The 283,105-nt window shown below is 45.8% G+C and overlaps 9 protein-coding genes and 1 non-coding gene across 30 annotated transcripts; 2 read left to right on the top strand and 8 right to left on the bottom strand.

Annotated features, from left to right (window-relative positions):
- Positions 1-8,689: 8,689 nt before the first annotated feature.
- C1S (complement C1s) lies at positions 8,690-39,104 on the bottom strand. Its single transcript, XM_084835230.1, has 12 exons — positions 39,054-39,104; positions 38,554-38,678; positions 37,851-38,055; positions 35,745-35,922; positions 34,254-34,373; positions 32,358-32,557; positions 28,054-28,207; positions 25,015-25,130; positions 23,796-23,874; positions 15,539-15,676; positions 14,702-14,776; positions 8,690-13,180 (listed from the first exon to the last, which is right to left on the bottom strand). Exons 2-12 carry the CDS (start codon positions 38,571-38,573, stop codon positions 12,396-12,398), a joined length of 2,070 nt encoding a protein of 689 aa, XP_084691356.1. The 5' UTR covers positions 38,574-38,678; positions 39,054-39,104; the 3' UTR covers positions 8,690-12,395.
- A 24,444-nt stretch (positions 39,105-63,548) lies between these two features.
- LPCAT3 (lysophosphatidylcholine acyltransferase 3) lies at positions 63,549-83,386 on the top strand. Of its 5 annotated transcripts, XM_084835222.1 has the most exons (14): positions 63,549-63,766; positions 73,407-73,495; positions 73,605-73,712; positions 73,822-73,928; positions 74,207-74,300; positions 74,696-74,733; positions 76,275-76,453; positions 76,739-76,847; positions 78,042-78,128; positions 78,237-78,403; positions 80,655-80,802; positions 81,590-81,748; positions 81,884-82,010; positions 82,099-83,386. In XM_084835222.1, the coding sequence occupies exons 2-13, from the start codon at positions 73,489-73,491 to the stop codon at positions 81,998-82,000; spliced, it is 1,320 nt and encodes a 439-aa protein (XP_084691348.1). In that variant the 5' UTR covers positions 63,549-63,766; positions 73,407-73,488; the 3' UTR covers positions 82,001-82,010; positions 82,099-83,386. The 5 variants fall into 5 exon arrangements, with proteins under 5 accessions (XP_084691348.1, XP_084691347.1, XP_084691344.1 ...); XM_084835221.1 differs by lacking the exon at positions 73,407-73,495; XM_084835218.1 differs by lacking the exon at positions 73,407-73,495 and having other exon boundaries at positions 81,590-82,010.
- Positions 82,723-92,494, bottom strand: EMG1 (EMG1 N1-specific pseudouridine methyltransferase). The gene is made up of 6 exons (XM_084835228.1): positions 92,355-92,494; positions 90,591-90,692; positions 89,776-89,917; positions 85,603-85,661; positions 85,369-85,518; positions 82,723-84,067 (listed from the first exon to the last, which is right to left on the bottom strand). Exons 1-6 carry the CDS (start codon positions 92,472-92,474, stop codon positions 83,954-83,956), a joined length of 687 nt encoding a protein of 228 aa, XP_084691354.1. The 5' UTR covers positions 92,475-92,494; the 3' UTR covers positions 82,723-83,953.
- Positions 92,495-92,846: 352 nt separating this feature from the next.
- PHB2 (prohibitin 2) lies at positions 92,847-101,277 on the top strand. 4 transcript variants are annotated; one of them, XM_084835224.1, is made up of 10 exons: positions 92,847-92,880; positions 93,806-93,938; positions 94,033-94,117; positions 95,066-95,145; positions 95,521-95,705; positions 96,009-96,138; positions 96,909-97,012; positions 97,914-97,991; positions 98,699-98,775; positions 100,660-101,277. In XM_084835224.1, exons 2-10 carry the CDS (start codon positions 93,812-93,814, stop codon positions 100,691-100,693), a joined length of 900 nt encoding a protein of 299 aa, XP_084691350.1. In that variant the 5' UTR covers positions 92,847-92,880; positions 93,806-93,811; the 3' UTR covers positions 100,694-101,277. The 4 variants fall into 4 exon arrangements, with proteins under 4 accessions (XP_084691350.1, XP_084691352.1, XP_084691353.1 ...); XM_084835226.1 differs by having other exon boundaries at positions 96,909-97,014; positions 97,916-97,991; positions 99,237-101,277; XM_084835225.1 differs by having other exon boundaries at positions 92,856-92,931.
- Positions 101,278-110,775: 9,498 nt separating this feature from the next.
- On the bottom strand, positions 110,776-157,203 carry PTPN6 (protein tyrosine phosphatase non-receptor type 6). 4 transcript variants are annotated; one of them, XM_084835216.1, is made up of 17 exons: positions 157,096-157,203; positions 156,146-156,233; positions 151,857-151,930; positions 151,369-151,491; positions 149,370-149,564; positions 137,956-138,178; positions 135,207-135,323; positions 132,505-132,618; positions 131,942-132,038; positions 130,856-130,935; positions 130,608-130,757; positions 128,804-128,935; positions 119,602-119,756; positions 116,980-117,047; positions 115,064-115,215; positions 114,144-114,241; positions 110,777-112,771 (listed from the first exon to the last, which is right to left on the bottom strand). In XM_084835216.1, coding segments are annotated over exons 3-17 (1,833 nt in total). In that variant the 5' UTR covers positions 151,859-151,930; positions 156,146-156,233; positions 157,096-157,203; the 3' UTR covers positions 110,777-112,644. The 4 variants fall into 4 exon arrangements, with proteins under 4 accessions (XP_084691340.1, XP_084691342.1, XP_084691343.1 ...); XM_084835217.1 differs by having other exon boundaries at positions 151,857-151,916; XM_084835214.1 differs by lacking the exon at positions 151,857-151,930 and having other exon boundaries at positions 110,776-112,771.
- A 2,557-nt stretch (positions 157,204-159,760) lies between these two features.
- Positions 159,761-162,265, bottom strand: C2H12orf57 (chromosome 2 C12orf57 homolog). 5 transcript variants are annotated; one of them, XM_084835208.1, is made up of 4 exons: positions 161,343-161,632; positions 160,373-160,549; positions 159,996-160,114; positions 159,761-159,866 (listed from the first exon to the last, which is right to left on the bottom strand). In XM_084835208.1, exons 1-4 carry the CDS (start codon positions 161,416-161,418, stop codon positions 159,846-159,848), a joined length of 393 nt encoding a protein of 130 aa, XP_084691334.1. In that variant the 5' UTR covers positions 161,419-161,632; the 3' UTR covers positions 159,761-159,845. The 5 variants fall into 5 exon arrangements, with proteins under 5 accessions (XP_084691334.1, XP_084691338.1, XP_084691335.1 ...); XM_084835212.1 differs by lacking the exon at positions 161,343-161,632 and adding an exon at positions 160,896-161,110 and having other exon boundaries at positions 159,768-159,866; XM_084835209.1 differs by lacking the exons at positions 159,761-159,866; positions 161,343-161,632 and adding an exon at positions 162,191-162,265 and having other exon boundaries at positions 159,873-160,114.
- Positions 162,266-162,344: 79 nt separating this feature from the next.
- LOC146352941 (U7 small nuclear RNA) lies at positions 162,345-162,405 on the bottom strand. Its single transcript, XR_014788686.1, has one exon. It is a non-coding gene; the product is annotated as a U7 small nuclear RNA (small nuclear RNA).
- A 1,811-nt stretch (positions 162,406-164,216) lies between these two features.
- ATN1 (atrophin 1) lies at positions 164,217-191,555 on the bottom strand. Its single transcript, XM_084835207.1, has 10 exons — positions 191,266-191,555; positions 180,403-180,622; positions 178,208-178,345; positions 174,511-174,624; positions 172,295-174,219; positions 171,172-171,394; positions 170,197-170,914; positions 168,472-168,615; positions 167,412-167,592; positions 164,217-165,695 (listed from the first exon to the last, which is right to left on the bottom strand). The coding sequence occupies exons 2-10, from the start codon at positions 180,478-180,480 to the stop codon at positions 165,662-165,664; spliced, it is 3,555 nt and encodes a 1,184-aa protein (XP_084691333.1). The 5' UTR covers positions 180,481-180,622; positions 191,266-191,555; the 3' UTR covers positions 164,217-165,661.
- Positions 191,556-243,115: 51,560 nt separating this feature from the next.
- Positions 243,116-262,433, bottom strand: ENO2 (enolase 2). Of its 3 annotated transcripts, XM_084835198.1 has the most exons (12): positions 262,321-262,422; positions 256,668-256,769; positions 252,636-252,731; positions 252,317-252,375; positions 251,914-251,983; positions 251,521-251,654; positions 250,876-251,098; positions 247,546-247,743; positions 247,223-247,424; positions 246,990-247,098; positions 245,382-245,440; positions 243,118-244,158 (listed from the first exon to the last, which is right to left on the bottom strand). In XM_084835198.1, exons 2-12 carry the CDS (start codon positions 256,750-256,752, stop codon positions 244,089-244,091), a joined length of 1,305 nt encoding a protein of 434 aa, XP_084691324.1. In that variant the 5' UTR covers positions 256,753-256,769; positions 262,321-262,422; the 3' UTR covers positions 243,118-244,088. The 3 variants fall into 3 exon arrangements, with proteins under 3 accessions (XP_084691327.1, XP_084691324.1, XP_084691325.1); XM_084835199.1 differs by lacking the exon at positions 252,317-252,375 and having other exon boundaries at positions 262,321-262,433; XM_084835201.1 differs by lacking the exons at positions 251,914-251,983; positions 252,317-252,375 and having other exon boundaries at positions 243,116-244,158; positions 262,321-262,433.
- Positions 262,434-262,623: 190 nt separating this feature from the next.
- LRRC23 (leucine rich repeat containing 23) lies at positions 262,624-271,779 on the bottom strand. Of its 5 annotated transcripts, none has more exons than XM_084835205.1 (8): positions 270,970-271,779; positions 270,705-270,847; positions 269,830-269,942; positions 269,387-269,640; positions 269,132-269,262; positions 267,608-267,744; positions 265,520-265,781; positions 262,624-262,922 (listed from the first exon to the last, which is right to left on the bottom strand). In XM_084835205.1, the coding sequence occupies exons 2-8, from the start codon at positions 270,822-270,824 to the stop codon at positions 262,881-262,883; spliced, it is 1,059 nt and encodes a 352-aa protein (XP_084691331.1). In that variant the 5' UTR covers positions 270,825-270,847; positions 270,970-271,779; the 3' UTR covers positions 262,624-262,880. The 5 variants fall into 5 exon arrangements, with proteins under 5 accessions (XP_084691331.1, XP_084691330.1, XP_084691328.1 ...); XM_084835204.1 differs by having other exon boundaries at positions 271,643-271,779; XM_084835202.1 differs by lacking the exon at positions 262,624-262,922 and having other exon boundaries at positions 265,373-265,781; positions 271,643-271,779.
- Between the last annotated feature and the right edge of the window lie 11,326 nt (positions 271,780-283,105).

The following is a 283,105-nucleotide window of genomic DNA, read 5'->3' as shown; positions in this document are numbered from 1 at the left end:
CGTATTGCTCTTCAGCCGGAATCTGGCTTCCTGTAACTTGAGCCCATTATTCCGTGTCCTGCACTCTGGGATGATCAAGAAGAGATCCTGGCCTTCTTCTCTGTGACAACCTTTCAAGTACTTGAAGAGTGCTATCATATCTCCCCTCAGTCTTCTCTTCTCAAGGCTAAACATGCCCAGTTCTTTCAGTCTCTCTTCATAGGGCTTTGTTTCCAGTCCCCTGATCATCTTTGTTGCCCTCCTTTGAACCCTCTCCAGCTTGTCTGCATCCTTCTTAAAGTGTGGTGCCCAGAACTGGACACAGTACTCCAGATGAGGCCTAACCAGTGCTGAGTAGAGGGGAACTAGTACTTCCCGGGATTTGGAAGCGATGCTTCTATTAATGCAGCCCAAAATAGCATTGGCCTTTTTTGCAGCCACATCACATTGTTGGCTCATATTCAGCTTGTGATCGACGACAATTCCAAGATCCTTCTCGCTCGTAGTGTGGTTGAGCCACGTATCCCCCATCTTGTAACTGTGCATTTGGTTTCTTTTTCCTAGGTGCAGAACTTGGCATTTGTCCCTATTAAATGCCATTCTGTTGTTTTCTGCCCAGCACTCCAGTCTATCCAGATCACTTTGAATTTTGTTTCTGTCTTCCAAAGTATTAGCTATCCCTCCCAATTTTGTGTCATCTGCAAATTTTATCAGCATTCCCTGCACCTCCTCCTCCAAGTCATTAATAAAAATGTTGAAGAGCACTGGGCCCAGGACTGAGCCCTGCGGTACCCCACTCGTTACCTCTCCCCAGCTTGAGAAGGTCCCATTGATAAGCACTCTTTGAGTCCGATTTTGTAGCCAACTGTGGATCCACCGGATCGTTGTTTCATCTAGCCCACTTTGAGCTAGTTTGCTCATCAGGATATCATGGGGCACTTTGTCGAAAGCTTTGCTGAAGTTGAGGTATATGATGTCTACAGCATTCCCACGGTCTACAAGGGAGGTGACTTGATCAAAAAATGAGATCAGATTTGTCTGGCAGGACTTGTTTTTGACAAATCCATGTTGGCTTCGAGTAATCACGGCATTGTTGTCAAGGTGCTTCCAGATGGATTGCTTTATGATCTGCTCCAGAATTTTCCCAGGGATTGATGTCAGACTGACTGGTCTGTAGTTCCCAGGTTCCTCCTTTTTACCCTTTTTGAAGATAGGGACAACGTTAGCCCTCCTCCAGTCATCTGGCACTTCCCCGGTCCTCCATGATTTCTCAAAGAGAATAGACAGTGGTTCTGAGAGTTCTTCTGCCAGTTCCTTTATTACTCTAGGATGCAGTTCATCTGGCCCTGGAGATTTGAACTCATTCAAAGTAATGAGGTGTTCCTTGACCATATGCCTGTCGATCTCAAGCTGCAATCCTGCCCCTTCAGCCTGTACTTCGCCTTTGCCAAGGGGGTCATAGACCCTCTTTTGGGAGAAGACTGAGCCAAAGTAGGAATTGAGCACCTCTGCCTTTTCTTTGTCATCTGTTATCATTTTGCCATCCTTATTTAATAGCTGAACCACCATTTCTTTCCTCTGCCTTTTACTATGCACGTAGCTGAAGAAAGCCTTTTTGTTGTTTTTAGCATCCCTCGCTAACCTCACCTCGTTCTCCGCTTTAGCCTTCCTGACGCCATCCCTGCAATTCTGTGCTACCTGCCTGTACTCTTCCTTTGTTACTTGGCCTTCTTTCCACTTCCTATATGTGTCCTTTTTTGTTTTCAGGTCATCCCTAAGCTTTTTGTGAAGCCACATTGGCTTCTTCTGTTGTCTTCCACCTTTTCTTCTTGTTGGAATTGTTTGTGATTGTGCCTTGAGAATTTCCTTTTTTAAAAGTTCCCACCCATCTTGGACTCCTTTTCTCGCTAGCATTGTTTGCCATGGGACCTTACTGATCATTGTTCTGAGTTTATTAAAATCAGCTTTCCTAAAATCCAGGGTACGCGTTTGAGTACACTCGGCTTTTGCTTCCCTTAGAACCAAGAACTCAAGTACAACATGGTCGCTTTCCCCCAGAGTTCCTGTAACTGCTACTTTATCCACTAAGTCATCTCTGTTGGTTAGGATCAAGTCAAGGATAGCCGATCCTCTAGTTCCTTCCTCTACTTTCTGTAGGAGGAAGTTATCCGCCACACAAGTCAAGAATTTCCTGGAGGGGCCATGTTTTGCAGAATTTGTCTCCCAACAAATATCGGGGAAATTGAAGTCCCCCATTACTACTACATCATGCTTCCTTAAAACATTGGCTATTTGCTTTTCAAAAGTTTCATCCTTGGCTTCTCCTTGATTGGGTGGCCGGTAGTAGACTCCGACCACCAGGTTCCTTTTATTCTTTGCTCCATTTATTTCAACCCAGATGCTCTCGATGGGGCTACCAAGCTCCTCCTCCTGTATTTCTGTGCAGAGATATGTATTTTTCACATACAGTGCAACCCCGCCTCCCTTTCTGTTCCTCCTGTTCTTTTTGAACAAGTTATATCCTTCAACTGCTGTATTCCAGTCATGAGAGTCATCCCACCAAGTCTCAGTTATACCTATCAAGTCATAATTTCCCTCCTGTATTAAGAGTTCAAGTTCGTTCTGTTTGTTTCCCATACTCTGGGCATTAGTATATAGACATCGAAGACCATGTGCTTCATAGTCTGGCTTTCTTCCTACATGTGTCTGAAGACTATTATTGGGCGCTATCAGCGCTGTTCTCTCCATTGCAGTGCATGCGCCTACGTCCATTGTTACCCCCAACATTACATCTCCCTTCCCCGTAGGATTCAGTTTAAAGCCCTCCTGATGAAGTTCTTCATGCTGTGGCCAAACACATTCTTCCCAGCCTTTGTGAGGTGCAACCCATCCCTAGCCAACAGCCCATCTTCCAGGAAGTATAGCCCGTGGTCCCAGAATCCAAATCTCTCTCGTCGGCACCACCTTCGTAGCCAGTCATTCACCCGGAGTATTTTTCGTTCCCTTTCTATCCCTCTTCTAACTACTGGAAGGATGGATGAGAAAACTATCTGGGCCCCAAAGTTCTTGAGTTTCCTTCCCAAAGCTTCAAAGTCTGACGTGATCTCTTCGTAGCTCCGCTTGGCGGTATCATTTGTTCCCACATGGATGAGAAGAAAGGGATACCTGTCAGTGGGCTTTATGAGTGCAGGCAACCTTTCAGTCACGTCTCTAATCTGTCCTCCCGGGAGACAACATACCTGGCGAGTCCACGGGTCTTCGCGACATACTTGGGTCTCGATCCCACGCAGCAAGGAGTCTCCCACTACTACCACTCTTCTCTTCTTCTTCTTGTAGGCCTGGGTTTCATCGCCTCTGTTTGACTGACCTTTAGCCTCTTGCTCACTCTCATGCAGGTTCCCCTGTGATTCTTCCTCTGCAGGCTGTCCTCCAGTCTCATCTGCAAGTACCTGGAATCGGTTCCACAGCTCCACCGCTTCCACTGGTGCAGAGTGGCGTCTAGTTCTTCTTCTCCTAACTGTCACCGTTTTCCAAGGAGTATCCTCTACTCCATTTTTCTTCTCCTCAGCATTTCCCACTTCTGCCTCATCTTGCTGTTGCTCTTCAAGCTTCTGGTCTGCCCTTTGCTGCTGTAGTTCCCCCATTCTGTCCAAGAACTCTTCGTGTTCTCTTATTCCCCGGAGGGTTGACAGTCGCCGCTCCAGTCCACTTACTTTTTCCTCCAGCAGCGTGATCAACTTGCACTTGTTGCAGGTGTAGGCCATGTTGTTCTCAGGCAAGAAAACAAACATGGCACACACCTTGCAGGTCACCACCACTGGAGAGTCTTGTCCTTCCATAGCCCCTTTTCCCTTTTTGTGTCTAGCTTTGTGATTGTTCTAGACTAGCCTGTGCCTGCTCCTCTACTCAGTAGAGGTTAAAAGCAGAGTCCCACTGGTGTGGAAGTGTGTGTTACAAGACAAATAAATGGGAAAGAGTTAGTTAAAAAAAAAATGTTAGGGGCCTCCCCCTTGACCTCCCCTGCCGAACTCCCCTGGCCAACTCCTGTTTGCTCCCCCTGTTCGCTCGCTCTGTTCGCTCGCTCTCTGGGAGCTTGCCTGCTTCTGTAGTCCCTGGACCAGCGGGAGCAGCTTGCTCTGCTCTGCTCAGCTGGGAGGCGGGAAACAGACTGAAGCTTCCCGCCCAGTCAGCTGCTGGGAGTACTCAGGCCACACCCCTCCAATTCAGTTGGAGCTCTCAGAAGCTCCTGGTGAGCTCACAGCCAGTCAGAAGGATAAAGGGCAGCGCCCTGGGCTTCCTGCAACCCACTTACCTCTTAGCCTCTGTCTCCTTTGTCTCCTTTGTCTCTTCAACCACTGCAACTCCCCTGGCCAACTCCTGTTTGCTCCCCCTGTTCGCTCGCTCTGTTCGCTCGCTCTCTGGGAGCTTGCCTGCTTCTGTAGTCCCTGGACCAGCTGGAGCAGCTTGCTCTGCTCTGCTCTGCTCAGCTGGGAGGCGGGAAACAGAATCATCATCCTTGCAAAAGTTGCAGGGCTCTGACTCTGAGAAAAAGCCAGGGGTGATGGTCCACTAAAAGTTTAATTGACAGTGAGCACACATGCGTGCTAGGCTTGGCTGATGTCACTTATTTAGCCACATTCTGATTATAAATGTAACTGGTGAGTGTTGATCTGGGCTGCCTCTGGGTTGACAGAGCTGCCTTAATTGTACACGAATAAACTCGAGTTGAATCTTACCCGCGTGTCCAGAGCTTAATTGGAGGGCAGCTGGGCACTCTAAGTCCAGTTTGGACTTTTACCTAGGGATGTCAGAGAATTCTGCCATGGATTCCAGTGAGGCCGGATTCTAATCTCCCAGAATCCATGGCGGAACGGCCTCCTGCCCCCCGCCATCCCGCGGAATCCCCCCAGGATGGAACTTACCTTACGGGCTGCTGTGGCCGCCATTTGCGTTCTTGCAGCCGTGATAGGCTACATAAGTATTTACATAGCCTATTACGGCAAAGAGCAGGGACACAAATGGCGGCTGCTACGCCATTTGTGCCCCTGCTCTTTGCTGTGATAGGCTACATAAATATTTATGTAGCCTATCACGGTAAAGGCAGCCACGCAAATGGAGTAGCGGCCGCCATTTGCGTGGCTTCCTTTAACGTGATAGGCTACATAAATACTTATGTAGCCTATCACGGCAAAGAGCAGGGGCACAAATGGTGGCCGCTACGACGGCCACAGCAGCCCAGCCACAGCCGGAACTCCAGCTGCGGCTGGCCCCGGCCAGCGGCTCTGCGGAGCTGCTGCGGAGCGGAGCCAAGATGGCCGGAGAGGATTCCGGGGGGAGGGACGGAGGGCCTCCCCCCCACCGCGGATGCCCCAGTGCGGAGCCAGGTAAGGGATTCGTACATCCCTACTTTTACCACACTGCTGCTGCTAAAGCTGTCTGTGTTTCATACATGCAGCATTCAGTATGTAACCCTGAGAATCACATAATTCTAGCTTACTTGAATTTTTTAAAGCACCTTAGGGCACAATCCTATGCAAATTTAGACCAACCCCCCCCCCCCACAAAGTACAATTTCCAGCATTCCTCCAGCCAGCCATGCTGAATTGGGCATGCTGGGAATTAGCCTAACAAGAGAGCCAGAGTAGGATTCAACTATGACAAGGATTCTCCCATCTTTTTAGCTCCATGCCTTCCTTCACAATTTTCTGTCCGCCATCTCACCCCACTTCACTCCAAAATCATTCCTGCATAAGATATGACATCATGAGGGCTAGAAACATGCCCTTAAACACCCTCCCCACCAACAAACACATTTAAAATTTTGATTCGAAGTGCCCCAGATTCTGTAACAAGAGTCCAAATTTCACACTGTGGGGAGGAGGGAGTGTCCTTGGTTCAGGGGCTTTTGTATAATATATGGAAAGAGAGGAGGGAGTAGGAGAAGATTGGGCTGACGAGGATGTTTGCACTGCAGGAGGAGGAACAAAAGAAATACTTGCTGCATCAGACTGAAGATTCATTCAGTTTCCAATAGTGTCCAGGGGTGTGTTTCCACCAGTAATTTACTCCAACCTGGCTGCATGTGGAGGTTGCGGAGTTTACATGACATTGTGGCCATCCAGCAGGCGTCCTGGAGTTTATCATGGAAAAAACGGTTCTTCTGAGACTGGTTTTCCTCTTTACTTCAGCTTGGTTACGGTCCTGTTGGGGTGTGTTCTATCACCCACACTTGCATCAGTATCATAGTCCTGCCCATGGGGGTGTGTTGCTCACCTCCCTGTGACCTCACTGACCCAACCCTTTCCCTCCCTGTTTTCCGGAAGTTTCAACGCTGTTTTGGAGCAGGATGCCGAGGGACCAACTTTTTTTAAAAATGTTGAAAATAAGTGCTAGATCACTAGTGCGTGTAAGTGTGCTATCGCAGGCCAGCAAGTACTCCCACTACAGCCTGAAAATCAGTTTATCTCGGGTCACTTCCCCAGAACTACACATGGGGAGGATCCATGGCTAATACTCCTTTGTGTCCTTTGGTCCTGTTTCTCAAGTGTCATAGTTCAGCTTTCGTATTACACACTAAGGCGCTATCTGGTTATAACACCATTGCATGGATCTTCAATCAATACACATACTCTCTATGTCTGTATCTCTCTATCACGAAATAGTGCTAACACACATTTGTGCTATCATGCGATAGCACTGTCACGCATTTGTGCATTAGTTCAGGGGCACCTGCTGGCTCCTGTTGTAGTCAATGAGGCTTGTTCCCAAAATGCACTATCGTGCGATAGTGCACTTATTCAGGGGTGACCGCTAATGCGGTAGCCTGGTATTTAGAGGGAAAGGGGAAAAATGGGCAGAATGGGGCATTGGTCTGGGAAATCTACTCAGAAGTAACTCCCATTGTGGTCAATGAGACTTGATCCCTAGATTGCCATTAAGGGGAGTAGAGCCTGGAGGGAGGAGCCTCTCTTATTGGTTGAGCAGCTCCTGCCAGTCTGATGACGTTCACTTCCAATCCCCCCACCCCACCTGAAAGTATGTTTCTGTCAGCAACTTGTTATGGTGTGATGCAGTCCTTCATGGAGCCATGCTCAGAGCAATGCCGATTCCATTAAAACTCCGGTATTCCTTCATTTGCTTCGCCCTTCTGTTTTCGTGGAAACACAGCCCTGCAAAAAGCCTACCAGCAGGGTATAAAGGCTGTCCTTGTTAATCTAGCCCACAGTGCCTGGTATGGAGGCTCCATATAGCTATCATAGGGAATAACTATTGATAGACCTGCCTTCCAAGAATTTGCTTAACCCCCCATTAAACCTATGGATGACCTCAAGTTCTAATATTATGAGAAAGAAAATAATTATCCTTGGCAGAACCAATTAAATGGAATAGAAGGGTTGGATTGAGTGTGCTTGCCTAATTTGGACTGTGAGATTTTTAACTATGGAAGACTGTATCACAGAATATTGCAATGCCCCAACAGAACACATTTGACACCTAAAATAGATAAAAGTATCAGTGTAGATTTTCAGGAGGAAGGGAACGGAGGTCCAGAGTACCTGCAACTCTATTCCAGGAAGCACATGATGACTAGAGCTGGATCTACAGAGGCAAGAAAATGTTTGTGAACCCCTTAGGATTGTCACATATTTCCAACCTAAAATGTTATCTTATATATATAATTCAAAGTCAGGAGGTAGTTGGTCATCCCTTTTTGACTGCCTTCCTGTTGACCAATTCTCAATGCACACACTTCGTTGGAAAGCTCTAGACACACAGATTCCATGAATAACAATGGTTTTCACTATAATTCAAATTCGGGAGTTCATTTATGTCCATAAAGCTTTTAGTGAGGCAGCTGTATGTGCTAATGCAGGCAAGGACATTCTGTGTCCCACGTATGAGCACTGTGACTACATCAACCAGATGGTATTGGGCAGAATGGAAGGTGAAGGAAGGACCTACTTGAACAGAGACAAAGTCACTGGCGATGATGCCAGGTGTAATCTGCAATACCCTTCGGAGTTCCTAAACACTCTCAACTCAAGTGGTTTGCCACCAAGCAAGTTGACTCTGAAGAAGGGCGCTGTGGTCATCCTGCTAAGGTACCTGGATATGACTCAGGGTCTTATCAATGGCACAAGGGTCATCATGTTTGCCATGCACAACTGTCTGCATCAGGAAGCCCTCACTGGACAGGCTAAGAGCATGCAGATCTTCCTACCAAGAATGAGCATTGCACCTTCTGACACATCTCTCCTCTTCCAGTTCAAGCGTCGCTAGTTCCCCATTCATCTGCCCTTTGTCATTAGTGTCAACAAGAGCCAGAGGCAGACTGTGGACCAAATTGGCATCTATCTGCCTACACCTGTCTTCTGCCGTGGACAACTCTAAATTGCCATGAGTCATGTGTGCACATTGGCAAACTTCAAGATTCAAGTCGTCAATGGACCAGAACAAGGATGTTAGAGTGGCCGCCCTGGAATTTACACCAAGAATATTGTATTTAGAGAATTTTGTAAAGGTAAAAGATGTAATACTTTGAATGTTTCAATAAATGCAGTTAGTTAACTTAAACCTTTCGTTAGGTTAGATTTTTCTTTGCAAACTGTGTTTGCGGGGAACCAACTGGTTAGATCTTAATTTAACCCAATAATCCTGGATCAAGAACAATAGATGATTAAACAAATGACACAGAAACTTGATGCTTTTTCAAAATTTATTTATCCACAACTGATTCAACATTCAAGATCCATGTGTGAAAAAGTATGTGAACCTTTAGATTCAGCACCTGGTGGCACCCGCTTGAGCAGCAATGCAGCAAGTAACCTATTCCTGCAACTGTTGGTCAGTCTCTCTGGTTTTGAGGAATTTGGGCCCATTCCTTCTTACAGAACTGTTTCAACTCCATGACATTTGAGGGCTTCCTTGCATGAACAGCTCGCTTCAGGTCCTGCTGCAACATTTTGATGGGGTTTAAGTCTGGACTTTGACTAGGCTATTCTAAAACATGGAATTTCTTCTTCTGCAGCCATTGTTTTGTACATCTGCCTGTATGTTTAGGTTCATTGTCTTGTTGCATGACCCACTTTAGGTTCAGCTTCAGCTCAAGGATGGATGCCCTGACATTCTCCTCTAGAATCTTCTGATACACTGCAGAATTCATGATTGTGTCACTGATAGCAAGCTGTCCAGGTCCTGAGGCAGCAAAGCAGGCCCGAACCCTAACTTGTTTAATGCAGATTTTGATGAAATCAGCTTTGGTCACACACATAGCCAAAAAGTGGAATATACAGTACCTTAAAACGCACTTTCACAGGTCACACTGCATGTCAATCCTCCTTACTTTGGGGTCGTGTGGGTGGAGTCCTGCTTCTTGCACTGAACGGCATGAAACATGCAGATGCTGCTGAGCGAATGAGAAACTTGTTCCCCACCCCTCTCCACGCTCCCCTGCTCAGGGAGGTTTGGAAGCGCTGAATTAAGCCCCCATAGTTTAACCCCACACCTCTCCCCTCTCATCCACCATTGGGATATTGCGGAAAATTAAAGATTAAAACTGTGTCTTTAAGACCGGAGAAAACAGGCTGCGTTCCATGAACGGGTCAACACTCTAATGGGAAAGCAGCTATGGGGTGGGGGTGAGGGCTGCAATTTTCTCAATGGGGGAAGGACGCTACAGAGGCAGTGGGGAGGGCAGGCAGCAGTAGAACGGCAGCTCCTTACGGCGCCCCTTCGCCACCCCTTTGGCTCACTTTCTCGCCTCCGCTCCTTACATCTGTATAGACCTAGCAGGCTATTATCCGAACCCCTCTCTCTCAGCCAGGCATAGCCAGGCACAGAACCCCTCTAGGCATGCCTAGCATGCAGGATTTAATTTGGGTGAATGGGGCACGCTGCAGCTGAAGCACACAGGAGCCGTATTTAAGGTAAAATATGTGCTAAAAGCACTTTCAGAAAATGTGTATTTTAGAGGGGGAAGCTGTGTGGTGGCCATAACGTCATGTGTCCTGAATGACCCTGAAGTGCTTTCCCTCTGCAGTAAACCACATGTGTAGATTGGCTCTAGATTAGGATCCACAAATCATAAAGTGGTAAATAATTGGCTTGTGCACCTTTAGTGTAACGCTATACACTTTCTGGACTTTGAGGAAAAGTTGCACAAGATGTCAGCATTTGACAGTCGGGAGTATCCTGGTCCATTCCCAGATTCATTAACAGCAACAAAGGATGCTTCACGTCTAGTCTGACAGACAAGAACAAGGCAACACTCGTGATTCTGCATTTGCTGCTCTTTTTAATATATTCAGAGTATGTGTTACAAAGAATTTGAAATATTTCTCTCCTGCCCTTCTTTGTAAAATCAGGACAGCTTTTAACATGCAAATAGAAGCTATAGAGATTCTGTGGCAGCAGTTAGGGCTTGTTTCAAGGATACATTGGTTTTCCTGGCACTTCAAGAACCACCCATCCAAATCTAGCCTCCCACCCTCCAGGAAGAAAACCTACTGCAATAGAGAGGTGTGCATTTTGTGTGACTGTCATGATCATCTATTGGATTGTGCTTGTGACATCAGTGATGATGAAGAATACAAAGTTGGAAGAGGTCATTTAAGCTCTTGGGTCCAAACCCCTGCTCAGTGCAGGAATTCAGTTTGAAGCATCCCTGACAGTCTCTGCTTGAATACCTCCAGGGATGGAGGTACTCACCCACATCCCTAGGCAGTTGATTGCATTATCTGGTTTCTATAACTATTAGGACATTTTTCCTGCTGTCACTTTTTCTGCCCAGTTTTCTAACTTATTAAGATCATTTTGAATTTTGTTTCTGTCTTCTAGGGTATTAGCTACCCCATCTAATTTTGCTTAATCTGCAAATTTGATAAACATTTCCCCCACCTCGTCTTTGAAGTAATTAACAAAAATGTTGATGAGTACAGGGCCCAGGACCGAGCCCTGATCACTGTGTTAGTGTCAAGGTGCCTACAGATCAAGCGCTTTGTAATCTCTTCTAGAATATTCCTAGATATTGATGTCAGATTAACTGGTTGATCTTTCCCCCGGATCTTCCTTTTTGAAGATAGGGACAACATTTCCCCTCTTCCAATCCTCTGGTTCATGCAGTTCATCTGGACCTGGGGACTAGAACTCATTAAGGTGCTTAGATATTCCTTCACTATCTCTCTGTCAACCTCAAACTGCACTCCTACCTCTTCAGCCTGTTTGTCACATAAGCCAGATGGAACACAAATCCTCTTTTAGGAGAAGACTGAACAAAAACAGTTGAGCAGTTCCGCCTTTTCTTTGTCACCTGCCAGCATTTTGTCATTTTCACTGAGCAGTTGGTCTACCATTACTTTTGTCCTTCTTTTACTTTGAACGTATCAGAAGAAGCCCTACTCCCACCATGCCTATGCAGCCTTTGGAACCATTTTTAAAAGGGGGGGGAGTTTTTTATTCTTTAAGGTTTGGTACAGGATGTGCACTCACCCACCTTTGCCACCTGAGTGCTCATGTAGTCCTTTAAAAAACATAGTACCTTGTTACCCCTTTCCCTACAACCATATCTCACCATTTCAAAAGCTTTAATTTATTTGTTTCCCTTGCTTTTAATGGGTGGCCAGCCCATGGTACAGTTGCCAGAGGTGGTCCACACATCTGAAGTCTGTGGTGTGAAGGGACAGGAGCAGGAGGCACATGGGTCTGGCTGTAGCCCAGAGTCAAACATCCGCTCTTTACTGCTCCACCAGCAGCGTTCTGCTCAGCAGACTCAAGAGGCTGAGCTACTCTAAGACATACAAGGATGGGAGGTGCTGGAGTGGCGCTATTGCATATTGACTTATGACACAATTACCAGAACTTTCGCCTGCTGCTGCGTTGGGAAGATGTGCACTCCAGCTTTGGTCAAAGCTAGAGCGCACAAGCCCTGTTGCAATTAACAATAGCTGCACATGAAGACTACCATTCACTGCAATGGGGCTGATGCAGGAGAATTACTTGGTGCGTTGTGTTCCGTAAGTTATCTGTTGCCTGAGGCGGCCACTTCACCTAGTCTCATGGTAGGGCTAGCTATGCCTTGTCCAACTGGTTGAAACCCTGGGAGACGACATATGTAATTAATAGTCTTGTCCTGTTATCAGGAATTAGTGTAATCCACTGGTCATTCAGGTGGTATATGGCAGTTTCCAAAGACCAAAAATAACTGAAGGACTTGGATATCAAGGAAGAGACAGAAAGGCACTTGGGGGCTGCAGTTTTGCTTTTCATGAAGACAGAGGAAACCAAGCAGTGTAAAGCAGGTTGCAATAATATGGACTTTCACTCCAAACTGCCCTCTCTAGTGTTAGCCCTTTGGATTGAACAAAACATCAAGACAGTCAGTGGGTGCCTGAGAGACAGATCCCTGGCATGGGATGCATCTATTCTTCTGGCTCTTCGCGCTGGTTTATGACCCCTGTAATCCAATCCACATAGTTGGCCACCTTCGTGTAAAGACCATAGGTGCCACATTTTGGCCCCCAAGAAACCAGGCCAGCAACATAGTACTGTGTCTCGTTATGGGGATCCAGGATGGCATACGCCCCACCACTGTCCCCCTTACAGCTGTCTTGCCGCCCATCCCCAGCACAAATCATATTGTCTGTGAAAACGTACGTCAGAGAATCTGCAGGAGGATCTGGCTTCACTCTTTGGCACATCTCCATGTTCTCTACAGGGATCTTGGCTGCCCTGAGTCTTGCCGATGCCCTAACCACTTCTGTCCTGCCCCAGCCAGCTATAAAGCCTGTGGTCCCGACTTCTGGATCATATTCTGAGGATGCACCTGGTAGGCATATGGGTGAAATGGTGGGGCCCATCGTCAGAGGTTCCTTCAGTCTCAACAGAGCAATGTCATTATCAAAGTCTGTCCGGGGCTCTGTCACAATTTTTGTCCAGTTTGGGTGAATGACTGTGCCATCCACAACAAGGGGCTCAGCAGTGCGCATGGCATTCTTGCCAACCACAAGCAGTCCAGCATAGACAGTTGGGCTAGGGTACCCGTCCAGCACATGAGCTGCGGTAAGTATCCAGCGGTCCGAAATAAGAGCACCGCCACCTCGTGGGTCTTCAAAGTAAATTTGCCAGGGGAAGTTTCCTTCTTTAGCCAATGCACCTCCAAAAATCCTCCCTGCTCCTTCAATGGGTGTATGGGGAACTCCACAGACTAGAGCAAGAAAAAAGGAAACAAACAAAAACGTGTTTTCAAGCAGTAGGAAGACAAGATTCCTGTAGGTTAAATCTCTTCAACTGGTTATATGCACTTACATTGGGAGCAAGCAAAAACACTGCCCTCTAGAACAGCTTTAGGTTATGGGCTCAGTTGGAACCAGCCTCTTGACAGGACGGTGCCCCTGCCAATGGTCTTTTTGATAACAGCCTGTTTACTTCTTGTAAAATGTACTGGATGCCACTGAGAAATGAGCCTGTTACATGTATATCCCCGTCCTGGGCTTCATTCTCTTTATTACCCTATAGTATGATGCTAGGGTGTGACAAAAAGACATAATCTAAGACGGAGTCCCTAACCTTTTGGGGACACACCTGGAATTTTGACAGTGTTGTGTGTGCTCTCACAAAATGACCACCAGGGGAGCTTGCCCATTCACAAAATGGCTGCCATGGTAGGCATGGTCTGTCACAAAACACCCAGTTCAGAAGGCAAACTGCTGAGGCTAAAAGACAGCCCCACAGTTAAAAAATTAATTCAAGAAAACAATTTTTAAAATCAGGAGGGTCAGGGAGGCTGACGGGTGTCAAGACAGATGTCTATGGGCACCACATTAGGACACCCAGATCTAAAAGATGCTTTTTAGGTATAAGGAATCAGTATGGCCAACTGGGCATCTGTCTGAGACATTTGGGTATTCAGAACCTATAGAAGCCCAGCAGAACTCCATCCCCAGTATTGCTGTATACAGCAAGGTGCCTTGGACTACTGCATAGTGGACAGCACTGAGATTAGAGTAGGGCCAGGCAAAAAGTCAAAAGACAAGGGGATACCCAGGCTGCCCCAGAGTCCTGCTCCTGTGCCCCTTTTTCGTGTGGTTCAGTGCTCTCTCCCCTTACACTCCACGGCCTATTTGGCTCCTTCCTCTGCCCCATCATTCAAATCTCCAAACTCAACAAAATGGTTAACAAGATGGACTCCCCAAATGTGGCACATTGGTACTCCCAGCCAGGTTGGTGCTTTGGTGAAGCCTCTGAGGGGTTTAAACAAGGGTGCTTCCAGATGGAGGGCTCCTTGGACTACCAAGCAGAAGGCACTGTGCAGTGATTCCCTCTTTTTTTCTTTAACAGATTATCTGTGATAAGAAAAAGACAGCAGAAGTGGTGGGAAAACACAGGAGGGTTACGAGTGGAAGAAATATGTCTGGACTGCCCATAAAATTCTGTGAATGAGGCAGGGCAGTGGCACCACAAAATCCTTGTCTGGAAGCACCCCAAATGAGATGCAGAGCTTTGCAAACTATTGACACGGATTTTTAAAAACCATTCTGAATTACTAAGTAGTTTAAGGACCTTTGTTATTGGAAGAAATGAGAATTTTAAAATACTCATAGGAGAGGCAGTGGAGAGGAATCTTATTTTGAAATAGCAACTTGATCACAGTATCACATTTCTACAACATCTGCATCTACACTGAGAGATACACACACACACACACACACACACACACACATTGTACCTGGGACACAAACTGGAAGGTCTGTTTTCTCTTCTTTATCCACCCATTTCCCACTGGCTGAGCATCGGTAAACTCCTTTGAAAATAAAGTAATGTAACAATGAGCTTAGTTGTTTCTTTGTTTTTAATTCATACTTGCATAGCCAGACACAGGGCTGGCCACAAGGTAATCATAGTCCGCTGGTGGCCCCCTGGCTAGTTCCCTGCTGGTTCATGGGATTCCTGCAAAGAATGCTGGCCCTTGCTTTGCTCAGCAGAGCACTTCCACTGTTACTAAGCAAGAGCCTTCTCAGAAGCGCTGATCACAGATCAGTTATGCCTGAACTGTTACGGGACGCAGTGCAGAAGGATCCATTTCTGTGGTTGTCATTCATTAATTTCTATACTGAATCTGAGCTTCCTCTTGTGATGGTGTTACATTTATGGAAGCAAAGTGAGTGAAAACTCACCCGAAAGGGTCACAAAGACACTGGAATGACACTGGTTTTATCTCTATAGTTATAGGCGCTTGTTTGTTTTGAGTTGTGGAAAGGTTTGTCCCTAGAGAGCCAGTAGAAAAACAGGGAGGTAGAAGAAGAGAGGGAGGAGGTGAGTGGAAGGAAAAATGTGATAAAAAGGAGTTAAGAAATAAAGTAGGGATCTGATGGCATTCAAACCTTTCCCAGTCCTCCTTACTGAAAAGAAAATACTCTTTAACGGGGGGGGGGGGTGTCTGTCATAATAATCCTATCCCTAATTCTATCCCGGAGAGGGCAGTCACCATAAACTGAGCAGAACAATGCCCTTTTCAAGCCCTGAATCACATTCTACTTAGAGTTGGGAAGGGTGGGACACACACCATCTCCTTTGCCCCTCAGTGTGTAATAGGGCTGATGGCACGCATAACGGACCATGGCTTGATACCCAGTCTCCTCAGATCCTGACAGGAAAGTGACATCTCCATTTTGAAGATTATCAGGCATGCCACAGTCTACAGCTGCAAGGAAAAGAAAAGTTGGGGGTTAGAGGAGCATCCTCACCCTGCCACCTGCTCAGCCTGTACACAATCGGAGCTGGATCTACATGGGGGATTTACTCTGGTGTTACTGTGCCTCACACATGGGCATGGCAGATATAACCCCCAATCTGCATTAATTTTTAATGCCATAAAATCACATTTTTGCAAAGTCATTTTGTAATGGATTCTCTCTTTAAGGCAGCTTCCCTGTGTTGAAAAACTCAGTGAGCTGGCTGGGGGAATGGTGCTGTGAGAAGGAAGGGAAAGTTGCTTTCAGCAAAGGGAGGAGAGGAGTTAACCCCTTCCTTGGGTCCACCCTCTGAACTAAAGAATGAGCAAAGCTGCTTCCCCCTCCCCCTGCCTTTGGGAAAAAAACCCTTCCCAGTTCTCTCCTTTGTCCTTATTATTCCCTTGCCTCAAAGAATGAGCTGAAAACACGGATAGACATGTCTACATGGAATTATCACATTGCCTTCAATTGCACTTACTCAGCACTGGAGTGGAGGGAGAGAGGTGGGGAACTGGGAATTGCTTTTGGGATTACGATTTTTAAAATCTCCACTCATTCCCTGCATCACCCTTGGCCATATGTGAATAACACACACATCTCACATGGCTCTGCTCAGCGGAATGAGCTGAAAACACCAGATAAGCATGTCTACTTGGAAGTAAATCACATTGTCGTCAATTGCACTTATAGAATCATAGAATCATAGAATAGTAGGGTTGGAAGGGGCCTACAAGGCCATCGAGTCCAACCCCCTGCTCAATGCAGGAATCCAAGTCAGAGCATCCCTGACAAATGGCTGTCCAGCCTTGTCTTGAAGGCCTCCAGTGTGGGAGAGCCCACCACCTCCCCAGGTAATTGGTTCCATTGCCGTATTGCTCTGACACTCAGGAAGTTTTTCCTGATGTTCAGTCGGAATCTGGCTTCCTGTAACTTGAGCCCATTATTCCGTGTCCTGCACTCTGGGATGATCAAGAAGAGATCCTGGCCTTCTTCTCTGTGACAACCTTTCAAGTACTTGAAGAGCGCTATCATATCTCCCCTCAGTCTTCTCTTCTCAAGGCTAAACATGCCCAGTTCTTTCAGTCTCTCTTCATAGGGCTTTGTTTCCAGTCCCCTGATCATCTTTGTTGCCCTCCTTTGAACCCTCTCCAGCTTGTCTGCATCCTTCTTAAAGTGTGGTGCCCAGAACTGGACACAGTACTCCAGATGAGGCCTAACCAGTGCTGAGTAGAGGGGAACTAGTACTTCCCGGGATTTGGAAGCGATGCTTCTATGAATGCAGCCCAAAATAGCATTGGCCTTTTTTGCAGCCACATCACATTGTTGGCTCATATTCAGCTTGTGATCGACAACAATTCCAAGATCCTTCTCGCTCGTAGTGTGGTTGAGCCACGTATCCCCCATCTTGTAACTGTGCATTTGGTTTCTTTTTCCTAGGTGCAGAACTTGGCATTTGTCCCTATTAAATGCCATTCTGTTGTTTTCTGCCCAGCACTCCAGTCTATCCAGATCACTTTGAATTTTGTTTCTGTCTTCCAAAGTATTAGCTATCCCTCCCAATTTTGTGTCATCTGCAAATTTGATCAGCATTCCCTGCACCTCCTCCTCCAAGTCATTAATAAAAATGTTGAAGAGCACTGGGCCCAGGACTGAGCCCTGCGGTACCCCACTCGTTACCTCTCCCCAGCTTGAGAAGGTCCCATTGATAAGCACTCTTTGATTCCGATTCTGTAGCCAACTGTGGATCCACCGGATCGTTGTTTCATCTAGCCCACTTCGAGCTAGTTTGCTCATCAGGATATCATTGGGCACTTTGTCGAAAGCTTTGCTGAAGTCGAGGTATATGATGTCTACAGCATTCCCACGGTCTACAAGGGAGGTGACTTGATCAAAAAATGAGATCAGATTTGTCTGGCAGGACTTGTTTTTGACAAATCCATGTTGGCTTCGAGTAATCACTGCATTGTTGTCAAGGTGCTTCCAGATGGATTGCTTTATGATCTGCTCCAGAATTTTCCCAGGGATTGATGTCAGACTGACTGGTCTGTAGTTCCCAGGTTCCTCCTTTTTACCCTTTTTGAAGATAGGGACAACGTTAGCCCTCCTCCAGTCATCTGGCACTTCCCCGGTCCTCCATGATTTCTCAAAGAGAATAGACAGCGGTTCTGAGAGTTCTTCTGCCAGTTCCTTTATGACTCTAGGATGCAGTTCATCTGGCCCTGGAGATTTGAACTCATTCAAAGTAATGAGGTGTTCCTTGACCATATGCCTGTCGATCTCAAGCTGCAATCCTGCCCCTTCAGCCTGTACTTCGCCTTTGCCAAGGGGGTCATAGACCCTCTTTTGGGAGAAGACTGAGCCAAAGTAGGAATTGAGCACCTCTGCCTTTTCTTTGTCCTCTGTTATCATTTTGCCATCCTTATTTAATAGCTGAACCACCATTTCTTTCCTCTGCCTTTTACTATTCACGTAGCTGAAGAAAGCCTTTTTGTTGTTTTTAGCATCCCTCGCTAACCTCACCTCGTTCTCCGCTTTAGCCTTCCTGACGCCATCCCTGCAATTCTGTGCTACCTGCCTGTACTCTTCCTTTGTTACTTGGCCTTCTTTCCACTTCCTATATGTGTCCTTTTTTGTTTTCAGGTCATCCCTAAGCTTTTTGTGAAGCCACATTGGCTTCTTCTGTTGTCTTCCACCTTTTCTTCTTGTTGGAATTGTTTGTGATTGTGCCTTGAGAATTTCCTTTTTTAAAAGTTCCCACCCATCTTGGACTCCTTTTCTCGCTAGCATTGCTTGCCATGGGACCTTACTGATCATTGTTCTGAGTTTATTAAAATCAGCTTTCCTAAAATCCAGGGTACGCGTTTGAGTACACTCGGCTTTTGCTTCCCTTAGAACCAAGAACTCAAGTACAACATGGTCGCTTTCCCCCAGAGTTCCTGTAACTGCTACTTTATCCACTAAGTCATCTCTGTTGGTTAGGATCAAGTCAAGGATAGCCGATCCTCTAGTTCCTTCCTCTACTTTCTGTAGGAGGAAGTTATCCGCCACACAAGTCAGGAATTTCCTGGAGGGGCCATGTTTTGCAGAATTTGTCTCCCAACAAATATCGGGGAAATTGAAGTCCCCCATTACTACTACATCATGCTTCCTTAAAACATTGGCTATTTGCTTTTCAAAAGTTTCATCCTTGGCTTCTCCTTGATTGGGTGGCCGGTAGTAGACTCCGACCACCAGGTTCCTTTTATTCTTTGCTCCATTTATTTCAACCCAGATGCTCTCGATGGGGCTACCAAGCTCCTCCTCCTGTATTTCTGTGCAGAGATATGTATTTTTCACATACAGTGCAACCCCGCCTCCCTTTCTGTTCCTCCTGTTCTTTTTGAACAAGTTATATCCTTCAACTGCTGTATTCCAGTCATGAGAGTCATCCCACCAAGTCTCAGTTATACCTATCAAGTCATAATTTCCCTCCTGTATTAAGAGTTCAAGTTCGTTCTGTTTGTTTCCCATACTCTGGGCATTAGTATATAGACATCGAAGACCATGTGCTTCATAGTCTGGCTTTCTTCCTACATGTGTCTGAAGACTATTATTGGGCGCTATCAGCGCTGTTCTCTCCATTGCAGTGCATGCGCCTACGTCCATTGTTACCCCCAACATTACATCTCCCTTCCCCGTAGGATTCAGTTTAAAGCCCTCCTGATGAAGTTCTTCATGCTGTGGCCAAACACATTCTTCCCAGCCTTTGTGAGGTGCAACCCATCCCTAGCCAACAGCCCATCTTCCAGGAAGTATAGCCCGTGGTCCCAGAATCCAAATCTCTCTCGTCGGCACCACCTTCGTAGCCAGTCATTCACCCGGAGTATTTTTCGTTCCCTTTCTATCCCTCTTCTAACTACTGGAAGGATGGATGAGAAAACTATCTGGGCCCCAAAGTTCTTGAGTTTCCTTCCCAAAGCTTCAAAGTCTGACGTGATCTCTTTGTAGCTCCGCTTGGCGCTATCATTTGTTCCCACATGGATGAGAAGAAAGGGATACCTGTCAGTGGGCTTTATGAGTGCAGGTAACCTTTCAGTCACGTCTCTAATCTGTCCTCCCGGGAGACAACATACCTGGCGAGTCCACGGGTCTTCGCGACATACTTGGGTCTCGATCCCACGCAGCAAGGAGTCTCCCACTACTACCACTCTTCTCTTCTTCTTCTTGTAGGCCTGGGTTTCATCGCCTCTGTTTGACTGACCTTCAGCCTCTTGCTCACTCTCATGCAGGTTCCCCTGTGATTCTTCCTCTGCAGGCTGTCCTCCAGTCTCATCTGCAAGTACCTGGAATCGGTTCCACAGCTCCACCGCTTCCACTGGTGCAGAGTGGCGTCTAGTTCTTCTTCTCCTAACTGTCACCGTTTTCCAAGGAGTATCCTCTACTCCATTTTTCTTCTCCTCAGCATTTCCCACTTCTGCCTCATCTTGCTGTTGCTCTTCAAGCTTCTGGTCTGCCCTTTGCTGCTGTAGTTCCCCCATTCTGTCCAAGAACTCTTCGTGTTCTCTTATTCCCCGGAGGGTTGACAGTCGCCGCTCCAGTCCACTTACTTTTTCCTCCAGCAGCGTGATCAACTTGCACTTGTTGCAGGTGTAGGCCATGTTGTTCTCAGGCAAGAAAACAAACATGGCACACCCCTTGCAGGTCACCACCACTGGAGAGTCTTGTCCTTCCATAGCCCCGTTTCCCTTTTTGTGTCTAGCTTTGTGATTGTTCTAGACTAGCCTGTGCCTGCTCCTCTACTCAGTAGAGGTTAAAAGCAGAGTCCCACTGGTGTGGAAGTGTGTGTTACAAGACAAATAAATGGGAAAAAGTTAGTTAAAAAAAAAATGTTAGGGGCCTCCCCCTTGACCTCCCCTGCCGAACTCCCCTGGCCAACTCCTGTTTGCTCCCCCTGTCTGCTCGCTCCGTTCGCTCGCTCTCTGGGAGCTTGCCTGCTTCTGTAGTCCCTGGACCAGCTGGAGCAGCTTGCTCTGCTCTGCTCAGCTGGGAGGCGGGAAACAGACTGAAGCTTCCCGCCCAGTCAGCTGCTGGGAGTACTCAGGCCACACCCCTCCAATTCAGTTGGAGCTCTCAGAAGCTCCTGGTGAGCTCACAGCCAGTCAGAAGGATAAAGGGCAGCGCCCTGGGCTTCCTGCAACCCACTTACCTCTTAGCCTCTGTCTCCTTTGTCTCCTTTGTCTCTTCAACCACTGCAACTCCCCTGGCCAACTCCTGTTTGCTCCCCCTGTTCGCTCGCTCTGTTCGCTCACTCTCTGGGAGCTTGCCTGCTTCTGTAGTCCCTGGACCAGCTGGAGCAGCTTGCTCTGCTCTGCTCAGCTGGGAGGCGGGAAACAAAACCCCACACACCCGTGATAGGCTACGTAATGATTAACTTACTCTTCCTCCCTCTGCCTTCCTGTCTCTGGGCCCACCTAAAAGGAAAGACTTCGTGAAGTGATTTGGGCACAATCCACACTTTCACAGAATCGAATTGAATTAGCTCTTTCCACGGTACACGCAGTGCTGTGATCCTCCGCTTTTGCAGTGTATACGGGGACTGAAGCTGCATTCGCTGGGGTGAGGTGGGCGAGTCGGAGTCACAAGTAGGAATGCGCGTCAGCAACTGCGTAGGTGCGGGGCAGCCCATGAGCGGAGGCCTGCTCCCCCTCCCTCACGTGTTCAATGAAGTGCAATGGAGGATTTGCTTACGAGCAGATGTCCATGACAAACCCCACATACCCCATGTACACACACACATTCATGAGGCAGGCGGGCAAGCAGGCAGCTGCTGCCACCCGGAGACTGAGCAGAATGAGCGGGAGTGCAAGAGGCCCTGAGAGCAGAGCGCGCGGAGCTGGCGAGGAGGGAGAGCGACTGGCACGTTGTCTTTGATGTAGATCAACTGCCCAATCAACAGGCTTCCTGCCCACCCCCGCCGCAAACAAACACGGGCTCAATGAAGTGCATGAAGAGTTCATGAAAATCATCCGCCCTGGCATCCACCCTTTCTTAGCTGCGCATAGGGATGTACTAAAGGGACTTACCTGGTCCCGCAGCTTGCTTCGCGGTGGGGGGGAGGCGCTTCGGTTCTCCCCCCGAAGTTCAGGCCGGCGGGGGAGGCGCCCCACCTCACCCGGCCGAAATTCAGGCTGGGGAGAAGCGCCCCGTCTCCCCAGCCGCGAAATACAAAAGTAAAACAAAAACCCACACACCCGTGATAGGCTACGTAACGATTAACGTAGCCTATCACGGCTAGATTGCCAAAGTCAGCCGTGATAGGCTACGTTAATCGTTATGTAGCCTATCATGGGTGACTTTGGAAAAAAAAAAAGCGCGTACGCAAATGGCGGCGCCCATGGGTGCCGCCATTTGCGTTCCTTATTTGGTCCCGGTAGTCTACGTAAATCTTTACGTAAACTACCGGGACCAAATAAGGAAAGCAAATGGCGGCGCCCATGGGCGCCGCCATTTGCGTACGCGCTTTTTTTTTTCCCCCAAAGTCACTTGTGATAGGTTACATAACGATTTACGTAGCCTATCACGGCTGACTTTGGCAATCTAGCCGTGATAGGCTACGTTAATCATTACGTAGCCTATCACGGGTGTGTGGGGTTTTTTTACTATATTTTGTAATGGTGGCGGCGGCAGCCGGTTGGAAGACCAGCCCCCGCCCCCGACGAAACACCGCCAAACTCCTGCTGGGACCCGCCGCCAAGAGGGACATTCGAGGGAGGTAAGTCCCATCCCGGGGGGGGGGGCGGGGGGGCGGAGAATTTCACCAACAATTTCGGGGGGCTGAATGCCTTGGCATTCGGCCTCCCCAAGATACGTGGAGAAATTCTCCGCCATCCCTAGCTGCGCAGCTTCGAATCGACAGGCATTCACCGTTTCTCAGCTGTGCTCCTTCGTAGCTGCACAGCTTCAAAATAGCAGGACTGGCAAAGTGGAACTGAAGGCAATGAATTACTTCTTGGTAGACATGCTTACACCTCTGCTCTGCCCACACCCACGCTCCACATTACTTTTCCTTCCACCAATTAACGTCGCTTCCACTAGCCTGAGCGAAAGCCAGCTGAGATCACACGGACTCCCACGCTGCACTGAAGCAGCTGTGATGTGAAACTCCATCACAAAATGAGTTTTTTAAAAACCCTGATTTAGGACAAGAAACGCCGGTCTAGCTACAGAGAGCAGTGTGCATCATCTGACACTATTGATTTTGGGGTGGAGCAGAACTGGAGTAAAAGCCCCATGTAGATGGGGCCTCTCTCTTTTTTTTTATACTTGTTGATGACATGTTGTTCAATTGTAGGACTCCGCCCACATATGCACAAAACAATACAGTTTCTCCTGCTGACGTTCGCCCCGGTGATAGCAGTTTTTGCCCAGGTATGCACTACATTAGCTGGCAGCGTGCGCCACAGGAGGAGCAGTTCCGAAATAATGAAACTCTGGTTTTAAATTGAACTGTCTCGGAAAGCATCTCCATGTAGGTGGGGCCCAGGACTGAACACAACTTTCTCTTTTCCCCTTCTTGCTCCTATTATGCAACCTCTCTGTTTCCATCTCTGTCTCCATCCCCTTCTTGGATTAACTGTTAATGTAATGGGGGGTGCATTAATGTACCCCCCACCAAGAAACTCCCCATGTATCAATACTTCAGAGTCACATGGACAATGGTTTTTAAGCCTTGTTGTAATGAGGACTGCTATTTTGGTTGGCTTATTCTTTGTGGATCACCATATTTTCTTACCTGACAACCACCACAAAGGAGGACACTCATCCTTTGTGGTTGTGATCCAATACAGGTAATATAAGAACATAACCATAGCAAGTTTCTTTGACATTTCCACTGCATCTGCTTACAGTACTGAAGCGGCAAGGTGCTTTTCCATTTAAATTTAGAACGGAAAAGTGGCTTAATTCTTCAGTATGTGGTCAAAACCTCAAAGAACTCACCTAACTCTCAAGTATTTTTCTCTGTAGTCATTGTGGTCTCAGGACCACCTGAAAATGTGCTAGGGACCACTGCTGGATCACACAAAACCAATATAAGGAATCTGCACTTACGAACACATCTTTGGTCAGAGTTGCTCCACTTGCCATTGCTTTGACAGCTAGAGTGGAAGGATCTAAGACTGCCTTGTGGCTGAAGGAAAAATAATTCAAAGATACTGCAGTGAATTCCCCAAATGAGAAATGCATCAGATTTACAATCTCTCCCCAATGCCACTTCCTTTCCTCTGTCCTTCTCTTGTTGCACTACCTTGTAGACAGTGCATGGGGAGGGTGGAAACATGTCACTTAAGGAGGTGGAGCACCGCACTTGCTAAACAAGCCTGCCGGCATGTTATCTCCAACCACAACAAAGCCTAAATATGTATAACTGTATTTAATCATCCATGTTTCTTCTTGTTCTTCCCACCCCCATTCCTGCCCTCTCTCATTTGCCACCCTGGATTCCCCTTTCCCTCACCCACTTCATCTCCTACCGTGTCAACATCTAAATTGTAAGCTCCTTGTGGGTGAGGACCTGCCATTTCTGCTTATGTTTCTCTCTCAAAGCACCATGTACATTTATGGAACTGTGTTAATTATTGATTATTAAGATGATGATATGGGGCAGAAACTGGGAGGGCAAAGCAGGAATAGTGGAGCAGACACAATTGTTGGAATGTAGCTGGAGCATCCAAAGTTTTCAGGGCAAAAGTGCCCCTTCCCCAGCCACCACAAAGCCAATCGCCAGGCATTTCAGGAAGTAAGGAAGGGACTCAAGTCAGCAGTCTTGTGGCCACCTGCTATCTGCATCACAGGCACTACTGGCCAGAGAGGCAAACTACAGGCAGCTATGGCTGAGAAACTGATATAGCAGCCCATAATCCTCTTCACCTGGGAAAATAGGTGAAATGGGGGTGGTGGGCAAATCTGGTGCTACCAGCAAATATGAAAACTCTCAAGTCTGGGCAACTCGTCACTGAGGGAAGCCGCCTGGTTCTCATTCTAACACGCATGCCGCTAGCTGGCCCCAGCCTGTTTCTGGTTGGCTGACCAATCTGTCTGTAGCTGCCTTTGGCCTGCCCATCTTCAAGATACCTGTCTGCCTTCTAGCCTGAGCACCTGACATCAACGAATGCTCCTTCAGTCCTATGGAATATGAGGGGTTGTTGATTTGATTTGGGAAAGAGTGTACAGCACCAGGAGTATATGATACAGCAGGGATGCACTGTAGAGCCAACAGGATTCTCAGCAAGGCTTACAGAGAGCTTTCACATGGTGAGGGTGGACTTACCATCACAATCTCATAGCCTTCAACACAAGTCACCGTCACAGAATCCTTAAAGACGTAATGGTCTCTTATGGGATCCAGAACAGAGTTTGGACTAATATTCTGGGGACAGGGCATTGCTTTGAAAATGAAAAATGACATCAGTAACCAATCACTTAATCACCACACACGTGTGCGCGTGCGCACGCACACGCACTAATAGTTATACACCTCCCATTTTCTATCCACAAAAGTCACAGTCAAGTCTGATAAACAAGCATTTAATGGTCATACTTTCTTCTGTGAGGGTTACTCAGCTTCTTCTGCCTTAACTTTCGCCAGTGAGAGGAAGAAGGGGTTGCTTCCCCCATCTCCTTAGAGATAGCTGGCCATAGCTTGCAGGGCTTTCAGCTGGAGCGCTTTCTCCTCTCTCACTGGCTCTGAAGACACATTCTCTCTCTACAGTGCCATCACCCACCCACTCTCCCTCTTCCACAGAGGTTCAGGAGAGTGCTTGGATGCCCCTGGATTCTTGTTCTGCCCCCCATTCTCAGTTCTAGTGGGACTGAATGCCAGCCAGGGAGCCATTTGCCAACTGTCCCACATCAGCTACCAACTCAAAAGTTCTCCTGCCAGCAGCAAAAGAAATTTTCTAGCCTCTCCCACATCCATTGTTACAAAGCATCCCTAAATTCAGTTGTTTGGGGAAGAGGTAGCCTGCATCTGGGAAAAGGCTGTATTGTGGCCTTGGAAAAGGGCAGAACAACAGCCTCCATTAGGACGATTCAGGTCCTGCACATCCCAAGTTAAACGGTGTACATGATTTACAAACACCTTTCAGGAGAGCACATTGTGATTTCATTTAGTCCTCCATGTTAACACAGAAGCACATAAGAAAAGATATGCTGGATCAGACCAAGGATCTGATCCATTGGGAGAATTTACCATTTATTCCTACTCTCTGCTTTCTGTGCTTTAACCAGTTACTGATCCATAAGACGACCTCTCCTCTTATTCCATGAGCAAGTTTGCTTAGCAGTTTTTGGTGAGCAACCTGGAGCCAATCTGCACAAGTGATTTAATGTGGAGGGAGAGCAATTTGAGGTCCTTTGAGACACATGACATTGTCACCAATCCGCAGCCAACCAGCAGCTTCCCTCCTGAAAAGCCACATTTTTGGAAAGTCCTTTTACTCCATTTTTTTTTCTTCCTTAAGTGGCTCCCAGGCAGTTCCGCTGCAGTGTGCCCTGTCTCCCTGCATGAAATCCTGGGCATGCCTCTGTGACATGGCTGTGACCTGGCAATGAGATGGTCAGGGGGTGGAGCCACCCCTTTCCCCCTCCAGACTCTTCTCCCCTCAGCTGCTACTGCCCTACTTCTTCCATTCTTCCTGCACTCATCACACCAGTGCCCACAGCTCTTCTTCCCTCCACTTGCAGCAAAGCAACAACAGACTCACCAAAATACATGCTCACTCCATCTCCTTTAAAAAAAGAAAAGGCACCTTTCCCTTTTGGTTGCAACACAGTGTCTCCCCTTCAGAACTGTGCATTTATTGCTTTTGCCACTGAGGATCTAGCCTGCCTTTCTCGTTCATAAAAGAGGTACAGCGCTATTTCTGGCCTTCAGAATTACGTTTTAGTTGCTTTCTGATTCCTAACAGCACAGTAGAATTGCTCTCCCATTCGCTGAGTGGCACCTCCAGGGTTGATGACGTTCAGCTCTCCTCCCTGACTCCATCCACCCAACTCTGAAGTTTAAAGTCCCGTGTGACCAGAAAAGCTGGTTTTTCGGTGCTGTATACTCTGCTTCTCTTGCTTTGTGTGCTGCTGACGGACCAAGTGATTTTAGGGAAATCAGGATATAACCAAGAAGCGCATCCGATTCCATTGCCATGCAGATCACCCCCAGTCAAAAGCCTTTTAGAAGTCCAAGTAAACCATGTCTACCTGACCACCTCTGTCCACATGTTTATTGACACTCTCAAATAACTCTAAAAGGTTAGTGAGACAGGACATATGTTTGTGGAAACCATGTTGAGCCTTTTTCACCAGGTCTTGTCCTTCTATACGGTTACCAATTGTATCATTAGTGATAGCTTCAACCAATTTACATGGAACTGACGTTAAGCTAACTGGCCTGTAATTTACATGGAACTCCCCTGGATCCCTTTTTTAAAATTACCATTACATTGACCATTCTCCAGTCCTCTGGTGCAGAGGCTGATCTTAGGGACATGTTACATATTTTTGTTAGAAGATTAAAAAATCAGCAATTTCACATTTGAATTCTTTAAGTACTCTAGGATGGATACCACCTGAGCCTGATGATTTATTAACTTTCAATTTGTCAATAAAGTTGAGAACACTTGCAAATGGCAGCCCTTGCCTCAGGGCAACAGCCACAGTAGCACGTACTAAGAAATATTTTATGTTGATTTTAAGTCATATGGAAGGAAAAATTATTAGCTGTTATTATTTTGTTTAACCTTTTAACTGTTCTTATAACACCTTTTTAAGCTTTCAAACTCTGAAACTTCCAACATTAGAACTGCATTGGAAGAAAAAAGGCAACTTTTGTCTCAGAAAGGAAACATAGACTTTTCCCCATCTCTCACCTGGACCTATGATGACCAGAGATAATAACACAAAAGATCCATCTCCTCTCCACTCCCCTCACATCAGGAAGGAGAAAGAAAAGCCATGTTTTTCTTTCTTCTGTCTCTGACTAGCACCTTGAAACCCGTTTCTCAAATCTGATGTGCCACCTTGAAGTGGAAGTTAGTTTTATTTAGTTTTGTATTATTTAATTACTGTATCCTGAGAGGAAGGATAAAAAGAACACCCCAAGTTTAGGATTTTAGGAAGGACTCTCACATTTGCTGCTCAGAAGAACAACCATCTCTTTTTCTTCTCTCTGTCTCCCCTTCTTGTTCCAGAGCATGTATCTTCTTCTGTACTAGACTTCCACCCTTGCTACTTGCAAGCATATGTCTGTTCCATTAACAACTATTTCTCTGTCCCATAGTACACCACATGTTTTCCTCATAGGATATCTACTCACGGTCCCCATAGTAGCGGATTTTCCAGCCTCTGCCTTGTGTTGTTTGGTCTGTTTGGAAGAAAATGTCAAGAATATTGCTTCTAGTCTTGATTTCTGGAGGACCGATGAACGTATTGCCACAGTAGGGACCAAAATGCTGATCCCCTGCCGAGAACTACAAGAACAACCAACAAGAGTATTGGACAAATATAGTGGAAAACAGAGAAGCATATATAACTGTCCAAAGAACAGGAAATACATCCAAGATTTGGACTGAGTTAGAAGGAGAACAAGCAAACATTTAGTGGTTGAGGGATTAGGAATACAATTGAGGGGCCTTTCTACATCACTGCAAAGCAATGAAAACCCAAATGCAAGCAAATACTGAAATACTCATATACATTTAATGAAATGAAGTTTAAGAATGTGCCAAGTGCTTGTTAATCTTCCCAGTGATAGGCACTAACTGGAAAAAACACTGGAAGCTCAGAGATGGACTTCTTTCTGAGCAATTGGGTACTAACGTGGGGATTGCGGAGAAATCCACAACGGAACCAAATGAGTTCAGATTTTTATGAGTCCAACCCATGGATTCCGCAGCAGACCAGCTTCCCCCCTGTCGGGTGACAGGGGTGACAGGGACACCCCTGTCGGGTGTCCTGCAGACTTGTGGACTGTTTTTCTAACCTTCTGGAATTTTGCACAAATTTCATTGTAGAAAAATAAGCAAAAATGTAAAAAAACCTGGCCAAAAATGTGCATTTCCACATTTGGGGGAAATTTGTGCATTCTTGCATGCGTGCATTTATGCAAATTCACATTTGCGCAAAGTCAGAAACTAAAAAAAATCCAATTCCATTGATGGGTGAACAGTGGAACAAAAGGCACCTGACAACCTGCAAAACACAAATGGAATGAGTTTTACGCAATCTGTACATCCCTACATGGGGTGCTTCCAGATGAGGCTCTTATTGTGCCATTGCCCTGCCTCATTCATGGAATTTTATGGGGGTCCAGACAATGACATCTTCCCCTTGTAACCCTCCTGTGTTTTCCAGCAGCTTCTTTCATCTTTTCTCTTAGTGCAGAAAATCCATTAAAGCAAGAAAGGTGGAATAGCTGCACAATGCCTTCTAATTAGTAGCGCCAGGAGCCTCCCATCTGGAAGCACTCACATTTTCTTTTCTTATTTCTTGTAAAAGGTCTAGCGCAACGGGGCAATCTCTCTTACACTTTGGACTTGACCTGAAACATGTGCTGGAAAGGTTGGCCTCTGCTGCCCTGAGAATTCCTCTTCCTATTCATTCGTCTTCTCCATTGTTTCTTCCAGTCCTGTTCCTTTTGAAAATCCTCTTTCAAGCACGTATGAAAATCCTATTTTCGTACATGACATGAAAGCCTCCTTTGGGCCTCTCTTCAAGAGCAAACAGAGCATAGTAGAAGCAGATAATCACTCCTACAGCCAGCAGCAAACCCACTCACATTGCCTCAAAATCCCAGAGAGCCACTGTTGCAACTCCCCCCTCCAGCAAGGCAGCATCTCAGTTCAGTTAATTGGAGTTTTAAGAGCTTTTCTACGTAAGGCTGTTAATCCGCGGAATCTAGTTTTGGTTTTGTCACAGAACTGAGATCTGACCACTACGCAAGGAGCATTTCCTTTCCTGCTTTTCCACAACATAACCTTTAGGTGGCACTGTGATATAGCGGAATAGCACAAATACACAAGAGGAAATTGGGCTTTCTTTCACTTTCACAATTAAATGCTACATTTTCCCTACTCTAAAAAGACTCACTGAATGTGCTAGTTAGACGCACAAGCGAAACTGGAGGGTTACAACATCGTCTAAAGAACCCATAAATGAGAAGCACATGATAAATGCCTTGTGTAGAAAAGCCCAAACTCTCAGCTCTCTCCTCTGTCCTCTCCAAATTCAAAAGTGCTTTTTGTTCTTACACACTCTGTAAGGCACTGATCTTAGATCCCACACCCTGCTGATGGGTTGCTCATTCAGAAGAACATCCACAGCCATTACAGAATATTAAGTTCTGACTCCGATCAGGAGACACTATAGGTGAAACCATAATAACAGGCACATTCACAGCAATCAGACAACCCAAACAGTTGCTTTCTAGCCAATGTAGGGTTTACATTAAAGGCTGATTTAAGTTAAAATCAATTTAAACCTAAGGTCTGAAAATGCCTAATTTTCAAGGAACTGTAGTCTCACTGCTTGCTGCCCAGCAATCTCACTCCTCCATACTCCAAGGATTCCAGCTTCCTCCCTTTACATGTGCTTTTGTGTGCTTTTTTGTAGATGGCTTTTAAACTTTTTATATTGTATTTAATGTTTTAACTTCTGTAAACCACCCAGAGAGCTTTGGCTATGAGGGAGTATCGAAATGCAATAAATAAAAATAAATAAAAAAATCAGGCCTGTGGCTCCCTTCAGCCACCTTCAATAAATTTTCAATTTAAAACAACACACAAAATAAGTCTTTATAGTGTACCTACGCAGTCCTCTCCCATGTACTGCTGCCGCTTCCCCTTAGTTGACTAAGCTGGAGAGCAAACAGCAGCAAAATGCTGGCACTGTGCCATAGCCAGGCCCCCTGTGCTCCTGCCCAAGTCTGCCACAAACCCCACCAAAGGTTCTCTTCACACCTGGCATTTTATCTCACTACAAACTGGTCCTTTTGATTCCAGATCCTTTCCGGGATTTACAGTGGCCCTGTAAACAGGTGTCTCTCATAGCCCTTCCCTCCACTCTATAGCGTTTCATGGCTGGGCTGAGCTGCAAAGAACAATCAGGACAGAAGGGGCCTGCCGGCTCCATGCCCCCTCCCCTCCCCTGATCATTGGTTCTTGTAACATGACTGATGGCTCCGCCCAGCCCTCCACTCCTCCACAGCAGGAGGGAGTTGGAAGGAAGCCCTTCTAATGACCGGGATAGTGGGCTAAGGGAGCTGGTCCCCTGCACCCCTCCTTCCTCTGACTTTGTGGCGAGGGAGAGCGTCTTCTCGGTGGCTTACCCCAAGGGTGCTGGCGCTGCTAGTCCTTCTCTGCTAAATATGTCAGTGTGTGATGGAATTAAATGCAGTGTATTGCTTGCACTACTGAGTTTACCAATTTCTGGGTTCCCAGCTACAGAAGAAAGAAATCCACAAATGGGCTTGTATATAGTCAATGCATCAAGCCATCCCTAGCAGCCACCGCCCCAGGCAACTGCTCCATGGGGGACACCTTCTTCATTAGACCCGGCTTGCTCCCGCCCCCACCCCGTGCTGCTGTTGCTCTTCCCCCTTATTCTGGCTTCCCAAGAACCCTGCAAGGTGGGCTAGGAGAAGAGATAGTGGCTGGCTAGGTGGGAGGGAGTACTATGGAAAACCACCTCAGCATTACTGCCTTATCTAAAACAACTCCACACCCAAAAAGGAAACCATTAAAAATGACCATTCCAAGCTCTGCATGATGAATTTATTCAGGAGAGGAGACAAGGCACTTTTAATACCCATTGAAATCCTAACTGTCAAGGCTTTCTCCTGCGTGGCTGAGAAGGGAGACTCCCCCATCCAGCCTGGGATGAAAAAAGCCCATCAATCTGGTGAGCAAAAGGGAGAAGAAGCAGTCAGTGAAGTCAATGGGAGGGGGAGGTTCCAAGTAAATGCACTGAAGGGGATGGGACAGCTTAAGACTGCTACCCTATGTAGACTTACAATGCACTCCTATGCATGCCTACTCAGAAGCAGGTCATACAGATTTCAATGGCACTTACTCCCAGGAAAGGAAAGCCTTACAGCCAATGAGTTTACTCAGAAGTAAGCATTGCTGTGTTCAGGGGGATCTCAGAGAAGCATTTGGGATGATTAACCACTTTACAGTTCAAGCGCCCGCCCGCCCGTAGTGGAATGGGAGAGAGGCAGAAACAGTTACTAGAAGCATGGTCAGTGACCTGCCCCCCCCCCTTTGTTGTCATGACAATGTTATTCAACACCACCCAGCAACACCCCAGACACATGCCCACACAAAGAAGGACAAAGCGCTAAAGGGGAAATACACAGGGGGGGGGGGATAACTATTTCAATTGCAAGCACAGAAAATGCCGGGTTTTCCCCATTCTCAGATAACACAGAGAGAGGGAGGGGAAGTTGTGAGATAGCAGCAGAAGAACAGCGGCATCGTTTAAAGCTCCCATGAAAACCAGTGATTAAAGAAGAACAATTGTGATAAAAAGCCAAGGTGTGAAGAGAGCCTAAGATGCATTCAGAACAGGAGCAGGGAGACCCCAAATATTCAGGAGCCCTCCTCCCTCTGAGCCATCACCTACTCTTAAGGTATCAAGGCAGTTTCCTTCCGCGTCAGCTGGCTCTACGTCAAAGTCGTTCTTCCCAAGAGTCAAGACCACGCGGTATCCTGGCTCCAGGGCTACACGGTAATCGCAGTGCGAGTTCTCAGGATATGGGCTGGGGTAGTTCGGGCTGGTGATTTCCCCAGACAGTTCAGTGAAAACATTCCCAGTGCAGTTCACTAGAGTTTAGGGAAGACCAATGAGCAGGAGATCAGTAGAACAGTTAGCAGCTGCCTTTCTCTTGGAGCATGCATTCTATGTCTTGCTTAAAGCCCCTCCCAACAGCCTTTATCCATTGTGTTAAGACCCTATTAAGCAAACATGACAGAGCAGCAAAGAGTCAATCATACATTTACCAAGTGTGCATATGCCATCCAGGGTTTCTGCACCAAAATGTAATGGGCTTCTTTTGGTCAAGACATTGCCTCAGAGAAAGTACAAGTATTTCAGCAATAGCGACTAGTTTCTGGTATCAGTTAACTCTCACAGTTTTTCCTCAAATGTCTGGTCTCAGACACAAAAAAACCACCCCAGCATCCTTCTCTTATGATAGAGGCTCATACTGGAATGAGCAAATAGTACAAATAATTATGTTCACTTTTAATACTATTTGTTGCATGATTTTATGGTAGAAAATTATTTTTTTCATGCTGTAGCACCCTTTTCTAAATTGTAAAGAAGGCTCTCTCTCAAGAAATACAAATCCTCCCAAAATGCAGAGGTATGTTGTCTCTATATCTCTGATACTGCCACTAAGGCTTTAAACAGGACTGTGCATATTCCATATTTTTTAAATTCCAGTTCTGCGAACCAGCACTTTAAATTCTTCAGTAAGAAAATCTGAATTCTGTGACTTGTATAAATTACAGCTATTAAGCAAATTTAAATATTTTTTCTTATTTTGCATAAATCATTCATCTGCTTTCGCTGTTGGTTTTGCTAGTGATGGGGAGGGATAAGGATGCCCTCAGCCACTGGAAATCTTATTCAGCCACCCTGATGTCTCAGGTTTCAGCATACTTTCAAACACATCTTTCAAAAAATTTCACTTGAAAAGAAAAGAAAGCAGACATTCTTAGGAAGCTGAATTCTAGGCCCAGTGCCACACTGCGTGCTTTTTATGAGCTCCCACGAAGTTGCAGCATATACTAGATTCTGACTTCAAACTTCTTTGTTATTTGCCTTTGTTTATCCATTTCAGCAATTTCAAAATTGGTCATTGTGTTTCTTTTCTTCCATGTTGGCTTTGTGTGTGTTGTTGTTTTAAACATGATCTCCTGTGTTGTAGTCTTTTAATCTGAATAATGAGCATGTTTAAATAAGAACAAAATCAGGTCCATCAGCGCCAAGAATTTGTACATAACTATCTGAACTCTTGTTCTCACTGGGCTTGGCAGAATTCCATGCCTACATGAGCATTTTGTGTGTCTCTGCCTTTTGAGCACCCCACTCCCCCAGTTTATCAACCTATTTCTAAGATTCAAGGAATTAGATGGAAGTTCTGGAAACTCAGTGCTGTCTCCCCAGGTTACCTATCACTGTTCCTCAAAGTTACCATATGACACTTTATCTATACATTCATTCTTCAACTGCTTTATTATTTTTAATAAAAGCAGTTAAACTTTTTCAGATTCCTATTTTTATTCCTAATTTTAAGCTTAGGAGAATCTTGGCTCCCAGTGTATTTCTCAAACGATTTAATTATATTTCTTAATCATTTGATGCTGGTTTAATTTCCTGTTCTTGTGAATAACTGTGGCTCCCTCCAATTTCTCTGCTTCTGTGGATTTTCATATTTTCAGAGTAGACTGTGGAAGTTCTTTCCAGTGCAGGTAAGGATTGCTATTATTGCAGCAATGCACACCAGACTCCTACCTCCACATGTCTTCTGATCCTCATGTAAGAAATATTCAGGTGGGCAAGAGCAAAAGTAACCACCAATGTAGTTATTGCAGTAATGGCTGCAGTCCATAAAATCTGTGCACTCATTCACATCTGCAAGAAATGGAGATATAGATAAGAATCTCTGTGGGACAACAGAAAACATGTTGGGGATGATGGGACTGAAAAACAGCAACACTTGTACTGGTAATGAGAGAGGAGGTCCTTCATTTAGGGTCGAGTCCTAGCTAGTCCTACCTGGCTGCCCCCATCATACACCCCTTTGACACCCAACTTCAAGTGAGCCCTGCTACTTCCCATAAACTTCCACACTTGCCTTCTTCTAGGTAAGGACCCTGACACCAGATGAGACTTAAAGACATAGCAGTTTCTTATGCTGCAAACTCTTCCACAACAGAGTTTGCAGCAACAGTCTGTGAACAGGACATTGTGTTGAAAAGGGAAAAGGACACTAACAACCACAACCAATAATGTAGGTCTACCGACCTGGCATTTACTCCCAGGGGAATCTACCCGAAGCTCTTCAGTGTACATAAATATGAGCTATTTTGTCAAGATGAAAGATGTCAGGTGGTCTCCAAATCTTATGTTCTATCTCACTCGAGAGACTTGGTCCCCCCCCACAACCTTGTGCACCCCTTTGCTTTCTGGGGAACCTCTACTATGCAGTCTCTTCCAGCTGGTTTCCCCCTCTTCCAGTACAAGCACTGACATACATAAGTCTATTCACTAGGTATAGGGTTAGATAATGGCCACATCCCTCCTTTTCAGGTGCTGACTTCCTGCACAATTTGGTCACTGGGAAATGTTACCAGGTACGAGGGAGACAGGATTAACCCAACCCTGTAGAGCTCGGGTCACCTTCTGGGCCATTAAGTCCTGGGATGGGGACTGTGGTTTAATTACGATCAGTTTGTTCAGTAAGGTGATACAGTGTTGGAGTTCAGTTTATCAGCACCAATTCCCCTTCTTCTCCCCACTCTTGCCTTATCATCCACGCGGGCATCATTTAGGGAGGATTTCTGCATCCACATATCTGGACATTCCAGATCATATGTGACAGTTCCTCTAGAGTACCTATATTTCTGGTCAAGTGCTGGTTCAGAGTAATTATTGTAATAAACAACTACATGGGTCTATGTGCTTGATAGGCATGCCAAAGGCAAGCATCCCTTTTGGGGAGAAATGTGTATGGGTAATAGTTTGACCTGTGATGATAATGTTGCTAAAGTTGCTATAGTTAGGAGTGATAAACAATTAACCAAACAAATGCTGTTAATACACTTCCCTTCTAAACAATTTAATCTTGAATAAATCCAAGAGTGGGCCTTTGAACTCTGCTAAGAATCTTGCTTCCCTTCTTAGTGAAATCTAAAATGGTGCCTCCTGTAGACATCCCTTTCCAAGGCACTGCTGGAAGGAATCTCATTCTACAAAGCTCAGAAGAGACAGCTAAGGGCTCACCCTTTGCAGTGTAATAAGCAGCAAACCCAGTAAATCTCTCTTCATTGGAAAAGTCAGACTGGAAGGTGACAGTCAAGGTATTGTCAGGGACATGGAACTCCTTCAGGATACTAGTGCCAGGAGTTCGGCTTGTCCTCCGTCCACAGAGCTGTCCCTCAACATGGTCACCAGACAGGACCTGAAAGGGGCAGACACACGAATATTCTGGTCTTTACTCTCAAAATGGATTGAGGCTAGTTGTGAACAATATTCCTGGCTGACACAATGCACATGCATACATACGCCACCCTACCCATCCCCAACCTCCACCCACACACAGATTGACCTCTGTGCACACTTGAATGACAACAACACATCTCAGTTCTACACACACTGCTCCACAGTTTCTCAAAGCCATTTTTCACTGGGTGACTGAGGAAGGGAATATTGTTAAGTAGGATAAGACAGAAGGAGCCTTACATGATGTAGTGCCTGCACCATGGCCCATTGCCAGGGCCTCAGTACACTGGGGCACCCTTTCCTATCTGTTCATGTTACCTCAAAAAGAAAAATTGTCACTACCTTACAGTGGCGGCAGCAAACCTCTCCACAGCTCAGGCAGCTTTTCACCTTTTCCCTGACCTTTATTTTAAGCTCACCTTGGCAGCCCTCCAGTCACCATCTTGGTACATTGTGGGGAAACTAAGATGGCAGCCAGATGGCAGTCAAGGAGAGGGCTTGGTGTGTGTTGCCACTGCTGCTTCCCAGTGGCAAAGAGTTTATAATTTTAAAAAAGGGGGTGTAAAATGCCAGCTGGACCATGGAAAATTTTGTTGTTCCCACCATAAGGCAGCAGTGTTTTAATTTAATAAATAAACATGAACAGCTAGGAAGGGGGAGCCCACAGCAGAAAAGAGAGGGCATGTAGGAGGGCCCCCACTGGCATCAGAAAGGGGAACAGACATATCTGAGCCATAGGCAAAATCCACCACGACGTTCCCTTGCAGAAGCCTTGATGATGTGCATGGGAGCCGAGGAAGAGTGCTACTGTGTTCTTGCAGAGCTTCCATTCATTTCCAGTGAGGCTTGCACAGGGGGAGAAGAAACCCAGTGGATTTTGCCATATGCTTATTATTGTAGGCAGGGGGCACGCCGTTTGGATGTTCTGCCTCAACCTATATTTGGATGGCGCCTGGATAAGGGCATTGTAGGACAGCACCATTTAGGCAAAAAATATTAACACGCTGCAGGCCTATAGGTGTACATTTTGTGATCAGGATGCCTATTGGAGTGGTAGATCATTGCAGAATACCCAGAATGTACATCCAGGGAGCCTGGTATGTTTACAGTTATTTAGGCTCCAACGCCAAACACACCTACTAGAGACAAGTCCTACTGAACACAGTGGGACTTCTCAGCAAAAATGCAAAGGATTGCACTATAAATTACATTACTTCATAGTGAGCAATTGGATAAGACATACACTCTTCCTTATATCTCCACAAGTAAAAGGGACTAGAAGCCTATATTTGTAATGGGAGCTGAACATTTTGGGAGGGGACTGGGATATATCCAAGAGGAGTAGGCCCCCCTGCGGCTAAATTCTTGGCTTCAAGATACACAAGGGCAGGGAAATCAGTCTGGAACAGCCAGTACATAAGCACAGGTAGTAGCTTAATATGCTAGAAGTTATGTAACTGCATTAAATATTAGTAACATTAAAACTAATGTTATTTTTTGTTAAGCGTTACGTGCTTGTCAGTTGTTTCAGTGCCTTTGTATGGAGGGAGATATGGAGGATGGGGGCCTGAATTAAGTTTCATAGCTAAAAATTATTTTTCAAGTGAGTAGTATGTCCATTGTCCATGGCATGTATGTGACCAAGATGATGGTGGGACAAAAGAAAAGTCTATGTACATCATGGACAATGTGATGGACTCTCTTAAAAACTGTCATCTGTCTCTAACCAGGGGAGTCACATTCACACCTTGCATTGTGTAGCTTCTCTCTTCTGTTCCTAAGCACCATGACACAGCTTTGGTGTAAACCTCAGTCCAATAGACATCCCTGCTGCTCAGTTCCCCCTCTTCCAGCCCCTGCCCGTAGCAGAGGGATGTGACCCTGTACCTTCACGAAGTCATACTCGCAGTTTTGAGATGGCTCAATATCCAAATGGGTGAAGTAGAGATGGATGCCATAACCATGAGGAACCCTTATTTCCCAGGATTCCAGAGCATTATTGGGGTATGCCTGAGGATAGTTTGGAGACAGGATTTCTCCATACATGGAGGTTGCCTCTGTACAAGCCAGGAGGAAGCAGGTGATGAAGGTCCTAGAGAAGACAGAAGAAACTGAGAGTGGCTCCAAGTCCACCTGCAGCCAGCCCTCATCTGCCTGTGCCCCAAGGGCTGCAAGAAAGGTTCAGTACTCCTTAACGACAGCCCCTATAGACCACCCTGGCTTCCTCTATTACCCCAGTATATGGGAGTGAAGCACTGTGGGTAAAGTTACATTTCTGAACAATGCAGGACCGAAGCAAAGCAGAGCTGTCCCTAGGCTTGAGTGGGCAACTGGGAGCCCTGGCCAGATGCAGTTCTCTGAGGGGTACTATCTAGCCCTGTAGCTACCCAGAGGCAAATAAAGGATAGCAGGTGAGCAGTATCTCTTTACTAATGAATAGGCCACGGCAGCAAGCCCTTGCAGGGGGAGGGGGATGTGTACCTTGGCTTGCCACCCCCACTCCCCCCTTGAAGTGGCCCTCCAGCAGGTAGCTGCTGATCAGGGCCCCACATTATTAGCCCAGCTTTCCTCTGTGCATTCAGTAACTTACCACACCTGCCAAAGCTCCATCTTGGCTTCTTCCTCAAAGCCACAGTGGATGGCCTTCAGCAGATTTAGATCAATGGAGCACACTGCTTGGTGGACAGCTGGCTCGCTTCCTCCCCTGAAGCAGATCTGGTTGCAGCACAATGAAGTTACAATCCAGCACACAGACAGTGGTGGAACCACTAGGCACGCAATACTTCAATATTACTTAGCATGTAAAACCAATTTCTGTAGCAGAGTATTCTGTAACATGATGCCCACATGTCCACAAAGTAGCAAGGCACTCCGTAACACCACAGAGGGCACTGGGTGAAGTACTGACCAAGGACTCTCCACAGAGTGACCAGCCACTTCCTCTAAGACAACCTCCCCCCCAAGAGCACAATTGCTTGGAAGAAGCATCATTACCCTTCCCAATGTAAACAATAGGCTGGTCGCCATCAGGAAACATTTAACCCAAATCCTAACATACAGAAATATCCGCTTCTAAAAAGGGAGGATTACCTTTAACTCCTTGTCTCTGCAACTGTTTCTCTCTGTGTCTCTTCTACCTCTGTCTTCATATACCTCAGCAACACATACCCACTTTTCGAACTGTTATTTGCAGAACTCCATCTCCCTCTGCTGTCTGAAAGTTGCATGTTCCACTTCACAAAGCCCATAATGCTCTGAAGAGAAAGCCGTGTTCAAACAATCAAGTTGCACAATCCCCATTTTTGGCCAGGCTCAGGTCCTTGATGTGGGGAAAAGCTGGATCCTTCCAAACTGGGTTTTTTCAGAGAAGTCAGGTGACTTCTAGGAAGACAGTGAATGAGGGAAATTCCAAATTCCAGTCTAAAAATGTTGCACAATCTCAATGGAAGACTGCCTTAGTTTAAATCATTGACCTTATCATCTGTTGACCTCCAGTTTAGACTTACTGCACATACCATGCATGCACGCACGCACACACAGTGGTTCATTTGCAAACAACTTTTCACCAGGTCAGTAAAACAAATAAACAGAAACGCTCTGCACCCAAAACACGGAAACAGATTGTTGTAGCATACATTTGTTTCAGATGCACTATGTGTTCACATAAGTAGGCAGCTATATATATCCTGGGTACAGAAAGAAGAAACATTTGTTGTTGCTGCTGTTAATAGAATAAGATCAAAAGATCAAACAATGCCAGGGACAGCAGAAGGTGCAACATGGTACGATATACAGCACAGATACAGAAGCCAATCCAGAGAATGAGATCCTGTCAGCATGGGTATGTCCCACTCACAACTAGCATTGGAAGATCACTACTGTAAATGCTGTATTATAGTATTCATACACACACACAAGATCACTGAAATGCTATAGGCTGTCTTTTGGGGCAAATCCCTTGCAAACTGGCATACACAACGAAGAAGATAATAGATTAAAAAAAAATCAATACTTCAAAACTCGTATAAATTACTATGAGATGACACTTGGGCATTATAGGTTTAAACAAAGCCAGTTCTGCCAATGGTGCCCACAACTTTGGATTTTGGCAATGTGGCGGAACAACACGCTAGCAGCTTCTCCAAATCAACTGCAAATCAGGGCAGGGAAAAAAGAAGTAACAACATGAGGGTCAGAAATGCCTCCTTCAACTCCCTAGACTACATTCAACCCCATTCAGGACTGAGCTGCTGGGAACTCTAGCTGTCCAGAGTGAACTTGAATGGCTGTTTAAGGGCTGAGATTTCTTGTGGAGAACAGAGCAGAACGATCCATCTTTTCTTTAGCCTGAGTGAGATGACTGTAAAATGAATAGATAAAATTGTTGCCTTTTTGATACTTTTCTCTCGTCATTGTACATGTTCTCCCCGCCCCAGAAGAGCATCCTCAAATTTAAGTCATGATGTATTCTTCCATCTCCCTTATTCATGTAGGTGCAGTTGTCTTTAAAAAACAGTCACAAAAACTTGCTGTTGGGGTGCAATTGGTCAGAATAGTTGAAGCTGATGAAAAAAGCAGTCCTTTTGCTGTTTGTTTTGCAACTGAAATGCAAAACCCCTAGAAATATACACCTTGAAACGGCAGCAACAGAAAAGAAAATGCTAAATGTGTGCTCAGTTTCAGAGATAAAGATGCTTGGTGATTAGGGCTCAGCCCCTGTAAGGTCAATGTGCATGTCAAATCTATGCCTCTACAAAATTACAGAAAAGTAACACTAAGGTGATTGCGCTGCTAGTGCAAAGTAACACTACAGAGATTGCACTGCTATTCTGCTTTTGCTTTTTAAGTCATATTTTTCTGTGGCCTAAAACAAGGTGGAAGCACAGTGGAGCAACAATTTGATGGAGACGACTGAACAAAGCATGATAATTCCATAGTACATGCCAAGTGTAGAAGGACCAATACAGTTGCTCTTCTGTTGGCTGTCCTCACAGGGGATTTGCTGCACATTGGGAGCATTTTGTGGTCATTCATAGCAGATGAGATTGTGGCCAATCTGCAGCCACCCTGGAGATTTCTGGTGCAAGCCTGGATTTTCTGAGTCTACTTTTACTCTGTTTTATTTCTTTAATTCAGGTTCTCCATGCTTCTAATGCTCTGTGCCCCTATCCTCCGCATTTACTTCAGCATGATAGACCTGCCCAGGGGTGTGCCTTTCACCTGGCCATGACTTCACTGAGCCTTTCCAGCCTTCAGAATCGCCCTGCCATTCTGCCAGTAATTAGCCTCCATGATGATGCACTTCTTTGATGTTTGCATTACTTCACTTCTCCATTGTTGTGTTAAAGCGCATCTCTGATATTGTGTAAAGTTGTTTCTTTGATGCTATGTAAAGTCACTTCTCTGATCTGGTGAGGTCTCAAGAGCTTGTCATTGCAAGCAGGGAGGAAGTGCCCAGAGAAGGAGAAAGTATGTGTGTTTGTGCGTGCGTGCGTGCGTTTAAGCAATAACTCTGTGACAATTTGCTGGAAGGGCGTGGAATTGTGTGGGGCAGGGGGGGAGAGAGAGATTCTCTCATAGAGAGCCTTCAGATGCTTCACTTGAGAATCAGGGTTTTGGGTTTCTTTAGGCAAAAGTGCATGCATTGGAAAAAATGGGGTGGGAGCAATAACCCCATGACAGTTTGCTGGAATTGGGTAAAAGGGAGGGCTGCTCTCAAGAGGGAGCCTTCAGGTGCTGTACTGAAGAATCAGGGATTTTGGCTCCTTCATGCAAAAAGGGGGGAGCCCAGAGAGGGGAGAGAAACAAGCCTCTCTCATTGGCTGAGCAGCCCCTGCCAGGCTGATGACATTCCATTCTACTCTCCCCTCCAAACCTAGAAGTATGTTCCTTTGAAGTGCTGTGTGACCGGTGAAAACTGGATTTTAAAGGTATGGTACACTCGGCTTTTCTTGTTTGGTGTGTTCCTGATGGACCAAAGCCAATTCCAAGAAAATCCAGATAATATTCCAACATGCTTCTCATTCTGTTGTCGTGACGATCCCCCGCTGGAATCTAATTTTAAACATCTATCTCACTCCATAAATATTGGGACAGCAGGGGGCAGTAGAATACAACTTTTTTTAAAAAAATCTGTATTGTTTGCCCAACTGACTTTAAAAAACAGCGATTTTCTCTTCCCTCCCCCTCAGCATGGTCTGCCCCAGCCCCACTAAATCACTGCTGATAGGCTTAAGAGTTCACTGAAATCTGTTTGCAACTTCCAGGCACAGAATACAAGGAATGGAGGTAGAAAGAAAGAGAGAGATTAAGTCAAGACTATGAACATGTGAATGTTGATGATTGTGTGGGAAAGGAGGAGGGTGGCAGTGACACCTAAATGGCAAGGTAACAGGATTTACTTTTTTCCCTGACAGATGGTGCTTCCAGATAAGGTTTTTATTCTGCATTCACCCTGCTTCTTTTACAGGGTCCATATGATAATGTGTTCTACCCTTTCCACAAAAAAATCCATTAATGAGGAAAAGACAGAACTGCACACTGTATTTTGATTGGTAGTACTAGAAGCCCTCCATCAGAAGCACCCCTTGGCTGAAATTAAATCTGTATTCAATACTACAATTGCTTACACATTAGGAGCGTCTCCACACAGGGTTTATATCATGCGATCAAGATTGGTTACTCACGGAAGTTTATGGGTCCTTTACACGATGTTGTCAAGCTCCAGGGCCCCTCCTATGGTTTATGACCTTTATGCCGGCTTTGTAAAGTGTGGGGAAAGTCCAATTTTTCTCTAGGAAGTGCTTATGAAGTGCTCTACTTACTGTGTACTTTTGTAATGGCGCTATAACTACAGCACCATCTAGTGGCTGTAAAATTAAACATACAGAACCTGCTGAGAACTTGCCAAGAAAGATAAATGGCCTGTATAAGAAGCCAAGCTTAATCCCACAAAGAATCTGGAAGCAGAAGCCCCAGTAAATTGCAGGATAAAAGGCCTGGTGTGAAGCCCTCTGTGTTTACACTAACATAGCCATGCTATTTGCTCACATTTTATGAAGCATCTATAGGAAATTGTTACACAGTCATTGCCTTCCTGTGTTTCTCTTGCGCCCCTTCTGTCTTTTCTCAGACTGTAGAAAATCTGACTTTGGTAGAAAGGAAGGAACAGTAGGTAGAAAGGAAGGAACAGTAGCACAATCATTAGAGGTGCAGTTAGCCTTCAGGCTACACTTCCATTGATAGATGGTTTTCACATGAACAGTCATGTGTCTGGAGGAAGAGTCTATTGTCACATCTACTTTGGTTCACCTTGACTATTGCTTTTCCCAGCAGAGCCAGCTTATAATTGTGTTCAATTTTCTTTACACAAACCTAATATGTATTAAAATAACCTTTTTGCCTTTTTTAAAAAAACAAGATGTGTCTAGCTGCTAAGGCTAGACATATAAGTATATACCTGGTGAAATGTCAAAATCTAGAGTGGCAACAAAGTAGGTAAAACCTTAATAAAGAAGGAGGAACGTTTCATACATTACATTGCCCAAACAGGGGCTACATACTTAAAATCACATTTTGTGATAACAGATGCTGAACAACTATTTAAAAAGTGAATAATGAAGTACATACAAATTGTCATGGACCAGGGCCCCAAACCCTCATCCTCAGAGGACTCTGACCCCTTGTTCTCTGAAGGAGAGGCAGTCCAAAGTTAATGGTTCAGGGAGAAGACTCAGCCACAGAAAGGCATCAAGAGGCTTCCATCTCACCAGGACTCAATTCCCCAGAAAGATCCCGGGGGTTGGCACCCCTGCATCCAGAGGAGACTTTCTTGCCATCTTTAGTCTTTGAGGACCCCTGCCATGAGGACACTGGTATGCCTCAGCCACTCCAGTGTCACTGCTGCTAAAACAAGCCAGGCCCCTTCAAGAGACCCAGGGATATGTGTCTTAAGTAATTTATTTGAAAATGCAAAGAAATATACAAAGACAAGATAAATAGTAAAAGTGGTGAGGTTAGAAGAGTTACAGAAACAAAACAGTAATAAAGGCGGTAAATGTAAATCTGAATTGGTTAAAAACAAATTGAAACTATTGGACGCTTATTCAGCTGCTACATCACAATTATACCATAAACAATCAATATTTTAATTTGTAAATAAACCAGGAGTAATGTTAGCTAAATCTCTTACAGCCGACTCAAATAAAAATTTATGTATATCCAGAATAAAAGGAAATGAACAAATTTTGTATCAAAATGAGCACATAACAGAGGAATCTGCTAACTATTTTGAAAAACTACCGTCAGGGCCAGAAATATTGGAGCAAGGATAACTGCTTTGGCAGTTGGCCTCCGCACACCACCACATTGAAGTTGAAAGGAAACATACCCAGATGGGAGTGAAGTCAGGACTTTCAGCTGTAATTCAAGGGGTTGGACAAAAGTGGGGCACTACCCATTCAGGAAGGACAGCCAGTGGCATACACACACACCCATCGCTGGTGACTCATATGTAATGGAACGAATGGCTGACAAGCAGCTGCATGGCCAGGGGTGGCCTGTTTCCTGGGTACCCCATGACCAATCAAGCAGATGAAAGGCCTGGAGGTGGTTCTGAGTGTTAAATTTGCAGTTGGTAGCTGTTCACTGCAACTCCCAACATGAGGTCCAAAGAGGTGTCCATGCGAGTGAAGGAGGCCATCGTTAGGTTGAGGAAACAAAATAAACCCATCAGAGAGATAGCAAAAACAGTGGGAGTGGCCAACACAACAGTTTGGAACATCCTGAAAAAGAAGGAATTAACTGGCAAGCTCAGCAACAGCAAAAGGCCTGGCAGACCACAGAAGACAACTACAGTGGATGACCGTAGAATTCTGCTCATGGTGAAGAGGAACCCTTTCACAACATCTAGCCAGGTCAAGAATGCTCTTGCGGAGGTAGGCATGTCATTGTCAACATCTACAGTCAAGAGACGGCTTTATGAATGTAAATACAGAGGCTTCACAACAAGGTGCAAAACACTGGTAACGCTCAAGAACAGAAAGGCCAGATTAGTCTTTGCCAGCAAACACCTAAAAAAGCCTGCCCAGTTCTGGAATAAGATTCTTTGGACTGATGAAACCAAGATTAACTTGTACCAGAATGATGGGAAGATAAAAGTATGGAGAAGGAAAGGAACAGCTCATGATCCAAAGCATGACCACATCATCTGTCAAACATGGTGGAGGCAGTGTTATGGCATGGGCATGTATGGCCACCAATGGAACTGGGTCACTGGTGTTTATTGATGACCTGACTGCTGATAAAAGCAGCAGGATGAATTCTGAAGTGTATAGGGCTAGATTCAGCCGAATGCTGCCAAACTGATAGGACGCCACTTCATATTGCAGATGGATGATGACCCAAAACATACAGCAAAAGCTACCCAGGAGTTTCTGAAGGCAAAGAAGTGGGATATTCATCAATGGCCAAGTCAGTCACCTGATCTCAACCCAGCAGAGCATGCTTTTCACTTACTGAAGACAAGGCTGAGGGCAGAAAGACCCACAAACAAGCAGCAGCTGAAGGCAGCTGCAGTAAAGCATCTCGAGGGAGGAAACTCAGCATGTGGTCATGTCCATGGGTTCTAGACTTCAGGCAGTCATTGACTGCAAAGGATTTTCATCCAGGTATTAAAGGCGATCCTTATGTTTGAAATAATGTTGGTTTGTTCCATTACTTATGAGCCACCAATGATGGGTGTGTGTGTATGCCACTGGCTGTACTTCCTGAATGGTTAGTGCCCCACTTTTGTCAAACCCCTTGAATTACAGCTGAAAGTCCTGATTTCGCTCCCATCTGGGTGTGTTTCCTTTCAACTTCAATGTGGTGGTGTGCGGAGGCCAACTGCCAAAACAGTTATCCTTGCTCCAATATTTCTGGCCCTGACTGTATGAATCTGATAAATGAGACTTAAAAATGATAGAAGAGGGGTCCCCAGCAGAGGGCCAATGGGCACCATGGCACCTGCAGGGCCTGCAATAGAGCCCACAAAGCTCTCCCCTCCCTGCTCCCTTCAAAAAATTGTTTTAAGAAAGACCTTGAAAATGTTAGGGCAGCCTTCTTTCTCTCCCTTTCTAGCATCCTCCCTCTCAGCCTCTAGCTTTAGTATTTCTCTCCCCACCTTTCTGTTTCTCCCCAATCCCAACCTCTAGTATTGCCTTGCTATTACCCCTTCCTCCCAGCCTCTAGCTTCACTCTTCCTCCCCTCCCCCATCTCTTTAGCTCTCTTTTGACTAGCCAGGCCCTCATGGCAGCCACTATGTGATGAGCCACATCCTCCATGGGAACCATTTTGTGGTGGTGCCCACAGCAGTTTCTCAAATTCCCAAAAGTGCCCATGGGTCCAAAAAAGTTGGGGATCCCTGTGATAAAGCATGTCCAGCTTTGCCTTAGCAAACTCTAAATGCGGTGAAGTCAGTAAACACTCAAGCCTCCAGGTGGTTAGCCAATGGGGTTCAGACTACAACATAGGTGGTCTATATCCAGGCAGAAGTCAGAACACAGTCAGGCAATGAAGATCAGGCAAGAGCAGGAGTAGTCAAGGTAACAAACAATAGGTCAAACACAATAAAACAGTTAAGTACTTTACACAGTCCCAAAGGTTAGGAAAAAGAGCATCAATCACAGGTTCAGAAGACAGCGTTCACAACACAGAGGTTAGATGGACAATGTTGTTGTAGGGCTGGCTGAGTTTCTAGCAAAGGCTTTTGGACCCCACCCAGAGCTCAGCTGCAGTAATCAGAGCTCCCTTTCCAGAGTCTTATTCCTGAGAAGTCATTTTCTCCTGAGGAGACCTTTTCTGGAGGTGAGCATTCCTTTGCACAGGAGCCCTACTCTAGCCTGTTGCTTGAAGCAATGATGCTCCCGAGGGTCAGAGGGCTGCTCTGCAATCGATAGGTAACTGGGTTGATCTGAGCAGTTATGGGAAAGGGGCATATGAAGCGAGCATCCAGTTTATGGATCGGCCGATGTTTTGGGAGATGATGAGTGGACAGCCATACCTGATCCTCAACCCATAGCAGAGGTCCCAATTGCCACTTTCTATCAGCAAAATATTTATATGATTGCTTAGCTTGGTCGAGTTTCTCCTGTAAGAGCAGATGTTAGGCCTGAAGCTCTTTAAGTAGTTAGCAGCCAGAACAGAGGACAGTGAGGAGGCAGTTGGGAAGAAATGAGGGTTATATCCATAATTGACAAAGAATGGAGTCTGACAGGTAGAGGAGTGTGGGGAGTTGTTGTAGGCCAATTCAGCCAGGGGTAGTTGTTCCACCCAATTGTCCTTTTGGTAATTTATATAACATTGGAGGTATTGTTCTAAGGTGGCGTTCTTTCTGTCCATCTGACTGGGGATAATATGCTGTAGCAAGATAGAGTTTTATCCCTAAGAGCTTGGATAGGGTTTGCCAGAATTTCAAGTTCTTTTCAAGGAAGGCCCATAAGGCAACAAGCTCACTTTCAGATTGTGAGTAAATCTGGCCCACTGGGATGTGGGCTCCCAGCAGCAACTCAATAGCACAGTCATAGGGCTGATGAGGGTGCAGTTGATCTGCCTCTTTTTTGTCCAATACATCCTGGAACTCATGGTGTTTGGTTGGAAGGCAGTCCCCTGTGAGCAGTGGCCTGGAATCAATTGAGAAGTTTGCCCTTTCAGGCCAGCAGTGTACATGGCAGTAGCCTGAGGAAAAAACTACTTCTCCCTGGGACCAGGTGATCCGGGGTTTGTGGAGAGTGAACCATGACATTCTCAAGATCAGCAGAAAGTGTGGAATAGCAACCAGTAGAGATGGACTTGTTCACAATGTTCCTGGATTTTCAAACTGAGGAGTCACTGGTCCTGAGGCCAAGGGCCTGCCATCTATGGTTTCCACGGTTACAGGGCTGCTGATGGGGTGTATTGGAATCTTGCAGGTAGTTGCAAACCCAATGTCCATAAAGTTACCGGAGGCTCCTGAGCCCAGCATCACTGAAGTATGCAAGGCAGGTTGGTCAGGATAGCAAAGGATCACTGCAAGCGACAGGTGCTGAGAAGGAGTACATTCTGGAGAAAAGGGCCTAGTAGGGTCTTCCCACCCCAGACCTAGGATCTCATTTCCGGGTGCCATGAGCCATGGGTGTTTCACTGGGCACATGCTAGCATAATACTGCTTTCCCACAGTACAAACAGAGGCCAGCTTGTCTTCTTCATATTTTTTATTCAGCTGTCAAAGGGGGCCTCAACCTGGGCAGCTGCATGGGTTCCTTTAAAGGAGGAGAAGGGGTCACAGAAGGCTCCAGTCCCTGATGTCTAGCAGATGGGCTGGGAGCCCCTTGAGGAGCAGTCGAAGGATGTGCCAAACGACGGCTTCCCAGAAGCCATTCTATCCAAAGACACAGCTAGATTAGAGCTTGTAGGGATGAGGGTCTTTCCACCTGGACTAACTCATCCAAGATATCATCTGCCAGTCCCTCCTGAAACTGGTCCTAGGGGCTGTCAGCCTTGTTGGCCATGTCACCCCGAGTATGCAACCTGGACCCTTCTTCCACAGACCTCCCTTGGGCATTGCGGATGGGACTTGTGTTCCTTCTCAGAACGGACAGCTGTGCTAGTCTCCTTTGGGGTTTTAATCAGACACTCTGTGCTGATACAGTGCTTAGTTAAAAAAAAATTTTTGGGAGCGTTTTATTATAAATGATCACATTTCTGTTTCTGAAGATGTGAGGAGTGTGTGTGTGTGTGTGTGTGTGTGTGATATGGTGGGTTTGCCTCTTCATTCAACAGAAAATAGGGGCAAAATGTTTCCCAGTTTAACAAAAACCTCAGGGACTTGGGCTTAGGTGGATGAAACGGGTGGTGGCAGCTTTCTGTATTGCCCCTGCCTACCTTGCAAGGAGTTTGGGCAACTCCCAGTCTCCCTTCAAAGGTGGCCATGTTTATTACTTCACTTATGAAGCATACAGCTAACACTTCTCTTTGTCCCCCAACTGCTGTTCCACGCTTTACAATGGCTTCTACATTCCAAATATGTTAGAACAACAAAATCAGAACTGTTTGCCAACGATTTTTTAAAAAAAATCTGGACACATGCAGCTTTGCATTTTAAACTCACGTAAATCATAGCACCATCATAACTATAGGAATAAAATGGAGTTTGCTGCTGTGATGCCTTCATCACATGCCATTTGGGGGGTGGGAGCGCTAGCTTTGAACTTTTCTGAAACCAGCCTGTCCAGGAGATATGATATGATTTGCTTTCTCCCATTGTTTACCATACAGTTTTGGAGCAAAATCTAAAAGACTTATTGGACAATAATTTCCGGGATCCCACCCATAATCCTTTAAACATTTCAGCTATTACCTGGCAAAAGTCTTGTGAGACTTCAGTTGACCTCTTGTGAGACTTTGCCTGCATCTTGCCAGACTTTGGGCAGTTGGGGGTGTGCACACCCCGCCAGCCATTCTCTCATTGCAGCAAATGCCATAATGTGGGAGCAGCTGGTGGGGGTCTCCAGAACACCCTCTGGAGGAGGAGGAAGCGAGCCCTCCTGGTGGGGGCAGGAGCAGTGCAATTTGCCACTCTTCACTCTCTGCCGCCTGAATCGTTTGCCTCAGTCTGGCTACTGAGAAGGCTGGCCCTGCATTGCTGACGAATGGCTGTGTCCAGTCTCTGCTTGAATACCTCAAGTGACGGAGAGCCCACTACCTCCCTAGGCAGTTCATTCCATTGTCTGACTGCTCTCACCCACAGGAAGTTTTTCCTGATGTTCAGCTGAAATTTGCCTTCCTGTAACTTAAGCCCATTATTTTGTGACCTAAAGTCTTGCAGCCCTCTTTTGTGTGACAACCCTTTAGGTCCTTGAAAAGTACTATCATATCCCCACTCAGTCTTCTCTTCTCAGTGTTAAACATACTCAGTTCCTTCACTCTTTCCTCATAGGTCTTAGTTTCTAGTCCTCTGATCATCTTCATTGCCCTCCTCTGAACTCATTCCAATTTATCTGAATCCTTGCTAAAGGGTGGTGTTCAGAACTGGACACAGTATTCAAGGTGAGGTTTGACCAGTGCTGTGTAGAGTGGAACTATTACTTCCCGTGATTTTGAAACTATACTGCTGTTGATGCAACCTGCAATTGCATTTGCCTTTTTTGCAGCCACATCACACTGCTGACTCATATTCAGCTTGTGATCAACTACAACGCCAAGATCCTTTTCACACTATTCATGTACTATTGCCAGGCCAGACACCCCCTTCTTATGCCTGTGCTTTTGATTTCTCTTTCCTAAATGAAGAACTTTGCACTTGTCTTTGTTAAACAGCATCGTTATTTTCTCCCCCATCTTCTAACCTATCAAGATAATTTGGAATGTTCTTTCTGTCTTCTAAGCTTTTAGTTATTCCACCCAATTTTGTGTCACCTGCAAATCTGATAAGCAGTCCCCCCATCTTTTCCTTGAAATAATTAATAAAAATGTTGAAGAGTACAAGGCTTAGGAATGAGCCCTGCAGCACCTCACTCGATACTTCCTTCCAGTTTGATGAAGAACCATTGACGAGCACTCTTCGAGTACGATTCTCTACTAAGTGTTAAATCTACTAAAGAAGTTACCAAATTGAAAAATGAAATAAGATTAGGCTGGCAGGACTCGTTCTTGAGAAATCCATGTTGGTTTCTAGTGACCACTGCATTCGTATCAAGATACCTACAGGTCAAGCACTTTATAATCTACTCTAGAATCTTCTGAGGTATTGATGTTAGCCTGACTGGTCTATAATTCTCCTGATCTTCCTTTTTGCCCTTTTTGAAGATAGGGACAACATTTGCTGTCCTCCAGTATTTCTACAACGCAATTCATCTGGACCTGGGGACTTGAATGCATTTAAGGTGCTTAGATATTCCCTGACCATCTCGATGTTAACCTCAAGCTGCCTGTTTGTCACATATGCCAGATGGGACACAGATCCTCTTTTTGGGAGAAGACTGAGCCAAAATAGGAGTTGAGCAGTTCCACCTTTTCTTTGTCACCTGTCAGCATTTTGCCATCTTTGCTGCATGGTCTACCATTACTTTTGTCTTACTTTGAAGAAACCCTTTTTGTTATTCTTAGCATCCCTTACTAACCTCAGCTCATTCTGAGTTTTAGCCTTCCTGAAACCATGTCAGCAATTTTTTGTTTTTATATTTTATGGAGGAAGTAAGGGAGAAGTATCTAACATATTAATTAATATTAGATAAAAAGAAGAGGAAACTGCAACATAATAAATAGAAAAATAGGTCTGGGTTCCTGAAGATCTATTAGATTTAGAACCATGAAGACAATAAAGTTGATAGAAAGCTAAATGTTCAAGAAATTTCAGCCCAGATCTATTTATTACTTTATCCTGGGATGCTCTATCTAAAAGAGAATTTCATCTCATAATTATCTCTCTTCTCACTTTTTTGCTAAATTGCTTATTTAAATTGGGGGTGGAGCTTTGGCTGCTGGGTCACTTAACTGCTTTTGAGCTGAGTTTGGGGCATTTTTGAAGGTTTCTTCCTCTCTTTGTTGGCTTTGTTCTCTCTCTGGGTGTCTCTACATGAGCGATTTATTGCACGCTTGTGAATGGTAATCCACGGAACTTTGCGGGTCCTTTACACAACATCATCAACCTCCAGGACATCTCCACACATTTCCCTTTCATCCTGCTTTCCCCAAAAAGATTGGAGATGAGCTAGTAATAAAAGTTAATGGTGCCACATTGGCAGTGTGTACTGTCGGTGCAGCACTATGAACTTGCTGAGGAAGGACGTTCCTTAATTCAAACCACGTCTCTGCCATGTGAATGCTTGAGCAAAATGCCTCCCTGCAACAAAGAGATACAGATCTGATCCTCCACCCCACCAAGCTCAGAATCAACATCCTCTGTTGATTCAGAGCATCCCATTAAGTTCAGTGGGGCTTAATCCCAAGTAAGTGTGCCGAGGGTTGCAGACTTACATTGCAATCTTATGTCTGCTCAGAAGTAAGTCCTACATGTCTGCTGGGTAAAGGAGCCCATCATAATCCCACAAAGAAACCAAAAGCAGAAATCTACAGTAAGTATGCGGACTTTTTGCTTAACGTACAGAGACTCTCTCGCTCTGTGGCCCCATCTACACAGGGAATTTACTCTGGTTCTACTGTACCTCACAGATGATTGTGGCAGATGATGTTACCCCTATGCTGCATCGAGCATGGGTTTTTCTGCCCAACAAGCTGCTTTTTTACAAAGTCTTTTTGCGCCAGATTTTCCATTGCGCTGGCTTCAGTGAAGTTTGGGAGTCTGTGTGACCCCAGCTGGCTTTAGTGCAGGCTGTGGGGAGCAGCACTGATAGGTGGAAGAGAAAGTTGCATCATGAAAGGGTGGACACAAGGAGAAGTGTTGATTAAACATGTCTACTTGGACATAACTCATTGACTTCCATTGCACTTCCCTGAGTATGGGATCAAGGAGAGGGGCAGGGACCAAGCCTATTGTTTTAAATTGCCGCTGTTACAGAAGACTGAAGGTACGCAGGACTGTAACAATTTCAAAAGCTGATTGCCCCCCAAATGACCCTTATTCCTGCTGAGAAAGAGTGGACACGAGGAGAGGGGTTGGCTAAACATGTCTGCTTGGAAGTAACTCATTCTCTTCCATTGCACTTCACATAGCATGGGAACAGGGAAAGGGGTGGGGAGCAAGTTTCCACTCATTCGCTGCCCCACACCTATGCAGTTGATGACATTACGTTCTACACGTGGGACTCTGCCCTCCCAACTCCAAATTAATGCAGTTTCAACTGCTGTTTACCTCATGACAGTGGTATTTTTAACAAATGTATACACCACTTTCCCGGCTATGTGTGCCACTGGAGGAGCAAACTCAAATTTGTGAAAATTCGGATTGAAATGGAATTGCCTCAAAAACCATCTCCGTGTGGACGGGGACATGGCCTAGACAGCTGAGTCACTTGACTGCTTTTTTCCTAAGCTGCTTTTTTTTTTTTTCAAACCGCCCCTCTCCACACTGCTAGTTTAAGTTGGAGGTGGAGCTTTGGCTGCTGGGTCACCTGACCCAGCTTGCTGCTATAAAAGCCTGTGGCTTGTGGGTGGGGCCATAGTGCACAGCTGAAGCTAGTCAGAGCAGGGGAGACCATGGAAATGGCAGTCATTTAGAATGCCTAGCCCTATGGAAATGGAGGGAGTTGTTCCAGTGACTTGCAGGGTGTGTGCCATGTTTGTCTTCCTGAACAGGAATGACACCTGCAGCAAGTGCAAGCTAATAGCCCTCCTGGAAGAGAAAATGATGAGGCTTGAGTCATGCCTCTGTACACTTCAACTTATCAGAGAGAATTTTTAGAGGAGAGACAGGAGGCCCTCCTGAAAGAGCAACAGAAGGGGAGGTGTCCAAGGAAGAGGAAGACAATAAAGGGCAAGAGGTAGGGGAGTGGAAGAACGTGACACATAGGACCAGAAGACATTCTGTGCCACTGCAACTACACAACAGATAACAGGCTCTTCCCATGGAGAGTGACCCTGGGCCGCCTGAAGATGGGACATCACCCTGCACTCTACAAAACACTAAGGAAGGCACTTAGAGCCATGTGGAAATGAGGAATTTAGCCACCAGCCTGAGGAGGAGCAGATATGTGATGGTGGTTGGAGACTCCCTACTGAGTGAGAGGGATGGAGGCAGCTGCGTGCACACCTGACATGTCATCTTGGGAGGTGCATTGCCTTACTGGAGCATGTATTCAAGATGGAGAGGCTCATCAAACCAAATGACTGCTATTCTCTCCTGATGATCCATGTGGGAACAAATGATGAGAACAAACGATACAGCCACAAGAAAATGGATCTCCAAAGACTATGAGGCTCTGGGTAGGAAAGTGAAGGAATTGAGGGCAAGTGGTGTTTTTGTCAGTCCTTCCTGTTGAAAGTCAGGTCACTGGTAGGGAAAAAAGGATACTGAAAGTGAACAGTTGGCTGCACAGATGGTGTCATCGAGAAAGGTTTGGTTTCATGGACCATGGCCTATGATAGCAATATGAAGGACTCCTTCATGCAGATGATGGGGTGCACCTCATGGGGACTGGGAAAAATCTTTTTTGGCAGGAGCCTCACAAAATTGATCAAAGGGGCTTTAAACTAACTACTGGGAGGGGTGGTGGCATAAGCCCAGAGCTAACTACTAAGCCAAGTATTAAAGGAGGAGACAAGACAGTGGAAGTGGATCCCAGTAAATTCTAGATAAATACAGCAGGGAAATGGGGAAGGTGCAACATTCATGGCCTCATGTCTATATACAAATGCATGGAACATGGGAAACAAACAGGATGAACTTGAAATCCTAATACAAGATGGTAAGTACAATCAGAAAGGTATTGCTGAGACTTGGTGGGATGAGACTCATGCATGGAATATAGCCATTGAAGAGTATAGCTTGTTCAAAAGGAGAGTCCCCAGGAAGGGAAGGGGAGTAGTGTTATATATAAGGAATGAATACAGATGTGTGGAAATTAATGATTCTGATAATGGAAGCTCTGCTGAAAGCATTTGGGTAGAGACAGAGGGAGATTGAAACAAGGGTGATATTGTTATGGCTACAGGTCAACCAGCCAGCCAGAAGATACATATGATGGATAGTGGTTTCCTGGAACAGATGAAAAAACTTTCACAGAGGCAAGCAATAATAACAGTAATGAGGGAGTTCAACTATCCTGAAATCTGCTGGAAGTCTAACTCTGCAAAGAATGGATCATCCAATAAGTTTTTGACTTGAAATTGCTGACAATTTCATCTCTCAGAAGAGATGACCTGATGGTAAAATGTGCTTTGGACAATACTACAGTTAGGTGGATCCACAGCTGGTTGAGCAACATTCCTCAATGTGTGCTAATTAATGGCTTGGCATCCTCCTGGAAGGTCTTGAGTGGAGTGTAGCTGGGATCTGTTATAGGCCCTGTGCTGTTCAGTGTTTTTATAAATGACATGGATTAGGGTACAGAGGGATTGCTTATCAAATTTGCAGATGACACAAAACTAGGAGGGATAACCAACGCCATAGAAGACAGGATCAAGATTCAAAAGGATCTAGACAGGCTGGAACACTGAGCTGAATCTAACATGAGATTCAACAGAGGTAATGTAAAGTCCTGCATTTAGGTACAAAAAGCCAAAGACAAGAACAGGATGGGGGAGACCTGGCTTGGCAGTAGTACATATGAAAAGGACCTAGCTGTCTTAGTAGATCACAAGCAGTGTGATGCAGCATCTAAGAAAGCTAATGTAATCTTGGGCTGCAGTAACAGAAGCATAGTGTCCAGATCATGGGAAGTAATCGTTAGTTAGGCCACATTTGGAGTAATGTGTCTAGTTCTAGGCACTTTGTTTTAAGAAGGACATTGACAAGTTGGAGCACATACAGAGAAGAGCAACCAGGATGGTGAGGGAACTGGAAACCAAGTCCTTTGAGGAACAGTTGAAAGAGCTGGGTATGTTTAGCCAAAAAAGAGAAGATTAAGGGGAGACATGATAGTGGTCTTCAAATATCTTGAAAGGCTGTCATGCAGAAGATGGAGCAGGTGTGTTCTCTTTTGCTCCAGAGGGCAGGGTTAGAACCAATGGGTGGAAATTACAGGGAAGCAGATTTTGGCTAAATGTTAGGAGAGATTTCTTAACAGTGCAACAGATTGCCTCCTTGGGTTCTCCTTTCCTGGAGGTCTTTAAGCAGAAGCTGGATGGCCTCTGTCAGGGATGCTGTAGCAGAGCCTACAGTGTAGGACCTGCATTCAGCAGGGGGTTGGACTAGATGATCTCCAGATTTCCTTCCTACTCTGTGGTTCTATGATTCAATAACGTGTTCATTTTCTTCCCTATTATTCTGAACTACATGTTCCTTTCTTTCTTACATTCCTTCTTCCTTACTAACTCTAATGATAAAACATCCATCCCAAATTCTTTATCTTCCCTTTCTTCTTTTTGTCCTATATTTCTTGGCATTTTCCTGTCCATTGCCATCTTTTCCATAAAACATAGGATATTTGTTTGCATTTCCCCCCTTCTCTTTCTTCATATATTTCCAATTAACCTGATCAATATTAATTGTAGACTTTTTACAATTAAAATTAATTCAAAGTTCTTTAAGAATGTAAGCCCAGATTAATTGCTTAATTCTCACAGAAAGTTATTACATTTTTCTCATTCATTCAAGGCCCCATCTACATGGGGCTTTTACTCCAGTTCTACTCCACCTCCAAATCAATAATGTCAGATGATGCACATTGCTTTCCATAGCTAGCTCAGCGTTTCTTGCCCTAAACCCAGGTTTTTTCAAACTCATTTTGTGTTGGATTTTCCTGTCACAGCGGCTTCAGTGCTGTTTGGGAGTCGGTGTGACCTCAGCTGGCTTCAGCGCAAGCTGGTGGAAGCGGTGCTGATGGCGGAAGGGAAAGTAGCATGGGGCGGGGGCATGGGGAGAGCAGAGGGGTAAGCTTGTCTGCCCGGAAGTAACTCACTGCCTGCAGTTCCACGTCTCTGCCTCTCACTATAAATAGTCAAGCTTGGGAGTGGGGGCGGGGGAGCCAGCCCTGCTGTTTTAAAACTGTGCAGCTACGCAGGAGCACAGCTGAGAAACGGTGGATGCCTGTCGATTCGAAGCTGCACAGTTAAGGAAGGGTGGATGCCAGGGCGGATGATTTTCATGAACATGTACTCAGAAGCGCTTCATTGAGCCCGTGTTTGTTTGTGGCGGGGGTGGGCAGGAAGCCTGTTGATTGGGCAGTTGATCTACATCAAAGACAACGTGCCAGTCGCTCTCCCTCCTCACCAGCTCTCTGCTCTCAGGGCCTCTTGCACCCCCGCTCATTCTGCTCAGTCTCCGGTGGCAGCAGCACCCTGCCCGCCTCATGAACGTGTGTGTGTACGTGGGGTATGCAGGGTTTGTTAGGAACATCTGCTCGTAAGCAAGTCCTCCATTGCACTTTGTTGAACACGCGAGGGAGGGGGAGCAGGCCTCCGCTCATGGGCTGCCCCACATCTACACAATTGCTGATGTTCATTCCTACTTGCGATGGGACTCGCCCACCCCAACGAATGCAGCTTCAGTCCCCGCATACACCGCAAAAGAGGAGGAATACAGCACCATGTGTACCATGGAAAGAGCTAATGTGATTCTGTGAAAATGTGGATTTTGGCCAAATCGCTTCACAAAGCATTTCCGTTTAGATTGGGCCCCAAAACAAAAAACAAAACAAAAAACCTATAATAAACCAGTAAGGATTGATTTCTAGATCTGAAAACCAATCAAACAGAACGATAAACATTCCATCTCTGATAAACTTTTTCACAGTTCATTACCAACTCTCCAGTTTAAAAAGACTATCTTAATATACAATCCAATTAAGATATTATAATCTGAGTACAAGCCCTTTCTGCATGAGCAGTTAGAATAATTAGCCCAAACTCAGAAACAACACCAATCGTCAGAACTACAAGAGGCAGAGTTCCTTGCCTCAGCTTCGTGGCTCGCAAAAGTGACTTGCCAAAATGGTGAACCTCTCCAGCTCCACACCTCCGATGGCACAGCACCAGGGGCACTTCACCTTGGTGCCAGTAAGATCTTAAATACTGCACCTTCTCCCCCAAATAGGGCTGGGGGCAGGGAACAAGCACCCCACCATTCTCCTAGTCCCAAACAGATGGGGCTGCCTTTGCACTGTGGCAAAGAAGGGTGAAGTCTCCACTGAGTTTGGGGGATTGATGGCTGGAATCCCTCCTCTCTCCTCTGCAAGGTTCACCCGCTCTTCTAACCACTTCATTTTTGTCCAGCAGAAGTATCCAGAGCAAGGCTTCTGATTATGATCTCAGCACATGGGAAAGTTTATTGCACTGAGCACATCACCACAACTTCCATCCAGTAGGCCAATAATTGTACATGTGACACTGTGCAACCAGGTGTGGCCCCTTCAATTATCAACAATTCTGACTTGGTGTACTAGCAAAGCCCATTACTTGTGTGGCCACTAACCCCTCGTTTCTCTGGATCCTGTGGCCGAAACAGAAAACTTGGGGAAGAAAGTGGTATTTGCTCTCTGTGAAGGCTTGAGGCCTGCAGAGGCAAGGAAAAGGTTAGGCCTAAAGGCCTAGAGGTTTTTTTTTGTTGGAAGGGAGTATCCCTGAGAAGAGTAGTTGCTTTGACTTAGATTCCTGTATTGAGCAGGGGGTTGGACTCAATGGGCTTATAGGCCCCTTCCAACCCTACTGTTCTATGATTCTAGTTTCATTTCCCCAGTCACATTTCATTTTCATTTCCTCAGTTAAGTTTCATTTCTTCAGGGTAGAAACAATACTTTTGGTTTCAAGGGAGGAGGATATATAAAGAGAGTGAGAGAGCCAGTAAGAGCAGAGTCAGGAGACAGAGCCTGAAGAGGGAGCAGGAAGCAGCAGCCTGGAAAAGTCTAAATGCAGCTAGCGTAAAGGAACTTGTGTTTTGCAACTTTTATTTTCTTGTAAAGCCTTTTGTATCACTCAGTCCTATTGTGTAAATATCTTTAGTTGTGATTTGCTTGTTTCAATTTACCAGTAAGTTGTTGTGGTTAAACCCTGAGTCTAGTGGCAAGCACCCCACGCCTACAGCCTAAACCCCATGTTATTGGAAAAGAGAAGTTTAAAACAAGGAAGGCAGGATGCTTAAGGAGGCAAGAGATCCTTAAGGAGTTGCTCAGGGGGTCCAGGTCATAAGGGGAACCCTGACACTCTGGATAGACTGGAGCGCTGGGCAGAAAACAACAGAATGACATTTAATAGGGATAAATGCCAAGTTGTGCACCTAGGAAAAAGAAACCAAATGCACAGTTACAAGATGGGGGATATGTGGCTCAACAACACTACAAGTGAGAAGGATCTTGGAATTGTTGTCGATCACAAGCTGAATATGAGCCAACAATGTGATGTGGCTGCAAAAAAGGCAAATGCTCTTTTGGGCTGCATCAATAGAAGCATAGCTTCCAAATCCCAGGAAGTACTAGGTCCCCTCTACTCAGCACTGGTTAGGCTTCATCTGGAGTACTGTGTCCAGTTCTGGGCACCACACTTTAAGAAGGATGTAGACAAACTGGAGAGGGTTCAGAGAAGGGCAACAAAGATGATCAGGGGACTGGAAATAAAGCCCTATGAAGAGAGACTGAAAGAACTGGGCATGTTTAGCCTTGAGAAGAGAAGACTGAGGGGAGGTATGATAGCACTCTTCAAGTACTTGAAAGGTTGTCACAGAGAGGAAGGCCAGGATCTCTTCTTGATCATCCCAGAGTGCAGGACACAGAATAATGGGCTCAAGTTACAGGAAGCCAGATTCTGGCTGAACATCAGGAAAAACTTCCTGACTGTTAGAGCAATACGACAATGGAACCAATGACCTAGGGAGGTGGTGGGCTCTCCCACACTGGAGGCATTCAAGCCGAGGCTGGACAGCCATCTGTCAGGGATGCTCTGACTTGAATTCCTGCATTGAGCAGGGGGTTGGACTGATGGCCTTGTAGGCCCCTTCCAACCCTACTATTCTATGATATGATAAACCCTCATATGGGGCTACAGAAGAGGTACAAGCTGCATCTTGCTCCTGCTTCCTTTAGGAAACGCCCAACTTTCAGGGGGGAAAGTACCCCTCTTTTCTTCTGCATAGAGGGAAGAGAGTCAGAATGGGTTCTTACCTGTAACTTGGGTTTTTGGAGACATTGCCAACAGCAAATATGCAAATTTTAGGCAAATATGAGCCCTGCTTGTGTGTGTGTGTGTGTGTGTGTGTGTGTGTGCACGAGAGAGAGAGAGAGAGAGAGAGAGAGAGAAAGAGAGATTGATTCATTTCCTGTTTGGGGGCAATCTGAAAGGGAGTAGGGAGAGAGACACTGGAGACCATTGCAACAGTTTGTCGCGTGGATTCTCCCTTGCCTTACTTATCTATGTGGGATGCCCTGTCCTGGTTGAGTGAGGTTTGATCTTGGGCATTTGTGTCTGGAGTCCTAAGGCAGGGTCCTTGTGAGGGTTCTAGGAAAGGAAGTATTAACTAGGGCTGTGCAGGGACCCCCTGATCTGACTCAGGAGCCACTTCAGGTGTGATTCGGGGGGGACCTTGACCTGCCTCGGCCTACAAAGCCGAAGTGAGATTTGGACATCCGAAACCTGCTTCGGCCCACTCAACATACTGCCCATCCCCCAGCTCCTTACCCGGGCCCTTGTTCCGTTGCAGGGGGCGCCACCACTGCCACTGCTGTTGGTGCCACCGGGGAAGGTGCTGTCCATCAGAGCCCGCCAACCGCCGACTGGCATGAGGGCAGGAGCTGCCCTCCAACTGCACTCTCTTCCTTCCTTGCAAGGAGGGGAGGGCGCCCAGTTGGAGGATGACTCCTGCCAATGAAGGCAGGCTGCTGCCGCCGCCACCGGCTCTTAGGCCCACTGGACGCAGCCGTCTTGTTCCAGGGAATGGGAGGAGCCATTTCCCCATTTTTTCGCTGTGGCTGGGCCTGTGAGCAGCAGATCCATGTTTTTTTCTGTTCAGTCCATGGAGGCAGATGTGCTGTGAGTGGATGGTAGTTTGGGGGATTTGCTCTGCAAAAATCATATGAAATCAAGAGGATCCCTGCTAAGGATCCATGATTTTGCACCATGGGTGCACCCACAAGGAGTGGATCCATGATTTTTCTGGTTTAGTTCATGGAGGGAGATGTGCTCCCCCTCCTCCCCCCTCTCCTCTCCTCTCCTCTCCTCTCCTCTCCCCCGGCCTCTCCTGGTGGCCGGATCTCTTTCAAATTGATACATTTGGTGCTTCCGCATCCTCTCACCTTCCCCGCTCCCTCCTCCTCCTCCTGTCCTTCCACCTGATCATTCAGAATTTGATACATTGTAGAGGCAGCCTCTCTAGGCTGCTCAGAAGGCATCAGAAGAGCTCGCAATATATGAGGTGGACAAGGCGCTTCGTGGAGGAGCTGCTTCGCTTCGGGGTGCCTCAGTGCTGGTCTGACCTGCTTCGTTATCACAATGAGGCACCTCTGAATCAGCCCACTTTGCCTCATTATTCGGGCTTCCTACCGAGGTGGTGCACAGCCCTAGTATTAACAACATGCTCAAGTTCCTATCTGTGTTCAGGTGCCAGGCTGTTCGTCCAAAATGCTTTCTTCCTTCCTGTGCAAGGTGCCCTTTCTTCCTGTTCCTCATTAGTAGAGTTCTCCCTTGTGCGCTTCAAGTTCCAGAGTGATATATTCCCATGGAACACACCCTATCATTCGAGTTATGGGCTTCTGACCTGGGGTTTATGTAGGGGTGTTGGTGTGTTGTGATAGGGTGCACAGTTCCACCGTATCCTATACTTTGTTGTGGTGATGTGGGCAGGGCGGTTAGCGATGACAGTGATTTTTTGGTGCTTCCCCCTTCTCCACTGAGCCATATAGGAAGGATTTTCTTTGTGCCAGCTCTGTTGGACTCGATGGCCTTGTAGGCCCCTTCCAACCCTACTATTCTATGTTGTCAGTAGGGATGGACAAATCTGTCAATTCTGGTTTCTCTTGGTTTTTAATTTTTCCAGTATTAAGTTTGTTTTGTTCCATTTCTGCATCAATTTACAGATATTTTGAGCTGCATAAAAATGGTAAACTTTTGTGTGTGTTTGTCATATATATGCATTTTAAAGCACTTTTGACTAATTATACATTTTTGCAAGCAATTTCCACTAATACAGTGTACTTTTAAATACAGTGTAGTTTCACAAATATATGTATTTTGGGCACAAGTCTCCCTAATATATACATTTGGGTACACATTTTCTGGGTGGGGAACTGCATTTCAGAATTCAGAGAAGTGTGAACACCAAAGGATATTGGCATTTTGATCCATAGATTACCCTGGAAAGTGTGGATTAGGTAAATTCTCGTTAAAATGCAAAGGTAACAAATTTCTCCCCCATCTCTAGTCATCAGCATTATTAGGTCCTGAAGTTTTGTAGGATTTGGTATACATCTCCTCCTTCCCTGTGCTGCCTATGACTCACCCTGTTCTGGCCAATCTGCCAGCATAGTCTTGCCTTAGTATATCTAACCAGTTGCGCCATTGTATTTTCCATAGTGGTGGCACATCTCGTTTCACTGGAATAGCTGTGCTCCCCTAAAGCCTATAGCCACTTCAGCTGGTGTATCTCATGTATAGGATTTGCAACTTAGACAACAAGTGAATATAATTTTGTTTACGTATCCCTTTGAAGGAGGACAGGAATAAATGTTTTGTAAAATTGTTTGCTGTTTCTATTTCCCCCCCTAAATTTCTATTTCTATTTTAAGTGCTATTTTATTGTTAGGAATTGTTATTGTTAGGAAATGGTGGGAAAGCAGGATGTAAATATTTTAAATTAAATAAGTACATAGTAGGGAGTTACCTATATTCTCCAAAGCATGCCAAAGTTGTTTTTTTAATGCACATTTGGCTGTATGAACGATGGGCAAGTCAGCATGGATAAATCCACGCTTTTATTAATGTAGGAGGGAAAGAATCATCCAGGATATTCCTTCCTCAGGTCTGCTTCCTTAAGATAACTGCTTTAAAAGGTGGTGGGAAGGGAAAAGGTGGCAAGGAGCCCAGGGTCACCTTCAAGGGCTGGCCAGCGTGGTTGAGCACCTGCCAAGGGCCCACAACTCCAGGAGAGCCCCGGTGACAGGAGGGCCCTGGAATCAGCCCTCGTAGTTATTATTGGAACCTGCTTGTTCAGTAAGAAGCAGTAGACACCGCTGCCCACTCGCCCGCTGCCTATCAAGCAAGCAACAGCAATGACAGGGAAGGGGAGAACACCCCGTCGCAGCTAGTAGCACTGCCAGTGAGAAGCTGGACTCGCCGAGGACAGGGCTCTATCGCGGGTGTCTTCCCAACAAAACTCGAAGATCTAGTCATTTGCACGGGAAGGGCTGGCATTTGCCTCCTCAAACTGGATATCACGACGACCGGGGCTTTAATTTTAAGCAGCGGCATGGATCCTACCAGCGTAGTCATAACACAAGCAGCAACGCGGCGGGAAACAGACGTTCGTCGTTCCCCAAGACGGACAACGTCGTGCGGGCATTCCGCGCCCTTAATATTCATGCCGGGGGCGTGCGCCTGGCGCCGTTCAGAGCGGACCGCGTAGACGAGTCCGCCGGTCTGCAGCAAAGCCACGCCCACTCCCGCCTTCCGCCTCGTGCCCGATAGTAACCTCGGCCACACCTCCTACGCCTGCCCCCCTCCCTGCCCGGCTCTCTCCTGTCTTAGGACAGCCAATGAAAAGCCGAGAACCGCCTCACGCACCGGACGCCGCCCTTCTTTCCCAATAGGAAATGGCCTCCCCTCCCTTTCAAGAAGGCAGAAGCCGCCCTCACGTGTGCGCGCGAGGGAGAGGAGGGGATTGGGGTTGAAGAGGGTGTGGATAACCTTTGCCTCAGTTAAACGTCGAAGCCCTTGCCCCACCCCTTTGCCACCTGTTAGCCAATGAAAGGCGGCAGCCGGGCGTCTCGAGACCAATGGGCCTGAAAGGAAAGCCGCTAGGGGTGTGGCTCAGATGCGGGGGCCGTCGCGGCGGTGCTGGTGCCGCCGCCGGGTTCGAAGGGGGCAGCGGAGCGGGTCCGGTTGGGTGGCCTGGCGGAGAAGATGGCGGAGGAGGGCGGCGGCGCTAGCGCTGGGACGGGGTTCCGAATAGGCATCAGCCTGGCGGCGATGGCGGAGTCGCTGGGCTCCTCCGAGCAGGCGCTTCGCCTCATCCTGTCCATCTTCCTGGGTGGGTAACGAGCACTGCGGGGAGTGGGACGGAGCGGAGCCACGAGGGAGGGAGCGGAGCCGGCTGTCAGCGCAGCACTCCACGGGACGGCGGTGGGGAGGGATCCGCACATGATGCGGGGGAGAAGGGTAACCGGTGCCGCTGCAGCGGTGTCTGCGCAAAGGAGGGCGGCACAACTTCTGCAGGTGGCACAGCTCACCTGTGGTACGTGTGGCCTGAGAAGAAGCTGTGTATGCCGAAATCCCCTCCTCCGGTGTACACAGCATTGGCAAGGGCGTATTAAAAATGGAACCTCCACGTTCAGAGGCAGTGTACCTCTGAACGGTGCTTCTTGAAACAGGGAGGGCCTGTACCTTTATGACAGAGCACATGCTCTGCATACAGAAGGAGCCAAGTTTAGTTCCTGGCATCTGAAGGATCTTGGGTAGCAGGTGCTGGGAAAGACCTCTGCCAGGTCCACTACCAGCTTTTTACAGAAGACAGTACTGAGCGAGATGGTCTGATTCAGAATAAGGACCCTTCACTTGAACTGAAGTTGCTGAAGGTGAAAAACAGTGTGTGTGGGGGTGAAAAACAGGAGAGAGTGGATGCCCTCATACAGAAGCATCTGGCTGGCTACTGTTGTAAAGAGAATACTGGGCTAGATAGTCCTTCAGTCTGATCCAGCAAGATGATTGTTATGTACTGACTCCTTTGCATTTATGGTGACCCTTATTCTCCTTGCCTTAGTTATAGGGGTCTGGCATTAATAATGGTCGGCTACAAAGATATTGAGTGGCAAACTGAGTGACTGTCTGCAAAGGAGAGGATAGCAGGGATAGTTGTGTAGAAGAAGGAATTTGAGTAAATACAGCAGCTTTTCTCAGCCCTACATGACAAGTTACATGTACCAACGCTTTTTTCTCTTACATACTTTCAGAGGCATCCACAAAAGCTTATGGCATAATAAAGTTGTTAGTCTTTAAGGTGCTGCAATCCTTCTCTGTATCTGGGATCACCCACTGGGTATGGGTATCTGAAATCACCACTGATCGATCATTAAGGTGTAGCACAATAAACCGTGCGAATGAAAAGTTGCAAAGAAGAGGACAGCAGGGCTTTTTTGCAGTTTCATGATTATATAGAAAAGGAAAGCAGCAGATGCAGCAATCTTTCTCACTCTTGCAAATTTCCTCTTCTGCACGGTTCTTAAAGATGCGCTGGCCTTCTGTCTACCTTTTGCATCAGTAGTCGTTTCCTAGATACAGCTGCTTGAAACTGGCAGTGATCAGTCAGCACTACAGGTGGAGAGCAGTAAGCATACAGGTGACCAGATGCAAAAGAGGGCAGCAGTGGTCCTGGTACCATATATGCACATCATAAATGGTGCTGGTGTGGAGCCCAGTGATGCAATTCTAAGTATACTTACATGAAAATCAGACTCATTTCTGGAAGTGGTTAGGATTGGGGTGGTATCAGTTCTATTAGTGTCTCACATCAGCTTTGACACAACTCTAGAAATGACAGGGTAATTTCCTATGTAATTTAAAATGGAAGGGGGGCTATGTTGCCAAGCATCAGAATAGTAAGTGGGAGTACCATGAAAGTGCTACCCATTGCTGGGCTCATGACACCACAAGAAAATTGGTTGATGGGCTTACTAACAGCTTCTCAAAAGACAGGGATGGCTTTACAGCAGTGTTTTTGAATTCTGGCCCCCTTCTTAATTGGTTCTACTTTTCAGCCCCCCACCCACCCACTGCCAGTCCTCACTGCATATGTGGTGTCCACTGCTGTGTGCAGAAGGTTCTGTAAGTTGGGGTGCTGATCCAACTTGGCATTACAGGAGCACTAGTACAGGGCAACACAAATTCCTTCCTAAAGCTAGCTAACCAGGAAAGAAGGCAGCAAGGGAAGAAACAGCTGTGACAGGAACTTGCGTATGTTTTGGTGGCACACAGCTAAACCTCTGGTGCGGGGAGGAAAACATCTGGTTTCTGCAGGACCTTTTTCTTCCTTGGAATGTTCTGTTTCCCTCTGGAGGTGGGGGGATGGGGGCAGGTATCCTACAGTTTGAGAGCAATTGGCACATGGTTTTTAGATGTCTGTGGGATGCATGTCCAGGAAAAGGGAGAGATGACTGTGTTCAATTTTAGTGTAATGTATCTAAATTGTGAAAATGAAAACTAGGTCTGGGTATATGAAAAGACTTCTGATGCTGACACTTGAGAAGGTGATAGTAACACTTCCACATGGAATCACTGCTGCATAGGGTGCTTTGAAACCGTACTTGTAATATTTTTTTGGTGAGGTAGTATTACTTGCAATAAAGAGATGCCACTTAAAAAAGTCACTTTATACAAGTACCTATTTATATTGCCTTGGTCTAAATTGAGAACAAGCATAATTGTGTGTGATTTGCTTAGAAGTAAGTCTTGCTAGGTTTGGTGGGACTTGCACATTTACTAGGAAGTAAGTCCCATTGAGCTTGCTAACAAATAAAGTGATAATGATCCTACGCATAAGTTGTTACATGGCAGTAATAGATTCTGTTTAATCTATGGGACATCTTTTTGCCAAATTTATTCAAAACTGAGATGTTAGATAATATAGGTGTATACATAGCCATTGGGATGCTTTAAACATTAACACTTAGCATTTTATATGCTTACCAAATTCCCCATGAGAGCCCACATATCTATACAAGCAAAATGTGTGTTGTGCATACCCTATAAAAAGATCCAAATCTGTTAGGGAATTCACTGTCAAGGTGTGGCTGTCCTAATAGTAGAAGAGTGTGGGAATGGTGGAGCATAGTTAATTACTGTGGGGGTGGGAGAAATTTGCTGATTTTGCTAATAGTTGTGGTGCTGTCTCATGTGAGTATTGTGTAGATGTACTGCACTCTGAGAGTCCGACACTGTCAAAATGCAGCACATCTTGCCAACGGAGTGCTATACACTTGAAGCACATAATTCCTTCCTTCTTACTGTCCTTGGTGGTCTAGAACATTATCACTGATTTCAGGTTCCTCCTCATAAAATTGATTCTTGATCTTCACTTGCAGGTACTCTGGGATCCCTTTGTTTTTGAAACTGGAATCCATGTTTATGAAGCTGGATCCCCATGTCTCTTGCCCTTAGGTTTTCATCCACGGGAAACCTTTTCTTCCATTCTCCCACATTGCTACAAGCTTCTACCCACTTCTTGGCTAAACAAACTTTCCTTCTCACCATTCTTACTGGGGTGCCAAAGCTCTGCAAACCTCCCAATACCTTCCCTCAGTTTCTTTCCCAATAAGTCTGGATGCAAAGCACTTCATCTGTGGCCAGTTCACTTCCCATCAATGCTGAATCCTCCGCTCCCACATTATCTTGCGCCATCTTTAATTAGGCTTTACATTCCTGAGGCTACTGGGGAGAGTAAGGAGAAATGGAACAGAAGAAATCTTGAAAGAGGGTTTAGGTATGTTTTAGACCTAAATATTTTAAATTATTTCTAGCTTTGTTCTTGTCTGTTTTGAAGTGCAGGCACTGCTCTGGCAAAGATTGCCTATCTGAGTGCTAACATGCACTGGTTGCACCAGTCTTATGTACAAGGCTTGTATATTGAGGGAGTGGCTACCTTTTCCTTTCTCCACCGCCCGAGCTCCCCATCCTGCTCCCCTTCCTTTTGTTCCCTGCTCCACCCCAGTGGGAGGCTGCCTTAAAACTATGCTAAAGTGACTACTGTACAAGGCTAGCAGGTGTGGGACACTGTGGCTGTTTCCATGTCTAGATAGCCAGTGTTCTCTATCATTGCCAGGCAAGGAGGGTTTGGAATAAAATGCAGGCTCAGCAGCCACTGTGCACATGGAATTCCTAATGTGCGTGTGCTACTGCACTGTTCAAACTATGTTTACCACACCTATTGCTGTCATGCTATAAACGCAACTTATACTGTGTGAGTTACATTGTAATTGGATTTTCCCAGTTTGTGATATTTTCCCAACTGCATTTATTTATTTGTTACATTTCTATCCCAGCTTTATTCCAAGGACCCCAAGGCAGTGTACATTATCCTCTTTCTCTCCATTTTATTCTCACAACAACCCTGTGAGGTAAGTGAGGCTGAAAGTCAGTGATTGGCCCAAAGTCACCCACTGAGCTTCATGGCTGAGTGGGGACTAGAATCCAGGTTTCCAGAGTCCAACACTCTTAACCACTGGCTCTACATCTGTATGCTTTCAATTGGAAGCAGCTTTACTCAATTCGGGTGAGTGCCTAATGACAAGTGTCCTTACATCCAAGGGTGTTGTGCAACACCTCCAAAATTACAGCACTTTGAATTTATTTATTTTATTTATTAAATTTCTTAATTTCCCATCTGGCCGGTCACCCGGCCACTCTGGGCAATGTATAGCAGTACAATTTAAAACGGTAAAATTACACATTAGACATTATTTAAAAATACCCTAACCCACCCCAAATGCCTGCCTGAATAACCAAGTTTTCAGTGTGTGGCGGAAGCTCATTAAAGAGGGGGCATGGTGGAGTTCCCTAGGGAGGGAGTTCCACAGAGTGTGGGCCACCACAGAGAAGGCCCTTTCCCTTGTCCTCACCAGGCTAGCTGTCCTGGCTGATGGGACAGAGAGAAGGCTGTCTGAGGCTGATCTTCTTGAGTGGCCTGTCTGGTGTTGCTGGAGGTGGTCCTTGAGATAGGCTGGGTTGGAACCGTATAGGGTTTTAAAGGTCAAAACCAACACCTTGAATTTGGCCCGGAAAACAACTGGTAGCCAGTGCAACTCCTTCAGCACCAGAGTGATGTGATCACACCGGCGGCTGCCTTTAATCAGGTGAGCCGCCGTGTTCTGCACCAGTTGCAGCTTCCGAACCGTCTTCAAGGGTAACCTCATGTAGAGCGCATTACAGTAGGCTAGACGAGAGGAGACCAGGGCATGTACTACCAATGGGAGCAGATGGTCGGGAAGGTAGGGGCACAGCCGCCGTATCAGATGGAGTTGATACAATGCTGTCTGGCTCATGGCTGATACCGGATTAAAATGACCCCTAGGCTGCGGACCTGGTCTTTCAAGGGTAGTTGTACCCCATTCAACACCAGGTCAACATCCCCCAACCTACTCTTGTCTCCCATCAAAAGTACCTCAGTCTTGTCAGGGTTCAGCTTCAGCTTATTCATCCCCATCCAGCCACTCACTGTCTCCAGACATTTAGACAGGGATTCCATGGCCAACCCTAGTGAAGAGTTGAACGAGAGACAGAGCTGCGTGTCATCCACATATTGATGACACCGCACCCCAAACCTCCTGATGATAGCCCCCAGCGGCTTCACATAGATGTTAAATAGCATTGGGGAGATGATGGAACCCTGTGGCACCCCACATGTGAGCAGCCACGGATCTGACACCTCCTCTCCCAGTGCTACCCTCTGGTGCCTGCCAGAGAGGAAGGACCGGAACCACCGTAATACGATGTCTCCAATGCCCAACCCCTCCAGGCGGTCCAGGAGGATACCGTAGTCAACGGTATCAAAAGCCGCTGAGAGGTCGAGGAGAACAAGGAAGGAGCATTCACCCCTATCCAGAGCCCTCCTCATATCATCCACCAATTTGCATTCAGCACTGTCTTGCCATGATTCTCAAGTTTTAATAGAATTGATTTCCATGGATATAGTACAGCCTTCCCCAACTTGGTGTCCTGCAGATGTTTGCACTTCAACTCCCATCAGCCCCAACCAACATGGGCAATGGTCAGGAATGCTGGGAGTTAAAGTCCAAAACATCTGGAGGATACCAGGTTGGGGAAGGCTTATATAACACTTCTGATTTTTCCATGTGAGCTCTCATTTTGATTTTAACCAGATCATCTGTGTATTAGCTTTTAATATTCATATACAAGAAACATTTTGGTCTGCTGGTACTTTTTCTGTATTAAGGGGCAAAGTTGATGTCAGCATCTTGGGCATGCCGTATCATAAAGTGGTCTTAAGACTTGGTCTTTTGTAACTCTCATGCTCCTTCTACATATTTTCTTGTTGCTACATGCCTTGATATGGATGGGTGTTGTCTTTAATTGGTGTGCATTAAATCTGCTATGTTTCCACCAACTTTCACTTGTGGCTGTGTACTGAAACCCCATCCACAGCTTGTCTCTGAGGAAGCTGCTAATCCTACCTCTAAGTCAGGCCATTGTTTCATCTAACCCAGTACGATCCATTCTGATTGGCAGGAACTCTTCAAGTCTTGAGGAGAAATAAATCTTCCCCAGCACTGCTACCTGGGTTTCTTTAACCAGGAATGCCAGGGATAGACCTGCATACAAAGCATGTGCTTTGCCACCGACCTATGGCCCTTCCTAGGTGAACATTAGAGGCCCAAGTCTGTAGCCAGACTGAAATTATTTATTACTCATTCAGTTTATGAATCACCCTATAGCCGAAGCTCTCAGGGCGACATAAGCATAAATAATGTCTCTGGGCTGCTCCTCCTAATGCTGGATTATACCTCTATCTCAAAGACAGAATGCTAGTTCTTTAGAAGCTGAGACAGCCACCTCAGGTGGTGGCTTGGGGGCACTTATTACAGGGAGCAGAGTAGGAGATGGACAAATCTGATGTGTGGGGTGCAGTCTGTCAGGATGTTCTGCGCAAACCCCATTGACACAGGAGCTCCTGTTCATATCAATAAGGCTTGCACAAGAGAGCTTCCCAGTAGAATGCACCCTATGTGGCTGCTTTTCTTTTATTACAGGAATTTCTACCTTGACCCCTCCCCCGCCATGTTAGAGTAGCTTACAGTGCCAAAATTCAAAGCACAATAAGATACATTAAAAATATAAAAGCACTCTAAAAGCATCAAAATCTTTGACAGCAGCATAAAATCATAAGCAGAGATAAAACAGATAGGAGATGTGGAGACAGGCGATGTTAACTAAGAATGTGTGGGCTGCCAATTGGCTCAGGCTATAGGCAGTGTTCTGGGTGAAGACTAGCTGCTTTTTATCTTGAGCACATAGGCAAATCCTCTGGTACTATCAGGATTCTGAAGGTTTGGGCTTGTGATTGGAAGTCTCATGGTGTTCAGAGCTGTTATTCTAGGGCTGCTCCACATCAGCAACTTTGCCAAGAACTGCATGTACCTTCTACAATCTGCGCCATTTGGCTTTCTGAGAAACTGCATCTTTCTTTTGCAATTAGTTGATTGTGTAGCTATGAAGATAAGCTTGGAAATATTGTGGACAGTACCTCTGATATACTGCAAAGGCAATGAGGATCACAAGCACAATAATTCACATTATAATGTATCAGAGTGGTTGTGTGAATTTGGCCCTTAAAATGACCTGTTTGTCTTGGATCTAGATCACCAGAGCCAGTTTGAGAGAGGAGCATAGGTTCTCTAAGGCTGGAGACAGATATTATTTTCTGTCTTCTGTTATTCAGAAAGTTAAAGTGGTATGATACACAGCCATGGGCAATGAGCGTTATACGTTTTATAATGCTTCAAAAATCTATTTGGCCAGAGGCATGAGTAGGATAAAAGAAATGAATGCAAACCACAGGAAATGATTCTGATGTGTCACACTTCCTTCAACTCTTCTTCCTTAAAATTTAGTGAGTTTCTAGCCTAATAGTCTCAAAATTCTGGGCTGCTGCTAATAGTACTCTGGAAGATTAGGCAGGAGAAAGCAAGACTGACGGCTTTAAACCTATGATTCCATCAGTAAATCATTAAACCTGATATCCTGAGTGGCTCTATTGGTAGTATGGGTTTGAACCTTTGGAGCTGTCTTGAAGCCTTTGGGCCATAAACACAATGATTTATCAAAGACATTTCTTCAATTTTCAAACTTAAAACCGAGCCCCAAGATTGTTGTGAGGACGAATGAGAGTTGGAGAAGATGTAGCTTTGTTATAAATTAAAATAACATAGAAAGCTTTGTTGGAGAGAGGGCATGCGGTCTCAGAAATAAACCACTTGAGGGGAGGGGAGTGTGAGATCTTGATTACAGTGTCACTTCTACAGTTTATGGTAACTGAGTGGTCATATTTATAGCATGGCTGATAGTTCTGGAGAGCAATTGGTCTTGTAACACGTGGCTTATGTGGTGCTGGAGTTCAATGTACAACAGGCTGAAGGAGCTAAATGTCAGTCATGGACAAAGAAAAAAAGACTGGGAGCAGAAGTGAACTGAGGTGGCTTTTGGTTGAGGGACTTATGCTGCAGTTTAGAATATAGAAATGTAAAAAAGGCTTTGTGATGGGTTACAAAATGTTAGAGATGGAAAAACTTGCATAATCAGTTGAACGAATAACTGCCTTAACAGATTTTATATTGTAAGGAAGTGGTACAGGAAATCCCCTTGTAGTCTTATTAGGAACTTCATTGTGGACATTTTGGAGTGAGATGTGTGTGAAATAAAGGATTTTATAGTAAAAGGGCCCTTGGGGCACCTATCATTTTGGGGCACTTGGTGTACATTGCATTCCCCCGCAGGTTCCCTGTCAGTGAAGCCAGGCCATCTTACATCAGTGGGGAGGGCCAGTTTTGCCACCTCCACAACAGCGTCCCAAGTGCACCCCTGTCAGCCGAAGCTACCCCCTAGCTTCCTGGGTTTTATTTCTTAAATCTCATGTTGGGAACAGAGAGAGATGATCAACGTATTGAGATTTGGCTTGATCAATACACATTATGTTAAAGATATTTTACTACAGAAAGATCACTATAAATCATGTTAAGAGGTCTTGCCTGGGTTCTGTGTGTGTGGTGTTGTGCCTTTTTTACTTGGGGTTGTTTTTTGGGGGGTAGGGATGGTGCTGGTGTGTCATGTGGGTGGGAAATTGTCTCTGTGTGTGTGTGTTTCTCTGAACATCACCAGTTTGCCTTCTACAAAATGGGTATTTTGTTGTTTTGGGTGCAAATATGTGATTTGGCATTGGGGGCTCAGACCTCTAGTCCATTTCTTGGCCAAGTTGTCTCTGAGCTTCATCAGTTTGCCTTCGTTTACATGGGTTTTGGAGCAAAAAAAACTGTAGGTTCAAAAAAGAATGTGCTCACTACCCCCAAAAGGTTGGGTACCCCTGGAATAACCATTACCAGAGGAGTAGCCATGTTAATCTGTTTGATACAACCATTAGTATGTCAGGATAGTGTTTGGAGGAGCAGGGAAACCCATACTACCCAGCCCCTTCCAACACCCTAATTTAGAGGTGTTGAACTTGGCTTTGTCCAGGGACCAGATATCTCCCCCACCACCCAACCAATCCAACCCTCCCTGATGTCATTTGTTACTGGTTCCCATCCCTCGGCCATATTTGGCTTTTCTTTGTGCCTCTTTCTGCATAGCCAGTGCTGGCTGTCTCTGGGTTTGTGCACTGCTTGTCTTCCCAGTTGGGGCATTGAACGGACTCTGCTCCTCCAACTGCTAGTTGGGTCTCTGGCTTTGCACACTACTCTTTATTTAGTATTTATACTTTTTGGATTAATAAACTTGTCCCCTAAATGTGCTGGGTTTCCATTTGTTTCAGGTTGTATACTATAACCCTATGTCTTGGAGTGGGACTAATACCAATATAATAAATGTTGATACAGTGCTTTCCCCCCACAAATATTTACAAACATATAAAGTAGGCCAGTGTAAGCATTGCTACCCCATCCTCCTTACAGATTGTGCTAAGGTTATGAGATAACTCGATAAGGCCATCCAGTGAGTTCATGAAATCTGAACAGGGGACATAGAAGTCCATCTATGTTCAGTGAGTACTGGAATCGTCAAAGGGCGGGGTGGGGGAGGTAAGGTTCAGCTTTTATTAAATCCTTTTGTGTTTGTCAAGACTAATTTGTATTCCCGTTCTCTCTCTTTAGGATACCCTTTTGCCTTGTTCCAGCGCTGTTTCCTTTTCCAGAAAGAGCTCTACCTCATTCACCTGTACAACACATTAACGGGGCTCTCACTTGCTTACTTCAACTTTGGTAAGGGGGCTGAGAAGATGGCTGCCCAACTAGTGAGTACCGGAGTGTGGGAGGGGGTGTGATGCTGCTTCTTTGTGTGGTTTCTAATCACCTTCATTTGCCTTTTCAGGGACACAGTTCTGTCACTCCCTCATATGTGTCTTCATTCAGTTTCTTATACTGAGACTCATGGGCCGCACAGTCACTGCCGTTGCCACTTCTTTCTGCTTCCAGATGGTAAACATGTTCCCTCTGTGTTTCTCTATAGCTTTCTTCTCTAACCTGGTGCCCTTCAGAAGTTTGGGGCTTCAACTTCCATCATGGCCAATGGTCAGAAATGCTGGGAATGGTCATCCACAACAACTGGAGGACACCAAGTTAGCAAAGGCTGCTCTATATAGCATTCTGTTTTTGCCCACTACTGTTCTGCTCAGCAAGTACTGCGCAGGAGCCTTAGGCAGATAGAGGAAATAGAGCCTAGGGAGTAATGTATCATCACAACTAATATTTTTCAGGCATATCTGATGTCCGGCTATTACTTCACTGCCACAGAGAACTATGATATCAAATGGACAATGCCACACTGTGTCTTGACTCTCAAACTGATTGGTAAGCAATTCTATTTCTGAGCCACAAATTCCTTCCTACCACTCAAACAATCTTGCTGATTTACAGTGCAACCCTTATGTGTCTACTCAGAAATAAGTCCCACTGAGTTCAGTGGGGCTTACATCCAGGTAAGGAGCTATAGGATTACTGCTTTAGCATGTTGACCGGGAGATCCTAAAGAACCTTTCTATCTTGGGTCTTAAACAAATGCATATTTTTACTTGGTAACCTCTTCTTGGAGGAATATCAGGGCAGTTGACATGGGGCTCATAAACAAGCAGTGATCACATCCACACCAATTGAGTTCCGACGGTGGTGCTCACAGACCATTAATTGGGCCCATCTCTTGTTTGGTGTTGAACTTCTTGATCATATTGTCATGTGTTTTTCTTTAGGTTTGGTCATTGATTACTATGATGGCAGAAAGGAAGTGGTGAGTAAAATCCAATTATTTCCTTTGCCCAATTTCTCTGTAATCAGGAATTAGGTTCAGGGCAGTGATTGGAGAGCAAAGTTGTGGTTATTAGGGAAGGACCCTGTGGCACATGCTGCATGAATGTAGGGGTCTACCCAGAATGCTTATAGGATAGAAACCATCCCATTTTAAAAAGAGAAGTTGTGAAGGAACCTCAGAATTGATTTCAAAACCTGCTGCGTTTTAACAGACAATTACAAAGGAACCCTCTGTAACTAAGGGAGATTGCCTGGAGAGCAGACTTAAAACCCCTTTAGACACAAATGTCTGGTGGGTTTATTAAGAGACTCTGACTCTTAAAGGAATTTGTTTTTATAGTTCCATCTTTCAAAAGGTTCAAGAAGCAAGCGTAGCAAAATTCATAAAATCACAGTGTAATGTTCCAGCCAGTTGGCACTTAATCCTTGGTTATAAATAAAATAGTTCAAACATTCCTGAACTATCTTGAAAACCCTTTCTGTTACCTCTACATTACATAAATGTACCCCACCCCACCCACAAAGAGATACTTCCTAATTTAAAGCTTCCCATGGATTGAAAATGCATGTTTTTTTCATTGACTGGGCAAGAGAAGGCAGTTTATGCAATCAAGATTGACAAATTAGGCCAATGAGTTCAAGTCTCCAATCCAAGAAAGCAGTAAAGTCTGTTCACCTGCTTTATGTTAATTCATCTTACATACCAAAGCACTTGTGAAATATTAACCCATTCACACCTGTTGGCAGGAGATTCCCAACAAGCTAGAGTGTGAGACTCCTAATCATGCATTTGCTCCCATGTGCTCTAGATTGAGCCAAGAGCTGCTGGGAACAAGGCCAGACAAAACAGAATTCTAAGCCAAGTTTATTTCAAATATGAATCTGGCCCATCTTCAAGTGTCTGGGCAAAGACTGCAGATAGTAGTGGGATGGCTTAAGAAAAAAAATAAGGAATTCTCTCTCTGCTGACTTTGTATCATCCACCTCTTTCACAATTATTTGTTCCAGGTCTGTCAAGCAGTCTGTCTTCAAGCGGGGTGGGGATGTACCAGTGTGTGCATGGAGTGGTGGTGGGTCATCCTAGCCCATTGGAGTGTGTAATTTGTTGGTATGAACATGGCATTTGAGGGATGGTGTATGTTGGAGGATTGGGTAGAGTGATGCTCTCTGTTCCTATGGCCTTGAGCTTATCAAAGCTACTACTGTGCCAGTCTCTGCCCCAAGTCTCTGTAGTTCCAGGGAACAAAGTGAGAAAGTCTTCCAGTTGGCAAGCACTCAAGTGAAGTAACAGTCCATTATTAGGATTGCTGATGCCACTACATAGCATGCCAAGGGGCTGGAGATCTCTGTATGGTTTGTGTGGGGGATAGACTTCTTGTGGGATTCTTGTCAAGTGGACCCTATTGCTCAGGGGATCTAGAACAACTGAGGTGGGGAGCTTGAAGACTAACCAAAATCTCATACAGCTAGGAAGTCTAACTTAGGGATGCTAATGTTGGTGTTTTAATTGTTACAATGCAGGAGGCCCTCACCGATGAACAACAGCAATTTGCTGTTCGGCGAGTTCCTACTTTACTAGAGGTCTCTGGCTTCTCCTATTTCTATGGTGCCTTCATGGTGGGGCCTCAATTCTCCATGACACAATATCAGAACCTGGTAAAAGGCGAGCTGACTGATGTTCCAGGCCAAAGACCCAGCAGGTAATTCTCCATGATGAGGTCCCCTAACCAACAGCTCCCAAAGTACCCTTATTTTGAGAATGCGTCTGTGCTGTTCCTTGTGCATTAGTAATTAGTGCTTCTAATCAAATGTGTTGCACTTTGGGAGGCTTTTGGCATTCCAGCTTCATAAAAGTAATTGCATTAGTGAAATACATACAACCTGGTTCACTTGAGACACACACACACACACACTCCTTTGTTCTGAAATACTAGACTACAAGATCTCTGATTTTTTCTCTCTCTTGACACTTACTTTAATTTCAGCCTTGTTCCTGCTCTTAAGCGCCTGATCCTGGGCCTCTTCTTCATGGTAGTCTACACTATAGTGGCCCCATACACCTCTGAGGAATACCTCATCTCTGATACTTATCTGGTAAGTAGTACTAGAGGGGATGGAACACTAACTCCAGAACGGGAATAATATAATTAGAAATAAGAACTTTAAAAATCTGAGTGAATATGATAAGGAAGGATTAAACTTTTAATTCCTGACCATTTTTAATGACAAACATGCTGAACTGAAAGAGTGTAAACTGTGTAAGTGCTTCACTGCACTGTTGTAACCGCTATAGCCAGCAGCCAGATAACCTTGTAAACTACAAGCCATGTAACTTATGTGACACTTCCCCAATTTGTAGCTGGGAAGTTTTTGTGACAGGCTTTAACAGTTGCAAAGTTTGTTGTCCAGGAACCGACTTGATTACTATTGGTTCTTTTCCTTGAGTTCAACCAGTACTATGTCTTTTGGCTACCCCATGTCTCCATGTATCTCCTTTCATGAGGCACCATAAAAATTTGCAAGAGAACCTTTCATTCTCAAGTACAAATGAAAACCTACACTTTAAAACTATATGAGAGATCACACTTTTTTAGTATCAGAAATCCACCATAGACACTACACATTTCTAAATTTTTCTGCTTTGTTTTTTGATTTATATGCTGCCCTTTCATTAGAAAGTTTAAACAGCTTATGCAGCATACCCAGTGGTCTCCCATCATAACACGGAGAAAAGCTCTCTGTCTCTGTCTATACACACACACACACAGATCCACCTTAAACTGCCTGGAATACTCGGATCTTGTCTGTCTCAGCATCTTGCTTAGCATGGCCCTGTTCTTCGTGGTGGGTCTCTGTACTCTGTGACTAGCACTCTTATATAGCACTCTTTTTCCTAGAGTGCTGTATTTGATACACCATCAGCTTCTGAGATTGGTTACGTTGGAACTAAGCTAAAACCCCAATTATAGCAATTAGGTTTAAAGATACTTGTTCTCTCTGGTTTTTCAACTGAAAAGGGCTTGTGGTATTTGCAGGTGTTAAGATATTTGAAATTCTCTTTTATTGTAACTGGGATTTTTTTTTTAAGTTTAAATTTAAAGTGCTTTCATAATTTGTGGTATTGAATTGTACTGGTATTGTAAGCAACCTAGGGAAGCTAATGGTTTTGAAAGGCAGCTAAGAAATATATAAAATAAATAATTGGTCATCACTAGAACTTATTCATACAAAGCCTGTCTCTGGCTTCTGATACAAATCTTACATCACAGATTTGCTGTTTTCCTGCAGGATCAGCCCTTCTGGTTCCGCTGCCTTTATATATTGATCTGGGGCAAGATAACACTCTACAAATATGTTACATGCTGGCTGGTCACGGTAAGCCTGAAAACTAAACATGGTCTGCAAAACCACTTCCACCAGTTGGGTAGGGTAAGGTGATTCAGGCCAACTTTAACTTGTGAATCTGTGTGACTTTCGTTGCAGGAAGGAGTCTGCATCCTAACTGGCCTTGGATACAATGGAAAAGATGAAAAGGGGATGCCAAAGTGGGATGCTTGTGCCAACATGAAAGTGTGGCTCTTTGAGACAACTCCTTATTTTACAGGGACCATTGCCTCCTTCAACACTAACACCAATGCCTGGGTGGCCCGGTGAGCATTGCCGACAGACTTCTGCAAAACAGTTTTAGCCATACCTGAACAGGAAGGCAGTGGCCTTGCTAGGTGAAGAGCTCTGTAGATTTTGCACAAGTGCAGAAAAAACTTAAAACTCTATCCTGAGGGTAGCAACTTTTTTTTTAAAGGCACAGTTCTAGCTTTGAACAGTTTGGAAGTGTCAAAAACGTCTGGTAAAACCTCCAGAGCTAAAGTGGGTTCAGTAGGAATTCCAATGGCCAGAAAAAGTTCTTCAGTGCTCTGCAAAGCTCCTCGCTCTTAAGATTAGCCAAAGTAGTTTAACCACAGTTACTACAGCAGGAGTCACCAACGCAGCATGCACCAAGACCTCCAAGTGTGGCCCCCTTCGTCTGGACCCCTTCCATCCTCTCGTGCCCATTTCCCCTCCTCTCTGCAACCAGGAAGTAAGAAGTCTCCTGATCAGCTGACTTGCTTGCTGCTGAGGTGACTCGGAAGCAGTGGCAACGGCAGGCAAAGTGGCTGACTAGCCAAGAGAAGCAGCAGAAGTGGGGGGGGGGGAGGAAGTAATCTTAAGAAGTGGGGCCAAGAAAATTTGCCCACAGGGGCCCCCCCCATGTAATATTTGCCTGTGGCTCCAAAAGAAGTTGTCACATGAGACTGGGCCCAAAAAGGACGCCTACCACTGCACTAGAGTTTTATTGAACTCAGTAGGATTTCCTTCTGAGTAAACATGGTTATTTTACTTAGTACATTTATATCTGCCTTTCTTCCATTATGGAACTCAAAGTAATGTACGTGGAGTTCCTAGGTGGTCTCCCATGCAGACACTGACTGGAGTCTGAGGAGGCAGCTGTGCCCTCAGACTAAGCACATAAAACATCTTCTGATATCTGTGGACACAATCTAGCCACACCTCATTAGGTTCATATTACCACCTTCCCAAAAGCTAAGTGTTCTTCATTCTCACTTTTTTTTTTTTAATGTGGTAGCTATCTAGCAGTAGTGATGGACCCAGATACTTAATTTGTGAATATGCTGAACACAACCCTTATTGTAAGTTGAAAGCCACAATAGTTGGCGACTTTTGGAATTGATAGGACTGCAGTTGAACACCTTTCCCTGCTCTGGGAACCTGTACATCACCAATAAGGAAAGTGGATTTCTACATGGGCAAAGTTTCATGGTATTCCTATTCAGAAATAGCAACTATTCATGGATAGGGGTAATGGCTTCCATGTGACAGGGTATGAGCATGACTTCTAGACAGAACCTCATTTAGAATTTGAGTCATTGCAGTTCTTAAATTTATGCATATTCTTAGAATGCAAACCCATCCATTGCCCCAAGCTAAAACATATTCATCAAAGCTTTTTGAAGACAGGGAACACTTGCACCAATCAAAGGTTGTTGGGGGAAAAAATGAAAACTGAACATAGGAAAATACAACTGAAGTGAAGCTTAGCACAACAAATCCTAGTATAATGCAAATTAGACTGTAGATCACATCTTAGCGTCGTTTATAGCAGGAGTGCACGAGCTTCTCAGCCCCAAGGGCTGCACACACACACAAATATGTCCATGCAGCCTTCTCTCTACCTCCTCCCCCAGTGATCCTGATAAAGATCGCTCTTTCCATGCTGGTAATGTTGAATCTCCACTTGCTCCCCACCCAGATAGCTCTTTCCTCACTGGAAAGTGATCAATACCACTGGTAGCAATGGGGGGATGGGGAGATCTGGCAGTGGTGGTGGGGTCAGGGCACCATGGGGCCACAAGGCCTTCAGGGCCTGGGGTTGCGCACCCTGATTTACAGGATAGCTCTATACCACATGATCACCTTGACAGGGTATAATGATAGATTTAACATGCCTCTAATTTTCTCAGCTGCTCAAATACAAAGCAGCCATGTCAGTAGCAACAGATATGCTTCCAAGCATAAGGCTTCAGGTTCAGTTCCTAGCATCTTGACTTACTTCTGATGGCATACTTTCCCCTCCAAACATCTAACTAAACCACTTATTTCCCTAAAATTGAAAGAACAAATCATTTCAGCCACAGGGGGAAAGATAAGGGTTTAATTTGAGCCAGGGCCTACTACTTTTAACTACTTTTTAAAGTATTTCCTTTTACTCTTTGAGCCTCCTGAAGCAAAAAAAATGAAAACCTCCTTGACCTTCTGATTGTTTCTTCCTGGATACAATAAAAACAGTGATTGTCTTTTAGGCTGCCAAGCCTGACAGTGTTACTTTTTGTTCTCCATGTACAGCTATATGTATAAACGACTAAAATTCTTGGGAAACAAGTTACTGTCACAAGCCTTCTCCTTACTTTTTCTGGCTATCTGGCATGGGCTGCATTGTGGCTATTTGGTGTGCTTCCAAATGGAGTTCCTTATTGTCACTGTTGAGAGACAGGTGAGACTTTAAAGCTTTTTTCTAGTAATCTTGCTAGAGTTTAGCATCTGGAGGTTCTGGTTTTCTTAGAAAACCTCCATCATATTAGGTGAATTGTGTATAGAGACACTATACTGTCAGGATATGGAAGAACTGTGAATCACTGACAGTAGTTAATTGTGACCTCTTGTTTGTGCACTTCACCAGTGACATAACCAGCATCAATTTACAACGGGTTGTGTTTGATTGTTTTAGTGTCTTTTGCTTGTATTAGTTAAATACAAAGTGTGCTGTTCTTCAGTATCCCAAAGGCTTTACTAAATGCACATCTATTTAATATGTAATGGAACAAACAAATGCAGATGATTAAATTCTGTAAACTAGCTGACTGCATTTGTCCAATAAGTTCAGTGTAAAGCTATCTCTTGATAGGGGAGCCTAATTTTGTTAGGACTTCAAAGCGAAGATATTTCAAATGGTACCTTACATAAATGCCTTACATAAAGGCAGATGTAATGCAAACCCATGGCTTGTTTTAACATCTGTACCCAGGCCTGCCCACAAAGTGGTTTGTTTTGGGTTGGCTAATTCTGGTTTGCTTTTTATGATTGAATTCACAAACCGCAGTTGAGGCTATTGCTCTGCTTCAAGAAGTAGCTACACCATGGAAATGGGAGTAAACTTATGAAGTTGAATCCTGAGCAGATGGGAAAGCTGACAAGCACCTCAAACTCTGGTGTGGGTTCTGGACAATTAAAGCATGGTGTTACATCTGAACCCAGCCACTGAGCAGTTCTTTTTGTTGCAGCTCATTAGCCTGGTACGAGACAGTCCACCTCTGACTACCCTGGCCTCAGTGACCATTTTACGGCCTGTCTTCTATGTGCTTCAGCAAACTATCCACTGGATGTTCATGGGATATTCTCTGGTGCCATTTTGCCTCTTCAGTTGGGAAAAGTGGATTAAGGTATTGAAGGAGTCTAAACCCTCTGAAAAGAACATTCTAAACCCTCTGAAAAGAGGAAGACCTCTCCAAACTTACTGGCAAGAGGAAGTAATAGCAAGTTATCTAACACCGACTTCTGCATTTTCTGCTTCACAGGTATACAAGTCTATTTATTTCATAGGTCACGTGCTGTTCTTCACATTACTGTTTGTATTGCCTTATATCCGAAAAGTACTTGTGCCACGAAAAGAAAAGTTAAAGAAAGCTGAGTAACAACCAAAAGGTGAGCAAAATCCCTCTGGTCTGCTATAGCTTAAGAACAGTAGTCTTAGAAGGCATGCAGCTAAGTGGTTTTGGTTTTTCTCTTTCAGATTGTACCATGTGTGCATTTATTATGGGGATGGTTGACTCATCACCTGCCAGACTTCTGCAGTCAAACCCTTGCAGGGTGACTAGGGGCAAAAAGAGCACAGGGGTTAAGACCCCCAAATTAGGGGAACTGGCTGCAAACTCCTCCACCCCGTCTACAGGTTGCCTTATCTTTTAACGTCTCCCCATGGACACTCCTGTCTCTGGAAATGTCAGACGATTGTAAAGCACTTGATGCAGCTGCCATCTGGGAATGGAGCCACTGCTTGACTTTTTCTACTTTCCAGTTCTGCTAGATAAAATTGGTCCCAGTTGGTTTTTCATTCGTGCTTGAGATGCTTTTTTTCCACTAGTTTGGGTTGGAACTCTCTCTACTGCTTCCTGGCTTTCTTGGCAAGGGCAAAGACTATTGTTGTATGTAGGCTAAGGAAAAGTATGAGGGATATACTTAATGCAGTGTTTTATGTGATTCTTCAAACGATGGTCTTCTCCCTTCTACATGTGGGCACACTAAGTTTGCCAATTATTTTCATGCCTTGCTCCTCTGTTTTTATAGTACTGTACACCACAGCAACTGAGCTGATGAAGCTATTTCCTGGCAGAGATGAAATAATTGTAATCCAGTTATAGTAGGAAGTTTTTATTAAGATAGCACCCCCCCCCCAAAAAAAACCCTGTGGCTGCTACAATGGTGTACACTTTAACCATAGTGACTGCTCTGAAAATTCCACTTGAGAAGGTAAGGGATAGAACCATAGCAACAGTACTATTGCCATCTTGCGCAGAACAAATTCAAAAATCCTTTGCAGGGTACTTGGCCTAGGTTACATGAAAAACTGCCACCCTAGAAGAAGAACATGAGCCAAGTTCCATCTAATCCAGCATTCTGCTCTCACAGTAGCCAAACAGTTGCCTATGAGAAGCCCACAAGCAGGACACAGGTGCAGTACCACCCTCCTGTTCATGTTCCCCAGCAACTGGTGTACATACGTATACTGGCTGAGAGTGGAGGTAGCATATAGCCATCAGGACTAGTAGCCATTGATAGTCCTATCTTCCATGAATTTGTCAAATCGCCTTTTAAACCCATCCAAATTGGTGGCTATCACTACATCCTGTGGTAACAAATTCCAGTTTGACTACGCATTGTGTGAAGTACTTCCTTTTATCAGTCCTGCATCTCCCACCAATCAGCCTCCTATGATGACCCCCACATTCTAGTACTATGAGGGAGAAAAATGTTTCCCTATCCCCTTCCTTCACACCAAGCACAATTTTGTACACCTTTATCATGTATACCCTCACTTGCCTTTTCTCTAAGCTAAACAGACTCGGATGTTATAACATAGGGGAGTTTCTCCAGCTCCTTGATCATTTTGGTTGCACTTTTCAGTGCCTTCTCCAACTCTACAGTGTCCTTTTTGAGGTGGGGTGACCAGAACTGTATACAGTATTCCAAGTGTGGTCACACCAGAGATAAAGACAGAATGATACTGGCAGTTTTATTTTTGATTCCTAGTTTTTCATAGCAGCCACACACTCTGTCAACATTTTTTTATCAAGCTGTCCATCACAACTCCCCAGTCTCTTTCTTAGCCAGTCACCACTAGCTCAGAACCCATCAGCATATCCATAAAATTACCATATGTTAGCCTGCCTATGCATATCCCTATAGGCAAGGACACCCACCTCACTAAGAAAATTTTATTTGTCACAAAAGGGAACAAAGAATTTATGGTTCTATTACTTTCCTTAAAGAAGGGACGCAATAGATAGAACCCTGCAATATACATCATCACTCCAGAATGTGGAGCTAGCCAACTGAGTCTTAGGTAAATAAAATCAGCATTAATAAGCTCACACCACTCCCCACACTTCTTCAAAAGCTGTAGTGATCTTGGCACAAGTCAAAGCAGCAGAGAGTGGATAGTTGCTGATAGAAATAGTCTTCTCTGTGTAGTCAACATTAACCTAGAAGAGAAAAACAGCGACCAACACTTCAGTCAGCTGCCATATTGTATTTCTGATACAATGCATTATTACCTAGACCACAGGTGAGCAGCTTTTGGCCCACAACTCCCATCATCCCTCACCATTGGCTATGTTGACTAGGGCTTATGGGAGTTGTAGGCCAAATCATCTGGAGGGCCACAAGTTGCCCAACCCTAAACCCTCCTTTTGCTAGTCAGTGTAGACAAGAGAGAGCTAGATGGACTAATGTTCTGACATTATAAGACAGCTGCTTTTGTCCTAGCTGAGACCAATATGATCACTACTAATTGTGGCATAAGCCAGATTCAAGCGAGCTTTTTTTTTTTTTAACACCACACTCAATGGCCAGAAACTGAGAGAAATTGCTTCTGTTGCTATAGGGGGTATTCCCCTCTCCTTTTTATAAAAGTAACTATTCATACAACACACTGCAGTTCTTGAAAGTGTTCCACTGGTTCAGCCCTCACAACATGGTTGTAATATAGGCAATTATCCTGCAGGGGTGTGTGCATAAGTACAACATGCACATGCTACCTATGAGTAGGGATGTCAGAGAACTCTGCCATGGATTCAAATGAGGCCAGATTCTTTGGAATCCGCAGTGGAACAGCCCCACTTACCTCCGCTCCGGGAGGACTCTGGCCAGAATGGCACTCAGCTGCTTGAGGCTTAACCAGAGCCATTCACTTCCGCACCAATCACCATTTCTCTTTTAAAAAATGGCGATCAGCAGGATGTGCCCATAGACTTATACACAAAATAGAATCTGTGAATCTCACGCGCAAGTCTTATGTGTCCGTAGATCATTCCAGTCTCCCCTTCCCATTCCAGGCCAGCTACGTGGGGGCAGCAGCTTGACAAGACTCTTGACTCTTGTCAAGCTGCTGCCCCCACGTAGCTGGCCTGGAATGGGAAGGGGAGACTGGAACGATCTACGGACACATAGACTTATGCGCAAGATTCACGGATCTATTTTGTGTATAAGTCTATGGGCACATCCCGCTGATTGCCATTTTTTTTAAAGAAAAATGTCAATCAGCGTGGAGGCGAACAGGTCTAGGTAAGCCTCCCTCAAGTCGGGTGGCTCCGCAGAATCCTCACAGAGCAGAGCCGCTCCGGAGGACTCAGGGGACGGATCGCCCCCGCTGGATTCCCCACCAGAAGGGAAGGGGGAGAATCTGTCCATCCCTACCTATGAGTAGCATCTTGTCCTAAGGCCATCTAGTGCATTGGAAGTGACATGTCTGACTTGCAACTTACAAGTATGAAAACACCCTTACCGAACCATGGGCGAAAGCTCCCACAATGATAGCTATAGGGTCTGCAGTAGGGACTAGGTCACGCACATCTGTCACGGTAGGGCTGGAAAAGGATGTGTCTATTTTTGTGCAGCCTACAGGGAGGTGATCAGTCACTGGATTCTTAATAACCTACAAGAAAAAAAGAATTAATTTGGGAGGAGAAACAATAACCATCTTGCATAGAACCATATAATATACCAGCAGAGTTGTTACCTTTAATAACTTTTGAGGCCCATCAGCAGCTCTGACACTGAATTTATGCAGCAATTGAACTAAGGAGAGACAGAGGTAAGAGTTTTACACTGGAGTTACAAGATAAGGTAGATGCCATTGCATCTATCAAGTTCAGAGTTCCTTGCCCTGTTCCTTTCTGACTAGTGATCCAAAGAACCCTTTCCTTTAGAACACACCTGGACAGTGACCCATGAAATTGACTGGTTAGACAGCATGGCCTGCCAGGTGCTTGACAGTACCCATTTTGCTATCCCAGGGGGACAGTCAAAACAGGAGGCTGAGCTGCTTTAGAAAAGAGGTAGGGAACCTATGGCCCTCCAGATGTGGGACAACTCCATGACCACTGGCCATGCTGGCTGCAGCTGATGGGAGTTGGAGTCCAACATGTGGAAAGCCACAGATTCACCACTCCTACTTCAGAAGATCTAATGGATTCAATCAAATATTCACACTGATGTGCACCTGAATGCTACAGACTACTAAAATGTCCAGAAGAGTTCCACTGCAGTTAACTTTAAGCAGTCAACTGCAATGCAGCACTTCTGGACAATTTAGTAGCCTGTAGCATTCAACTGCACAGTAATTACCACAGGGCCAGTACAATGGAGTGGCTGGGGACTACAAATCAGCAGGTTTTCGTATAGTTCAGGGGTGGGCAACTTCAGGAGGTCTAGCAGCCATCTCCTGCCCCCCCCCCCCCCGGCTGCAGTCCCAGGAAAAAAATGTGTCCTTGCCACTACAGAGCACAAAAAGAGTCAAAATTAGCTTCCTTGCAAGCTAAATTGGATCTTAGCACTCTAGCAGCTACAGGCATTTCCCCCCTTCTAAAAACGTGTCTACATTTGGGGGGGGCGCCTTGTGAATTGGGGGGCACGTGCCCCTGCCATAGTTAGAAACACCACATGGTATGTTTAAAAATAATCATGTCATGTTTGTTAGGATTTTCCCTGAGCTACATTACGACTCCACTAATTTTTCTTATTCCCTCGAGTGCTGTAGGCCAAGATATTTTTTGTTCAAATCCATGTGTACATAGCCCACACACACACTTTTAGTCCCCATGGCTCAGTCTACTCCCTCCCTACTTAACATCCAACTTCCACAGAGCCCTATGAGAAGTTCATCTACCTTGTCCTCAGTTCTTTCCATGCTCCATCCAGCCTTCCCCTAGGTTCCCATTTTTTTTTTTTAATGCACTGCCTGATCTCCTACAGTTCTTATACTACCTTTGCTCTGAGCCTTAGGCCCTACATAATTATTTCCTGCTAGACAAATTAACCTTATACTTTTCTCACTGATGCTGCACCATTTATCAATATTTTGCTGACACCTTTCTCCACAGGAAACCTGTTAACATCCTGTGACGTCATAACAGTAAATAGCTGGGAGAAGATTACGAAGTCAAAACCTGAACAATATAGGTCTTTTAAACACCTTCGTAGTACCAGGAGACAATAAAACTTCCATTTCACCCATGCTTGTTCCTGTTCCAGCCCTTCCCTTCCACCTGCTGAGGTGCAAAATGACTTGCTTCAGCAGAGAGGAGAAAAGGGGTGGACGTATGTATCGGAAAAACATAATGACACTAAAATCATAGCTTTAGTGTGCTATTCTGCTGCAAAGCTGTTTGCATCCTGTCTGTGTAACCTGGCAATGCCAAGTAAGGGCATACAACAGTCACATTTATTTATTTATAACATTTAAATAAATTCTGCTCCACATCTAAACAGATTACAGAGTAGTGAACAATAAAAGATAAAATAATAAAACACCATATTAAAATTTTTGTTTTTAAAAACAGAATACCAATAAAACCTGTGGCTGGTATATCAAGGAAGGCTTTTTGAAATACAGATGTTTTCAGGAGGCACCAAAAACAACACCATGTTGGTGCGTGCCTGACCTCCACCACACTGAAGGCTCTTCTCTGGGTGGACCATAGGTCATGTGGAACCACTAGGAGTGAGCCCGCTGATGACTTCAGTGATAGGCAGGTTGGTAAGGGAGAAGGCACTCTCTCAGGTGTCCTGGTCCCAAGCTGTTTAGGGCTTTGTACACTACTACTGGAACCTTTAACCTGGCCCAATAGCAAATAGGCAGCCAGTGCAGTTCCCTCAGTAAAGGAGTTGCATGCTAGAAAGAGGCAGCTCCCGATAACAACAGAGCTGCTGTGTTCTGCACTAGCTCCAGCTGCCAGAGCAGCCTTAAGGGCAGCCCCACATTGACCGTGTTGCAGTAGTCCAGTCTTGAGGTTACTAGTGACTATACCACCGTTTCCAAGCTACTGCTGCCCAGGAAAGGCCGTAGCTGACAAACCAGCCAAAGCTGGTAAAAGGCACTCCGAGCTGCCATGGCCACTTGAGCCTCCAGCAACAGTGATGGATCTAGGAGTACCCCCGGGGTATGAACCTAATCTTTCAAGGGAAGTGCAACCCCATCCAGAACAGGCAATGAGCCTACCTCCTGGACTCGGGAACCACTCACCCACAGGACTTCTGTCTTGCCAGGGTTCAGCTTGTTTATTGTCCCTCATCCAGCCCATCACTGTGTCTAGGCACTGATCTAGGACTTGCACAGCCTCATCTCATTCAGATGTCACAGGGAGGGAGAGCTGTGTGTCATCAGCATACTGATGGCACTGGCTCCAGATCCCCTAATGACTGCTCCCAGCAGCTTCATATAGATGTTGAATAACACTGGGACAAAACGGTAACCTGTGGAACCCCATAGCTCACTCGCCAAGGAATGGTCATCCAATGTTACTCTCTGAAATCAACCCTGCAGATAAAACCGGAACCACTGTAACACAGTACTTCCAGTGCCCATGGAGCTGATCCAGGAGAATACCATGGTTGAGGGTATCAAAAGCCAATAAGATTGAGCAGAATTAACAGGGTTGCACTCCCCCTGTTCCTCTCCTGATAAAGGTCATCCATCAGGGTGACCACAGCTGATTCAATGCCATAACCAGATTAAAACCCAGAATGGAATGGGTCTAGATAATCACTATCCTCCAAGAATGCCTGCAGTTGCTCCACGACCCGCTCAAGTACCTTCCCTAAGAAAGGGGAATTTGCAACTGGGCAGTACTTGTCAAATACCATTGAGTCCAGAGCGGGTTTCTTTGGAAGTGGCTGCACTACTGCCTCCTTAAGGACAGCAGGAACCAGCCCTTCACACAAAGATGCATTTACCACTCCCTGGGCCCACTGGGTCATACCTTCCCTTGACTAGCTTTTATTAGGCAGGAGCAGCAAGGATCAAGAGGGCACATGGTTGATCGCATTGCTGCAAGCACCTCGTCCACATCATCAGGCCACAGCAACTGAAATTGATCCCATTAAATCAGGGAGATGGTGGCATGAGACACCTCGACTGGAGCTGCGCTAACAAAAGCATCAGGTTTGCTGTGGAGACAAGCGATTTTGTCCTCAAAGTGTGATGCAAAAAGGTCGCAAAGGATCCTTGAGGGGACCGGGGCTCCATTCAGTGGGGAGTGTGTTAACAGCCCCCAGACCACCTGAAAGAGGGCCACTGGATGGCTATTCAAGGACACAATGAAGGCAGCAAAGTAAGCCTTTTTTGTTGCCACACCACCACACAACAGGCACAATTAAGTGCTCTAGCACATGCTTAGTCATCTTCACTTCAAGTTTTACCCCATTTGTTCTCTAGCCAACATCCAGCCTGTTTCTTTAATCACAGGTCCCCGGTATACCAAGGAGCAGAGCGGGCTCTACAGCACCAGAGAGGGCACTCGGGTGCAATCGATTTAGGTTATTTTATTTATATATACACACACATACACACACACACACACTGCCAAGTGATGTCTAGCAGCAATTATTGGTAAAACAGACCTGCCAACCTATGGTGGAATCCAACAAAGTCCTCCTGCTGACAGAATATTTGTGAAAAGAACTGGGAGGAGGATATTCTCTCTTGCCCCCACACACTCTCAAAATCTGCTCCAGAGGACTGGGGGACCCCCTGGAGCAGACTGAGAGTCCCAGGGGCTGCATGCAAGAAGAGAGGAGGAGAAAGTCCCATAGCTGGATTCTGGCCCTAGACTGGTTTTACTGGTCTTTTTGACCCCTTTTCTCACTCAAGGCATATTTTGTGAGGGGATATAAATCCTGCTTTTACTCTTACCCATGAGGCCACAAAAACGATCAAAAGTGCGAGGAATTCTTGTCTGGGGGTTGACTTCAATCAGGACATTCTTTTCAGTATGGATATATACCTGGAGAAGACCAGCTCGGTTCAAAGGACTGTCCATGAGCATCAGGAGGCTCTGTGATGAAAAGTGAGAAGCATAAACTTAGTCTATTTAAAAAAAGGAAATAAGTTTTATTGTAGCAATGTCTTTCAGAAAATTTCAGTACTGTATTGGAGAAAAAGCTGTGTCTAAAGGAAATACTACAAGATATGTGAATAGGAATCCTCAATGAAAAAAGTATATAAAGTATTTAGGCACATTCGTAGTTTTAATCAAAAATAGAATTAGATGGCTTTTCCATAACAATTACGGGAGCAATCCTATGGCCACTAGTCAGCGGCTAGGCAGCCACAGGATACATCGGTTCCCTGAGAACCAACTCCCTCCCCACCCCGTGCTGCCTCACAGGCAGCTCAGAATGGCCCCGCACTTGGAAGAGGAGCATGGAGCGGCGAAAACGGGGCATTCCTGGGAGCATTCCAGGGCGGGGAAGGTAGAAATGACAGTATGACACATCCGATGTGTTGTCTGGCAGCCGCTTCCCTCGCTCCTGAAGCATAGAGGGGATGATCCCCTCCATGCTTCTCCTGCCCTACATTGGATAGGTCATCACCTCTGAGTCCGGAGGCAGCCTCCTATCCCAATAGGATTGAACCCTCCAGTAGTTACCCAATCAATATTTCAAGAATAGACAGAAGTCATAGGCTGGATGTACAATCTTTACCGTACGGTAGACATATGACCATACCTGGTGGGTGATGTCAGGTCGAACCTTTCCGGGGTCCCGGCCACTTCGTAGAAGCAATGATTTATGCTTGTCACAGTTCAAAAGCTCGTATGTTTTCCCAACCTGGAACCATGATTTTAATTTATTTATTACCTTCCATCCCACATATCTCCACTGGTGTAATCAAGGTGGCTTATAATTTAAAAAAAATACAAAATAAAAAATCACTGACCAACAATAAAAGAGTAAAAAGCAGTAGTTAGAATAACAGATGGCAAATTAAGAAAATACTTCCTGGAATAAAACTGTCTTCAGCGCACCTCCCTAGGCAAGCTTTTCACCATCTGAGTGCCACAGCTAAAAATTCCCTTTCTCTTGTGCCTACTTGCCTTGCCTGATGAATGTAGCTGTGTCTCAAAAATGGGAGGGATATAGAAGCTGAGGTTGCACAAAATCACTACATAGGGGTCTCTGACACGGTGCCTTTGGGCACCATATGCACACATAAGGCCAGGCTGAGGCACCCTCCAAGCTATGTTCATCCTCTGCAAGTGAATGGAATGATTCTTCAACTGGTTTTGTCTACTGGCTTTAAACAGCGATGGAAAAAGCACCCTTGCTAAAAAGAAAAAACAGCTGGGGGGACAAAGTCCACCCCCTATCAAGGACCCTTGGGGCAACAAGAAAGAAAGAGGAGCCAGAGAGAGAAAAGAGCCAGAGTGAGTAGCATACACACAAGGTGCATATTCATGCACACACATAAACACAAACGGGGGTGGGGGGCGCTATTTCCAGTGCTGCTTCCAACGTTTTTGTGATTGGCCCTCAATCCCCCCTAATTTGTGGTGGCACCCCAGGGCACTTTCTCAAAAAGCCAAATGTGCCCATGGGCACAAAAAGGCTAGAGACCCCTGCAGTAGGGGATGCCTCTATGCAATAGTTCAGCAAAAGAACTATCCTACTGGATCAGACAGAACATCCATCTAGCTCAAAATCCTTACTCTGGCAACAGGCAACCATATGCTTCTGCTATTCAGTGGCATACTGCCTTTAAACATGATCGTTTAATTTAGCCTATCACTGATGTTTGCTGATAGACATATCCTCCTTTAACCCATCTAATTCTCTTTTAAAAGCATCAAAACTACTGGTCATAATCACACTGTATGACAGTGAACACCAAATATTTAAGAGTAGGGATAAGCAGCCTGGCAGACTCCAGAAGTTTTCAACTACCGCTCTCACCAGCCCCAGCCAGCGTTATCAATGGTCAGGGTTGATGGGAGTTGTAATCCCAAACATCTGAAGAGCATCCGGTTGCCTACCCCTGATTTAGAGGTTCGCTGCCTCTGGAAATGGAGATTCCATGCAGTTATAATGGCTAATAGCCGCTTTTAGGTCTTCCACCCTCCATGAACTTATGTTCAAAACCCGTCAGAGGTTTGGTCTACACATGCAGCAGAATGAGGCGGTAGAGTGGCCGGTATCACTTCAGGGATACTATCCTTTTCTTCTCCGCGCACAATATTCTCTACAAATTAAAATGGAGCATAGCAGGGAGGAAGGAACTGAACTACCATCATCAACCCTTTGCTATGATAACTTCCTGCTTACGAGGTGTTGGCTGTTTGAAACGAAGCATTAAAAACCAGCCCACTGCTACCTCTCGCCGTACTGCACCGCGCCTCTCATGCTGCGTCTGTGCAACTAGCAGGGAATGCCAGACTCCGCTAAGGCTAAAGCTGCAGCACAGCCATTGGGGCTCCCGGCGGCTTCTCGCTGCACCTTCACAGTCTCCAGCGACGCCCCCTCCAGGACCACCAGCAACCGCCTTTTCCCCGCGCGGCGAGGCTCCGGGCCCCCTCCGCCGTCTGCCGGGCGCTTCCTCGCCGAGGCCGCCGCCATCTTAACGCCAGGCGGGCCGCGCCGCCCCACAGGCTTCCCGCTTTTTAAAACCAGGAAGTCGCTTTCCGCTCAAGGGTCAACGTCAGTTTGCTTCCGGCTCCAAAGCCGCGCCTCCGCGCCAAAGCTCACGGACGGTAGAGTTTACATTGCGAGTTAAGCACAACGCTGCCGCGTCTCTACCCAGGCGCCCGTTTCACCCGCCCAAAAGGGGGCTCCGGGAAGAAGGCGCGCGCCTGGCCGTAGCAACCACGGAACGCTGCTCGGGCAGAACGCACTCCGGAAGTAATATCCACGCGGAGCTTGCACATCCGGGCACCGCACGGCCAAGGGGAAGAGATTGCGCCGAGGCGGCCGCCTCTCGCGACGGCCGTCACTTCCGGTGTCCTCGCGTTGGAGCAGCAGCGTGGTAGGCAGGCAGGGCGAGGGGTCGCGGTTGTGCGCGTTGTCTGGAGACAAGGTGGCTCATGGGGCTCGCTTATGGGTTCGCTTGAGAGGGGCAGAGGCTCTTGAGAGTCCCGAGTATGCTTGCTTAGGAATAAACCCTATTGAGTTTGGTGGTGCTACGCTCAAGTAAATGTGCACGGCATTATATTCGATGGCTAGCCTGATGCGAGTGATTGAGGGCAGAGTTTGAGTGCATTGCCCTGGCTGCTTGCTTGGCAGGGTTACGGTTGCTGATTTCTGAGATGAAAAATGCTAGCATCCTAGATCTTGAGCATGTGCAGACTGCCTTCCTCTGGTGAAAACGAAAGCAGCTAATGACATAGTGCTTTGGGCATGTGCGGAGAGTGCTTTTCTGTGATAAGAATGGCTTTTAAAAGCCTGTAACACAATTTGAATGTATGTCTACTGGTCTTGAGCACGTGACTTACCCTGATGGGCATGACTTCTTAAAAGCCGGGCATGCAGTGGTTCTGAGCAGGTGCAGAGTGTTATTCCACGTAGAGGACTACTGGCTCCTATTCGTTGTTCCCATCTTTAAAATGTCCCAGATCTAAGGAATGATTGCCTCAAGATAATATTCAATTTAAAAAAACAAATGGAAAGTAGGGAATTTGTCATATTCAACTCGGTGCTCTCCTTGGTGTAGTGCTTAAAGCTGCAGGATTCTTGACTCAGGAGAGTGCATCAAAGAGAGAATTTTCTTCAAATTTCTCCTAACAGACAAATGCTAAGCACACACTTTTTTCCTGACTTGGTAGCAGGAGAATGAAATCATGAGTAGTTAACAGTGATAGGCAGGGTGTAAGAGCTTGGGTAGGGAAATGCGTACATCTTCATGGAGTACAAAATTTTAATTTCTCATTTTGTGGTCCTTTTTCCATATGAAGGTGACCATGGCTCAAAGCCTGAAGGACTTTGCTGGGCGCTTGCCCGCTGGCCCACGTGGGATGGGCACTGCCTTAAAGTTGCTGTTGGGTGCTGGTGCTGCAGCCTATGGCATCCGTGAGTCTGTCTTCACCGGTAAATCATTTCTATTACTTTTGCATACTCTTATCACCATCTTCTGTACAACACTTGGTAGCCACTGACTGCTTTTGTCTCTCTACTCCAACAGTGGAGGGTGGCCAGAGAGCAATATTCTTCAACCGCATTGGCGGAGTTCAGCAGGACACCATTCTTTCTGAGGGACTGCATTTCAGGTACCTAGTTAGGGACTGTGCAGTATAGGAAGAATCTTTGTAATCTACTAGGGATTCTCAAGATGGTGTCATCCCCACACCAATATTTTCCAACAGTTCCCCACCTCCACAGAGATTTCCCATTAAAAAAACAAGCCTGAATTTAATTCAAGTGCCAAGATCTTTTTCCTTTTCACAGAATCCTCAAAGACCTCTTGTTAGTCATTATGAAGGAAACGTTTTATCAAATACTAATACAACTTCTGTCTCTGCTAAAGATTACATTCTAAAAGCTTCAAGAAGTATCTACCTAATCAGGAGAAAGTAAGGGAGCAATCCTATGGATACTACACATTGTCTAGAGGGCCATAGGATTTTTCGGTTTTGGGGAACCGAGGTCAGAGTCAGGGCTCCAAACGCAGTTCCTAGACACGGTACTCCCTGCCCCTTCGTAGCCAGTGTGGTTCTCTCTGCACCAGCTATGTCTCCACACTCAGAAATGGAGTGTGGAGGTGATGAAAAGGGGGCAGTCCCAGGGGTGGGGAGGGGAGGAGACCGCGGAAGCCGTTTTACACACCTTCCTGTGTGTTGTGCGGCCCCCTTCTCTCCCTCAAACCATGGCTAGACAGCCAAAAATGGCTGTCTAGCCAAAAATGCAGGGTAGCCGGAGCACGGAGGAACTGGATACTCAGCAGTGTCTGACTTCAGAGGCTTCCAACTATCTCAGTAGGATTTTGCCTTAAGTCCTAGAACTTGGGCCAAAAACGCTGAAGATTGTTTGCTATTTTAGTTCCCACATACGGGAATCAAATAATGCAAGAGGATGCATTTTTCAGGCAGGCACTGTGGCATATTTTTTCTCACACCAAGTGAGAAGAGAAGATTTCTTTTTTCCCACCTACCTGTGATAGACATGTTTTTTCTTAATCTCATATTTGGTATAATCTGTCTTTCTTATTATCTCCCCAGAATTCCCTGGTTCCAATATCCAATAATTTATGATATTCGAGCTCGGCCCCGCAAAATCTCTTCACCAACAGGCTCCAAAGGTGAGGGCATAGAGGAACACGGTGTTCTTTGGTTTTGTATCCCAGCCTTCAAGAAACTCATATTTTTACAATAATCCTGTGATGTAGGTTAGGCTGAAAGAGGGGTAACTGTCCCAAGGTCATCCAAGGAGCTTCACTGCAGAGCGGAGATTGAATCTAGGACTCCTCTGTCTGAGTTCAACACTCTACCCACTACATAGACCCCAACATCATTCTGTTGTCACTTCATGGAAGGGCATATGGTTCTGCAGCTAGGATGTGAAGGGAGGGATTCAGGGCAGCGTGTACAGAAGAGTGCAACTTGGTAAAATCTGGATCAGAGCTAGAAAGAGAAGAATGGCGAACCTCTGGACTGTGGTTGATTTCTCACTCTAGATCTGCAGATGGTGAACATCTCCTTGCGTGTTCTGTCACGGCCCAATGCTGCGGAATTGCCCAGCTTATACCAGCGCCTTGGCCTGGATTATGAAGAACGGGTCTTGCCTTCCATTGTCAATGAAGTGCTCAAAAGCGTGGTGGCAAAGTTCAACGCCTCACAACTCATTACCCAACGAGCTCAGGTCTGTTGCCTTCTCATGCAGGCAGGCTTTACTGACCCAATACCACTTTTCATGGGAGGGTGGGCTAAAACCGGGGGGGGGGCAGTTGTCATGCCATAGGGCTCTGATGTGGATTCAGCATGCTTCCAGGACCTTGGTGGTTACGGATGTTTTAAGGAATTTTCCAAAGGATGCATGGAATGATTTGCAATGCTCCTTTGGACTCTTAAAACTTTGTGACCCTTCTGGGGCTGAAGGAAATTGCTACTTCCCACTGCTCATAGAGATAGATGCTGAGGAAGAACTGTGGGGTCATTACTTCAGGTATCTCTGCTTATCCGCCGGGAGCTGACAGAGCGAGCAAAGGATTTTAGCCTTATTCTGGATGATGTTGCCATCACAGAGCTGAGCTTCAGTCGGGAGTACACAGCAGCAGTTGAGGCCAAGCAAGTGGGTGAGTTGATACTCAACTTCAGTGGAAGGTGGGCTTGTCTTTCATTGTCTATTTTAAATAAAGAGCCAAGCAGTGGTGATTTTTGGTCTAGGGTAATACTAACACTGCAGGAGTGCAAGTAAGAAGTCTTGAGAGAATGTGGATTCACAGATTGATTTGCTGTGTTGAAAAATCTGGTGGGCTAATGAGTTGTGTTCGGTCACAACAGCAAGAACTATTTGGCAGTGTGTTGAAGTTCCCATTGGTGTATTACACAGGCCTAATTCTCAGCAGAATGGCTTGAGTCTGGCTATACTGCTTGGGGGCTGACATGTTGTACACTGCCTTGGTTTTTGCAGAAAGATGGTATAGTAATAAGTACTGCTCCTCCACATTTAAAAAAAATAATCCTGCACATTACTAACTAGCATGTCAGGGAGAAGAGTGGGCTAGAACCGTTCTTCCTGTAGGGCTTATTTTTTAAACTCATAGAGGAACATTCAATTATATCAGCCTCCATCTGCTGTCTGAATTAGTACAGCCCACCTCAGTAAGAACCAGGCCAAAGTCCTGGTTCCTTCCCTAAATTTGTAACAGCATAAAGTAGAGTACCAGGATGGCTACACCATGCACAAATGCCTGGGAGTAAACCCTGTTGAACGTACTAGGGCTACTCTTGAACAAATATGCATAGGATTGCCCATGGAAATGCAGAGAATTTTGGATAGATGATCCCGAGGAAGTTGCTTTTGATTCCCACAGACACTGGTGTGCATTCTTTTCTTCTCTAGCCCAGCAAGAGGCACAACGAGCTCAATTCCTGGTGGAGAAGGCTAAGCAGGAACAAAGGCAGAAGATTGTTCAAGCAGAGGGAGAAGCCACAGCTGCCAAGATGATATCCTTGCTTTGCTGTGTAGAGACAGGCTGCTACAGTTTTCCAAGGAAATGGTCTCTCCTAGAATTGCCAAACTCCAGGCCTTTGAGCTTGGATTGGCCTAAGTGGCATCACCTTGCACCTGTGAAGTGAACAGCATCTGTTCCTGGTTGCTAGGAGGCATCGATGATTTAAACTCAAAGGAGGGGATGTTCTAGGGAGAGCAGCGCATGCAAGGTACTGTTAGGAAGATTACAAGTGCTGAGATTCTGGGAGGTTCCACAGCTGCCAAAAGACAAGCAGCGGCTGGAGAATACTCCCTTCCAAGAATATTTTTTCTCTTTCTGGAAACCCCTCTCCACCCTCCCACCCCGAAACAAGTAAGGTGTGCTCAGTGGATGAGAGATTTGGAATAGGGGTATGGGGAAAGGGAGCACTCCTACCTAATTAAACTTCTCCCTGGGTTACAGATGCGTTGTGTGCAGCAACAGGATGGATGCATTTGCAAGGCAGTGGAGGTCAATCCCAAATGCATGGGTTCTGGAAGGTGGCAAAAGGTTAGAACAGGGTGGGCAACCCCCAGCCCCTGCTGTACCTGTTTGTTTTTAACTAGAAAAAAAGGCAAAGAAAAGTTGTGGGTTTGGGTCAGAAACCACTATAAAGGCTTAGAACAGAGAAATTTAGCTTGTTTTCAAGCTAAATTTGTCCATTCTGAGCCTCTGTAGTGGCAAGCTGCAACTTTCTTTTACTTACTGCCTTACTATTTACTTTCTTTACTTACCTTTTCGGCAACTTTGGTGTGTGGGGGGGTGGGGAGGGCTGGATTTGGCCCCTGGACTGCCCAAAGTTGCCTGCCCATCAGTTAGAAAGTGGGGCCAAAGTTCCAAAGCTTTGAGAAATGCTGCCTTAACCAATTCTTCACATTGGTGAAGCTCTCAGCAAGAACCCAGGTTATATCAAGCTGCGCAAGATCCGTGCTGCCCAGAACATCTCCAAGACAGTGAGTTTTGGGATGATGCCGTTGCTCTCATGCACCTGAACCTCCCTCAAATGCTCCTCCTTCACGAGACCAGGCCAAGTGATGAACCGAAGGCGAATATGATATGCTTCTCCTGATGCCTCTGTGCACTTCCAGTCCTTGCTTATTTATGTTGATCTCTGCAACTTAACAGGGGCCTGGAAGTCTCTGACCCTTGTTTTAAGAGCAGACTCACATCATGTTCAATGTGCCACACCTAGCCATGGCCACTTACAGTTCACAGTGTGCCACAGGCCAGGGAAAGGCTCACAGGAAAAATCAGACGAGAAGCAAAATGAAATGCCTGAGTTCAAAGACTGATGGACCTGGATTGGAAGGAATCTGTGATAGAGCAGGATTAAAGCACCCTGCATTCAGAATTAAGCTGGAGTTTGGAATTCAACTTTTACAGTTTCAAATCACTGTTGCTATTCATTATTTTCTGGCTTCTGGGACCTAATAAAGCAGTACCCATAGCTGTTTTCTTTTCCACCCCACTATAGGCTTTGGCAGCTACCTTGGTTAAAAAAAAAAAAACACAGTTCAAGTGGTATATTTTAACTCTCAACAAAGGATCATTAATTGGTTTACCACCACCATGTTGGTGAAACCTTGTGCTCTGGTGGGCTTCTGCTTAGTCCATTGAACCTCTGGATCTTTGCTAACTCCCTTCCTCTTGTGACTCACAGATCGCTGCATCTCAGAACCGTGTGTATCTTACAGCAGACAACTTAGTACTGAATCTACAGGATGAAGGTTTTACAAGGTGAGATGATTTGCAGAGATCTGAATAGCTCCCTCCAAGGTTTCGTGTTTCTTCTGTGATGGAACTTATGAGCTACATTCCCGTATATGATTTAGGGAGTGTTCTGAAGGCACCAGTTCATCTGGTGGGCATGTGCAGTACCTGGATGGGGACCACTTGGGAAGCCTTTATCTAAGCTGCTTTGAGTTTTTTTGGAGGAAGAGCAGAGTATATATAAATGAGAGAGAGAGAAATACACGCACACAGCCCTATTTACCTTGCTTTCTGGGTGTTATATAAATAAGTGCTCATGTGGTGTTAGTTCCCCAAGCTGTCTGTCTGTTTCTTTATCTCTCTCACATGCACACGCACACACACGTGCATATGTATGTATAACAGGCTCACCAGATATTTCTAACCAGTCCTTTTTTATCTCTGTCCCTTTTCCTTCCACCACCATCTATTTGCTTCTCCGGAACCAGAGGAAGGTAAGACTCGGTATCCTAACTACTTTATTTTTATTTCTTATGACGTGGGGGCTGGAATAGTAGGGCTGCCACCTTTACTTGAGTAAAAATACCTTTAGCTGACTAAAAAGACAGTCCTGGTTAATTAGGCAACACATCTAAACAAAAGTTGTTTTTAATACAACTACTTATAAAGCCAGCAGGTGGCAGATGTTGCAACAGGTGCCATCTTAGAATGGGCATTCCCTCCTCCTCTGTGAGAGTGAAGGGGGAATGCTTCTTCTGAGATGGCCCCTGTTGTGGCATGTGTACCATTTAAAACCACAGCGTGCTGTAATCGGAAAAGAGGAATAATGTTACTGGGAGACGTACTATGATGGGGCTATTGGTTGTAGGGAGGAAGAAGTGGAGAAGTGGATTGGGTTGGGCTTCTGTTAGAACTTATCCTGGGCAGCACACATGAAAAGGTAGTTGATGGGTTTGTAATCACTGGGAAAAGATGCTGCATAGAAATAAAATTTCTAGTAATTTTGTGCCCAACTTTGCAGCTTTGTGGGAGAATCTGTGGGCCAGAGACTACATAGGCGTAGTTATGAACCAAACTAGGCATGAATTCTAGTGAGAAGTCTCCCAACAGTGAGTTTTATTTCTTTTAAGTGAAGTTTAGTCACAGGGGCTATGAATCTGAAGGTTGGGACAGGTGCATAGTCCTTTCCTTGCAGGCTGTTTTTCCAATAAAAAAGGCTTCCTTTCCCAGTTCCTCTATCCCATTTGTGGGAGGACAGATTCAGGAATTCCACATATTTGCCCTCCCCCAAGCTGCTTTTCTCCTTATGGAGAGCAGACAAAACAATGGACATCCCCCTCCCCCCCTCCCCCCCCCCTCTGCTGAAACTGGCAACCTCCTCCAACCGCTTTTCAGTCTTGCATGTTGTCTGCTTTGACTCCGGGGCACATGCTTATTCACCTGTCCCAAAGGAGGGAGCAGTGTTACTATCACATCCAAAGCAGCGATAGGCTTGCTTGCAGGTGGGGTTCAAAGCTGTGCACTCTCAGGGCCAACTCCACTGCTGGCACAGTTGCTTTTGAAGTGGTCTTACCAAAGCATGCATACAGAAAGTGCAGTGCCGGAGTGGGCTGCCCAGAGAAGGCTTTCCAGAAAAATTGGTTGTAACCCTATACACATTTACCTGGAAGTAAGTCCCATTTCTGAGTAGACATTCATAGGATTGGACTGCCAGATAATGCATTTGGATGCGGCTTTTTGTGCATGCATTAATTTCTTGATTGCCTCAGGAAGAAAGTAATTGTACAGATAGGAAATGTTAGTTGAAACCAACCCTGTACAGGTGGGTCCCTATCCCTGTCAAAGATCTCCATGCCCGTGTTGTGTGCATGTTTCTCGTAATCCTTTGATCCCTCTTTATTTCTCTCCCAGTGACAGCCTCCTGTTGAAACAGGTGAAGAAATGAAGCAGAGACTGCCTCCCAGAACCATCCAAGTGACTGGCAGCGTGGGACTTAGGGGCAGCCTTGGTAGCGCCCTGCACATCTCATCTGCCCATATGCATTCTCCTAGGCCTTCCTTTCAGTCGTCATCTTCACTTGTGTCATCCTCCCAGCCCACTGCTAATAAGCCCTTTCTGGCTAATCTGGTTCCTGTTTTCAGGAACTGTCAGCAATGGGAACCAGCTGTAGAATCCAGCTTCGTGATGAAGTGGTGGTGGACTCTGTGCTCCCTTGGGCACTGATCCCATCCCTCTCAGCCTGAAGGATTGGGCAAGCGGAGAGGTTGCATTGCGCTGTCTTCAATTGTATGTAGATCAAATTGTTGCTCGCCTCTTCCTGCTGGGTCTGGGTGAGACATTATGCATATAATAGCCTGCCTCTCACTTCATTGGGTGTCTTACTCTTTCTGCCCCCTCCCCTGCCCCCCATTGAGCACCCAGTCTCAGGAATAGATGGGTCAAGGGGCTTCTGCAAGTGATCTCCGTTTATGTAAGTTCTATTGCCTTGTGATTCACATCTTTATAAAAATAAAATCAGGTCCAAAACCCTTCCGATATCACTGTAAGTGGTCTATGCAAATTCCATTACCTTCACTAGGCTTTTTGCTGAGGGGTGGGGGGGACCTGTGGCCCTCCAGATGCTGGACTGCAGCTCCCATCATCTGACCATTGCTGCACCCCTTGTTGAGATGGATTCAGTTGGTGCACCAACCACCCCACTGCCCAGCAGTCTCCTTGCCTGATAACACAGAAGTGGTCTCAGTGTTGAGGGCTTCTAGGATGTGTGACATTAAGACACTGAGGTTGCCTTCATAGGGGATGCTCAGAACTTCTTGACAACATGGGGCAGCCCAATACGTCATATGCCATGACACATTGCAGATCACACTTGGGAACTGGTGTTCTCATTGAAGCAGGAAGATGGTGGTCTGAAGGTGGGCGAGGTTCCTTTTGACTCCCTTGTCATAATCAGATCACTTCCCTGTGCGGTTTTGATTCACTGCAATTTCTTCCTTTCACACGGGTGGGGGACTGATGAACCAAACCTCCCCCCTCCTCCTCTTTCTGGAAAGACCCGTGAACAAAGAACAGGTTAGGCCTGGCAAGATTGCAGCAGACCACAAAATTTGTATTTTTATACATTCCAGACTGACTCTTCAGCTTCACCTTCCCTTCCCGCTTAACTTAGCTGATGTAAAAGCAGTACAATAGGAATCATCTAGAGCGTGGATGAGCAGGTCCTCCCAAGAGGCTCTGTTAACTACACAGCCTGCAAACAAGGATCCTCCTCCAAACATATGCCAATGTTTCGTGCCAGTTTTGTGCCATCACCCACAATTGTGTACTGATGCATCAAACACGGGCACAATGACCATGTGGCCCTAACAGTAATTTGAAGGCAACACTTAAAACTGACCAGTATCCAAAGATAATGGAAAAAGTTTTGTTTTTGTGAGAGGTAGTTACCGATATAAACTGTAAAACTGGAAGCCGCCACCTCACCTGTTCAAAGTGGATTTGTATACATGCACATTTATTCAGATACAATGTTTATATGTGTTCCTACAAAAAAATTGGATGATAGCCCACTATACTTTTGCCCATCAAAGGTCATTCTTTGACCTTGAAGAACACATGACGGAATACTGTGTCACTTCAGTAGCAGCTGCACATTATGAAGGAAACCAGCATTTTGCTGAAATTTCAGGGATACTTTATGATTATAATAAAGGATCTCCCTATTCCAGGTCATGGTATGAGGAGAAGGCTAACTTCTACGTAACCCTCTCTCCCCAAAATGCATATTTACCCAGGAGGTATATGTAGCGAATATGGTCTTGCCTTCCAAGAATCCTTACAAATTTTACTGAGAGAGCAATGTCAATTCAATGATGTAGATATATGTTGCCCAAATTGTGATCCAGAAGGTGAACAAAGGGAGGGGAGGAATATTTCGTAGCAAAATTGCCTCCTATGTGGGCAATCCCTAAGGGTGTTGTAACAGGAGTTTTGCTTGCGGTATGCTATAGTGTCCCAGAGCAATAGTGAATTGGGTTCACAAAGGAGGCAGACAACAGTTTCAGTACTGGAACGTGTTCTTAAATGGTCCAATTTGAAAGACAAAGGCAAAAGTTAACAGTAAGGAGTGACATTTTAAAGACTATTGGTGATTAAAATGGACTTGGGTGATACCATTAGCTGAGAGGAGATGACAGTGTTGGCTCTGGAGTGTTTAGTATGTTACTTTGACTTGGGTTGCCCAATTAGAAAGACAAAAGGGGTGATCACAAGTTTGTATGAACAAGGTCACAATTTCTGTACATTGTACATAGAACAGGTGTTTAGTTAATACATTAAATTTGTGCGCGCACATCTGTATAAAAGCTAGATAGACTAACAACAGAGTATTTTTAAAAAGTATGTTTTGAGCTAAATGTTTTGGCCTCTGCTGTCATCAGTAGCTGTGCTGTTAAATGGATACCAGGAGTGGCAGTTTGGAATGCCTGGAGACAAAAATTCCTTAGGATAAAACAGAAGAGAAAGAAGGATGACTAGTATAATGCTTAATGTTGTGCCGCTTTACGCTTACGTATGTGTGTGTGTGTGTGTGTGAGAGAGAGAGAGAGAGAGAGAGAGACATAGTCGATCTGAACACAGGTACACATATTCACACATAACGTTCTATCTGTGTACAGTCCATGTGCAATGTACACTAGCTGCTTATCTCCAGGCAGCTACTTACATGTAAGAGAGCATATATGCATGAACATGCAAAGAATTAGGCTACAAATAGGATTGGGAATATATTTCATGCACGAGGTTGACTTGTGGATCCCAAGAGCATCTCAACAGTACTTCTCAGTGCTGTTATCAGTGTCATTAAAATACTCTGTAATGCTGGATGGAAAGGGAAGGTGGAAAATTTGATGCGGACCTAGTAGGGTTGCTAGCTTTTCCTGGCTGGCTGTGCTTTTAACAGCGGCCTGGCAGGCAAGCAAACATCTTCAAAGGGGAACCTCTTCCCCTTATTCGCAAGGGAGAAAGCCCCTCGGTACTCCGCAAGTCTTCAGTAAATAATGGCAACACAAAACTTGGGATTTGTGGGGCAAAAGAGCATGAACTAGCACAAAACTTTGGCAAAGGGTTGGAGGTGATACAAGAATCTGGAAATTTCAGCCTTCACCAGGTCTCGCCTTAAGGGAATGTCATTTTGGAGTTAATTATGCTGTTCAGTGTCCATACTTATTGTATATTGGCATGACAACTAGGAAAATCAAAATCAGGATAGGGGAACATAAAAGCTGGATCAGAACTAGAAAGGTGCATGCACCAATGGTAAAACACTTCATTGAACAACAACATGATGCAAACTGATTAAAATTCTGGAGCATTGAAAAGGGAAACAAAAGTTATACAACTTAGAAAACAGGAGGCTAGATGGATTTATAAAACTTAATACGATAGTACCCCAAGGACTCAATGAGGTCATTAAATGGTTGTTTGTTCAGTAAAATACATTTCTTGCCATGGTTATATTCCTAAGTTACACTGTTAAGATTAAAAATTAAATGTAAGTCCCTTCAGAATACAGAGCACTTTCAACAATAGCAGTTTGGATCCTGATTAAGATCTTTATCAGGTGTGCAATACAGTAAGGCTTGATATATTATAAACTCCACTTGCTAGAACACAGGGTGACAGACCTTGATAAACTGAATTTTGAACATGCAGTGGTAAGTGGCTAGAAATTTGGATATGAATATTTTTCATTTTTAAAAAACATTGAATTTAAATTTTTTTGAACTAGGGCACTTTTGCTCTATGTACTGTTTCTTGCAGAGCACTGTTGTATTGCTACACCAAAAAATTGGTTATCTGATCGGCATATTAAGAATATGGGCATCAATATAAGCAGCATCTGGATCCAATCTGGTGAGATAGATTTGTATGTATTAGTGAGAAATATATTAATTTGTAATACTATATATTAATGGATTAGTTTTCTTAAATAATTAATTTTTGTTTTGATTCAAGCCACTGAGGAAGGCCACACAGGCTGAAAAGCATTTGCCTTTGTTTTGAGATCATTGAGTATGTTTTCCTGTTTACCGATTTCATGAGCATCCGGCAAGGAGTGATATGAACCCCTATTCCATCATTTTCATGTTATGGACTATATATTGACCTTCATTCCTATGCAACCTGTGCTGGGCTTTATGAGAATTTGTCATGCGTTAGATTGTATTGCACAGATTTTGATTTTTGTGTTGTGCTTTTTAAATAATTGGGGATTGTACCCATAGTTCAAATAAATTTTGTGCTCAGTATTTACATTTTATTGTGTTAGTGAGGTTGAAGTTGTGGAAATACTGGCATACCTTTGACTTTTTTTAGTTGTCACACCTAAGGGTACGTCAGTTTCACGATTTGGGTGGTGGCACAAAACTTTGGCACAGGTTTGGAGGTGATAGGAGAATGTCGAAAGTTTTGCATTTCGCCGCTCCATGTCCGGGCTCAGTTCAAAGTGCAGGTTTCAACCTTTAAAGCCCTTAATGACTTGAACCAGGATACCTTAAGGACCACTTCCCAAAGGGAATCATTTGGATCCGTCCAAGTATTCAGATACTTCTCTGACGTCGTCTTCTGTCTTCAAAAGTATGTCAGGGGCAGGTCCACAAGAAGGTCTTTTCAATGGCGCCTTACCTAGGAAGGCTCTTCCCGGGCAGAGGGGGGTGGAGGCACTCTTGCCATCAAGTCTGATGTCTTTCTGGTGCCAGGCAAAGGCCTCTTCATTTGCCCAGCTGTGTTAGACATTTGAGTTTTTGCACAATGTTTTAATCTGGCTTGTATTTTTTCCCTGCTACTACTGCTACTACTGGAGAAGGAAATGGCAACCCACTCCAGTATTCTTGCCAAGAAAACCCCATGGAACGTATCACAAGGCTAAAAGAGATGGCGCCGGAAGATGAGCCCCTCAGGTCGGAAGGTGTCCAATATACTACTGGGGAAGAGCAGAGGGTATTTCCAAGTAGCTCCAGAAAGAGTGAAGCGGCTGGGCCAAAGCCGAAAGGACACTCAGCTGTGGATGTGTCTGGTGGTGAAAAGAAAATCCGATGCTGTAAAGAACAATATTGTGTAGGAACCTGGAATGTAAGATCAATGAATCAAGGTAAGCTGGAGGTGGTCAAACAGGAGATGGCAAGATTGAACATTGACATCTTGGGAATCAGCGAACTAAAATGGACAGGCATGGGCAAATTTAATTCAGGTGACCATCATATCTACTACTGTGGGCAAGAATCCCTTAGAAGAAATGGAGTAGCACTCATAGTCAACAAAAGGTGGGAAAAGCAGTATTGGGGTACAATCTTATAAACGATAGAATGATCTCAGTACGAATCCAAGGCAAACCATTCAACATCACAGTAATTCAAGTCTATCCCCAACCACTGATGCCGAAGAAGCTGAGGTTGATCGGTTCTATGAAGACCTACAACACCTTCTAGAACTAACACCAAAAAAAGATGTCCTCTTTATCATAGGGGATTGGAATGCTAAACTAGGAAGTCAAGAAATCACTGGGATAACAGCAAGCATGGCCTTGGTTTACAAAATGAAGCAGGACAAAGGCTAATAGAGTTTTGCCAAGAGAACACGCTGATCATAGCAAACACTCTTTTCCAACAGCACAAGAGACGACTCTACACATGGACATCACCAGATGGTCAATATTGAAATCAGATTGATGATGTCCTTTGCAGCCAAAGATGGAGAAGCTCTATACAGTCAGTAAAAACAAGACCTGGAGCTGACTGTGGCTCAGATCATGAGCTGCTTCTTGCAAAATTTCAGCTGAAATTGAAGAACGTAGGGAAAACCACTAAACCATTCAGGTATGACCTAAATCATATCCCTTATGAATATACAGAGGAGGTGAGGAATAGATTTAAGGGATTAGACCTGATAGACAGAGTGCCTGAGGAACTATGGACGGAGGTCTGTAACATTGTTCAGGGGGCAGCAACTCAAACCATCCCAAAGAGAAATGCAAGAAAGCCAAGTGGCTGTCTGATGAGGCTTTAAAAGTAGCTAACGAAAGAAGGGAAGCGAAAAGCAAGGGAGAAAGGGGAAGATATACCCAACTGAATGCAGAGTTCCAGAGAATAGCAAGGAGAGACAAGAAGGCCTTCTTAAATGAACAATGCAAAGAAATTGAGGAAAACAACAGAATGGGAAAGACTAGAGATCTCTTCAAGAAAATTGGAGATCTCAAGGGAACATTTTGTGCAAAGATGGGCATGATAAAGGACAAAGAAGGCAGGGACCTAACAGAAGCAGATGAGATTAAGAAGAGGTGGCAAGAATACACAGAAGAACTATACAGGAAAGATCTGAATGTCCCTGATAGCCATGATAGTGCGGTCACTGAACTTGAGCCGGACATCCTAGAGAGTGAAGTCAAGTGGGCCTTAGGAAGCATTAGTAACAACAAAGCTAGCCGAGATGACAGTATTCCAGCTGAGCTATTTAAAATCCTAAAAGATGATGCTGTTAAAGTGCTGCATTCAATATGCCAACAAATTTGGAACACTCAACAGTGGCCGCAAGACTGGAAAAGGTCAGTTTACATTCCAATTCCAAAGAAGAGCAACGCCAAAGAGTGTTCAAACTACCACACAATTGCGCTCATTTCACATGCCAGCAAGGTGATGCTCAAAATCCTACAAGCTAGGCTTCAGCAGTATGCGAACCGAGAACTACCGGAAGTACATGCTGGGTTTCGAAGAGGCAGAGGAACTAGAGATCAAATTGCCAACATTCGCTGGATCATGGATAAAGCAAGAGAATTCCAGAAAAATGACTATTTCTGCTTCATTGACTATGCTAAAGCCTTTGATTGTGTGGATCACAACAAACTCTGGCAAATTCTTCAAGAGATGGGAGTACCAGACCACCTTACCTGTCTCCTGAGAAACCTGTACGAGGGTCAAGAAGCAACAGTAAGAACCAGACATGGAACAACCAAGTGGTTCAAAATTGGGAAAGGAGTACGACAAGGCTGCATATTGTCGCCCTGCTTATTTAACTTATATGCGGAGTACATCATGAGAAACGCCGGGTTGGATGAATCACAGGTCGGAATTAAGATTGCTGGGAGAATTATCAACAACCTCCGATATGCAGACGATACCACCCTAATGGCAGAAAGCGAAGAGGATCTAAACAGCCTCTTGTTGAGGGTGAAAGAGGAGAGTGCAAAAGCTGGTTTGAAACTCAACATTAAAAAAACGAAGATCATGTCATCTGGCCCCATCACTTCCTGGCATATAGAAGGGGAAGAAATGGAAGCAGTGACAGATTTTACTTTCTTGGGCTCCAAGATCACCGCAGACGGTGACTGTAGCCATGAAATTAAAAGACACATGCTCCTTGGGAGGAAAGCTATGGCAAACCTAGACAGCATAGTAAGAAGCAGAGACATCACCTTGCCGACAAAGGTCCGTCTAATCAAAGCTATGGTTTTCCCAGTAGTAATGTATGGCTGTGAGAGCTGGACTATAAGGAAGGCTGAGTGCTGAAGAATTGATGCTTTCGAACTGTGGTGCTGGAGAAGACTCTTACGAGTCCCCTGGACTGCAAGGAGGTCAAATCAGTCCATCCTAAAGGAAATCAACCCTGCCTGCTCATTGGAAGGACAGATACTGAAGCTGAAGCTCCAATATTTTGGCCACCTAATGCGAAGAGAAAAGTCACTGGAAAAGACCCTGATGCTGGGAAAGATTGAAGGCAAAAGGAGAAGGGGACAGCAGAGGATGAGATGGCTAGATAGCATCACCGATGCAATGAATATGAACTTGAGCACACTCCGGGAGAGAGCGCAGGACAGGAAGGCCTGGCGTGCTATGATCCATGGGGTCACGAAGTGTTGGACACGACTGAATGACTGAACAACAACTACTGTCTTGTGCTTTTTTGCAGTACTTAATGTTTTTGATTTAAGTTTCTTGGCCACTCTGAGAAATTATAACCTGAAGAGTGGGATAAAAGTCTTTCAAATGAAATAAATGTTGGCCCTCCCTGAGCCAACGACTAGATAGCCCAGTTATTCAAAAGAATGTAAGATGATGGTGTGGCACAAGAGGGCAGTGCTTCGTAGGAAAACAGTAAGACCTATCCAAAAGTGCATGGCAGAGGGGACTACTGTCCTCCACCTGTAGCATGGAGGGTCCCGGGCAAATGCTGAATCAACAGGGAAGTTCACCAAGTCATTAAGAGCTGTCTCAAAAGCCTTTCTACTACTGGCATGCTATTGTGGCCAGAATATAGGGCAGGAAAACAACTCCCAGCCACTCATGGCAGAAGGTTCTCTCCCAAAGACCTTCTCACGCAGAGCTTGGGTACACAGAATAGAGCCCCGTAAAAGTAACTATCCAGAAGGCTTTCTAGTTATTTCCTGTATTGAGCTCCTCAGACATTCCATAGGGTTGGGTGGCATGAAAAAGAATACCATATTTCAGTCTGTATTCTGTCTAGGATAGCCAACCAGCAGCCTGAATCTGGCCTCCAAGGCAATTTTTCTGGTCCTGGTGCCTCCATCCAATTTTAATCAAGATATCACAAAATATTTTTGCTCTCAGTTTAAAGTCATAAGAAGAAAACTCTTCCGGAACTTCCTAAGAGATGGGGACTTTTCACATTTTAATATTGCATCTTTTAGTTTTGTATGTGATGTTCTGGGGCAGCCATGAGCATCTGTGCCCCATAACTGTGCCCCATCTACACAGAGATGCTTTCTGAGGTGATTCTGTTTAAAACTGGATTGCCATGAATTCAGATTTGCTCCTTCCGTGGCATGCATAGCTGGTAAAGCAGCATATACATTTTTAGAAAACGCCTTTGTGGGGCAAACAGCACCTGAAATGACATTAGTTCAGGGCTGTGTGGGTGGAGTCCCACATGCAGGATGTTTCGGTCCATCTCAAGCCTCATTTTAAAATGACGTATTTTCCCTGTTGCCACTCAGACCAGGAGTTTCAATGCATCCTAATTCATCGGTTTACAAGAACAGGGTTCAGCCCAGGGAAAGGTATCTAAACGCTCCCCATTTGTTTTTCTACACACACACCTTCCAAAATTTCACCCTCTCTTTCCTATTGTGCGTATGTTAACTGACTCCATCTCCTTAAACTGACTTAGTGCCTCAGCTTTAAGTGCACCCTGCCCTAGTTTGCTAGTAGAAAGAATTGCAGCTGAGACCCCCTTTTGCTTCTCCTTGCTCATGCAAGATTTGGTTCTTGCAGTCGGCCCTCTCTTCTAGAAGAGGGGGCCGACTAGCCCTATTCAGGCATTCAAAAAGGGGTTAAAATCAACACTTGAGAAGGCGCACTCCAGCCCTGCCCCCCTCCTTCCTCATATTTGTTACCCTCAACTCATGGGCGGCAACAGTCTGAAGAGGACAGCCTCCTCTATCCTCAGAGGCTCCCCCCGTGAGCACAAATGCTGGGAAATTGGCTTTCTGGCGCACATGGAGATATAGGCAGTTCTCTTCTTCAGACTGAGAGAGAGGGGTGGGGCTGGAGCGCTCCTCCTCCTCCTCCCCAGTTGGATTTAACCCCTTTTGGAATGCCTGAATAGGGCTTAAGAAATTCCACAAATACAGGAACAATGATTGGACAGGCTTGAGTAAACAGGAGGCAAGCACAGAAAGTGCTTTCAAACTGACTAAGTGTATATGCAATTTTGGATAGATCCCTACTCCCCCTACTAACCTCCCTTTTAGTTATGGTAACTAAACCTGGGTAACTAGCTCCATTGCACCTCAACACAAATTCCCTGCTCGCCCCCTTCCTCCTCCTTTGCCCTCTATGCTTACCCGCAGCACTTTCTTTTCCATCCAAAGGGTGTTAGGGACTCCCAGTCTCCCTATGCCCTCCTTGTCTCGCTCCCTAACAAGCCCTTCCTCCTGTGCAGTCAGTGCATGTCAGCAGCCAAGCTTAGCCTCCAGAGACCATGTTTGCAAGAAATCAGTAATTTCCCCACAAAATCAACTCTCACTGAAGGCTCAAGGGTTTATTCTTGTATTTGAATTTCAGTTCCAGTATCAAGTTACTTCCCTCAAAACAAATGTATGCATTTTAAATATGTGTTTGTAATCTACCTTGAAAGGTAGAGTACATCTCAGTCTTCTTTTGAAGAAGTAAGGGAGAGGGAATCCTCCAGAAAAGCCTCTAAGAGAGTAATTCCCTTACGCAAGACCCACGTTGAAACGCGTTGGGAATTCAACTGGTGCAGCTGTTCCTTTTTTGATCAAAGTCAAAAGGTGCCTTTTTAGTGAATGTGTGTCTTGCAGTATGTGTACAAGTTTGTACACATATCTGAAAGGAGCACTTTTGGTAACAACGTAATACTCTCTGGTGCTGACTTCGGCAGTGTAGAGGAGGGATGGGCAGGCTTCAGGCTTGCAGGATCTACTTTGCTTTTTTGTTTTTTTTTACTAGAATCCTGCGATCTACCTACCAGAGCTAGGTGTAAAATAGTGGCACAGGAGTGTGAATATACACTAAAAATTAAGGAACAGGGTGCCTCTAAGCATATGCTCAGCCCAGGAATTGGTGGTCAGTACCAGAACCAAGCTCATAAGTCCTTTCACACTAATACCCACTCCTGGTTTCCCCCAACTGTTCTTTTTCAGCAACTACATTTAAGGTAAGGAAGCTTTTAAGTTTTTGCTATTGTTAACCAAAGGGGAGTCAGAAACACTTGCCAACCTACTGTAAATCATCCAGAGATCTACCAGTAGATCTACTTTTTGCCCAGCTCTGGTGTAGAGTGTGTATATGCACGCTTGTGTGCTGCTCACTAGCAGCACACAAGCATGCATTTTTGCATCTTGAAGCAATTTTTTTTTTTCTTTCAAAACTCAGAATTGGAGCTCTTGGACAGAGGAAGCAGGAAATGGTCACAGCCTCTGGAATGTGCTGCTCACAGCATTTTGCTTCACAGTAAAGCTCCTAAGCAGCTATGAATCACTCCTAGGGGCCCAGCAGTCTTGCTCCACACGGGTCTTGTGCCCCTCCCTTAAATCTGAGTTTGAAAATCCAATTAATAGTGAAACAAAATTAAGTCTACAAAAAAACCAAAACAAACTGGTTTAGTTCCAAAGTAAAGAAATGACTCCATCAGATTAGAAAATCGCCAATTATTTCCAGAGAGCAGTGGGGAAGGTTTGGTTCCTAAACAGAGGTTGGCACGGAAGTTATAGAAGTTGTTGATAGGCCTGAAGATTCAAACAAATAGTGGAAAGAAATTGGACCAGGAAGAGAGTGAAGCTATAGAAGCAACATTTAATCAAAGACAGTGTATCTAACTTCTTGACCTAGAAGGACCAGGTACCTGGAATGGCTGAGGGGTCATGATGAACAGAAGAATCTGGAGGCAGGAGCTGCAGTATCCTGAGAGAACAATGAGATGTGTTTCAAGCTCTCAAAAACTGCCTTTTAAAGGTCGAGCCTGGAAAGCAGTCAGATCTAATGGATTTACTGGTACATGTAGGAATCGAGCGGGTATGGGAGGAGGATGGTCCTCTCACAGCTCCTGTTGAATACCACAATCTGCTCATGAGCTGGGAATGGGGTCCGAGATCCCCCCCACTGCCAAACAAAACAAAGCCCATGCCAAACAAAACAAAGCCCACAGACAGCTAAACGTAATATGAGTGAGTCATAAGAGGGAGAGAGCCACATTCATTAGTCGGAGGAGAACGTGCCATCTGGATCTTCCACCTGAGGCACCAAAATGTATTGGGCTGGCCCTCCGTAGTTCAGTAAACCTCTGGGGGAAGTCCTTAGCAGAGAAGAAGACAATGCCTGCTGTGAATGGAAACACTGAGGCAGCCTCACTGGAAGCCGCATGGCATTACTTTTTCTTCAGGGAGCCCTTTTGTTTCTTCTCCTTCCCTGAAGGCCATGGTGTTTGCCCTTTCTCTTCATTCTTCCCTTTGGCATTTTCTAAATTCTCATAGAGGGTTGGTTCCTCCTTCTGCCTGTACAGAGAAAAAGGAGCAAAGAGGGGATGAGCTAGGCCAAGCTGAACCTGGAATACAGAGGGAAGATAGAACGTGTAACGGGGAGACAGGGCTGGCTCAGATGTATACCAAACCATGGCTTGGTACTCTGTGAACCAGCCTCATGCTAGTACACTCCCTCTTCCCCTCTAACATGGGTATTCCCTCCTTTCCTGGTTGAGGCAAAGCATAGTTTGCTATTTTGTCTCCACCAGCAGATGGAGGATCAAACTCTGGTTTCCAGTCCTGATTTTTAGGGTAAGTGAAAACCATAGTTTGCCAGTTTGCTGTTTTGTCCAAACTGTCATTTGCCTCAAGCCAGGAAATGAGGAAGGTACTCACCATGCATGGAGGGGAGAGGGAAGAAGAAGAAGTAGTGGTCCAGCCAGAGTTATTCACATATTGTCAAACCACATCTGAACCACCTGAGAGACTCCAAGGCAGGAGCCATTGCAACAGGTTCCTGCATTTGTGGTGTACACATACATACCAGCAAGTTAACGGCTGGATCAGCAAGTCATTTCCCATGCAATGGAAAGGTATTGGCCCTTAATCTTGCCCCAACCTTCATACATCATGGGGGCTATTGAACTTTTTTTTAAAGTAGCACACACATCATAGAACCACAAGAATTGGCAAGGATTTTGGAGGTCACCTAGCCTAACCTTAAGTGCAATGCAGGATCTGCAATGCAACAACAGCATTCTGCCAACCGATGAATGTCCAGCCTTTGCTTAAATACCACCATCAAGGGAGAGGCCACCCCCCCCCCCAAGGCATTAGTTCTACTGTCCAACACCTCATACCATTAGGAAGTTGCTCCTAATGTTTAGCTGAAACCTTCCCTACCATTTCTACCCATTGGGAGTTCTAGTCCTGTGTTCTGCAGCAACAGAGAACAAATCTGATCGATCTGTTGCAAGACAACCCTTCAGATATTTGTGGATTGTTATCACGTCTCCCCTTAACCTTATCCAGGCTAAACATACCCTGCTCTTTCAACTGTTCCTCACAGAACTTGGTTTCCAGAGCTCTGTTCATATACAGGTTTATCTTCCATCTTAGAAGTAAAAAGATTTCAGAAACATTTTGAAAACTGATGGAAATTTGCAGGGGTCCAGGGTAGGGCATCCACTACAGCTGTCTCCCATCCACCCCAATCAAATTCAAAGTGAAGAATGCTGAAAAAAACCATAGACCTGAATTTTGTGTGTTTTGGAATTTACCCCAGGAAAGAACAGAGCAGCGTCACCATCAAATTACCACTCTCAAAATGTTACATTTGTCTTCACCATGAGATAGCTATGACTAGGAGAGATGCTGCTATATGCTGCAGCAGTTATGTTCTTACTTGGAAGATTTTCGTGAAGCCTTTGAGTGCGAGGTCTTCTGTGCAGGTGGGTATATTATATTCCCATATTCAGACTCATTTGGTCTTCCTTTCTGAGACTACAAGCAGAAAAAAAGAGGTGATTTATGAAGTGGGAAACTATGGGGCTGTACTGCTATGAATAAATTCATTTCATTCATTCACTCATTTAATTTATATCCCGCCTTTTTTTCCTCCTTAAGGAACCCAAGGTGATGTACATAATCTTCCTCCTCCTCCATTTTATCCTCACAACAACAACCCTGTGAGGTGGGTTGGGCTGAGAGTCTGTGACTGGCCCAAAGTCCCCCAGTGAGCTTCATGGCCGAGTGGGGACTGGAACCCGGATCTCCCGGCTCCCAGTCCAACACTCTAGCCACTACACCACACTGGCTCTCAATCAAATTGATTGATTTGATTTGTACCCAGCCTTTCCACCAAGAAAAATGGCACTTAAGGCAGCTTAATTTGATTAAAATGATAATAAAACAATGCATTAAAACACAGCAATACCAGAATAGAAACAGTATCCAATCCAACAGACCCACTTACACTCTAGAAGCCTGCTTGAATAAAAAGCCTTTGTCTGCTGGCCAAAGGCCAACAAAGAGGGAGCAAACCTGGCCTCCCTTGGCTGAAGGTTCCACAGCCTGGGAGCAGCCACCAAGAAGGCTCTCCTGCCTATATACACACACACGGTGCACTTTGCAAGGCCAGTGAGCACTGGAACCTGGATGTGTATCTCCAGCAGCGGCGCCAGAAGAGGCGCATGAGCGGCTACTGTCTCCATGCTGTGGAGCCACATAACCCTCTTGCCAGGTTCCTCTTACTTCCCCCTTGCAGAATATGCTAATCGTACACAGTAACTGAATGGCAGCTGCCTGCCTGGCCCTGGCCCATACCTGCATAACATCCAGCTTCTTCTTGGTGATCTCTATAAACTGGCAGATGGCCATGTAGATGAATTTGTACTGAGCTTCAGTTTGCACCATTCCCGAGCGCTGGGACCGAACCATCTGAATGGCCTTTGGGATATCTATGTCACAGTCCAGCCCTGGGACAGAACGAGGAAGACAAAGGGGATGGAGACAAGCAGCTGGAGGCATGTTCACACAGACATGTCCTCCTGAGTACAGTGGGGCTCACTTCCAACAAAGCACAGGCGGGTAGTCAGCTAGTGCAAGGGGGCGGAACCCCACCTCTGTCCCTGCATCAGAGTCCCAGCTCCCTGCCTGACCTCCAACTGGTATGTTTTTCCCCACTTGCTTTCTGCTTACTGCTGCGCTCCCAAGTCCACTGACTGCTCTAATGCAGGACTCCCTGTTTTATTCTGTAGTGGAGCTGCACATGCGCAAAAGGAGCAAAGTTCTGCACGTGCTCTGATCTTCTCTCTAAAGGCATCTGGCACCCAGGCAGGCAGTTCATCAGAGAGGGCCATCCTGCCTGGATGCCATATCTAAGCATACCAGTCCCGTCCCCCCGTCCCCCGCCAATCAGGGGGATCAAAAATTGAGTCATGAAGTGGGCCTCAAAGAGGGTGCATCCAGCCAATCAGTGTGCACAATCCACAGCTGAACCAGGCTGCCATGCCTGCCCGGAGTAAGCGACCAGGGGGCTTGCTGGACTGTATTGTTCTTCTTCCCTCCTCCACAATGGGAAGAGCAGTCAGCAGAGCACATTTTTATACATCAAAAACTGGGAAAAGGAAGCTTGGGACATGTTTCCATGACAACGGAAGGAGATGCTGATGGAGGAGCACCAGATTTTTTTAAAGGAATCAGCTTTGCTGTGAGTGGAGCTCCGTGAGCACATTCTCCACACCAGTAAAAATCGCTTCACAGAACATAATTCCTGGTAGGGGTGGGGGTTGGAGTGAACGCCATCTGACTGGCAGGGGCTGCTCAACCAATAAGAGAGGCTTCCCCCCTCCCCCCCTTTCTCCTTTCCCCTGAAAGTCCAGATGCACCTGCATTTCAGGAGCAAGCCTCATTGAGCACAATGGGAGTTACTTCCGAGTAGACACACATGCTTGTGCTGGGAAAGGGGGGGCAGAACACAAAAATGGAAACCAGCCCCCATTTTAACCCACAGGACCTTATTGACCACAATGGGAGTTACTTCTGAGGAGACACTAATGGGTTTGTTGTGGGAAAGAGATGGAAACCAGACCCCGTTTTAATGCACAGTATCTCCATAAGGAAGCTGTGAAGTAGTTGCTTCCTAAGGCAATGAATCGGAGCCTCGAGATGGTGCTTAATCGCACTTAAGGAATTGGGCTTTAAAATGTACCATGTCAATTGAAGTAATTTCTGTGGTCATTCAGAGGGCAAGCCCATTCAGCACAATGGGAGGAAATACCCCTTGACTGGGTTTATGGTGAAAGGCACACCCCTGGGCAGGGCTAGCATAACTGAGCTAAATGCAGAGGCTGGGGCATACAACAACTATACCGGGGAAAACCCAACTTAAGGAAAAGAATTGAACTTTAAGCAGTCTCAGGAACTCCGGTTTTCCCCTGATACACTCCGGGGTGGCTGCTGAATGGTTACGACATCATCTATCCCTAACGACCTCAACACACAGCCAGCTTGGAGTAAATCGCTGGTGGAAACACTCCCTTGGTCTCTTTTTCGACTATTCAGTTAGAAGAAGTGAGTGAGTGTGTGACAGTGTGTGTGTGCGTGTGTGCGTGCATGCCTGTGTGACTTCAATTACGTATAAATTCTGTATGAGTGAGAGTTCTCTAAAGCCTGCCTGGTGGGAAGGAGGAGCCAAAAGATGGAACCAGTCCAGGGACACAGAACAGAAGTGACCTCACCTTTTGTGGAGATCATATCCACGATCATATCAATGACAATGATGGTCCCAGTGCGACCGATCCCAGCACTGTAGGAAAAGGCACAAATGCAGATTAAGGAGAGGCCAATGCATTCAATGCACAGTAAAAGAGGTAAGAATCATAGAATCATAGAATAGTAGGGCCGGAAGAGGCCTACAAGGCCATCAAGTCCAACCCCCTGCTCAATGCAGGAATCCAAGTCAGAGCATCCCTGACAGATGGCTGTCCAGCCTCCTCTTGAACGCCTTCCAGTGTGGGAGAGCCCACCACCTCCCTAGGTCATTGGTTCCATTGTCGTATTGCTCTAACAGTCAGGATGTTTTTCCTGATGTTCAGCCAGAATCTGGCTTCCTGTAACTTGAGCCCATTATTCCGTGTCCTGCACTCTGGGATGATCAAGAAGAGATCCTGGCCTTCCTCTCTGTGATAACCTTTCAAGTACTTGAAGAGTGCTATTATATCTCCCCTCAGTCTTCTCCTCTCAAGGCTACACATGCCCAGTTCTTTCAGTCTCTCTTCATAGGGCTTTGTTTCCAGTCCCCTGATCATCTTTGTTGCCCTCCTCTGAACCCTCTCCAGTTTGTCTGCATCCTTCTTAAAGTGTGGTGCCCAGAACTGGACACAGTACTCCAGATGAGGCGTAACCAGTGCTGAGTAGAGGGGAACTAGTACTTCCCGGGATTTGGAAGCGATGCTTCTATTAATGCAGCCCAAAAGAGCATTTGCCTTTTTTGCAGCCACATCACATTGTTGGCTCATATTCAGCTTGCGATCGACAACAATTCTAAGGTCCTTCTCGCTTATAGTGTTGTTGAGCCACGTATCCCCCATCTTGTAACTGAGCATTTGGTTTCTTTTTCCTAGATGCAGAACTTGGCATTTATCCCTATTAAATGTCATTCTGTTGTTTTCTGCCCAGCGCTCCAGTCTATCAAGATCACCTTGAATTTTGTTTCTGTCTTCCAACGTATTAGCTATCCCGCCCAATTTTGTGTCATCTGCAAATGTGATCAGCATTCCCTGCGCCTCCTCCTCCAAATCATTAATAAAATTGTTGAAGAGCACTGGGCCCAGGACTGAGCCCTGCTGGATTGTACCAAGGTGTAGCTAGCCCAGGACTGTGTTTTCAGTAACTGTCATCTAGATGCCTCTGGAAAGCCTCCAAGTAGGGCATGGCCTTTGGCAGTTGGTTGTTTGGTACTCAGAGGTACATTGCCTTTGCACATGGAGGTTCCATTGGATTGTTATGCCTAAGAGTTGTGGAGAGATCCACCACCCTCTATGAATCTATCTAATCCCTTTTTAAAGGGATCTGAAGCTGTGGTCATCACTACTTCTTGTAAGAGTGAATTCCAGAAGTTAACCATCCACTGTGTGAAGAATAAGTCTATTTCCTTGGGCTAGAGACCCACTTGAGAGGGCCCTCCTTGCCTGGGACTGGACAGATACCATGCACAATATTTGCAGTGCTGGGCAATGGAGGCACTATGTTACCCAGGCACAGAAGCCCACTTCGCACACAGTTGGATGTGTGTGGCAGAGCCTGTCAGCAACAGACTCGATGTTTAGTAGGAACAATGGTCTCTCTACACAAGCAGGTGCGGCTGGAGAGGGTGCATAAGCTCAAGGATTGCTCCTGAGCCCCACTGGATGCTGCTGCCGCCATGTCTGAACTAGCTCTGGGATGCTGGGTCTTTCAGCAGCTGAGAGAAGGCACAGGGTCTTTCAGCAGGGTGGCCCCCTGGGAGGGACTACAGCTCAATGGGATGCATGTTTTGAGTGCAGAAGCTCCCGGATTCTATCCCTGCCATCCCCAGCTAAAAAAAGGAGTCTCAGCAGCAGTGTTGGAGAAGACTTCTTGCTAATACGCTGCCGCCACTTGGAGCAGACAATCCTGATCTTGCCTAGGCCTTGGAGAGCAGGCAGGACTATGCTGGACAGGCCAACTGCCTGCTTCGATACAAGGTAGCTCCCTATCTTCATATGCCCAACAGACTCCAGGGGCTGGCGCAAAGGTCAGCATTACCAGATCTCCATGGACAGGTGAGTGGAAGTCCCCTGTGAGTTTGTGCTGCTCCTCCTCACCTCTCACATGCACATTTCGTCTTTCCTTTCAGACCCAACAATGGCTAGTGTTGTATGAGCACCACGCCATCATTTGTAGCCACAAGAAGGACATTCGCAGACTGTGATTGCTTCTGAAAAAGGAGGGTGCCTGGGATGCCTCGTCTTCTAATGATGGGTAAGAGATTAGGCAGCATCACGCAGGCGTAGGACCTATGAGGGATGGAGAGCCATGCTTCCGCTGGCTTGCTTGATTTCTATACCGCCCAATAGCTGAAGCTCACTAAAATCACAGAGTGCAGAGTAAAACAATATGGAAAACGAAAGCTTAAAGCCACAAAATAACAGGAGGGTGAAAATACTTCTCCAGATGTATTCATTCTCATCCTGCACCATCAAGGTCATAAATAACTATGACGTCGTTTGATCAGAGCTGCTTGCCGCAAACTGCAATCGCAACCATGCCACGGGTTTACAGGGGGCACTGTGATATTTTCTGGATGAGGCGCTTGAGCCAACTGGCAGCAGCTCACTCACCTGCAGTGCACAACGATGGGTCCAGCCCCAGGGACGCTCTCCTGCTTCTGATTGACTTGGGCAAGGAAGCCAAGGACTCCTCCAGGCTCACTTGGCACTCCATGGTCAGGCCAGCTCAGGTACTGATAGTGCCAGATGTCTCTCCCAGCCTCGCCCTAGCAGGCAACGACAACAACACACCCTCATGCGGCTCATGCCTGCTGCCCCTCTGCTGTCCTTCCCGTTGCCCCCTTTGTTCTCCCCATCAGGCTTACAAATCAGCCCTCCTAACTCCTGGGGCAATGGCTGGAGGAAGGAGATCAGAGCATAGCTCTGCCAGAGACTTTGGGCCCATCCGCAAGGAAGATCTCCTGTGCAAACCACATAGACATAACAACTGCATAAGAAAACAGCTGCGCTCTTCTGCAGCTTGCATTTATTTCAAGAGGAGGACGTTCCGCTGGATGTGGCCCATATTCATTATTCATTAGTAGTGGAGGAAGACACCATTTGGATTTTCTTCCTCAGGCACCAAAAATGGTTTAGTCCATCCCCAAATTCTCTGAATCGATCTAGTCTCTCAGCCAGCCAGTAGAATCTCATCTTAAGAGCCTTGTGCCAAGTGGACTGCTGTCTCCATGTACTGGCTATTGTGGAGAGTTCTTGGGGTTTTTTCCCACCTGCTGTAATTATCCTAGAGCCAATTAGTAATAGTGCTGGAATTGCATAGCCTTTGCAATCCCAGGTAAACCATGAGACATTCAGATGGACAAGACAAGACCAGAAATCTGAATCTCTGGAGTCACTAGGTGCTTCCAGATGGAGGCCTCTATTCATTCATTCATTCATTCATTCATTCATTATTACACTTATATCCCAGCTTTGTTCCTCTTGCAAGGATTCCAAGGTAGCTGACATGATCCTCCTCCTTTCAATTTTATCCTCAAAACAACTGAGTGAGGTAGGCTGGGCGGAGAGTCAGTGGCTGGCCCAAAGTCACCCAGTGAGCCTCATGGCCAAGTGGGGACTAGAACCCAGATCTTCTGAGTCCCAGTCCAACACTCTAGCCACTACATAGCACTAGCTCTCCTGTGTGCTGGTGCTAACAACCAAAAGGCATCATGCAGCTATTCCATCTTTTCTTCCTTAACAGCTGAGGCAATGCGATTTCACAATAAAAGCCTCGCCTGGAAGAGCTCACTGAAAGCAAAGCAAACGAAGCTGCAGTAGAGTTGTGGGGAAAAGGAGGAAACATGAAATAGCAGAAGAAGAATATGAAATTTCAATGGCTGCTTCCACACTAACCATTTTTTTCTGGAATAGATATGATTAATTAATTAAATTATTACCGAGAAGCTAGATGTTGTCATTGCTAAACTATCGTATTCTACTGATTTACTTGTTGTCCTCCTGACTTTTTTCATGCTTGTTTTGTGGCAGTTTTTCTGAATATAAACACAGTTGCAGTGCCAAGTAAATTACGCTATAGAAGCGCATTCACTGCCATTTAGGCTGCCTTTACACTAAAGAAACCCCCCACAGTCCTCCTGTTCTGGAGCCTTTCCGTATTTATCGCCACCAGCTCCCAGACAGCAACCACATGATTGCTGAGAGGGGAAGCTTTTAATTTTCAAGGTTCTATAGAACACAATGAAACTGCGCCATCTAGTGGCTATTTTAATCATGTAACATTCTGAGTTAAAAAGATGGTACGTTAGTGCCAGATCTTTTTGAGACAAAATAACCAGGAAATACCTCTGGATATGAAAAGGACCTGCAAACTTCTGTGAGTGAGCAATCACAGCAGCAGGATAACAGCTCTGTGTGAAGGAGCCCTTTGACACATATACAGCCTCCTTGCCTAGATCAGGTTCATGGGGAACCTGTTCTTTTGCTGATTGGTCAGCCCTTGTGTCAGTTACAAATCTAATTCCCCCCCCGCCCCCACTTCAATTGTTTAAAAACAGTGTAAATTTATATAGATATAGACAAGTGCCTAACAAATGTCTCATTGGATAAAAAAAAAAAAAAGAACCAAAAACCAAAGCAACAATCCACCTGAAGTACGGGCGGCGGAGGAAGCAAACAGGATTCAATCCACAGGGTGCCTGTGTCTTTTACAAGAATGAAGGGGAGGGGTGCAGAGCTCACACCATAACCAAAACTCCACACCTACTTGTGTTCACAGGTCCATTACTCCATATCCTATAACTCTGGCCAGCCACACGCTGAGGCCTAGTTCACAGTGAAGTGTTAACCTGTCTTGGGGGTGCACCACGTCAGACTGCCAGTGGGGTCTCACACGATTAAAGGCTCCTCCAGACAAGAACAGAACTCTGCACATAGAAAATTAGAGGAGACTAGGCTGCACCCTTCTCCCTGACATGCTCATTTTGTGAGCAGAGAGAACTTTTTGTGTAGAGGAGCATTTAATCATAGGAGTTCCCATCTGTAGTCTGAACTTTCTCAGGCACAGGTATACCACCTCGGTGTGTGAACTAGGCCAGACAGAGTTGTGTAAAGAAGGTGAGGGAGGGCAGTGATTGTCCTCTGTATATTATGTTGCTATGGCTATTCTGAAGTACTACAAAAAAGGGCCACAAAGCTTTTTTGCAGCGTAACTCTGTAGCCATGAGAAGGCTGTAGGACTGTGCTGAATCACCCTGCTCCTTTATTGAAATATCTTCCTTCTCCCCCCAAAAATCTCAAATGGTGCCCCGATTTTGTTTCTAGGTTTGTCCACTCCTTTCCTTGATCTCTATGGATATTCTATGCCTTTAAGAATCTCCCCCCCATGCTGCCGCCCACCCACTTCTAGGACCTCACCTTTGATCCTTAGATGTTCTCCTCCTTTAGGATCTAGATCTGCAAATTATACTGACCATGGCCATCTCCAGAAATTGCTGGCAGTGCCATCACCACATGAAATAACTGCACTGAAACAGTTACTAGCTTATAAGCAAATGACTCCTAATTCATTCCACAATCTAGAGACCACAGTTTTGAGAAAAAGCACTTTGGAAGTATCCTATTTTTCAGACCTTTCTATGGCCTTTCTATGTGATGGTCAAAGCATGTCCTGACTCCACTGCAGCCTGACACCACAGTCCTGCAAGTCTCTCTTCAATGAAAATAGTATCATATTCAACACTGGCAGGCCAATTCGGTGTTCCAGGGGCCATGACAGGATAGAATGGAAATCCCTGTCTGAGGTCAGAGACAGAGCTCTGATCTCAGAGGAGGAGATCCAGTTTTGGATCCCACCCTCTGCTCCTACAGAAGGATCTGTATCAAGTCTCTGATGTTGAAGTCCCTATGTCAGAGAGAAAGAGAAGGAGGATCATGGGTGTGGTGTGGGTGGAGCAGGGGAAGCTTTGGATCCAAAGCCCTCCCAGCACTAGTCACACTCCCGACACAGGGAAATATTTAGATCAGCCCTGGAGCTGGAAATGGTTAAGAAAAAAAATGGAGGAAGAACAACCAATATTTTGGAAATGTTGGAGTACTGCAACCTCGGAGCACTCCAACTCAAATATAGGATTGTGCCTTTAAGAAAGCAGTTCCTTGGTGCCAGGGATCCTGTGGCCATAGGACTGAGTAGAAACCCCTCCAGCTTCTTTGAAGGGGAGATCTGTCTCGGAGCCCCCCTCTTCCCCCAGCTGCTGCGGAGGTTTCTGTGGATCTACAAGGTCAGAAAAGAGGTGTGTTGGGGCTCTGGTGGTGGGCAGTGGGGAGAGAACATGGATCCACAGCTCTCTCAGCCCCCACCCCTTTTTATTATTAAAAACTAAACAAACGTTTGGCAGGACACCTCTGCAAAAGGAGGGTGTGTGTAACCTTGCTGGTGTTCAAGATAGACAGACAGACAGACAGACAGCACTCCCAGGCTGGATTTTTATGGTGGGGCAAGACAGGAGTTATAAATCAAACACACAACTTTTAAAAAGAGACTGGAGGAAGTGAGAGGGTGGGGAAATTTCTTATAACTAATTACAATTTTTAAAAACCATCTGGTAGGCATCTCATGACACTGCATAATTGAATCTATATAGCACTAAAAGAAAGTACAATTATTGCTTGGGATTTCACATAGTACTAAAGCTTCCTAGAGTTTATATCTTTCATTTCTGCCCTCTATTATTCATTCCTTTTGCTCAATTTGCATTACTCAGATCATATAGATTCATTACATGCTAACTGTATTACTAGCCATATTTTTTGTTGGAATTTTGCTTGATTTTGCCTGATTTTTATTTTTTTTTTAATATTGCCTATTTCCCTCATACATGTCTCATATTTTTAAGGTGCTGGTTTGTACCATTTTGTTGTAACTGTAGCAAGTCCTTTCAGGTATGAACTGCCACGGTGCCATTTGTCTCACCTGGTTTGTGATGTAGTTAGTGGGTGACAGTGAGAATCCTGCCTCTGTCCATTGACTTCCTGTCTGCCTGCCCCTCCACCCGTACATGTCCGGAAATGACGTGCCTCTGCTAGCACCATCTTTTAAGTTTCATTTTTAAATCTCCTTGTTTATGCATTCAAGTGCATATGTGAATGAAAAATAAACAGTCTTGTCAGCAATGGCTGACAAGTGGATGCTTCCTCCAAGTCTCTGGGCCTTTGCATGCCTTCTTTCTTTCCTCATTCATATATACACCAAGGGGATAGGATGTATATGAATGTTCTTTCCTTCTCCAAGTGCCTCTCAGCCTGGCAGGTATTCCTGCTGCTTAGACCTTAGCTTTTCACGTAATACTTCAGAATTCTATTATCAGGAGAAGGAGTCAAATAAATATATTTAAAATATTTACTTAGATCGTCAATGAGTAGCAATGTAACTAACTAAAATATAACAATACAGACCAAATACAAATAACCACAAACCACTATTAATTACAAATATAATGTTATAGCTATTAGGGCAGGGACAGTTGCTTTCAGTCTCTTGGGCCCTATCTACAAGGGACTTTTACTCCGGTTCTCCTCCACCCCCAAATTGATAATGTCAGATAACGCATGCTGCTCTCCATAGCTAACCCGGTGTTTCTTGCCCTAAATCCTTTTTTTTTCTAAACTCATTTTGTGTTGTATTCTCCTGACACAGTGGCTTCAGTGCTGATCAGGAGTCCACGTGACCTTAGCTGGCTTTGGTGCAGGCTGGTGGAAGCAGCACTAATTGGCGGAAAGGAAAGTAGTGTGGGGTGGGGGCGTGGGGAGAGCAGAGGGGTAAATATGTGTACCTGGAAATAACTCATTGCCATCAGCTCCGCTTTGCCAGCCCTGCTATTTTAAAACTGTGCAGCTCTGAAGGAGCACAGTTGAGAAAGGCTGGCTCAGTCGCTGCCTCACTTTAAATAGTCATTGGCTGGGGGGCGGGGGGCGGGGGGGGGGAGCCAGCCCTGCTGTTTTGAAGCTGTGCAGCTATGAGCACAGCTGAGAAATGGTGGATGCCTGTCGATTCGAAGCTGTGCAGCTAAGAGCGGGTGGATGCCAGGGTGGATGATTTTCATGAACATGTACTTATAGAATCATAGAATAGTAGGGTTGGAAGGGGCCCACAAGGCCATCGAGTCCAACCCCCTGCTCAATGCAGGAATTCAAGTCAGAGCATCCCTGACAAATGGCTGTCCAGCCTCGTCTTGAAGGCCTCCAGTGTTGGAGAGCCCACCACCTCCCCAGGTAATTGGTTCCATTGTCGTATTGCTCTTACAGTCAGGAAGTTTTTCCTGATGTTCAGCCGGAATCTGGCTTCCTGTAACTTGAGCCCATTATTCCGTGTCCTGCACTCTGGGATGATCAAGAAGAGATCCTGGCCTTCTTCTCTGTGACAACCTTTCAAGTACTTGAAGAGTGCTATTATATCTCCCCTCAGTCTTCTCCTCTCAAGGCTACACATGCCCAGTTCTTTCAGTCTCTCTTCATAGGGCTTTGTTTCCAGTCCCCTGATCATCTTTGTTGCCCTCCTCTGAACCCTCTCCAGTTGGTCTGCATCCTTCTTAAAGTGTGGTACCCAGAACTGGACACAGTACTCCAGATGAAGCCTAACCAGTGCTGAGTAGAGGGGAACTAGTACTTCCTGGGATTTGGAAGCGATGCTTCTATGAATGCAGCCCAAAAGAGCATTTGCCTTTTTTGCAGCCACATCACATTGTTGGCTCATATTCAGCTTGTGATTGACAACAATTCCAAGATCCTTCTCGCTTGTAGTGTGGTTGAGCCAAGTATCCCCCATCTTGTAACTGTGCATTTGGTTTCTTTTTCCTAGGTGCAGAACTTGGCATTTGTCCCTATTAAATGTCATTCTGTTGTTTTCTGCCCAGCGCTCCAGTCTATCCAGATCACTTTGAATTTTGTTTCTGTCTTCCAAAGTATTAGCTATCCCTCCCAATTTTGTGTCATCTGCAGATTTGATCAGCATTCCCTGCCCCTCCTCCTCCACGTCATTAATAAAAATGTTGAAGAGCACTGGGCCCAGGACTGAGCCCTGCGGTACCCCACTCGTTACCTCTCCCCAGTTTGAGAAGGTCCCATTGATAAGCACTCTTTGAGTCCGATTCTGTAGCCAACTGTGGATCCACCAGATCGTTGTTTCATCTAGGCCACTTTGAGCTAGTTTGCTCATCAGGATATCATGGGGCACTTTGTCGAAAGCTTTGCTGAAGTCGAGGTATATGATGTCTACAGCATTCCCACGGTCTACAAGGGAGGTTACTTGATCAAAAAATGAGATCAGATTTGTCTGGCAGGACTTGTTTTTGACAAATCCATGTTGGCTTTGAGTAATCACGGCATTGTTGTCAAGGTGCTTCCAGATGGATTGCTTTATGATCTGCTCCAGAATTTTCCCAGGGATTGATGTCAGACTGACTGGTCTGTAGTTCCCAGGTTCCTCCTTTTTACCCTTTTTGAAGATAGGGACAACGTTAGCCCTCCTCCAGTCATCTGGCACTTCCCCCGTCCTCCATGATTTCTCAAAGAGAATAGACAGCGGTTCTGAGAATTCTTCTGCCAGTTCCTTTATGACTCTAGGATGCAGTTCATCTGGCCCTGGAGATTTGAACTCATTCAAAGTAATGAGGTGTTCCTTGACCATATGCCTGTCCATCTCAAGCTGCAATCCTGCCCCTTCAGCCTGTACTTCGCCTTTGCCAGGGGGGTCATAGACCCTCTTTTGGGAGAAGACTGAGCCAAAATAGGAATTGAGCACCTCTGCCTTTTCTTTGTCATCTGTTATCGTTTTGCCATCCTTATTTAATAGCTGAACCACCATTTTTTCCTCTGCCTTTTACTATGCACGTAGCTGAAGAAAGCCTTTTTGTTGTTTTTAACATCCCTTGCTAACCTCAGCTCATTCTCAGCTTTAGCCTTCCTGACGCCATCCCTGCAATTCTGTGCTATCTGCCTGTACTCTTCCTTTGTTACTTGGCCTTCTTTCCACTTCCTTTATGTGTCCTTTTTTGTTTTCAGGTCATCCCTAAGCTTTTTGTGAAGCCACATTGGCTTCTTCTGTTGTCTTACACCTTTTCTTCTTGTTGGAATTGCTTGTGATTATGCCTTGAGAATTTCCTTTTTTAAAAGCTCCCACCCATCTTGGACTCCTTTTCTCGCTAGCATCGCTTGCCATGGGACCTTACTGATCATTGTTCTGAGTTTATGAAAATCAGCTTTCCTAAAATCCAGGGTACGCATTTGACTACACTCGACTTTTGCTTCCCTTAGAACCAAGAACTCAAGTACAACATGGTCGCTTTCCCCCAGAGTTCCTGTAACTGCTACTTTATCCTCTAAGTCATCTCTGTTGCTTAGGATCAACACCTAAGTTCTAGGAAGAACTTGGAGCACTTCATTGAGCTCGTGTTTGTTTGTGGGGGGGGGGGAAGCCTGTTGATTGGGCGCAGCTGGATGCGCCTGATCTCGTCTGATCTTGGAAGCTAAGCAGGGTCAGGCCTGGTTAATACTTGGATGGGAGACTGCCCAGAATCAGGTTTCCTGCATAGAGCAGGGGGTTGGACTCGATGGTCTTGTAGGCCCCTTCCAACCCTAGTATTCTATGATCAAAGACAACATGCCAGTCGCTCTCCCTCCTCGCCAGCTCTGCATGCTTGCTCTCAGCACCTCCTGCACTCCCGCTCATTCTGCCCAGTCTCCGGGCGGCAGCAGCTGCCTGCTTGCCTGCCCGCCTCATGAATGTGTGCGTGTACGTGGGGTATGTGGGTTTTGTCATGGATGTCTGCTCGTAAGCAAATCCTCCATTGCACTTTGTTGAACACGCAAGGGAGGGGGAGCAGGCCTGCACTCATGGGCTGCTCCGCACCTACGCAATTGCCCAGCTCCAGCGCCCTGCTCTTTTTCTCCTCCATTCCATGTCTCCATTCCATTCCTTTCCACAGCTCAGATTCCAAGGCCTTTAGGAGCAGCTGTTACATGCCCCTTCTTGCCCAAGAGAGGGCCACGGGCAGACAGCCTTCCATCAGGGCAGCTACTTTTTATTGTCTTTGCTGAAGTTGTTTCTCCTTTTAAAAACATCATTGGGTATCAGGATGCTGTAAGCTAGAACACATGCCTTCTCCAGTGTAAGGGGTGTATGTGTGTGCCACATTCCCCTTTCAGCTGTTTTCCCCTTTAATCGACCTTGCAGTTACTTCCCTGCGCTACAGCTATTCCTCTCCAACGCATTTCACGGAGAGAGAGAGAGAGAGAGAGAGCACTGCAGTGACAGGTCCCTGCTAGCACTACTTTAGTGCTACACGTAAGGCTGGGTTTTTTTCTTTCCCATCTAGAAACATCTCTGATATTGTAGTGTAACTTCTCGGGGGCAACACGGACAACTGCCCTGTGAGCAATCTCTCCCCATAGCAGGTCCATGTTTATGATGATATATCATTGTCTTGTTTGCCATGAACAGCTGCCACCATTTTATTCACAAACCATGGCTTCCTCTAGTGACAAAGCGGTTGTTCAAATAGGATCTATTTAGTAGGTCAACCACAAGCAGAGGAAGAGGTTGATTAACATGGGCAGCGCAATTGTGTGCCTCATCCGTCAGATAAAATCATCCAGATTTTTCCAGTTATCTATCACATTTCCTGGGTAAGCAAAAAAAAAGCAAACTAGTGAGTTTTTTTCTGGCCCCTTCTTTCAAGCATAACTAATATTCCAAAATGCTGGGATCAACTGTCTTGCAGCTCTTACTTTTGCAACAATTCTCCAGGCAAGTACTCACGTTAGTGAATGGTGAAAGATGAAGCTGACGGAGTTTATACTCCAGCGCATCATGTTCTCCCGTGTTTTCCACTACGTATGGCCCGTACTCTTTGCTGCTTCCCACCTCTGGCCAGTAGGGGACACACTTGTTCTGTTAGGAAATAGGAAAAAGACGTTTGGAGCTGCAGCTAAAGGCTCAAGTGACACTTGAAGCAAATGTGTCCATTCCACCTCAAGTGAAATTTCTGAAGAAGTTTTGGGACACCAAAAGTGTTTCAGTCAGAGTCCAACAAGGGAAGATCTACATTGCAGCTCCTTTCGTCTGTGAGGCACCTTTGTGTCAGTAATTTTTTCAAAGGCAACTACTGCTCGGTGGGCGCATTCTAATAAATATAGCACAGTATCTGCTGTGTTCATAATGCAGTCAGGTGCCATTCCCCAATGCATAGTGTTGTAACTGCGGGGGAAGTAGGGGAAATGTGAAAGGTCTCATGTGTTTTCTCTTTTGTGTTTATAGCACGAGCATGTGCCACAAGCCACAGCATAGTGGTGCAATTGCAGGGGAAGTGGGAAGTCATGCTGCTGTTTCAGGTTGCTTTTTTTAAAAAAGGCTCAGTAACTGCATGTACACTGCATGTAAAATTTTATTTATATCCCACCTTTTTTCCTCCGTAAGGAACCCAAGGTGCTTACACAATCCTCCTCCTCCTCCATTTTATCCCCACAACAACAACCCTGTGAGGTGGGTTGGGCTGAGAGTCTGTGACTGGCCCAAAGTCACCCTGTGAGCTTCCATGGCTGAGTGGGGACTAGAACCTGGATCTCCCGACTCCTAGTCCAACACTCTAGCCACTACACCACACTGGCAGGAATGCAGATTTAAAAATAAACTGTGTGGTTATTCATAGCTGTGTAGGTATACGGAGAAAAATAGCCTAAAAATAATCAGCGATTTCCTGCCCACAAGTCCCATCAAAATCTGTGTGTGGAAAGAGCAGGGATGGGAAAGAGACAGAAGATAAAGATGTGGGGTGGCAGGGAGAAGATGGAGTTAAATGTTGCAAAACAGATTCTACAGCTTTAAAGCCACTCCCAGCAGTGAGAGTTGTAATACTGCTATTGGAACACACATAAGTGTTTTCCAATAGTGCACAGAAACTGCGGTCACTGAAAAAACTGTCATAGAAGTAGTGTGTGTATGTGTGTGTGTGTGTGCGGGGAGGGGTGGTGGAGGAATGAAATACCGAGGGAGAAACGGCATCAGGATAATAGGTTGGGGAGTACATTGTGTGTCCTGCAAATGAGCAAGACATTATAGTACCAGGATAAAATGCTTGTACAGATTGGCCCCAACTAAACCTTCTTTCAATGGCCCTCCTCTTCACAGGAGTGATTTGGAATGGATAAGCAGCAGGGAGACAGAGAGGGAGCGCTTAACCTTTCCCACACCTGCTGTTTTTCCACTGAAAATTGGATCCCCCATCCACTTCCACCCCTGTCTCCCATGGGGCACATGCATCTGAACAGTCAGAACAGTTGCTGGTGGTGGTCAGTTTTCAACAGAAGAGTGGTGGGCAATGAAGGAAAAACACCAAAGGCTTGAGCATTTCTCTGCTGCAACTGACCCCCTCCCTACACGGCTTTGCAGCACAGAAAAGCCATAAAATGCTTGGCTAGTACATTCTCAGACTAGTGTCATTTCTCGGGAGAGTTTTTCACATCCTTACAGGAGATGAACACTGAAGAAACAGCAGCAAAAGATCAGGTATACTGAAAAGGTAGAGGGCTGGATGGTAAGGTACTCTGTCATGGGCCCAACTTACCCTTCCTTTCTCCACCTCCCGGGTGGTCATCACGATGATGCGTGAATTTTCTTGCCACACCATTTGCCAGAAGTCATTGATTGTTGCATCCAAGCAACCTTGGCTGGCAATGTAAGTTTTATTGCATTCCTCGGGGCTGAACAGCTTGTTCTGGAAAGGAATAAGCAGGCAAAATAAAAAAGGCCAGGAGCAAATCCACCCCATCCCTTCTTTCTTTCTGCCAGGTATGGCAGAAGACTCTTCCTCACCTTGATGTAGTTGGCATTGATATAATCAGACCCAGAAACATTCATGTCTCTGTCTTGGAGGATCACCCGGGAGTGGTCAACTAGAACAACAGGCAGAGTTAAGACGTCACTGCAGAATGCCTTTTGTAAAAGGGGCTTTTGCAGCCCACTCCTCCATGGCCTGGGCTAGGCATAGCAACCCAGGCACTGTAACAAAGCTATATAAATCAGCTCTCTCCCCTTGCTGTAAAACAGGGGTGCAGTACTTTCAGTCCAGAATGGGACACCCCAATCTGGCCCACACAGCTCCAAGCCCCACCCCCTGGAGGAACCCCAGGAGGCTGCATGGGCTGGATTGGGGCACCTCGCAGTCCGGATTAGGCCTGTGGGTGGCGGTTCTGCACCTCTACATTAAAGGGCCAATTAAGATGGCAGTATGCCCACCAAGTTAATTGTTTATGGAGTCATACAGACCCAGAAAGAGAACCTGATACTCTATAACTTATGGAGCTAACTACCAGTATCTTAGAAGGTTAGAAAAATGGTTAGACAGTTTCATGGAGGATTGGTCAGTCAATGGCTATTAGCCACAAACGCTAAAGGAGACAGGGCATCTTTCTAATAATTTTTGAGGGGGCAAACAGCAGGATAAGGCCTTGATGCCCTGGTGGCCACTGCTGGAAACTGAATGCTGGACCAGAGGAGTCTCATCCAGAAATGCATTGCTGAAGTTCTTATTTCCTAGGTCCCATGGGCAAGTGCTCTCCAGAAGTATCCTCCCATCTCCACTTCAGCAATGCTACCTAGGGGGAATTCGAGCCAGCCTTTCTGGATGCCCCCCCCCCACCTCCTCTTTGTGGGGAACCTTCCCTGTATGTAGAAAATTAGCACTGGTGGGTGGGGAGAGGAAGATTCTAACTAGCCTTTGCTTTGTGTTAACTTTCTGCTCTTAGGGAGCTGTTTCACTGTTTGTTAAAGTAGGGGAACACTCAAAATAGGATCCTCCCTGGGCAACTGAAATGGTACACTCCATTCTGTCACCATAGGACTTTCCAGCACCTGAGAAAAAAGAGCCTCTGGGAAAAGAGAGGTTGATTCCAGACTTACATGGCAAGATGTTCTTATAGCGGTTCTTGCCCTTGTTTTCTGGTCTTTGGCCCTCATGCCGATCATACAAGTTCTTAGTCTCTTGTTTCTGCAGGCTCTGAAGGAGGAAGAGGTGAAGAGGGTTGTTTAATGATGACAGGCATGGTGAACAGCTGGAGGAGAGGGACGCATCAGAGGGAGAGAGACAGAGAAAGCACTCATGGGGGTGCTGTACTTCACAGAGGCACTATTAAGTGCTTGGCTATGGATTATGGGCCCTCTGGGTCAGGAAATGACCGATGGGGGAGGGGGCGGGTTCTAGGGCAAGGAGATCCAGCCCTGCTTGAGGCATCGCTCAGCCCCATCTTCTCTTCCTCCCTCTGTTGCCTATTGTGTCAAACCTTAGGTAGTTCGTGCCTCAGGGCAGGCCTTTTTGTATATAAAGTGAATGCCGGCAGTGCAAGCATGCCCAACTGTAGTAGGGGTTGGGCTAGAAACAGGGCAGGGGTTCTTGGGCCATGGGGGAGGGCCCAGACCCTGTGACACATTGCTAAGAAGAGCAAACGCCCCAAGTCTCCACTCACATCAAATTCCTCCCAGAAACCACCTTTGGCTGCCTCTTCCATTTGGCTTCTCTTGTTCAGCATTTCCACCCTGTTCTCAATGTCAGCTGCATTCACTCGGGTGGCATTGAAAGGCTAGGGAAAGAAAGAAAGAGAGAGAGAGAGAGAGAGAGAGAGAGGTGTGGGACAAATAGATTACTCTCCTCAAGTCAGGAATAAAAGGTAGGGGCAGGGAGCCGAGCCTTCCAGCATCTCAGGGTCCAGACTGGTTTGCATTACTTAGTGCCTGCCTACACATTGCACTCATTACATGAAAAATGCAGCTCGTGGCTTACCTGGGGAGCAATGTGGTGGTGGTGCGTGGTCCAGATGGGGAGGTGGGGAGGGGGCAGCTGCGCCAAGTGTGCGAGTCTGCCAGAGGCCGTGAAGGGTGGGGCCTCCCACGTGTCTTCAGCATTGCCATCGCCGACTTCCCCACCCACCCACTCTAGAGTAGCTCATTTCTTGCCATGGATTACGGTTACCCACTCGTTAAAGGGGCTGGGAAGACATTTTACCAGCACACAGATTGGCACCATGGTTCAGGGTTTTCACCTTCCCCATTGCAAGAATGATTGCAAGAATGAAACACATGATCTTCAGGAGAGCCCAGAATTCTTAACAGGCAGATCCTGGCTTGCATACGGTTACTTTTCACTTGGTGAATGTAATACACAGTCAGGCTCTTTATAAGAAGCAACAGAAGATACAAACCAACTTGAAAAGTATTGTATTTGAAGTGCCATCATGTTGGATGATCTATAATGTTAGATCTGGGGTCTTGCACACATGTAGCTCGCCCATTCTTGTACTCTTTTTATTAGCAATGTATCTTTTCATTCAGGAAAGCTTTTGCGAGGTTTCACCAAAAAACGTGAGCTGGAGTGTTTGTTTGCTCACACTTCACGCGTTGTGCAGCAGCACAGCCACATGTGATCCTACGTAGACATGGGGCGGGGAGCACTCACCAATCTAGACTCCCTGGCACATGTACCTGTGCATACTGCAAGGTTTGCAGACACATTTCTTCCATGCATACATGACCTATTGATAACATAATACATTGTATCTTGTAAGATCTTACAATGTATTAAAGCATCTTTCCACATCCGCTGTAGTATTTTCTAGTCCATAAATATGTCCAAAGTCTCTCCAAAAACAAATTAATGTTTTCCACTTATTTTGAAACTCCAAAATCTGATTGTCACTAATGCTAGGTTCAGTATCAACAGTCCTTCTCCCCCATTAAGGCTACATCCCATATCTTCATCAACCAGCTCTTCTTACCTGTTGAAATATTCACATTTTCACCAAGCAGATCTTGTCTGCTACCAACAATAATTGCATCAGACCATATTGTTCACTGGTGATGTATTTCGGAATATACCCTAATAACTCTACTTCAAGGGCATCCCATAATGGGTGACCAGTTATAATATTGGCATTTCATAAAATTTCTTGCCTATAGTTTCTTACACAGGAGTAATCCCACCACTCCCTTCCAACACAACCCCAATACCTATGCTAGCTATTTTAAAACATTTCCCAGAGAATTAGATACCATCTAGAAATTATCTTCAAATGTGCCTCTCAAAGTTAAACACATAGAGACCACTGTTGCCACTTTCCAGATATACTGTCAAAACAGCTATTCCACTTCCCTCACTTTGTTCTTCTATTCCTCCATATATCTACATTCTTTCTAATCTAATGCCACTATTAGTATCCCCTTACACTTGGCATTAACAAAATCTGTGGTTCAAATGTCAGTTTACGAAGCTGCTTCTGCTCCGTTATCCCTCTTACTAAAAAGCATACTTGAAAGTACTGAAACACTGGTACTTTTACCCTTGTTCATCTACAGCAGGAGTGTACAGCCTGCAACTCACATGAGCCCCCGCCCCGCTCCGCACCCCAGGCCTGTTGGTCTGCTCCCATTACTGCTGCTGAAACCTCCCCCCCGCCCCGATCAGAGTCTCTGCTTCCACGCTGCTAATGGCAGAGGGGGAGCAGCTATCCCAAAGCAGCCTCTGCCCACCCTAGTGCTCTTGCACAGGATCACTGGGATGGGGGCAAGGTTAAAGGCACAGCCCAGAAAGCAAGAGCGAGGGAGCGGGGGCACATGCATGTGTGGCCCCCGGCTGTCACTGGACGCAGCCCTGAGGTCCAAAGAGATTGCGCACTCTCAGTCTTCAGGAATATCATGATAGCTCATAAAGTTTCTGTAAGCCCATCCATCTCATTGAAAGAAGCTTAAGGCATTTACTGATGTTTTCCAGCACTGCTCTCCAATCAAAATCCTTAGCAAAAACTATCCCAGCTAAAGAAAATATTTCTGGGCTCCAACTTTTAATATACCTATTCCACATTTATAAGAAGTTAGTTATCTGAGACTTTGTATTTTGTACATGCATTGTACTTTCTGTAGGCCACATCATATAACATAATGGGACAGAAAAACTCTGAAGTTGGTTTAATTTTAAATTGGGTGGTTTATGGTCTTTTTTCCTTTCTTTTTTAACCAATACATTGTTCACATTATTATTTTTCTTTAGCTCACTTTCTCTTGGATGTTCCTTCAGATATTTTGAAGAGAAGTAGTTAACAAGCTGTATAAATAATAAAAAAATGGGATGAGTAAGCAAAGGTGAGATAGACTTCTGTGTGTGTGCATCCACATTTACCTGTCTCAAATATACATAGGATCCAGAAGCCTCCTCAATACCTGTCTTCTTAAAATGCTCCACCAGGTCAGCCAAACTTCCAAACTTTTCTGTGCCCCCAATTGTGTACTTCCCCTTCTGGAGGAAAGAAAAAGGGTTGTTATTCATTTCCCTTATATACGTAACACCTCTCTCTCAGTAAAAAGAATATCTGAGCTATTATATTCTCAGTGTTGTGGAACGCTATTATTAAGACCAGACTGTGGTGTCAAGTGGCAACCCTAACATTTAACATTCATACAGGAATTAACATGGACCATAATCCACCAGAATGTTCTCCTGTGGATGTGCAAAACCACTTTTAGGGAGCTCCCATTCATTTCAGTGGGGCTTGCACAGAAGAACTTCCTGGTGGATTATAGCCCAGGCATCTACACTTCTTTGTCTTCCTCTTTTTGTGCCCTCAAGGTCACCCAAAATCAGTTGCCTTTAGTTGCCATCTCACACTTCCTCATGGGAAGGCCACATCTGGTTATAACACTGAGGGACAAACTAATGACTTACTTGGCCTCTCGGTTCTGCATCTGACCAACTAAATGCTTGACGACTGGCTACGAAGAACTGGGCCTGCCTGGTCATATCAGTCGGCTAATCTGGGTCGCTAATTCCAGTTGCTGCCCATAATAGCTGAAGTTTCTTGTGGAAATCCACACGATCTTCTTATTTCACTCTCAGATTTATCATGGATGCATTCAGCTCAGTAGCTGGTCCCCAGAGAGTGTCCAGGGAGCTATGGTGACCAGTCCATCTCTATACAGCACCTAGATTATCTATAGCTGCTTAAATACAGGTGCTGTTAAAGATTACAATTATCTAGAATTTTTGTCAAATTTGGGGGGGTTGCCCCAATTACATTAATTTCAGATTTCAGGCCATCCAGAGTCTATGTCCAAAGTGAATCTGGATCAGCAGCAATTCTAAGAATTCTATTTAATTTATTTACAGTATTTATATACCATCCCCAAGGTGGTTTACAATAAGAAATATTAAAATAACTATTTGAAATGTACATGTCTAAAAAAAAAAATCTAAAACCATAAATCAAACAACTAAAAACAACAACTAAGAATAAGAGCTACAACAGCAGACTGTTCAGATTAAAAACACGCACCAATACATCAACTTCCAAAAGCTCAGTCTCATAAATATCTTGGGGTTGGGCTCACAGATTTGTAAATGGGCTTGCTTAGAGGCCTCCACCCTCCCAATGGCTCCCTCTTAGTCTACGCTGACCAGCAATTCATAATGCGAAGGAAGCAGGTTTCATGGAGGCCTTGGACACTGCCGGGGTAGTTGGACATTATGGAACCTCTAACTCCCATGATCCCCAGCCATTCTGAATGCACAGTGCACATACAGGACTATCCAGAGTCTCCCCAAACCTTGTGCAAATCAGATGGATCATCTTCACTGCCCCTACTTCACATCAGTTTCTGGTGAGAAGACACAGTGGAGAAGCTCATATTTCGTACTCTAAGGGATGATGACTTTAGAGAGGCCCTGTGATTGCACTTCCTAGGATAAAAGAGCCACCTTGGACGTTACTATGCATATGTGGAAGAGTCTTGATGCCACCTGCCTCCAGTTAGCACAAAGAAGGGAGAGGTGACAGAGAAAGCCTAAACCACAGTAGGCAGGGCACAGACGTCACAGAAGCACGGACGACGTGTGCCTCTTGATATTATTTAGACCACAATCTCCTTGAGGTAGGGACCCACCTTTGCTTATGTCACTCTGTAAAATCATGTGCAATCATCCACAATCAATCTGGAGTTATCATGAATCTGAGTGGGGACCGGTTGCTCATCGCTGCACTTAAAAAGTAATAAACTGTCATTGGTAGGGTTCCCAAGTTTCAGGTTTTTACCTAAAGATTCAGGGTTTTAGCCCCCTTCTAACAGACAGAATCAAGAGGGAAGGCTATTTCCTGCTTGGCTTGAGAGGTTTTTGCCATTTGCTCTGCGCCCCATGTCCATCAGGTGCGACCCTGAGCTACCTGGCACTGTCAGGCTCTTCCCCTCTTCTACCAGGTGCCCTGACCAGGTAGCACTGGGCTCCACCCCGACTTCACCAGGCTCCATCCCCTGCTCTGCCAGTCATCCTTAGCTCTTTGGCTCTCTCCCCTGAATCTCAGGGGACTTGACAACACTTGCCATTGCCAGCATTTTCCGTGGCCCAAGAACTTGGGGTCCCTTTTGGACCGTCTTCCCTTTTCGTTCAAAGTGCAAGCACTACAATGTTGCACAGGTCATCTGCTTCAGCCATCACCGCTGCCCAAGACTCAGACCTTCACCCTTATCCTACAGATTATACTTCCTCTCACTGCCCAGTGGTTTAAATTGCAGCTACTGCAGACACATATGGACAGATATAACAGCCAATGTGGAGTGTTGGATTTAGGACTGGAGAGACCTGGGTTCAAATCCCCATTCAGCCACAAAGCTTACTTGGATCAGTCACTCTATTGCAGTTTAGCCTATCCCACAAGGTTGTTGTGAAGATAAAATGTGAGGAACCTGCCTCAAGAAGGGTGGGATACAAATATGTCCAAGGAAATAGCAATCAATACATAAATTAGACTCAAAGGATTCCTGGTGGCCTCTTAATCTGGGACCATGGCACAGGGAGAGAGGCCAGCTGAGAATCCTGGTCCTGTGGGAACACAGAAATTTTCTGCTCCTCCTCTCCCTTCTCTACCCCAGCTTCTCACCTCACACATGATCTTGACATGGGTGACTTTGAATCGCACTTTGGGGGTGCTGGTGGCTCCAGTCAGAGTAGCATCAGTCCCAGATTTAGGCTGGTCAGTTAGGACAGACAGCACAAAATCACCAGGCTTGCTAAGGCTCTCACGCACCAAGAAGGTCCACGGTGCAGCCTTGGCTTGGAGTAAGGTCTCAGCTGCAGGGCCAGAAAGATGCCCATGGTACCACCTGAGGACAAGGAGGGGAAAAAAGAAGCAGGCTTTGGAAAAAGAGGGTAACAGTGGCTGGAACATGATCAGAGTAATGAAAACAGTGTGTGACACACATGGCCCAGGGACAGGAAGGAAAAGAGGGAGAATCAGATGATCTGGCAAGCCTAGTGTTATCCAAAAGTTCACGTGGACCAACAGTTTAATATCAAAGTTGATTTCTTTCTTTCTTTCGCATGGGCAGTGAAACATTTTGGGATGTCTCTGTCAGTAGCCCTTATTGTCACTAATTGCCTTCCAACATTATCTGATTTTGTGCACATGCACATATTTAGTAAGCTCTACTATCAGAGGCTTCTCTTTCTAGCCTTTTCCATTTTTATTGCACGTTCAGCATTTTTAAAGGATGTGCAATTTGTACACAAATGTCTTTGAATTAAAAAGAAAAAGCGGTTTGCCTGTCCATGAAAAAGTAGAACAATGCTTTATTATGGGAAAATGAATCACACCGCAGATATTAGTGACACAGTAGAAATTGAAAGATTCACAGAGTTCTTAGGAGCATACTGCTCAGAGAGAAAAATGTGACCCCTTAGGGAGGGCTGTGCTGCTCTGAGTCCAGCCCACAAAAGAAAGAAGTCAGCTCTGGGGAGGAACAGGGCCTTTTCTGGGGTAGCCCCAAAGCTTCCACAAGGAGTTTATGTCAGTGCATCTCCATTTCAATAACAATATTCTTAATAGGACTGAATACTTATATCCTAACTCTTCAACCTAGAAGTACCCAAAGTGGGTTACAAAAACAAAACAAAAAACCAACAATAATACATTAAAAATAAACATGCAATATTAACACTGAAGAATGAAATTAAAAAACACACACAATTAAAATCCTTAAAAGCAGCAGAATTAGATAATAACATCCTGTTTGCTTAATAATATAATGCTCAACATAGCAATGGCAATATTAGTAATAATTGTTAATGATAATGATATACAGAGCACCATTCCAATTGTTTCTTGTACATTATCTCAGCAATCCTTGTGACAATGCTGCAAGGTAATAAAACCCACAGCCATGGAGTCCATTGGAGACACCACTGGCATAACCAATCATGCAGTGGCATGCCAGCAATCCCCCCACCCCTCAGTTGCCAGGCTCAGAAGAATCCAACAGACATGCAGTGATGGGGAGACAACCGCAATGCCACCCCTTTTGAGCCCCTCGGCCAGCAGCGGGGTTGTGCTAGTGTGATGCTGGTGCGATGTTATGCTGGTGTGGGGTTCCCACTGGTGGTGTATCTTATTAACGAATCTTTCGGTACTCGGGATTTTCATCGGGAAGCACCAAGTAAGGACAACCTCAGAAAGCTAATGCACATTGGATCGTTCTGTTGCATGCTCAGGCACTATCTAGATGTGACACAGAAATATGCTATTTGAACTCTGTGCGGAGAAAAGCTGTGTGTGGGGGAAGGATTTGGAGCAGAGAGGTTGTGTTAAGTGAAGCTTAATACCTCCCACCTCATGCTTCTCCTCTCAACATTTCTGTCTCCCAAAGTGGCTTTTCTTTCCTTTTAAAAGAAACACCACATGGTGAGGTGAACTATGGTTCACTGGAGAGCAATTTTGGGCAGAACAAATGACTACTCTGACACCTGGCCAGCCGCAAAGTGCCTTCACTTCAAGGGGCGCCATTTCATATCTAGATAATGGAGGGCGGGAGAGAGCAAGAGATATATTCTTAGATATATTCAAGATTATGCGGTCTAAAACACACAAAAGCAACAGCCACCACCCTCTCTAAATAGCATTCCTCATTCACCCCCCCCCCCGAGGTCTCCATCACCAATGTCATGTGAAATGGCTGAAGTAGAAGGCACTGTGTGTTTCCCATTTAACCAAAAAACACTGCAGTTTAATTATATTCTTTGCCCACATTTTGTTTGAAAAAGTACCGCTAACTGCCTCACTGTTGATTGATTGATGGATACACACACTTAACAATTACTTTAGAGCAAGCTCCTAGTTCTCTTGTTTTCAGACAATACATTTAAAACCAATGCAGAGCTTTATTTATATATGTATCACCCCTTAACAAAAGTGGTCAGTAAAAGTTAAAACAATAAAGTATACAAATTAAACATAAACAACAGCAGAATAAAACTGAAGTAAAACTAGGGATAGGGAATAACACTAATGCAAGAGCTCTAAAAAGCATCAATGTTTTTTAAGACTAAAAGGTTTGGGAAAACCACAATGTAGACACCAAGTGAGCCTCACTATTCCACACCTGGGGTGCCACCATTGAAAAGGCCCTTTCCCTAGGAGCCACCTGCCTCACTTTATTTGGCAGGGGTACCCAAGAGGAACCTCTGAAGGGTCCTTGTATGGACTGAGATGGGTTGGCCCTCCACCAGTCCACTGCTGCACCCAGGCATGGATTCAGAACATCCACTGCCTCACCTGGGTTTGAAGCAAAGGAGAGACAGAGCTGGGATCATTCAAGTATCGATGATCATTCAGTCTACACCTCCAAATAAAATGTTCTAGCATTGCAGATGTTGAACAGCTTGCAGGATATTGCTCTGTCCAACCTGGCAAAGGGCAGAGCAATAATCCGCCAGCACCACTTTCTGGAATCAGTCCACGTAGGAGCAGTACCCACTCCCCAGTTGATCTGGATGGCCTCTTTTACGGTGGACAGTATTCAAAGGACTCTCTTGTCCACTTCCAGTGTAAAGATAAAGAACCATAAGAACTCTCACAAATCCACAGTGAGCACCTGGACAAGAGGCTGACCAATCAGGCTCACAGGACCCCTGTTCAGTGTTTTATACAGCGTGGTGAGACATACTGTAGTTCTATTTAGATTCTAATAGTTATTTCTAAATTTACATCTATTTAAATTAATAGTATAATTAAATAATAATATTTAAATTAATAAATTAGCACACACAAATCACTGGTGATACATTTCCTCTTTTTTGGTGATGCATAAGTGGCGACCCTGCATTGATCCCCCCCCCCTCGCGTATGCAGATGAATAGCATGCTCAGTGGTACTGAAAGCCACAGAGAGGTCCAGAATGATCAACAAGGTTGCGCCCCCAAGGTTGCTCTTCTTTTGTCAAAGGTCATCCTACATGGTGACTAAAGTAGTTTCTGTTCCAAAATGAGGCCTGAAGCCTGATTGAAATGGATCCAGAAAATCAGTTTAATCCAAGAGTACCTGACGTTGGTCAGCAACCACACACTTGAGCCCAAGAAGGGGATTCTAGCACTTTGCCTATAGTTGTTTACATTTTCCAAGTCCAGAATAGGTTTCTTCAGGAGTGGCCTAAATACAGGTTCTTTTTAAAAAGCTGGTACCACTCCCTCTTTCGAGGAGGAGTTTACAGCCTCCTGGACGCAGCAAGACATCCCCTTCCTATTAGAAGTGTTAAGTCATGAGAGAGGGGCAAGGGGCAATTATACAAGTGGGCAGCCAGATTTGGCCAAATCCCTTGTCCTTCAGTCCTCAGCAACTGAAAATAATCCAATAAAGCTGGACCAGACAGTACTCTGAACACCTTCATTAGTGAAACTGTACTAAATGTGCAGTCTAACAGCCTTTCTACATGAGGCATATATTGTGCGCTTGTGTTTTCTCACTCACAGTAGTTTGCAGGTGCTTTACACAACATCGTCATCCTCCAATGCCTCTCCCATTCTGTGCAACTATTATAGCATGTGTGTTTTTTCTAACAAGGAAAGTCTGAAATTTCTGTGAATGGTGGCATGAAACCCTGGTGTATTTGTGCAATTCCGTTCTAGCAGAGCGCTGCCTAGTGGTTGTGTAATGGAACATATAGAAAGGCAGAGAAAGAAAAACCCCAGTGCCATGCCACAACTGCAGGAGTCCTTCTCAGAGGAGGGGCTAGAGGCCCCAGAAGACCAGGGTACCCCAGACCAGGGACTGCCACCAGACCCACAGGAGCCTGGATCCTTGGGGGAGGTGGGTGCAGGGCCATCCCTGTCAGGACAAAGGGACTCTGCCTCGGAGGCAGAAGCTGAGCCACCCCCTGATCCCCAGGAGCGTCGCTGCTGCAAGCGACAGGCTAGTAAGATTCCTATGCAAAGAAGTGCTCACCTCCAGAAGAGGTCTCCTCATGAGAAAGGGTCTCCTCAGAAGTAAGCTCTGGGACAGGAGCTCTGATTGCTGCAGCTGAGCTCTGGGTGGGGTCTAGCGGGCTTTGGGCTTAAAAGCCTGCACTGGAAATGCAGCCGGTGGTGGAATTTGGTCTATCCAGTTTCTGCTGTGCGCCTTGCCTGGATTGGGCCCTGTGACTGCTGCTCTACTAACTGATGATTTGGGCTGCCTAATGACCCTGCTTCTGGACTGCATAATGTACCTGACTGATTGACTGTGTTTGACCTCTTGCTTGTTGCCTTGACTATTCCTGCTGCTCCCTGATCCTCCTTGCCTGATTGACTGACTGTGTTCTGACCTCTGTCTGGATTTTGACCACTCCTGCCTTAATCTAAACCTCCTCAGACTGAAACCAATGTGCTTGACCATTTGCTTGCTAACTTGACTATCCTATTGCATCGCTCCCTGTACTTGCTTGCAAAGAGCCAAAACTCAATCTAGAGCAGGACACCTGGAAAAAAATATGTGTAAAGGAGCTGATCTTAATCCCACAAAGAATCTGGAAGCAGAAGCCTGGGTGGAGTGGCATGTTAAAAGACTCATGTAGAAAAGCCCTAAGTCATGACAGATGTGAGAGATTTTATCTTCAAAGTATCTTGCAAACTTGTCATGGCATACTACCAAGGGTTCCACTATGTCTGTCTCCGGGCCAAAATGTAATGGGTCTCTAACTACCTGGGAAAACTCTGCTGGCCAGCACTGGGAAGATGCAATGGTGGTGGAAAAAGAAAAAAAGAACTCTTTTTTTTGCTGCTACTACCACCACAGAATAAAGTTGAGACTGAGCTCTAACCTGTGTTCAGTCAGGCTTAGCATGAGTCTTCCTTCCTCTGTGCTCTAGCCATATCCCCTCTTGCTTCATTGCCCTCAGCCCAGATTCTGCTAGACCCCAGACCCCTCCTGAAGCCATTCCATTAACTTCTGGGGGTGGGACATTTTAATATGACCCCCACCCTTGCAGAGGAAAAAAGGGTGCCAAATGTCTAAATCTCAATAGGAAATGATGTAACCACATCCATGACAACAGCGAAGATCTTAAATCTCCCACTCTCAGATCACCACCCTCCAGTCCAGCTGAGAAAGCCAAATCAAGAGTGTGTCCTGCTACATGTGTTGGGCCAATGACCTGTTGGGACAGCTCCATGGTGGCCATGAAATTACGAGTTGTCCCAGTCCAACAGTCCCAGCATTTATGTTGAGATCCCCCAAGTGAAGCATCTTGGTGACCCTCAGAGCTAAATCCGAGAATGTCTCTGTCAGCTGAGGGGCAGTGGGGTGGGTGGCACACCAGCAGCAAAATCTCTAATCTGTCCCAGGTGTCTGAAACAACCTACAAACACCCAATACTGAGGATGCTCCTAGCACTACCAATCAAAAGACATTGCATAGTTTTCCTGCCTTTTCCCCCTTAACAGATTTTTTTTTGTAAAAAGGATGGAAGCAGTGAGGAAACAAGGGAGGGTTACGATTAGAAGACTATGTCATCTGGAAACCCCAGTCCCCATTAAATTCTGTGAATGAGGCAGGGTGATTGCCCAATAAAAGTCTTGCTTGGAAGACACCTGGCACTCAAACAGAATTCTTTCTATAGACTACTTCAGCAACCTGCCCTCCCCAACCCTCATGTTGATGCTACACTGAGTTCTCAGAAGGACACAGCTGCAAGAGACTAGCTTCCTCCACCCAGGTCTTGGTAATGCAAGCCAAGGCTGCCCCATACCCTCAATTAAATAATGGATGAGAGAGATTTTATTTTGGATCAACCCAGCATTTGGAGACAGCCACAAGAGACCTGAGGGCAAGTTGGTAAGACACCCAGGAACTGTTGGGTTGGGAGAAGAACCAGAAAAGGGAACAAGCATAGGTCTCACAAGGAGCTTTTATCCTGCTATTGAGATAGTTCACTCACAGAAGTTTGTGGGCCCTTTAGATGACATTAACCTCCAGGGTGCCTCCTGCACTAAATGCCCTTTGTTCTGTTTTTAAATAGATCACAGATAATGATCTATCAAATTACCCAGCTTGTGTTCCACTTGAGTTCCCCCCATGAAAAAGGAAAAGCTGCAAGAAGAGGAGCGAGATCAATGAAAGATAATGGAAGACTGGGTGGGGGGGAGCACCTGTAGAGGGAGTCCATTGTGATCCTGTATTTAAAACGGAAGCAGAAAGCCCGGTTTTAAATGTGGGATTTTAGGCTGGTGTAGAGATGCTCATTGTCTAATTGCTGTTTTCATCTAGCCTGTTGATGCTATACCTTCCCCTACCCATTTCCACAGCAGTAGGAAGATACTCTTGCTCAGAGGGTCATATACAAACAAAAATCCATGCAGCTGCCAGATCAATGGTTCATCTGGTCCAGTGTGGTCTATTCCGATTGGCCACAGCTTTCCAGGATCTCAGCAAGCCAAAGATTTTTCTCAGCCCTGCTCCCTGGAGATGCCAGGGAATGAATCTGGAGCGTTCTTCATGGAATGCTGTGCTCTCCCATTGAGCAATGGCCAAGGATGCTTTCAGGGAGGAAAATTGTGTTTCTACCAGTCTAGCTGGTTGCTGTTACGCTACTTTGGTGTCTCTTCATGCGAAACACTTTGAAATAGTGGGAGAACAGGCATGGGAGCCAGTTAATTATTAGAAGTAAATAAAGCCACACTTGCTTTTTAAGGCTATTTTAGTTTTGATATGTTATTGTAACAGGAAATGAAAAAGAACATATTTAAAGATAGCTGTCCTTTCCAACTATGAATGATAACTCTACCCAGCAGCCCACCATTGTATGTTATCTTACACCTACTTCAGTGGATGTTTCCAGAGGAGGCTTTCATTAGCTGAATTTTTCAGGGGTCAAGATGACATTGTCTCTTACTTGTAACCCTCCTACATTTTCCCACCATATCTTCCCTCTTTTTCCTTATTGCAGAAAATCCATTAAGGAGAAAAAGATGGAATAGCTGCACAATGCTTTTGAATTGGAAACACTATGAGCCCTCCATCTGGAAGCACCCAATATTTATTCCTTCAGTAAAATAAGTTGTACCCGTGTTGCTGGTTTATCTTTCATGTTATGTTCTGCTCTTTTTATCCTGTTCTGATGTGATTTGTTTTATTATAATTGTTTTATTGTTATGTTGTATTTTATGTTTTTAATTTGTAAATGACCAGACAGCTTATTGGGTGGTTTAGAAATGTAAATAAATATTTCAAAAGCTGAGTTTCTAGTAATTTGCAAATATGAATGTAATTGATGATTGAATTAGGGTGCAATCCTATGGCCGCTAGTTAGCAGCTAGACGGCCATAGAATAGGTTGATTCCTGGAGAACCAACCCCCATCCCCTCCTGCGCCGCCTCGTAGGCAGCACGGATTGGCCTCACGCTCCGCGCTCGTGAGAGCAGTGAAAATGGGGTGTTCCCAGGGGTGGGGCGGGGCGGGGCAGGGAAGACAGAAATCGGTATGACACATCCTATGTGTTGTGTGTCCACTGCTTCCCACGCTCCAAGGTCCCACAGCTAGACAGCCGAAATCGGCTGTCTAGCCATGAAAGCAAGGCTGGGGGAGCGAGGAAGACATCCGCTCCTCACCACTCCTCCCGCCCTGCACTGGATAGGCGGTCGCCCCTGGGCTAGGAGGAGACTGTCAATCTTGATAGGATTGCTCCCTCCGTGTATTAATTAATCAATGAAAAGACAGATCAACTGAGCATTCTTTAATCCATTGACAGCATTAGAGACATATCTCTACGAATCTTCTCAGAAGTAAGTCTCATTCAATTCAGTGGTATTTACTCCCACATAAGTATGTAGGACTGTAGCCTCAACTTGTTACAAATGTGTTCTGAAAAAAATTTAAACATCCTGACTTAATTTTAATTTTTCTATACTCCACTTACAGTTTGAGTTGGGTAACAGTAATTGGGAACGAGGGTGTGTAGGCCAAGTCAATATGTGTTGATTTCATGTATGTTTTAGGCATGACAACAATAAATGTGGACTATTTCAACTGTAATTAGAGATGCTGATGTTGAGTTCCAAAATACTGGCTCCTTGGCCAGGGCCAGAGAGCGGAGCCAGAAATATCAGAGCCAAGACAAAACCTAGTGGGTCACAGGTGGAGCCTGAAAGGGTGAAACCAGAGCAGAATCTAAAAAGTCATGGGGAAAGTCTGAGAAAATCTGGAGTTTACTGGTTTCTCAGACTCCAATCCTGGTTACTTGTCACATCAGTTTTACTGGCTGAACCATTTAAATACTAGCTGGCTAGCAACAGTAGTCGCAGTGTTTGTCACAGAACAATATCCTTCAGTTTCCTGCAAAGGTGAACTCAAGTAAGGTAATTCAAGTAAGAGAGAGAGAGGGAGAGTTTAAAGATACAGTAGCTCTCATACAAATCAAGTTCTGTGGAGTCTAATTATGCATTTTCATTGTTAGGAATGGAAACAAAATATTTGTATGCAGCAGTCAGTAATAAGAGGCCCTGACAATGTCCACTGTGTTCACTTCTGCCATCCAGGGCTAGACCATATGGACCAGTACCAGAAAATAAACAAAACGTGAATAATATGGGCCCTGACTGAGAGAGGTTATCTCATCCTGGCCCAAAGATTAGGCGTTTTGATATTTCAGGATCCCGCTTATTTCAGGAGCCATCTTGAACTGTTGAGAAGTCATGAGATTAGATCCGGCCTGGGCAATGTGTGAGCCACCATGGCCCATGTGTGCGGCAGCCCAGTAGGAGCTTGGCAAATGGACTGGGGGTTTTCTGCTGAACTAGGGCTATGAAAACTGAGCAGCTGTCAAAGCACCTGGAAGGCTCCATTCAGCTGAGTGGGTCACAAATTGTGCAAGACTGCTTTGGACTAAAGTCAAATGAATTTAAATATAGGGCAGGGAATAAATCCCTGTAATAAATAAAACAAAATCGCTTGCTTAAATTACGATTTGGGAACTTTTCGGGTTCCTGCTGCCTTTATTTTAGAACCTTTTCTCAAAAAAAGAAAGATGCTCAGAAATATGGAACTGCTATTGCCCCATTGTTAAAGTTACGAATGACCAGGACTGACAGTTACTGAGTGGGCCTCCCTCCTCTGCAGGGAGGAAACAGTTAAGCTCAGGGGACCTAGATGGGAGGAAGCCACGTGATGGAAAATCTTGGGTGCGGGGAGGGAGAAAGAGCTGAAGAGCTTTCGTAAGTGCCTGGAGGGCAGAACTTTCCAACCGCAAGGGAGGAAGCAGCAGGTTCCCTGACCAACTGCTGCTTTTGGATGCAAACACACACATACTAAACAGCAAAGAGGATAAACATAATTATCCCTTGCAAGGGGATGCCAGTCTGTTGTGCAGGAGGAGAAACCTAGCTCTGTCATAGGAGCTGTCAAACACTTTGACTCCACTCCTGCTCCTGATTACAAAGCAGAGCTAATTGAGAAAAGCCACATGTTCTGACATACACATTCTGTGCTACAGATGTGATACACAAACTTGCAACAGAGGCGGAAAGGGATGTTGGATGAGGCTGCCTAGAGAAAGAGCATAGTGTATCCCTGTAAATATTAATTGCTCTTTACTGCATAATTCATGCAAGATCTCTGCAACTTAGATACGCCACAATTTTCATGTTTAACAGTGTGCCAAAAATAGCAAATCAATGAGACAGAGGAAATCCAGTTTCCAAATATAAGTCAGACTGATACTGAAAGCGCATCACATGGCAGTGGGCAGATTGCAAGTTCTAGCCCCCTGCCCTTTGGACTCCTGCAGGATCCCTGGACCACAACTGTTTTTGGCCCTGAGGAGTTTATGTACAGGATGACTCTGGAGGTGATTTTCTTATAGGAGTTTCTGGGGGAGATTTTTTGTGAGGCAGTTCTGAGGGAGTGTGGAAGATTTGAGGGAGGGAAGAGATCTGGGAGACCACAAGGAATAAAAAGCACCAGCTTAAGAAAATAATGGAGGAGAGAACTGCAGCCAGCAGCAGGCGGGGTGAGGCCTGCAGCTTCATTCCAGGCCAGGGTGGTGTAGCAGTAGGCAGGCCTGAGAGGAGAGACCCTAAGCCCGCCTAGCCCAACCAGGGGCCCCCCAGATGTTGTGGACTGCAACTCACAGCATGCCTGACTACCACTCATTCTGGCTGGGGCATATGCTTCCCACCTTGGATAGCTCCATTAGAGTTCTGACTGGTTGTGACTGAAACCTGGAGCGAATTTACCACCCACTGATATTGGAGCCACCAGCCTCCACTGGGCTTATGGGAGATGAAGTCCAAAACATCTGGAGGGCACCAGGTTGGGGGAGGCGCTCACTAGGAGATAACAAATTTACGGGACTCCATCCCCTCTTTTTTGTTTTTGTTTAGAAACTTACCTTAAATTGTACAGTTATCTGAATTGTTCTGATTGCTTCCTTCTATGTTTTACCCTCCTTATTAAACAAATTCTTGTCAACAAATATTTTGGACTTTCATTAGCAATTTGATTCATTAGCAGCTTCATAGCAGTGCTTTGCATGGGTAGATAATTTCTTTTAAAAACTACACAAACTAGACTACTTGTAATGGTTTAGGGAGAAGTAGTAACTTTTCCAGAGAGCACAATCCTACTGAACACATGAGGACTTTTTCCTGTGTAGAGAAGCAGCAGTGCTTTGATGAACAGCTGCATGTGGTTTTGTTTTTTTAAAGTAATCCATTTACTCATCCAAAAAACCCTTATTTCTACTGTTTGTTAATCAAGTGGCTCGAATACTGCAGCAGCAATGGATTTGGTACATATTCTTCCAAGTGAAGAATAGCCTTTTGATGGGCAAAAGGATACCGGGCTATCATCTAGAAATCCCTATATGAAAATATGTACACTGAATCAGATGTGAATAACTGTACATATGTTCAGATCAGCAATCTGCATACAGTGTACATATATGGTACACATGTTGAATGTAATGTGTGAACATCCCTAGGGTGACACTGGATGGAGAAAGGGGAGGGGGAAATGGTGCTCAGTTACAGGCATAAACAGGCCTGCTTTCTCCATACCTCTCTGTTGTGGGATCGGAGCAGTTCAGCGGATACCTCAAGTCTATGATGGTTCCATCTTTATCTTGCAGGGATCCCTGCTGCTGTGTGTAATATTCCACCAATTCTGACAAAGTGGCAAACTTTTCTCCTCCATAGAGATCATAAAAATCCCCTGTATTCTGGATACGGATGTGGGTTACCTGGTCACCAACCCTGTAGGGAGAGGCAGAAGCATCTGGTCAAGAAAGGTTGGTGGCCTTAGGAAATGGGGAGGGAAGCACAGCAAGGCAAGGCAGGACAAAGTTCCCTCCACCCACTTCCCATTCCATGAGCTCAGGAAATGTCAGCCAAGAGAACAGGAAAGGGTTAAGCAAAATGTGTGCTCACCAGGGCTTAGCCTCATATTACATGCCAAGGCTCAACCCCAGAATAAGTTAAGTAATAGAACCTGAGCCTTTCCTTCAAATTGGAGTACCAGACAAAATGTTGTGCAAAGGAAATGAAAAAGGTGGAGTGCCTGGGAAAGTATAAATGGATGCCATTATGGTTCCCCTCTACACTTTTTCATCTGCTTCATAACCAGTAGAAGATTCCCCACCTAAGTCCCTGAGGTGGGCAGGGACTGTGGCATTAGAACTGCAACTGACGTTTTCACTAAGTGAAAAATCCCAAGCCCATTTTCAGGTTCTTCCTCAGATGAAACTTCTGAAGAATTTTGTATGAAGCCAAAGGAGTTTTATCAGACAAGTGAACATTCTCAGGGAGTGAGATTAGCACATCGCTAGCAAGCTGGGGAAAGTGGAAAGAGGGACAAGAACTAGGTTCAGGGAGCTGGCCTCAGAACTGGTACAGAAGCAGGAAGCTACTGGAGGAAGTCCCTGAGGGAAGGCCTGCAGCCTACACCAAATGCCAGGAAAGGGTCTTCCTGCTCCAACAGCTGATAACTCCCCAGAAACAGTCAATCTGCAGAAGTGTCTGGAAACTGGGGGAGAAATAGGGTTGATACCAACTCTGGCCTGGAAAGGGTTTTGTTTGTTTGTTTGTTTGGGGGCTAGTTGTCAGAAAGTGGCAAGCAGTTAGTTTCTTTCCTTTGGCCTTTATTTTTGGTAGCCTTTTTCACTGGACTCCATGCCTGAACTTGCCAAAAACTTTCTCTCCCCGACTCACAAAGAAGAAAAAAAGCTGGGCTTTGCCACCATACCTGCACCGCCAGACAGGGGGATCCTAGGGCTAACAGTCAGAAGATATTGTGCAACTATTCCCTCTTTTTTCTTAATGGCTTTGTCGTGGTAAGAAAGAAGATGGAAGAAGTGGTGGATAAACATGGGAGGGTTACAAAAGGAAGCTGACAATGTCTGGAACCCCCATAAAATTCCTTGAATGGGGTAGGGCAATAGCACAATAAAAGCCTTGTCTGGAAGAACCTGCAGAAGAATTCATCAGCAAGACCTATCCAAGTACTGGAATGTTTAGTCTCAACTGTGGGCAAACCCATTAATGGCTATAATCATGATGGCTATATATTACCTCCAGGATCAGAGGCACTATGCCTCTGTAAACCAGTTGCTAGGGAAGACAAGCAGGAAGAAGCTGTTGTCCTCCTGTCCTATTGTGGGCTTCCCATGGGCATCTGGCTGGCCACAATGTGAAGAGAATGTTTGACTACACAGGCCTTTGGTCTGATTGAGCACAGCTCTTCCTACATTCCTATGGAGAAGGTAACAAGCTCCTAATACCCACCACCATCCTCACCCCTTCGTTCATCCTGTCTACTCTCAATTCCCCTTCTCCCTTCCAATCTGGCCTTTGGGGCCTCTATTCCAATTTGCCTTTGTTTTCTGGATATCATTTGAAAAATAAGAGTTCGGTACAGGCCCGGAGGAAATCACCCCCATAAATTACAGAGGAAACCTTTTTGAGTACTGTAGGGTAGGGCTGTTTATGGGAAGCGGGCCCAGAAAGACTAATGGACAGCATAGGAATGGGACACCATCAGTGGGGATGGCTGACCAAATACCTGACAGAAAGGGAAAAATCCCCCTTGTTCTTCCGACTGGGGCGAGCCAAAAAACTGCCATGAACTCCTCGTGCTTTGAGTAAGGCTTCTGCATCTATGCCGCTAAGGTCACGATGGAACCACCTGGTGGGTGTGGGGATGGGGGGAGAGAAAAGAAGGACATGATAAATTGGGAGAGAAAAGAGGCAGATGGTAGAGTGTGCAAGCACAGTCTAGTCCTCATGAGGAGGATACCTCAAGACTCCTCCACAATCCACAAAGGGTCAGAAAAGTAGGTAATTACCTTTGCATTCCCTCCCCTCACTGAAGTTCCAGCCAAGCACTGGTTTACACATGCATGTCCATCATTTAGAAATTAGAACCAGCCCAGTTCAAACACAACTCTCACCTCACCTTCAACACAATGCTTTTAAATGGAGACAGTTTACACATTCAGTTGTCATTATTAAATGCTGAATAATCAAGTGATGAGAAATCAAATGATTTACATGTATGGACGGGAGTGACGCTTTTTTCTTTCTTTCTTTTTTTTTTAACAGGCCCTACACCTGTTAACAGCAGCCTGGAAGACAGAAATGTAGCTGGTGAATGTTTTTCCAGACTAGAAAGAAAATGGCTACATTTCTGCTAAATTCTAACGGCATAGTAGCAGATCCAGGATTTTTTTAAAAGTGTCTACATTATTCACATGGGAACTGGCCTTTAGGCAACTTTTTCAGGGAGGAAAACATGTGAGGCACTGAGAGTAAAACTCTCAACTCTATCTCAGCTCCAACACCCAAACCCATAAGGCTAGATGTAACTAAAAGAATGGTTTCCCACCACCACCAACACTTCTCTCTCTCTCTCTCTCTCTCTCTCTCTCACACACACACACACACTCTCTCTCTCTCTCTCTCTCACACACACACACACACAGGGACCATAGTCCCTCCCGGTCCTTTCAAAGCCTGGGAAAGAAATGATTGATCCTCCACTTGCATTCCTAGCACATTCCTTACCTCATTATTGTCAGGGGACAGCAGGCAGAATCCAAAGTACAGTAAAAAAAAAAGAAAAAAAGAAAAGACAAATTAAATGGAGAAGCTCCCTTTAAGATACCGATAAAGGAGAAGTGGGTGTCTAATGTTTCTGTGAGACTTCCTAGCTTCAAATACTCCTTCCTTGCTTCTGTCCATCTACTTCATACATTTCCTCTGCCCATCAGGATTTCATGGACTAATCCTCAGTCTGTCTGTGTTAGCAGGTATGGGCAAACGGAAAGAACTGAAGCATATATACAATTCAGAGTTGCTGTTTGCTATTACAGGAACAGGAAGCATATCTAACATCACTGCTCTTCACTGCAGGCTGCTATGCATGTACTTCTGCTTCTCCTTTTGGGTCCCTCTTTCTCCTTCCGTCCCCTCCTCCCTGTACACCATTATTTCTAAGTTTGTTTGAGGGGTTCATAAGACATATATAATGGGTGAGATGAGTGCAATACTGCTCATTTAATTGCCACCTGTGGAGAACCAACACCACCAACAAATGCAGAATGATTCAAAGGCAACGGTATCCCAAAGGTATGTGGCATGGCATGAATACAGAAGACTAGATGGAGGAATGATACACAGAGATAAAAGGAACTTGATCAAAGTCTGGCCTGCAATAGAGCAAGGAATCAACCTCAGACATTTCAGGTGTGAAATTAATACTAAGAGTAATAGCCTGATGGTTGCCCTTTGAGGGAACTGCCAACCAATGTTCACAATACAATTTGCAATTTTTCAAGTTGCACAGAACTCTACTTAAAATTGGATGTTAAATTAAAAACAGAAAAATTTAAGGGGGGGATGTTTCCAATAGTGTCCTCAAAACACCTTTATTCACTAATTTCACAATGTATGTAGGTATGTACATTTCAAAATGCATGCATGCTTTCAAGTTACATAGAATCTTTCTTCAGGCTGGTTAGCAAAATACATATTATTTTAAAATAGGAAAAGAAAGTAGAGCTAGTCAAGAACACCCCCTCCTCTTTGTGTTTGTGTATTTTTGTACCATCAACCTAGGGATGTACAGATTTTATAAAATCCATTTCATCTGCATTTCATGGATTGCCAGGTGCCTTTCGTTCTGCTGTCTGCTCATTGATGGAATTGGATTTTCCCCCAATTTCCCAAATTTGCGCAAATTTGTATTTGCAAAAATTTGAACTTGCGAAAATGTGTAACTAACTCCCCCTGCCCCCATGCTCATGTTCATGCTTTAGCCTATGGGGAAAATGCCCATTTTTAGCCAATGTTTTATGTTATGTATTTTTCTACAACTAAATTTGCATAAAATTCTGGAAAGTAAAAAAATGGTCCAAAAGTCTGCTGCGGAATCCATGGGTCGGATTGATAGAAATCCAAACCATTTGATTCCCTTGTGGATTTCTTCAACATCCCTAATCCAGCCTGAATGATATTTCTATTGAACTTGAAAACTTGTATTGTAAAGTTTAATTGATCCTAATAACGTCCCCTCTGTGGGTATTTCTAGTGGTGCCAGTGCAGCTGTGTGAGATCTGAGTGGTTTGCCCCAAGACTTCTTGCAGTGTTGCAGAGGATGCTGGGGGTGCAATATATAGCCATGCATGATCCCAGAGTCACACATCTGCAACATTGGAACAGGTGCTGGGATAGCTCCTTGAAACAGCAAAATATTTTGGTCTAGCCCAAGAGAAACAATTGTGAAGAACTAATTACATGTATTCCTCCACCACTTTGTGGGCCTGTTCACATGATCACCATGGCTTAAACAAGCCACGGTACATGCCAGGTGCGATTTGAATAATCACTGCTCGGGCGCAGCTTGTCATGTCATACAAACCTGGGCAGCATGGCTTGTTGATTAAACAACTCTCAAGTTTAACCCTCCAACAAGCCATACCATCTAGGTTTAAATGACACAACAAGCAGCGTGTGGGTGGTGATTATTCAAATTGTGCCCAGCATGCACTGTGGCTTGTTTAAGCTGCGAACCAGGTGATTGTGTGAACCAGGTCACTGTCTTGAAAGTAGAAACTCCAATGAACGCTTCTCTGCAGTATGATGTTGAGCAGGAGGCAATCTGAAAGAAGAAGAAGAGAGAGAGGATGGATAGGTGGATGGATGCTTAGCCCTTTCCCTTCCCAATGGCTTTTGCTCTTCCCCAGCTGGAGGTCAACCCTTCGCCACAAGGAAGAAAAAAGTGATGAACAGAGAAAGATGGAGGAGAGTTATGGCCATATGAACCTGCCTGGTACCAAGTCATACCATTAGCTCAGTCATGTCTACCCTGGCAGCAGTGTACCATGGTCTCAGGCAAGAGTCTTTTCCAGCCCTGCAACCTGATATCCTTTGAATCGAAGATTCTAGGGGAGGAACTAGTGACCTTCTGCATGCAAAGGATGTGCTCCACCACAGAGGCAGCCAAAACTCAACAGCGACTCACTATCATTTGTTATGGACAGCATAAAAAGAGCATTTGGGAGGCCATTCAAAATATGAGAATCCTCATCGTCGCCCTTATCACTTAGACCAGGAGAGGGCAACTTCCAGGAGTTGGGGAGCTACACTGCCTCCCGGAATCAATTGGGGGCCACACCCCACATCAGCCATTGCTCAGTTTGCTGTGGTGGCCGCAGCCAAAATTGCAGTGATTTTAGAGGGAAAGAAGCTGAGCAGGGTACGGGCGCCTTGTTTCCAAGCAGAATCACAGTTCCGGGAGGCATGTGGGAGTCCAATTCTGCTTGCAAACAAGGCATGCGCTCTCCACACATTATGTTTCCCTGAAAAATTGCCATGATGTTTGCTGCCGACACTGCAGAACTGATGGAGATGGGCGATTCAGCCACTTTCTCTTCACAAGGTGATTTTGACAGCATGATTTCGGCAACAGGGGAACACAGTAGGAGCTCCATGCAGTCCATGGCCCATGTGTTGCTCACCCCTGATGTAGACCTACCCCAAGCCCCAGCCTCCTAACTTGTATTCCCACTCAACAGAGATAGGCAGGAAGAGGAAAAAAGGACAAACTGGACATCTCTATCCACAAGGCTTCTTCTATCATGACAAACTAATGCTCTACAAGGCCATAACATTTCAAGCTGAATGACATTTTTAAAAATCTGGGTCTGGAAGGGATTGTGTAATCTAGCTTCACCTAGCCTGGAACAGGACTGGCTATATCTACATAACATTTCAGGGATGGTTTGCCTTCTACCCTACTGAATTCTAATATTAAGTATCAGCCACAATATTTTATATGCACAGAGACTGCATCAATCCAAAGTCAATTACCCCGAGCCACAAAAGGCAATTGCAACAGGGGTTCACAACAGCAAAAAAGTATTCAAGCCAAGGACTGCAGCTTCAGAAGAACAGCAAAAGAAGTGAACTATTTGTTTGATAATTTTTTATTTAAGTGTGAAACGCCAACCATCAACTGAAAAGGAAAAGCAAGGAACTTCCCCCGAAAGACATGACTGCCAGTGTAACTCTTGATGGCTACATAAACGATCAAATGGGAAATATGCATGCTGAGTTGGATGTTGCAAGACTGCCTTTGCGTTCTGTCACATTGAGTGGTCCTCTGAATATCCCCCAAACCAATTTTAATTGAACCCAGCACCTGTTTGGGTAACAAAACTTCTGGATCCAGTTTCCTTACAGTTTCTGTTTTTCTTCACCTATGCACACTCTCCAGTGAAGAATTCTGTCCCCCAACTCTCCTAGGCAAAAGGTAGGAATCACTGCTGGATGAGACATACCTGCAGGATGGCATCTGGACCCCAAACTCTGGGGTCCCCAGTAAGAAAGCCTGAGAAGATAAGGTACCAACTGTGGCCTACAGTCCTTCTGGAAAAACAAAACCAAACCAGAAACAATATGGGCAGTGTCCATGAGTGCAAAGTAGGATCAAAGAGTGCCAAGAACAGGCAAAACATCATTTATTTTAATATTTTTAAAATATACACAAAACAAATATTTTTACATTCAGTGTATTTTATTATTTTTTTTGTTAGACAACTTGAAATATATAAGGAAAGGCAGGATATAAACATTTTAAATAAATAACAATATTTTATATGATTAGGGTTTTTTATGATACAAATCCTCTGTTCTTATACTCTTTGAGTTTTAATATATTACCGTGTTGACAATAATGGTGTGTATTTTCCTGAAATGTATTTACATTTTAATAGATTGTAACATTTCCCCATTCTTCTCAAAATTCAAGACATGGCTCTTGCCGCCCAGCCTGCCCCATTTAAGATCTAGTAAACTATTCAATTTGCACATTATTGTCACATTCCAGATCTTCCTAAGCTATTCGTTATCTACTTTTTTTGTTATGACCATTTAAGTAGCTACTTACAGATGACCCACCATAAAAGTCAGTATCTCTTCTGAGAGAGCAATCCTCTGCATGTCTACTTAGAAGTAAGTCCTGCTGCATTCAGTGAGGCTTACTCTCAGGAAAGTGAGTACATGATCACAGCCTTAGAATATATTTCCAAATGACTGGTATAATAATGCATTGCCACCAGATGTGTAAAAACAAAAAAGCCAACATCTGACTGAGGAAGAGCTACATATGTTCTTAATTCTTGCTGCAGTTATGGATACGGGACCAAAACAAGAGGCCCAGAGCAAGCAAACCTCTCTCTGGTGCACCCACATGAAATACAAACAGAAAAGGCTCAGAACTCCAGTTTACCTGCCCAGGCTAGCAGCCTCTTCATTAATGGCACAGGTATGGTGGAAGTAGAAGAAACCCCCTGTTCAAATGGCTGGTCCCAGGACACAAGGCTCTATTCTTTTCTCTGGCAAATGTCTCCCAGAGCTGTAGTTAATAAACACACAGGAGGGTGTTGGGAGGGGAGAGGCTAAACCTGTGCGGCGCAGCAGGTAACTAGGGGAGGGACCGTCTGCTCTCTCCACCCAAGCCACGGTCAGCCAGCAGGGCCCTCACTAGGTGGGTCTGTGAGCGACTTGCAACTGAAGCACACAGAAAGCAAATGTGGATTTACACTCATCCCCGAACCAAATCTATCCAATGCCACTTGCCTCTTCCTTTCAACCGTTTTCTGCTGTCTTTTCACAGGGCTCACCTCATCAACCTACCTGTCCTGAGCTTTGCCTTTTCCCCCTAAACACACAGCCCCGTCAGTGCCGTTTTAGCCTCATCACAGAGATCCACTTAAAAAACAACGCAGGAATCATTTTAGACCCCAACTCACTCATGGTCTGTACAAACGCACCTTTTTGTTGGTTAAATCTTATCTCTGGAAATGTAAATATGCGCATGAGGCTACAGAGCCACCTTAAACCAAAGAAACTGTTTTTGTTTCATGCATGTGCAAATTATATTTTTGCACTCATCATTTTGAATCTCTTATCAGCTGAAATGCCTTCTTAGCACAAAACGCGTCCCAGATGTGACGCAAAATGGAACACTTTTCAAAATTTGTTCCTTTGGACCCAATTCGCAGTGAGGTGGTAAACTGGTGTCCAGGGGGGTACCATGTTGGACTGCAAGTGAGGGTTCTTGTGCTGGAATGCAGCTCCATATGCACATCCATCCATCTATCCACATAAAGTCACAGAACTTTACCTTTCTCCCTGACAGGTATTTCTTCTGTGTGTAGAGAATTAAAGCAAAAGTTTTTTGGGGGAAGAATTTAGTGTATGTGGCCACCCTGACATGTACTGAACGTATGTTTCTTGACTGTAGGGACTTCTCACATATGAAGGATTCTCCTCCCCAGAAAGCAGGAACTAAAAGGGTGGCAGGATTTGAAAGGGTGAAGAGATCAATATTTTTCAGTTACTCAGTAACTCAGTTTGGCATCATCTCCAAAAAGCTTCATTGTGGGACTCAAGAATCTAAGATTTCTTTTCCTCCTATGGCCCTTTATATTCAATAAGTTACTGAATAATGAAGGTCCACCTTCTAAAAGCGTAGCATAGTTTTGTTTTTAAAACATGGTCCAAGAGGTAATAGTCATAACCTTGAAAAAATGCTCATCAAAAGGAAGTAAGTTGTTCTTGTTCATAATCATTCTTCTGTGCCAATTCATACGAGATCCTAAAAATACCTTATCTGAAGTGACTGGAAATATGTAAACAGCTTCAGTTCTATTATATCCGGAGTGAATTCTGCAAGTATACCTAAACATTTCTGGTTGCTATTGGAGATCTGCCCCTATCAGTGACAGATTCAAGTGCATAAAGGATTCAATGGAACTTCCATGGCCCAGTATTTGTTGCCACGTGTGGCTTGGATGTACAGGAGAGATGGTGAATGCCATGTCCTGAGTGTCGACTGTCTCATTTTCAGACACTTTGAGCAATAGGCTACATGTAAGATTCAGGTTTCTAACTCATAGGGAAGGGTGCTAACAAGTTTTATATGCCCATAACTCAGTCAGCACCAAGCATCCTTTTTCTGGACTAGCAGCGTTAATTTGTTTTCTGCCAGCACAGATACACATTTCTGACCGCAATGGAAATCTTCTACCAGCACCCCTGTCCGTTCTCACCAAGCGTGATTCGAGTGTGTGAAAGAATAGAACTCCCACAGACCAGCACTGTTTCGCTTGATCTGGAGTGCTGCTTTCTATAGCGAGGTGAAATTATTTGGAAGGTAAATTGTTGTCTCTTGTTTTTAGGGAGAGATGAACAAATCCTTTGTTCCTTCCCCATTTTCTCTGGGAATTGGCCTTGTAGCCAGAATAGTAAAACAGTAACCATTTTGAGATGCACTTTAGTCCTGTTCAGGCATTTGCCTGAATGTATGAGGGCTTAAAGTGTGTACTGGGAAGGGCTGCGCATGCTGCCCCCCGCCCTCTACGTCTCCCAGTGCACCAGCCCAGTCCCCCTCACTTCAGACCTTGCCGTATCAGATTCCAGATCATGCGAAGAGTTCCACTTGCACTTAAGTGCACATGAGTGGAACTCCCTTTCAGACCTTGACGGTCCAACATGGCAAGTTCTGAACTGGGGGGGAGGGCAGTGCACCTGGAGATGCAGGGGGTGGGGCCGGTGTGCACGGCCCTGTCCCAGGGCACACTTTAAGCCCTCATGCATTCAGGTGAATGTCCGAACAGGGCTTTGGACTATGCGTGAACCAAATTTCAGATATCGTTTCTGGGAAAGTGTTCTAATAATTTTGATAGCTCCATAACTGAACCTGGGCCATAACACATGAATAATCTTATCTTCTCACAGCAAAGCATGGGGAATTTGTGGAGTGTGTGCGCACGTGTGCAGGGATAGAGTGTGACAATGTCTGACCTCTTCTGTTGCACATTCATCCAAAATGGTTTCCCACCTTTGGCTGAATTTAGGAGGGCCAGCACAGAGAGATTCAGTCAGAAATAAGTGGGAGATATTTACAAAGGAGTTTTTATTCACAAGCACAAAAAAAATTCAGACAAAATACAAAACAAGCACTATACACCGAAGTCAAAAACGTCTCCCATGATACTGAAAGAAAACAAAAATGTCTCAGAATCCGGTTAAGACATCCTGCTACAAGGACAGTGACATGAATGAGACAGGCATGCGCAGCAGAGGCTGCCAGCTTCATGATGCTGCAACACCCCCTGTTCCTACCCCATGCGGCGGCAGTGTCATTGGAGGCAGGAACATGGATTTTAGCTTCCCAGACATGCTTGCAATTTCAGGGTCCTGAGACTCATAAGATTTTATCAATCGGGCAAACTTTAGGACTCCTAGAAAAGAAAGAAGGGTAAACTCTGTGATAATACATCTATCCACCACGACCCTGACATCTTACAGTTTTTCTTAAAATTCTCAGATTGCATGATCTGCAGGGAAGCTTTCTTTGGTTAACCTGAGCAATCAGGGTAGGGTGGGGGTTCTATTGCTTCTGACTAGGACATGAATTTGTGTTTTGTGCTCCCACAGACATAGGGGTCTGTATAACCCCTTCCCCTCCATTTCCAAATAATTAAACACTTAGAACCCACCTTCCCCATCATTACTGAAGCCATAGGCTTTGATCACATCCTGCTGGATCTGGGTAGCCACAGGCAACAGAAACTGGAGCATCTTGCCCATGTCATTGCAAGCGTTGTCCCTTGCCTCCTCCATGCGTTGGGCATTTTCTGGTGAACCAAATGCCTTGATGACTTCAGCCAGAACCACTAAGAAAGAGAGCAGAAAGGCTTTAAGGCAATTCCCACAAACAGACACAACTTGTGTATACAGTGTGCACAGTGAGTAGAGGAAGCAGGCCTGTGCCGCCTGCCGCCACCACTAGGCAGGTGGAAGGGAAGCACCACGGTCAAATCACAACATCGTTCCAAACTGCCTGGCGCCGAGCATTGGATGCACCCGGAAAGAAGCTCTGAAATGAGGCTTCTCGGAGCTCTCCAGTGAGGGCAAAGCCAGGTTCCTGGAATAAGGCAGGAGGAAGAGAGGCACAGCCCCTCCACAAATGGCGCGTCAGAAGGAAAGCCACGCGGCGGGTCCCTTTATGATATAGCTCGCCTGAAGACGACCTTCTGGCGGAGCTGGAGACCATCTTTCAGACCACATCTGGCTTTGCCGGTTGCACGTCCGGCGTTTGGCGTGGCCCCCTCCTCATGCTGCTCGCCCCCGCCTCAAGCCAGGGCTCAGCCCCGAAGCGAGCGCTCCGGCGACAGCGCGCCCCGGAGCAGGCGCCGGCCGCGTGCCCGCATCGCCCCTCGGCCATCGCCACGACTGCGGGCAGAGCTTCCGGGGCAGGGAAAGCGGCTTCCGAGCAGAGGCGGCCCTCAGCACCCCCGCGTTCAGAACGACCGGCGCGGATCGCCCCGCAGCGCGCCCCGGGCCCAGCACGCCGGGGAGGGGAGGCGGCGGCTCCCGCGCCTCTCCGCCGCGCCTCGTCGCTCTGCCGCTACGAGGACAACGGGGCCCGCCGGGCGGGCAGCGGCGCCCGCCGCCGCCGCCGCTGACCTTTCGCTTGCTCCGCGCTCAGGGAGACGGGCTGGGCCTGGGACGAGGCCGCCACGGGGCGCTGCAGGCTTGACATGCCGCTGGGCGGAGGGAGGCGGGCAGCAGGGAGCGAGGCGACAGGCGGGGCGAGCGGGCAGCGCCTGGGCGGGCGAGACCGAGACCGAGTCGCGCCGCGCTTCCCGCGGACCTCCCCGCGCCGCCGCCCGCGGCGCTTCCAGACGCAGGAGGGCCCGAGCGCCAGGACGCGTAGGCCGGACCGCCCCCTCCCCAGGGGAACCCCGGCTGCCTCCCCAGGCCCCGCCCCCCGCACGTGGGAGGGCCAAATGCCCGCCTCCCCCCTTCCGTGCTGCGATCCGGGTTGGAAGAGGGGGGCTTGCCCTGCGCCTGTAGTTTGGTCACGCGGCGCAGCCGTCCTCTGCGGAACTCCCCGCCGCGAGGTGTGGCGATGGCGGCGGCCCAGAGGGTTTTTTAAAGGGGATGAGGCGAGCTGGTGACGAGGCGCAGTTCGCTAAATGGAGCCTCCGGGTGCAGAGATGCCTGGATTGCAGCAAACAGCGCCGGGGGGACTCTTTGCCTTAACCCCCCGCCTGAGAGGCCTTCCAGAAGAATCTGGGCGCCACTGTTGGAAAGCGGCTGCTGCACGAGATGGAGTTGTGCTCCGTTCCGGAGGGTTTTGCCTAGGTTGGGATTTTGTCTTTCTAGCCTCGCCTTCCCCCGCCCCCCAGCCACGGAGGCAACACACGACTTTGACGCTCGGTAGAGGCCGAGTACCCCCGCTCATGTCGAACGGTGGCAAGATTTGGCAGAAGCGTGAAGCAGTAATAGCGAATGAAAAGCCGCTTAGTTACCGTCCGCAGGAATCGTAGAAAAACTAAGATAGCGAGGCACTGAAAGAGCCATTGACGAAACCCCAGCCCCGCCCTACCGAACAGCGCCACACGCAGTAATGTAGTGCGTCACACGCATGACGGGGGCGGCAATCTATCACTTGACCAACCACAGCGAGGCTCTCCGCTACAGCAGAAAGCCTACTAGACAAATACAAAAAGAGCTGAAATCACTGGAAGAAGAAGTGCTCGGCATTTACCCAGGAAGAACAGAATACAGTTCAGGGAACGGCGAGCAAAATTCTGACACATACGCGGCCTTCTCGCTGCCAATACAACACAAATTACTAATTGGGCAGCCCCCCTCCCGCAACTCCTCTCTTGCAGGAGCTATGTCTTTACTCTTTCGGATAAGGTTTGGGCACCATAGCGCTCATATGCTAAAGAGGTGGCTCTCATTGGTCACAATGACTAAGGCCACGCCCTGCCAGCGACGACCGCGCGGGGAGGGGCGGGCTGGAAAAAAGGATTCCGAATTTTGAAGCGAGAGGGAGGGGAAAGGGGGCTCTTGAAGTGGCAGGGCTTCGCTCTCTCTCCGGAGGTACTGCGCATCCCACTGAAGTTCTTCCCCCTCCGGGCCAGGGTAAAAAAGCAGAGTGTCAGAGAGAGAGGAAGTAGCGAAATCACTGGTTGGGTTTTGAACGAACGCCTCGCGCTTCAGGCTCGTGATCACCCCGTGGTGTCCCGCTCCGGTTTCCTCCGTGAAAAGAGGAAAAGCGGCGGAGCAGCGAGATCAAGGGATGACGGGACGGGTGGAAAAGGGAGTCGTGGTGATCCCGCATTTAAAACGGAAGCAGAAAGCCCCGGTTTAAATGCGGGATTTTAGGCTGGTGTAGAGAGGCCCCCGAAGTGCTGCGTACAAAGGCACAAGTACTGCTCTATTGTGCAGTAGATACACAATCCCTCGTTTTAGGTTGGTTTTACCTCTGGTGTGCTTCCATACAAAGGGGTCCTACTGCTAATAATCAGAAGGTATGTTGCAGCTATTCTGTCTTTTCTTCCGTGGTAAGAAAAAAGGTGGGGAAAACATGGGAGGACTACAAGTGGGTGGCATCTCCACCCTCAGTGAACCGAGGCAGGGGGAGAACACCATGAAGATCTCATCTGGAAGCACTCCGTGCCTGCTGAGGCAAAGGAGCAGATAGCCGCCTGGTGACGGCTGTAAAGGCAAACGGCAAGGAGTGCAGGCCTGACTTTATAGCAGCTGCTTGCCCTTGCCCAGAAGTGCCAGCAATTCCAGCTTCCTCAGCCACTTACAGGCATTTGCACCTATGAAGTTACCGCCACTATCGAGATCTCCCCCCCAATATCCATATGCTTGCTTCCCTGCACTACCATAAAGCATGCTGCCCTGGACATGTTTGTTTCCACTCCTGCCAATAAGGTTTGCCTTGTTCTGTGGTGCTGCTGGGCCTCGATACAGAAGGGGCTGCCTTTTACTGCCCAAATGATGTCCTCATTCCAAGAAAATGTCATGACATTAAGAGCACTGTGGCCGATGGTATGATTTCATCCACTGTGTGTCCTGCTTTGCTAGCAGTGGGGAAAATATCCTATTTCATAGCTTATGCTAGGGTTAGTAAGCAGGGCAATGTCCCCCTACCCCAATTGCCCTGTATTCAGTTCAATAGCAGGGTTGTCACGTTGCCACCATTACACTTATCCAATTTTTGTGGATCTGTACACTAGATTGTTCATGTAAGAGGTGCTATTTGGACGGATGGGGGTCAATCATTTAAGGTGAGTACTAGGAATTCTTACCTATCCCTGTTGTTAGTTCAGAAACTCAGGCAAGGTTTTTCTCCACATGATGGAAGAGTGGAAGTGTGCCCTCTCCCTCTGTACAGAAATCACTGTACCAGCTACTCTTGTGTGTAAGTCTGATTCAGAAAGGGCAAGAGAGATCGCACGGATTAAACCTATGCATGGCTCATGCTGTCTCGCATAGGCATATGTACATCTGTTCATTCCTCCACTACACAGAATAAATCCTTGGTGAACCCAATGGTTTTAATAATTAATCCCCATCACCAGGGATGTAATACAAAGTGAGAACAGAGGAAAAAAAATGTTCCCCACCTAAAACCCATTTTTCTACACTAGAAGCCTTTTGCTCTGTCCCTCAAATCTGGGGCTTCTGCTGATATAAGCACAAACCATCTTCCTCCAGTCTTTGCTTGTTATTGAAGCAGCAGCATGAAAACAGAACCAAAAAGAGCAAGGTGCTGGTGTTATCCAAGGTGCTAGACTAGGATTCATCCACCCAATTGCCAAAGCACGTCAGGAAACACAGAACTGCAAGAGCAGTGGAGAAAGGAGACCTACTGACATACATCTCACTCTAGACTAGAGCAACATACTCTGTTTTCAGAGGTGTCCTGTTCCACTTCCACACTTTGCAACAGGATACCAGGGGATATAGTTTCAAAATCTTGATCTCTTTGATAATAACAGACCCTGGGTGTGCAAACAACAAACAGTTTCCAGCAGGCCATTTTTTTTTGTTGCTTGGCTGGCTTTTTCTTCTAAGAGTTGCATTTATATATACATTATTAGAATTGGGGGAGGGGGCAGAATTGAGTGTGTGGGGAGATAGTTCTCCCATAGTTGGGTATCTTTTAATGTTCTTATGTAAATATATATGAGGACAGATCAAGATATACAACTGTGAGTTTAGACACACACACACGGGGAGATCAAAGAATCACAAATTGCTACGCAAAACTGCCACGTCTAACGGGATGTGCATGAGTTAAAGTACATCAACTGGAATGGGCGAAGGGAAAAGGGGCAGCTGCCATCATGGAAAGTCCCACCATGCCCTGCACTGCTTGGTCACATTAATCTCCCCGGCCAGTGAAATGGGAGGGGAAGGCCATGCTGACAACAGTCCCACATCAGTCTACTCTTGCACCACCAGTGTTCTCTCAAGGCATGGATGAAAAGACAGCTGCCCTCTCGAAACAGTCCTGTGGTGCTATGCAGGACTTGGCCTGCTTGACCCAGTCCCTCAAGGGTGGAGCAAGACCATGGCAATGCCTTCCTGAAAAGTCCCATGATGCATTGTTCCTCTGGACTATCTTGTGTGTCAAGGTGTGGAGGAAGGAGGTTGTATTTAGTCCCATTATGCTTTGAGTTCCTGCTGATTAGCCACATCTGCCCAAGGATAGGAAGAGAAAAGATGCATGATGGTTTATGTATGACAGTTTATACCTCCACCTTCCAAAATCCTTCTTGGTGTTTCACACACCCTTCTCTTTTGCCCTGCTCCTGCCCCCCGGTGGTTGTTCTGGTTTCTTCACTCTTCCGTTGAAGGACATTAGGAGTTGTGTCATTGTGCAGCTTCCCCCTCGCCCAGGGTTTGGTTGGTCGATTTCCTCTCAAAGAAGAAGCAAGAGGGGTGATGAAGTCATCATGGGGAATGGGTTCCACTTAAAGGGGCTTGTCACTTTCCTTTTTCAGGTGACTGGGAGAAAGAACAAGGAAAAATGGAGAGGAAAGGATGAGCTAACTTATACATTTAAAAAGTTCATTTCAAGACAATCTAATTGCTTTCAAAAGAGCTAGCTTATCGGCCTTATCTGGCAGCTCGGTGCTCAGCAAATCTCAGGAAGGGCCTGAGGAAGGAACTTTTGGTGCTAGAGGTAGAAAATCTAGCGGATACTCCCCTTCTGCTAATCCATCTGGAAGTTCTGTTGTACAGCCCTTACTGAAACAAATGGAAGCCATGCACATCAACCATTGCCCCTATTCGCTCATTTAAAATGGGGCTTTGCAGGAGAACTCCCTGTTGGATTGCATTTCATGGGTCAGAGGTATATGCCACCCACTCTGCCAGCCTTAATTGTGCTACAGAACTCTAGCCTTTGGCACTCTCCTTTTCATGCAGTAGCTACTGTCATCTACTAAGCAGGCTTGTCCTCTCTAGTCTTGAGAGAGCCCTTTAACAGGACGGGGAGGATTAAAGGCCCTTTAAAGGCAGGCACTCAGTCTATGTCAGCTTTAACTGTTTGTTTGTTGTGTATTTATTTGATTTATGCCCCGCCCTTGCAACAGGCTCCCATGATGACTTCCCAGATGTCAAAATTACAGTAAAACATATTAAAACAAGACATAAAAACATCACAATATTTTATTTACAGGATTTACACCCTCACTTTTGACAAATGCCCTCGAGGCTGCTTACAAAACAAATCCACATAAAAACATAATAAATAACATGCCAGATAAAAACACCCCTAAAAACTTTTAGAAAAAGGAATTAAACAGCTATTTAGAAGCACAATAAAAATAGCCACTAAAACCAGTAAAGAGATCCTAAATATCACTAAAAGCCCACAAGAAGAGGATGGACTTTTCCTGGTGCCTAAAAGACAGCAATGAAGGCCCTGGACAAACATGCGCAGGGAGAGAGCGCCTGATACTGGGCACCCACACGGAAAAGGCCCTCTCTGGTGGCCACTTGCCTAACCCCTGAACGTGGGGCACACAAAGGAGGGCCTCTGAGGGTGACGTCAAGTGACGTGTAGGTTCATATAGGAAAAGACAGCCCTCTGAGATACCCGGTTGTTTAGAGCTCTGAAGGTCAAAGGCAGCACTCTGACTTGGGCCCAGAAGAACCTGGCAGCCAGTGAGCATACGTTAGCACTGGAGTGATATGGTTATGGGAATTTACAATCTCATTTACAATCTGACCATTGTGTTTTGCACCAGGTGAGTTTCCACACACTTTTCAAAAGTAGCCCCACGTACAGTAGGCTGCCTTCTTTCTGGGAGGAAGAAACAGAGCCAGGCCTTAAAAACTGATTCTGTGTAAAGGCCAGCACACAGAGTTCTAGAAAAAACAGTCAATCCCTCAAGCCTAATGTCTGCCCAGCCCTCACTCAGGACACACTCCACACTCCTGCGCATGGTGTGGAAGATTGATAATGGCAGTGGACATCGGCTCTGCTCTCTTTACAGAAGTTTGTCTTGTGATTAAGGAATTCCTGAGACGCTTCCAAGGAATCCCACAATGTCCAGGAGCACACTTTGAAAGCCAGTCGTTGCAGTTAGGCAGAAGACCGGAAGCTGTACCTTGAAACACACCCTGTCTTAGCATTCGATTCTTGGATCCCACAGTCCTTCACGTTGGTGAAAACACTGATTTGCCATTCCCACCGCTCCACAGAAAGCCACAAACCTGTAGTAATCCTCCTGCGTGGGGAGCGGCACTCCATGCAGGGGGTGGTGGGCATGCAGCCACTGCTGTTGTTCCAGGGCCAGGCGCTGCAGCTCCGCTGACTGTGCATGCATGGCTTGGAGCTGATGTGCTGCAGACATCGGGGCGGAGAGTGAGCCAGGCAGGTCTCTGTAGGGGGCAGCTGCAGCCAAGGGGAAAGAAGAGAACAAACTGACAAGGAATCCAAGGATCAGGCCTGCTTGGAGGGGCTGAACCATTGGGGGGTGGGCGGCGGGACAACAACTGCAGTGGCACAGAAGTGGCTGCAGGTTATGAACGGCTGGGGAAAGGTGCACCTGCCCAAATGCCCTCTTCTGCATCCCAACCCAGCTCTGTGACCCTCCTCTGCCTCTCCCCACCTCCACCCCTGACACTTGCTCTTCTCTCATTTCTTTGAGCTGTACAGAGTGACATCGAGGCCCCAACCCAGACCTGGGGGTGTCTACTCGGGTCTTCTGATTTGCACTTGCCTCCCATCAGATCCATTGATTCAAGTGGCCTTGCAAGTTTAAAGCTATTTACTCTGTTAAGTCTTTTAAATAAAATAAAGTTTAATTCAATTAAAAATAAGCCCCTGAGCACTCGTCTGTCATCTCAGTGCCTCTGCACTCCTTGACCAGAACACTGGAAGCCAGGAGCAGGTTTAATTCACAGTAAGCAATTGGGGGGGGGGGAATACTGCCTGCACATTTTTCCATACATATATCTCCATATGTATAAAGGCTAGAGACTTACTTTTTAAAAAAATAAAGTGAAGCAGAAAATGTGGTGAAAGAGTACATGCTGTCCCTGAGAAGGCCAGACCCCCAGTCTCTTCCCACCTCCACCCCATAGCTCTTGCCCTGCTTCCCACTCAGGCCCTCATTTCTGACTCAAGAGTTGCTTTGCTGCTCCAGACCTGGGCCTCCAACCCGGGCTCTCTCCACCCACTTCCATTCTGTCTGGCCCTCCTTTCTTCACGGCCCCCCAAATCTTGCCAAGGCCCTTCTGTCCCCCCACCCACCTATTGCAAAGTTCTTACCAAAAAGCTGGTGGCGCAGCACCTCATTTTCATGGAGTGGATGAGGAAGAAGCGGATTAGGGATAGTACCAGCTGGGTAGGGTATCCGGGTGAGATGCGACCCAGATGCCAGGGGATCAATAAGAGGATGGACAGAGGCTGAAGCTGCAGAGAGTGGACAGGAAACAGATCTTGACACAGGAGAAGCATTAGCAGAAGAAAAAGTGTTGTGTCAGGTAATGAATTTGAGTACATTTTGCTCCTGGTTTCAAGCATTCATGTTAATCCTATGTAGCATTTAACTAGGATTTTTTCTCATTGTATGTAGTATTTAACTATGTACCAGTGGTACATAGAAGGGATGGTTGTGGTTATTTGGAGCAATAACATGGGGCCAGGCATACTTGCTGATGTAAATCGCTGAGGCGGGTGGCTACCAGGAAGGGGGCCTTTTCTGCTATGCCACCCGGGCTGTGGAATGAACTCCCTAAAGAGGTTTGCCTGGCACCTATGTTGCACTCTTTCAGGCACCAGGTGAATTCCCGGCATTTTAGCACTCTAGTCTTTTAGGTTTGCTGTTTTAAATCTGTATTTTAAATCTCTGCATCTCCGCATGGGTTTAATTCTGGTTGTACTTTTATATTATAGTGTGAAGCTTTCATATTTTACTTTGTGGTTTTAATTTTTGTGAACCTCCCAGAGAGCTTCAGCTATTGCGAGGTATAGAAATGAAATAAATGAGTAAATAAATAAATGCTACATTGCTGAGGTGAGAATGGACCAAGGGCTTCCTTCCTCATAGTCCTACCACTACGTAAGCTCTCAAGAAGAGGCTTGACGCATGTAAAGAGATACCTGAGAATCTCAGCAAGTTTCTAGCTCTTATGGATGCAAAGACCTACCGCTGTATGGGCAATGCTTTGTGAAACCACAAAACCCAAAGGAATGACTGAAGAAGACTTCTGGCAGTTAAGGGATGGGAATGTAATACCTTGCCTAGCTCAACGCCCCTCCCTAACTAGCAGAAGAATTATGGAAGATGAGCAACAATGTTCCACGAAACTCTGCTTGAACTGCATACATTATAGAAGTTTTCTCTGAGTAAAATTTGAATTATCTTGCTGAAGAATTATGACTTGTTTGTTTGTTTAGATGCAATGTGCATGTGCGCGCACGCACGCACGCACCGGCCATGGCCTCACCAGGAGCAAAGAGGGAAGGTGCACCCAAGAAACTGTCCAGAGATGGGGGGGTGGTGAAAGTTCCCTCCAAGTAATCAGAGTTTAGTTTTTAACTTGCCATCATGCTATAATGGGTTAAAAATACAAAGATTAGTAAGTAATTAATTGCCACTTCCAGACTGATAGGGACAGCCCAGTTGCTAAGGCTGAGTTCTTGCTGCGTTTGGGCTGTACCACTTCAGACAGCAGGTGGGGGTTCAGATGACTGAAGGCTGATGTGTACACAAACATTCCCTGCCCACAGCAAATGTGTATGTCAGGGAGAATGGTTCTACTCTAGACCTTTCCCTGACATGCTAGTTTCCTCATGTGCAGGGATATTTGTTGTTTGTTTGTAGGAACATTCAGTCATGTGAACCCCCACCAGTATAGCCCTGACACATTAGGCCAACCACATTAGCAAGATCTAGGCCTAAAGGCCACACTGCACTTGAACCAAGAGACTTCCAGACACACATCCGCAGCACACTTGCAGACTGTGCTGGAAGCAGTGGGTGCTCCTCACCTGCATGGATGGCATCCTGCTGGTGGAGGTGGAGGTGGGAGTGGATGTGTGAGTGCTGGTGATGATGGGGGGTCACGTTGAGCATCTGCAGCCGAGCCAAGGGGTCGTTGCTCAGAGCAGCTACTCTCTCCGCGTGCTGCCGCTCAGCCGCCAATCGCTCAGCATAAGACATATCGGGGCGCAAGGCTGGGCCGGCCGCCAGCGCCAGCCGCTCTCGCTCCAGGTGGCCCAGCCCTGGATGGAAGGGGAAGGCAGGGTGCAGCCCTGGGCCTGCCTGCAGAGCGAGCCCCCCATGCCGCGGGAAGGGATCCATGGCGGCACTGGGCACGGCATGGAGCTGCTCCAATTCTGCTGGCTTGACTTCAAAGCCAGGCTTAAGGCGCTCGCGCAGGTCACGATCCCTGAGGTCTCGCTCACGGGCTTCCCGTTCTCTTAGCTCTCTCTCCCGTGTGGCTGGGTCGCTGCTGTAGATGGCTGGCACATTGTAGCCCAGCAGTCCGGGGTCAACTGCTCCCAGTGGCACATAGAAGGGGTGGTTGCGGTTACTCGGAGACATAACATGGGGCCGGGCGTACTCGCTGAGGGTGCGAAGAGCTGGTGTGTCAGGGCCCAGGTACGGCGGGACTGTGGCTACTGCGCTGCCCTGCTCAAAAGATGGGCGGTGAGGGACGGGGCCAAGAGATGGGCACTCCACTGGTCTGCCCTCTTGTGCCACCTTCTGCAAGAGATCAGAGAGATGATTGATGTTCAGTGGGAGATATTCTGACAGCAAGGGGCCGTATGCACAGCCGAACCTGCCCTGTGCCAAGCCACGCCATTAGTTCATCTTGCCTACTACTCTAGCCTGACTGGCAGGGGCTCTGCAAAACCTTGGCAGAGATCGTTCCCAGTTCCGCTAACCTGATACAATTTTAACTGGAAATGCCAGGAACTGAGAACAGGAGCACCTGCATGCAAAGCAGCTCTAGCACTTACCACACTTCTTTCCAGTTCTCTTTCCTTCTCCCTCTCACGCTCCTTCTCCCGTTCTCGCTCCCTCTCACGCTCCTTCTCTTCCCGAGCCTTCTGCTCAGCCTCTCTGCGCACCTTCTCAACTAGATCTGCCCGTTTCTTGGCCAGTTTGGAGCCATCCAGGGGCACAAAGTAGAGATCAGTCCGTGAGCAGGAGTTGAAGCCACGATCCAGATGTTTGTTGAACCTGTGGAAGGAAGAACTAAGACATCAGCCTTCAAATAAGGAGGGGAAGACCAGAAGTGATGAGGCCAACTGAGAAATATCCCACAAAGGAGCACAGTATGCATGTAGCTGTACTCTCCGCTGCCAACACCTTTTCTTCTAGTACTCCTGAGAACTGCACTAAAAAATCTAACAGTTCTGCTCTGGGGAACAAAACTCTCCAACAAAAACTGTAAAAACACTTTGACTTGTACAAATTAAACCCATTGACGCTACTGTCTTTATTTTGCATTATTTATTTTGCTTCCACTAATTGGGCCGGGAGGTGGGGGAGAGGCAAGGTGCTATACAGGGCATTGAAGACTGCTGCCTATGGTCCACCAGAAATCTTCTTCAGCAACTCTTCTGACTTTTGAGATTTTACCAGGCATTGCTACACTCTTAGCCAGAGGGTTGGCTGTCAGGGATTTGTCCAATCAGGGATATTCCAGGCCCATTTCCTGATTTTTCAGCTTTTCAGCTTAATGTTGGAGGTCCAATAGTCAGGGGATGTAGAAGCGGGAATCCCAACTTGCCAATGAGGAAAGTACAGCAAGGCTATCCAGCCACTTTGTTTTTACTGTAAGGTCACATTAGAGGTTACACTGGAACTCTTTGACTCTAACCCAGACTTGCCCAATACATGACCCACCAGGATTAACACAACCCATCGGGACCTGCATCATAAGGCTGTGTTTCTCCTGTCTGCCAGGGACTGCAAAAAACAGAGTTAGATGTCAATCACCCAGCAAGCCACAATACATGGCTGATGTGCTAAGCCTGGGTTGGTGAGTCACAGGCTGTGCAACTCTGATGGAATGGATTTTCTTCCCTTCTTTTTGCCTTCTCAGCCAGCCCCTGGCCCCTCCCTCTCCTTCCTCACCTGGCTGATTGGCTGGCATGACTTGGTACATCCACCACTTTGGGAGCTGGTGAAGGACTCCGGACAGGTGGCATCGGGCTCTCTGGGGGCTCATAGTCTTCTGAAGGCTCTTGCTTGATCTGTGCTGCACTGAGAGGCAGTGGGGGCAAAGGTGGGGGAGGGGCAGCCATATTTCCGGAGGCCGGGGAAGCAGTGGGGGCTGGTGAGGGGGCCTTGTAACCACCAGCTGCGGGCGAAGAGGCCAGCCTGTATCCTGGTGGCGTGGCTGCACGGAATGAGGACGCGGAGGAGGAAGGGGGAGAGCCAGGCTTGTAGGGGGCAGGGGGCTGGAAGGTAGGAGATGGTGAAGCTGTTCGCTTTCCATAGGGAGCCACAGTAGGAGGGCCCACTGGAGGGGACACCGTCTTGTAGGGGGCTGCAGAGGAGGAGGCCATTGTGGTTATGACAGTGGAGAGGGTAACTGAGGCTGAGGTGACTGGGGGTCCAGCCCCATGTGCGGGTGAAGGTGGAGGCGGTGGAGGAAAGGCATAGGTGGCAGTGCTCTGCCCTTGGGGATGGCTACAGACTCCTGGGTATGTTCCCTGGGACGAGGAAGAAGAGGAGGAGGAGGAGGAGGAGGAAGAGGAGGAGGAGGAGGAGGAGGAAGATGCAGAGGGGGCCTGGCTGTATGTGGCATGGCTGTGGGGTGGGTAGAGGCGGAGCCCATAGGCAGCATGGGAGGGGTGATGTGGACCTGGCTCCAGTGGGTGGGAGTAACCGCCGGATGTCTGAGGACTGGCAGCTGCTGACGGGGAGAGCCCTGTGCCACTGCTGTGGTTGTGGTGGTGCTGTGGCTGTGGCTGAGAGGCCTGGCCAGGAAAGGAGGTGGGCGGGTGGGAGCTGGTGTTTCCTAGTGGGCGACTGTATGGTGGTGGGCCTTGGCTCCACACAGGCTGCGAGGGCATGGAGGGCTGGGTGTACTTGGGGGGCTGGCTGGAGACAGAGAGGCTGCTGGGTGGGGGGAACGAGTGGCCATAAGAGGAGCTGTAGCTGGGCAGTGCCTGGGAAGGGGGAGGCAGGGGGTACTGGGCAGAAGAGCTGGGCGGTGGCGGAGGAGCATAGGGGTAACGTGAAGGGACGGGGGACTTATCCTGCCCCATCCCATGAGGCGACGGAAGGTGTCCACTCAGTGCCTGCCCTACCATCCCTGGTGAGCTGGAGGTGGCAGCCATGTTGTTTAGAGGGCGCAGAGCAGGTGGGGGAGGCAGGTTAGCCAAAACGTGGGGGAAGGTGGCAGAAGGAGGAGGAAGCACAGATGGGGAATTGTTTGGCGGCGTCTTCTGAGGGGGCAGGCCACCTGCCACAGAAGTGAGGGAAATTGGGGTGGTTGGGGGTGGGTTGTGCTTGGCACCGAGGGACTGCTCGCGCCCATTCGGTGGCGCTTGTATCCCCGTGCCTGCGCCCACAGCTTTGGTGCCCATCTGGACCACATTAGCATTAGGGTAGAGGGAAACATGGGTAGTGCAGGAGGTGGGGGAAGAGGAAGAGTTGGAGGATGGAGTAGGAGCTGGTTGGGGGGCTTGGGCCTGAAAAATCCTTGAGGCCTGGGCTTCAAGTTGAGACTGGTAGCCGCTTGTGGGGCCCTGAGGATGAACCTCCCCTGTTAAGCTGAAGGTTGGTTCTGGCGGCCGGGCCAGGCCCTCCGTCAGGGGAGCAGGGGAGGGGCTCTGGGGGAATAGTGGGGGGTGATGGTAAGGGCGGGAGGGTCCTTGTGACAGCACAGAAGAGGAATCGGAATCGTTCTCCACACTGCCAGGGCTGTAGACGCTAGGGGAGGTGCTCCGGTTATCCTGGTCAATATCACGTGGGTCACTGCTTGTCTCATCGTTGAAGCTATGGCCATCTAGGCTGTCCACATCTGAGGGAGACTGAGGCCTTGGCAGCTCCTGGATTGGAGAGAAGTGGTAGAGATTGAGCAGAGACTAAAAGAGGCATTAAAAGAGCCCCCCTATAAGGAGAGTTCTAGAGCTAAGCAAAAAGGAGAGTTCCAGGGCCTGCTGGGGACAAAAAGAGCCGGCTGGCTTGTGTCAGAATCATTCTCAGCATTAGCCTGGTGGGCTCTAGGCTAGATAAGAATAGGGAAGGCAGAAATAATGTCCAAAAAGTGTGGCGCAGGACAGTTTTGGAGGTGTCTGGGGCATGCAGAGGAAGAATGACTGTGGCCAGGGAAAACCAACCTCTGTTTTAGTTTTCTTTGGGGCACTGGTATCCTCTCCTTCACTCTCTGAAATCTCCTCTGGTCGGCTTTGCTTGCTTCCTTTAGGGGCCATTGACTCCTCCACACGACCTTTCTGCAAAGCAAAGAAAGAGAGGGTAGAGGCATATTTCAAGGGAAGTCCCCTCTTGACATTCTGCAATTCTTGACTGTGCTTGGGGATTCTTTGGAGCATGCAAACGGCCACTTGTTCGAGACCCTGGTGGATGGCTGGAATGCTGCAATCACCAGGGCATTAGACCAGGTGGCTCCAAAATGCCCTCTCCCCCTGAACAGAGCTCAGACTGCACCATGGTTCACCCCACGGTTGAGAGCTCTGAAGCAGGAGGTGAGACGGCTAGAGCGCCGGTGGTGGAAATCCCGCTCCGAAGACAAACACAGGTTAGAGCTGTAGCTTCAGCTCACCACATGGCGATAAGAGCATCAAAAAAGAATTTTTTATGCTGCCTCTATAGCATCCGCAGAGTGCTGTCCCCAGAGGCTGTTCCAAGTGGTCCGGAACCTGGTCGGCCCAGTTGTTCCGGAACCAATGGAGCATTCTAAGGCCTCCTGTGATGAGTTTGCAAAGCACTTTGCAGATAAAATCAACCGGATCAGGAGTGCTATTCCATGCCAGTTAGTGAACGAGGGGCGGCCAGTGGCAGAGTGGTTGTGTGGGATCGGTTCCAGTTTCTTCCTTCTGAGGAAGTGGACAAGGTGCTTTCATCTTTAAGGCCGACCACCTGCTTACTTGATCCTTGCCCATCTTGGCTCATTATGAGCTGCAGGGAGAGACTTAGGGAGGGGATCAAGGCAGTGGTGAATGCATCCCTTGAGGAGGGAGTGATGCCATCAGCTCTCAAGGAGGAAGTGATAAGACTGCTCTTAAAGAAGCCGTCCTTGGATCCCCAAGACTTGAACAACTTTCACCCAGTCTTGAATCTGCCGTTTTGGGGCAAGGTGATTGAGCGAGTGGTGTTGTTGCAGTTGCAGGCACACTTGGAAGAAGCCAATTATCTGGATCCATTTCAATCGGGCTTCAGGCCTGGGCATGGGACAGAAACGGCCTTGGTTGCCTTGGTGGATGATATGGGGAGGGCTCTGGATAGGGGCGAATGCCCCTTCCTTGTTCTCTTCGACCTCTCAGCAGCTTTTGATACCATCATCCACGGTATCCTCCTGGACCACCTGGAAGGGTTGGGCATAGGGGACACTGTATTATGATGGTTCCGTTCCTTCCTCTCAGTCGGTAGGTCTGGGGAAGGAGACTTCAGACCCTTGCCTGCTCACTTGCAGGGTGTCACAGGGTTCTATTCTCTCCCCAGTTTTATTTAACATCTATGTGAAGCCACCGGGGGCTATCTTCAGGAAGTCTGGGGTGCAGTGTCACCAATATGCAGATGACACGCAACTCTACCTCTCATTTACATCCTCACCAAGGTTGGCTGTAGAAACCCTGTCCAAGTGTCCGGAGTCAGTAAGTGGCTGGATGGAAAGGAGTAAGCCGAAACTGAACCCCGACAAAACCGAAGTACTTTTTGTGGGAGACAAGGAGAGGTTGGGGGATGTTGACCTGGTGTTCAATGGGGTGTGGCTGCTCTGGAAGGAACAGATCTGCAGTCTGGGGGTCATTTTAGACTCCCAGCTGTCCATGGAGGCTCAGGTGTCAGCTGTGAGCTGGGCGGCGCTGTACCAACTACATCTGATATGGCGACAGCGCCTCTACCTCCCTAACCATTTTCCCCCATCAGTAGTTCATGCCCTGGTCTCCTCTCACCTAGGCTACTGTAATGTGCTCTATGTGGGGTTACCCTTGAAGATGGTTTGGAAGTTGCAGCTGGTGCAGAACGTGGCAGCCCACCTGATTAAAGTCAGCCGCCAGCGAGACCACATCACTCCAGTGCTGAAGGAGTTGCACTGGTTACCAGTTGTTTTCTGGGCCCAATTCAAGGTGTTGGCATTGACCTTTAAAACCCTATATGGTTCTGGCCCAGCCTATCTCAAGGAGCGCCTCCAGAAACACCAGACAGGCCGCTCAACAAGATCAGCCTCGGATGGTCTTCTCTCTGTCCCATCAGCTAGGACAGCTAGGCTGGTGAGGACTAGGGAGAGGGCCTTTTCTGTGGTGGTCCCCACTCTGTGGAATTCCCTCCCGAGTGACCCCCGCCATGCCCCCTCTTTGATGAGCTTCCACTGGACTTTGAAAACCTGGCTGTTCAGGCGGGCCTCTGGGGTGGCTTAGGGTTTTTTAGAGGAATGTTGCTTTGTTCAGTTGATTATGTAAATTTGTTGTATTTTGTGTTGTTATTTGTATTGTACGCCACTTAGAGTGGCTGGGTAGCTGGCAAGATGGGCGGCTAATAAATCTAATGCATACATACATACATACATACACGTTTTCCACCTCCTACTAGCTGTTGGAAATGTAACATAATACAACATGCAAATGAGAGTAGCTGAAACTGCTTCCTGGCAGTAGGCACATGGGTGATCTTATTGTATCAGAAATCATGCAGTGAATGGGAAAGCATCACCATGCTATTCAGCCAATCAGATTTTACTACCTGATACAGATTTTGCTATAGAGAGTGAGAGCAATGAAAATGAATAAGTGAATTATAATTATCCCAACACAGGAGGCACTTTCCAACACTGCTGTTTGTTTATTTGTTTGTTTTGCAAGTAACTGTGAATACTGGAAAACACATCCTCTTTGGGGCAATTATTGTTCACTTATTAATTTACAACTAGCATAAAGCCCATGTCGCCATGGATGCTAGTAGTCCTGCTCCTTTCCCACTTTTTTGCCTCTTGGTCTCCTCACCACAGAGGGGCTCAGGAATAATGCAAATGTGGCTCATGCATAGTGAATTCCCCTTCCAAAATAGCATGTGTTGCAACCCCACTCCCTCCCTCACATGCCCTGATTGGTCGCCTCCGTCCCCTTTCCCCTCCCTGCTGGTGACAACAGCCTAACCATGTGGCTGCACTCAAGGCCTGCCTCACACCACACTGATTGGCTGAGTAGGGGCTGTCCATCTGGAGGGGCTGCCCTACCTGTTTGGCACGGAGAAATTTAATTGCTATTAAAGCTTGAACTTTGACCGTTTTCAAACTTTAAAAATTTTCTGCACATCTACATTGCTCAAGCTTCAGTTTAAAACAATAATGAGCAAAATCAGTGTGATAGATCTTGAGAAATAAGCCTTACGCTAGCGTATTCTGATATAGATGCTCTCACTCTCAATTGCCCTCACTTGCGTTTTGTGAAGTCATCAAGCAGAAAAATCTGATTGACTGCATCACATGGTGATGCCTTCCCATTCAGTCCATGATCTCTACTTGATGGGATCACCCATGTGACTAACTCAGGAGGGAAGCAGCAGCAGCAGCCAGGGAAAAAGGCACCAAAAAGAAGCTGCTGGGGGAAAATGATGTCACTGTACATGATAAAACAAAAGGTGAACATTTGCACTATCTAAATGTTTTCCAGGAGACATTTCTGCGCCATTAAAACTGCTGGGTTTTGTCCCAAATTAAAAGCGAGAATATTTGGTGCAGTTCCAATTGTGTGTGTGTTACACTGTGTGTTGTGTGCTATAATTTCATTCTAGTTCTTAACTGCATCCAAAGCTGAATAAATGTTGGTTAATTGCTAAGATATAGGTATGATGCCCTACCTTGGTAGTTTGCCGGGATTTCTCAGCTTTGCCATCACTGCTGGAAGTGCTGACACCACCTGGAGAGGCTCGACCCCGCGTTCTGAGCTCCTCTCTGGGCCCTGGAGTTTCCTTCTTCCGACCACTCCGCATTGACATCTGTGGATAAAATAAATGAATAGACAATGGTTTATTTCAGTTGTTCTGCAACGTTTTCCTGCTTCTTCAAGTCTGGCTCCAGGCACACACTGGTCTGAGAATCTTTCTCAAGGTCGATTCACATGATCACTTTGATGTTTGGAGCTGTCAAAAAATCTGAAGCTTTATGTTGCAATCTCTAGATGCAGCAATGCAATAAGTCTTCCAGCCTGCTTTGACTCTGCCAGTCAAAGCAAACAGTGCCCACCAAATATTTGCCAGTCTAAGGCAGTCTCTACAGGGACAAGGCAGGCAGGGGCATGAAGTTTAGACTCTGCATTAATAAAAGACAAATGTCACATGTTTAGTTTCCTCTGATCTAAACTAAAAAAAATATATCTGTATGGGATTTTGTAGCTCCACTTTTTATCAAATAAATGCAATACATCCTACTTTCCTGCAAACCACCACTTGCTCTCTTACATTCTTTAATTGACCCAAAGTGGGAGGAGCAATATATTTTTTTAAGTGGCTCACGAGGGGCTCAGTCAATCTCCTGGTTTTGCTGCCTGCCTGGAACTACAAAAACAGTGGGTGTCAAGCACCCAGCAGGCCCAGCTACACTGTGGGCACTGTTTGGTTTGATAAACCATGATTTGTGCAGGCCTGCCTTAAAATAATCAAAAGGACACTTTCTTTGGGGTTGCAAGGTTTAACCTGCTTAAAGCAGTAGGTTAATGAAGTAAAATCATAGTTTTCAATCTGTGTTCCTGGAACCTTGAAGGGCCACAAGTTGCCCATTAACTGCATTGAGCAGGGGGTTGGACTTGATGGTCTTGTAGGCCCCTTCCAACCCTACTATTCTATGATTCTATGAACCCCTGGTATTCCTTGGAAGCCTGTTAGCGGTTCCTCAATATCAAAGCCAGTAAGCTTTCCGGAAAGGAACTGCCCACCACTGATTATCTTCCTTTCTAGCGTTCAGCTGGAGGGGACTGTTGTGTGTGTTCCAGATGCACCATAAGGCAATGGTGAGGCCCCACATGCCTGGCCAGTACCTTGAGTGAACTAAATATGTGCCCTAGAACATGCTCCAGAATCATCTCCAATGCCCAGGGATTCTGGGCAGACAACAAGATAGAATGTTTGAAGGCCACTGCACTAAAGCTTCTATTCCTTAAGTCAGGCATGGCCCGCAGTTCCCATCAGCCCTAGCCAGCAATGGTGAGAGACAATGGGAGTTGTAATCTAAAACATTTGAAGGGCCACAAGTTGCCCATTAACTGGTGAAGCCCAATTTTAAATCGGTGGGGGATGACAGTTAAGAGCAAACTCATTTCTTTTTTGGAGGCTATTTTGGTTCTGGTCTGCTACTGTAATAGGGAACAAAAATATTAGAAGTTATGCCTTTCCTTCTAGAAGTGATTAGTAACTCTTGTTCGTTAAATTGTTAATTAACTATTGCTACTTTTCATACTTCAAAAATTCACCTATCCTAACGTTTTGATGATATGCAACATTTAAAATATCAATTAATGTATGAGTTAAAAGGCAGATAATTAATCAACTTAAAATATTTTCATCATCCTATTTGTTTTCTATTTCTACTTTTGTTGTTGCTGCTGCTTTTCTTCCCCCACTGGAGGTGAAAGGGGTGGAACACTTCAATGCTTATGTCCATTTGGGATACATAAAGCGCTCACAACCAGTTTATGCTGCACACACGTGGTATAATCCTGTTGCTGCTCAGCCCAGTCTTCCTCAACCCGCACTTGGAAGAATGAATCTGCCATGTCGTGATGACTGTGCCAATCACAACAACAAAAAATCACCAGGCACCCATGCGTGGATGGCTCATGATTTAAGTCTAGAAATTCCTAAGCATTTCCAATATCCTCCAAGTCTTCTCTACAATCTCCATCCTTTCTCCCTCACTGTCTCGCAAACATTCACCACAGTTCATGTAATCCTACTCATCGGTGCATTTCCCTGATCTAGTCATATATGTCACTTCTGATACTAGGGTCTCCTCCTCTCTCAACCTCTTATTCTTTTCCTTCTGGACATTTTTCACTTACGGAGTCTTTATTTTGTCGAGTCTTCATTCTTTTGGGTGTAGGGTCCCCATTCTCCTTTGTCCGGGTGGATGAAAACATTAACTTTTATGCCTTCCCCCACACTGCTATTCCTTGGGAGACTGAGGTGTGAGCCTCAAGGAATTACACAAACTCTTCAGGAAAAGGGCAGCAAGAGGCAGGGAGAACTTTGTCCAGGTATGCTATGGGTTTCCAGCAATTTCTAAAAGAGAGAATTTTGTTAGCAGGGAGAATAAGAGGCCTGGAAGTGCTGGCATGTGAATCAGAGTTAGAGCTTTTCCTTACTAAATCTTAGTGCATTTCAGTGTATCTACCACTACAATTAAAACTCAACAACTTGCGTATTTGATAGCATTCAAAGCTGATCCCTGGAAATCTCCAAAAGGGACACCTTCCTGTAGCGTTGGAGAAAAATTAGTCTACATATTTATTTAAACCAGCCTCTGTGGGCTGGATTAGGCCCCCGAGCCAATGGTTCCCCATTTGGCCCACCAAGGCTTGGGCTAACTCCGCTGGCCCCTCCCCCTCCTTAAACCCTGCCACCTGGCCTACTGGAGGCTTGGGAACAAGGTGAGGCAAGGAATACCTGTGATCAGAAATAACAAGGAGAATCCCCTGGGGGAGCTCAGTGCTGCATTCTTGGCCAGCAGTTGCAGGAGTTCCTGCAAGCGGGCGCCAAGTCCTTTTGCAGCCTGCTTGCCACTCCAGTTGGGACAACATGCAGCCTGCAAAGGAAGCGCCCAGCCAGCTCAGCTTTGTCTGCCCCACCCCGCATCCTCACCCAATGGGAGAAGGCGTAGGACAGGTGACGTCACCCAGGCTGATGTACTGGGTGGATCATCCATCCAGCACTTCATGGCATGCCAACTTTCCCCCAGTGTGGGAAGCCCATGCATGGTGAAGCCAGGTCCCAGGGAAAGTGCTGGGTGGATGATTGGCTGGGGACCACATGATGTCAGGGGTGTGGCTGTGCCCCCTGATGTCATTTGACCTGAAGTGGGCTGGGTGGGGGGTTCCATCCAGCCCCCCCCAACTAGTTCACCACCCGTTTTAGGCCCTTTTTTGTTATTTGTTCAGTCGCTTCCGACTCTTCGTGACTTCATGAACCAGCCCACGCCAGAGCTTCCTGTCAGCTGTCACCACCCCCAGATCCCCCAAGGTCGTGTCCATCACCTCCAGAATATCATCCATCCATCTTGCCCTTGGTCGGCCCCTCTTCCTTTTGCCTTCCCTACCTTCTCCAAAATTGGTAAGAACAACATAATAATAGAACATCAATTAATGCCATAAAATTACAATAAAACAATGACACTATGACTGCTTATTATACCTGTATTACTATTTTGTTGCTTTAAACTATGGTGGCTCTGTTTGCAGTTTAACAGTGATATTGTCCCCCTGATTATACTTCTGTAAAGACAGAATACAGGATAAAGCAATTGCTTTAGCATTTGCATAATTCATAACCATGCTACATCTTTCCTTTAAAGCTCTGTAAAAATATTGAATCCATCACCAAACAAGTCAGTGCTGCATCAGAAATAATAATAAATGGTATTCACATGGTGCACCTTTATGGGCACCCGAAGTGTACTTGCATGACTCAGAAAGTAAAGTAAGGCACTGTAGGCTTTGCCACTGTTTGTCAGGGCCCTCTCTTTGCAGACTCCCAGAGCACTTTTGCCTCCTTTCCAACTACCATTATCTTTCTTGGTCCAGTGCAACCTGGCTGTCACTGCACTGTGAGCCATATGGGTGCCACTCAACGTGGTGCACTGTTTATGAGAAGTGCTACCTACATGGCTCGGGCCAGTGTCAACAACGCTGGTGGAACTGTTCACATTTGGCGTTGTGCCCACAGTTTAGCTTGGCCCACACAACACGGCCAACTTCACACATGCAGCAGCAACTACACTGGACCAGTAACACATGGAACTGGCCTAAGACTGAAGAACCCAGGTCTGAGTACAGTATTACAGGAGCTCAACTATCTAAATTGGAGGCACTGTGCTCCAATTTCTTGTTCCTCCACCTATAGCCTCCACAACACAAATGATCTTCCAAAGTTTTCAAAATCTCCCATCACATTCCTTCCACCCCAAATGTTGGCACTGACTTGTACCTGTTCGTGTGTCGATTTGTGACATGTGACTGCTTCTGTGTTTTTTCATGTCTGAATTCGAAAATGGTTATCTATTTTTAAAACCTTCAGTTTTAAGCTTGACAAGATGCCCACAATGGCACTATCATGCACACAGAATTAACATCCCTCACATCAGCAGAACCCAAGATGCTGCTGTTTGTCTGTTGCTGCTTCTCATGACTGGAAATCCCACCCAAGACAGCTTTGTCATGCTACCTCTCTCTTCCTTCAAAATCCATTTTATGTATGTAGTTTTGGTGATCTGTGGGTGGAGGAACTTTCTATAATTTCGTTGTCATGGACGGATCACTACCAGGTGGGGATAAAACTTACTGGGACTCTGGGACTCCGCAGGGGCAGGGGACCAATGCAGATGGTTCACCACAAGAGACTGATCGATCCGGATTGATTTCTGAGGGTTCTTGGGGCTTTTCCTGTCACCCAAGCAGGTGATCCAGTCAAAGTCCTGGTTGACCTCTGGAATATGGAAATGATCTAGGTGGTTGAAGCAATTGCTCCTGAGCATCCTCTCCCACTGGGTAGAGCCAAATGAGCTCCCTGCTTTTTCTAGGTTGTTGGGAGCAATGAAATGAGTGAGATGTAACTAGAATGACATTGGTAGAAAACTCAGAATGAGTCTGGCTGAACATGGACAAGAGCGCATTTGAAATCCTACTCTGTAGCGATTATACTCCGAACCACAAGAAGAAAATGGGGACCACTCCATTGCCCATGGTAACCAATTTGGGCAAAACTCTGCAGATAAAATCATTTGTATCCATATCATCTTGGATGCCATTGTTGATACAGATCCGGTGGATGCAATTTTGGCCTCTGCTTGTCCAACTATAATGGATACTTTTCAGCTTGTACAGCCTGAAGATGTTGACAGGTTCCTTTGAAAAATGAGGCCTACTATGTGCGTGCCTTGCCGTTCCTGGCTTATAGAAGCTGCTGGGAACAGATGGAATGGCTGAGTGGGAAATGGTAGTGGTGAATGCCTCTTTACAACAAGATATGATCCCATCTTCCCTAAAGGAGGTAGCTGTAAGACCTCTGCTAAAAAAACCCCTTCCTCTATGGATAATTTCTGGCTAGCCTCAAATAATCTACACTTGAGCAAGGTGCTAGAGTGTGTGGTGGTATCTCAGCTCCAAAGTTTTCTAGGTGAGGCAGATTATCTATATCCATTTCAGATCTGTTTCAATCTGGCTTCAGGCCTGGTTATAGAGATTGCCTTGGTGGATGATCTATGCTGAGAACTGGACAGGGGAGTGTATCCCTGTTGGGTCTGCTGGACCTCCCAACAGACCACAGTATCCTGTCTTAAGGTGTCTGTCTGGGACGGGACTTGGAAGCACTGTTTTATGGTGGCTCCAGCCCTTCTTGGAAGTGCGATTTCATAAAGTGGTGCTGAGGGATTCCTGTTCAATGCCATGGCATTGGCTTGTGGTGACCCTCAGGGTTACCTCTTGTCCCCCATGCTATTTAATATATACATGAAACACTGGGAGAGTTCATCCAGAGATTTGGGATTCATTGCCATCAGATACCCAACTCTATAGCCCTCTTCAGGTGTGATATTATGATACCGAAAGAACATATGAGGAGAGGAGCATTACGGCCCTGCCCCCTTCCATTGCCACATCTGTTGCCATGTATGTGTGCAGGGCAACGGTTTGAGGAGCAGCGCCTCCTGTATCTGTGGAGGTGCATCATGAAATTAAGGACTCTCAATATCTCTCCCTTCCATCTAAATCTAAGAAAGCTGTTCCACTTGTAAATCAGTGTCTAATGTCGGTAATGGACTGGACCAGGGCAAACAAATTGCAGCTTAATCCAGATAAGACAGAGGTGTTCCTGGTTAGTCAAACGGCAGATCAGAGAATACGGATTCAACCTCCGCTGGGGTGTGTGTGTTACACTCTCCTCGAAGACTCGGGTGCAATATGGATGTACTCCTGGATTCAGCCCTGAACCTGGATGCCCAAGTTTCAGTGGTAGCCAGCCGTAAGTTTGCACAGCTGAGACTAGTGTGTCAACTGCACCTGTTGCTAGAGTCATCTGGTCTGGCTAATAAGTGGTAATACTTTTAAGTTTCAGGACTTAGTCATAGACCAGTGACTGTCATGGATGCCTTAGTTACAACCCCTTTTGACTATTGTAACATGCTGCTCCCTTGTTAGAGCAGCTTCTCTGGCTACTGGTCCATTTCTGGGCACAATTCAAAGTGCTGGTTATAACCTGTAAAGCCTTATATGGGCTGAAACGAGGCAACCTGAAAGACCGCATTCTCTCATATGCCCAGGTTTTGCCCAAGATCACTGGGGTATGCCCCTCTCTCAGACCCACCAGTACTGGAAGCATATTTGTTGGGGATGTGACAGCCTTGTCAGTGGCTGCTTCCAGGCTCTGGAACTGCCTGCCAGGAGAGGCTAGTTTAGCCCCCTGTTGTCCTTCTGCCTTTTATTCAGGCAGGTCTTTGTAAGCAAGCCTGTTGCTGAAGGGATTTTTATTTGGCTGGGTGCTATCTATTACTTTTATTGTTGTGATTTTAACTGTGCTTTGGGGGGCAATCCTAAGAGATCCACCCTGGGTACTCATAAGTCTCTGAACTTTGAGGCTTATGAGTATCCTATGTACAGCAGGAGGCGTGTTGTGCCTCCCATGCTGCATTTAAGCTAGACGGGCATTTTCGCCCATCTAGTGAGGGCTTCAGGGAGGGCGAGGGGAGGAGACTGGGGCTGGGGCTGTCATAGGATTTATCATATGACTGCTGCCCCAGTCTTTTCCCCTCCCCACCCCTAGATGTGCCCTCTTTCCCTCATCTCCGTGCTCCATTTTCCAGGTGGGATGAGGTAGCCATTGCAGTTCTCTCCATGTTGGCTATGAAAGGGGAGGGGGCGGCTTCCTGGCTCCAAGGTTGGAGCCCTGTTTCCGACCTCAGACCTAGGAAGCTGAACAATCTTATGCCCCCCGCATAGATATTTGGTGGGCATAGCTCTCCCCATTGATGTTTTTAGGTGACGTTAATTAAGGTTTTGTTTTTAACCTGTATTTTATTATTGTTAACTGCCTTGAGCACCATTTTCATGGGAAAGCTGGCTATAAGTTAAATAAATAAATAAATAAGTAGTCCTCATTGCCAACTGAAATGAAGCTTCAATAGGTATAACTGAATTTACTGACTGATAGATAGATAGATATCCCATAGTATCCTGCTCTTCACCTCCACTCCATCTGTTGTCTTTCTCACTGTCAACATGTACATTTTGAGCACCTTGGGGCTGCAACCTTTTGGGGTTTTTATGTAACGATGTAAAGCACCATTTACATTAATGGCATAACAACAATATAATAAATGTAGTAAATAAACATATTTTACTGCCATTGTTTTTCTATCAATCTATAGATTGTATACCACTTTGTTTTTATAACGGTTTTTTGAGATGACTCTTTTGTATTTATTTTTAAACTGTGATTTTAAAATTACTTTGTTGCTTTGCGAGACATCTTGAAAGTTGCACTGGAACTATAAGGTGGGATAAAAATGTTAATAAATCAATCAATCCATTATAGTATTCTCTTTTCCTTCGAGAAGACATAATATCATACATTTTGACTTCCTAAAAGGGAAGCGTTACTCCTCTGCCACTTGAACATTCCCTCCACTCATTCCCCTAACTATCAGAAGCAAAACAGAAAATACATATATGGAGAAATCCAAGAGGTACCTCTAATTAGTGAAGTAACAGCTAATGACAGATAATAACATAAAAAAGCTAATGACAGCAATAACATAAAAATAAAGCAACGATTCTGCAATGGTATTGCAATGTATTTTTCTAATACTTGTCTCAAGAAACTAAAAGTAGGTAGGCAAATCTCATGAAAACTATGTATGAGCCAACAGTCACAGGGTGTCAGGGTGGACACTGAGCCCATAGAATCCCAGAGTAGTTCTGATTCTGAGGAAGAGGAGCCACTCCTGGGAGAGGAGTGCACTCATCTTTCCCAGGGCCAACAGCTGACAGAGATTCCTCCCACCGGCATTCCTAGCTTAGATAGCAGTCCTGGGAGTGACAGAGCACGGGAAGCAGACTTGCTGGACGTGCGACGGTGACGCAGGGAGCGGCGCCAAATGGAGGGTGTGGAAAGGAGGTGTAGTGCCCGGTTGGCGCGCAAACAACGGTTGCGCCCAGAGGATCCAGGGGAAAAGGGGAGGGACTCTCCCTAGCTCATAAGTTCAAGGTCTGCCAGTGATTCCCTTTCAAACGGGGACCAACTGTTCCAACTTAGGACATAGGTACTCTGCTGCTCATATCTAGTTGCTAACAGTAGAGTTGTTAAGTTGTAAAAGAGGAATAAAGCTTTGAAAAGAATCCCTTTGTCTGTATCTGGACTTGGCTACTGGATTAGACTGAGAGAGGCCTCCAAGGAGCCCTTGACACAGGGGCAGCTGTTAGGACAGAGGCAGGCAATAGGAGTCTCCATCTTCTCTGAGTAATCTTCCCTCATTTTTTCTGGAACAATGCACCCATGGTGGCAATATGGACCAGGGAAAAAGTCCATAGACCTTATACTGCCTACACCTGTATTAAACATTGGAATTATTATTCAAATATCCACCATACCAGGACTTGAGTTACATGGAGTCAGGCCATAGCTCAGTACTATCAGTAGCTCTTTAGGGTTTCAGGCAGAGATGTTCCCCATTCCAGGGTATGTTAAATTCTCTAACCTGGAGATGACAGAGACTGAATTTGAGGCCTTGTATATACAAAGCACATGTTCTGACAGAAATGTAGCACCTCTCCCTATTATTATTAACCAAGGAAGCCTAGCGGTGGCCCCAACAATACAAAATGTAGAGCTGTGTGCAAATAGCCTCTTGGAGTTATCCACCCTATTTGTGGGCAAAGAAACTGGGAGACTATTTCACCAAATTCCTCCAGGAGGAGGAGAAATTCTCCAACTGTTTCTCAGGGGTGGGGCTTACCATTAGCAGTTGAAGTAGTGTACCTTCTTTTGACTTTTCTGACATTTTTTCCCCTGCCACTGCAAGTGCCAGCAGAATCTTGGCAGCCTAGCCACCATTTTGCATCCTCCATAATGTCCCAGACCTGACATTGTTCTAAGGCATTTTGAGGAGGAAATGGCAGCTGCCAGGAAAAAAATAGTGGAGAATTTTCAGAGAAAATATAGCAAAGTGGTCTTCATTTTCTAATAGGGGTGGGGGGAGAAAAAAGAAAAAATATCAGAAAAATGTTTTCTGAAAAAATTCAGCTCAAGTGTAAAATAAATAAATAAATTTCCCCAACGTTATCATAACGAAGTGGACCAAATGAGGCCAAGTGGTCACCAAAAAATTACCAGAAATCAAGGCATGTTCACTTTCATCTAAGAATCTGCCCTGGCAAAGCCATTGAGCCATGAAAACTATCCCATGACAAGGGATAAGGAAGGGAGAAATCTTCCCTAAATATCCATGAAGCTCCTGAGTCAAAACAACAATAGTGGGTCATCTTGTCTAACTCACTGGCTTGAGGTGAGATGAAGTGCATCCCAACGCAGCCAACAGATGCCTTTTCTTGAACAAACTCCAGATCTGGAGGCCTTAAAATCTCCTGGAAGCTTGCTCAGTTCTTGGTCTGATTAAAGGAATGAAAGTTTTTTTCTACAATTTAAGCCAAATCTCCTTCCTCTAGTTCAGACCTAAACAACATACGACCTGCTTGACAACACTTCCTGTTTTCATAGTCGAAGTCAGGCAGCAAAGAGATTTATGGGTTACCACATATGAGTGGTGGACAGACTATGTTTGGCTTGATGGGTGCAAGTTGTGCAGGCGTGTTCTAGTTGAAGAACATTGCTTCAGTGTGGCTCTTGATGAGCATTTTTTCACCCTCTTCTGGTCATTCTTTTGAATTAAAAAAAAAACAAGTCCAAGCAGCTAATGTTAAGCAGGTTCTTGCTCTGATTCCACTTGCTTACAGAATTCAAGATGGGCACTGACAAAGCCCAAATATTGCTGTTTCTAGTGGTACAGGAAGGGATTATGTGAGGCAAGCAACAGAAATAAAACAAAAACGACCATAAGCTGTTTTAAGGAGGATACTTCATGAAGTAGAGAATTTGAAGAAGTCAAAATGGTATCTCTTCTACCAGGGCAAGCCCAAGGCATTTTGATGCACAAGGCAGAATGTCCCAAAGGTGGTCTCCCTCTCACTAATTAACACGGGGCACAATCCAGTAGGATGTCTCCTACACAAGATTCCATTCATTTCAATTTAGGTTATAAAGGATAATTTCTCACGGGATTGTGCTCCATGAGCTGGATCTGTCTCTCTTCTCAATGTTAGAGGCATCCAAAATCCACCAGCTAACTTTGCCTCATGGTAGAGATGTGTCTGGGAACACCAATAACACCAGTTTAGCTCAGTTTCCCCACTCCCACCCCCCACCCAGCTTTGGTTCAGAAAAGAACACTGAAAAGTCTGGATTTTCCTTATCCTTTCTCTACCCTAGCTTGCCTCCTACCCCCAACACAGGAATCAGTCCATGCATATACACTCCTCCAGTCTATAAGGGTCCCTTGGAATTCTCCATTTCAAGGACCAGCCCTACTATTTGGCAAGGTGAAGTGGCTCAAGTCAAATGACAGATTTCAGATTACTATTAGAGGGTAGCAAATTATCCATGCTTTACCTTATTATTATATTTTTACCCATCAATGAGGGGCACCATAAGGCACCAAAGCATTGTGGGCTATCTCTGTTCATTCTCTACTTTCCTGTAATGCTTACCCTTCTGTCTCTTTTCCCTTCAGTGTTCCCTAAATGATGCTATGGCATGGAAGTTTTTAACTCAGAGGACAAGAGGGGAACAACATGAAGAAAAGACATAGGGAGAAATAGTGAAGAATGGAAAGCAGTTTCCCCTTGTGTTAGTGTATCTATCTATCTATCTATCTATCTATCTATCCATCCATCCATCTTATCTATACACAGAGAGACATATATATATGCATGTATCGAGAAAGAACATACCATGGTATTGGACAAGCACACAAACTGACAGATACTATAATTTAATAGAGGATTTGCTTCCTCCAGCTAGGGTTGTCAAGACTGTTCATATTTGGTGTGGAATATGAAGGCACTCAAGGGACCAGAGAGGGAGGGGCTGACTTTTCCTGGGGCCATGTGGACTGGGTGGAGACAGGAGTCTCTTCTTTGGGGGTGTGCAGAGGTGACTTTTCCATGAGTCTGTAGGATGATGGGAACAGTCACAACTGGAGCAGCAGCATCTGTCTTTTCTATTACATGATGGAGCTCTCTGCTTGTGGGTATAGGAGATAAGATGTGGGCGCTGAGCCAGGAAGCCCATCATTCAATTTTTACCTCAGCCACAAATTCACTAGGCAAGGCATTATTATTTCAGTCTGCAATATGAAATAAAACTGGCCTACTTGCTGGGTTGTCGTCTGTGAAGCAATATGAACACTCTAAAGCACTATATAAATGCTAAGTATTATCTTAGGGCTGAGAAGACATCTGCTTAGGTGGGCTCTCAGTAGGCACATGAAAGGGAGAGATGTGGTGGGGATGGGCTTTAGAGAGCAGAAAAATCTGCTTGATGTTCTACTGTGCTGTGGCCCTACAGGGTGTCTCTCTGTTCTATGAAACAAGAAACCTTCCTCTGAGCCTTGGAGTCTAAGGGAAGGGAGGGACTGAGAGGTCAGCCTGCTCTCATGTAGCTCCTAGAGGAAGCCACCTTCTTTGGAAAGAACACAAATGGACATTCAGATTTGAGTAATGCTGTGGTCTCTCTCTCTCTTTCTCTTATTCATTTAAGCCTACATTCATTTACACAAATAAATGTATTCCATGTTTAGTTTTCTACAAGTCCCATCTAGTCTGGGGTGGGTGGGTAGTGAGATACCAAACCTTGCTCTTCATAACAGGTACCTTCCCTGCTCTCCCTCCCAGTGCCATCACCCCCATGAGTAGCAGGGCTGCTAGACCAAAATTCTTAGAAAAGACCCTCTGGAATGCCAGATTTCTGGCTCTGTGGAGCCACAGGAATCTGTTCTGGGGGCCTGAAGGAGCAGTGGATTTTCTAGATATGGGGCTCTATTATGGCAGAATGCAGCTTGGTGTAAATTCTATAGCTCCACGGGGTTCTCTTGTCTGGGGTTCAGATGGAAGGTGACTTATTCTATGAGGCCCCATGGATCTAGCGTAGGGGTGGACTTGTTCTATAGAGTTCCATGGAGTTGGCCATCCCTTGCTTTGTAAAGCTATTTGTTAGATGTTCTTTGGGGTTCTCTAAAGCTCTTGTATCTTTTCCGCAGAGCGTTCTATGAGGGCGGGGAGGGTCGTTAATATCTTAGGCAGAAGTAGAGGGGTGTGTGTGTGTGCGCTCTTAAAGCACGACCTCCGGGGATGGGGGGGGGAATAAACATTCTCACCGGCGCGTGGGGTTAATTAAGCCCGATCTGTCTTGCTTTCTGATAACCCACCCCCCTTCCCCTCTTTGCACCCACCTCTTCCTCCCCTAATCCTCATATACAGAGAATGAAAATAGATGGCTAGGCGGCGCCACCCCACACCCCTTCGCGCCCCAAATGCACGATCCGTGGGGTAGAGAATGGACGCCAAGCAGGCGAGAGATGGGGCACCAGCAGGACTCGCACTTACCGGGCTCCGGGAGGGAGGTCGAATGAAGGGGGGGACGAAGAAGGGGCGCAGGAGGGACTCGGAGAGCCAGCCGCGGCAGCAGCAACTCCTTCTTCGCTCCCTCCTCCTCTTCCTTTTTCTCCCCGGGACGTCAAAGATGGGGGAGCTGGGAAACAGACCCCCCTCGTCTCCAAGTGGCGTCTGTCGGCGGCGCCCCCCCCCCGCGCCCCAGGGCTCAGGCGCCGCCGCCCGTGCCTGTGCGATCGCCCATCGTAGCGCCCGCCCGCCGCCCGCCGCCTTGGCCACCTCCCATTTCCGAAGAGCCCAGAACGCATAGGCAGCCTCCTCCCTCCCCTCCCCCCCCGCACCTCTCTTGCCAACAGCAGCCCCCCCCCCCCGCAAGAGCTCATCGACTGCACTCGACATCGCTCGCCAGACAAAATGCGCCGTAAAGCAGAACTATGGGGAGGGCGCAGAAGTCGAGAGACATTATATAACGCGTTTAAAAAGGCAGCGCGGGGGGGGGGGGCGGGCGACTTGTGCGTGCGTGACTGAGAAGTGCCGAAGGCAAGAACGCGGGAGAGCAATGGAGGCGAGCGGGTGCTGGGAAGGGGGCTCGGATGGGGCTGGCTCTCGGGCCTCCGCCTCCACGAAGAACCGGGACTGCGCGCAACGCAAACCCGGACACGGCAAGGTTTTCGTGCTGGGGATGCGCGAGGAGTGTGTGGGTGTGTCGTTACGGCCGCAGCCCTACGCACATCTGCTTGGGGAGTAAACCCCCTTGGCCTCAATAGGGCTTACTGCCAAGCGTCTGGAAGATGTAGAAGACCCGGGCTGCACGCGGCTCCCGCTCTACACCTTCTAGGTTTCGAATGACGACTGTTTATCGCCCCTCCCCGCAGCGCCTACGCTCACATCTGGGAGGTGGGGGTTTCCAGAGACCCCGCCAGGCCCTCAAGATGTCTCAGAACGAGGGAGAAGGAAGGAGCTCGCAAGGGAGAGGAGACCAACAACATGGGTTAGAATATTAATCTCTCTCCGGCGAGCTCCGGCACAGAAATGGCTGTGGTTTGAGTTGAGGTCTTGGCTTCCCCTCCTCTCCAGCCCTCCGTTCTCCCCCTCTCCTCCTTTCTCTTCCTAGCTTTCCTGCAATTTCTCCTCCCCTCTCAGTCCCCAGTACAAAGGAATGGGAGATGCCTGGAGCTTTTTTTGGCAAGGCAAGACTCAGGAGCAACAGAATCTAGGAGGGGAAAAAATGAAGGAAGAGACGGATCGGATCCCGCAGGAACTGGATTCCCGAACAAGCTCTCCGCTCTTAAAAAAAAACACAACAACAACAGAGGGAAGGCGAGGAGGCGAATGAGTGAGGCAGCCTCTGCTGAAGTGACGATGGCTGTCACGAAAGAGATGGGGCGATGGTTAAACTGAAGCTAATTCAGCCATGGATTCAGAATGTACCACTGATGTCTCATTTGGTCTCTGCCTATTATTAAGATTTGGTGATACAATTCATCTAAGTGCCAAAGGGATGTGAACATTTTGAGACTTCGTTGCAACGGTTTCTGTGAATTCATTCAGGTAGTCAACTATTGGAGCTGGCTCAAGCTATTTTCCTGCCCTAGGTTTAAATTAAATCTGTTCCTCCTCAAGAGGTTTCAGGATTGCAACCTCTTTTCCTGTTCCATACAAGTGAATGGGCAGCCTGAAATCGGGAAAAGCGCGGGATGGTACAAGTGTCCTCACCACTCACTCTCCTTGGAACGAGAGTCTTCCATGGAATGGAATTGTATTTGCCCTCAAAGATGGAATAGGAGTAAAGGGACAACTGCAATGATGCAAATGGGAGGAGAGGGGAGAATACAAAGTTGATTCCACGCTTCAGACCCTGTCATCCAGAAGGTCTGGGGTGAAGGATTTGTCATCTTCCACCCAGCCTCCATGGATAATGTCAGTTGGGTTGGGCCAGCTCTGCCAACTATTATACTATGGGCCTCCCCTGATGATTAACTCACACACGCACATGCACATTTAAGCACTGCATTTGCACAAGCCCCCCATCCAGTGCAGGGAGTGAGATACCTGTCCTGATGTATTTGATTATGTGGGTAATCTTGTTGCAAGGCCCCTTCATGACTGTACAGGAAGAGTTGTTCAACAACTTAAAACTAAAAGGACAAATATACACTTTAGTACTGGAGAGGGAAAGTGCACAGCCTATAAATAACTATATACAATAAACTAAAAGTACATTTTTAAAAGCAAAGGATTCATTAAATGTTAGGGTATTGCTGTGGGTGGAGTGATTATCATTTTTGGTGTTGGTCACTCAAATGAGCACACTGGTTGGTATAGAGGAGGAAATAGTCATCCATAAATTACTTGGAAAAGAGAAGCAAAATTAAGCTTTTAAAGCTTAATTTTAAAATGCTATAAAATGTGTTGCTCATCACTATGACATTGTACTGTCTGATAGATACCCATGAAATTTGATCAATCACATTCTACGTGTTAGTCACAAAAACAATATATTTCCTAGCTGCAGGAAGAACAGCATTTTCCCAGTGTCAGAACACTGTTAATAGAGTGCTGGGAAAAATATCCCCACAACAGAAGTGCTTCCTGGAGGGAAGATGTCGGGATGCTGCACAACAAACAAATAACAATTGCACATTTATTGTACAAAAAAGTGACTGTCTGGAAAGGCCCTATGAAGGCCTGGGGAAGAAGGTGCAACTTCTCCAGGTGAAATATAAGCAAAACAGATTGGCTGAGGGAAAGTTACAAGATATTTGAGGTCATTGCAAGCATAGGGGGAAAAGGGTTAACACTTCCTGGGACCTTTGGTCCAAGGAACACACATATATATACACACACAGAGAGATAGAAATCACTTGCATAGCCATTGGTTCAACTGGTAGGTTGGGTCTCCTAACTAGTTGCAGCCTGAGGTAGGCTGCAACAGCAGCACTACCACCATGCAAACACAAAATTTTAAAAAGTGAGACAATGAATACATGTTTGGGCTAAAGGTAGGTTCCAGGCCTGAAAAGGTTGAAGACTACTTTATTTGGTTTCCTGTGGGCAGCTGGTTGGCCACTGCATGAACAGGTCTGATCCAGCAGGGCTCTTCTTACGTTCTCACTATAATAAATATTTATAGAAAAATATGTCCCTGATATAAAGCGAAATGGAGTGCTTGGGGACAGATATTACTTCCATTTGGTCTGTAGCTAGGCCAGCTCTACAAAGGCAACAGGCTAAAATGGTAAATCTTGAGAATGGATTGTATCACTTTAAATTGAAAATAGGCTATGACCCTTTTTTATGTTCCCCTACATTAAAAACTCCCTACAAACCCAAAACTATCAGTATGGAGCAAGTTGGGCTAGGCACTTTCTCCCAGATGTGCCAGTTATTTTACAAGGAAGTTGCTTGTAGTCATGGGCATCCACTCATAGGGGCAAGGAGGTGCAACTGCCCCCCCCCCCCGGATTCAGGTCATGACATTCTGAGAGTGGCAACAGTGTCTGCCTGTGCTGTACCTGCCCCATCTATCTCTACTTTCAGTTTCCAGCCACCCGAGCAAGGCTCAGGACAGGACAGGTGGCCAGTAAATTAAACACGGGAGTGGGGGGATGCCCTGTGCTGGAGTTTAACCAGCACAGCAGGAGAACCTTCCTCATAAAGCAAAGAGGTAATAGCAGGGAGCAGCATGACCAGGCTCCTCCATACTAAAGTAGCTCCGTTCTGAGAGTGGCAACCGCACCTCTTGCTGTGCACACCTGCCCCATGGAATGTCTCTAGTCTCCAGTTCCCCACACAAGGCCCACACAGGGGAGGTCAGTCAATTACACCTGGGGGTGGGAGTGGGGATTCCATCAAGCTCAGTTGAGAGTGGTTGCAATACAAATGGTAGAGTGTGGACCTGGAAGGGGTGGTGAGGCCAGCTTTCTGGCAGGCCCAGCCAGGAAGCATGGCAGCCTGTTAGGCCTTCAGTTTGGTAGCCTGCAGGAGTACCAGCCTTGTAAAGCATCCCTTGCTGACTGTGACTATGGAAATAACTGACTTCCCATCCTGTTCCACCTAGTATGGGCCCCTGCCTGAGTTCACTTTAATTTAAAGTGAACCAATGAGTTGTTTTCCAGCCCACAGGTGCGGTGAGGTGGGGGGAGAACACTGGATGTCACCCATCTGGGAAGTGGGGGGAGCGGAGGTGTTGCTTGTAAGGACAATCCCTGCCAGTCCCAGAATCATAAGGAAAGATGCACTCCTTATGTACACTGGCTTTTTGTAGCTTGGCACCCTCCCCCATCCCCGGTAAATATGCATAAGATTGGGCTATTAATGTTGGTATGTGAAAGCACCACAAAACCCTATGCTTGCATCTATGAAGGCTGGGAAAGAGAAGGGAAAGGGAGAGATGGCTAACTGACACATGAAGTTAGCCATTCCAAATTTCATCCATGCTCATTGGCATCAACAAGAAGGGGCAAGTCTCCAGACTCCCAGCTTTCATTTAAAAAAGAAAAAGCAAATCCCTAGCCCTTGTAGAATCTGAGATATGAGGCTAAATGTGCAGCTGTTATTCTGCCTATTTGTTTTGTGAGAAACTAACCAGCTCCCACCTTTTAGTGTTTTTAGCCAATGAATGAAGTCACAGCAATGGTTAACACACCCACTATCTGGGTGTGTTAATCCTTCTGGGTATGTTAAGCCTTTTTTTTTGGGGGGGGGGGTCTTCCCTAATTGCAGCTTCATAAAAAAACAATTTAGAAATCCAGGAGATTCCTGTAGCTGGTTTGGACAGCCATGCGTCTACCAAAAAACAAAAGGTATCAGCAATGACAGGAGTTCAGGATCTTTCTAACTCAGGTTTTGGTAATATTTTTTTCTGCGTTTATAAACATTTGAAAAATTACCTTGACAATGTGTGTAGATATGCAAATAGGGCTGTGAAATTGACTATAGCAGCAGTGCGATTTATTAAGCGCTAGAACAGGATGTTATAATACATATATATAGTTTTAAGAGAACCTGCCAGTTTTAGCTCTTGCCAGAGGCCCAAGCGGAATTACTGTCTGTCTTAGTGTGTCTTGGAGCTGAGACAGTGTGCCACTTAGCTCCACAGTGTTTTCTCATTTGTAGAAATAAACATCTTGTGAAGGTACCTGAAGCTATTGTACATTGCCTGTAGATAACAGTCTAGTAGTGGGCTGCAAGCTGAGTAGGTCACCCCCGCCCAATATTAACTGTGCCCTTCAACCTCATAATGGCCTTTGGCCAAAGGGCTATTACAGGGCTGAAGAGAGTCATGGAAAGAACCAAGGGTTTCAACAGTGGGTGGGAAGACATAGTGTGGACACCAGATCTACCCACTGAGAAACAACAGAGGAGTAGACCTGCTATTCAAATTTCTCAGAAGCTAGATCTGAGAAATGGTAGACTTGTTCTCTGATGCTATCAGGGCTTTTTTAAAAATGTGCAACACAAAATGTACAGTTCAAGGGAAAAATGCAATTCCAAAATAACATTGCTGTAGTTCAGAATTCAAGCCATGCAAAAGTTGTATTATTAGCTGATGTAAAAAGTGGCTGACAACAATGTGAAAAGTAAAGTGAGTAGTCCAGGTCCTCTAGAACCCTAAAACCTGATCAAGCATACCTATTTCTCCTTCCACTGCTAAAGACACTGCCCACAGACTCCACCGTTAGTCTCTAGAGCCGCCTTCCCAGCCTTGTGCCCTTCAGATGTTTTGGACTTCAACTCCAATCAGCCCCAGCCAGTATTGGTCCAGAATGCTGGGGTTGCAGTCCGAAACATCTGGAGGGCACCAGGCTGCAGGAGACTGTTCTAGAGAGTGTACGCCAATGTTTCCAAGATGAAATCATTCTAGGACAAGTCACGTGAAGTTGTCAATCTTACACTATGGGCAGTGATGCTATAACATATTCGATATTATGACAGGTTGAGACAGCTGTACTGTGTTTGTGCATCTGTTTTTCCCCCCTCTTGTTCCTAGGTGTGCTTTTTAATCCCTCACTCCAAATACACTTTTGTTGGAGTTCATGATGCTTCTTGAATATAACACTATTCTGTATTTGTGCTGTTCAATTCCCAGGACCTTCTACTACTCTATGTAGGCGTCCAAATGTCATCGAATGTGATGCTCAGCAAGAAAGACCAAACACAAGCAAAGTACACAGGTATGTTTTAGCTGATGCCAACTCTGTCCTATGCACGCTTTAAAGATATGAACCCCTCCAGCCTTTATGTCAGAAGGCCTGGACCATGTCGGAGGAGTCAATGGACAATGAGCATGGGAAGGAGCTGTGTGGTGGACTCCTCCAACATGGCCTGGAGCTTTCAACATTACTTGAGTGATGCAGGAAGGAGCCACAATGAAGCAGTTCCCACGTCACAAAGGTAATAAAGTCACCCTTTAGATTTCTGTTTGGTATTAAATCCAGAAAGATAGCTCCAGTCCAGATAGAGAAATGCCTCCAGTCAAAGAAACATTTTCTCGGGCACAACAGCGTTCATTCATTCATTTTCTATACCGCCCAATAGCCAAAGCTCTCAGCTGATGTTATTAAGTTTCAGGATTTGGTGATGGGCTATGGTCACACATGCTTTTTTTACATTCTGTTTGGACTACTGTAATGCATTCTATATGGATCTGCCTTTGAAAACTGTTCAGAACCTTCCGCTGATCCAGAATGCTGCATCCAGACTGTTGACCAGGGCTGGTCACAGGGAGCAGGTGACTCCCTTGTTACAACAGCTTCATTGGCTACCAGTCTGTTTCCAGGTGGAGTTCAAAGTGCTACTTATGATCTATAAAGCCCTGTATGACTTGGGATCAGGCTACCTGAAAGACTGCTTTCTCCTGTATGAGCCTGCCCAGGTTTTAAGAGCTTTGGGAAGACCTGTCTCTCAGTGGGTATGAGAAAGAGGGTCTTCTCAGTGGAACGCCTTGGATGAGAGAGGCTAGGTTGGGCCCCTCTCTGTTGCCCTTCCACTCGCAGGCAAAGACATTTTCATTCAGGCAGCCCTTTGGTTTATACGCTGGTCTGTTGCTGAAGGGGTTTTTAATTGGTGGGTGCTGTTTATTGCTTTTATTGTTTTGTTTGTTTTTAATTGTTTTTAATTTACTTGATTTTATGTTGCTTTAGTCAAGATTTTGTTTTTAATCTGACTTTTATTGTTTACTAATTTGAGCTTGGCAGAAAGGTGGGATATAAATAAAATAAATAAATGGAACGTGCTTGATAAGAGTTAAGACTACGGAAGCTCTATAAACTGTGTTGAAATTGCAAACAAACACTCATGGGTATGTACATGAAGCCATAGGGTAGAAATAAAACTTTAAAAAACATTTTTAAATATGATTTGCTATAAACTGTGTCTGAATTCTCACTATTTTATATGGCTGATTAACATATTTTACTTTACACATATTACATTCATAATTTTCTCTTTATCATGTTTAGAGCACTCTAATGTGGAAAGTACTTTATGATAATTCATCCTCATGATAAATACATAAATAATCATGGGCAAGAGATTGTTAATATACCCATTTTACAGCTGGAGAAGCTGAAATTGCCTGTCTCGGTCTAAGGCCAATACCAGTACATGAACTTCGCAGTGTGTGGTTTAGCAATTATAATGCTTCACTTGATGTGTCTATGACTAATTGTAGCTCTGAAAAAAATGTATAGGATGTGATGTATTGAAATAGATTGCAAAATTCTGGACTGAGATTAGAGGTCTGACCAGAACTCACATTGCATATTTGTGAAATGCATTGCACTTGTTCTCACAGTTGCGTTGGATACCAAAATGAAGTAAATCACAAGTCCAACCTTTATTTTGACATGTCATATGAGGAATGAGTGAGAGTTTAATAGTAACATTTAGCATTTCTGTAGTCCTGTATAAAGTTCAAAATGGTTCTCATAAATTATCTCATTCATTCTTACAACAGCCCTGTAAGTTAGGTCAGTATTATTATCCCCATGTTTGCCTAAGGCTAAGGTTCATGACAGGGGAGATTTGAGCTGAGGATGTCCTTGTTCACAGCTGAATTTGATGTATATCTACCCAGATGTAAGTCCCACTGAATTTAATGTGATCTACTCCCAAGGAAATGTTTTTAGAATTGTGCGTTAGCCACTGTGCTGCTATACTAGCTCTTAATTATTAGATGAAGATTATATAATATGTATTTATTTATCTATTGTAAGCCTCCCAGTGAACTTTATGTTATGGGGTGGCATACAAACAAGCAAATGGCACTGATAAAACACAGGAGTGGGAGAACTTTCCAGCTCTGCCTGTGTTGGGTCTGCAGGCACAGGCACACACTCACACAGAGTATGGGACTGCTGGGGGAAAGGGAAGCTAAAGCCTCTTTCTTCCCAGAAACCCTGGTTGCTTCAGTGTCGCTGGGGACCCTCTTAGCACACCAGATCGGGATTACTGTTCTAACAGTGCCAGAACAGTGGTCTTTTCCCAGTTTTTCCCTGGGATCATGCAGGCCGCATGTAGGCTACAGGTTGCCCACCCCTGACATAACACATTTGAGAGTTCAAAGAGCTTCATGTATATTGCCTCAGCATTTATTCTTAACATTTGTATAGCACTTCCAATTGTTCAAAGTACTTCGAATGCATTATCTTTTTATAAGCTTTACAACAGCCTGGTAAGAGAGAGATGGGCAACCTTTTTCTCTTAAGAATCTCAAGATCAAGTTAAGATCATCACTACCCTACATTCTTTCTCTCTTTCTCACATTCACTCCCCATCCATTCACACACTCACCCACACCTACCATCCATTCACAGACACATGCCCATCCATTCCATTCTCTCCTCCGCTTCCCCCTTTTTTTCTCTTTCTTCCCCCTGCCACCCCATCTCTCTCTCTCTCTCTCTCTCTCTCTCTGCCACCCCACTTTTGCCTCTCTTTCCCACCAAGGCCTTTTCAGACACTTCCAGCCCATAGTGATCTAGCTGCCACAAGAGACCAGCAGGCAGGCAGACACACAGGTAAGCTTGGAGGCCCAACCATGGAGTGTGGCCACTAGATTGTATTTCCAAGGATGCTACACTGCTCTAGCCGTGTAATTTTGTTGTGCTGCTGCTGCTGCTGCTAATAATAATAATAATAAGTTTTAAGTTGTAAAACGCCTAGAGGAATTTGTTTTATGAGGCACTTAATGCATTTAAATAAATAAATCACCAATATCACTCTATGCTTGGGAATCTGAGCTCAGACATATGTGTGCCTACTAGTTTTCCTCTTCTTTTTACAGCAGCAGCAGCAGGGGCTGGTATGAGAAGGAATGGGAGATGATGGAGGGGAGCCAGAGGCCACATAAAATAAGGCCAAAGGTTGAATGCAGCCTGTGGGCCACAGCTTGCCCACCTCCACTGTAAGGTGTCATTATTATATTATCCCATATTGCGGATAGATGGACTGAGGCTGAGAGAGCGTGCTTGGCTTAAACCCATCTAATGAGTTCCTGGCTCACCACAACAGTCCTGTACAGCAGGCCAGTGTCATTATCCCTATGCTGTAGACGGGATGGGGTTGAGGCCAAGAGAATAGTGGGTTACTGCCTAAGATCATCTGTTGGGTTTGTGGCTGTGGTGAGACTGGGAACTTCCCAACATATAGCTTACACACATGCAAATTGCATGGTGCATGGTTACACAAAATTACGTCCCTCTTTCAGTGGTGGTTTATTCCCATCATAGTACAGTCTAAGCATGTTTACTCAGAAATACATCCCACTGAGTTCAGTGAGACTTACTCCCTTATAAATATGTTTAGGTTTGCACCCTCATGTCACTATGCTACACCAAATGTTGCCATAAGTTAGGAGGCCCACAACTGAAAGTTCCTGGGGCAAATCCCCCCCCAGTGGTATCATCTGCCCCCCAACTGCCAGCTACAGATGCAAAAGGAGGTAGCTGTTGAGCAGCAGCTGTGGCTCTAGGATTGGCAGAAGGCCATGGGGGGGGGGAGGAGAAGGCTTGTAGTCTTGTCCCACTAACTCTCCAAATCCTTTCTTAAGGTGGCAAAAGTAGTTGCTGTCCAAGGATACCTGCCTGTCCTCCCCCCCCCCTCTTCGTGTGTGTGTAAATAAACACATGTGAATTGGCTCTTACTTGGACTCTGTCCAGAGCACTGCCTCAGCACCACGGTGGGGTGAGCGGTGGAGCCAACCTTGCTTTTCAGGGGAGAGAGTGCCCCCTACTGAGGCATCTGCACCATTTCCTACCTTATTGCGGACGTTCTTCACGTGCCATTCCCGCAAGCGCTTGTTTTTGCCACTCTCCTCACTGAAGCAGGTCAGGGCTCCATGCCTGGTCTTTGGTTTTGCCGGCCTGCAACTAATCAACATGCAGAGCCTTGCCTGAAGGATTACACAAACGGCACACACTTCAATTGCTTTCTCCCTCCCCCGCCCGTTGCCTCTCTCCATCTTTCCCTCCTGGAGCCTGTCCCATTCCCCCCCCCCCCACACTTTTTCCAGTTACCAGGCAACGGCACAAAGGGAGAGAACTAGTGCGGAGGCCGAAAGAGGGCCCTGAGCCCTTGCAAGAATGGAGGAGAATGTGATGTAACCCGTTTGGAGCCTCTGTTCCTGGGAAGGAACAATCTGAGAGCGAAACCTATTGAAAGACGAAGGGACGGCGGTGGCGGGGCGGTGGCGGGGCGGGGGGCGCTTCGGAAAGAGGAACTCACAGTGATCATGTTATACAAAGGGCAGGCAGGGCAAGTAACCTAAACGCAGCAGAAAATAACAAGGTAGCAGCATCCACCATGCCGACCAAACTGGAGTGAAGATAACAAACGTAACAGTCAGGCACAAGCCTGACTTCTGGAAAGATGGCTGGCACTACACTTTAGAACAGATTTTGACTGAAGGCTCTATTTGTAGCTTCTCTGTCATTTTTGCACTAGAACCGCCCTAACAATTGCCACATGGAATTTATCTACACCTCTGCAAACGCAAATCTAAATTATAATCATGCTACTTTAAGACCGGACACTCCCTTTTAAATTTATATTTTTGCATTTCAGAAAACACACCATCCAAGGCCAGAATAGCCCTTTTTAAAAAAGAAAGATATACAATGTACCATTATTTAATACATAAAAGCACATCTGAGCATGCCTAGAGTGCTTTTACATCACCAGTGAGCAAGTACAATCCCTATATCGACATAATGCCTGGGTTCGCATGACATGACAAGCCATGGCAAGCCAGGCACCCATGGGTGCCATGCAAAAATGGTGCTCACGGGTGCCTGGCATGATGCAACAGCCCCCATGGTTAAATTCAGCCGTCATGGGCTGTCATATCTTGCAAACCAGGTCACAGAGAATCAAGGAGTAGGCTTTCTTCCCAGACAGGTGACAGGGCTCCCATGCAGTCCAAATCCCCAATAGTTGCCTTCATCTTTAAACGACTGTCCCCAGATAGAATTCTGAAAACATAATCCAAATAAATGTTTGTGTAACTTTTAAAGTTTATCATTTATATTGGTACACGTATTCCACTATTAGACATTGTGCTAGTCAATCCATGGCTGTATCCACCTTCTTTACAACAGTAGCTATAGGCCATCCAAAAATAAAACGTTGCAAAGATATAATTTTTTTAAGTGGCTGGATTGATTTTGCTTTGAAAGTTCTGGTGCCAGGCATACAGATGTGTGAATACAAGAAGAGGAGGAAGAAAGTTTCACTACCTTCTATTGCCTGGTTCAGGTTAATAAGATGAAGGTCAATCAAAAGGTGATACCTCTGCACTGTTACACATAGATGCCAGTCCTGGGCACAATCCTTCAGGAAGTTCTCCTACACAAGGCCCATTGGAATGAATGGGAGCTTTCATTTCAATAAACTTTTTGCAGAAAAACTTTCTGGGGGATTGTAAACTCTGTCCGTAGAATGAAGATCCGTTCCAGATGATTAATAAAAAACATGCACTATATTGTTACGGATTGCTATACTGACCTTTCAGGGGACCCTTACAGCCCCATGCCTAGGACTGCAGAGAGGTTCAGGATTTCTTCCAACTATGTAATCCTTTAAGATTTCTGGAAGTAAAGCTACGGGTGCCTTCCGGCAATACCTCTTAAACAGCAGGGGTAATGCTCTGGTGATGTATTTCAGTGGGAGCTTGGATGGCCCAAGAAGGCATAGCTGATGGGCGGAGAGGGCTCATAGTTCTTCACCAAGTAGACAAGGGGAGGGGGTGAGCAGTTTGTAGCAGGAAGTCAGTCTGTATTTGAACTACATCTGAAAGGAAGGCAGAGAGAGGGCTTTGCTCTCTGCAGGAAACCCTGTGGTAGAGATGTTGAACTTCTTTCTACCCAAGGGTCAAATTCAGTTTTGAAGAAGCTGGGGGGGGCACATTCCAGTGAAGGGTGGGGCTGAAGGCAAAGGGGGCAGGGCTGAAAATGCCAAAAATAACATGTTTTAGCATAAGCTGTTATTGCCAGTAACTAAGCCTTAGTTAGGAGAGGCATTTCAACCTTTAAGAATGAGGAAAAAATGTGCAAAAGCCAGGAAACCACCAAATGATGGAAAGTCAGTGGGGCCAGGGAAGGGGGCGTGCTCACCAGAAATTCAACGCCTCTGTGCCAGGGATTCTCCTGGACACCTGATGAGGAGCAGGAATCTGTTAGAGAGGTAATGCTGTGAGCTCTCATCTTACATTGAGCTTGTATATGTGCGTATATAAAGCTCGTATCACAGAAATGCCAGAAGTCTCCAGCAACCTCCTAAGGAAACCGAATCCTGGGTATATGCTGGAACCCCTGAGATTTCTCTCAGTGGTGGGGTATACAACAATATTCATATTAGCCACAGTCCCATTCCACTGGGGTATCCAACCCCAGGTGAAGCCTTCCTCAAGTCCAGGGGTGCAGAACCTCAGGCCCGGGAGACAAATCCAGCCCCCCAGGGTTCCCCAGGAGGCCCCACTCCTTACATCTGGTTTTGTAAACAACTCAGGAACACCTCATTCCCAGATGGCTGTTGTGACATCTGGACCCATGATTGGTGGGTTAAAATTCTGGGTTGTTTAACCCTAAACAATGCAGAGTGCTGGGTTTGCACATCACAACAAAGCTGGATGTAAAGCAGAAGCAATGAGTGCGCAGGAGGCAGTGCGCACTCCAGCATAGCCCCAGCTAACTGTGCGTTATTTAGCTAGCCATTCTGTGTGAAGTGGGTCAATGTATTTTGACTGGTCATGCTAAGAGCCCTCTGCCTGGAAGCACTCTTCCTTTCAGTCAAGTGTGCACAGGAAACCTCCTACTAGATTGTGTCCCACTTTAAATAGTGAAAGGGAAGGTTCGTCTGGATTTTTTGCCTCAGGGTTCAGACAGCCTCCCTGTGCATTCAGGGAGGGAGCTCACTGGGGCATGCACACTAGCTCCCCTGACCAGGCAGCGTACTTGGTGGCTTCAGCCCCTGCCTTCTGCACAGGGAGCCTATGCACATACCAACATATATGCATAGATCCTCCACATGAGGAAGGATCCTGATTGGGTCAGGATTCCCCCTCATGTGGTGGATCTCTACATGCATATGTTGGTATGCATGCAGAGCACCTTCTCACGTGTGCTACATGGCAGGGGTGGCTGACTGCCAGGTGTGTTGCTGGCAGGGGGTGGGACTAGCCGGTGCAGTCTGCAATGTCTTCAGACATGCCTTGGATGTGGAGAGTGAGGGTGTCATCTGACCATTGTCTTAGGCCAACCCTGCTTCTTGTGCACAAATCTCACTGTGTCTAAACTCAAGCTTGTGATTCTGTTGCAGGAATTTTCTTGTCAGCCAAACCACAATATTTTGTACCCAAGGAAATGCGACATTTACCTCAGTTAGCTCATCCATTGCTATTGTGGTGTGAAATGTGATTGCATGATTGCCACAAGCACCTATTAAATATTTTTTGTAATGTGTTAAAATAATTCCAGTCAACAGCGACCCCAGCAATGGTAACTCCAATTCCCGTGTAACAGGACCAGAGATTTGGAGCCACTATTGCTGGTTTTATACAACACTGGCTGTCAGAGCAAGCCTGAGCCATTTCGGTGTTTGACGTGGAACATCCGCTGGCCATTTGCTGCCCTTCAACGACATCCAGTCCTGCTGCTTGAGCCACTGCCTCGCTGTACTTCATGGCAGACTTAGCTGTGGTTGCCGTTTCCCCCATGTTAAACCCTCATCACCAACCTATTTGTACGGCTAGCAACTAATACATCTCACACTAAAGAAAGCCTGACATGCGTACATGACTCCATGCATGTTTCCACCCATTTGCTAGTCCACTGTAATCTTCGGGCTGGACAATCTAATGGTCCCAGTGAACTGATCACCTGCTCACATCAGTATAATGTTGACATAACTTAGTCAAGATCCTATATACTCCTAGGCCAAAAATCGAGAAGAAAATAAAAACACAACAAAATCACAGCTCTGCCAGCCACACCTCCCAGGAACCCTGCCCACTCAGCCACAGCAGCAGACAGGAGACATCACAGGGCATTTGTCAACCTCCAGGTGCCCACCCAGAGACCCATCCATATATGTCAGGACCGCTGAGGTTGCATAAGGAGACCTAGACCTATGGAACAGCAAGCTGCAAGCCCAGACAGGGCTGGGAGAAGTCCACAAAAACACACCTGTGGGTCTGCTGGGCTAGCTAATTGGGGGAGTGCCCATTGCCTGGTTCCTGCATAGGCCCCTTAGCCCTTTGGGTCATCACTCCCTTAGCAACCCAGGTGGCCACTCCACTGCCCTGCCTCCCCCATCCTGTTTTATTGGACTGGCTGGCCCGCTGGTAATTTGCCCAATAGGCTTTTTGGCCTTCCTTCTCCCCCACTCGACTGCCTCATTCAGCATGGCAGTATCCATTCTACTTGTGAGCTCAGAGGGGCTTGACCCCTTAGTCTCACCGCAGCCAGAGTAAGCAGGGGTTTGGAGGGGTCACTGACCTTGATCTGAGGTAGGGCAAATGTCCCTGGGACTCACTGCCAGTCACAACTGCATCCTGAGGCCAGCTGAGTAAAGCTGGGGAAGGGAACCCTATGTGCTAACCCCTAGTAAGAAAGAACCAACAGCTATGGTAAAGTGAACACTTCTTTTGGACAGCACTAGAGAGGCAGTGGGTTCTGAAAGAAAATACACATTGCTGGGTTTATCAGTCTTTTCACTTCAGCAGGGCTGTTGTGCTGTTGCATGACAGACATCAAGAGTAGTAGCTACATGGTTCCTCATAGCTTCATGATGGGCATTCCTTTACCTCTTACATAACTGTCCTAGGCTTGCAAAGATGCAGGAGTCCATAAGGAACAAGGCAGTTGGCAACCTTGACAGAGGAACAGTGCTCTGCTCACTGCTGCTTGTCATGCTGTGGGCCTCCCTTGTGGTCTGCGTGGAACTGGGCATGTGGGTAGTCCTGCCTTTTGCACCTGTTGGTGAGCTGCCTCTGGAGAGCAAATGCAGCACAGATAGTATCATGAGTCATGGTCAGCACCTGATCACACAAGTCTCTGGACCTGGATGTCGGTGTTTATGAGGAAGTGATAAGGTACTTCCAGACAGACAGCTCCCAGCACCACCAGTCAAAAGACATGGTGCAGTTATTCTGTCTTTGTTTCCTTAACAGTTTTTCAGTGGTAAGAAATAAAATGGAAGAAGTGCTGGGAAAACACAGGAGGGTTACAAATGGAGGACGACATCCCGCGTAAAATTCCATGAATAAGGCATAGTGCTCACAAGTGTTTGGACAGTACTACCAGTACTCAAAGTAGAGTGCTTGGCATTAAGAACATGCCAGGTGGATGACCCAGGTGGTTCACACGATTGCTCCAGACTGACCACTCCTGAGTAGAGCTCATACTGCTCCCTGGCCCTCAGCTAGACCTGAGGGCAGAAGGAGGGGGATTTGCTGTGGTCTGTAGGAGTTCCATCTCCCTCTGCAGGCTCCCTGTCCATGTGACTACTAGTTTGGAGTGTTTGCACCTTGTGTTGGGCCGGCAGGACAGATTGGGGATTCTGTTGGTGTACCGCCCACCCCGCTGCTCAACAGACTCCCTAGCTGTGCTGACGGAGGTGGTATTAGGTGCGCTGTTGAGATCCTCCAGACTGTTGATTCTGGGGGATGTCAACATCCATGCTGAGGGCATCTTATCTGGAATGGCTCAAGAATTCATGGTTTCCATGACAACCATGGGACATGTCCCAACATGTCATCAGCCCAACATATGTAACGGAGCATACTGTAGACCTGGTTTTCTCAACTGGACATGGAGATGGTGATCTGAAGATGGGGGACTTTGCATCGGTCCCTTTGTCATAGTCAGATCATTGAGGCTTAGACTTACAGCAGCCTTCCCCCTCTGCAAGGGTGAGGGACCTACTAAGATGGTCCACCCCCAGAGGCTAATGGATCCGGATGGTTTCTAGAGGGCTCTGGGGGGTTTTCCGGCTGATATGGCTGGTTCTCCTGTCAAAACCCTTGTTGATCTGTGGAATGCAGAAATGACCTGGGTGGTTGACACAATTGCTCCTGAGTGCCCTCTCCTGAGTAGCGCTCACACTACTCTGTGGTATACCCCAGAGCTGAAAGCGATGAAACAAAATAGGAGACGGCTTGAGTGCAGATGGAGAAGAACTCCTAGTGGGTGCAATTGAACCCTGGTGTGTGCCTATGGTGAGGTATACTCAGGGGCAGTGAGGGCGGCAAAGAAACAACATTTCACTGCCTCTATTCATTCCATTCCATATGCCACCCAGTGGAGCTTTTCAAAGTTGTCCAGGGGCTATTACGTGCTGGCCCCAAGGACAATTTTGATTTGTCTGAGACCCACTGTAATACATTTGCTAGGCACCGGGATCCGCTAGGACTTAGACTCCAGTATTACAGCAGGTGAATCAGGTGAGTTATCCAGAGTATAGCCTTGTCCAGTTTTCTTGGATGAGTTTCAGGTGGTACAGCTCAAGGATGTGGACAAGGTGCTTGGACAGTTTCGAGCAATCACTTCCATATTGGATCCTTGCCCCTCTTGGCTTATAAAAACCAGCAGGGAGGGAACAGCTGGTTGGGCCAGGGAAGTGATTAATGCCTTCTGCGAGAAGGAGTGGACCTGGGCGACCTGAAAGAGGCAGTAGTGAGACCACTCCTGGTCCAATCATCCCTGGACCTGGAAAATCTTATTAATTACAGGCTGGTGGCAAATGTTCCATTCCTGAGCAAGGTTCTTGAGGGGGTAGTTGCAAGCCAGCTCCAGGCACTCTTGGATGAGGCCGATTATCTGGATCCATTTCATTCGGGGTTCAGGCCTGGCTTTGGCACGAAAACAGCCTTGGTCACCCTGTACGATGACCTATGTCAGGAGAAGAGGGGGGGAGTGTGACCTTGTTGATTCTCAGTGGCTTTCGATACCATTAATCATGGTATCCTTCTGGGATGACTTTCTGAGCTGGGAGTGGGAGGCACTGCATTGCAGTGCTTTCACTCTTACTTGGAGGGTCATCTCCAGAAGGTGGTGCTTGGGGAACATTGCTCAAACCCATGGATTCTCCAGTATCCATGGATTCTCCAGTATGGGGTTCCACAAGGGTCCGTTTTGTCCCCCATGCTGTTCAACACCTACATAAAAATGTTGAACAGCAACAACTGAATTCTGTCCGATTTACTGCTTTCTGAAGGGAAAGTTGGGGTCTCACAATGTGTCATAGGAGCTTTGCTGCTGATGAAGACAGCTTCTCCTCCCCTAACCAAAGGCTAACACAGGTGGTATTTCTGCTGCTGCAACCACCACAGCATGGGCTGTATGCAGCTCCCACCAACAACCAAAATTTGGGGGGACCTCCCCCAAATTAATATTTTTTTGCAAACAAAATGGTGTCCAGAGCCACTATGGAGTGCCCAAAGGGTCAAAATTAGTTTACAAACAAGCTGATTTTGACCCTTTTTGGTGATCCATAACAGCTCTGGATGCCTTGGGCGGGGAGTTGTCCCCCACAAAGAATGTTTTCCAGACCTCCCTACGTTGCCTGCCCCCGGGATAACAGATTTTCTAGTTCCTATTGGGTATAAAGAAAGACCATAATTGGACACAAAAATTAATCACACTTAAGCCCACTGAAATAAACAAGGATAAGCACACTTAACCCAATGTAGAATTATGGTCAGTAGATCAAATCACAAAGCAGATGATTTCATAAGTGCTACCATTCCAGCAACATCTGAAGAGCACCAGATTCTAGGGCAATTTTTCCATAGAATCATTCACACAACTCAAAGATCTCTGAGTGCTGTAATTATTAGGGTTGTAGTCCTAACCATATTTACTTGGAAGTAATCCTCTTAGTTTCAAAGTAATTTTATGTATTTTATTGTTGTAAGCCGCCTTGGGAGGGCTTCTGCCCTGAAAGGCGGCCAATAAACAAATAAATAAATAAATTGTACTAAATCGGTGCCTGGCTGTGACAATTGACTGGATGAGGGCCAATAAAGTGAAACTCAATCCAGACAAGACTGAGTTAGTAGATGGTTAGTAGATGGTTCTTCTGACTGGATGGAGGGTGTTCAACCTGTTCTGGATGCGGTTGCACTCCCTGAAAAGGAGCAGGCTCATAGTTTAGGAATTCTCCTAGAACCATCCTTGTCACTTGAGGCTCAGGTGGCCCCAGTGCCACGGAGTGCCTTCTGCCAATTTAAGTTGATGGCCCAGCTACGTCCCTATCTGGACAGGGATAACCTGGCTTCAGTTGTCTATGCTCTGGTAAACTCCAAGTTAGATTACTACAATGCACACTATGTGGGGCTGCCTTTGAAGATGGTTCAGAAGCTGCAGCTTGTGCAAAATGTGGCGGCCAGATTGCTAACGGGGACCAGAAGGTCCACACACATAAGACCTAATCTGGCCAGTTTGCATTGGCTGCCAATATGTTTCCAAGCCCAAGTCAAAGTGCTGGTTTTAACCTATAAGGCCTTACTCAGCTTGAGACTGCAATACCTGATGGAACGCCTCTCCCAGCTCAAACATACCCATACACTACGTTCAACATCTAAGGTCCTCCTCCAGGTGACCTCTCCAAGGGAGAGGGCCTTCTTGGTGGTGGCCCCTCAATTGTAGAATGATCTCCCCAATGTGGCCCGCCTGGCGCCAACACTGTTATCTTTTCGGCGCCAGGTCAAGATTTTTCTCTTTTTCCACGCATTTGGCAGCATGTGATGAGTTTTAATTGATCCTAGATTCATTTTATGGTTTGGCTGATTGCTCAAAGTTATTTTTAGATATATGTTGTCTTTGTGTATACTGTCTGTTTGTGTGTTTTTTATATTTTAAATTTTGCATATTGTACTTTTAATGTTCTAACCTTTGCAAACCATCCAGAGAGCTTTAGCTATGGGGCTGTATAGAAATGAAATAAATAAGAACAACAACAACAACAACAATAACAACAACATAAGAAGAGCCATGCTGGATCAGACCACAGGTTCATGTAGTCCAGCACTCTGTTCAAACAGTGGCCAACCAGCTGCCCACGGGTAACCCACAAGCAGGACATGAGTGCAACAGCACCCTCCTGCCCATGTTCCCCAGCAATTGGTGTACATAGGCATTCTGCCTCTGATATTGGAGGTAGCAGATAGTCATCAGGACTAGTAGTCCTTGATAGCCTTCTCCTCTAGGAATTTGTTCAATCCCTTTTAAAGCCATCCAAACTGGTGGCCATCATTACATCTTGCAGTAGTGAATTCCACAGTTTATATGCACTATGTGAGAAGTACTTCCTTTTATCTGTCTTGAATTTCCCACCAATCAGCTTCATGGGATGAGCCCAGGTTCTGGTATTATAAGAGAGGGAGAAAAATGTCCCCCTACCAATTTTTCCCACACCATGCATAAATTTGTACACCTCTATCATGTCTGCTATCACTCGTCTTTTTTCTAAGCGAAACATGCTGTAACCTTTCCTCATAGAGGAGTTGCTTCAGTCCTTTGATCATTTTAGTGGCGCTTTTCCGTTGTTTTTTCCAACTCTACCAAGAAGAGAGCTTACCTACATATAGGAGTGCAAATGTACACCTCCTGTGTGGGAAATACTGTTCCGAGATGTTAATGGAGGAAGGATTATTTCTCTAATACCATTTAGTCAAGACATAGTTTTTGCATATTGGCAGGAGGGAGGACACAGAAGACATTTGCAGTCGTTATACCTTGTAGCACGGATTCCCCCTTCCTTTGTTTACCTGTACCAGACGTCCTGTCCTTGCATCCCCAGCTGGGATGGTAGAGTAGGAGTTGCTGTTGTGTGTTTGTGTGGTTTTCCCAGTAGCAACGTATGGCTGTGAGAGCTGGACTATAAGGAAGGCTGAGTGCCGAAGAATCGATGCTTTCGAACTGTGGTGCTGGAGAAGACTCTTACGAGTCCCCTGGACTGCAAGGAGGTCAAATCAGTCAATCCTAAAGGAAATCAACCCTGACTGCTTGTTGGAAGGGCAGATACTGAAGCTGAAGCTCAGATATTTTGGCCACCTAATGCGAAGAGAAAAGTCACTGGAAAAGACCCCAATGCTGGGAAAGATTGAAGGCAAAAGGAGAAGGGGACGGCAGAGGATGAGATGGCTAGATAGCATCACCGATGCAATGAATATGAACTTGAGCACACTCTGGGGGACAGCGGAGGACAGGAAGGCCTGGCGTGCTATGTTCCATGGGGTCACGAAGAGTCGGACACAACTTAACAACTGAACAACAACAACAACTACCTGTAGAGTTTCTAAGAAGACAAGTGTTAGCCATGTGCTCTTTCTATAGGTGTTCTGAGGCCAAGCTGTTTTGTCCAAAGTGCTATAGTTACTATCACCAAAGGTCCCTTTTTGTGCCCTAAATGTGTACAACATGAGGCTAGAGAGATATAGCCCCAAGTCACATGCCGCATCATCCTACTCACAGTCTCCCTGTCAGGATTTACACACAGCTGATGGTATATATCAAAGGTGAGCGACATGTGACCCCTAGCCTCTTTAGTGGTCGCTGCTGCCCTCCCAGTTGCTGCTGCTGAATTGCCAGTAAACTTTGGTGGTGCAGTGGCAGCAAAAAAAGCTGCCTTTTCACTTTAAATCAAGGTGTGCAGAAATCGGCATCTTGTTTTGATGCAAATTTGCACTTCCCTAGGGCTTCCTGGAGTGCACTTATGTATTAAAACAAGGTGCGTGCCCCCACCCCACGTACCTGATTTTAAAAGGAAAAAGTGGCTTTTTTTTGCTACCGCCGAATGGGGTACAGCTCACGGTGGGTTCTGAAGGTGGAAAATTGCCTCCTGATCCTCCGAAGCTGACCTCTCCTGGTGTATATAATACTGATAGTGATGAAGAGTTAGTCTGAATCCTATGTTCTGTTGTGGCAGAAGGGGCAAAGCAAGAAGAGGTGGGGAGCTGAGATTTTTCACTCCAGTTTGAGTTCAATGGGAGAGTTTTAACTTACACACCACCTCTGCAGTCAGTGTAATGTTACAATGGCAAAGGGGCCAGGAGAGGGGTCTGAGGAAGTATGGAATATTTGGCATAAGTCTGTTCTTCCCCTGTCATCAACCCATTTTGGACCCTGCACCAGCAGAGGTCTAACAGTGGCAGAGATGTGCTGGTCCAGCATTCTGCCAGCATATCCCTGATATTACACAGGTGCCTTTTCCCTGGCAAGGCCATATCTAAAGATACATCAGCATAAGCAGTTTCCACTGTATCCCAAAGTTCTCCAGCCAGCATAACTGGGGTATAAGATGGTGCCATAAATCTTTTCCCAACAATGCTAGCTAAGTACCACCTGAACTTTCATGTTATTGTTACCAGCCCAAGTCATTCTTTAACTTTTTAAACTGTCATGTAAAGTATTTGCAAGCCTTTCAAATTTTGAATCATCCACAGTTTAAGCTATCAAGAAATAAACAGGGGGCTCTTAATATTTGTGTGGTTTTGTCACTAAAGGGGTACACTCAGCATGATCCACACTACTTAAGCAGGTTCACTAGCATAGATGACTACATCCCGTTTAAGTTTACAGTCCTTTTCCAGTGCGAAGGCTTGCAATCACTAGTGGACTGCAGCAACAGTTACACCCACACAAACACCACGCATATTACATACATAAGCACACACTGTGCCAAGGTAACCCAAATTTTGAACAAAGAAAAGCTGAATTCTGCAACCTATACAAATTATATAAATGTAGAATATCTGCATATTAATTATTATCATGCATGGTTTATTTCACTCCTGCCCATCACAGGGAGAGGTGAAGAGTGATGCAGAGCACTGAAACCTTCCCTCCCCGTCACTGAAAATCCTATTCAGCCACGCTGTTGTCATTGCCTACACGCCGACCCTTGTTTGCACGTAACAGCCATTCCTGGCTTATTAATTGAAGAGGAAGTGGTGATCAGGCAGGAGGCAGTCCACTCACTCATTCCCACGCACCTCCTCCAAGTCTTGGGTTAAACAACCCAGGAACTGTCTACGATGCGTGAACTGGGTCAATGTACAGCTCAGTTAAGAACAAACACATGTTAAATGCAACTGTTCACAGCAGTAGCCCAATGGTTTGGAGGGGCACAATTGACAGTGGAGAAGCAGAAGGAGGGGGAGGGGGAGGGGTACTCAATCTTTTGCTCTGCTTGCTCACGTGCACACTTGAATCCCGAAGAAGCTACTTGGTGATGTGAACTGGAGGGAAGAAGCAGCAAGTGGGGAATGGGTTAAGCACATACACACACACCACTTCTCCACTATTAATTATGCCATCCTGAAGGGGCTTTTAAAACAGAAAAGGGGCTGTGGGGCTACAGGTACACACATCCAAATGCAGTTTGGTCCTAAGTTAGGTACAGAAATCATGTATACGCTGCTCCACTACCTTCATGCCAGCATCCCTGCTCAGGGATGAAGACATGAGTAACTTCTGTCTGTCTGTCTTTCTTTCACAATATTTATGAGTTGCTTATATTAAAAAAAATTCTAGGAGATGTACAAAACAATACAGTATAAGATCATAATAAAATACTATATATTATTTTTTATATATTATTACTGTTTATTGAATACAAGAATTCCTTTGTGGGAATGCTTGTTGAACAAGTATGTTTTCAGTAGGTACCGAAACCTCAGAAGGGTAAGCGCCTGTCTAATTTGTACAAGGAGGGAGCTGCAGAGAACTATGGCACTATGATACTAAAGGCCCTGTTCCAAAGCATCATAGCCTCAGAAATCTTAGACACCACCGGGGGGGGGGGGGAATCTTCACAACAACGGAATGAGAAGCGCGTTGGAGTATTATCCGGATTTTCATGGAATTGGCTTTGGTCCATCAGGGACACATAAAGCAAGAAAAGCTGAGTGTACTGTACCAGTTTTCACGGGTCACACAATGCTTGAAAGGAACATACTTCTGGGTTTGGTGTGGAGAGTAGAATTGAACATCATAAACCTGGCAGTGGCTGTTCAAACAATGAGAGAGGCTTGTTTCCTGCCCCTGTCCAGGCTCCCCCTTTTTGCATGAAGAAGCCCAAATCCCTGATTTTCTAGTGCAGCATCTGAAGGCTCCCCCTGAGAGCAGCACACCTCTCCAATTTCGGCCCATTCCAGCAAACTGTCACAGAGTTATTCTTCTCCTCCCCTTTCTCCCAATGTACACACTTTTGCCTGAAGAAGCCAAAATCCCTGATTCTCCAGTGTAGCATCTGAAGGATCCCCCTGAGAACCCCCCCCCCCATTTTGCCCCATTCCAGCAAACTGTCATGGAGTTATAGCTTCCACCTCATCCTCCTTTCTCCTTCTCTGGGCACTTTCTCCCTTGCTAGATTGCTACTGTGATAAAGCTCTATGGACTTTACACAACATCAGAGAAGCGAAGTAACAAACATCACAGGAGTGCATAATCACTGAGGCTAATTACTCCCACTGGTGAAAAGGAAGTGCAGGGCAATTCTGAAGGCTCAAAAGAGCGCTCTAGGGTTTTGATACATTGGAAAGGCAGGTAGGTGAGTTACTCTAGGTACCTAGGTTACTGAGGGGATGGCAAGGTAAAAGACACACCCCTAGGAATGCCCTGATCATACTGAATTTAAAATGGAGGGATGGGCACACAGCAGCTGAACCACGGGGGAGCAGAATTAAAGAAAAATAAAGTAAACATACTCTGCAAAAATGCGGCTTCCCCACAGGTAAACTCCAGGGTGGCTGTGGGCTGGCCATGACATCATCTGCCACAAAGGACCTCCAAACGGTCCCAATCTGCAGCAAATCAGCCATGAAGACAGGTCTCAAGAAAGTCTATTCTGATGAACGTGGCAACCAAACAGGCAGGTAGGGGGTCAGGCAATCTCTTAAGTATCCCGATCCTGAGTTGTTTAGCGTCTTGTTAGGAAGTACCAAAACCTTAAAACTTGCCTGGCAGCATATAGGCAGCCTGTGCAATTCCCTCAACAGAGGTGTAATATGCTGGTGATAAGCTGCTCCCGTTACCAATCTGGTTAGGGCATTGTGCATCAACTGCACCTTCTGGACCAACCTTAAAGGCAGCCTCACATAAAGTACATTGCAGTAATCTAATTTTGAGGTTATCAGTCAAGGGACCACAGTGGTCAAGCCATCCCTGCCCAGGGGTGGCTATAGCTGTCTCACCCACCAGAATGAGCACAAGACACTCCTAGGCACTGAAGATGCCTGTGCCTTTAGAGACTGTGCTGAGTCAATGCGCACTGCTAGATTATGCACCTGCTCCTTCAGAGGGACTGTTAGCCTGCCTAGACCAGGCAACAGACCCAATTCCCAAACACGGGAGTCCTTCACCAGGCCCTCTCGGAGGCTGAGAGATGCGGGGCCACTTCCATTTTGTGATGCTCCCAGTATATTAAAAATGAAGAAATGCCAAAACCAGGTTACAAAAATTGTGGTATATTTTAAATGTTTACTTTTAACAAAGTAACACTTTCACACAACAAATTACAAAGCAATAATGTGTAATAAATGTTCCCTTTTCATTTAACAAGTGCTTTTCTAGCTTTTTTCTGGGCAGATTCGCCAATCATTCTGGAAAAAATTAGTTTTCTTGCAATGTCACGATTTATGTTACGCATAGCAAGGCCATTCAAATTATCTTGTCGCATAGCTAAATGGCAGTAATTATTGACCTGCTTCACACTGAAAGACCATTCATCTGAAGCTACTGATGCAGGTTGACTGAGAAGAATCCTCAATGCAATGGTGACATTAGGAAACACACCAGCAAGTCCAAGTTGAAGTATTTCTTGAAGCAATTCCTTTGGCTTACGATCCAGTTTAAAGTTCACCATATGTATTCGCTTGAAGAAAATGACTTCGTCACACAGATCTATTGATATTTCTTTGGTGTACTTTCTTTGGAGTTGTTTTGTTTCGATAAAGCAGAGAGTATTATACCAATTATGGTTTGAATGACAGCTCTGTGTCACTCGTAATATATTGATATAATTCTGTTCTAAATATTCCACCATATTGTAGGATGGCAATGTCTTACAACATAATTGTGCTATTCACAAGATAATTACAGGATTTATAAAAAATATTAATGCATAGTGCACTCCAGGGGGTGTGGCTCAGTAATAGGACACAAGTTTAAACTTGTATGATGAGTATCTTCTTCTTTCAATCCTGTCAGTTTATCTCTGTGTCTGTATGCGTAACCTCATTTGAAGATAACGTCAAGTCTAAATTTGAGGTCCTCTGTGAATGTGAGGCCCGGGCCAAATGGCCCTCCTGCCCCTGCCCCCCTGGTTACCCACAGAGCCTCCATCTTGCCAGGATTCTGACTCAGTTTATTGGCCCTCATCCAGCCCACCTCTACATCCAGACACCAGTCCAAGGCTTGTATAGCCTCCCTGATTCAGACATTACTGAGAAATAGAGCTGGGTATCATCAGTGTACTGATGGCACCTCACTTCAAATCCTCCAGTGACCATTTCCACTGGCTTCATATAGATGTCAAATATCATTGGGGCCAAAATAGTGCCAGGTGGCACCCCACAATCTAAATGCCAGGGGGCTGATAAGCATTCCCCCAAACTACTCTCTGAAACCAGCCCTGCAGATAGGACTGGAACCACTGAAGAATAGTGCCTCCAATACCCATCCGACAAAGTTGGTCCAGGAAGCATACCATAGTTAATGGTATCAAAAGCCATGGAAAGATACAGTAAAAGAAACAGAGTAGCACTCCCCTTTGTCCCTCTCCCAGTAAAGGTCAACCATCAGGGAGACCAAGGCCAATTCAGTCCCAAAACCAGGCCTGAACCCAGATTGGAAGGGATCAAGATAATCCATATTCTCTAAGAATGTCTGCAATTTGTATAAAGATATGAACAGTTTCTGGGTGTTATATTCTGGGTGTCAACTCTAAATCAAGTCCAAAGGTAGGTGATGAGAGCTATCCACAGCTGGTTCTTTAAACTCCTGGCCCATGGAAGCAGACAGAGTCTATGGCAGAGGTGCAGAACCTCAGGCCCAGGGGCCAAATCCAGCCCTCTGAGGATCCCAATCTGGCCCTCTGGGGTTCCCTAGAAGGCCACACCCCTTCCCCTGGCCCCATCCCCTTTCCCCAGTCACTGATCATTTGGCGGTTTCTTGGCTTTTGTGCAGTTTTCCTGCCCATTCCAAAGGGCTGAAATGCCTCTCCTAGGGCGTAGTTACTGCCAATCAGAGCTTTAAGCTGAAACATGATGGTATTTTTTTTTGGGCCCCACCATTTTGCCTTCAACCCTGTCCTGTTTCAAAGTTGCGGGACTGCACCCCACAGAGTCACACACACTCTGCCTTCCAAACAAAACTAAGTTAATTTAAACAAAGCCTTTTCCACAGAGCTCTTTCAGGTTGTGGCCACTCTCTCCTCAGTCCAGAAGCAGTGGGAGTTGCCCTCAACCACTTCCTTGTTCCTCCCAGGTAGCACAACCCACTCAGGCCGAATCCAGCAGTTCTTTCATATTGTTACAAGCCCCACACAATACTGGGGTGTGGCCCCCAAGGGCATCTCCAAAATGCAATTTATTCCTCAGACTGAAAGAAGTTCTGGGCCCCAGCCTACAGATTCCCTGAAAACCTTCAGGAAAAAAAAGAGCTGCTACTTGCACATCGTTTAAGATACACTGTTTCTCTAGCAATAGAAAGTTTCAGGGGCAGCCTTTTACAAGGTCAGTTTCCATGTTTTGAAGAAACAATTACTGAAGACTAAGGGTGCTTCCAGACAGAGGGCTTCTAGTGCTACCAGTCCAAAGGCACTGTGCACCTGTTCCATTCTTTCTGCCTTAAAGGGTTTTTTCAGGTAAGAAAAAGGATGGAAGAAGTAGCGCGAAAACACAGGAGGGTTACAAATGGAAGATGACAATGGCTGGACCCTCATAACATTTTGTGTTGGGGCCAGGCGACTGCAGGATAAAAGCCTCATCTGGAAGCACCCTTATAGTGACTTTAGAATACATTATTTAGAAATGTATAGGTTGAGCAGATGGGAAGAAAGAAAGCATGGCCACAGGCACTAAAACAGCACCAGTCCCCCTGAAGCAACAGCAGGCTCTCTCCAAGACTGCTTCTTGTTAGCCAGCTGCAAAAAAAACCCAAGCTTCTCTGGCTGAATTCAAGCTGCCTCTCTTCATACCTTTTCCCCTCTTGGCATATTCCTCCCAGGCAAAACCCTGATCTCAACACCCACACTGATAAGTTGCTGCTACCTTAGTTTGCCTTGTTGCCCATTAATGAGTATTAATTTTTAGTAGCTAAACTACTAAGCAGGACAGCATGATTCATGTCAATGCTACATGGTGCAACACAGTCCCTTCTGCATGCAGTCATTTGACTTTGACTCTCCCTCTGTTGGAACATGCACAGGTACAAAGACTTACAAGCGGAGATTTTCAGGGCTAGCGGTCTGATGATCATAAGCTTTTCTGCTGTAGCAAATAAACATTTAGGATGTGATATAATAACTATAAAAATAATATGGATTGTGTTCTTTCTTTTGTCCAAGTATAATAATATCACAAAACATTACATTAGCATGAAGTTGCGAAGGTGTTACAATAGCAGTACAGGCAGGTTTAGGATTAGGGTACAAGTCTCACAGGCACTGTAGTTCTGAATTTGTTGACTAATAATATGTGAGCGCAGGCAAATTTGCAAAGATCTGTTCTGCTTGACAAACAAACCTAGGTACAATTCAGTGGCAAGTTCTCTTCCTGTGCAACCAAGTCCCATTGAAACCAGTGGCCATGCCCTTACATAGCTCCCATTTCTTTCAAAGATGCTTATGCAGATCTTTCTGCCAGATCTTTCCTGTTTCCCGCCTCCCAGCTGAGCAGAGCAGAGCAGAGCAAGCTGCTCCAGCTGGTCCAGGGACTACAGAAGCAGGCAAGCTCCCAGAGAGCGAGCGAACAGAGCGAGCGAACAGGGGGAGCAAACAGGAGTTGGCCAGGGGAGTTGCAGTGGTTGAAGAGACAAAGGAGACAGAGGCTAAGAGGTAAGTGGGTTGCAGGAAGCCCAGGGCGCTGCCCTTTATCCTTCTGACTGGCTGTGAGCTCACCAGGAGCTTCTGAGAGCTCCAACTGAATTGGAGGGGTGTGGCCTGAGTACTCCCAGCAGCTGACTGGGCGGGAAGCTTCAGTCTGTTTCCCGCCTCCCAGCTGAGCAGAGCAGAGCAGAGCAAGCTGCTCCAGCTGGTCCAGGGACTACAGAAGCAGGCAAGCTCCCAGAGAGCGAGTGAACAGAGCGAGCGAACAGGGGGAGCAAACAGGAGTTGGCCAGGGGAGTTGCAGTGGTTGAAGAGACAAAGGAGACAAAGGAGACAGAGGCTAAGAGGTAAGTGGGTTGCAGGAAGCCCAGGGCGCTGCCCTTTATCCTTCTGACTGGCTGTGAGCTCACCAGGAGCTTCTGAGAGCTCCAACTGAATTGGAGGGGTGTGGCCTGAGTACTCCCAGCAGCTGACTGGGCGGGAAGCTTCAGTCTGTTTCCCGCCTCCCAGCTGAGCAGAGCAGAGCAGAGCAAGCTGCTCCAGCTGGTCCAGGGACTACAGAAGCAGGCAAGCTCCCAGAGAGCGAGCGAACAGGGGGAGCAAACAGGAGTTGGCCAGGGGAGTTCGGCAGGGGAGGTCAAGGGGGAGGCCCCTAACATTTTTTTTATTTTATTTTATTTTATTTTATTTTATTTTACTAACTTTTTTTCATTTATTTGTCTTGTAACACACACTTCCACACCAGTGGGACTCTGCTTTTAACCTCTACTGAGTAGAGGAGCAGGCACAGGCTAGTCTAGAACAATCACAAAGCTAGACACAAAAAGGGAAAAGAGGCTATGGAAGGACAAGACTCTCCAGTGGTGGTGACCTGCAAGGTGTGTGCAATGTTTGTTTTCTTGCCTGAGAACAACATGGCCTACACCTGCAACAAGTGCAAGTTGATCACGCTGCTGGAGGAAAAAGTAAGTGGACTGGAGCGGCGACTGTCAACCCTCCGGGGAATAAGAGAACACGAAGAGTTCTTGGACAGAATGGGGGAACTACAGCAGCAAAGGGCAGACCACAAGCTTGAAGAGCAACAGCAAGATGAGGCAGTGGGAAATGCTGAGGTGAAGAAAAATGGAGTAGAGGATACTCCTTGGAAAACGGTGACAGTTAGGAGAAGAAGAACTAGACGACACTCTGCACCAGTGGAAGCGGTGGAGCTGTGGAACCGATTCCAGGTACTTGCAGATGAGACTGGAGGACAGCCTGCAGAGGAAGAATCACAGGGGAACCTGCATGAGAGTGAGCAAGAGGCTAAAGGTCAGTCAAACAGAGGCGATGAAACCCAGGCCTACAAGAAGAAGAAGAGAAGAGTGGTAGTAGTGGGAGACTCCTTGCTGCGTGGGATCGAGACCCAAGTATGTCGCGAAGACCCGTGGACTCGCCAGGTATGTTGTCTCCCGGGAGGACAGATTAGAGACGTGACTGAAAGGTTGCCTGCACTCATAAAGCCCACTGACAGGTATCCCTTTCTTCTCATCCATGTGGGAACAAATGATACCGCCAAGCGGAGCTACGAAGAGATCACGTCAGACTTTGAAGCTTTGGGAAGGAAACTCAAGAACTTTGGGGCCCAGATAGTTTTCTCATCCATCCTTCCAGTAGTTAGAAGAGGGATAGAAAGGGAACGAAAAATACTCCGGGTGAATGACTGGCTACGAAGGTGGTGCCGACGAGAGAGATTTGGATTCTGGGACCACGGGCTATACTTCCTGGAAGATGGGCTGTTGGCTAGGGATGGGTTGCACCTCACAAAGGCTGGGAAGAATGTGTTTGGCCACAGCATGAAGAACTTCATCAGGAGGGCTTTAAACTGAATCCTACGGGGAAGGGAGATGTAATGTTGGGGGTAACAATGGACGTAGGCGCATGCACTGCAATGGAGAGAACAGCTCTGATAGCGTCCAATAATAGTCTTCAGACACAGGTAGGAAGAAAGCCAGACTATGAAGCACATGGTCTTCGATGTCTGTATACTAATGCCCAGAGTATGGGAAACAAACAGAACGAACTTGAACTCTTAATACAGGAGGGAAATTATGACTTGATAGGTATAACTGAGACTTGGTGGGATGACTCTCATGACTGGAATACAGCAGTTGAAGGATATAACTTGTTCAAAAAGAACAGGAGGAACAGAAAGGGAGGCGGGGTTGCACTGTATGTGAAAAATACATATCTCTGCACAGAAATACAGGAGGAGGAGCTTGGTAGCCCCATCGAGAGCATCTGGGTTGAAATAAATGGAGCAAAGAATAAAAGGAACCTGGTGGTCGGAGTCTACTACCGGCCACCCAATCAAGGAGAAGACAAGGATGAAACTTTTGAAAAGCAAATAGCCAATGTTTTAAGGAAGCATGATGTAGTAGTAATGGGGGACTTCAATTTCCCCGATATTTGTTGGGAGACAAATTCTGCAAAACATGGCCCCTCCAGGAAATTCCTGACTTGTGTGGCGGATAACTTCCTCCTACAGAAAGTAGAGGAAGGAACTAGAGGATCGGCTATCCTTGACTTGATCCTAACCAACAGAGATGACTTAGTGGATAAAGTAGCAGTTACAGGAACTCTGGGGGAAAGCGACCATGTTGTACTTGAGTTTTTGGTTCTAAGGGAAGCAAAAGCCGAGTGTACTCAAACGCGTACCCTGGATTTTAGGAAAGCTGATTTTAATAAACTCAGAACAATGATCAGTAAGGTCCCATGGCAAGCAATGCTAGCGAGAAAAGGAGTCCAAGATGGGTGGGAACTTTTAAAAAAGGAAATTCTCAATGCACAATCACAAACAATTCCAACAAGAAGAAAAGGTGGAAGACAACAGAAGAAGCCAATGTGGCTTCACAAAAAGCTTAGGGATGACCTGAAAACAAAAAAGGACACATATAGGAAGTGGAAAGAAGGCCAAGTAACAAAGGAAGAGTACAGGCAGGTAGCACAGAATTGCAGGGATGGCGTCAGGAAGGCTAAAGCGGAGAACGAGGTGAGGTTAGCGAGGGATGCTAAAAACAACAAAAAGGCTTTCTTCAGCTACGTGCATAGTAAAAGGCAGAGGAAAGAAATGGTTGTTCAGCTATTAAATAAGGATGGCAAAATGATAACAGAGGACAAAGAAAAGGCAGAGGTGCTCAATTCCTACTTTGGCTCAGTCTTCTCCCAAAAGAGGGTCTATGACCCCCCTGGCAAAGGCGAAGTACAGGCTGAAGGGGCAGGATTGCAGCTTGAGATCGACAGGCATATGGTCAAGGAACACCTCATTACTTTGAATGAGTTCAAATCTCCAGGGCCAGATGAACTGCATCCTAGAGTCATAAAGGAACTGGCAGAAGAACTCTCAGAACCGCTGTCTATTCTCTTTGAGAAATCATGGAGGACAGGGGAAGTGCCAGATGACTGGAGGAGGGCTAACGTTGTCCCTATCTTCAAAAAGGGTAAAAAGGAGGAACCTGGGAACTACAGACCAGTCAGTCTGACATCAATCCCTGGGAAAATTCTGGAGCAGATCATAAAGCAATCCATCTGGAAGCACCTTGACAACAATGCCGTGATTACTCGAAGCCAACATGGATTTGTCAAAAACAAGTCCTGCCAGACAAATCTGATCTCATTTTTTGATCAAGTCACCTCCCTTGTAGACCGTGGGAATGCTGTAGACATCATATACCTCGACTTCAGCAAAGCTTTCGACAAAGTGCCCCATGATATCCTGATGAGCAAACTAGCTCGAAGTGGGCTAGATGAAACAACGATCCGGTGGATCCACAGTTGGCTACAGAATCGGACTCAAAGAGTGCTTATCAATGGGACCTTCTCAAGCTGGGGAGAGGTAACGAGTGGGGTACCGCAGGGCTCAGTCCTGGGCCCAGTGCTCTTCAACATTTTTATTAATGACTTGGAGGAGGAGGTGCAGGGAATGCTGATCAAATTTGCAGATGACACAAAATTGGGAGGGATAGCTAATACTTTGGAAGACAGAAACAAAATTCAAAGTGATCTGGATAGACTGGAGTGCTGGGCAGAAAACAACAGAATGGCATTTAATAGGGACAAATGCCAAGTTCTGCACCTAGGAAAAAGAAACCAAATGCACAGTTACAAGATGGGGGATACGTGGCTCAACCACACTACGAGCGAGAAGGATCTTGGAATTGTCGTCGATCACAAGCTGAATATGAGCCAACAGTGTGATGTGGCTGCAAAAAAGGCAAATGCTATTTTGGGCTGCATTCATAGAAGCATCGCTTCCAAATCCCGGGAAGTACTAGTTCCCCTCTACTCAGCACTGGTTAGGCCTCATCTGGAGTACTGTGTCCAGTTCTGGGCACCACACTTTAAGAAGGATGCAGACAAGCTGGAGAGGGTTCAAAGGAGGGCAACAAAGATGATCAGGGGACTGGAAACAAAGCCCTATGAAGAGAGACTGAAAGAACTGGGCATGTTTAGCCTTGAGAAGAGAAGACTGAGGGGAGATATGATAGCACTCTTCAAGTACTTGAAAGGTTGTCACAGAGAAGAAGGCCAGGATCTCTTCTTGATCATCCCAGAGTGCAGGACACGGAATAATGGGCTCAAGTTACAGGAAGCCAGATTCCGACTGAACATCAGGAAAAACTTCCTGAGTGTCAGAGCAATACGGCAATGGAACCAATTACCTGGGGAGGTGGTGGGCTCTCCCACACTGGAGGCCTTCAAGACGAGGCTGGACAGCCATTTGTCAGGGATGCTCTGACTTGGATTCCTGCACTGAGCAGGGGGTTGGACTCGATGGCCTTGTAGGCCCCTTCCAACCCTACTATTCTATGATTCTATGATTCTATGAGGTTATGCCACCTATGTGACTCAAAAACATGAGTCCTTCACCAATGTCACTTGGTCCAATATAAGCTGTCACCAATCAACTGGCAGCTCTCAAACATGCCCGTGAAGAGGCCATGTTCACCAGATGGATTGTCTCAAAAAATCATTACCTTCTCTACCCACAGTACACAGGTTGTACTTCAAAATCACCTTGCCAGTGGGAAGTGGCCCAGTTCAGCTAATCAATGCCTAATAATCTACAAGGGCAATTTCCCCAATGAGGTCGAACAGGAATGTCAAAGCAACTTAAGCCTTGTTAAAACATGTGCACGAGCAAATGTTCAGAGTCCAGTTCTTTTGCAAATCCTGATGCCAAACAACACTACCTTACTAAGAACTGTTGTATGTGGATAGCTGTTGTATAGGCCTCAGACCTTTAAAATCCTAAACCCATGCATTTATAGTACTATATTTACCTGTGTTTGCAACAGAATCAATTATACTACAATGCTGGTGTAACACTGGAAAGTGATGCCAGCTGTTTATGTTACACTGACATTGCTTTTCCTGTCTTGGTTGTGATGTGGCAGCTCTTAGGATCTGGCAGCTAGACAAAGTGTGGCAAACAAGCTAATTATTTACCTTTAAGCTTTGTACTCAGGTCCATGAGATATGGGAAAGGGCTCAAGCATTTCAAATCCTTCATGTTTTTATTAATTAATATTCCATTTCCTGCGAGGAAAGGCTAAAGCATTTGGGTCTTTTTAATTTAGAAAAAAGGATTACTGGGGTGGGAAAAATGTGTTTATAATATTATAAATGGTACAGAGAGGAGGATGAATAGAGAATTGTTTTTCCCTTTCTCATAATAACAGAATTTGGGATCATCCAGTTAAATGGATCGGCAGTAAATCCAGGACAGGTGAAAGCAAGTATGTCTTCACACAATGCTTCACAGTTTGACCTTTAGTTAACTCATAAAACTCACTACCACGAGAGTGAGGGCCATCATCTCAGATGACATAAAACAAATTCATGAAGGAGACTATCAATGGCTATTAGTCATATTACCTAAATGCTCTATCTTCAGGAGCAGTATACATCTGGTATAAGGTGCTGGGGACAAAATGCAGGGTATGCACAATCACTTTCATGTCCCAGTTGTGAGCTCCCAATGCTACCTGATTTGCTTGCTGCCACTGGAAACAGAACTAGATGGAGCTTTGATCTGATCCAGAAAGGCTTGCTCTGAATATATTCTTATTTAGAAATGGCTGTGAGGTTATGGGTGCCACTGTACCCTGATTTCAGACTAAGAACTTTCTATTCACTTCTGTATTACATACAGGGCTGCATTACATGGTAACATGTGTAATGCTGCCCTGACCATATTTTTTCTTAAGCAAAGCTACTTTAAGAGAGAAGTAAGAAAGAATACAGAAGAAGCAGTGGGAAAACACAAGCATATTACAAGAGGAAGACGACAATGTCTGGATCCCTCTGTAAAATCCCATGAATGAGGCAGGGCGATGGGTGGATAAAAGGCCCATCTGGAAGCACTCTAAGTGTCAGGTACCAGAATGGCCTACTGATAATTTGTGGTGCACTTTCATTGAACAGTGATTTCCTTCCACCTTTCACAGCAGCAGTTTTGGTACAGGACACCTTAACTAACCGTTTATTTTAATAACTACAGCGCCCCAAAGAGAACATAACTACTGACCCACTGATGTCATTATCTCATAACATTCTAGATTCTGGACTCATAACATTGATTTACATTCTTGATATGCCCACCACCTTAATTCAGTTTTCATGGGGTTATTTATTTGTTTTACATTTGCATCGGACAAGTGCTTAGAAAGCATAAATGGGGTGAATTTTAATTTTATCCACACAGAAAAACCTGTGAGTTACAATGAGTTGAGAGACAGCAACAGTTCAAAAGCCCTTCAGTGAGCTTTCAGCAGGGATTTGAACACCCATCTTCTTGCTTTACCTACTTTACCACAGTTGTTCTCTGTGCAATGCCCCCCCCACACACAACAAGAACAACAGTAGAAGAAAATGTTGTGTGTGTGTGTGTGTGTGGTTGTGAGTAGAATGTAACATTAGGACCAAGCCTAGGAAGGTGCAAAGTTTAAGGAATTTTCTTTCAGGAGTTCATGTTTAAGGTATCCCATCAACTTTGATTTGAGGTTTGGAGTGAATAGCTGTGGAATGAGGGAGGAATGGTTCTGATATCCAGGATATTGGGTCATAGGTACCCATGGAAAAGTGATCATGTCTGTAATAATTATTGTGTCCTTAAAAGTCACCTCTAAGTATGTGGCAGCACTGATTTAGACCACAGGCAATGAATGGTGACAAGCATCCTATAAAAGTTCCCTCTGGTGGCATACCAGTACTAAAGATATAACACATTCATCTATTCCTGTGAAAATATAAACACATTTGATAATTAATCCACTACCTATTTTAGTATGTATTTGATGCCCGTGCTTAAGAATGCATATATCACAAGAAGTCTGTATCCTATGCGCACTTGTTGAAGAGTAAGGGCACTTCCAGAGGGCAGGCTCCGAGCGCTATTCAAATAATTTGTAAACTGAAATTGGAATTGCAATGGACTTATTTATTTATTGCATTCATATCCTGCCTTTTTTCCTCCTTAAGGAACCCAAGGCAGCTTACATTATCCTCCTCCTCTCCATTTTATCCTCACAACAACAACCCTGTGAGGTGGGTTGGGCTGACAGTCTGTGACTGGCCCAAAGTCACCCAGTGAGCTTCCATGGCTGAGTGGGGACTAGAACCCAGATCTCCCGGCTCCCAGTCCAACACTCTGGCCAGTAGCCACTACACCACACTGACTTGCTGCACAGGAGTACATTCATTCTGCTATGTTCTGTCCAGACCAGTCTGACAGGCCATAGCTGTGTGGGTGGGGAAACAACAATCCCTCCTCCTCTTTTCTGTAATGCCTTGCTTTGCTCAGTGCCTTGAACTGTAATTTTCTCCCTGCCCAACTCCGGTAACTGCAGTTTAAACAGCCATTTTTTCTTGTTTAAAAATGAACAAGAGGACTTCCTGGTGCTGCAGTCTCCCACATTTTCAGCAAGAGGAGGTTCAGAACTGAGCAGATCCCCACCCCCAAACACACACACAATCTCTTGATCTCTCACTGATTTGCAGCTGTATGAATCTGGAGAAGGGAATTCCTAGAATTGGAAAATGTAGAAAACAGAAAGCCTTGGCAACCGCCCCACTCAAAGACCACTACAATGTCTCAAATAATTTTGTAAACTGTTGACACAATTTACAAAATTTCTTTTTTGTAAATTACACAATTCTGTTTCATTGGAACTGTGATCAAATAACAGTTATTTAAAAATGTAAAAGTAAAAGGGCATAGTTGAGTCCTATCCTTCAGTAGGTGATTGGCCTGTTAGGGGCTTTAAGGACAGCTCCTTCTCGGACACAACAAATTCAGAAAACCACAAATTAAGGGGCAGCTAATGCTCAATGCAGAGAACCAGAAGCAGAGCCGCTCTAGATCAGCCAATGCATTCTTTTTTCTTTAAAGAACAAGCAAATGCTTTAAAGGATTAACACAGGTAAAAGGCAAAACCTTCGGCTAAAGCGTTCAGGACACAAAATGGCTCTGCAACTGGAAATGCAGAGTAAGCAGTCAAGAAAAGAGGGGCATCCCCAACCTTCATCCACCTTCCCCACAGACAACTCTTCCCAAAGTGCCTCAGTCGTGCATTTTCCTGTCTGCACCTCCAGAGATTTTACACTGCTATTCTCTTTTCCTCCAGTTGGAAGCAGCACAGAGAAAACACAGGAGGGCTACAGGAAGATGACTGCCTCATGTGGACCCCCATTAAATGTGAGTGAACAGGCATAGCAATTCTGCTGCAAATGCCTCATCTGGTAGCATCCGAAGCCCTACTTAGGATGTGATTCCAGGTAAACATGCATATGATTTGGCTGCACACGTGCTAGCCTGGAGACAGACAATAGTTTTAAAGAGAATTGAAACTGGTGTGCACATCTTATTTCTTCTGTCCCAGTGTTGTCTGAGGTCAAATAGATTTTGCAGCATGTGATAACATGCAAAAACCTTCAACACCTGTTTGCCAGATACAAAAGAGAGGTGAGCATACACATGAAGAGCAGTAATTCCTCTTTCAAGCCACTCTCAGTTCCTGAAACCATCTCTTCTGTCTTCGTTTCCAAAGGTGCCATAAGTCTATTTTGTCGGACACTGACAGAAGCTTTTTCAGAGAGTTAAAGGCAGTTTGAAAGAAGAATTGCCACTTCTGGTGTGTACACGCCTCCCACTTTTGAACATTCACTCTGATCAAACAGGTCTTGCATATTTTTGTTAAAACTGTTTGACCACAATGAGGCAAAAGAGGTATGCATGTACATGTACATCATGGGAAAGGAGGCTTCTTTCAAACGACTTTGAACTATTCTCTCTCTCTAACCTTTGTTGCTTTGTGCTATTAGAATCTCTGCTGGAAAGGCAATTGCCTGCAAGACTGCACACAAAATTACAGCAGGATATCAAAATATTATACTACAAGCATGATTAAACATTTTCCTATAACATCATGCAAGCCTTTGCCACTGTACCTCACTGTAGCTTAGTTTCTTCCAAACTTGGTGGCCATCAGCCTTTCACTCATCTGCCGGTGCTCTTCAAGTTTGGCCTGCAGGCCCAAAATGCTAGGAATCCAATATAGGACAACATCCCCACTTCAAGTTGGTAAATTACAAGGCAAACCGAAACCATTTATTAACTCCTTCACCTTTTTATTATGTTATGATTAAACCCTTACATGCCTCTGCCCCCTAGTGGAAGCCACACAGCCCAATTCCTTCTGCAACTGTATCCCTTCTGTTTTCTTACCTGTTGACAGGATCACATTTTGAAGAGAGGAGACTGAGACAGGGAATAAAATGGAGTTTTATACAATCATCTCTGAACTACAATTCCCAGAATGCTCCTTGTTATTATCCTTTGTAAAGCCCAGCAAATAGAGCCACCTTGCCCATTGGGCTGTATTAGCCCGATGATGAGTCAGCCACGACTCTATATGAAGGCATGTGGCTCTGGGAACTCTGGTTCTGGAGCATATGAAAAATAGAGTGGGTTTTTTTAAAAAAAAACATTGAAAATGCCACAATATGGACCATACCACAGTAAGCTTTGCACTGCGGGTTGCTTTCACTTTTAAAAATGTTTAAAAATGCAGGAAAATCAGCATATCCTTCAACATATTATGGATGAAAATAGGGATACTGTTCTATACTTCTAATACCCCTATTCTGACTGTAAGGATAACTGCCTGAGCACTTCTTTTGTACATTGCTGAAAATTATTCTCTATCTGCTATATAAACACATTCAGCAATACTGACATTCACTTCCAGGCTATGGGGAGTAGTGGATGGGAGGAGGATGAAAGAGAAGCAGTACACCAGCATTTTGTGTTTAGATAACCAAGAAAGAATCAACAGCCACAAACCTGATCTAGCTGCATGATGTAAAGGCAAAGAAGAAGCTTGACTTTTGATTAAAGATACACTAGAAAAATATAATTGTCCTATAATCATACTGTTAGAAAAAGGAGACTCCATAACCGTTGGCGTCTCAAGTTATGTAAGAGCCCGAGTGGCGGGAAAATATAGGCGGAGCAAAAAGGGAATCATACTGACGCACTCATGACTAACAGCTTGGTAAGCTGATAGTGACTGTTTATTGGATATTGACTTAGTGAGCCGATGTACTAACTGTTTCATTGGTTACTGGTAAGAACAATAGAAGCGATATGATATAAAGGGCTTTTGCACACGTGTCTCGGGGTCCAGACTGCTCTGCACCCGTTTTGCAAAACGTTCAATAAAATAGTGTTGGATCCACTGCTGCCTGCTTGGCATTCTTTTCTTCTAAACCGAAAGCAAGGACTTTTTATCTAACAATACTTAGCAGTACAAAGTGAATCTTGCTGGTGACTGCATATGAAATAGAAGGCTATGTACTACACGGTACATAGAGTGCTTCCACATAAGCCTTTTATCATGCCATCGCCCTGCCTCATTCATGGATGTTGCCACTGTCCACTCGTAGCCCCCCCGCCTCCCGTGTTTTCCCACCACCTTTCTATTAAGGAAAAAAAGGTGGAATAGCTGCACAAAGCCTTCTAATTGGTAGTGCTAGGAGCCCTCTATCTGGAAGCACCCCTAATGTGCAGTTATGTGTATTTCCATGAAATGAGCACTAAAGTCAAGATGCGTGCACACACAAAAATTATGTGCCCTGCTGGCTCAGACCAAGGTCATTTCTACACCAGCCTAAAAATTATGTGCCCTGCTGGCTCAGACCAAGGTCATATTCTACACCAGCCTAAAATCCTGCATTTAAAATGGGGCTTTCTGCTTCCGTTTTAAATGCAGGATCACAACTGACTCCCTTTACACATGCTTCCTTCCCCCGCCTTCTCCCCTATCTGAGTCTTCCTTATCTTTCATTGATCTCACTCCTCTTCTTGCCGCTTTAACGCTTTTCTTTTCACAGAGGAAACTGAAGCGGAACACAATGGGGTGATTTGATAGTTCATTATCTGCAATCTATTTAAAAACAGAACAAAGGGTATTTATTGCAGGAGGGTCACGGCAGGGTCACGGTGTCATGTAAAGAGCCCGCAAACTTCCGTGAAGGAGCAATCTCAATTGCAGGATAAAAGCTCCATGTGACGAAGCCCCAAAGGTCTGTCTACCTTACATTGAACTGCCTTTGCCATTTCAATGCCTGTTATCCCAGTTTGGAGAGATCCCTTTGGAGCTCTTTGCAAGCCCTTTTTGTTTTAACAGCCCTAAATAATTTGGTGTCATACAGAAACCTCACTACTCACTCTTAACTCCAGATCATTTATGAACAAGTTGAAAAGCATTGGTCCCAATCCTTGTGGAACCCCACTGTTTACATCCCTCTAGTGCAAGAACTGACTCTTTGTTCCTACTCTCTGGTTTCTGTTATTTAACTATTTACCAGTCCATAAGAGGACCTCTCCTATTCCATGACTGCTAAGTTTGCCCAGGAGTTTTTTTGAGGGATTTTGTCAAAAGACTCTTGGAAGTTCAAGTAAACAAGCCTTTTGGAAGTCCTAGTCCAGGATCACCCATGTCCACATGCTTTTTGATGCTCTCAAAGAACTCTGAAAGGTTAATGAAACAGGACTTAACTTTACGGAAGTCATGTTGGTTCTTTTTCAGCAGTGCTTGTCCTTCTATATGCTTACTAATTTTATCTTTAATAATGCTTTGCACCAATTTACCCAGAGCAGATGTTAAACTAACCAGCCTGTAATTCCCCAGATCCCTTGATCCCTTTTTTAAAAATGGCATTACATTAACCATTCTTCAGTCCTCTGGGGTACAGAGGCTGATCTTAGGGACATGTTATATATTTTTGTTTGAAGATCAGCAATTTCACATTTGAATTCTTTTAAGATCTCTAGGATAGATATAATCTGGGCACAGTGATTTGTTAGCTTTCAGTTTGTCAGCAGGTTTGAGAACTTCATCTCTTGTCACCACTATTTGCCTCAGTTCCTCAGACTCGCTTCCTGAAATCATCAGCTCAGGCACAGGTATCTGCCCTACATCTTCTGCAGTAAAGACAGATGAAAAGAATTCATTCAGCTTCTCTGCAATCTCCTTATATTCCTTTTGTATGCCTTTAACTCTGTTGCTCTCCAATGGTCCAACTGCATCCCTAGCTGGTTTCCTGCTTCTGATATATTTAAATAATTATTTATTGTTGGCCTTGATGTTGTTAGTGAGGTACTCCTCAGAATGCTTTTTTGCATCTCTTATTGCCTGTTTGCATTTCCTTTGTGCAAGTTTCTGTTCCTTTTTGTTCTCATTTGGGCAAGACTTCTATTTTTTTTGAAGATAGCCTTTTCTTCAATAGTTTCCTTGACACTGCTCATTTGACAGATATTGATTCTATGATTCTATGATCATAGAATCATAGAATAGTAGGGTTGGAAGGTTGGAAGGGGCCTACAAGGCCATTGAGTCCAACCCCCTGCTCAATGCAGGAATCCAGGTCAGAGCATCCCTGACAAATGGCTGTCCAGCCTCGTCTTGAAGGCCTCCAGTTTGGGAGAGCCCACCACCTCCCCAGGTAATTGGTTCCATTGTCGTATTGCTCTTACAGTCAGGAAGTTTTTCCTGATGTTCAGCTGGAATCTGGCTTCCTGTAACTTGAGCCCATGATTCCGTGTCCTGCACTCTGGGATGATCAAGAAGAGATCCTGGCCTTCTTCTCTGTGACAACCTTTTAAGTACTTGAAGAGTGCTATCATATCTCCCCTCAATCTTCTCCTCTCAAGGCTACACATGCCCAGTTCTTTCAGTCTCTCTTCATAGGGCTTTGTTTCCAGTCCCCTGATCATCTTTGTTGCCCTCCTCTGAACCCTCTCCAGTTTGTCTGCATCCTTCTTAAAGTGTGGTGCCCAGAACTGGACACAGTACTCCAGATGAGGCCTAACCAGTGCTGAGTAGAGGGGAACTAGTACTTCCCGGGATTTGGAAGCGATGCTTCTATTGATGCAGCCCAAAAGAGCATTTGCCTTTTTTGCAGCCACATCACATTGTTGGCTCATATTCAGCTTGTGATTGACAACAATTCCAAGATCCTTCTTGCCTGTAGTGTGGTTGAGCCACGTATCCCCCATCTTGTAACTGTGCATTTGGTTTCTTTTTCCTAGGTGCAGAACTTGGCATTTATCCCTATTAAATGTCATTCTGTTGTTTTCTGCCCAGCGCTCCAGTCTATCCAGATCACTTTGAATTTTGTTTCTGTCTTCCAAGGTATTAGCTATCCCGCCCAATTTTGTGTCATCTGCAAATTTGATCAGCATTCCCTGCAACTCCTCCTCCAAGTCATTAATAAAAATGTTGAAGAGCACTGGACCCAGGACTGAGCCCTGCGGTACCCCACTCGTTATCTCTCCCCAGTTTGAAAGGTCCCATTGATAAGCACTCTTTGAGTCCGATTCTGTAGCCAACTGTGGATCCACCGGATCGTTGTTTCATCTAGCCCACTTTGAGCTAGTTTGCTCATCAGGATATCATGGGGCACTTTGTCGAAAGCTTTGCTGAAGTCTAGTATATTGTCTGTTTTCTTTCTCATGAGTTCTGCCAGGATTGAACTTAATGAGTCAATTTCTCTGTACAGCATCTTTCAGGAAACTCTTGTCCTGGGGAAGGTCTAGTATGTACTGTGCCCTAGTAGTAATGTAACATGTTTGCAGTTTTATTAAAAATGTCATATTTTCCCCCCTCATCCCCCCACCCACCCCCCCATTTTATCCTATGGGAGTTCATAAGATCATAAGAATGTAAGAAGAGCCATGCTGGATCAGACCAAAGGTCCATCTAGTCCAGCAATCGGTTCACACAGTGGCCAGCCATCTGCCCATGGGAAACCCAGAAGCAGGACATGAGTGCAACAGCATCCTCCTGCCCATGTTGTTCCCCAGCAACTTGTGTACATAGGCATACTGCCTTGTCACCACTATTTGTCCAGAACGATCCTGTAGGAGGGAGAGGATAGAATGTGAGTGAATATGGCTGGTTACCAGAGAGACAGAATAGAAGGGGAGATAGGGAAGGCGAGGAGGGAGTTATTATGTCAGTTAAAGCTTTAAGTAGATGGTAGACAGTGAGGTTTGGGGGAAAATAGGAGTTGCAGCATTCGTTTTACTTTAAACATATACATTATTTATGCTGTTGTTATTATATAGCAGGAGTGGTGAACCAAAAGGTGGGCCTTTTTTAAAGTTTAATGTAAAAGTTAACACATTCTGAACAAAATTCCTTATCCAAACTCTAGGCCCTCTTGTTTGAGAGAGAGGTATGTGGCTTCCTAGAAGATATGGTCTCTTAAGAACTATACGTCCCAGAATTCTTTAGTTCATGGAGGCAATTTCTGTGCGTTTCCAAAGCACCAGTTGTGCTGCTAAGTTTACAGACTCCAGAAGGCCTCAGAGAAAAGCTCCAAAATGTACAGGCCCCCAAAGAAGAAAAAATCTTATTTTTGGCCCATATGACATATGAGTAAATTAGCTATCCTTAATTTACAAGTTTATAAGCCTGTCAATTATTTATGCCACTACGTTTCTGTGATAATTGTTCTTTCAGCATTTTGGACATACAGAGTAGTACTACATTTCCTGAAATAATAATCAGCAGTTCATATTAAAATACATGCATCATATTTCTTTATTTTTTATAAATCTGTGTTTTAAAAATGTATGCTAAAGTGCCTCTATGTGAATTCTTAAATTTCTAAATGGAGTGTGAGGGCCAAATCAGACATTACTTTAAAGACGTATACAGATTTTTTTTCTTCAGTTTTACTCTGAAGTAGAGGCAGAATCCCTGATCTGAATCAGGACTCTAGCAAGGGGAATAGAGGACCTTTAATCCTCTATTAAAGAGGAAGAGGTCCCCCCTGCTTCGGACCCAGTCTGGATCAGGCCCCCATGCATGCAATATTTATTGCAAAATAGTGATCCATAAGGCACAATTTGGGCTCATATCGTGAGGTGGGGCAATCGGCCCCATAACAGGGGAAAAGATTAAAGCCCCTCAACCCCCATGGTAGGGTCCTGATCTGGATTGGAGTGGAGCCTCTGGGCCTAATCCAGCGTAAACATGAGTAAACAGTGGCTAGTTCCAGCTTCACCATTACCTTGGAGCTGGATGGCTGTCCATGGCAGAGTGATGAATCTAAGTCCCAGATTTGTCTTTTCACTGGAATAGACACATGGAGGCTATGCAACTGAAGCTGTCATGCAACTAAAGCTACCATTCCATGTCACAAGTGCACAGCTGGCAACCAATACCATCCACATAGAATGACCAGACTTGATACATCAAAAGGCTTCCTGTTTTGTGGATTTGGAATCCTGGGAAAGACGTGTGTTATTTGAAGAGGGCTATGGATGCCAGCACCCTGATCAAAGATGCTTGCAAAATGGACTCTGAAGGGCAGCTCAGTGTCACACCATTAAAAAGGGTAAGTTGTTTTAAGCAACCTTGGAAAATGAGGCAAACAGCAATGTACGTTTCTGTATTGATTGAGATCCACACTGGGGGCCTTCTAGTTTACATGCTGATGCTCCTGGTTGTGGTGAATCACTTGAGGCTGCAAATTGTATTGTAGTGTTGCTCTTTCAGGACTCCAGCATGGCTGTACCCCAACTTCCACTCCATACAGTCCATTGGTTCTCCATACCAGGCCTGAGCATAAATATTTCCAGGCTAGACCTGGGTTTTTCCCTGAACAACAGTCTACTGGCCTTGAGCTCAAGAGCCTGCTCCATGTTTCCCAGCCTGTGATCCCTGTGCCTGACCACAGTTCTTGCCCTCCCTAGTATTTGCCACTCCAGTTTAACTTCTTACCCAGTTCCTGACCTTCACTTGCAGCTGTCTCTGTCTTGCTCTCCTGAGGACCTCCCTAGCTTTCCTTTCAGCTCTAGTCCCTCCTGTTCCAATTAAGAGAAGATGAGTCTCAAGAGAGGCACTTGTGTGGTCAACAGAGCAATACCTGCGCTCAGGTTGAAGCCAAGGGCCTCCAGGGACCCTGAGCTGAAGAACACGCCTTCCAGGTCTGGATTGGGTATTGCTGGCCCTAGTGGGAATGGATTAACAGACTTTTCTGAGCAGAGCAGAGGAAGCTGCTCCAGCTGGTCTAGGGACTATACAAGGAAGCAAGATCCCAGAGAGCGAGCGATCATAGCGAGCAAACAGGAGTTGGCCAGGGGAGTTTGGCAGGGGAGGTCAAGGGGGAGGCCCCTAAGGGTTTTTTCATTTCTTTAAATGTCTTTTTCTTGTAACACACACTTCCATACCAGTGGGACTCTGTTTTTAACCACCAGTGAGTAGAGGACCAAGCACAGGCTACGCTAGAACAATCAGAAAGCTAGACACAAAAAGGGAAAAGAGACTATGGAAGGACAAGACTCTCCAGTGGTGGTGACCTGCAAGGTGTGTGCAGTGTTTGTTTTCTTGCCTGAGAACGTCATGGTCTACATGTGCAACAAGTGCAAGTTGATCACACTGCTGGAAGAAAAAGTAAGAGGACTGGAGTGGCAACTATTGACCCTCCAGGGAATAAGAGAACACAAAGAGTTCTTGGACAGAATGGTGGAACTACAGCAGCAAACTGAAGAACAGAAGCTTGAAGAGCAACAGCAAGCTGAGGCAGAAGAGGAAAATTCTGAGGTGAGGAAAAATGCAGTAGAGGATACTCCTTGGAAAAGGGTGACAGTTAGTAGCAGAAGAACTAGAAGCCACTCTGCACCCGTGGAAGCAGTGGAGCTATGGAACCGTTTCCAGGTACTTGCGGATGAGACTGGAGGACAGCCTGCAGAGGAAGAATTGCAGGGGAACCTGCATGACAGTGAGCAAGAGGCTGAAGGTCAGTCAAGCAGAGGCGATGAAACCAAGGCCTACAACAACAAGAAGAGAAGAGTAGTAGTACTGGGAGACTCCTTGCTGAGTGGGATCGAAACCCAAGTATGTTGCGAAGACCCATGGACTCGCCAGGTATGCTGTCTTCCGGGAGGACAGATTAGAGATGTGACTGAAGAGTTGCCTGCACTCATAAAGCCCGCTGACAGGTATCCCTTTCTTCTCATCCTTGTGGGAAAAAATGATACCGCCAAGCAGAGCTACGAAGAAATCATGTCAGACTTTGAAGCTTTGGGAAAGAAACTCAAGAACTTTGGGGCCCAGATAGTTTTCTCATCCTTCCGTCCAGTAGTTACAAGAGGGATAGAAAGGGAAAGAAAAATACTCCAGGTGAATGACTGGCTACGAAGGTGGTGCTGACATGAGAGATTTGGATTCTGGGACCATGGGCTATACTTCCTGGAAGATAGACTATTGGAAAGGGATGGGTTGCACCTCACAAAGGCTGGGAAGAATGTGTTTGGCCACAGCACGAAGAACTTTATCAGGAGGGCTTTAAACTGAATCCTATGGGGAAAGGAGACGTACAGTCGGAGGTAACAATGGACGAAGGCTCATGCACCGCAACAGAGAGAACAGCTCTAATAGCACCCAATAATAGTCTTCACAAACATGTAGGAAGAAAACCAGACTATGAAGCACATGGTCTTTGATGTCTATATACTAATGCCCATTGTATGGGAAACAAACAGAATGAACTTGAACTCTTAATACAGGAAGGAAATTATGACTTGATAGGTGTAACCGAGACTTGGTGGGATGACTCTCATGACTGGAATACAGCAATTGAAGGATATAACTTTTTCAGAAAGAACAGGAGGAACAGAAAGGGAGGTCAGGTTGCACTATATGTTAAAAATTCATCTCTCTGCAGAGAAATACAGGAGGAGGAGGAGTTTGGTAGCCCCATCGAGAGCATCTGGGTTAAAATAAATGGAGCAAAGAATAAAAGGAACATGGTGGTTCGGAGTCTACTACTGGCCACCCAATCAAGGAGAAGTCGAGGATGAAACTTTTGAAAAGCAAATAGCCAATGTTTCAAGGAAGCATGATGTAGTAGTAACGGAGAACTTCAATTTCCATGATATTTGTTGGGAGACAAATTCTGCAAAACATGGCCCCTCCAAGGAATTCCTGACTTGTGTTGCAGATAACTTCCTCCTACAGAAACTTCCTCCTACAGAAAGTAGAGGATGGATCGGCTATCCATGACTTGATCCTAACCAACAGAGATGACTTAGTGGATGAAGTAGCAGTTACAGGAACTCTGGGGGAAAGCGACCATGTTATACTTGAGTTCTTGGTTCTAAAGGAAGCAAAAGATGACTGTAGCCAAACCCATACCATGGATTTTAGGAAAGCCGATTTTAATAAACTCAGAGCAATGATAAGTGAGGTCCCATGGCAAGTGGCTCTAACTAGAAAAGGAGTCCAAGATGGGTAGGAGTTTTTTAAAAAGGAAATTCTAAAGGCACAATTACAAACAATTCCAACAAGAAAAAACGGTGGAAGACAAAAGAAGAAGCCAATGTGGCTTCACAACAAGCCTAGAGATGACCTGAAAACAAAAAAGCACACATATAGGAAGTGGAAGGAAGGACAAGCAACAAAGGAAGAGTACAGCCAGGTAGCACAGAATTGCAGGGATGGCATCAGGAAGGCTAAAGCTGAGAATGAGCTGAGGTTAGCAAGGGATGGTAAAAGCAACAAAAAGGCTTTCTTCAGATATGTGCATAGTTTACTATTCCTTGTTGGCTAAACCTTTAATGTTTATTAATATGTGTTAACTGAATGGCAATGGCAATGGATTGTTTGCTTCTATTTCTCTGCTATAAGACTCTTTGGATATTTGGTTTGTTCTTATTGAAGTTTAATATAATTCTGTTTTTTGCATTTTTTTCTCTTCCTCTTTTGCTATCCTCCCTTTTTTCTTTTTCTTAGAATACTGTAATGTTGGAAACTGAAGATTCTGATTATATTGTTGGTAGTGTTTATTTCATTTATAAAAATAAAATAAAAATAAAATAGATTAAAAAAAGATATGTGCATAGTAAAAGACAGAGGAAAGAAATGGTGGTTCAACTATTAAATAAGGATGGCAAAATGATAACAGATGACAGGGAAAAGGCAGAAGTGCTCAATTCCTACTTTGGCTCAGTCTTCTCCCAAAAGAGGGTCTATCACCCCCTGGCAAAGGCGAAGTGCAGGCTGAAGGGGCAGGATTGCAGCTTGAGATCGATAGACATATGGTCAAGGAACACCTAATTACTTTGAATGAGTTCAGATCCCCAGGGCCAGATGAACTGCATCCTAGAGTAATAAAGGAACTGGCAGAAGAGCTCTCAGAACCACTGTCTATTCTCTTTGAGAAATCATGGAGGACCGGGGAAGTGCCAGATGACTGGCTAATGTTGTCCCTATCTTCAAAAAGGGTAAAAAGGAGGAACCTGGGAACTACAGACCAGTCAGTCTGACATCAATCCCTGGGAAAATTCTGGAGCAGATGATAAAGCAATCCATCTGTAAGCACCTTGAAAACAATGCAGTGATTACTGGAAGCCAACATGGATTTGTCAAGAACAAATCCTGCCAGACTAATCTGATCTCATTTTTTAATCAGGTAACCTCCCTTGTGGACTGTGGGAATGCTGTGGATATAATATACCTCGACTTCAGCAAAGCTTTCAACAAAGTGCCCCATGATATCCTGATGAGCAAACCAGCTCAAAGTGGGCTAGATGAAACAATGATCCAGTGGATCCACAGTTGGCTACAGAATTGGACTCAAAGAGTGCTTATCAGTGGGATCTTTTCAAACTGGGGAGAGGTAATGAGCGGGATGCTGCAGGGCTCAGTCCTGGGCCCAGTGCTCTTCAACATTTTTATTAATGACTTGGAGGAGGAGGTGCAGGAAATGCTGATCAAATTTGCAGATGACACAAAATTGGGCAGGATAGCTAATACCTTGGAAGACAGAAACAAAATTCAAGGTGATCTTGATAGACTGGAGTGCTGGGCAGAAAACAACAGAATGACATTTAATGGGGATAAATGCCAAGTTCTGCACCTAGGGAAAAGAAACCAAATGCACAGTTACAAGATGGGGGATACTTGGCTCAACAACACTACAAGCGAGAAGGATCTTGGAATTGTTGTCGATCACAAGCTGAACAGGAGCCAACAATATGATGTGGCTGCAAAAAAGGCAAATGCTCTTTTGGGCTGCATTAGTAGAAGCATAGCTTCCAAATCCCGGGAAGTACTAGTTCCCCTCTACTCAGCACTGGTTAGGCCTCATCTGGAGTACTGAGTCCAGTCCTGGGCACTGCACTTTAAGAAGGATGCAGACAAGCTGGAGAGGGTTTAGAGGAAGGCAACAAAGTTGATCAGGGAACTGGAAACAAAGCCCTATGAAGAGAGACTGAAAGAACTGGGCATGCTTAGCCTCGAGAAGAGAAGACTGAGGGGAGATATGATAACGCTCTTCAAGTACTTGAAAGGTTGTCAGAGAGGAAGGCCAGGATCTCTTCTTGATCATCCCAGAGTGCAGGACATGGAATAATGGGCTCAAGTTACAGGAAGCCAGATTCCGGCTGAACATCCGGAAGAGCTTCCTGACTGTTAGAGCCATATGACAATGGAACCAATTTCCTAGGGAGGTGGTGGGCTCTCCCACACTGAAGGCATTCAAGAGGAGGCTGGACAGCCATCTGTCAGGGATGCTCTGACGTGGATTCCTGCATTGAGCAGGGGGTTGGATTCAATGGTCTTATAGGCCCCTTCCAACCCTACTATTCTATGATTCTATGACTTGCATTTGCCTTTAGCTTCCTTCTGAGCTTGGAGGAAAAATGGTACTTAGAGGAGAGTGGCTATATGTGCCATTCCAAATTACTAGACCAAATACATTTTTGAATGCGTTCAAAACTTGGCATAATTTCAGGATTTAAATATGAATTTCAATAAATTTCAAACTTCATTTTGCTTTTGAAGTTTGACCTTATTTTTTTTGAAAAAGAATTTAATGAATTTTAAGGCAGTGATGGCCTGCTAAATTCAGTACTTTATCACCTTGTCTTGGCTTACAGTCCCTAAATCTAAAGTATCCATCACTGTTAATTTTGAAAGGGGGACACTGAATTAGACTAGTATAAATTCATTTTTAAAGCAAATTAAAACTAGAAGGATTTGCTTAGGATCTCCTCATGAAGGCTCTGCAATTGGTTTCAGCTCTGTAAATCAGACAGGGCTGTGAGTGGTCTGTAGTTCTAGAATGAGGTCAGTGGTCATACAAAACAGAAACAGACCCTTTCTTCTTGCTGATCCAAGCTCTCTCAACTTTCTTTGGTGGTAGTCTCCCCTCAAGGGTTACCAGGTCTCAGGGTTTGAGTTGCCATTTCAGGGATTTAACTTCCTTTTCCTCTGTCTCTAGGGAAAATAATAAAATATCAGGGTCAAGGGGCAGGATATTTTCTCCTTGGCTTGATGAGAGTTTCTGTTTATTCTCTCTATCCACCCCATATTCATTGGGCTCTGCCTCTGATGTACAGGTGCAGCTATTGTTGTACATATTTGGTTAAATCTGTTCCTCTGTGTTTTGCTGACAGTCAGGCGTCTCTCATTCTGTTCTCTAATCATTGCCAGAATCGATTTTTTTTAGGATGTATGAGAATTTCTTTCCTGTTTGCAAATGCACATTTCCGCGAATGCAGTTGTGCAACTGTGCATTTGCGCAAATCCCACCAAAAAGTAAAAAAACTGGTCTACAAATCCACAGAATCCATGCGACTTGGAAAAAGAGAGTCAGCTGCAGAATCTGCAGGTCGGATTCATAGAAATCCAAACTCATTTGCATTCATTGCAGATTTCTGCGACATCCCTAGGTGCAGCCAGGTTCTTCCCTAGCAGCCACCACTAGGTCCCACCCCGATCCGCAGCAGACTCCACCTTGGGCTTCTCTACACCAGCCTAAAATCCTGCATTTAAAACAGGGCTTTCTGCTTCCGTTTTAAATGCAGGATCACCACGACTCCCCTTTTCACCCGCTTCCTTTCCTCTTTCCCTTTCCTCTTTCCCTTTCCCCTTTCCTTCCTTTTCTCTTTTCCCTTCCTTTTCTCTTTTTTTCACCCACTTCCTTTTCCCTTTCCCCTGCCTTCGCCCCATATCTGAGTCTTCTATTATCTTTCATTGATCTTGCTCCTCTTCTTTACACTTTTCCTCTTTTCATGGAGGAAACTGAAGCAGAACACAATGAGGTAATTGATAGCTCATTATCTGCCATCTATTTAAAAACGGAATACAGGGCATTTAGTGCAGGAGACACGCTGGAGGGTCACAACGTCATGTGAAGAGCCTGCAAACTTCTGTGAAGGAGCAATCTCAATCACAGTATAAAAGCTCCATGTGAAGAAAGTCCTTGAATTTCAGGGCATCTCTACACCAGCCTAAAATCCTGCATTTAAAATGGGGCTTTCTGCTTCTGTTTTAAATGCAGGATCACAACGGCTTCCTTTTCCCCCTCCCTTTTCCCCCTCCTTCTCCCCTGTATCCGAATCTTCCATTATCTTTCATTGATCTCACTCCTCTTCTTGCTGCTTTTCCTCTTTTCATGGAGGAAACTGAAGCGAACACAACAGGGTAATTTGATAGCTCATTATCTGCAATCTATTTAAAAACAGAACAAAGAGCATTTAGTGCAGGAGATGCCCTGCAGGGTCATGGCATCATGTAAAGAGAAGGAGCCATCTCAATTGCAGGATAAAAGCTCCGTGTGAAGAAAGCCTCAGGGTCTGAGCCTCCTGATACCCAGCAAGCCTGTGTCCCTCTCATCCACAGAGCTCCTCAACCTCCCACAAGTAAAACTAAAGAGATAGTCAGGCAGAGGCAGGAGGCTCAGGTGTGAAAGATAATTTAATTGAGTTGAGGGTTTGTCTGTTGGTAGATTTTTTTCTGGGAGGGTGTTTTGTTCCATTACTTGTCACTGTTGCTCAACTGAGGGTGAAACTTCTGGAGGTCAAAGCAGAAGTGATAGGAGAGCAAGATGGGAAACAGGCGGAGAGGAAGAGAGCGCCATGTGACCAAACATCCAGAGGGGAATGGGAGGAAGAGCGGTCTGAACAGGGTGCTGATTGCAACAACACGCCCACAATACACTGACCCACAACACCCCACGAAGCATGGCACAATGACCCCATGTATCCTAGCAGCGCGCCTTGCCCTTGTGTTTCAGAAAAACACAAATCAGTGCAACATTCAGATAAAATGCAACCGAACTTCAGATTCAGATACTGTTCCACACACACACACACACACACTCCATGCTTGAATCTAAATGAGTACTTGGAGGCTGGCTAGGACACGCACACGCACACAAACCCCAACCAGCTACTGACAATATGCAGCACACAGATTTAAACACAAACTCATATCAAGGAGCAAAACACAGACCCTGACATTCCAAGTGGCAACAACACAGAAACACACAGTCTCGCCTCAGTAAGCAAACGTGGCCTGCACTCCAGTTTAAGGACAACCTTTAAATGCGCACACAGTTGCCACACGTTCTGGCAGACATGCTCACACCACTTTACACTTGGGAATAACAACAATTCAAGCAGGCCCAGAGAGCAGACACTGCGCAACACACGCAAAGCTGGCTTGCAGCACTGCACCGTGACAGGTAGAAGGAAGCTTCATTCTCAACATATTGTGGGGTAATTCCAGTGAAGGGGCCTGAGATGGAGAGATCAGGGAGCAGGAGCAGAAGAGACAAGAAAAGGGAAGATGGAGGATGCGGTCTAAGGGGCACTCAGAGTCTGTATCCTGGGAATTAGCAGGCAAGCCAGAGTGTGCCAAGGACAGTGTTTATAGGACACTCGGGTTACGGAAGTTGTGCCCGGCAAAGCGGGCTTCATCGCCAAGTTCCTCCTCGATCCTGTAGAAAACAGACATAAAAACAGCTCACATCATGGGCCTGGTCCAGAGAAAGCTGACTTCCCCTGAAATGTACCTTGCCCTAAAATTTAAGCATAAAACTTAACTACTTATTGCAAGCTGGTGTACCATAGCGGTTAAGTGTACAAACAGTGATTAGGGAAAGACCCAGTTTAAATTGTGCCTCTGCCATGAAGTCACTTGGTGGTCTTAGGCCAGCCCCTCTTCTTTCAGCCCATTCTGCAATATGAGAGTAATATGTGCCTACCTTACAAGGTTGTTGTAGGGATTACTAAGACAATATACGCAAAATGGTTTTCTAAGTATTATTTCAATGGAACAGGAGTGCTTCTGCATCCAGTGATGTTAAAATCTAGATAAACCCATTTTTCTCATATGCCAGCTGCTTCTTCAGGTGCTGTGTGCTAACAACTTTGCTTAGAATCTATGGAGGACACGAAAAATCTGAAGTGCTCAAGGTTTCATATTCATTCAAGGGTATGGAATGCAAAATTCTTTTATAGACAACTTTGGGAAGGCCATGCCTTGGAAGCCAATACCAGGAGCAGCTCACCGATCTTTGCTGCCTTTAGATGGGGTAAGGCAAGGAGAGTTTGTATAAACTGAGAATGTCCCCTGGCATGATAGAAGCTGAAAGAGATCCTAAAACTTACATGGTGTTTCCATCATAGTGAGTGAGTGGCTCTTAAACTGTTGTTTGTATACTGCCTTGTGAGGGCATTGAGTCCTGAAAGGCAGTTTTAAAAATTGACCAAGCAAACAAACAAACAAACAAACAAACAAACAGTGTGCCTATACAGTCAGGACACCCCTGGACTACAGTAAGCTCTGCAGTGTCCTTTGGCTCCAGGACGTCTTCAGAAGTGGCAGGTCTCCTGCATGCATTGGCCCAGTCCAGTGAGACTGAGGTTGCTTCCAGACGGAGGGCTCCTAGAGCTCCCAGTCAGAAGCCATTGTGCAGCTATTCAGTCTTTTTTTCCTTAAAGGATTTTCCGCAGTAAAAAAAAAGACAGAAGCAGCGGTGGGAAGATATGGGATGGATACGAATGGAAGCCATTGGTGACGTCTGGACCCCTCTAGACCCCTCTGTAAAATTCTGTGAATGAGGCAGGGCAATGATGCCAGAAAAGCTTCATCTGTCTCCTGCAGGAGGATGAACTGATGGACTTGGGCATTTTCACCACCTTCCCTTGCACTTCTTACCTCATTAGCTGATTATATTTTGCCAGTCGCTCCGACCTGCATGGAGCTCCAGTCTTTATCTGTAAAAGCCAATGTCAAGTCAACCATATTTTAAGGAGGTTCACACAAGTATGACACACAGACCCATCATTTGGCTATGTGGCTCTAAAAGTGTAAGCAGTTCATCTGAGTTAGGCCATATACATCTGAGGGCTATGAGAGGGAAAATAATAGGAATCCCGCTAACTTTTGGCACTTTTTCACCCAGTTCCAGACCTCTGCAAAAAGAAGAAGAAGAAGAAGAAGAAGAAGAAGAAGAAGAAGAAGAAGAAGAAGAAGAAGAAGAGGAGGGAGGGGGAGGGGGAGGGGGAGGGGGAAAGAAAGAAAGAGGACCTGTTCCCTTCTCACTGTTGCGCTGGTCATTTCCCCTCCAGCAGGGGACAGAGGAAAGGAACAGGCCCATTTTTCTTTCCTTTTAATGTGGTGTGTATTTTGGTGGAGGTTGTGTGGCTAGGCGTGCTGCACACTAGAGCTTTAACCATGTCCTCCATCTTCATTTCTCCTGAAATGCTGGGGGTGGGGAGGGGGGCAGAGGGGTTTGGGGGGGGGGAAATGAAGATGGTGGGTGCAGCTGGAGCTTCACTGTGCAGTGTGTCTTGCTGTGCAACTCCTGTACAAAAAAAAAAAAAAAAAGGAGATAAAAAGGGATGTAGTGCAACTGGCATTAGCCATGGCCTCCCCATGCAAGGTACTAACACTGGGGCTGTTTGCTGCCATGCTGCCATGCTGCTGCCCCTCATCATCTGCTGCTGTTGCTGGTGGTCATTTGTCCCCACCCCCAGGCTGCAGGGACCCAGGACATATGACCCAAAGTCCAGCCCTAATGGTGCTATTGCCTCTTCCCCTTCTAGTTTGTTAGTTTCCTTATTCGCTTGCATACCCACCCCATTCCACCTCTTTCTGAACAAGCGTCTTAGCTCAGCCCTTGGCTCGCACTTGGCTCTGATCTAATATTGACCCCCTGGTGGACCTGCCACCATGCTCCATCCAGCGCCACCCAGTCCTGGTGGGGCTAGCACTTGAGTTCCTTGCATTCCCAGCTGCTTGCAGCCTAGCACTGACAGTCTGGGAACTCATGTGGAAGAGGCACCAGACCGATCCCAACAGATCCATGTGGAGGCCAGGCTCGGTTTCTTAGCGGCCGGGAATGATGGCAATGGAGAATGTCCTGTTCTGATCTGAAGGGAAATGGGGCAATTGTTGCAGGCTTGCAAAGGATGGGCTGGAACTTTACATGTTGGGGCCTGATCCATTCTTTGTGCAGTTCCTATCTGGTGGCAGACTGCAACTGAATACAGAGCTCTGCCAACCTCCTCTCTCTTCTTTTAGGGTCTCATTGCTTCTCCTAAGTGTGTGTCTGTGTGTGTGCACAATATCTGATTTTTTGAAGTGTCTGTATCTTTTACACACACTTCATTATTTCTCACCCACCCTGATACCATCCTACCATGGGACACTGTCACCTCTTCCAGTAGAAAGAGCTGTCCCTAAAATGTCATTATCCCAGCCTTCACCTGTTTCTTCCCAATAAAGCACCCAAGACATTATTTCCACCCAGCCAGGACCTACCTGCCCAGTACAGAGTCCCACCACGAGGTCAGCAATGAAGGTATCTTCAGTCTCCCCCGATCGGTGGCTCACCATCACCCCCCAGCCATTCTCTTGGGCCAGTTTACAGCTGTGGGGACATACAATGAACTTAGTGGTTTTGCCTCCCAGCAGCTTGGGAGCCCTTGGGGCTGGGACTGGGCATTCTGCAGCCCATGGGCTCTAGTGAAATGGAGCGCTTTGGGAGAACTCACGCTTGAATGGCTTCAGTGACAGATCCAATCTGATTGACCTTAAGCAGGAGACAATTGCAGGCCTTCTCTTCAACGGCTCTCTCAATGCGTTTGGGGTTGGTCACTGTCAGGTCATCCCCCACAATCTGAATCCCTACATTTGCAGTGAACTTAGACCAGGCTTCCCAGTCATCCTGGTCAAAAGGATCCTCAATTGACACCACTGCAGAGACAGAGGGAGATGAGAGAATTTCAACAGCGCTGTGCCACAGCTCCCAGTCTGCAAAAGCAGAAATGCCCTGATCTGCTGCTCTAATACTAAAGCTTGGGCGCAGAAGGCTCACCTGGGTAGTCCCGCACAAAGCTCTGGTAGAGGTCACCCAGTTCGTCAGCAGAGATGTAGCGGCTGGGGTCATCAGGGGATTTGAAGTCCAAGTCATATTTGCCATCTCTGTAGAATTCTGATGCAGCCACGTCCATGCCGATCACAATCTTGTCAGTGTAGCCAGCTTTCTCGATGGCTTCCTTGAGGAGTTCTAAAGCTGAGGGGTGGGAAGGGAAACACAGCATAAAAATAAAAATGCCGTCTACGAATCTGAAGTATCCCTTCAACAGAGATTTCCAAAGAGCAATACAGGCAAAAAAAACATGTTTCCTATTTGGCTCAGGATCAAACTGAATGCTGCACACCAGCCATGTAATAATGGCTGCTGCTTCTCCTAAGCAAAGGCGGGGGGGACTTGCAGTTGAGAAGGGGAGGGCAAGAAGATGCTTACTCTTCCCCAACTGCCACTTTGCCCCTCTATTTCCCTCCCAGGTGCTTCCCCACCCCTGTGGCCATGTGTCCTCTTTTACAGAGGGCAGTCCTCTAGTTGAAGGACTACCAGAGGATTGTCCACTATTTCAAAGGTGTCCTCTATTTGAAGGGCTGTCTAGTCCAAGCCTGATATAAAAATAAAGAACCATCAGAAGGAAGCCTTAAAGTTGCCCATCAACGGCACCAGCAGACTGAGCAAGGCACACAGGTCACCTGGTCAGTCTTCCCACATGAAGATGAGATGTACTGTATCTCTATTTAAATTATAATGATTATTAGTAAATTTGCATCTATACATGTTAACTAGCATATGCAATTTTATGCAAATTCGTGTCATCTTTTTTGGTGATGCGTATTTTCCTTTTCAGTGATTCAGAAGTGGCCTAACCTCAGGGTTCCAGGTGTACATGCTTCAAAAACACATATCTGGAACCCAACAAAGGGAAAAATGCTTTTTGGGTGGGTTACAGTGGTAAAATGACAGATGAGAGAAGGGTTAAGCACACAGTCCCTGTGGCTTCTCTGGTGCAAATCATCTCTTCTTGAAGCTGCTTTGCATGGAACAGAGATAGGCAACTGGCGGCCCTCCAGATGTTTTGGCCGACAACTTCCAACACCCTTCGCCATTGGCTATGCTAGCTAGGGCTGCTGGGAGTTGTAGCTCAAATCATCTGGAGGGCCACATGTTGCCCACCCCTGGACTAAAAGAAACAGCCATTGAGGCTTTATTGCATGTGTTGTGTGTAACATGACATCTGGGCCTCAGTCCCCAGTCAAGATAAGAGGAGTTGAAGAAAATATTCCAAATGAAGCCTTAGTACCAAGCCAAACATGAAGCCTTTTTTTTTTTTTTTTTAAGTGTGATGGGTAAATTGACCACTTTTATTTTGAAGGAGAAGCAGCAGGACAGGGATCCAATCTGGATCATGTTCCCATTCTGGATTAGGAAGGAGCAGGGTGTTTTCTCGAGTGGCCCCAGAACCACAAAATGCTCTCCCTCAGCAGTTTTGTTTATTCCATTATCTTGCTGATCTTTTGGAAGCAAGTGAAAATATTCCTATTCCTCCAAATTTTGGGAAGCTGCAAATATCTTATTTCTACTGATGTTACTTGTTTTAAAATGTATACTTCTATTTGTATTTCTATATTCTAAATTTCTGGTGGGGTCACTGTTTTAATCTGTTGCAGCAAAAACAACAGAGTCTTGTGGTACCTGAAAGACTAACAAATGTATTCTGGCATAAACTTCTGTGGACACAGCCTGGATCTGATGAAGAGGGCTATGTCCACAAAAGCTTATGCCCGAATAAATGTGTTAGTCTTTACGGTGCCACAAGACTCTTTGTTTATATTTTAAATGTTATTTTATGGTGATTCCACTGATTATATGAAATTATTTTCTTTTCCTGTACTTTACAGAATATTTATATGGAGTATTTTCTTTTCCTGTACTTTAAAACTGTCTTTCTTGCTCTCTCTTTATATATATGCACACAGAATAAACAGAGAAAACAAACGAAACTTAATCCAGAGAAGATGGGCTGGATACCGTTGGATGGGAGCTCTGATGATTCTGGAGAAGTACAGGCTGTTTTGGACAGGACTGCCCTCCACTTAAAGCAGCAGGTTCACAGCCTGGGAGTACTCCTGGGCCTCACCTTGCTCCTGGATGTGCAAGTAGCAACAGTGGCCTGGAGTGCCTTTTTCCTGCATCTGCTGGAAGGCCACCTGCACTGTCCCCTGGAGATATGGCCTTAGTAATTCATGCTCTAGTGTTACTTCCTGGTTGAATTACACTAATTCACTGTATATGGGGCTGCTCTTGAAGACAGTATGAAAACTGCAGTTGGCGTACAATGCAGCCACATAGGTATTGTCAGGGGCCAAAGGGGTGGACCATTTCCGTTCATTCCCAGCTTCGCTGATGGCCCATTTTTTCTGAGTGGAATTCAAGGGCTGGTTTTGGCCTTTAAAACCTTAAATCAGGGAAGGGCAATTTCCAGCCCAGGGGCTTTATCTGACCTGTGGCCTTGCTCAATCTGTCTGACAGAAGGTTGAGCACCCTCTGCAGACCCCTCTTCCTCCCCTCGTAAGTCCCTCTCCCTCCCCAAGCCCTCCCCCTGACCTGGGGAGAGAAATTCCAGTGTTATCTCTGATCAGAGATAATGTGGGGTTTCAATGCTGCTTGTGCCCCAAGTGGGACGTGAGCAGGGCAGGAAGGAAGCACTCTAGTCATTTGGGGCTTGCAGGACCCACCCCTTCTCTTTAGGGCCTAAATGGCCTGAGATCAAGATATCTCAGTAATTTATTCCTCCTATATGAATTCAACCCAAGAACGTTGCTCTGCTTCTGAAGCCGTTCTCTCCCCACTCATGGGTATGTGGTGGGTGGGGACAGGAGATAGGGCTGTTTTGGTTGTGGCACCCATAATGTGGACCAGCCTCCCAAGATGCCCCATTATTTCCTGCCTTTAGGAAAGCTTTGTTTTGTTTCAGCATTTTTAACATAGGACCTCCTTGTGTTTTATCCTGCTGGTATTTTTATTGAATTTGTTATTATTATTTTATTCTTTGTGGTCTTTTGTTGTATTATTTTTGTCATTGTGAGCCACTCTGTGTATACATCTGTATAAAAGGACATAATATAAATCTTAGAACAAATAAATGAAATAATGTTCTTGGGTGAGATGAGCAGAAGGACACTATCCAAAATCCCCCCCATCAAGCACAGAAGGTAAGAAAAGATCCACCTCTGAATGAGCAAAAAACTTGGGACTATAGAAACCCCAAACAGAAGACTTATGCTCTGTGGTGACTACAGGAACAGAAGTGATTTTCCACTCTGTTCTTTTTCTCACCTTCGCTGTTCTCCAGGATGTTAGGGGCAAAGCCTCCTTCATCTCCCACATTGGTGGCATCTTTACCATACTTGTCCTTGATCACGCTCTTGAGGTTGTGATAGACCTCAGCACCAATGCGCATGGCATCTCGGAAGCTCTCTGCCCCAACAGGCAAGATCATAAACTCCTGCATGGCCAGCTTGTTTCCTGCGTGGGAGCCCCCATTGATCACATTGAAGGCCTGGAAAAGTTCAACAAGAAGAGAAGAACAAGGTGAAATTAAATATGACAACTTAGAGCACATCTACACGATCAATTTACACTGGTTTGAACTTGGTTTAACTGTCACGGCTTCCCCACAAATGTCCTATGAATTGAGGTTTTGTGAGGGTGCTGAGAATCTTTTGTTGGCAATCCCATGTTTTCACACAGAACAAAAAGACCCAGTTTCCTTTGATTGACAGCCATCACAGTAAACAGGTTTGAAACTGGTTTACATTTGTAGTGTGGACATAAAACAGACATGTGCATATAAATGATTGTAGTAGGCATGTCCTCTGTTCTGGTATGAGAATTCACTTCCCTTGTATATTCATTCAGTTTCTCTACTGTCCCCTCATCCCCTTGTATTCTCTGTGAAATCAGGAGTGATCAGATTCTTACAGGTACTGGCAGAATGAGATCTGAATTTCCAGCCAGGTCAGCTATATGTCTGTACAGGGGGACATCCTTTTCTGCAGCCGCTGCTTTGCACACAGACAGGGAAACACCCAGGATGGCATTGGCTCCAAACTTAGCTGTGAACATTTAAAAATTAGATAATGCAAAACATAACATAATAGACAGGTCCCTGCTTCTAAGAGCTTACAGTCATTTTTCTGCCCCACAACATCTGCTGCTAGTCTAGTTTAGGATTCCCTACACACCTCTGCTAGTATTTTTTAATCTTGCCATAAAGCTCTCCATTGCTCTTCTGACCCAAGGGTACTCTCCTCCCTGCACCCCCAGGTCACCATGATTTTTCCATTATCTTATGGATAGAGTGACTGAGATTACATTTATTCTCTGTCCCATCCAGCTCCAGCATGAGGTTGTCTATCTTCTCTTGCTCCACAACAGAGAGGCTCTGCAGAAAGAAACATCTCTTAAATGTAGGAAGTCAAGGTAAAACAACATAGTGATGTGGGAGGAATTTGCCACAAACTCCTGTTGCCTGTTCTAGTTATTGCAGCCATGCTGTACCACGCTCCACACTGCCTTCAAATTTCAGGAAAATCTGTTCTTTATATGCAGCATTGGCCATATAATTGGCCTCTACACACAGGTGCGTACACACACACACACACACACACAGTATGCCTGGATATCCAGAAAATAAAGTCGGGGAAATGAAGGGACAGAGAGAGAGCAAACACAAGTAGAGGCTATGAGAAAATGAAGAAGAAAGGGGGATCCTTACAGAGCTCACGAGAGCAGGGGCGATAGTGCTGTTGATGTGATCCACTGCCTGCAGGACCCCTACAGGAAGGAAAAAGACACAGAGAGTGTCACACAGAAGCAGGAAGAAATAGAGACAGAGAACGGCACACAAAACCACCAGCTCTTCCCTGTCACTCCAGCTTGGGACTCAAGCCTATGGGATGTCACTGGCATACATTTGCTGTTATTGCAAGTCCAAAAGCAGGCCACAGTACACACACATGGGGGTCGGGGGGAGAGAGAAAGTGCTCTACAGTAATTAGTTCTTGTTGGGTGAATAGAAGCTGGGATGTCCCTACCTTTTCCAAGGAATCGGGATTTATCGTTGTCACGCAGCTCCAGAGCTTCGTAGATGCCGGTGGAAGCACCGCTTGGAACAGCTGCCCGGAACTTTCCTGAGGAAGCGTGGAATCCAGAGGTGGAAAATGATAGGGGAAAGAACAATTTAAATAATCTAAGCATGGAACTCTTCCCTGATTATTCAACAGTCTTCTTAAGCAAGTGTAATTTCAAGTACATCACTATCTCTTTTACTTATAGCCTTATAATGAAAATGGTTGAGTATGGACTTCCTCCATAGGAAGTCAGTACCCTTGCTTCCACTGCCCAGGGTTTTGGCCAATGGCACTAGGATGACTGAGAAGCACCTGGGAAATGGTTACTATTTTGTCACAATTTCGTGTCAGTAACATTTTTAAATTAAATAACTTTAAACATATTGAGCTACATGTATTTAGGGTTTTCTTTAAAATGTGACCTGAGAATACTCTTCAAATTTTACATGTAGGTCCACTAAGCACAAAACATCTGGCTTTGGCTCTGCTTAAACTGCTGCCCAATTTCTGGAATCCTTGTAGATTTCTTTTTTTTCTTTAGGTCACTGCTAGTGGGAGGCCAGCTTCTGCAATGGTCCCTGTCCACCTTGAGTACAGGCAGACGATCAACATGGGGTCTGACTCCAGGGATTGTCATTTCCCTCTCCTCACTCATATTCATGCTTATATTTCTTCTTCTACTGCTTTGGCCTCAAACTCTACCTTCCTCCCACCCCTCTCTAACTTTTCCTCTTATTGTTTCTTTATTTATTGTTTCTTCTAATCCTATTTTTCCTTCCTTAATTCCTGGTTCTGATTTAGTGTTTTCTTCTCTCCTTCAGACTATTCAGCCTACTATTTGATCCTGTCATGTCCCACCAACTTCCTGGCAGGACCATCCTAGAACTGGATGAGACCTCAGAGGAGGAAGAGGAGGTTTTATCACTGACCTTAGTGCCTGCAGGAGTCAATGGCATCAGATGATGTTGCTAGTCCTCCCAATACCACAACCTAGGGTAATGTTCCACTCAAGGAGGCCATGGCATTGGAAGAACCAAAGTGCCCTGACTAGTCCCAGCCCCTTGCTTCAGTCCCACCGGGATTGTCTGGCAACATGTCAAATAACCCCAAACCCGATCTACAAGAAGGAACCATGCTCTGCATCAAAGCCCTAATGACAAGCCAGGAATGGGTGGATCAGCAGCATCACCCATTAATCTGTTCAGTTGGAGTCTAGCTATTGCTGAAACAACATCTCTCTTGTTATGTTCCATGCTGGACAGCTCCCCGGCCAACCGTAACTTCCTTATTCTTGGCCGAAGGGACCGTTGCTGGTAAGGCAAGATTTGAATCACATGGCAGGCTTGGCAGAAATAGGAAAGCTCTCTCTTTTCTTGAAGTCTCTTTCTTCTACTCTTCTTTTTATTTAAATTTTTACGTTTTGTTGATCACAATAGGATTTATGCCTGAGCATTGTTAACATTGGTTTATCATATTCTGCTTCCTTTCCTTCTTTCAGATAACATATTCCTACCTATCAGAACTTTCTGTACACTCTTCTGATCTTTCTGTTCTGCTACTTCCCTTTCTTTCCAAAATCTAGGTTATGGTTCTTTTTTACTGCTGTTCTTTCTGCTCATTTTTTTAGCTACTTAAGTCTGGGTTTTGTGGCCATCACTTTACTTAATCTGCTGTAATTCATACTTCTAATCATTTGCTTCCCTCTCCTTTTTTCTGTGCTTCTTTTAGATTTAGCCTCAGGTTTTCATACTGTACATAATTCTTTTCTTATTGTTTCTTTACATGAACTTGGATTTTGTAACATTGTGTTGTGGCAGTTTAATTCTTATCATTCAGGTTGCTTCTTCTCTGTTTCTGGTTCTCATTCCTATTCTTTTGATGTTGGTGTCCTCCAAGTTCAGTTCTCGATCCTTTTCTGTTTCCAGTCTATCTTTCTTCTTTAGCTTCTCTTATAAAATCTTTCAGATTTAACTATGAGTTTTACACAGCTTTAGATTTCTGTTCAATATCTTTCACCTTCTCTTTCTTGTCTTCAGATCTTTTTGTTTTGTGTTGCCTTGGCTTTCATCTCCCTTTTCATAAATGTTTCTAAAACTGAACTCCTTGGGCAGTATCCAGTGCAGCACGAGTGCCAACATAAATTATGTTGTGCTAGTGTAAGGGATCTCTAGCAGAACACCAGTAGCATTAGCTGGTATGATGGGTTTTCCAGGGAATTCTGTCACTACAACTAATAGTATTGGTTTTGTGCTAGAGGTTCTTTACGATCGCTTAACGTAGCACTCATGTTGCATTGGATATGGCCCCTTATTTGTTCTCCATTATCTTCTGCTATTCCTTCATGCTTTTCTTTGTTAGGTTCTGATATAAGCTATCCTTCTCAACTGCATAATTTTAGCGTTGTTATGGATTCTTTTTGTTTTCCAGGCAACTGATAATTCTTGTCACTTTCAACTTCTTAATTTCTCCAAGCTGTGTTCTTTTGCAAGCTACGCTCTACTACATATACTAAAAAAAACTGTGGTTAGTGCTTTGATATTCAGAAAGGTGGAGTATAAATTATAATAAACATGCAAAATTAATTCTGTGTTAACTATTTTAATATGCTTCTTGTCTTCCTGTTCCTTCAGCATCTTCCTTTTACCCTTTACACTGCTGCTTGGCTTATTAGTTCTTCTTCTGACTTAGGTCATATCACTCCTCTTCTTTGTCCTCTCCTCTGGCTTCCTTATCCTTAACACATTGATTTTGTCTATAAATGTTTACATTCTATTGTTTATCTTTTCTGTCTTCTTTGTATAGCTTCAAATCTCCGGTTCTTTGCAAACCAAAAGTTTCTTCATGTATTTCCTGTGTTCACTCCCTGTAGTTTTCAGTTCTTTTTCTTTGGAATTCTCTCACTTCTAATGTTCCAATAACCCTGTCACTTCCTGCATTCACACAATTAATGTCTTGTCCAGTTTGGCCCTCTGTAGTAAAATGTGCTTGCGATGCAAAGTAAGATGGGGCTCCTGTTCCTGTAATAGAACTAAGAGGAGATTTTGGTGGGTGCGGCTTTCTGCAGTCCTACAAGACAAGTTGCATCAGATCACCCTAGCTTTCTGTGATCATAGGGTGCTACCCTATAAAATCATTAGTGCTGAGACAAAAATCCATACTGAGCTTTATTTTATACAAATATAATAAATATCGATGGGGGAAACTCACTTGCAGAGTTCTCCTTAACTGTATGGATTTACCACTCAGAATTCACAGAACTGCTTGTCAGCTCATGGGGTGGAACCTTACAGGACAGGGGTAGGGGAAAACCTGGCACCTCTGGGTCAATCCTGATGGTGGCGGCGGAACAGCAAAAACTGCCATCGATACAAGGAGAAATAACCTATCGCTTTAATTCAGGCTTCCCACCCTGAGATCTTACTCTTTCCCTGGGAACCCTGAGAGGAAAACTAAAACCCTGAAACCCCAGAGACTTGGCAAGTCTATGTGATTACAATTCAGCATTTGAGTGAATTAAAGCATTATTATTTGCTTCTTTATTTCTGAAGTGTCAAATATTGCAGCCACTACAGCTATGGAAACAAAGCAGCTGGTGGAAGTACTCCACACCTCTACCCTGAGCTCTGTGTGTGCATTAGGTGTGGGGGCTGAATGGGGAATGGTACCCACACATTGCTGCTGGCTTTTAAAACCCCCCACTGCTGAAGGAATCTTATGTCACATTTCACTTCCTTTCCCAATTCTCCCCTGCTCCCAGAGTGGGAATGGATAAGAGAGCACAGCTGCAATGAAATTGCTCAGATGTTTTCCCCCATGGAAAATTTGGTAGAGAGACGGCGAGGTGCAGCTCCCCCCTTAGGCCATCCTCACTTGGCACCTGCTGCCCTTCCCAAGTCACTTCCCCCAGAGCTAATTCATTAGCACAATGTGCTCAGCTGCAGGGGAGACTATAGGGCCGCTGCCTATAGCCTGCAGTCCTCCCACATCAGTACATACCCTTTGCTGTGTACAAATCCACCTCGGTGGTGGGATTCCCACGAGAGTCGAGGATCTCGCGGGCATGAATCTTTTCAATAGACATGGTGGAATTTGTCTTTCCTGGAAGAGAACAAAAAGAGTATAGAAGTCCAAGAGATGGACAGTCCAAGAAGAAAAAGACGGACAGAGACTTTGCTTTGATGCCTTTACTCTCTGTTCTAGTCACAAAGCCCCTCAGCCTCAAACTGGACTGAACACTATAAAAAGCTTCAGGTGGGTGTGGAGAAAGAGCAGAGATTTAAATACCAAAATGCCTGTGGCTTGGCAGTTGGCTGCTACCTAGTCAAAATTTTACTGGTTCAACCAGATTTTTGCTCTCTGCGGCAATTGTCAGAACTGAAAATCGCAAAGCTAGAAAATGTCCGGTTGAGCTATTGCCACTGGCGGCGGGGGGGGGGGGGGATTTGTAGTGTAGTATACATGTACATGCTCTAAAGGTTTTGTGTTGTGAATGCAAATATATCATGTAGCTCTAGAACTTGGAGGTGGCTGGTGTGATTTTGCAGGGTGCATTTGGTGAGACTGATGGTGTACTGGCCTCGCAGCTGTCGTGCAGTTGAGTCAGCCAGGCCAAAGCAGAGCGCAGTGACTGCTGCCCGCTTCTTCTAGAAAAAGCAATACCAGGGCTCTTGTCTGTCTGGAAAACAGCATCCTCTGGTCTGGATGGAAGCCCTTCCCCTCATTCCTGATGTATGGGGACTGTCCTGGTGCTCCTCGGGGCCATCTGTTCCAGGGTGGAGCCTCTGGGGTTGAAAAGAGATGCTCAGGCTGAATCCCAGCATAAGCAGTGCAGCAACAGGAGGCGAGCACTCCTACTTTGGGCTGGCAGGTAGGCAACAATGTGGCACATGCACACTAGCACTCATTCTCTCCGGACAAGAACGAGGCATTCCTTGTACAAAGGAAAGACACTCTACACATGCTCAGGGACACTTTGCCTTTAGGGTTTGCTAGATGTCTTTCACTTGGGGGAAAGGAACTGGCACTAAGGTCAAGGTGCCCAACATTTTTGTGAACAAAAACTGCCAGTCGCAGGCCTGTGTAAGAGACACTGGACATGTCTTAGCTTGCAACAGCTTGTCACCACAATACGTGGTGACCTACGCTGAAGGCTTCAACCCCACAGATGTTTGCAATAAGCCAGGGGCCTGAGCTCTCCAAACAGAAGCCTGCTCCACATCAGACTGTGTTACATGGAGCAAAGCGCCCCCATCCTCTTTCCCCACTGCTGCAATTGCTGTCCAGTTCCCTCAGACCAGAAGCCTGCCATGGCCCGTGAATAGGTGGTTACACTCACCACAGAGAAATGTCATTGCCAGAGAGCTGACGTTTCTAAGAGTGTGAGCTGTAAGGCTGGAAATCCCCAGTTCAGATCTCACCTTAACCACAAACACACTGGCAAGTCATTCATCCCCTCTGGCTGTCATGCAGGGGAAATAATCCTGGCTTACTTTATAGGGTTATTGTTGGAATATTGAGATAATGTTGGTGAAACACTTAAAATACTTGAAATGTGCTTATGTATTATTTGTACCGGCTTTTCAGCCACGACAAGCTCACAAAGCGATGTACAACAACAGCAATGGCCCTCTGAAGTTAATGTGCATTAGGCCCATTCATTTCCCCACTCTCCCTCCCCATTCCCTTGTGTGTCGTGTCTTTTTAGATTATAAACCTGTGCGCTGGGACTGTTTTCTATAACTGATTATACGTAAGCTGCTCCAAGAGACTTTTTGGCTGAGCAGTGGGATAAAAATACTTCAAATAAATAAATAGGCAGTGTACACATTTCTTTGTTGGAACAACTCATTGGTTGCAAAGGTGGGGGTGAGGATACAGATGACTTTCCAAGTTGTGCCTCTGTTATGGGATATGAAGCCCTATGAAGAGAGACTGAAAGAACTGGGCATGTTTAGCCTTCAGAAGAGAAGAGTAAAGGGAAATAGAATAGCGCTCTTCAAGTACTTGAAAGGTTGTCACAGAGAGGATCTCTTCTCGCAGGACATGGAGTAATGGGCTCAAGTTACAGAAAGCCAAATTCCGGCTGAACATCAGGAAAAAACTCCTGACTGTTAGAGCAATACAACAATGGAACCAGTTACCTAGGGAGGTGGTGGGCTCTCCCGCACTGGAGGCATTCAAGACGAGGCTGGACAGCCATCTGTCAGGGATGCTGTGACTTGGATTCTTGCATTGAGCAGGGGGTTGGACTCGATGGTCTTGTAGGCCCCTTCCAACCCTACTATTCTATGATACTATGATTCTATGAAATGCAGTGTTTAAGCTGCTGCTGAAAATCTAGCACCTCCATTGCCATTAAGATTTTTCTGAAGTGGCTGTCCATCTGTCATGGGCATCTACTGGAGACTGCCCGTAACCAGGTATGTACTCTGCACTTAAAAAACAACACCCCTTGCAATTCTACTCCCAGGCAATTCAAGAGAAACTGAGTTCTATGACTGCATAAATTATGCATATTGATCAAAATTGCATGATTTCTTGTTTGGCATATATTATTCAGCAGATTTACCATTTGCACACTTGGTTCTAGTGTGCTAGACACTGAGAAGGGCAAAGAGCTATGTGGGGCATGGAAGCCCAGTCCCCTGACCTCTGGAAATCTTATTCCTGGCTTCTGAGATTCACAGGGCATTGCCCCACACTTTCAAGTGTACCTTCACAACTATACGGGCCAGGAGGTTGCTTTCTTAAATGAAAGCTGAATATTTCAGGAACCTGAATTCTGTGCCCCTTCTCACATCCTGCTCACCCCTTTGGCACCCGTTGAATGGAATGGATATGCACAACCCCGCCTATGACATCACTGATGACAACGGATAAATTTCCTCCTTCCCAGTTTGTGCAATTTTACAGGGGTGTGTCCCTTTAACAACCTATTTCCAGTGTGAGCCCTTCACTGTATTGCATAGGTCCCTCACTTAGCCATATAAAGCTGCAACTCTGTACACACTTACCTGGGAGTTAGTCCTGTTGAAACCAATGGGACTTACTTCTGAGTAGACATGTATAAGATTGCACTGTAAAAGTGTCAGGTGCTTACTCCCTGAGCTACTGGGGGGGGGGGGAGGGAGAGAGATGTGAATGGGGATTAATAAATAGATGCAAATAAAATAGCCAGCAGTGCTGGGCCCTTCCCCAGGACGAAGGCCCTCCCATGAAGAAATATTATTTAAGTCCTTGCTAGATGTGCACTTCAGCACATATTGCCAATTTTTAACAAAAGGTGGGGGGAAGGCTGTCACAACCTCTATTTTATCTGAACAGGTATGCTGCTATAGGGATAGTATCGGGGCTTGAGCGTTGGTACTGATAACCATAAGGCGGCCTTCCTGATGTTCCTAAAAATATTGCATTTAGTTCACCTAACCACTGTGCTTCCTCCAAGACCTTAGAGCATCTTCCGTATAATTTGCAGGCAGTCTCCCATCCAGGCAGCATACAAGGCTAGACCTGCTAAGATGCAGCCAAAGAATTGTGTCATGTGCCTTCAGAGTGTTCTTTGATCTGTAGCCTTATAGAACATTGGCTCCATGAACAGAGATAGAAAGCAAAGGGCCCACTGGTTTCAACATGTCCTTAAGCATTTTGTTTCCTAGAATCATAGAATAGTAGGGTTGGGCCTATAAGACCATCAAGTCCAACCCCCTGCTCAGTGCAGGAGTCCAAGTCAAGGCATCCCTGACAGATGGTTTGTGTTGGCTTCTTGGCTTGCAGAGAGACTGCCCAAATTGGCAATCTAGTCTGACCAAAAGTCTTGGGAGCAGGAGATGGCAGAAAGGTCCAGAAGAATTCAGCCATCCTCCCTCCCAGCAAGATCAGCAGTCAGTTCATTTCTCTCCTTGTTCAGCTGCCCCCTTCTTAACCACTGCTAAGCCAAAACTGGCTAGCAACAGCTATAATCTGGAAGGAGTAAGAACAGCATTACCATGTTGACCTTACGTTATGCCAGGAAGAGAACCCTGGACACCCTTCCACCCGCATTGTGCATGACGCAAAAGGGAGGAACAGAATGGAGAAGGCCACACCACCACAGTAGGGAGGAGAAATGAGGCTGGGGATGGACACAATATGGAGCAGACAAGAGGAGTCAAGGTACAAGACACAGCACAGTAAGGTTTTTAGTCTCCCATTGCCCAAATCCATAAAAATTGCAGATGCCATCCAGCAAAAATCTCCATCATCTGGGAGTTTCAACCAACAAGGCTGGGAGTTTCTGGAGCCCACACGTCTGTATTCCCTTCCCACTCTCTTCTGCAGCACCTTCTGGGCTGGTATCCCCCATCAGCTGCTTCAACAGCTGAACAGCTGCTCTGCATGCTGAAATGGCTCGCACAGTCTGTCAGATACCACAGACACACCATGTAGGGTGCCAAGACTCAACCAGGACCACAGAAACTTCTCTGCCCCAGCATCAGAGAGAGGGTTTTTTCCGCTGTAGCGCCCTACACGTGTGTATATGTGTGCGCACACACGTTTAGTGTCAATATTTCTGCAGCAGAGTCCAAACTGTAAGTGATCTAGACCAAATGATTGCCAGCCACTCATCAGCTGTTGCCAGCTTTGCCTTTGATTCATTTGCTTTGAGAGAGGTTAGGAAAAGCTGTTGGCTTTTTGCCTGTTCTGCTTTTAGTCTTTTCAAGGGGGCTTGGATCTAGAGAAGGCAGGACTTATCCAGGCTACCTTTCTGTCCCCCCAATCTCACTAACCCCTCATTCTGTATCTCCCGCCATCTCTGTCCTCTTTTCTGTTCCTCCTCCTTCTATGAGTATTTTCCAAACCAGCAGAGGGAAAAGCAGAGGCAACAGCAATAGCACTGCCCTGAAAGGAGGTCAGGGCTAGATAAGCAGGGATAAGGAATGAGGCAAGAGAGAGAGAGAGAGAGAGAGAGAGAGAGAGAGAGAGAGCGCGAGCGCGGAACAGCTGGGAACCCACAGGCAACCATTGGAATCAAGAATAGACAAGCTGTTGTGGGAGGCTTCTGCAGGCATTGCAGCTCCAGTCTTTCCAGGTTGGGCACTGCCTCCAGTGCACCCAGCATCTTCTTCATGTCTTAGGTGCCACCAGGGCAATGCCCCAGGAAGCACACCACAATCGTGCGATGGTGCAGGGAGGGACTGCCTGGCTCCCATTCCTTTCCCTTCTGTACCCCAAAGTGGAGCACAGGAACCGACCTTATGATGACTTTTCTCTCCTTGGGTAGCAATGGTGCAGCACGGTCAGCAGCTACAATGCCACCCAGCTGCTTGTAGAATTGGCAGGTGGTAGTGATGAGAAAACACAGCTTGATCCCTGGGGTTGCAACGTCCTCTGCCTTGCCAGACTCCCTTCTCAGCTCCCCTAAGGCAGGCTTAACATCAGTGCCTACTTGCTCCTCCAGTGCCTTGGCCAGATGTCTTCATCCAAATGCCCACAGAAAGTGGTGTCTGGCTTTTGCAAATTTGGGGCAGGAAGTTTGGAAGCCAGTCCACATCAATATGAAGGGGGAGACTAGGAAGGTAACATGAAAAAAAGATGGCCAGGGTGGTCTAGAGAGTATTTTGGAACACCCCTTGAGGTTTAATCTTGTGGGGGAGAGGGGAAAGCCACTTACCTTCCTAGTGCAGCAGTAGGAAGGCTGGCCAAGGCAGCACTGCTAAGAGGTGTTGGATGGTGAGATCAAGGATGCAGGACTTGAAGGGGAGCTGCTATGTCCTCTGAGCCAGTGGCAGGAGGAGTAGCAACAGCAGCAGCGGTGGGATGGAGCTGCCCCTGATAGGGCCTCGATAGCAACATGTGACCCAGAGCTGCGATGAGTCAGGATTTCAAGGGAGCTTTGCAAACAGCACGTAGAGGATGGAGAGAGGGGAGGGGTGGATGGTGCTGCAGGAATGGGATGCCAGAAGCAATACTCTTACCCCCACTTCATCAGACTTTTTTTTTTTTTTTAATTCACATGCATCAAATCACAACCCATTCAAAGCACAGAGACATCCCTCCCCCTTTACCACCCCACTGGAGCCTCTGTCTCTGTGCGAGAACAGCACAGCCTCCTTCTGTTCCTGCATGCCAGGGGAATAGCACTGTCTGGGTCGGTGCTGTACAACACAGGAAAGAAGGCTCTGGAAGGCAGCCTGCAGCTCTCACTCCACACTGCCGACTGACAACTACGTATCAGTTCTCTGGTATCTCCTCCTGGGTAGCATCCTCCATTTCCTGTAAAACGGGGGCGGGGAGGGGGCAGAGAGAGCATGCGCAAGCTTAGCGTATTTTCAGATGAGGAGCTTTCAGGTGGCAGCAGGCAAACCAATTTGACACATCTTACATCCACAAGCCACACCAGAAGAGGGCTGACTCTCCCCTGCCCCTCCACTTTGATAGCCCAGATGTGCAAGCTCTGTTGAAATCAATAGGTGTAGCTCCAATTAATTTTGGTGCTGCTTGTGTGGGAGAAATTCCCAGTGAATTACGCCCTAGAGGATTACAGCTGCAGTTCTATGTACACTTACTCAGAAGTAAGTTCCATTGAACTTAAAAGAACCCATTGAATTTCAGAGTAGACATGCATGGGATTGCACAGTAAATCCAACATCTTTGGCACATTTCCCCTTTCCTTCCAACTGCCTTCGCTTTTTGTCTAATTTTGTTTAAGCTGTGAGGCTGCAGGCAGGGACTTGTGTGTTTTTAAAATTTCTGTACAGTACATAGCAGGTATTACAGGCTTTATAAAGGCTGATGAACTTTCATAATGATGTTGCAGGAATGGCTTCACTCATCTTTTGGTTAAGCCCTAAATCATGTAACTAGTATCTTGTGTTCAGAAATATACCAACACTCTTTATTTAGGTTCTGCTTAGCCATCATGGCTAATACTTGACCCATCTTCCATGAATTTGTCTTAAAATCATTTCAAAGCCCTCAGAGATAGTGACAATCTCCATAACTTGTTGAAATGAATTCTGAGGGCTCTGACTACTGGGCAGTATAGAAATGTAATACGTACATGCATAAAACAATTATGCATCCAATGATGAAGAGTTTCCTTTTGTCTGTCTTGTCCCCTTAATTTGCATTATTGGGTGGCCCTGTATTCTTCACATTCTCCACTCCTAATTTTGTAAACTTCTGTCATGTCATCCCTTAGTAAATTTTTTTCTGAAAGAAAAAAGCCCCAAATGCTTTTCCTCATAGGAAAGGTGGCCCAAACCCTTGCTCACTTCTCTGTTTTAGATTGCCTTTTGGGGATGGAACCAGAACTGTGCACAGTATTCTAAATGTGGATGCACTGGTGTGTTTTTTTTAGTTTAACTGTTTTTAAATATATGTTAAAGATGTTACCTTATTAATTTCTGTGAACCGCCCAGAGAGCTTTGAGTGGTATAGAAACTAAATAAATGAAATAAAAATGGGCGATGGTTGTATTTTGTTTTTCCTAAGGCCTCTTTGGAGATTCTAGTCCCTCCTTGAGACCCTCTAGGGCAGGGGAAGGACAACATCTGGCCCATGGGCCTATTCCAGCCCACAGAGGGTTGAGCACTCTCTGTGGGCCCTGTCCCTTGTCCTCTCCAAGCCCCTCCCCTCCCCAAGTCCTGTCCCCTGAGCGCGAGCGGTACAAAGGGGGATCCCCTGTACCATTTCCCATGCTGCACACATCTGAATTGCAGTGCAGGCAGTATGGGAAGGAGCAGCACCACTCAGCCAGGACTTGCAGGAGCAGCTCCTGCAAGCCTCAGCAGAGGCCTCTTCTCCAAGTCCCTTTCTCTGCACAGCGAAAAAAAGCTTGTTTTAAAAGAGTGGGCAGGGCTGTGGTGTATAATGTCATGGGAGAGGGAGGGACTTTAGGGGAGGCTTCACCCCCTTGACATCATCCAGGCCCACTGGCTTGGTTGGGGGAAGAGTAATCTGTCCTCTAGATCAAAAGTGGTTGCCCTCCCTTGCTCTACAAGAATATGCACTACACCTTGCTTTACAGAGCAACATGCCCACCCAGCCGGGATCAACATAGTCCTTCTGACTCCCATATATTTGCTGTCACTTCAGTTTAAGTTGGACAGTAGTTTTCTTCGCCCTGTCCCCAACTGTTCTGCCCCCATGCCAGTCTTGCATTTCTTTTAGGAACTTGCACAGAGGTAAACTATGTTAATCTGTTGCAGCAAAACAAAAGATGTTTTGCAGCAACTTAAAGACTAACAAATTTATGATGGCATCAGCTTTTGTGCATCAGATTAAGTGCAGGACTCTTAACGTTTATGCCATCATGAATTTGTTAGCCTTTAAGTTGCTATTTTGTTATTTCTTTTATGAATCAATGCCAGATGCTTCATGTAAGACTGAAAGCTACCAGATTCCCGATTTCAAACTTGCTTCCTCTTAAATTAGGATCCATGGCATCCATATCCCTCATGGCTTGAGGAAAAGCGTTGGACCTTTATGTAAACCACAAACTCCACCTCCCAACTCCCCCCAGCTTTGGCATCACAGTAGGCTTTAAAAACCAGTAATTAAGCAATTAAGCAATAAGTAGTCCTTCAGTTTTTAAAAATGTGTCAGTGCAGTTTTAGATCTCTGCATTGCTGCTGACTTCTACTCTGGCTCTTACTCTGGTTTTACTCTGTTTTAAACTTAAGGTTTTTATATTATGTTTCACTATATTATTATATTTTATGGTTTAGGTTTTATTTTGTGAACTACCCTGAAAGGTTTGGCTACTGTGTGGCATAGAAATGAAATGAATGAATAGGAGGTTATCACACAAGGTAAAGAGCTTGGTCCCCTGTAATGTGAGCATTGCTGCCTCCCCTCTTGGGGCTCACTTCAAGCTCCTTCTCTCTCTCTCTCTCTCTCTCTAGTTCCAACTCTTCTTCCCGCCGTCTCTGACGTATGTCTTCAGCTTCAGCCCGTTCCTCCTCCTCGAAGAAATCCTTATCGAGGCGTTCAAGATGTGGGAGCAGCACCAGGACTTCTACACGGTAGTCGCCTTCATCAGAACAAGGATTGTCTAGCAAGACCAAGGCTCGTAACATGGGCAGCATCTGCAACTTCGTCAGTTCCTGTAGCTGCTCAATTGCATTCCCCCTGCAGAAATGGGAAAGGGGTGTTTTTCTTATAAAATACCTCCTGTAGTAGTAGTAGTAGAAGAAGAAGAAGAAGAGGGAATACTAAAATAAAAGTGAAGAACAGATGGCATAACAATTAGTAAGTAGGTCAGCACATTGTGAGGGTTGCTTCTGGGCCCTCCTTATTTAAGAACTTCCCTCTGAGGGCCTGCTCTATTCTCAGAGTTTTGGTGTCAACAGGGTCCCTCCAAGGCCTTTACTGTGCTCCCCCAAGGGTGCCCTGATCAGGCCCGGCATCAGAGGTCAGCATGGCAGGGCAGCTATCAAGGGCCCACAGGCTCAGAAGGGCCTACTGAAGCAAGAGCCACTCACTCCCTAACCCCCATGAAAAGTTTTCCTGGGCTGGGGGGTGGGCAGTGGCACTCTTGAACGGGAGCCAAGATGGTGCTTGGCTCCACTTCCTGCCTAGGGAGCAGGAAAACGCTGCCCCTCGTAGGGCAAGGGAGGGGAGTGACCTGGTGGCAGTGGCGGCAGATGGAGTGGAGGAAGGAGGTGGCTGCAGCCTACAGGTGGGGAGAGGAAGCGGTGGAGGTGGAGAGTGGCCCTGACACCTCCCCTCCTGCTTATTTCTTCACTGCCTGTACCCTCCACTCCCTCTGCCAGAAATCCTCATGCAGAGAGCTCTTTCCTGTCACTGCTAGCAGCAAGAAAAGGGCAATCTGTATCAGGCTCGGTGGCGGGCGTGTGCACATACACATGCACACTGGTGTGTATGTTGTGCATCGGTGGGGGGGTGTACATGTGTGAAGCCCCCGAGCCAGCATTCACCTCGAGGCATAAAACATTGTGTACACCTGCTTTACAGCCAGTGTCATAACTAATTTCTGTGCACAGAGCAGGTATCTAGGTATGTACACACATATACTCTGGAACGGGCACTCAGATGAGCTAAGACTGACTGTGAGCCTTTACGGCAGAGGTGTTGAACATTTTTCAGCCCAAGGGCCAAGTTCCATTTTGGAGAAGCAATTGGGGAGTGGGGGGGGGGGGCATTCCTGTGGTGGGTGGGGCTAAAGGGGTTGGGCCAAAATACCAGCATATTTTAGCTTTAAGCCAGTAACTCAGACTTAGGAGATGCATCTCAACCTTTTCAAATGAGGAAAAACTGAGTATTCCAGAAACCACCAAAGAGCTGGTGGTCAAGGAAAAAAGGGGGCGTGGGTAACCCTGGAGGGCAGGAATGGGACCCCAGGAGGGCCAGACTTGGCCCTTGGGTCTGAGCTTCTACACCTCTGCTTTAAGATTCCTACAGTTGAAGTTCCAAATTCTCACTGCTCAGATAGACTGCGTGCTGAGAGGAGTAAAAAATCTGCTGGCTGCTGTTATCCACTGTGATAACAATCTCTGATTTTCTCCTTCCCCCACTCCCCAGCAGGATTCAATGGCTCAATGTACTTCACAGTGTTAAGCTGCAGTCACAGAGCCAACAGGAAGCTGCAATACCAGCAAGCTGGTCTCTGGCTCTTCATCTACCATCTTAATATTTTATTCAGAAGAGAAAACATGACCTTATTTAGTATTATTGTCATAACCATGACATGATTTTGATGCCCATTTTGTGCCCCTCTCCAGGTTGTACCCGGGGCAGGTGCACCCACTGCCCTATGCTAGCTACACTACTATTTACAGCAAATACTGGAGGGAGCAAGGTGCTAGGATCAAGTGCAGACTTCTTCCAAAGATTGGCATTAGATGGCTGAATATGGCCCAGACACTAGTTCCAGGGTCATTTCCCTCTACTTATCAAGGACCTCTGATACAGATTCTGTGCAGAGAACAACCCACCGTATGTTGAGGTACTGAAGAGATTTCATGCTCTTTGAGAAGCCATCCAAAGTTTCAAGCTGGTTGTCACGCAGATGAAGGGTTGTGAGTTGTCCCAGGCCTTCAAGGCCCTCTAGATGGGTAATGGTATTCTGGGCCTAGGATGTAACATGATGCAGGGTACGAGGTGGAGAATTGGATGCTCGTCCGCAGTACATTCACACATTAAGCAGGAATAAAAGAACCTCGTAATCTGTTGCAACGCATTAGATTTGAGGCTATATATATGCCACTAAACTATAGTATTTTTATACCAGTTTAACTGCCATGATGTCTCCCAAAGAATACTTGGAACTGTAGCTTGCTCAGAAGTCTTTGTTACAGAACTACAGCCCCCCAGGTTCTGTAGAGGTTAGCTGGAGAACAGCACACCTAAATGCTTATCTCACTCCCATCTGGACACATACAACCTTCTGTGCTACTAGGGTATATTGAGTACAGAATAATAGAATCCAGCTCTGCAACTTCTGTGCTTACTGGGGTCAAGGATTGTCAGAGGAATTATAATAGCTCTGCTAATTGGACACAGTCATATTTTTGGCCCTGGAATTGTCATGGATTTGGTCATCATTCATTTCCCACCCCAGCTGTCAGGGTTTGAATCTGACCTTTTTTTTTTAATGTTTTATTTTTTCATTTATATCCTGCCCTTCTTTCAAGGAGCTCAGTGTGACTTACTGTGGTGTTCTTATTTTATCCTCACTGCAACACAGTGAAATAGGTTAGGCTGCTTGAAATGTGACTGGCACAGGATCATCCAGTGAGCTTTATGGGAACTAGAATGGGGATTGGAATCCAGGTCTCCCATTTCCTAGGTTACTTTAGCTTCCTGTTGGGCTGCTGTAAAATCATTTGACAGGGACTTAGTGGACTGAGTCATCTCCAGCTTGAAACACAACAGGACAAAACTATATATTACAGGTAGGCAGCCTGGTGTGCTCTAGATGGTCTGGACTACAACTTTCATCAATCACAGCCAGCATGGTGAATGATCAAGGATTATAGGAATTGGAGTCCAAAATATTTGGAGGGTGCCAGTTTGCCTACTCCTGCTATAGTGATGTTACTTACATTCACTTGCATGCACACAATTAAGATGCATTTTTTTGTTATGTAAATAGCAGCTGGTGAAGCTTGAGCAGCCTGGGAACCTGGAGGGTGAGGAGGGGAGGTTTAATTCTTTCCTTCCCTGTCACAGTCCAGACAAAAATGGCTTCTCTGAAGCTGCTATTTGCATTTCAAAGGAAACTTATTGGCTTCAATGAAAGGCAAATAACAGCATCAGAGAGGCGATTTTTGTCAGCAGTGTGGCAGGGAAAGAAAGAGTTGAATTTATCCTCGCTACCTCCCATTGGCCAAGGCTGCTTAAGCTTTCCCATGGCTGCTACTTACATAAACATGTGCACATTAATTACATTCACACAGTTAATATCACATCTAGCTTGGCCCACAGTCACCATGGTGTGAGAGGGCAAGTTCTCTTACCAGGTACAGATTTTTGAGCTTGGGCAGGCAGAGTCCAGCAGTAGACTTTAGGCTGTTACCTCGCAACTCTACTGTGTGCAGGTTTGACAACTTGTCTGGATCCAGTCCCGATATGACCTCAATCTCATTCCCTGGATTTCAGAGGAATAGACAGCAATGTAAGGATTAATTGCCCCAGGATTCCTTTCCCAGGAAGTACAGACTAAGAACTTTCCCTCTAGGTGTAGCAGGAATCTTGAGTGTATACCCACCTACCTCTTAGATTGAGGCTAGACAGGCGAGGGTGGCTAATGCCATTGGTGTCCTTGATGTGGTTGTTTGCAAAGCTGGCAATCTGCAGATAAGGCAGCTCATCCATGCTGGCGCTGGTTAGCCGATTGCCATCCACTTTCAGCCACAGCAAATGTGTGAGGCATGCCAACAGAGACAAGTCTTGGAGGAGGTTGTCTGACAGGTCTACATAACGCAAGTGGATGAAACTTTGGATGATGGTGATGTCCGTCAGTTCCCTGCCACAGGATGAGGGTGAGAAATATTATTCACCAGTACCAGCTTCCCAGTGCCTCTCCCCAAGAGCTCAATTTTTCAAGGAAGGTGGATGAGGGATTTAAATCCCTTTGTAGGCAGATGCAACTCTTGGGAGTTTGGAAAGGGAGAAAGTGAGACAGGTGCTGACTTTGGTATGTTTGTACACTCACTTTTCTTTGGCCTCTAATTTCACAAAGGCATGAGCCAGGCCATTACCAGTTTTACATAGAAGCGAGAGGCCTTCCTTCATGATATCCTCAGTGAGAGGGTTTGAGACTTGGTGCTAGGAAAGAAAGCATAGTCAGAAAAAGAAATTAAACAACATTAAAGTGGTCAGGTTGCAGAGATTTGCCACAGAAGTGGGAGATGAAGCAGTGGTTACTACTATTCCCCACATTCCCTCCTGTCCTTCTGTCTGCTTCTCTTCTTACCTCCAGACAACACCTGGAGTCCTGTTCACTATAGAAGGTAGGAAGAGGGGGTGGGGGAAGAGACAAAAGTATAGGAGGTGGGGAGATGGGTGAGCAATGTCATCATTGCTTTGCTCCTAATTGAGTGGCAAGTGTAAAGGACAGGGCAATCTTAAAGTGGCAATCTTAGATAAAATCAGGGTCTATTATCCTTTCCAGAGATGTTCTGAACCTCCCTCTTCCTCACTCAAATTTTCTCCCTCCCTCCCTCCCTCATTCACACACACAGACACACACACACACACCTACCTCTTACTCCTAATAGGGGTTAACATCTTTGTATGCTGTTCTTCCCTATTTCTTCCTTTTTCTCAATTGTTTCTTCTGCTTCTAATTTGTTTTGAGACTCTTAAATTGTAAGCTGAATTGTAAGCTCTTTTGTAAAGCACCCAATATAGGCACCAGTTAAGCCCTTTTAAGTCCCACTGATTTCAGTGGGGAAAGGCAAGCATGTGCTTCCATTTCACCCACTGACATTAATGGGAGGCCTAACATTAAAAGAAACCTGACATGAAAAGGGATCTGGATGCCTTATATTTTCAGGCATAATCTAATAAGTAATATTAATTTGTTACCTCTTCCTCTTCCTCCTCCCCGGCTTCCTTCTCCTCCTCCCCCTCATCTCCCCCTTTCTCTTCAATATCTTCCTTCTGTTCTTCAGCATCATTTTCATCTTCAGGTTCCTCATCTGACATCTTCAAAGGCTGGTACTTTTAGTCTAAGCAACAAAAAGATTGACAGTGGATTTCAGGCCAGAGAGAGTCACCTAATTCCTGTGGAATATGGGGGTATTCTGTGTTGGTGCTGGTGGTGGGAGTTTCCCTCTGAGGATGGCCCTACCTTGCCACATTCCTGGTGATGGTGGTGAGCTCCTTTTAGGGAACACTTTGCATTTCAACTGGTCCTTGGCTTACGTGCCAGCCTCTTGGGGGTCATTTTTTAATAAGGCCCCTTGCTGTCTGGTTGCTGCCATATGGACTAGAATCTCCTCAGTGTCCTGGTCACAATTATAAGAAACCTCAAAGATATCTGTCAGAGAGCAACCAGGGTCTTGAAACTGACAGACCGATTCCTGCAGTGCCAGATGCAAAAGAGGCATGCAGGGCCTTGTACAAAAACAGAAACTATCAAGCACATTAGCAACGGTTCTGACATGGTTTTAACCAGAACAAAGGCAAAAGGCTATTTCAAGAGACAAGAGGCTTGCATCTGTTCACTCTAAAGGGGGGGGGGAAATGGACCAGTGCAGCTTGTCACATATGGCTGAGGGAAGCTGCACTTACTACCTGACATGGATTCCTGCACTGAGCAGGGGGTCGGACTCGATGGCCTTGTAGGCCCCTCAACCCTACTATTCTATGATTCTACAAGTTCTGTCCTTTCCTTTAAATACTTTCCCAACTGTGCACCTAGTCGCCCTGTTACCTTTTGCTCTCTAAAAGAGCCCCACCCCAGACCTGTGGATAAGCCACAGGCCAACCCACCCCTCCCACCGCCTCTCTTCCCCATTAACCTCGCTTCTCCATTTTGGGGGAGGAGGAGGCAGCAGCAACCTCCCGCATCCAGGCTCGAAGCTGCTGCGGGAGCTCTGGCCAAGCGAGGGGCGGCGGGACGGGGCTTGTTATAGTCGTTGCTATGGTCTTCGGAGGCAGGTGAGGAGGCGGAAACCGTTGCCAGGGTCGTTAATCCCCAGGCAACCGCGAAATGATTGGCTGCGAAGGCAGAGGGAGGAGGCTGCGCTGACACTGACTGGACATAACGCGGCTCAGAAGTTGATTGGACGCGTTGGCTGGATGATTTGCGTAAAGAGGAAGTAGGAGAGGTAGAACGCGGCTCCTATTAAGCTGATTTAAAGCGACAGCAGCAAAATAGAAGGCCGGGCCGGCCAGGGAGCTCGCGAGGCGGAGGAAGTGGGTGGCCGGCCGGCCAGAGGCAAAGGAGGGCGGTGGGATTTCTGGACCTTTGACAGATGTGTTAAATAGGGAATTTGGGCGGGCGCAGTTCGTCATAAAACGGTCAGAAAAGCTGTACCGGCCCCAAATGTCTCATCTACACAAACAGCTGTTCAAGGTGCCAGAGCCTGTTCTCCTTCGCATCTCTGGCGTCCTAGGAAAATGTGCGCCCCCCCCCCCGGCCCCATCTGTTCTTAATGTAGGGCAGTGATTTTCCATCTCTCCATCCTCAGGTAACAGTATTCTCAATGACTTACCTGCATTGGAACCCCTGTAAACTGCTTAGGGCTTATATATATATATATATATATATATATTTAGCAGTATATCTATATACCCCTTCATGGATCACTGCCTTGTTGTGGCGAAGGGGCTTGCGTAACTCAGGGAAGCCATCAGCTATGCCGTGCAGGGCCACCCAAGACGGACAGGTCATGGTGGAGAGTTCCGACAAAATGTGGTCCGCTGGAGAAGGAAATGGCAACCCACTCCAGTATTCTTGCCAAGAAAACCCCATGGAACGTATCACAAGGCTAAAAGAGATGACGCCGGAAGATGAGCCCCTCAGGTCGGAAGGTGTCCAATATACTACTGGGGAAGAGCAGAGGGAATTTCCAAGTAGCACCAGAAAAAGGACACTCAGCTGTGGATGTGTCTGGTGGTGAAAAGAAAGTCCGATGCTGTAAAGAACAATATTGTTTAGGACCCTGGCATGTAAGATCAATGAATCAAGGTAAGCTGGAGGTGGTCAAACATGAGATGGCAAGACTGAACATTGACATCTTGGGAATCAGCGAACTAAAATGGACAGGCATGGGCGAATTTAATTCAGGTGACCATTATATCTACTAATGTGGGCAAGAATGCCTTAGAAGAAATGGAGTAGCACTCATAGTCAACAAAAGGGTGGGAAAAGCAGTACTGGGGTACAATCTCAAAAACGATAGAATGATCTCAGTACGAATCCGGGGCAAACCATTCAACATCACAGTAATTCAAGTCTGTGCCCCAACCACTGAGGCCGAAGAAGCTGAGGTCGATCGGTTCTATGAAGACCTACACCTTCTAGAACTAACACCAAAAAAAGATGTCCTCTTCATCATAGGGGATTGGAATGCCAAAGTAGGAAGTCAAGAAATAACCAGGATAACAGGCAGGCATGGCCTTGGTGTACAAAGTGAAGCAGGACAAAGGCTAATAGAGTTTTGTCAAGAGAACACGCTGATCATAGCAAACACTCTTTTCCAACAGCACAAGAGGCGACTGTACACATGGACATCATCAGATGGTCAATATCGAAATCAGATTGATTATGTCCTTTGCAGCCAAAGATGGAGAAGCGCTATACTGTCAGTAAAAACAAGACCTGGAGCTGACTGTGGCTCAGATCATGAGCTTTTTGTTGCAAAATTTCGGCTTAAATTGAAGAACATAGGGAAAACCACTAAACCATTCAGGTATGACCTAAATCATATCCCTTATGAATATACAGTGGAGGTGAGGAATAGATTTCAGGGATTAGACCTGATAGACAGAGTGCCTGAGGAACTATGGATGGAGGTCCGTAACATTGTTCAGGAGGCAGCAACTCAATCCATCCCAAAGAAAAAGAAATGCAAGAAAGCAAAATGGCTGTCTGATGAGGCGTTACAAGTAGCTGAGGAAAGAAGGGAAGCGAAAAGCAAGGGAGAAAGGGGAAGATATACCCAACTGAATGCAGATTTCCAGAGAATGGCAAGGAGAGACAAGAAGGCCTTCTTAAATGAACAATGCAAAGAAATCGAGGAAAACAACAGAATGGGAAAGACTAGAGATCTTTTCAAGAACATCGGAGATCTCAAGGGAATGTTTTGTGCAAAGATGGGCATGATAAAGGACAAAGAAGGCAGGGACCTAACAGAAGCAGAGGAGATTAAGAAGAGGTGGAAAGAATACACAGACGAACTATACAGGGAAGATCTTAATGTCCCTGATAGCTATGATAGTGTGGTCACTGAACTTGAGCCGGGCATCCTAGAGAGTGAAGTCAAGTGGGCCTTAGGAAGCATTACTAACAACAAAGCTAGTGGAGATGACAGTATTCCAGCTGAGCTATTTAAAATCCTAAAAGATGATGCTGTTAAAGTGCTGCACTCAGTATGCCAACAAATTTGGAACACTCAGCAGTGGCCACAAGACTGGAAAAGGTCAGTTTGCATTCTAATTCCAAAGAAGGGCACCGCCAAGGAGTGTTCAAACTACCGTACAATTGCGCTCCTTTCACATGCCAGCAAGGTGATGCTCAAAATCCCACAAGCTAGGCTTCAGCAGTATGTGAACCGAGAACTACGGGAAGTACAAGCTGGGTTTCGAAGAGGCAGAGGAACTAGAGGTCAAATCGCCAACATTCACTGGATCATGGAGAAAGCAAGAGAATTCCAGAAAAATGTCTATTTCTGCTTCATTGACTACGCTAAAGCCTTTGATTGTGTGGATCACAACAAACTGTGGCAAATTCTGAAAGAGATGGGAGTACCAGACCACCTTAGCTGTCTCCTGAGAAACCTGTACGAGGGCCAAGAAGCAACAGTAAGAACCGGACATGAAACAACCGATTGGTTCAAAATTGGGAAAGGAGTACGACAAGGCTGGATATTGTCACCCTGCTTATTTAATTTATATGCAGAGTATATCATGAGAAACATGGGGTTCGATGAATCACAGGTCGGAATTAAGATTGCCGGGTGAATTATCAACAACCTCAGATACGCAGACGATACCACCGTAATGGCAGAAAGCGAAGAGGATCTAAACAGCCTCTTGTTGAGGGTGAAAGTGGAGAGTGCAAAAGCTGGTTTGAAACTCAACATTAAAAAAAACTAAGATCATGGCATATGGAAGGGGAAGAAATGGAAGCAGTGACAGATTTTGTTTTCTTGGGCTCCAAGATCACCGCAGATGGTGACTGTAGCCATTGCTCCTTGGGAGGAAAGATATGGCATACCTAGACAGCATAGTAAGAAGCAGAGACATCACCTTGCTGACAAATGTTCGTATAATCAAAGCTATGGTTTTCCCAGTAGTAATGTATGGCTGTGAGAGCTAGACTATAAGGAAGGCTGAGCGCTGAAGAATCAATGCTTTCCAACTGTGGTGCTGGAGAAGACTCTTACGAGTCCCCTGGACTGCAAGGAGGTCCAATCAGTCAATCCTAAAGGAAATCAACCCTGAGTGCTCATTGGAAGGACAGATACTGAAGCTGAAGCTCAAATATTTTGGCCACCTAATGCGAAGAGAAAAGTCACTGGAAAAGACCCTGATGCTGGGAAAGATTGAAGGCAAAAGGAGAAGGGGACAGCAGAGGATGAGATGGCTAGACAGCATCACCGATGCAATGAATATGAACTTGAGCACACTCCGGGAGAGAGCAGAGGACAGGGAGGCCTGGTGTGCTATGGTCCATGGGGTCACGAAGAGTCGGACATGACTTAACGACTGAACAACAACATATCTACATATCTATATCAAACAAACAAATATGTTTGCTAAGCTAAGATTGAAACAGTTATTGCCTATCACTGCTGTTGTGAAGGGTCACTGTGCTTATTTTACATAAATTCAAGCTGTAATTGAATTGACATTATCTGTACTTTTTGCATTTCATTTCCCTCTGACCTCACTATGTACAATTTCTTGTCCATCAGCACTACCTGTCAACTGAGGATAACCCTTCATGCATCTGATGAACTCTGGTCCATGAGAGCTTATGCCATAGTATCTGTGGTCATCTTGAAGGTATCACAAGGCTCTTGGTTTTTGGCTCTGCTACCCCCCGAAAGTTGTGTCCGCTTCAGAGGATTCTAAGGCTGTCCCACACTCAGCAAATGTTTAAATACTGCCTAGAACAATTCCAATGCTGGATGCTGCAAGAGGAGATTGGTAGTGAGTGGGCAATCTGTTTCAGGGCAGCTTGTTGGCCATTGGTGATCTCATTGAGAAAGCCTTTATAAGTTTCCAAGGCTCCCCATGGTTTCTTCGGGGTCAGTTCCCGGAAAACCACATATCCTATGGCCGTCTAGCTGCTGACTAGTGGCCATAGGATTGCTCCCTAAGAGCAAGTTTTGGTAGGCGCAGCCGCTTCTGCTACAACACCACGAAAGCTTCAGAAAGGTTGTACCTGGGGGGTGTTTCCACCAGCGATTTACTTCGAGCCGGCTGTGTGTTGAGGTGGTTAGGGATAGACAATGTCTTGGCTATCCAGCAGCACCTTGGATCTTATCATGGAAAACCGAATTTCCTGAGAGTGCTTAAAGTCTGATTCTTTTCCTCAAGTCAGGTTCTCCTCGGTATAGTTGCTATGTACCCTAACCCCTGCATTTACCCAGGGTATCCTAGCCCTGCCCAGGGGTGTGCCTTTCACCCTGACCCCGGTCAAGGGGTGTTTCCTGCAGTGGTAAATTTGGAAATGCAGGAACTCATTGTGACAGTCTCCAAGGGCAGTCCAAAAATTTCAGGCAGCTGTGTTGATCCATATCAACATACCAGTTCTAGGAGTTTTCATCTCCACCAGGAGCATGTCTTTGGTAAAGCGAATAGGTCTTAATTGCCCAGCACAGACCAAGTCATCCCAAATACTTTGCAATCCAACATGGAACAATATATCGTTGCTTGGAAAATTCATTCTCCCCACAGCTACAGTGAGGATCGCAGCTGAGCTCAGCAGGAACAGGGAATTCTGGACAGGGTGGCAGATGGCATCAGAGTCCCTGCTAATGAAAAAGTGCCGGGGCTGCGTCCCTGCGAGCCCTGCCCCCACTACACCACTGGTTTCCTGTGTGTTTCCCATCCCTGCACACACCAGTTAGTGTCTACTCAGAAGTAACTCCCATTGTGCTCAATGAGGCTTGCCCCTGAATTCCCACATCAGAATTTACAGAGATCCCCCCTCAGTTGAAATGACACAATTTAAAGCGCATTCCCTAAATGTTCTAAAGCGCGATCTCGAGGCTCCTATAACAGCCTGATGGTCCTGAGCCTATGCATGTTTTCTCAGAAGTAAATGCTACTTTGTTTAGCAGTTCTTACTCCCTGGCAAATATTGCACAGCATTGCAGCCCAAGAATTCAAAGTGTCCAGGGTTGCTTCCAGACTGGTAACCCTTAGTGCTACCCTGAGCATTGCTCTTCCACTGTAAGCTACATGCAAATTGCAATTGACTGGCAGCGGGGGGGCACAGTCCAGCACTTTTTGTGAGTATACATCCACTATGTTGTGTCCATGCTAGTGGATGGAGAAGGGATCGTTCCCTTGAGAGGCCATCTTTCAAAACAATTTTAAAATTTCCATTAAAGTGCTTTTGCATTTAGATGCATTTAGATGTGATTACAATAACTTTTTAAAAGATGGGTTAAAGAGTGTTTTACAATGCAGCATTCTGCTTCTGGAATTTACAGATCTGTAGTTTATTATTTTGGTGGGAGTAGAATCATAGTTTTGTCCCTGCAACATTGATCCAGCTTTAACTAATTACATGCAACAATCTGCAACACTGATCTTTGTAGATGTTTTATAATTTTAATAGAAGTTTATAGCAATGAGTTGCAAGCAAATGCTTTAATAATTTTTAATTCTAACTTTTTGAGTACAGTGTAGATTCTGATGTTTTAGTTTTTAAAGGATTTCCTATTGACCACTTGTTCTCTGTTTTATTGTTTTATATTTGTCAGCACTTTGGCTTTGCTTTAACAATGAAAGCACAATGAAAAAAATTTACTATAATAAGGAATGGCAAATAAAATGCCTTCTAGGGGAGATTGGGTGCTTCCAAATGAGGTATTTTCTTCAGAACAGCCACGGTTTATTCATTCAATTTTTACGAGGAAAAGGAGCAGTCAGAACTCAACAAGAGTCTGGATAGAACTGGCAGATGGTTTTGCTTATATTTCTGCCATTGGACACATGAGGGAGCTCTGAGACAGGCAATCGGCACCTCTTGTGACTTGTTCTGGCCAGTATGATAGCATGGTTCTCCCCCTGCCCCCATTTTAAATATATGCTCTTTTTTCTGATGCTGGAACAGGTCCAGCACCAATAGCATGATACTCCTTATTTCCATGTAACGGGAAAAGGGGTTAACATTACACTGAGGGGAGAGCCATACCCCAATTGTGCAAATGTTTGCTTTCAAAAATACTGGTCCTCCTGACAGTGGAGCCAGGAGTAGGAGCTGTGGCAGAGCCAGAACATGTCAAGGGTGGAACCTGATGGGTTCAGGGTGTGGAATCTGTTGTTGTTGTTGTTCAGTTGTTCAGTCGTGTCCGACTCTTCGTGACCCCATGGATCATAGCACGCCAGGCCTTCCTGTCCTGCGCTCTCTCCCGGAGTGTGTTCAAGTTCATATTCATTGCATCGGTGATGCTATCTAGCCATATCATCCTCTGCCGTCCCCTTCTCCTTTTGCCTTCAGTCTTTCCCAGCATCAGGATCTTTTCCAGGGAGTTTTCTCTTCGCGTTAGGTGGCCAAAATATCTGAGCTTCAGCTTCAGTATCTGTCCTTCCAATGAGCACTCAGGGTTGATTCCCTTTAGGATTGACTGATTTGACCTTCTTGCAGTTCAGGGGACTCGTAAGAGTCTTCTCCAGCACCACACACATCAATTCTTCAGCGCTCAGCCTTCCTTATAGTCTAGCTCTCACAGCCATACATTACTACTGGGAAAACCATAGCTTTGATTAGATGGACCTTTGTCGGCACGGTGATGTCTCTGCTTCTTACTATGCTGTCTAGGTTTGCCATAACTTTCCTCCCAAGGAGCAAGCGTCTTTTAATTTCATGGCTACAGTCACCGTCTGCGGTGATCTTGGAGCCCAAGAAAATAAAATCTGTCACTGCTTCCATTTCTTCCCCTTCCATATGCCAGGAAGTGATGGGGCCAGATGCCATGATCTTCGTTTTTTTAATGTTGAGTTTCAAACCAGCTTTTGCACTCTCCTCTTTCACCCTCAACAAGAGGCTCTTTAGATCCTCTTCGCTTTCTGCCATTAGGGTGGTATCGTCTGCGTATCTGAGGTTGTTGATAATTCTCCCGGCAATCTTAATTCCGACCTGTGATTCATCCAGCCCGGTGTTTCTCATGATGTACTCTGTATATAAGTTAAACAAGCAGGGCGACAATATGCAGCCTTGTCGTACTCCTTTCCCAATTTTGAACCAATCGATTGTTCCATGTCTGGTTCTTACTGTTGCTTCTTGACCCTCGTACAGGTTTCTCAGGAGACAGCTAAGGTGGTCTGGTACCCCCATCTCTTTCAGAATTTGCCACAGTTTGTTGTGACCCACACAATCAAAGGCTTTAGCATAGTCAATGAAGCAGAAATAGATGTTTTTCTGGAATTCTCTTGCTTTCTCCATGATCCAGCGAAAGTTGGCGATTTGATCTCTAGTTCCTCTGCCTCTTTGAAACCCAGCTTGTACTTCCGGTAGTTCTCGGTTCGCATACTGCTGAAGCCTAGCTTGTAGGATTTTGAGTATAACCTTGCTGCCATGTGAAATGAACACAATTGTATGGTAGTTTGAACACTCTTTGGTGCCCTTCTTTGGAATTGGAATGTAAACTGACCTTTTCCAGTCTTGTGGCCACTGTTGAGTGTTCCAGATTTGTTGGCATATTGAGTGCAGCACTTTAACAGCATCATCTTTTAGGATTTTAAATAGCTCAGCTGGAATACTGTCATCTCCGCTAGCTTTGTTGTTAGTAATACTTCCTAAGGCCCACTTGACTTCACTCTTGAGGATGTCCGGCTCAAGTTCAGTGACCGCACTATCATGGCTATCAGGGACATTCAGATCTTTCCTGTATAGTTCTTCTGTGTATTCTTTCCACCTCTTCTTAATCTCCTCTGCTTCTGTTAGGTCCCTGCCTTCTTTGTCCTTTATCATGCCCGTCTTTGCACAAAACATTCCCTTGAGATCTCCGATGTTCTTGAAAAGATCTCTAGTCTTTCCCATTCTGTTGTTTTCCTCGATTTCTTTGCATTGTTCATTTAAGAAGGCCTTCTTGTCTCTCCTTGCTATTCTCTGGAACTCTGCATTCAGTTGGATATATCTTCCCCTTTCTCCCTTGCTTTTCGCTTCCCTTCTTTCCTCAGCTACTTGTAGCGCCTCATCAGACAGCCACTTTGCTTTCTTGCATCTGGTGATGTCCATGTGTAGAGTCGCCTCTTGTGCTGTTGGAAAAGAGTGTTTGCTATGATCAGCGTGTTCTCTTGGCAAAACTCTATTAGCTTTTGTCCTGCTTCATTTTGTACACCAAGGCCATGCCTGCCTGTTATCCCGGTGATTTCTTGACTTTCTACTTTAGCATTCCAATCCCCTGTGATGAAGAGGACATCTTTTTTTGGTGTTAGTTCTAGAAGGTGTTGTAGGTCTTTATAGAACGAATCGACCTCAGCTTCTTCAGCCTCAGTGGTTGGGGCATAGACTTGAATTACTGTGATGTTGAATGGTTTGCCTTGGATTCGTACTGAGATCATTCTATCGTTTTTGAGATTGTACCCCAGTACTGCTTTTCCCACCCTTTTGTTGGCTATGTGCTACTCCATTTCTTCTAAGGGATTCTTGCCCACAGTAGTAGATATGATGGTCACCTGAATTAAATTCGCCCATGCTTGTCCATTTTAGTTCGCTGATTCCCAAGATGTCGATGTTCAATCTTGCCATCTCATGTTTGACCACCTCCAGCTTACCTTGATTCATTGATCTTACATTCCAGGGTCCTAAACAGTATTGTTCTTTACAGCATTGGACTTTCTTTTCACCACCAGACACATCCACAGCTGAGTGTCCTTTTTCTGGTGCTACTTGGAAATTCCCTCTGCTCTTCCCCAGTAGTATATTGGACACCTTCCGACCTGAGGGGCTCATCTTCCGGCGTCATCTCTTTTAGCCTTGTGATACGTTCCATGGGGTTTTCTTGGCAAGAATACTGGAGTGGGTTGCCATTTCCTTCTCCAGTGGACCACATTTTGTCAGAACTCTCCGCCATGACCTGTCCATCTTGGGTGGCCCTGCACGGCATAGCTGATGGCTTCACTGAGTTACGCAAGCCCCTTCGCCACAACAAGGCAGTGATCCATGAAGGGGAGGTATACTCTACATCTCCTTAAAATAGAACAGGTATTACAGTACTGGGCAGCTTTATAGCATTTAAGGAAAGCCAAGTCTTGAAGGTCTTGAAAGAGAACTATAGACCAGGGGTCCTCAATGCAGCGCCAGTGGGGGCCTCTAATGCTGCCCATAAGGCTCTTTCCTCTCTGCAACCTTCAATTTTTTTTAAAAATGAAAACCTTGGAAAACGCTAGGGCATAAGATACTCCTTCCTGTTGCTGCAGATCAGCTATTTGGCAGGGAGGCAGAGAAGCAACGCATTGCTTTCAGGCCCTGCCCAATCTTCCGCCCACAAAGCCCTTTCCCCTTTGTTCTCTCCCCACTCCCAGTCTCTAGCCTTGGTATTTCTTTCTCCACAACCCCTTTCCTCACTCTTTCTCTTTCTTCCTGGTCCCGAGTCTTCTTCTTTCTCTCCCTTTCAAGCCTCTAGCCTTGCTCTTTCTTTCCCCTTCACCTTGCTATTTCTCTCCTTCCCTACCTTAATTCATTGTATCTCCACCAACTAGACTGTAGCTTGTACTAGCTCTGCTCCTTTGCACTGCCATTTCTCCCTCTCTCCCAGCTTCTAGATATGCTATTTCTCTCCCCACCTCACCTTGTGGTTTCCCTCCCCTCTCCCCTTTGCCTTGCTATTTCTGCCTCCCTCCCAGCATCTAGCCTCACTATTTCTCCCCCCACCCCTTTTTGAGTAGCCAGCCACCATGGCAGCCATTATGTGACTAGCCACATCCTCCAATAGCCCTGCTATACTCTTCAACTATTACCATTTCTCCATGTAACATTAGATGGTCTCCCCACTTCCCAGCTTTAAAATTAAGACTCAAGTTAGGGTTCCGGTTCGGGAGACTGGGCTTCCCAGGAAGGAACCAGGGACTCGGTGAAGCCTAGCTTGGTGAAACAGACCAAGTGGGACATCAGGATGCCTTGCCTACTGTCTTTTAGTACACCGTATGGACTGGGAGATGTTTCAGTTGCACAAGAACATTAGGGTTAAGACTCAAGTCAGGGTGAGGGTTGGGGAGACTAGGCTTCCCAGGCAGGAACCAGTAGGGATGTCAGAGAATTCCGCCACGGATCTCAGTGAGGCCAACAGTCAGTGCATTTGGCCCCCCAAAATCCGTGGCGGAACGAAGCCCCCCGCCACACCACACCGCAAAAGGTGCGCAAAACGAAGCACTTACCTGGTGCCGTTTGCGCTGCTTTGCGAATGGCAGCCGCATCTGCAGCCGCCATTCGCTTCCCCATTTAGGCCATCATAGGCTACATAAATATGTAGCCTATCACGGCTAACGCAGGGATGCCATTTGTGTCCCTGCAGAGGTGGTGATAGGCTATGTAAATATTTATGTAGCCCATCACGGAAGAAAAGGGAATGCAAATGGCGGCCGCCGTAGCCGCGGTCCTTTGCGTTCCTGTTTTTTTGCCGAGATAGGCTATGTAAATATTTACGTAGCATATCACTGTAAAAAAATGTGCGCAAATGGTGTAGCGGCTGCCATTTGCGCCTCTGTCTTTCACCTTAATAGGCAACGTAAATATTTATGTAGCCTATCATGGCCAAAAACATGAATGCAAATGGCGGCTCCATAGCCACCGCCATTTGCGTCCACAGGCACCACACCCCTGTGAATGCACCTGGCCCGCAGCTCCGCTGCGTTGTCGTGCAGCGGAGCCGGCCAGGTTAGGATTTCAGGGGGAGGCGCGGAGCGCCTCCCCCCCATGAATCACCCCTGCGAGAAGGTAAGTGACTTTCGTACATACCTAGGAACCAGGGCCTCTGTGAAGCCTAGCTTGGGGAAACACACTGAGTGGGCCATCAGGATGGCTTGGCCACCGTCCCTTGGAACACTGTGTGGATGGGGGGATATTTCTTTTACAC

The sequence above is a fragment of the Heloderma suspectum genome, chromosome 2, assembly GCF_057233095.1.
Source record: "Heloderma suspectum isolate Gila_16-S chromosome 2, 16-S_ref, whole genome shotgun sequence".
NCBI classification, from domain to species: Eukaryota; Metazoa; Chordata; class Lepidosauria; order Squamata; family Helodermatidae; genus Heloderma; species Heloderma suspectum.
Note: the sequence above shows the minus strand (reverse complement) of the source record. Positions and strands in the feature narration are given on the sequence as shown.

Excerpts from the sequence above, each read along its gene's own strand:
- C1S (XM_084835230.1), bottom strand. The coding sequence starts at position 38,573 with ATGGAGCTTTGGCAGGTGTG. Across the intron at positions 34,374-35,744 it reads TGCTTATTACACTGCAAAGG|ATGTGAATGAGTGCACAGAT; the intron begins GTGAGCCCTTAG and ends CATTTCTTGCAG. Across the intron at positions 13,181-14,701 it reads CCTTCCAGTTTGTGTCCCAG|TCTGTGGAGTTCCCCATACA; the intron begins GTACAATGTGTG and ends TTCTTGCTCTAG.
- LPCAT3 (XM_084835218.1), top strand. The coding sequence starts at position 63,640 with ATGGCGGAGGAGGGCGGCGGCGCTAGCGCTGGGACGGGGTTCCGAATA. Across the intron at positions 74,301-74,695 it reads CTTGACTCTCAAACTGATTG|GTTTGGTCATTGATTACTAT; the intron begins GTAAGCAATTCT and ends GTTTTTCTTTAG. Across the intron at positions 76,848-78,041 it reads TCATCTCTGATACTTATCTG|GATCAGCCCTTCTGGTTCCG; the intron begins GTAAGTAGTACT and ends GTTTTCCTGCAG.
- EMG1 (XM_084835228.1), bottom strand. The coding sequence starts at position 92,474 with ATGGCGGCGGCCTCGGCGAGGAAGCGCCCGGCAGACGGCGGAGGGGGC. Across the intron at positions 90,693-92,354 it reads CGTCGCTGGAGACTGTGAAG|GTTGGGAAAACATACGAGCT; the intron begins GTGCAGCGAGAA and ends TCATGGTTCCAG. Across the intron at positions 84,068-85,368 it reads GAGCTTTCGCCCATGGTTCG|GTTAATGTTGACTACACAGA; the intron begins GTAAGGGTGTTT and ends TTTCTCTTCTAG.
- PHB2 (XM_084835224.1), top strand. The coding sequence starts at position 93,812 with ATGGCTCAAAGCCTGAAGGACTTTGCTGGGCGCTTGCCCGCTGGCCCA. Across the intron at positions 95,706-96,008 it reads TCATTACCCAACGAGCTCAG|GTATCTCTGCTTATCCGCCG; the intron begins GTCTGTTGCCTT and ends TCATTACTTCAG. Across the intron at positions 97,013-97,913 it reads AAGCCACAGCTGCCAAGATG|ATTGGTGAAGCTCTCAGCAA; the intron begins ATATCCTTGCTT and ends CCAATTCTTCAC.
- PTPN6 (XM_084835214.1), bottom strand. Across the intron at positions 130,936-131,941 it reads CTATAAGAACATCTTGCCAT|TTGACCACTCCCGGGTGATC; the intron begins GTAAGTCTGGAA and ends CTGTTGTTCTAG. Across the intron at positions 115,216-116,979 it reads GGATATGATCTCCACAAAAG|GGCTGGACTGTGACATAGAT; the intron begins GTGAGGTCACTT and ends GTTCTGTCCCAG.
- C2H12orf57 (XM_084835213.1), bottom strand. The coding sequence starts at position 161,418 with ATGTCAAGCCTGCAGCGCCCCGTGGCGGCCTCGTCCCAGGCCCAGCCC. Across the intron at positions 160,550-161,342 it reads GAGCGCGGAGCAAGCGAAAG|TGGTTCTGGCTGAAGTCATC; the intron begins GTCAGCGGCGGC and ends TCTCTTTCTTAG. Across the intron at positions 160,115-160,372 it reads CTTCAGTAATGATGGGGAAG|GAGTCCTAAAGTTTGCCCGA; the intron begins GTGGGTTCTAAG and ends TTTCTTTTCTAG.
- ATN1 (XM_084835207.1), bottom strand. The coding sequence starts at position 180,480 with ATGTTTTCATCCACCCGGACAAAGGAGAATGGGGACCCTACACCCAAA. Across the intron at positions 168,616-170,196 it reads GCAGGATGCCATCCATGCAG|CTTCAGCCTCTGTCCATCCT; the intron begins GTGAGGAGCACC and ends CACTCTCTGCAG. Across the intron at positions 165,696-167,411 it reads ACGCAGGAGGATTACTACAG|TCACCTGAAAAAGGAAAGTG; the intron begins GTTTGTGGCTTT and ends TCTTTCTCCCAG.
- ENO2 (XM_084835198.1), bottom strand. The coding sequence starts at position 256,752 with ATGTCTATTGAAAAGATTCATGCCCGCGAGATCCTCGACTCTCGTGGG. Across the intron at positions 252,376-252,635 it reads ATCCCGATTCCTTGGAAAAG|GGGTCCTGCAGGCAGTGGAT; the intron begins GTAGGGACATCC and ends TCCTTCCTGTAG. Across the intron at positions 245,441-246,989 it reads TGGGACTCTGTACTGGGCAG|ATAAAGACTGGAGCTCCATG; the intron begins GTAGGTCCTGGC and ends TGGCTTTTACAG.
- LRRC23 (XM_084835202.1), bottom strand. The coding sequence starts at position 270,824 with ATGTCAGATGAGGAACCTGAAGATGAAAATGATGCTGAAGAACAGAAG. Across the intron at positions 269,263-269,386 it reads GTCTAGCCTCAATCTAAGAG|GGAATGAGATTGAGGTCATA; the intron begins GTAGGTGGGTAT and ends TCTGAAATCCAG. Across the intron at positions 265,782-267,607 it reads CTTCAGTACCTCAACATACG|GGGGAATGCAATTGAGCAGC; the intron begins GTGGGTTGTTCT and ends CCATTTCTGCAG.